This window comes from Notamacropus eugenii, chromosome 2 (genome assembly GCF_028372415.1).
Source record: "Notamacropus eugenii isolate mMacEug1 chromosome 2, mMacEug1.pri_v2, whole genome shotgun sequence".
Lineage (NCBI taxonomy): Eukaryota > Metazoa > Chordata > Mammalia > Diprotodontia > Macropodidae > Notamacropus > Notamacropus eugenii.
The window spans coordinates 42,567,282-42,771,036 of NC_092873.1; the positions used below are offsets into that span (position 1 = coordinate 42,567,282).

Below are 203,755 nucleotides of genomic sequence, written 5' to 3' on the forward strand. Positions count from 1 at the left end.
AATGATATGGGGCATCTTCATCACTTTCTTAGCATAATTCCAAATTTCATTTCAGAATGGTTGGCGTACTTCACAACTCCATTAACAACGCATGGATGCATCCATCTGGCATTTTACCACTCCTCCAGCATTGACTTTTCCCATCGTCTTTCATCTTTGCTGGGTTCACAGTGAAACCTCAGAGTGCCTTTTTTTAATTTGCATTTCTCTTACCATTAGTGATGTAAAGCAATTTTTCAAATAGTTTTTTTTAATAGTTTGTAATTCTTTTGAGAACTATCTGTTCTTATCATTGTAGAATGACTCAGGGTCTTATATATTTTGTTTTAGTCCCATTTAAATCTTCATTAATCAGGTCTTTATTAAAGATATTTGATGCAAATATTTTTCTCAGTAGCATTTCATATTAAGAAAAGATAAATGTAGGTAAAAAATCAATAGAAAGAAAAATATAAGTGATATTGTCATGGTTTGTTGTTGTGGTTCAGTCATTCAGTCATGGCCAACTCTTCATGACCACGGTACATCAGGCCCTCCTATCCTCCACTGTCTTCCAAAGTCTGTCCAAGTTCATGTTCATTGCTTCCATGACGCTATCTGTTCTCATTCTGTGTTGTCACCTTTTCCTTTTCCTTCAGTCTTTCCCAACATTAGGGTCTTTTCCAATGAGTCCTGTCTTCTCATTATGTAGCCAAAGTATTTAAGCTTCAGTTTCAGTATTTGACCTTCCAGTGTATAGCCTGAATGAATTTTCTTAAGTATTAACTGATTTGATCTCCTTGCTGTCCAAGGGTCTCTCAAATGCCTTCTCCAGCACCATAATTTTCAATAACAAAACACCCAGTCAGAAGAAACTCACCAATAAGGAATTTACAAACCCAGTATCTCTAGAGGCAATTTGTAGCAGTAATGGAGGACGTCAGCTTTCTGTCCATCCGCTAGAGTTCAAGAAGAGTTGATAGATTCTTTTATTTTATTTTGGTGCTAATCATGGTTAAGTGACTTGCCCAGGGTCACACAGCTTAGAAGTATCTGAGGCTGGATTGAACCCTTCAGGTCCTCCTGACTTTAGGGCTGGTGCTCTATCCACTGCACCACCCAACCCTTGGCTAGTAGACTCTTGAATTTGCCTTAAAAGCTAATTTCATTCTCCAAAAAGTAGAGGTAAAACCCATAGGAGCTATTCTTCTGGATATGATTCTGACCCATAGACAAGAACTAGTTGAAAAGTAGATGAAAATAGAAATAGAGAAACCAGGTTGTACAGCACTGGTCTTGGAGTCAGGAAAATCTTAGTTCAAATCCTACCTCAGACACTTAATAGCTGTGTGACTTTGGGCAAGTCACTTACCTTCTGTTTGCCTGGTTTTTTTTTCTGTGAAATGGAGGTAATAACAGCATTTACCCCCAAGGGTTGTTGTAAGTATCAAATGAGATAATATTTGTGAAGCATTTGATACATTTTGTAGTTGTTCAGTTGTATCTGACTCTTCGTGACTTGTGAGATTTTCTTGACAGATACTGGAGTGATTTCCTTCTCCAGCACCTCTGACAGATGAGGAAACTGAGGCAAGCAGAGTTAAGTGACTTGTCCAGGGTCATACAACTAGTAAGTGTCTGAGGCCACATTTAAACTCACAAAGATGACTGGCAGGTTAGCCACTGAGCCTCCCAGAGTAAGCACTATATAGAAGTTAGCTATCATTATTATCACCACTAATACTTAGTCTAGGATAGAAAGTGAAAGGAGGGCCAGGACAGGCTGACATCAGATTTGGGGAAAATAAATAAAGGATTCAGAGAAAGGACAGTGTAATGGGAGTTTAAAATCTGCCTCGCCCATTAATAGACCTCAAGTGGCACTATTGAGGGAGGCTTCATTAGGGGAGGATTGTTTTGTATGAAGGCAGATACTGGGGTGGTGCCCTCTGGCTCTGAGAGGTATATATATATACTCTGAGGTGAGGTTTTGTTTTGGGGCTTAGCTTTTGGAAGAAGGTTCATATGCCAGATGAGACTCTGGGTAGCCATTAAGAAGCCCACCACCCCCACTTTGAAAATCCAGATGTTGGTGCTTCTTTCTCTGGTAATGATATATGTATTGTCTGTGGCCAGACAGTTGGAAGCCCTGTCTATTGGTCTCTCTGTTTGTAATTTCTGCTTGTAATTTCTGTTTTATTTTCTCTGAAGTTCAGGGTGCTGACTTTTCCCCCTGAACTAAGTGAATGATATATGTGTTTGATTAAAGAGAGTGCTGACCCCTTAAAAAGTTGCTTTCCTTTTAGAAAAGCAGATTTAAGAACCTTATCAGCAAGTCATCCTGGGTGCCAGGGTGCTTCCTATTACAAACAGATGGCTAGGATCCTCTCTCTTAAAATACTACAAGGTTGTCAGCCCAGGAGGAATGCCTTGAGGGAAACTCTCAAGAATAAAGTTGTTTTGTTTTAAATCTTTATCAATATATTTCATTGTAACATCACTTTCATTTGCAAATATACCCCCCTTCTCCATCTAGAGGGCAACCTTTGCAACATTGACTTTTTTAAAGAGAAAAAAAGCAACAGTTCAGCAAAACTAACCAACATTTTCATTGTTGTAGTCACTCTGTATATTGTTTTTTCCTGGTTCTGCTTGCTTCCCTTTGCATCAGTTCATGTGAGTCTTCTTATGCTTTTCTGAATTCTTCTATCATTCCTTTCTTTTTCTTTGGAACACTTTAAATTCTGAACTTAACAAGCACCAAATAAACATAATAGAATAGAAAAAGAGAATTGTACACAAAACTGCAAATATCTAGAGTGAACAGTTTGCTTTTCTTTTAAATTACGTAATAAAATCAATATATTGAACCTTTTAAAACTGTCCAGCTTGCTTGGGATTCCTTCTGCCTTTCTATCCTCTATTATGACTTTTCTTTTTCTTTGGTAACCTTATTCTCTACTTTTCTGTCTCTCTATCTTGCTCCCTTCATTTGAAAATACAAACACAAAACAAGCCACTAACAACCTTTTAACAAATATTCACAGTCAAGCAAACAAATTCCCATGTTGGCCATATTCAGAAGTGTCTTTCATCATTTTTGTGGTAATATTCCATTACATTAGCATACCATAATTTGCTTGGCCATTCCCTATCTTATTGGTATCAATTTTGTTTCCTTTTTTTTTGTTTGTTTTTTACAATTGCAAAAAATGCTGCTATAAATTTTTTTTTGATTGTATGGGAAGAAAGAATTTCTGAACCCACATAAACTATTTGGGTGAGAAAGGAAAGGGAAACCATTGAAAACGATCAATATGGATGCCCAGGGAACTCACTCACCAGCTAACATTTATTAGAGGTATGTATAGAAGATGAAAATCTGGGCTGGTAATTCAAAAGCGTAAGAAATTACGTACAAGAAAATCTACAACTCAGAATGAACTGAGACTGAGGATGAATGCTAAGGGCAAGAGAAATGGTCATTGTTGGTTTTTTGTTTTGTTTCGTTATTTTATTTTTTTAAACTATATAGCAGATAAGAGGAAGTTCAAAAGCATAGGAATGCTTGGGGTAAATGGATAAATAATAATAAGTGAGTGAATTTTTTCATTCTAATTTTTCTTCTTTTTTCTCTACCAAAAGCTGGAAAAGTTAGAGCCAAAAATGGCTCACAGAAATTTGAAACTGAAGATAAATGAGGGGATGGTAAGAGGGAACTTAAATCTATAATGAGTTTGAACCACCATGCCCCAAAAAACTACAGCCAAAGGTCTGAGAATTGACAAATGAGACTGCTGGCTGTCTTTTTTTTAAATTAAATTTTATTTTTTTCAATTAACCAAAATGTGCCATTTTCTTTCCCCTCCATTGAAAAAAAGAAATAAAAAAAACCAAAGCCTTTTATAACAAATAGGTATAGTAAAGCACAAGAAATTTCCATGTTATGTGTATATGTATATGTGTCCACCTGTACTTTGCGTCTGTCTCTCTTCTGTCAGGTGGTGGGTAGCCTGTCTCATTATGACTCCTCTGGGATCATGACAGTAATTTTGTTGATCAGTTTTTAAGTCTTTCAAAGTCTTTTTTGCAGTGTTGTTGTTATTGTATGTATTGTTCTTCTGGTTCTGCTCACTTCGCTCTGTATCAGTTCATCAAAGTCTAACCAGGTTTTTTTGAAATCATCCCCTTCAGCATTTCTTATTTTTTATTAATTTATTTGTTTTCAGTTTTCTACAATCACTTCCATGTATCTTAGATTCCGCCCCCCATTCCCTCCCCAAGATGGCGTGCAATCTTATATAGGTTCTACACATACATTCTTATTAAATACATTTTCACCTTAGTCATATTGCATAGAAGAGTTAAAATGAATGGGAGAAACCATGAAAACAAAACAGAACAAAACAGAACACAAGAGAAAATGGTCTGCTTCATTCTGTGATCCAATTCCATAGTTCTTTCTCTGAATGAGTGGAAGGCATTTTGCTTCAAAAGTCCACTGGGAATTTTTTAGGTCCTTGCATTGCTGTGAAGGGCTTAGTCTATCAGAAAAATTCCTTACATACTGTGTTGCTGCGTACAAAGTTCTCCTGGTTCTGCTCCTTTCACACAATGTCAGTTCATATATATCCTTCCAGGCCTCTCTGAAGTCTTCCTGTTCATCATTTCTTACAGCACAATAGTATTCCATTGCATTCATATGCCACAATTTGTTCAGCCATTCCCCAATTGATGGGCATCCTCTTGATTTCCAGTTCTTGACTGCCACAAAGACAGCTGCTATAAATATTTTTGTACATGTGGGATCCTTTCCCATTTTTATGATTTCTTTGGGATATAGTCCTAGAAGCAATATTGCTGGATCAAAGGATATGCTCATTTTTGTAGCCCTTTGGGCATAGTTTCAAATTGCTCTCCAGAATGGTTGGATCAGCTCACAGCTCCACCAACAATGAATTAGTGTTCCAACTCTCCTATATCTTCTCCAACATTTATCATTATCCTGTTTTGTCATGTTAGCCTATCTGATAGGTGTGGTGTGGTACCTCAGACTTGTTTTGATTTGCATCTCTCTAATCGGTAGTGATTTAGAGCATTTGTCATATGACTATAGATAGCTTTAATTTCTTCCTCTGAAAGCTCCCTGTTCATATCCTTTGACCATTTATCAATTGGTGAATGACTTGTATTCATTTGCCTGTCATCATTTCTTATAGCACAATATAGCTCTATCGCATTCATACACCATAATTTGTTAATCCATTCCCCAATTTATGGGGATTTCCTCTGTTTCCAGTTTTCTTCCACCAAAAAAAGAACTGTTATAAATGTTATTATATGTGAATCCATTTCTTCCTTCCTTCCTTCCTTCCTCCTTCCTTCCTTCCTTTCCTTCCTTCCTTCCTTCCTTTCCTACTTCCTCCCTTCCTTCCTTCCTTCCTTTCCTACTCCCTTCCTTCCTTCCTTCCTCTCTTCCTCCCTTCCTTCCTCCCTCCCTCCCTCCCTCTCTTCCTTCCTCCCTCCCTCCCTTCCTTCCTTCCTTCCTTCCTTCCTTCCTTCCTTCCTTCCTTCCTTCCTTCCTTCCTTCCTTCCTTCCTTCCTTCTTTCCTTCCTGGCATAGGTCTAATAGTGCTATTTCTGGATTAAAGAGTATGTACAATTTAATAACATTGGAGCCAATTTTCTAAATTGATTTCCAAAATGGCTAGAACAGTTTATGATTATTGAAGTGTCTTCATTGACCTTTGAAAAATCATGGAAAATATGAGAAGTAACCCAGGATGGACATGAAACAAATGTACTATTTTTTAAAAAAGGAAAGAAATTAAACTTTCAAACTATAGTGTGATGACTTGACTTCTCTTCTTGGCAATAGGAAGCGGTAGTCTCTAGCCAAGTAAATGGGTTCAAATCCCATCTCTGACACGTATTGGTTATACGGCCCTGGACAAGTCATTTAAACACTTTAAGGTGCCTAATGGGTTGCCTGAGTGTATGGTAATTTCCTTAGAGAAGTTCCCTTTGGCATTAGATTCACAGGTCTGGACCAAAATAATATTTTAAGGGATGGTTTCTGAGTATTTGGAAAGGGAAGTGGTGACCATGACTTCATCAAGCACAAGTCATGAGAGACCAACTTAATTTCCCTTTTTTGGCAGTGTTAATAGACTGATATTAGTTTGGTTTACTTAGACTTCAGGAAAGCATTTGCCAAAAACTCTTGTTTCCTCTTGGAGAGATGTGGGCTAGGCAATAGTACAATTGTCGAATTCAGAACTGGTACCTATGTTCCTTGGAGAATCAATTAATATTATATAAACTAGCATAGCAATTAACAAACTTTTTTTCTTAATAAGCATTTGGAAATCAATTCATTCCCTTTTCTAGTTTTTGCTTTTAAATTTCACTCATGGTCTAAAGTAGACATGACATTAGTAAGCCTAAAGGAATGTAGAAGATCATCTGACACCTCTCCCCTACTCTGCCTCCCATCTCCCCACCCTTAATTTTTCAAATGTTAAAAGACCTACGAGGTCCCAGAGCCAAGTTAATGGAAGAATCAGAACTCAAACTCAGATCTCTTTCTTCTAAGTCCATTGCAATGTCTACTTCATCCCATCGGGCTCTCAAAACAAAACAAAATGACTTTGCATATTTGAATCTCCAAATTTTGCTTCTGCAGAAAAGTTTATATTAGCTTGCTATTTTTGTTAGTGGGTTTTTTTTTTTAAAGGTGGGGGACACAGAGGGAATGATTGGTTGGGGTCTGGACCTGTGATATCATTGGTGCAGGGTAAGGATATTACACTCACATAAAAAGAGACCCTGACTTAGAAAACTACAAATTAACATTATCTCTGTTGTGTTTTTATTTGTTTTGTTAAACATGTCCATGTTACATTTTAATTTGGTTCAGGTGCATTCAGGTAGGTGGAGAATTTGATGCCTCTACATGTTGGTGAAGAAATTCTCTTTACCAATATAGGTTGATATTGCTTCTATAACTCATGAGATTACTTTCCTCTATTCTGTCCACAATTTCATGTTTGTAAGTTAGAATGTAATCTCTTATTAGAATGTAATTCCCCATTAAGATGTAAAGTCCTTGAAGGCAGGACCATCTTTTTTTGCCCTTTTTTGTACCCCTACTGCTCAGCACAGTACATAGTAGGCACTTAAAAATGCTTGGTGTTAAAAAAAAAAAAAAGGATTGTGAGAAGGCAGCAGAATAAGGCAGGAAATTACCTGGCTTTCTAAGTTCTCCTTCAAATGATTTAAAATCATGCCTCAAATTGAATTTTAGAGTGGCAGAAATAATAAAAAGTCAAGACAAAGCGGTTGTAGAGCCTAAGAGAGGATGTTAGGAAAGATCTGAGCTTTTTGAGTGGTGGACTGGATGAGTCTCTGAGTCATGAACAACAAGCCTTGGAGACAACTTTTGCCCTACATTGAGTAGTGGGGGTTGGGTGGCTGATCAGGGGAAGACTTGGGGAGGGGCATGACTCTGCTGGCAAAGGACTAGGGGCCCTGGCAGTTTGACCTGATGTGGTGCTAGGCTGGGGCTATGAGTGAGGAGGAGTGAGCATATACTGGTGAGGATTGCAGAGGGGTAGGGCCCTGCTTCTGCTTCTGGGATGGAGAAAACTGACTGTGGTCACCTGCAGGAGAGTAGAGTCCTTGGTTTTATTCCGGGGCAGAGGGATGGACTGCCACTTGTTGCTGCTGGGGAATGGAAGTTGGTGGTGTTTTGGGAGTATTTGTGGTGAGAAGCAGGAAACCCTAGTCAAGGTTCAGGGATGCAGAGGTTACTCATAAACCAAGGCATGAGCTGGAAGAACAGTGACTACACCTGACCTTGGATAATGGTACATTGGAAGAACCCAAAAGTTAAAGACTCCCAGACAGAACTCTGAAAACAACAGAAAAACCTGAACCTGAAACATTATTCCCTATACCCTAGAAGCAGAGCCCGACCATAACATAAAGTTAAAAGACAAGAAATTATTAAAATGAGTAAACATGAGTAAAATGAGTATGGTGATAGAGATCATGGTTCAAACTCAGAAGAAGACAATGAAGTCAAAACAGCTACTTGTAAAGCTTCAATGAAAAATGTAAAATGGTCACAAGCTCAAAAAGAGTTCTTGGAAGAACTTATAAAGGATTTTTAAAATTAAATATGAAATGGAGAGGAAAAATTGGGAAAAGAAATAAGAGAAGTGTAAGAAAATTATGAAAAAAGTCAATTAATTGGAAAAAAGAGATCCAAAAACTTAACAAAGAAAATAACTCATTAAAAATTAAAATTAGTTAAAGGGAAGCTAATGACTTCATAATACATCAAGAAATAACAAGACAAAATAAAAAGAATGAAAAAAAAGAAGAGAACGTGAAATATCTCATTGGAAAAACAACTGACTTGGAAAACAGATCGAGAAGAATAGTATAAGAATTGTTTGACTTCCTGAATGTTATAATAAAAATACTACATTGTTATATCTTATATTGTTATTGTACTACATTGTTATATCTGTATATATTGTTATTATATCTGAATAAATTATTATGGAAGATTGCCTTCAAGTTTTAGAACTAGAGGGTAAGATAGAAATTGAAAAAATCCACTGATCACCTTCTAAAAGAGATCCCAAAATAAATACAGGAATATTATAGGTAAATTTTAAAAAACCCAGGTCAAGGAGAAAATATTACAAGTAACTAGAAAGAAACCATTCAAATATTGTGGAGCTACAATCAGGATAACAAAAGACTTAGCAGCTTCTGCATTAGAATACTGAAAGGCTAGGAATATGATATTCTGAAGAGCAAAAGAGCTGGGTTTGCAACCAAGAATAACCTACCCAGAAAAGCTATGTGTAATACTGCAAGGGAAAAATGAATATTTAATGAATTACAAAACTTTCAGATATTCTTTTTAAACATATGTATATGTACATATATATTACTTATTTACTTTTAGTTTTCAACATTCACTTCCACGAGATTTTGAGTTTTAAATTTTCTCCTCCTCCCCAAGATGGTGTGCAGTCTCATATAGGTTCTACTTATATATTCATATTAAACATATTTTCACGTTAGTCATGACTTAAAGAACAATTAGAACTAATGAGAGGAACCATGAAAAAGAAGAAACAAAACAAAACAAAAAGAGAGCAAACAATATGCTTCCATCCACCTTCAGACTCAAAGTTCTTTCTCTGGATGTGGATAGCATTTTCAAGCAAAAATATTAAATGCATCCTTTCAGATCATAATGCAATAAAATAACATTTAATAAAGGACCATAGAAACATAGATTAAAAATTAATTGGAGACTAAATGACCTAATCTGAAAGAATGAGTGGTTCAAAGAACAAATCACAGAAACAATAAATAATTTTATTAAAGAGAATGATAATAATGAGATGAGACAATATACCAAAACTTATGGGATGCAGCAAAAGCAGTAATCAGGGGAAAATTTATTTCTTCAAATGCCTCTTGTTGTTGTTCAGTTGGTTGTAGTTGTGTCTGACTCTTTGTGATCCCATTTGGGGTTTTCTTGGCAAAGGTCCTGGAGTGTTTTGCCATTTCCTTCTCTAGGTCATTGGACCTAGAGGACCTAGAGGAAACTGAGACAAGCAAGGTGAAGTGACTTGTCTAGGGTCACAGAGTTAGTAAAGTAAGCATCTGAGGTCAGATTTGAACTCAGGTCTTCCTGATTCCAAGTCTAGCACTGTATCCACTATACCAACTAGCTTTCTCAAATGCTTCTATCAGTAGAAGAAAGAGCAGATTAAGGAACTGGATGTGCAATTAAAAAAAAAAGAACCAACTCCCAACTAAACACCAAATGGGACATGCTGAAAATTAAAGGCAGGATTAATAAAACTGAATGTAAGAAAACCATCATATTTGTAGATAAAACTAGGAGCTGGTTTTATGAAAAAACCAACAAAACAGATAAACCATTGATTAATATGATTTAAAAAATGAGAAGAAAACCAAATCACTAGTATCAAAAATGAAAAGGGTGGATACAGCACTAACAAACATGAAGTTAAAGCAATTATTAGGAGTTATTTTGCCCAATTATATGCCAGTAAATGTAACAATTTAAGTGAAATGGAAGAATACTTACAAAAATATAAACTTGCCAATTTAACAGAAGAGGAAACAGAATATCTAAATAAATCTATTTTCAAAAAAATTTTGAACTGGCCATAAATGAGCTTCCTAAGAAAAAAGCATCAGTACCAGATGGATTTACAAGAGAATTCTACCAAACATTTAAAGATCATCTAATTCCAATATTAAATAAATTATTTGGAAGAATAGTTACTTATTATTAAGAGTCCTATCAAACTCCTTTTATGAAACAAATATGGTGCCTATATACCTAAGCTAGGAAGAACTAAAACAGAGAAAGAAAATTGTAGACTAATTTCACTAATGAATATTGACACAAAAATCCTAAATAAAATACTAGCTAGGCGACCATAGCAATATTTCATAAAGATTATATTATACTTTGTGACCAAGTGGGATTTGTGCCAGGAATGCAGGGCTGATTCAACATAAGGAAAACCATTAACATAACTGATTATATCAATAATAAAATCAAAAGTTACATGATTATATCAATAGATGCAGAAGTAGCTTTTGACAAAATACATTCCTATTAAAAACATTTAAAAGCATAGCTATAAATGGATTTTTCCTTAAAATGATGAGAGGCATCTACCTAAAACCACCAGCTACCATTGTATGTAATGGAGATAAGCTAGAAGTTTTCCCAGTAAGATCAGGAATGAAATAAGTGTTCTCATTATCACCACTATTATTCAATATTATACTAGAAATGCTAGCAATAGCAATAGGGGAACAAAAAGATATTAAAGGAATCAGAACCAGCAAAGAGGAAATGAAACAGTCTCTTTTTGCAGAAGATATGATGATATACTTGGAAAATCCAAGAGATTCAACTAAAAAAATAGTGGAAACAATTGATAATTTTATCAAAGCAGCAGAATGTCAAATAAGCCCACATAAATCATCAGCATTTCTTTATATCACTGACAAAGCCCTTCAAGAAGAGATTGTTCACTAAAAATAGCCATAGACAATATAAAATACCTAGAAGTATCCTTACTAAGTCAAACCCTGGAACTCTATAAACATAATTATAAAACACTTTTCATACAAATAAAGTCAGATTTGAGCAGTTGGAGAAATATTAATTGTTCAAGGGGGGGCTGAGACAATATAACAAAAATGACAATTCTAACTAAACTAATCTACTTATTCAGTGCCATCCCAATTAAATTACCACAAATTATTTTATTGAGCTAGAAAAAATAATAACAAAATTCATTTGGAAGAACAAAAAGTGAAGAATATAAAATGAATTAAGAAAAAAATGTAAAGGAAGGAGGTCTAGCAGGACCAGATCTTAAACTGTACCATAAGATGGTAATTATCAGAACAATATGGTACTGACTAAGAAATAGAATGGTGGATCAGTAGAACAGAATAGGTTCCACTACATAGTAGTGAATGATTATAGTAACCTTGTGATTGATAAATGTAAAGATTTTAGCTTTGGGGACAAGAATTCACTATTTGGTAAAAATTTCTGGGAAAACTGGAAAGTAGTCTGGCAGAAACCTGGTATACACCAATATCTTACACTCTTTACCAAGATAAGGTAAAAATGAATATATGACCTAGGCATAAAGGGAGGTGTCATAAATAAATTAGAAGAACGTGGAACGTATTACTTATCAGACTTATGGATAGGAGAATATAAAATATAAAGAAATAAATGTAATATAATATAAAATATAAATTAAATCCTATTAGTTTCTGATGTTAAACCACTTGGCACTACCAAGGACTTTGGCATCACAGTGGATGGCAGGAAGGGGCTGGGAGAGAGTGGGGGAAGAGGCTGCCCAATCTCTTTCCTTCATCTTTCCCCTGCTTCTCTCCTTCATTTTCATATCTTATTTCCTGCTCCCAGGCTGGAGAAATGTTGTTTCTGTTCCCCCAGCCCTATCCCTCGCAGAGGAATCTTTCAACCAAAGTTCTCAGGGACCAGCTCTCTCCACGACCTTGGGACCTAATCCTCTGGGTATCCAAGGACACCCTGAGCCCTCCCGCCTCTCTGCCTTTGGAGGCCACTTCCTCCCACCCTGTCCAGTCCCATGACCACCCAGAAATAGATACTTTTTCTCTGAGGGAGGCTCCAATCTTTGCTTCCTTTCATGAGCAGTAGGAGAGGATCTTCAACTCCCCCAGGGACAAGTAGGACTTTCAGGAAGATAGTCTGTTCTCTGGCCTCCAGTGGGGGTAGAGGAAGGGAAGGGAGGAGAGCTAGGGGAGGGGGAACCTTGGTTTTGGTTTTAGAAATTTTTATTTATTTTTCTTCCCATCCCACCCCCACTGGGAAAAACAAAGCAAAACCCTTGGAACAAATATGCATAGTTAAGAAAAGCAAAGTCCCATACTGGTCGTATCTCAAAGTTGCATTGTGCATCTTGAATTGGTCACAGCACATTCTATTACATTCATATACTGTAATTGGTTTGCCGATTCCCCAGTGGATGGTGGGAGGAAGCCAGGGGTGTGCAGGAGTCAGCTTGGACCAACTTGGAGAGCCAGTCCTTAAATTTTTGGTGTGAACATTTACACCTTGGATCTCAGCAAACACTACAAGTTGGGGCTTGGTTTATTGTTTTATTGATTGTCTGGACTTAAAAAAGTGATGGAGAAAATTTTAATAAAACAGATTAAACTTAAAAGTGTTCCATGTACGCATTCCTTCGCCCCCCAGAGAGATGGCTGTTAAACATTTACCTTCACACCAACTGGGGAACCCTGTCAGGATGAGGCCCTGCCCTCCCTCTGTTTGGCAGATCAGCTCATTTCAGGTGCCTGGTGGGGTCTCCAACCTTGCTTGGAGGGTCTGGATTCAGGCATTGATCCACACACCCATTTACACATGCTCATAATATGTGCACACTCATATACATAGACCCATTCACCTCTGTTCCTCCCAGTCTTTAATGTCCCCTCTAAGTACTGTTGTTGATTGACTTAGCTATGTGGTTGATCCACTCCTAAAGGATTGGCGGTTCCTTGAGGGCAGACACCCTTGTCTCTTTATTCCTAGTCTCTATAGGATAAGATCCCTTAGTAGACAGAGAGCTGACCTTTGATCTGGGAAGAACTGGTATCCAGTCATGTCCCTGACACATGCTGGCAGAATGATCCCTAGTAAACCACCTGTCGGTGTCCTAGGTATCTCCAGGACTCCAGCACTCCCAGGGTGTTTCTTTGATGGGCATTGGAATGAGCTACACTAAAGAAACCATAAACCAGTCTGCCCGGTCACATTGTGGCCTCTTAGAGAGCCGGGCCTGTGATTTTCCTTGCTCTTAGCACAGAGCCCAGCCCTCTGCAGAATGGAGAAAACCTTGAAAGTTCATCTTTCAAGTCATCCTGACTCCTCTATCAAGAATTCTTTTCTCCCTCCTGGAGTCCTCACCCTGGAGACCTCTCCTGCCTCCCATGGTCTCATTCCCAGCTAGCTTAAGACTAGGATTCTCAAGTTGTGGTCCTTTTAAAAATATTTCTCTAACTGTAATTTAATATAATTGGTTTCCTTTATAATACCATGCATTTTGTTCATTTAAAAAATACGTCAATTAAAAATCATTTATTAAACTACACCATGTTCTAGGCACCATGCTATCTTCTATAAATTGAAATATCAAAGTGCGAAAGCCTATCTCAAAGAACTTGCATTCTGTTCTACCATTAGGTTTTCCTCCCAGCTCTGTTCAAGACTTCGTGGATAATTTTGTTCTGTTTTATTAATTAATTTATTTTTAGTTTTCAACATTCACTTCCATTTTATTCATTTTAAAACAAAATTCTGAGGTGTCTGTAGGTTCCACCAGACTGCCCAAGGAGTAGAAGATGCAACAAAGATTAGGAACTCCTCTTGTTCTAGAACAATGCAACGCGAAGAAACTTTGTCTTCTTTTAAGGGACAACTTGGGTTACATCACCTCCATTATGTCCTCCCTGATTTTCCCCTCTCCTTCCCCTCAAGAGTTCTCTCCCTCCTCAGCTATCGCCAGAGCATTTTGTCTTGAACGCCATCTTGTATCATCCATTCCAGTTGCCTGAAGGATTTCACACCTCCTTTCTCCCAGGTAGACTGTAAACTCTTGATGGGGTGATCACATCCTTTGGAAAAACTCCAACAAAAACAACAAACTGTGTATATTAGCATAATGTCTTGAACACAGTAGATGCTTAATCAATATCTGTTAAATTTGATTTGATTGCATGGCAATGAGGATGAAGGAGAAGATTCATGGTTGGTATGATTGTCTAATGCCATTTGTTCACTTTTTAGAGGTTGCCCAAATCAAAGTGCCCTCAGGGTTCAGCATAATAATAAAGCCATAATAAGAAGGGAGGCTGCTACTTTTGATCCCTTATCTATGTTCAAGCTGTATCTCCCTATAGGTAGGGACTGGTTTTTGTCCTTGTAGTCTCAGTTCAGATCATAGTATCTGCACTTCTTGGGCACTGAATACATGCCTGTTGGAAAAAATGAAACTGAACATTGTGTAAGTATAATGACCAAGCTTTGCCCTGGAGAACTGAGAAAATATACCTCCTTCTTGTCTTTGCAAAGGTGGGGGACTATGGGTATGGAATATTTTGAAAAACCTGTTATTTCTGCCTTCTGTTTTTATATCACCTTCCTTTCAAAAATATCTCTTGCCTCCCCTGAAAGTCATCTCGGAACAAAGAACAAAAAAATATAAAAGGTGTGTGTGTAGAGGGAAGGGAACGCGAACACAGTTCAGCAAAACTCATTAACAAATCAACAAAGCCCGACAGGGAATACCTGATCCCTCATGGAGAAGTACTGGTGAATTTTGTTGAATTGATTGTTTTCTCTTTCTTTTTAAATCTTTTACATCTACAGCAAAAGATATTAGTCAAAATAAGTTTGAAAAAACAAACAAAAATTTTGGATTGAAATGTCCCTGTCTCTTCTTCATTAAGTTTCTAATTTTTAAAAAATGCCATCATTTTCTTGACTGTGGGACCACTGGGAGACCATCTTATGCTCCAACCAGGCTGCAGATTAGACATACTAGTGACCCATCCTTCCTTGGTCTGCCCAGTCCTTTTCCTCTCCTCATCCTCATATCTGCCCCCTGCCATCTTGGGTGACCTTGCATCCTTGATTAAATGATGGGACTGTTCAAGGTGAAGTAGACTGGAATTTAATTGAACTTAGGAAGATTGGGATTGAGTCTGCAATGATGCCTTTTAGAGGATGCAGCTGGGTTGGGAGGATGTCAGCAGGCTGTAAGAGGGGATCTTCTCCTTCCACTACTCAACAAAACTCCTCAGTTTTAGTCCTGAAGTTTGAATCTCTTCTAGTCTCTATCTCCATTGAAGCCTCTAATCCAATCTCTACCTTAGCTTCTCCATCTTTTTTTTTTCCAGTCTGTGCCTCTGTCTCTCTGTCTGTCTTGCTTCTGTCACTCAGATTCTGTTTCAGCCTATGTTTGTCTCTTCCAATATCTGTCTCTAACTCTACTTCAGCTGGTCTGCATCTCTGTCTCTTCCAGTCTCTGTCCAATCTATGTTTCTCCCTCCTCTCTGACCGTGTCATCTCACACACTCTATAAATTCCAGCATCTTTCTATTGCCTCTAGGATAGGACACAAATTTCTCTGTTCAGCTTTTCCATCCCTTTCTCAACATGACCCCGACCTCCCCTTTCAATCCATCATTTGTCGTCCCATACTTTACAGTCCAGTCAAACTGTCTTTCTCATAGTCCCTCACATATGACACTCCCCCACCCCTTTGTTCTGGCTATCTCCCCTGCCTGGAATGCTCTCCTTCCCCACCTCCATAAATCTTTCTTTTCCTTAAAAACCTCTTCCCAAGTGCCAGCTTCCATATGACACTTTCCTGATTCCCCCTGGCAGCTAGTTCCTTTCCCATCCCTTCCACTGCATCCCCCCAATTATCTTGGATTTATTTTGCAAAGAGGCAGTTTGGCATGGGGAATAGAGAGCTGGTCTTCAAGTCATGAAGAACTGGATTCAGATCCACATATGACCCATTCTGGTGTGGCCCTGGCAAGTCGCTCCACTTCTCAGTACCCTGAGCAAGTCCCTAAACTGCAGAAAAGTTGCCAATCTGTATTGGTAGAAAGAGTTTTCTCACCTGGGTATTCCCTATACCAATTCAATCACAGGTCCTTATTTATGGCATCATAGACTGAAAGTTCCTTGAAGGCAGGAACAGTTTTCATTTCTGTCTTTGTATGCTCATATTCCAGCATTGTTAGTGCCTGACACATAGTAGACACTTCAGAAATGCTTGTGGATTGATTGGCGTCTAAATCGATATCCCAGGAACTGTCTGTCTCTAGTTCAGTCTCAGTCCCAGGGTTGGCACCCATCCCAGGTCATTTTGGCCTCTGCCTCTATCTTTGTTTCCATCTCTGCTTCAGTCTGGGTCTCTGCTTCTGCCTGCCTGGAGAGCCGAGAGTTCACGTCTCCCTCCCTGCCCTTCTTTGATGGCGATGTTGTCATAAGCAGATGCCGGGAGAAGCTCAGGGCTTATGGTCCCATCCTTGTCAAGAAGAGGGTGGAAATGGGAGCCAATCCCAGCCTGAGGCCTGGGAAAATCCTCAAGAGGAAGTAAAGCATGGGGTTTGAGTCTAAAAATTCTACTTTTCCCACCAGACTGCTGTTATTCTGGGGCTGCAGAGGAGAGGAATTGGAGGAGAAAGAGCACATGAGTCATCTTATTAAGCCTTCCAGGTCCCCTCTCTGAGGCCAATGGTCACTTCAGTTGACTCCTTCCTAGAACCAAGCAATGGGCTGAGAGGAGATGGGGCTGGAACTGTTGGGACTCTTTCCCAGGGTAGACATGGATTCTCTCGGATGGTCAGCAATGCCATGACTTTCTGATTGTGCAAGGTCTCCCCAGAACCATCCTAATGACATAGTCATACACCTCTGGGATCCTGAGCTCAAAACTGTCCTCCAGATGGGAGGGGAATGCCAACCTAAGTCCTAGCCATCCTTTAAGGATCATTGAAGCAAGAAGGGACATTAGGGGCCATCAACTCCAAACTCATATTTTACAGAGAAGGAAACTCTTAGTCATGACTTTGAGTTGGGACAGGCTCTCCAACAAGTGTGGGAAGAAGACAATGACCTAATTACAGGGTTAATAAACAAAGAGGGTGTAGGATTTGGTGGCAGGACACTTGGGTTTGAATCTTAGCTTTGCTATCTACCTGGGTGACCTTGGATGTTTCCTTGGAATTATAGATTTTAAGTAGTCATCTAATCCAACACACACACACACACAAAAGGAAAAGGAATAGTCTTTTATAACATGAATGAATGAAAAATCATTTATGAAATACTTATGATGTGCCCAGCCCTGTACCCAGTGCTCAGAGACATAAACAGAAAAACTGACAGTCTCTCATCTCAAGAAACTCCCACTCTGATGGGGAATATGGTACGCAAAAGAAAGAGCAGATGGGGAGACCCAGAGGTCCTGAGGTTCTGTGAGAAGGTTAGATGAGAGTGAGGAGGGACTTCAAGGCATAGAGTTAGGGCAGACTGCAGGACTTTCAGAGACAATGATAGGGCAAACAGTGAGGTTTCTTTTGACTCCCACCTCACCCAAGCTCAATGAGTCATCAGCCAGTGTGAAGGGCGAAGTGTGAGGAGAGGGAGATGACAACGGGAAGGGGTTCCCACTGCTCATGGTTTTTCTTGAACCCCAGCTAACCCAGGCGGAGATGGGGCAAGGTTTGGAAGAAGACAAGAAAAGAGACAGCATGGCACAATGAGGGATTATCCCTGAGGAGGAAGGTAGCCATAAGTACGTATGAAGATACTGTAAGTCTCTGCTTGAGACTCTTGAACCCTGTGACTTAAAGCAGAGAGAGTGTGGTACTATGGAATCTGGAGTCAGAGGATCTGGGTTGGACTAGATGATCTTTAATTTCCCTTCCAGCTTTGATAATATGAACATTGGTAATGGATGGACACTTTCTAGCCCAAGAAGGCAGCAAGCAGATTGCCTTTGGTGGAAGCAGTTTCCACTCTAGCTTATCCCGCTATACTAATCTCTTCCCCCAAATATAATGGAAGGAACAATTTCCTAAGAATTTGAACTGTCTGGTGGAATGGGCTGCCTCAGGGGCAGAGGGAACCTTCGCAGTGGAGAGTTTCATTGAAGTCTCTTTCAACTTTGAGTTTTGATAGCTGTCCTTGATACAGAAACACTCTCAGAGGATCTCCCTTATCTCCCTCTCCCTGGATCAGGTTCTCCCCACCCCCGCAGCCTTATCTCTTGTGAATCTATATTAGTTTGAATTTTATGCTGTTTTCTCTTGAGTAAGTAGAAGAAAGAGGACGAAGAGGAGGAGAAGGATGCTTTTAATGAACTGAAATTCCCATGGTTGCCTCCCCTCCCCTAGAACCCATCCTCCCTCTGACTGAGAGGAAATCCTCAAGCCTGTCCTTATGGTTTGGGCCAACCCAAGATCTATCGCATTCTAGCTGGGGACGAATCAATGAATGAGTAATGAACATTTATCAAGCACTTGCTATGTACAAAATACTGTACCAAGGGATGGATGTACAATTAGAGAAGCAAACAGGCCCTACTCTCAAAAGGTTCATAATCTAATGGGAGAAACCCCATATGGAGGAGGTTTAAGCTGCAACAGATGGAAAGTCCCTGCGGGCCTTGGCATGCAGTGGCAAAGCAGATGGTGGGGGCTGAATCCACAACTCAGAAGCGTCATCTAGGACTGAGGTGGTACTAACCACAGAGCACAAGCAGTGTTGGGAACTTCCAGGCTTATGAGGGGACTCTGCTGTTCCCCTCTCCCTGCCAAGACAGCCCCTCATCTTGTTCTCTGGAGTCCAGCCTCCCTTTGCAGGTCCCCCACCTCCAAGCTGACAATTCTGAGTAGCCTTGCCCACAACCAGAATGTTGGCTCTGATAAGAGGGGAGTGACTAGGCTGGTGGGCGACTGCCTATCGATGTGATTTCAGGAGTGCTGGGGCAACCCCCAGCCACAAAAGAACTCCCACTACCTCTTCCTTCTCAGAGGAATTTGGAATTCTTCTAATAGGGAACTCCTTTCCTGCCCCAATCGGAATGAAACTAGTACCTGATGAAATGTAAAAGGGCAACAGGCTGCTTCCTGGAATGTCTCCTGGCCTCTCTGGCTTAGATCAGGTGCTGTCCCTTCCACCAGGAGGCCTTTCCTGGTGTCTGGTGTCCAGTGTGTGTGTGTGTGTGTGTGTGTGTGTGTGTGTGTGTGTGTGTGTGTGTGTGTGTGTGTGTGTATGTGCCTGCCCTTCTAGAATAGAAACTCCTCAAGGACAGAAATTGTTTTGTTTTTGGTTCTATATCTTCAACACCCAGCACATTGCTTGGTATACAATAGGTGTTTAATAAATGCTTGTTGAAGAAAGGAGGGAAAGAACAACTGAATGAAGTCATAAATGAATAGTTGGACAGGGGGAAGCTAGGTGTCACAGTGGATAGAGTGCCAGGCCTGGAGTCAGGAAGACCTAAGTTCAGATCTGGCCTCAGACACTTCCTAGCTATGTGACCTTGGGTAAGTCATTTTGCCCTGTTTGTCTCAGTTTCCTCATCTGTAAAATGAGCTGGAGAAGGAAATGGCAGACCACTCCAGTATCTTTGCCAAGAAAACCCCAAATGGAGTCAGGAAGAGCCAGACACAACAGAAACAACAAAACAGTATCAGCGGGCGGGAGAAAAGGGGTTCCATGAGAAAGTACAGGAAACCTTCAAGGAGGAAACTCCTTCTAGCGCTAGGATGAATTTTAGACTTAGGGCAGGGTGGCACTAGGACCCCGGCTCCCCTGGCTTAGAGGCCAGCCCCCTGTCCACTGTACCTCACGGTCTCTTCTGGATCTTTTTGGGGGTGGTGGGAATGGAGAAGCTGGACCTGGGATTTCATCGGTCAAGGGGATTCCCAATGAGTCAATTTCACCAGGGCCGAGCCAGGTACGCTCTGCAGTTTGGGGAGTTGTATCACGTCAGGATCAGTTGTCTGGACCACTAAGGAGCGGTCGTCCAGCCCCGGACATGTGCCCAGAGTCATCCAGTCTGTGTGTAACGGAGGCTTTCCTTGTGCGATGGTGCACTATACCTTATCTGACATGAGATAATATAAGACTGTTGGATGGTAGCGCAGGTTTGGTTCTGGGTAAGGAGGAGCAGAAGGGTGATGGGGAGGGTGGTTTGGAGCCTGAAGAAACTCCACTGAAACCTCAAGAGTTTCTTCCTGAGGGATTTTGAGGTTTCTCTTCTCCCTGCTGGCTGCCCAACAGGAAGCACTCCAGCCTCTGAGGCCGATTGTCTCACACATGGGATGAAGAGACAGTCTGTTCCCAGGGCTTCATTTTGAAATTGGTTTTAGAGCTCACCTGGAACATGAGAGGACCACGTGCTTGGGAATGGAAGAAGTAGGAGCATAGAACGTTACAGCGAGAAGGGTGTTGGAAGTCATCTAGTCCCACCACCTCGTTCTACAGAGGAGGAAACTGAGGCACTGATTTGGTCAAGAGCAGACTCATCCATTCACCCATCCATCTGTTGTTCATTTATGTTTGACTCTGGACAGCATTAGGTGCGATATTGGAGTGGTTTGCTTTCCTTCTCTGGCTCATTTTGCAGATGAGGAAACTGAGGCAAACAGGGTAAAGTGATTTGCCTAAGGTCACCCAGCTAGTAAGTATCTGAGGCTGGATATGAATCTTCCTAATTCCAAGGCCAGAGCTCTATGCACTATGGCTCCACCTAGATGTCCCCACCCATCTATCTAACAAGTGTTTATTTATTAAGTCCCACTATTTGCCAGGCATTACTGTGCTAGGGACCAGCTAAAATCCAAGTGTCCCCACTTTCAATAGAGCTTAGCTTTTATTGCGGTGAAACACAGATAAGTAAATGAAATTTAATTACAAAATAATTTGGGGGTCTGAGTAATTCTGAGTCACTAGAAATAGAGAAGATCATGATGGGTCTGACTTAGTATGTAGCACTTGAGGGAAGCTAGAGTTTCCAAGAGACAGAAGTGAGTAGGGAGAACATTACTGGCATGCATAGGGAAAGGCCCGTACAAAGGTGCAGAGGTGGGAGATGGGATGTCATGGACAGGAAGCAATAAGGACAGTCTGGCTAGAACAGAGAGTGAGTAAGAGTCAGCATTCAGAGAGGTCTTCTGTCTCCAAATCCAGCACTGTCCCACTATACCAAGCTGCACTCTTAGACACTTAGAGAGAGTTGTCTTAGAGGGTTCCAAGATCAGACTTCTCACTCTCAGCTGGGAAAAAAAATAAACCCCACCTTCTGGGCTTGAAACCTTGGCCTTCATTTTTCAGGGACTGGAGCGGGTCCTTATTAGAAAGCAACCCTCCAGCACCTCTTGAGTGTGTCCTCAGGGGCTAGGTCAAGGAGGGGCAGTGTAGATGAATGTAGAAGCCAGTGTGGTATCAGCTGCAACAACCAGAGAAAGTCAGGAGGAATAGAGGGAATTAGCCCAAGTGGCACCACCTGGTATCCCTCAGTTCAGTGGGCAGGGATTCATCAGTCTGGAACTGGAAGCTGTCCAGCCTCATTTTACAAATGGGGAAACAGAGGCCCCAAGGAAGTTATTGGATTGCCTACAGTCCCATAAGAAGCACTCATCCGAGAGGGAAATTGCACCCACCGTGTTCTGGTTCCGGGGTCAGGGCTCCATCCCTTGCATTGGGAGGGCTCCCCTCTGACCCACTCATCACCCTATCAGACCAGCATGCAGTACTGGTAGGTGCCACCTTGGTCCCAAGACCCTGTTGGAGGGTGGCTTCTTCCCAGAAGCTCTGGCAGGCTGCCAGTCATCTTTATTTCTTCCCATTGGGCTGGGTCTGAGTCACCTTGACTCTTGGCTTTTGGAGTGCCATCGGTCCATCTGCTGACCAGGCAGGAGAGAGTTAACTCCTTATCACCCAAAGGAGACTTGCCTGAGTAGGACAGTAAGTATGCCTTCAAGTCTATGTGGGGGGAACCAAGATAGGACACACCCCTTAGGGGAGGCTCCTTCCTGTAGCTTCTCCTCCCCGCCCCTCCTCCTTGCTCTGTCTTACTCCCTCTCCAGATGACCCGAGTCTACTGCATCCCAGTCCAGCTTGTGGATCTCCAGCCCTGCCAAGGCTCTTTCTGAGCCTGACCAGGAGACCTGTTCTCAGAACCCAGGAGTGCTCCTTTTCCTTGCCCAGCCCAGGGCAGGCAGCTGTGCAAACTCATTTGGGGTAAGTAACTAAGGCTCTTCTCATTCCTCTGAATGTGTCCCAGCTGAGTCAGAGGACCTTCCAAATGCATGGGTGTCAGGGCAGGGGAGTGGAGGGGAATGGATCAGGAGGAGGGGGGTCTCTCTTTGTATTTCTGGCTGGGGAGGAGGAGCAGGGTGGGGCTGTCCTCCCTAGACCTCAGGACCCTTTGCTCCCATTGAGACTGGCTTGGCATGAGACCTGCTAAAGACAGTTATGAATTCCTTGTAGGGAGTACGGAGATGGAGAAGGGGGAGGCTAGAGCAGATGTCAGAATGGAGAAGGCAGTACAGCGGAGAGACCGGTGGATGCTGATGCCTGAGGGCTCAGCCTGATTCAGGGCGGGGCTCTGGGTCAGGAAAGTGGGGTGCAGGGGGCAAAATGAAGGAAGCAGAGGCTCCCGGGAGCAGGAGATGGAGAGGAGGTTCAGGGGCTAGGCCAGCCTGTCAAAGGAAGCCATCCTTCCGGCAACCAGCCAGAAGACAAGAGCCTATGGTAATAAGGGGCCATGAATCAAGGTTTCATGCTCACCGGCTGCTGCAGCAAGGAAGCCGTTCTAACTGGGTGAGCAAGGCAGCCCCACCCAGGTCTGGGGGAGCCCTGGGGGCTCTGCCTCGCCCACATCCCTCTCCCTGGCTTCTGTCCCTCTTACTGACACCTGTCTCTAGCTCCACCTCAAGTTCTGGGCTGTCCTCCATCCTGTGTCCCCATTCCTGTCCCAAGTCCTTTCCCCATTCGTCTCTCTTTCCTTCCCTTTCTCTACCCCTGCCTCCCTGCCCTGGTCCTGCTGTCTACCCTCTCTTTTCTTCTTTTCCTCCCTGTCTTCATCCTACCCTTCATCCCCTCTCTCCCTACCCTGACTTCTGGTGGACTGAGGCTTCCCACTCCCCCACTTCCCACTTCCCACCCAGAACTGAGTAGGGGTGAGAGACTCTGGGAGCAGGAATCAGAAAAATCTACTTCCCCACCGTCAGAAGGCCTAGCCACCCTGCCCTCGTGACGGTTGTGGTTTCAGTTTGCCCCTGAGGGTGACGTTATACAGTACAGGAAGCTCCCTTATGTGGGACACAGAGCCCTAAGGAGGGCCTTATGGAGGGGCCCAGGCAGGAACGAGGCAGGGCAAGCTGATGGTCAGTGCCCAGTGCTTTGCCGAGTGAAGGCTGGGGACTCTGGGACCTTGGAGCTTGCCTTGGAGACTTGGTTGGGGAGTTTGGGGGGGCTCCAGCTCTCACAATGACCTCTGAAAAGATATACATGTAACATACATGTACATACATATATGTTGATGTGCACACACATTATATGCACATATTTATAAGTATATATAAGCAAGCCTTCCATTTCATCAGCATGTGGGGAGTTCCTGGTGAGGTACACCCTCTTCCTATGCAGAGCTACATGTGCTCTGTCACTTAAGGGAGTTTGAGATATTTTAATATAGTTTAGTAACCAGGGGCACTGAGAGGTGGCATGTCCTGCCCAGGGTCATAAAACCAGTGGTTAAGGTAGGACTCGAACCCAGGTCTGACTGACCCAGAGGCTCTCTTTCCACTCCACCAGTCTACCTCTCTGCTAATGACTTTTCTCTATTTGGTGACATCATCCCACAGGTTTTAGGGCCTGTCCAGGTTTCCACAGAAGGACTCAGTGGTTCCCCAGACTGGTGATGCAGAACAGGTTTTGGAACAGATTCCCAAAAAGTGATCATTTAAAAAAAAAAACTATTTTGTTGTTTCCTTTTATTTTTCCATCACAATCATTTCTAGACGTCCACATCCCAAAATGGAACCTCCCCTTATAAAAAAGAAAAAACAGTTAAAAAAAGTAACAATGCCACAGTCTCCTAACCTGGAGATGGATGCAGCATTCTGCCCCAGGAGCCCCCACCTCTCTGTCAGCAACAAAGCTATGTCTCCTGCTCTGTTCTGATTCTCCAGGGTTGTTTGGGACTTTTCAGTTACACAGAAGCTGGCTTCCTTTTAATGGCATCTTCATTTACATAAGATATTAATAGATAACATTATTAACAATGCATATGTTTATAATATATTATAAACTATATGATAGAAATAATATAGATTATATCATATTACATATAATATAACATTAAAATACTAGCATACTGTGTTGTTATAATTATCATTATTAATACAAAATAATATAATTATTAACGATGTATTACATAATATTAATACTATTTATGATATATACAATATGATATTATGCATTATATGCTGTGAATTAATATTAATAGTGTATAGTTATTATAATAGCTAATGTTCATGTAATATTTACTGTATCCCAGGAACTGTGCTACACACTTTACCAGTATTATCTCATTTGATTCTTACAACAAACCTGGAAGGCAGATACTATTATTATCCCCATTTTACAGACGAGAAAACTGAGGCAGACAGTGGTTAACCGATTTCCCCAGGGTTACACAGCTCATGTGATCCTTATAACGACCTTGGGGAGGTATGTGCTATCATCCTCTTTTTACAGATGAAGACACTGAAACAGACAGATTAAATGACTTGCCCAGAGTTACATGGACAGTAAGTGTTTATGTGGCTGGATTTGAACTGGGATCTTCCTGCCTCCAGGACTGGCACCGTAGCCATTGCATCCCCTAGCTGCCAACTCCTCACTGCAGTCACCACGTATCTTGTTCTGGCTCTATTTGCTTCTCTCTGCATAAATTCTTGAAAATCCTCCCATGTTTCTCTGAATTCCTTATCTCTGTTATTTCCTACTGCATGCTCATCCCAGAATCACAGAAGCCTAGAGTTGGAGAAGGGGGGGCTCCTCAGAAGCTATCTAGTGCAATGGCCCAGAATCCCCTGGTCAACATTCCCACAAATGATCATCGGAGTTTTGCTGAAAATTCCTCACTTCCCAAGGCAGCTCAGTTTATTTCTGAACAGTTTTGATAGTTAGGAAGTATCTTCTTCCATCAAAGGTAATTTCCTTACATCCAACCTATTTGGCAAAGCATGGAGAAATGTTTTTCCACTCCATTCACATGGCACAGCTTGCTCAGCCATGAGAAAGCTAGAAAAGGGAGTTTGTGGGATATAGTGAAAAGAACCCTGGGTCTAGTCCTGACTCTGGCCCCAAGTAGCTCGTCTCAGACAATGTCCCTACTCTTCAGGCCTGAATTCCCCATCTATCTAACAAAGACATTGGTTTGGATCTAGGTAGGATATAGAACTCATTTTGAAAGTATCTTGTCTACACTGTTTCCCCCACTCTCTTGTTGGACTCATGAGGAAACTGAGGTATGAATGGGAGGTGGGGAATGGTTTGCCCAAGGTCAGGCAGCTAGTTCAGGAAGCTGAAAGTAGAATTCAAGATCTCTGATATCAAATTTAAGCATCTTTCCAGCCCAGCATCCTGGCGAGGAGACCTCCAAGTTGGAATGTTCTATGAAATAATAATAAAGCTGATCAGGGTGGTAGACCCAGGTATAGGATTCCCAATCAGCCTTCCCTTCCCTGCCAGCTCCAGGTTTAAGGTATTGTGACCTTCCTCCACATAAACAAGATAAAGTGAATGCTTCCTAGGAGATGAGGGGACAGTCTATACAGTAATCTGCAAACCTCAGAGCATCTCCCTTAATTAACATGCGCCATTTCCCTTATTTTTACTGTCATCGCCTTGATTTTGATTACTAGAAAGTCCTGCCCACAGCTGCAATAGAACCAGAAAGTGGGATCATCCAGGAGTAAACTGTGCCTGTGGTTACAGCCCCCATCGCAGCCTCTGATCCGTTATACTCTGTATTATAGATTCAGAACTGGACCTTATAAGGAGTTGGTATGATGCAATGGAAAGAATGTATGAGCATTCAATCGTTCAGGACATTATTTTTATTCATAAACTAAAAAAAACCTCCTAAACTTATTTTTTAAATTAACAACTAAACTTTTCTTAAAAATAGAAACTTAAAAAATGTGACACAAATACTGGGGGGGTTTTCCTTCCTGTAGTGATGAGCAGAGTCCTACAAGGATACAGTCCATCTTTACAATTTGTCCCTTTAACCAGATGAGGAGCTAACCGAAGCTGGCCAAAAGGAGGGTGGGGAAAGAAGGGAGAGACCAATGGCCAGGCTTCATTTTATTAGTGGGGGCTCATGCTATCAGTGACTTTGGACTTTCTATTCTGTAGGCTTTCTGTTAATTTGTGGATAGAGAGTTGGACTTGAAATCAGATAGACAGACGTGTGTGTGTGTGTGTGTGTGTGTGTGTAAACATACATACATACATATATATATATATATATATATACATATAAAGAGACAGACAGGCATAGACAGAGATAGATAGATGATGAAGGTGCTTAAGCTCTCTCAGCCTATTTCCTCATTTGTAAAATAGGAATAAAAAAATAGTTCTTACCTGGGTCAGGGCTTCTGTGAGGATCCAATGAAGCCACATATGTAAAATGCTTTGAAAGTCTTAAAGAGAGAAGGACTAGACCCAGGGAACTCCCGGGTGAGGAAATTCCCTTCAACAATACTGATCAGCTTGTTGATGTTCAGTTATTTCAGTCATGTCTGACCCTTTGTGACCCCATTTTGGGTTTTCTTGGCAAAGAGTTTGGAGTGGTTTGCCATTTCCTTCTCCAGCACATTTTACAGATGAGGAAACTGAGGCAAACAGGGTGAAAGGACTTGCCCAAGGTCACAGAACTAGTAAGTGTCAGATATGAACCCAGGTCTTCCTGACTTCAGGCCTGGTCAGCAATTTTCTGCAATTTATTGTCTTCAAGAGTTGTCTAGAACAATGAGAGGTTTTGTGACTTGCTCAGGGTCCTGAAGTCAGTTTATGCTGGAAGCAGGACCCAAACTCAGGTCTTCCTGGCTTAAAGGTCAGTTCTCTATCCTCTATAACACACTGCCTTTCAATAATCCATAAAGTACTACCAAGACTTAATCCTGTGTTCTCAATGATGGTGACTTCCCCACACCACCTCCCAAATTCTCCCTTGCAGAAATCTTCCCAAGGCTGTCCCAGAAGTCCCATTTTCCAACAAGTCACTGCCACTGCAGGGTTACATAATGTCTGAGATGATGATGATGGTGATGATGATGTAATTTTGGGCTCAAACTAAAAGAGCTCATCGCGCAATTAAATTAAAATTCAAAGCCCTCTTGTTAGAGATGCTGGGCTGTGTCTTCCTGCCAAAGGAGACAGAGCTCTTCAACAACAGATCAAAGCAGGACATTGAGGTAGAGTCACAGAACCTGGGTTAAAATCCTCGTGGTTTGGGGTTTTTTTGAATTTTTGGAGGCACTTGTGTTGTTCAGTTATTTCAAACTGGAGTGATTTGTCAGTTCATTTGACAGATGAGGAAACTGAGGCAAACGAGGTGAAGTGACTTGTCCAGGGTCACACAGCTAGTAAGTGTCCGAGGTCAGATTGGAACTTGGGTCCTCCTGACTCTATCCTGGATACTCTATCCACCGAACCACCCAGCTGCCCCAGATTTGTTTGTTTTTTTTAATCTCCAAACAAATCCATGGTTTTCTTTCTGCTCCTCCCACAGCAAATCCAAAGCCCTCACCCCCACATCAAGTTATAGCTGGCCTTGGTGCTTTGGGGAAGATCTTGGTTATATTTCTATGCCCTGCCTTTCCTGCCTCCCCTTTGTACCATAGACACTGACTAGTCAGCCTCCTAGACCTCGCCTGTCTTAGTAAAACATTTTGCTATTATTTTACTAGTTACAAATTAGGGGCAGCTAGGTGGCACAGTGGGTAGAGCACTATGCCTGGAGTCAGGAAGACCTGAGTTCAAATCTGGCCTCAGATACTTACTAGCTGTGTGACCCTGGGCAAGTCTCTCCAAATGGGGTCACGAAGAGCCTGAAACAACTGAACTAGAGTTACTAGCTGTTGCCACCCCCCTACATCTAAGAAAGTCCTAAGGTATGGGACTTATTCGTAAGGTTTACATCTTCCACTTACTGCTTTTTGAGAAAGTAATTTCCCCTCCTTGGATGCTGTTTCCTCATCTACAAAATAATAGGCTTGAAACTAAATCTAGGATACCGTGATCCCAATCCAAGTCTTCGGCCTCTTCATTCCAACATCCTATACTCCCTTGGCTCTAAGTCAAGGGATTGTGATTCAGAGTTATTAATCAAAGACCTGTGGGGTCTTCAACTCCACTTTCAGGATCTTCCTCCCCAGAGATAAAGGTAGATGCAACAGGGCCAATCTCAAATCACATGGACCCCAAATTTTTCTCTTCATTAAGGTAGCCCTCTTCTCCTTAGTTCAAGTAAAATTGAGGTCAAAGACCCAAGTAGTATACATGTACACATGTGTGTGCTTGTATGCATATACATATAATATATGTAGACATGGGTATGGACATGGACATGGATATAGACCTAAACAGAAGGGAGGCAGACCTGTGATTTCATTGGTATAGGGAATTCCTGATAAGGAAAATCTACACCAATACCAATGAACCCTGACATTGTAACTTAGGGTCTTTATTTTATTTTTTTTAATTGTCAAACACTTATTTTCCCCTTCCTACTTCTCACTCCACTAGAAAAAAATGAACTAAAACTCTTATAACAAACAAATATAGTCAAATAGAACAAATTCTCATACTGTCCATGTAAAAAACTGTGTGCTTCAGTCTACATGTTAATCCATCCCCCTCAGAGTTAGGTACATGTTTCACCATTGGTCTTCTGGAATGATCAGGGTTCTTAAGTTTTTCTAAATTGTTTTTACCATGTTGGTATTACAGCATAAATTGTAATCTAGGCTTGGTAAATTTTAGATTCAGAGAGGTTCAGGGTCACACATGTGGCAGACTCAGGCCCTGAACCCCCAGGTCTTCCTGACTCCATGGTCACCTCTCTAGTCACTCTACCAAGCTGCCTCTAAGACTCATCTCCCTCCCCCCCTAACCATCACTTCCCAGGCTGGCCTTGGCTGTCCTGCTTCCTCATGGTACCCTTTGGTTTTGCCCACACTCCTGACCTTGTATAACATTTGTTTCTTTCTCTGTTCTTGCCTGGCCTTGCAAAACTTTCCTGTTATCTCTTTCTTTCTGAAGGTGACCTCTTGGGAAGATCCTGAGAACCTCCAAGAAGAGATAAGACAAGGGGATCCTCCTCCGCCCCAAGATGCCTGAACCAGCTACAGGGCCAGCCTTCCGGCTGGAGACCACAGAAGGTGACCAAGAAGGAGGGTCATCAGCTGCTGCTGCCACTACAGGGGAAAGAGGATCTAGAGACCAGCTGCCCCCCATGGAGTCGGCTTTCCAGAAGGAGAGCAAGGACTTTGCTCCTCAGATCAAAGTTAATCTCAACTACCGGAAGGGGTTAGGTCCCAGGTAAGCAGAATGTTCTGTGTGATAACAGCTTGGGCATCAGACTGATCTTAATGGGCATTCCTGGGTTGGATTATATGGCAGCTGAAGTTCTTTCCATGGGCAAATCATTTCTTTGGGTCTTACTTTTCTCCTTTGTAAAATGGAACTAGATTGGAAATTATTAACCTGGACTCTGTGAACTCATTTAAAAATATTTCATTAACTACATTTGGATATGATAATTGATGTTGATAATCCTACACACTTTCTTTTGTGCACTTAAAAAATATTATTTTGAGCACCAATCTCTAGTCTTCACCACTGCCCAATGGGTCCATGATGCGACAGTTCCAACCAGATCTCTAACACCCCTTTTGCTTTAAAATCCCATGGTCCTTATCCCCAGGACCATCCTGGTCAGTCAAGGAGGTGACTGAAGAGGGCACATTAATTGGGAGTTTGGGTGGGGGCAGAGAGCACTAGAAAAAAGGCCTTAAATGTTCTTCTCACATGGGCTCTTGATAGCCCTCCTAGCCCAGATTTTCTCCTTCTTTAGCATGTCCTGGATACTGACTTTCCCTGTGCTTCTCCTGATGTTTCTGGGCCTTGGTTTAATCCAGGGATGGGGAGACTGTGGCCTCGAGGCCATAGACTCCCCACTCCTGGTTTAATCCTATGTAAAATGAAAGGATTGGACCTCTTCCAGCTTTAAATCAACCATATGATTCTGACTCAGTCATCAGTACTACAAAATGCAACATCAGATTTGATACTGGGAAGATCAAATATGTCTAAGGTGTTGGGGCAGAGCAGAAAGGATTGGCATCTAACTAGCTTCATGGAACGTTGAAGCTGGAAGGGACCTTAGAAGTAGTCTAGTCAAGGGTGAGTAGTGGGGCCTCTGAAGCCAAATTCAGAACAGGGGCAGAGTTTGTTCCTGATGGGGACATGGCTCGGTTTAATCACCTCCTCTATCCCCTATTTCCTTTGTTCCTTGGCAGCCCATCGGATCCAAACCGTTTCACCCGTGACCGAATCTTCAATGCAGTTGTGGGGGGAGACCCAGAAAGCCTGAATGGTTTGCTGGAGTACTTAATGCTGACCAGCAAGTATCTCACGGACTCTGAATTCACAGGTATGGACCCCAAGTGCTACTAGCAGTTTTTGCACTCAGGGAGAGCACAGGGGGAAGCTTATAGGGCAGCTCCTGCTTGGGGAGGCTGTGCTGGTGGTTTGGAAGACAGGAAACTAGGGTAGGCCAGGGATGAGCTCACTTGGGTGCTGCCCAGGGATGGCGAGGAGGAAGTATATCACAAGCCAGTTTCCTAGTGTAACTAATTACTTTTGCTGGTCAGACAGTAAACTCTGTTTTAATGTTGCCAAAGGACTCTGAGATGGTCAGCATGGGGCTTTGTCCATCTTCCAGGTTCTAGGTTCTAAATAGGATGGATGAGTATTCACGGAGTTGTAATCAGCAATTTTGGTGTGTGTATATGTGCGAGGGGGACAAATTTCATAAAACCTGCCTGGTGCAAGCTGCAAATATTCTCTCAAATCAACTTTTAAAGACTCATTAAGTTGAAAATAAAGGGAAGCATCCAGGACATGAGGCCCCAATGACAGAGGAGATGGAGATCCAGGAACCCATGATCACTTCCTACTTTATCTAATTATTCTTGCTGACTAGGTGCTAAGCAAAGTTGCTTCTATGCTGTTGAAGAAGGGCTATCCTATCTTAATATGTGTGTGTCCTGAAGTAAAGCCACGATGGCCCAGCCCTAGTTACAGCTCTAACCTTGTCTAACCTTGGTCCTTCTGTGATGACTTGGATGCAGGACTGGTGACAGGCGACCATGTACATTGATATCAATAGTATCTATTTCCCACATCAATGGGAGAAGTGGCAGTATCTGAAAAGTTGAACTCTCCAATGGAATCTAACAGTAGCTCCTTTCTCAGTGCTGAGCCCAGAGCCAACCACCTGTTCTGCCTTATCTTTAAGTCAGTCTCCTGGGGGTCCCAGATTGGATGGGTGAAGAGTACCAGAAGAATTCATAGTAAGGGGTCCTTATAAACACTAAAACATTATAATTTGTGGACGATTGTTCTGTGAACTAGCTGTGTGAGCCTGGGCAAGTAACTTAACTGGTCTGTGCCTCATCTGTAAAATGTGGGGGTTAGACTCAATGACTTTCCAACTTTATATCTATGATCCAGGTGACTAGGAAGTGATGTTAACAGCCTCAACTTTAATCTTTTGAGTCAACCAAGACTCAAGTGTGAATTCAATACCATTTAAGGAAAACAGACACTTGACACTCACTAGCTGTGTGACCTTGGGCAAGTCACTTAACCCCAACTGCCTCATCCTGGGTCATATTCAGTCATCCTGATGAATATCTGGTCACTGGATTCAGATGGCTCTGGAGGATAAGTGAAGCTGGTGACCAGCACAGCCCTCCCTCACTCAAAACAAAGTCAAGTGCAAGTCATGTCATTATTTCTCTGATGGCATGGTCTTCTTCGGCAACGAAGGACGAACAAACAGCATGACTTACCTGGGGGGAAAGATTGGGATAGTGCTACCACACTGGGTTAATGACAAGCTCATTGGTGGTTTTGTACTTTTGCCCACATGTCTAGTGCCCGTCCCTCCCCAGTCTTCCATACCCAGATTAAGTTATGCCTCCTATAGGAAGCCTTCCCTGACTACCCCAGCTTTCTTCAACCTGTCTAAGATTTCCTATTTATACAACATATTCAAAGACTGAATGCCCTATCATCCTATAATGTTTTCAAATTATTTCACATATTAGAGTCATATCTTTCTAACTAGAATATGCTCCTTGAGGGCAGGGACCTGACACAGGCCTAGGTACACCATAGAGCTCAAGAGGGACTTGTTGATTGATTGGTCCTGAGGATGAGTGATCCCACTGGATCCATGGAAAACCACTACAGTATTAGCAAGGGTGAGGCTGAATTGGTTAGAGCATGAAGGTCAGGCATTTGACTCCTTTCTCTTTCTCCCTTCACCTCCCAACCTCCCTGATAGACGCCTCCACTGGGAAAACCTGCCTGATGAAGGCTGTGCTGAATCTCCGGGACGGGATGAATGAGTGCATCTTACCGCTGCTGCAGATCGACCAGGCCACCCGGAACCCCCAGCCACTCATCAAGGCCGTGTGCACTGGGGATTACTACAAAGGTAAGGGTGAAGGCAGGGGAATAACAGACATAACTGGAAGTCAAGTCAGGACCCCTTGGTTTTCAGGACCCCTAGTCCATCACTAACTATTGATCTGGCAGCCTTAAGTAAGCCACAAAACCACTGAATTCTTAAGCCAGAAGGGGCCTTGTCAGGTTGAATCCCTTCATTTTTCAGAAGGTGAAACTGAGGCTCAGAGAGAAGAAATGTCACTTAGGGAGGTTAGTGGCAGAGCTGGGACTAGAATCCAGGTTGCTTGACTTCCAATCCGTTGCTTACTTTTCCAATTTTTGTTTCCTCAACTATAAAATGGGGGAGAAGAAAATCCTATCTATGTTACAGATGTGTCGGGAGATTTAAGTGAGATCAGAGAGGGAATACTTTTGAAAGCAAGAATATAGTAAGCCTAGGTTTTATAATGTTGTTGTACAGTTATTTTCAGTCATGTCTGATTTTCATGATCCCATTTTGAGGTTTTCATGGCAAAGATACAGGAACAGTTTTCTATTTCCTTCTTCAGCTCCTCTTACAGATGAGGAGCCTGAGCCAAACAGGATAAAGTGACTTGCCCAGGGTCACACAGCTAGGAAGTGTCTGAGGCTAGATTTGTGAAGATGAATCTTCTTGACTCTAGACTCGGTGCTCAATGCGCCATGGCACCCTCTAGCTGCCCCTAAATATTATTACCTATTATTACCATTAAGTAGGGTCTCAGACTCTTTGCTGATGGGCAGAGGCCCTGGACCAAGGAATCAGAGGCTGTTTTCCAAACAGCTGGAGCTCAAGGTGTTTCCTGGAGCATGGCATCTGTAGAGCTAGCATGTTGGAGAGTGAGGGGCACCTCTGGGAGGGGGATCTAGGGCTCAGCATCTCTGCTGGACATATTTCTCATGATGTAGAGCTTTAGGGACAGGGTTTCCTAGATTTGGTTGTTATGGGGAAGTAATATTTTATTGATGCGTTGGGAAAGACACAACGAAGCCATTTCCCATCATCTCCCCTGCTTCAGTAGAACCAAAGTATGGGCAAGCAAAACAAACTGACTCATTAACCGTATTTAACAGTGCATGCCCTATTCTGTACCTGCAGGCTACCACTTCTTTGTTCATCAGTCCTCTGGAATAAAGATTGGTTGTTGGATTGATTTGAGATCTGACATTATAGGTTTCCCCTGTCTTCTTTCTGTCATTATGGGCATTATGTATGCTGTTCTCGCTATGTTTCTCAGGCAATCAGGGTTAAGTGACTTGCCCAGGTTCATACAGCTAAGAAGTATCTGAGACTGGATTTGAACCCCAGGTCTGGTTGCTCTATCCACCCCATCATCTAGCGGCCCTTGCAAAATGATAAGATATGGTTATGCTATCATCCCCTTTTCCAATCATAGACTTCCTTGATGATATCTTACAGGCCACTTGTCAAGTCATTGCTCTTCTCATTCATTGCTCATATGTTGTAGCCTCCTACACGTGTGCTAGAAATCATAATAGCCCACATTTATACCAAACTTTTGAGAGTGCGGTATAGTGGATAGAGAGCCAGCCTTGGAATTCGGAAGACTTGGATCCAAGTCCCCTCACTGACGCATAATGGCTGTGTAACCCTGGGCAAATCCCTTAACCTCTGTTTGCCTCAGTTTCCTCAACTGTAAAACGGTCTCTATAATTCCATTCAGCTGTAAATTTATTAGTCTATGTTTTATTTATAGTTTATTTTATTTATTCATAGCTTATATTTGATCTATTTATATTTTTTTTACTTATTTATAGTTTATTTTTATCCATAGTTAATATTTTATTTATTTATGGTTTATAATTCATTTTTATTTATTAATGGTTCATATTTTAACTTGTTTAAATCAGGTACGTAGAGAAATTGTATGAGGAACTTATAATCACCATCTACTGCAATCTCCTGTGACTTTAATGGTTCAGATTTAGACAGGAAAGAAGCTCAAGGTTCGTAATCTGCCCGGAGGCCTCACCCTTGTGACTTCTGCCTTTCAGAACAGAGTTAGAGAGCGTACTGAACACGAAACAACCTCAACAAAGACATAATTGACTCTCTCGGACAGAAAACAACTCTGGACTCACATGCTTGCTTTCTCATCTCTATAAGATCTTTATGAGGGTGGTTGATGTATACGTAGGAAGGTTGGTTTGGAAGCTGAGCATGGGTGTTTTGGATCTATGGGGAGAAACAAATACTCTGGCCCTTCACTTTAAAGAGTAACCAGAGGCTACTGATTGACGAGTCCCTTGGTCTCCTTGAGGGCTAAGGATGGGGTGCTGTGCCAAAGGGGATTGGTGATGGGACTATGGAGAACCAGCCACTCTGTGGGCCAAGAGAAGCCAGGAAAGATAGCTTCCTGGCCTCTTAAGCACTTAATGAATCTGGTCAAGTTTAATTCCTAATGAAGGCAAAGGAAGGGATCACAAAACAGAACACACTTTCAGTCATATAACTGATTAAAAAGCCAAGGGAAGATTATTGAAATCTTGAATGTCTGTTGTTTGTTGACTTACGCAAACCATATTTGATTCTGTGGTGCGTTCAAGGCTTTCCTCAAGCAAATTGCCTCCTTACTTGGGACATATGTTAAAATCTGACAAGGGTCCATGACAGATGCAGCCACAGAGACAACTTTTGGTTTAATGTTCTGCTAAGTGTTCATGCCTCCAATGAGGCATGAAACATGGAGACATATGCTTCCAAAAGGCATTTGTCATCATCTTGGGGCATGATCATTTCAAGCAGGTGGTGTAGTATGGTGGAAAGAGCCCTGGCTTTGGAGTCCAAGAATGTGACTTCAAATTCTGTCCTTGTCAAGAAACAAGGTAGTAAGTGTCACTATTTGAGGGAATATGGGAAGGTTTCAGGGGAGAGGTGGGAAAACATAAGCTGAACCATGATGGAAGATAAAAATCCCCAAACAAAGATGAAAAGAAATAGAAATAGAGAGGGAAAGTCTTCCATCCCCTCTCTGTCAAGAGGTGGGTACCGTTCTTCATCGTCTATCCCCTGGAATCATGGTTGATCACTTCATTGATCAGAGTTCTTAGTTCTTTCAAAACTGTTTGTCCTTTTTTTTTTTTTTACAGTAATACCTAAAAATATACATTTTATTGAATTGATTACATTTTACATCCTTTCTTCTCTCAGGTCAATGGTTACCTTGTCCTGTATTTCATCATAGGACCAATGATTGTCATTTTGAAAACTATATTTTATCCCCCCCCCCAATTACATATGATAACAATTTTTAACATTTGTTTTTGGTTTTTTAGTGTTGTCTTTGTACCACTTGTTCTCTTGGCTCTGCTCACTTCATCTGCATCAGTTCATCCAAGTCTTCCCAGGTTTCTCTGAAACCATTCTCTTCGTCATCTCCTACAACACTGTAGTATTCCATTACATTCATATACCCTAATGTGTTCAGTCATTCCACAATTGATGAGCATCCCTGTAGCTCCCAGTTCCTTGCTATTATAAAGAGAGCTGCTATACATATTTCTGTATATAGGAGTCTTTCCCCTCTTTCCTTGATCTCTTTGGGGGTATAGCTGAAAGGTGGTTATTTGGAAGGTTATTTGGGCAGCTTTGTGGGAGATAGATTGTACAAAGGGGAGACTTGAGGCAGAGAAATCAGGTTTTTGTAATAGTCCAGGCAGGAGGTGATAAGGGTCTGAGCTAGTGTGGTTACAATGAAAGAAGAAAATGGAACTGAGAAAAAAATATTATACGGGCAGAACCAACAGGACTTGGCAGCTATCAAATCAGATATGAAGGAAGGGAATTGTAGTGTATGGAACCAAGCCGACCTGGGTTCAGATTCCTCTCAGACACTTACTAACTATGTGACCTGTGGGCAAGTGACTCCATCTCTCTGGGCCTCAGTTTCCTCATCTGTGTGAGGAATGAGTGGCTTCCAAGGACCTTTTCGGCTCCAGATTTATGGTCTTATCATTTTATTGACTCCTGGAGCACCAGAATAACCTTTCAGTGAAATCTATAGGCATTCGTAAGGGGCTGATCTAACCCTCCATACTGGCAAAAGGAAGTGGGTCAAACATTCCCGCTGCTCAGATGAAAATGTGCATTGTTGTTATTTTTTGTTGAAAGGATCATCTCCCTGGGTGGGTGGAGGAGGGAGCTGTTGGGAAATGAAAGTATGCAAAAATCAACCATATTGGATGGTGCTTGGATGGTCCTGCAATGACCCCCCAGATGTTATAAAAGCTCATCCTTTGGATACCAATATTCTGGTAGCTTTCACTAATCAAGTGCTGTGCTCTCAGGAAAACAAAATCTTAGGTGATCCACAAGGTCATGGAGACATTCTTGGTGGGTATGAACAAGCTTTGACATGTTCCCAATGAACACTGGCAGCTGAGAAATAGTATAAAAGAGATCAAAGATAATGAGTGGGAAAGGAGGTGGGCTGGTTGTGTAGTGAATGAAAGGATGGATGGATGAATAAATGTATGATGAATGAAGGGATGCATGAATAAACAGATTAATAGATGGATGGATAAATAAATGAATGTCTGAATGAAAGCATGAATGGATGAATAAAATTTATTAATTGCTATTAATGTGGTAAACACCAGGGATAATGAGGCATCTAAACAACTGGAAGAAGGCATTCAGAACATTTTGCTATACAGAATTTCTAGAAAAACTTTCTAGATAAGAATGATCCAAAGATAAGATTCATTCACACATTTACTGGCTGAGAATTTATTAAATAGCTACTATGCTCAGACAGAGGCAGCTAACTGGTGCAGTGGATAGAACATTGGGTCTGAAGTCAGGAAGACTCATCTTCCTGAGTTCAAATCCAGCCTCAGGCATTTAGTAGCTGTGTGACCCGGGAAAGTCACTTCATCCTGTTTACCTCAGTTTCCTCATCTGTAAAATGATCTGGAGAAGGAAATGGCAAACCACTCCAGTGCCAAGAAAACCCCAAATGGTGTCATGGAGAGTCGGACACAACTGAAAAATGACTGAACGATAACATATTCAGACCAAAGGGCAGAGAGGATAGAGGGCTAGTCTCAACGTAAGAAGACCTGAGTTCAAGTCCCTCCTTAGATGCATACTGGTTAGGTGGCTCCTGACAAATCTCTTAACCTCCCAGTACCCCCAGGTAACTCTCTTAACATGATTCTTGTAGAATAGTTGCCAGCTATATTGGGTCATTGTTGGAATGAACCTTTGAGGTCATCTAATCGGTCTCATTTTATAATTGAAGAAACAGAGACCCAGGGAGCTAGAATGACATGCCTAAGGTCTCACTGTCGACAAAAGGAGTTTCCTTACCAGGTTCTCCACGCGGTGAAGAAATGAAGTCTGGACCAAAAAAAACCCAAAGGTGCCAATCACAATGTACTGCAAAAATTCAGTTCATTTAAAATGTGTTAAGCATCTGCCATATATGTGCATGGCACTGCATTAATTCTGTGGAGATAAAGATAAATGAGACGCAATGCCTGCTCTTAAGGAACTTCGACAAAATGTCCTCATGTCAATCAATATCTATATAATAAGAGATAATTATAGCTAATGTTTATATCACACTTACTATGTGCCAGGCCCTGTACTAAGCACTTTACAGTTATTATCTCACTGATCCTTACAATGCCCCTGGCAAGTAAGCACTATGATTACCCCCATGTTTTACCTCAGTGGGGAAATTGAGGCAAATAGAGTTTAAGTGACTTGCCCAGGGTCACACAGCTAGTGAATCTGAAGCCAGATTGGAACTCAGATCTTCCTTAATCCAGGACCAGTACCCTATGCACGGTGCTACCTTTCACGCTCCCTGTGAGTTTAGAGAATCGTAACATCATGAAATTAAAGGTAGAAGGGACCTTAATGGCCAAGGGCAAGAACCTTCATTTTATTTTATTTTTTTTAACTTATTTCTTCCATTTCTTTTTTTCTTTTTTTAAAAATTGAATTATTTTATTTGTTTTTAGTGTTCAACAATCACTTCCATATATCTTAGATTTTTTTCCACTCTCTCCCCCTTATTCCCCCCTCACTCCCCACTCCCTTCCTGAAGGAATCCTTATTTTATAGATGAGGAAAACAAAGCACAGAGGGACTTGCCCAGGGTCACATCACTAGGAAGTGTTGGACAGATTTTGAACTCAGATTTTTCACACCCTTCCCTGGTCATCCTTTTCCTATATGTCTTGTCTCTTATTTTAGAGTATAAGCCTCTCAAGGGTAGGGAATACTTACTTTTGCCCTTGTACACCCAGAACTCAGAAAATTACCTGATATACCTTACACCCTTAACAAACGGTTGTGTATTAATTAATCTAATGAGAAGGATAAGATGTATACACCAAACTGTGCTCTTCCCTTTACTTTCAATGCTCTCCCTGTCCCTGCCTTGGGCTAATGCTCTAGTGACCTTCCTCCAGCACTGTCTATGCACTGGTCCTGTCGGCCTCAAGCACTCCCTTGGTGGCTTCTCCTACTCACCCTGTCTTTGTTTCTTCAGGTCATAGTGCTCTACACATTGCCATTGAGAAGAGAAGTCTTCAGTGTGTGAAGGTGCTGGTGGAGAATGGAGCTGATCTCCATGCCAGGGCCAGTGGACGGTTTTTTGGGAAAGCGAGTCAAGGAATTTGCTTCTATTTTGGTGAGTGGGCCGGTCTCTCCTGGACTCTTGCCCTGGCATGTCATTGATATATTTGTCTTGGGCAGATCAGGGGGTCGGGTGGGGCAGCATTCTATGAATAGGAGAGCTCTTCTAGTTGGCACCCAGACACCTTAAATTCATTCACTGGATAAATAGGCACTGAGCATTTAAAGTCTTCACTGTTACTATATACCTGTGGCTCTCTGAGTCTTATCTGATTGTTCAGAATCAAGACTAGCAGAGAAGCAAAAGTGAGGGTCAGGAATAGGACAGAGATAGTTCTTAGAATTTGCTTCCAAGGAGGCCACAGCTCGAACTACACAAGGCAACACATGATCCCAGAGAACTGAACTCAGCAGAGTCCAGTGTAGCTGTCCACCTAGTTATGAAAAATAATTTTATTGATATCTTTGGTTTTTACATACTTTCATTTCCTAATATATCACTCCTCTACCCATTCAGAAAACCATCCCTCATTTAAAAAGAAATAGGAAAGAGAGGAAAAAAGCAACTGAATCTGAGAAACAAATGCAGTCCTCCTCATCTGGAGCCTCCTACCTCTGCATAGAAGGGAAGGAGATGCATTCTCATATTTTTTCCATAGTTATTTTAAAAATAAATTTTATTAATACCTTTTGGTTTTAATTTAATTTGGTTTAAATTTTTTATTTAAATAATTTAACTTTATTTAAAATATATTTTATTTTTATTTATTGATGTCTTTTGTTTTTATATCACCTTTATTTCTAAGTTATCCCAGTCCATTCTCTTCCCTGGAAAGCTGTCTCTTTTAATAAAAAAAAAAAGAGAAGAGAAAAATCAGTTCAACAGCGCTAATCAACACATCAACGGAATCTGAGTCTATGTAGTATTCTACACCCATAGTCCTCCACCTCTGCAAAGGGAGGTACATCATATATGGTTCTATTTTTTCTTCACTCTGCATCAGTTCATATAAGTCTTCTTATGCTTCTCTGAATTCTTTATACTCATCATTTCCATTATCTTCGTGTACCACAGTCTGTTTGACTATTTCCCAACAACATTGGCTTCTGTAGCCTGGTGACTAATAAGCAGAGAGGTTTAGGGGGAAGGGAAGGCTGACAAGGTGAGATTTCCCACATTTGGGTTCCTAAGGGAAACAGGAGCCACTTGCTTAAAAGAAGGGTTCAAGCTGCCCTTCTTGTAACTGCAGGGGAGCTGCCTCTATCATTGGCCGCCTGCACTAGACAATGGGATATTGTGTCGTACCTACTGGAGAATCCTGACCCCGACCGCAGGGCCTGCCTAGAGGCTGTGGACACCTGGGGCAACACAGTCCTACATGCCCTGGTGATGATTGCGGATGACTCAGTGGAGAACAGCACCCAGGTGAACAGCATGTATGACTACATCCTCCAAGTTGGTGCCCGCCTCTGCCCCTCTGTGAATTTGGAGAACATTGCTAATCTTCAGGGGCTAACACCATTCAAGTTGGCAGCAAAGGAGGGGAAGATCGAGGTGAGTGCTGCCTGTCCCATCCCATTGCCTTCAGAATCTCAGAATCAGAAGGGAGCTCATAGGCCATCAGGTTAAAGCTGTACTTGAATATCAGTCCCCTTTGCCAGAGCTATAACTAAGGGGAGACAGTATGAGTGCTGTTCCAGGGTGCTGAAATTTATATGACATTTGAAGTTCATGAGATCATAGGTTAATATAATTTTGGAGCTACAGGTGGGAGGGACTTTAGAAATTCAAGGTTATACCAATTGTAAGTGGCAGAGGCTGGATTTGAACCCAGGCCCTCTGATTCTGGGACTAGTGCTCTTTTTGCTGATTTATATTACCTTTCGCTAATTATATTATATTTATATTACAGAAATAATTGAACTTTGATTCTATTTAAATTCTATTCTATGTTATTACTTATAAATGGTGAAAGTAGGAAGCTAACAGACATCATTCTTCCTTCTTTAGGGACCATACTTTAGGAGAGAGGTGGGAAACCTGTGGTCTTGTGGCCTTCTAGGTCCTCAAGTGCAGGCCAAAGGGTTGCAGGTTCCCCAACCCTGCCAGAGAATCTGCCCCCTCCACCCCTTCTCCAAAAGAGATCTTTTGGTGTCCTAGAGTCCCAACTGACTTTGTCTTACAAAATTAATTTAATTGTATATTTTGTGTGGATTTGCTATAGGCACAAAAATTGCTCATTACAATTTTACTCTCTGTAGCATCCCCACAAAGCATTCTCTGGCCTCTGTCTTTAGTGAGAAGAAATCCATTGACTCCCACGGAGACCCATTCCACTTGGGGACAGCTGGGGTTATTAGAAAGTTTTCCTTAATAGCGAACTGGAATTGGCCTCCCCTCAGCCTCCTTCTGGGGCTCCTCCATGGGAAAGAACATTGGATATGAAGTCAGAGGAACTGAGTTCAAGTACTGACTCTACCACCTACTACCTGTATGACCTGGGCAAATCTCTTAACTTCTTCTGTTCCTCAGTTTCCTCATCTGGAAAATGAGGATCTCTGAGACTCCTGTGATTTCAGGAGCCAAGAAGACCACTTCAAATTCTTCTTCCATGTGATAGTCATGCAGGTATTTGAACATGTCTTCAAGCGCTCATGAACACCTCTCTCTGAGGGAAAGGAATTAGACTTCCTGGGCTTTGTCCCAGCTCTATCCATGTGACCTTGGGGCAGTCACTTCCTCCCTGGAAAATCAGGGAGCTGGAGAAGCAGATCTTGAAGCTCCAAACCTCACATTTTCCAGAGGAAACAGAGACCCAGAGGACAAGTGACTCATCCAAAGCACTTAATAACTAACATTTATATAGTACCTACTATGTGCCGGGCATTGTACTACTAAGTGTTTTATCAATATAATTTCATTTGGTCTTCACAGCATTACCATTTTACAGTTGATGAAGCTGAGGCAGACAGAGGTTAAGTGACTTGTCCAGGGTCTTACAGTTAGTGAGTATCTGAGGCTGGATTTGACAGGCTGGGTCTTCCTATTGTTGGTTGTCCTTCGTTCTCGAAGAAGACCCTGGCATCAGGAGGTGATGTCATGACTTACGTGTGAGTTGGATTTAAGGGAGGGAGGGCTGTGCCTCACTTTCTGTTCCTGACTCCAGGCCTAGCACTCTATCCACTGGGCCACTTTACCCATTTTGTAGCTGTGTGGTGGTGGGCAAATTACACAGCCTGTCTGACTTTCCTCTTCTGTAGAAAGGAATAGGATCAGGTGCCTTTAAACTCCCTTTCAGCTCCGAATCCATGATTGTAGGCTCTTAAGTTCACATAGCAGTGGTCCCTGCCAAGTCCATCCTTTGAAATGCTCTTTGCAGACCAACCTCTGGACAGCCCTGGCTCATGGCCCCAAAGTCTGAGCCCAGTTCTGAAGACTGATTGTTCAGGAAAGAAAAACAGAAAAAGAGAAGAAGCAAAGTCCCAGGACTCACCCAATGTCCTCCCTTCCAGGTTTTCAAGCACATTTTGCAGCGGGAGATCTCTGGGGAGTATCAGCACCTCTCCCGGAAGTTCACTGAGTGGACATACGGGCCCGTCCAGGTGTCACTCTATGACTTGTCCTCTGTGGATAGCTGTGAGGAGAACTCAGTGCTGGAGATCATTGCCTTTGGCTGCAAGGCCCCGGTGAGTGAGAAGACCAGCTATTGCCATAGCTGTGCCAGACACATTCCAGAGATTGCTGCCAGGTACCCAAGGGATGCTAGTGTAGACTAGTCAGCCTCCCAAGGGCCACCCAGGACCAGGCACTGCATTAGACTCATAGATGGAGAGAGAGCCTTAGAGGTCACTCACTGAGTCCAACCCCCTCATTTTACAGATGAGGAAATTGAGGCTAATGGAAGTTAAGTGATCCCACTTCCACCCTTTCTTCCTCTCCCTCCAATACTTCTGCAACCCTGTTCAGTGATATAAGGTGCTAGATCTAGGCTGGAAGGGGCCTCAGAGGCCATGCCAACCAACCCTCTTATGTGTAGATGAGGACATGGAGTGATTTAAAAATCTTGGCTCCTAGATCTAGGATATGAGGGGGTTTTAGAGGTCATCCAGTCCAATATTGTAATTTAACAGATGAAGAAACTGAGGCCTGAGAAGGTACATAGACTTGCCCAAGCACACAGGTAGTCAGTTACAGAGCTGAGATTGAAGACCAAATGCTCTGACTCCCAATCAGCCCTCTTTCTCCCATATTGTTCCCACTCCCCTGTCCTTCAAGGACCCTGCAGACATCACCTTCTCTCTAAGACCCCTATAGGAAGTGATTCTACCATTTACCAGCTTCGTGACTTCAGACTGATCCCTTCCCCCAAAGGCTCAGCTTCCTCATGTGTATGGAGTGACCCAAAAGTCTGAGTGAGGCCTATTCAATCTGAAAGTTACACTTGGACTTTTGGGACACCCTGAAAAATGAGAGTTACTTGCCTTGCAGGGAATGTGAACTTTCACGCATCGGTCAGTCAGTCAGTCAACAAACATTTAAGTGTAAACTCTGTGCCAGGCACTGTGCAAAGCATCATCGTCCCTGTCCTCAAGGAGTCTACATTGTAATGGGAGACACCACAAGCAAAAATACAAGACAGATAATCATGTAATGTATGGGAATCCCAAAGAATTATTTGTAATGGCTGTCATCATTATCTTACCCTGGACACATAATGATCAGATGAGATACTGATTGCAAAGGGGCTTGTAATGGCAAGAAATGGCTGGATACACGAGTTATTGTTTTTTTTAATTACTAATTTATTTATTTTCAGTTTTCCACAATCACTTCCATAAGTCTTAGTTTTTCTCCCCTTCCCTCCCCACTTTCTCCCTGAGATGGTATGCAATCTTATATGGATTCTACATATACATACATGAGTTATTGTTATAGAAAGACCAGTAATGCTGGCATTGGAGGCCCTGGGCTCAAGTCTGGGCTCTGCTTCATATTTACTGCGTGAGCTTGGAGAAGTCTCTTAACTTCTCTGTTCCGCCGTAAAATGAAAGGGTTGGGCTAGATCGGTAGATCTCAAAGGACCCTCCCCTTGGAGTCCCTTAGACCCTTTCAGGAAGTCCTCAAGGTCAAAACTACTTGCATAATGATGCTAAGACATGTTAATTTCTAACATAATAAATATCAATAGATATAATCCATATGTGCAAAAGCTCGTGCTGGGAAGGGTCCTCAATTTTTAGGTGGGTAAAGGGGTTCTGAGACCAAAAATTTTTATGATCCCTGGCCTGGATGATTCCTTCTAGCTCTAAATCCAATTGTCTTCTCCAGCTATTGGTTCAGATGTAATTCTTGCTCTAGCACAAAACATAGAAAGATGTTCCATCTGCCTCAGTGGTTCTCCCCCTAATCCCTAGTTCAGCATTGCAGATGTGAAATCTTCTGTGGTGCAGATTTCCCATGTTTGCATGAATATACAGAGCCCTTGTTCTGAAGACTATCATCAGTCCATAAGCACTTATTAAGCTCTTACTATATGCTTGGTGCTGGGGATACAAGTATAGAGAATGGGACAATCCCAACCTGCAATGAGCTTCCAAGGGCAATTGGGAATGTGTCAGCTTTGGCCACCCTTCCACTGGCTCCCAATGGGGCTGCCCATCCTCTGGGGTGCTCCCAGGGCCAGAAGGCTCAGGGCTGAGTGAACTTTGGGATCTTCCTGGACCTCAGGTTGCTTATCATCCCCTTGCAAATGCCTCACTTTTGTATTTTCCCTTGGGTCCCAGAATCGACACAAGATGGTGACTTTGGAGCCTCTGAACAAGCTACTGCAGGAGAAATGGGAGTCACTGGTCCCCCGATTTCGCTTCAATTTGGTTTCCTACTTTCTGTATATGTTGATATTCACAGCTGTCACCTACCACCAGCCCATCCTCGGGAAGGTGAGGGCATACCCCGAAAAAAGGACCTGAGGAAGGGGAAAGAAGGGAAGACAATTCTAGTAGAAGAGGGAAAGTCTCAGCCTGGAGGAGGGAGAGGTTGGGTGACCTCCTATGAGTATATTACCTGGGCAATATTCCAACCTATTATTTGAGAGATTGGATGACCATTTCTCTATTACATTGTCTTGGCAATATTCCAGTATATTGCACAGGAGGTTGGATGCCTATTTGTGTGGTATATAATTCCAATACACATGAACTAGCCAACTTCTGAGCCCCCTTCCACCTCAGATACAGGGCTGCAGTAGTACATCTACAGGAGAAGGGGGAAGGCTGCTTTTTTTAAAGGGAGGCACAGTACTGAGAGAAAGAAAGAAAGAAAGAAAGAAAGAAAGAAAGAAAGAAAGAAAGAAAGAAAGAAAGGAAGGAAGGAAGGAAGGAAGGAAGGAAGGAAGGAAGGAAGGAAGGAAGGAAGAAAGAAAGAAAGAAAGAAAGAAAGAAAGAAAGAAAGAAAGAAAGAAAGAAAGAAAGAAAGAAAGAAAGAAAGAAAGATGATAGGAAAAGGCTTGGGAAGCTGGAGAGTGGCCTGGGGCAGGGGACAGTTGGTTTATGGTAAGGAAAGGAGAAGGTCATGAGTTCCTCCTCTGGATCAAGATTGGAAATAGGAGGGAGAGGGAGAGAGCCAACCCTGGAGGAAAGGGACCAGAGACCTGAGGAGAGCTCTGGATTTCTCTTCTCTAGAATTTCATTCCTCTGAAACCAACAGTGGGTAACTCAATGCTGCTGATAGGACACATTTTCATTCTCTTTGGGGGAATCTATCTCTTCTTTGGCCAGGTGAGTACCTTTTCCTTCTCCCACATAGCCACTGGTTAGTGGTGGACACGAGCACTTGCCCAGGCTTCAAATTACCTGGCCATGATCGTTAGCATCTGTATCCTAATGGGAAAAATGCTGCTTTCTATAGAAAACCTATTGTGATCACCATCCATCCTCCACCCCCACCTGGTGTCTGCCCCCAGAATTGGTCTATCTTTTATATTGAATTGTCTATGTACATGTTGTTTTCCCTCAATAGAAAGTAAATTAATCAAGCACAGAGTTACTTTCTTTTTTTTCTTGCCTTTATACAGTACCTGGCACATCATAAGATACTTCATAAATGCTTTTAAAATTGAATTTCACACCTTCCACAAATTTACTGAAATATTTGCTCCTGCAACTCTGCTCAATAGTGAGCCAATGTAATCCTAGAATAGATGTGGGGGACACACCAGGGGCTGCACCCCCTCCACACGCACAACCTTCTAGGGGATGTAGTCCACAGAGAATTTCTCCCAAGCCCTCCCAGACAAAAACCATTGTTTAAAAGGTTCCTTACCTGCAGGTGTCAGAACTAGAAGGAAGGTCAGGGTCATCCCGTTCAAGACCTTTATTTTACTGAGAAAGTATCTGAGGCCCAGAAAAATCAAATGTCATGCAACTAGTAGGAGGCAAAGTAAGGACAAGAATCCAGTTCTTTTGACTCTTTGTCCCAATATTCTTTCCATGGGAGCATATATACCTTAAGATATAAATAATAATCCTGCTCTTGGGCAGCTTCCCACGTGAAGAAAGAGGGAGGAGACAAAGCAGAAAGTAGAGAAAGAATGTACATAAGGAAAGGACACATTCACTGGATTGTGGTTGGGGGGTGGGGGGAGGAGAAGGAAGAAGACAGGAAAGACAGCCTGGTCTCAGAGATGAATGATTAGGGTCTGGAAGATCTCTTAGTCCATAGGCTGACCCTGAAACCTTCCCAGAATCTTTGGTCAGTATGTCTGGAACCGAAGGAAGCACAGGCCTGGTTCTCAGTCAATAGACTAGGTTCTAGCTAGAGCTATTCCACTAAGGAACTGTGTGACCTTGTCCAAGCCATTCCTCTTCCTCTGGGCCTTGTTTCCCCTGCTCTATAAAAAGAGGGGATTAGTCTAGATGATCCCTAAATTCTTGATCTCTCATATTCTGTGGTTCTAGGATGCTATATGCTGTCTGATTCTTTGGACCCTGCCCAATTTCTGAACCTGTGCTCAAGGAGGGTGGTTATGGCAGGGATTTCCTTTCCTTGACATTTTCCCTCATCCCCAGTGGAGTGCAGCTACCAACCACTTTTTACTAGGAAGCGTCCGCAGCAGGACAGTGGACAGTCAGAGGCCTCTTTGGTCACAAGGCTGATTGGAGGTCCAGAGGCTTCTCTCAAGTTCTCTTGTTCTTGTGTCTTGGGCAGCTTCAGTACTTCTGGAGGAGACGTCTGTTCATCTGGACCTCGTTTGTCGATAGCTACTTTGAGATCCTCATGTATGTTCCAGGAGGTTTGGGGAAGAGCCACCTGCTTCCCAGTCTCAGGCTCCAGGATCTGTGTGCCACCTCTCTCTTAGGACCCCAGAATGTCAGAAATGGATGGGAGCTTAGTGATCCCATTGTCCAGCTCCTTATTATTATGGGGAGGAGGAAAGGACACACATCACTGCTGTCTCACCATTGATTTTGGTGGCTGTTCCATAGGCCCAGCTGCCACCCTATCTTCTCTCTCTCCCACTGCCCTATCCCCCCCCCACAACTCCTGTTACAAACATGTATAGGTAAGAAAAACAAATTCCCACAGTAGTCATGTCCCCTCATTCCGATGCCTCTCTGTGCAGGCTGACTTCATCCTCTGTATTTATGGTTGGTTATTTCACTGGTCTGAGTCCTTAAGTCTTCCAAAGTTGTTACAATGTTGTTACCATATACATTGTTCTTCTGGTTTTGCTCCTTTCCCTTGGCATCAGTTCATACAAGTCTTCCCAGGTTTCTTGGAAACCACTCCCTCCATTTCTCACAGCACAATAACATTCCATTGCATTCACAGATCACAACTTATAGGTTATTTCCCAACTGACAGGCATTCATTCCTTTTACCCCTTTAAGGCTACAAGTTATAGAACAGGGGTCAACCTGCCCTGGTAGAGAGTTTCCTCATTTGAGAATATTCTACTGATAAACATCACAGGTCTTGTCTAAATAACAGATGCCATTTATACAGTATTTTATGGTTATATAGTATGATGGACTGTAGTGGATTTGGAGATCCTGCCAACCCTCTCTGGGCCTCAGTGCCTTCTTCATTAAAATGAGAGGAGGAGGTGGATTCTAGGACCTCGAAGGCCCCATTCAGCTCCATTCACCTACATAATCTCATTCAATTTTCAGAAAACCATCTGACAAAGGGGTAAACTGAGTCTCAGAGAAATTAAGTGAAATGACTGAAATTTAGGGAAAGAAATTAAGAAAAAAGTCAAAGAAATTGAGTCTCCTAGAACTTAGAAGAATATGGCATTGGAGCCTGTTGGCCTCTGTTTCCAGCTGAAGGGCCAGATGACCAGGCCAACTCTTGGAGAGCTTAGTCCTTGTTTTTGTTTCCACAGAGGGGAATTCTGGGTTAATTCTGAACCTTAGTCTCATTAGCCCCTGGCTTGCCTTCCCTATGCTTATCTATCATCCTCCCTTCTCTGGAATGGAAGAAGGCTTATCTGGGGACTGGGCTTGAATTTATATTAATCAAGGTAGAAAGGAAGCCAGAAATTCTCAAGTAATCCCTTCTTCTTAAACAGCAACATGTCACAGACTTAGAGCGAAAGGGCCCTTAAGAGTCACCCAAGCCCACCTCTTCCTTTTCCAAACAAGGAAACTCAAGGCCAGAGGCACCAAGTGGCAGAGTCAGAACTTGAACCCAGGGCCTGGGACTCCAAAATGAAGACACTTCCCATTACCCTACAGTCTTTCCGTAAGGGACTTTGGGCTGAATCTCTCTGAGTGTGTTTAGGCAGGCCTGAGCATGTATTCCTGGGATGGAGATATGGGGGGGCCTCTGGGGAGTCCCTTGGGCTGTCAGTGGACCTGATGCTGATGTGTCTCCCCTAGCCTAAGCCAGGCCCTCACCTCAGTGGTGGCCCAGGTGCTGTGCTTCCTAGAACTCAGCTGGTACCTGCCCATCCTGGTTTTCTCTTTGGTCCTGGGTTGGATAAATCTTCTCTACTACGCCCGTGGTTTCCAGCAGACAGGTATCTACAGCGTCATGATACAGAAGGTGAGTGAAGCCCTCCTGACTCTCCCTTCCCTCGACTCTAAGGGTTCATCTGAACTGGACAGATGAAAAACTGGAGAAATTCCTGTGTGCTCCCACTCAGGCCAGGTCAAATTGGGTGGCAAGGCCCAATGATACTCCAATATTTTAAGGCTCATATCAGTGGACAGTCAGTCAATCAACAAGCATTTCTTAAGCCACCTACTATCAATTGTTTATAAATAACATACTACATGTGTTAAATACTGCGTTTACAAAGACTGTGAAAGAGTCCCTGTCCTCCTGAGGTTTCCATTCTAGGGGGGAAGACAACATGATAGATGTCTGTTGCAGTGAATCCAATGGAATATTTAGCCTAGATCACTTGAAGAGGTTCATTTCCAGCAGGGTGTTGAATTTTTTTGTCACCACAAGAGAGATAATGCAGTCTAGAGTTTATGTCCCTACACTTAGAGTCAGGAAGAGCTGAGTTCAAATTCTCACACCTTCTAGTTTGGGAACTTGGATTCTCTGACTGCAAGGTTTCCTTCCTTTATGGGGCGGGGGTGTCTGTTCTAGGTCATCCTCCGAGATCTGCTGCGATTCCTCTTGGTCTACTTTGTCTTCCTGTTCGGCTTCGCCATAGGTAAGGGCCCCCCCTCTTCCTAGGCTCTGAGGTTACTCCCCTAATAAGCCCACCCACTGCCTTGCTTGCTGTCTTTCCATAAATCTCTCCCCACTCCAATCCATCTTCCAATCAGCATCCAATGAGCTCCCCAAAGCACAGTTCTGACCCTCCTAATTGATAAACTCTGGGGTCCCTTTCCCTTGAGGATCAAATATCCAGTCCTGTTTGTGTTCAAATCCAGGCATTTCCCCCTCCAGTTCTTTTACATCTTATGCCTTCTCCCATACTCTGCCATCCAGTGAAATTAACTTCCTTGCTCTTCCCCCAGCAATGCACTCCATCCTCTATAGATTCCGCCCCCCCCCCCCGGCTGTCCCCCATCCCTGGAAGGCCCTCTCTCCTCATCTCTGCCTTTAGGCTTCCTGGCTTTCTTTAAGGCCCAACTAAACTCTGATCCTCCAGAAGAAGCCTTTCCCAATTCTCCTTAACCTGAGCATCTTCCCTCTGTTGATTATCTTTTACTGACCTGGCCTGTACCTTGTTTTTACTAATTGTTTACATGCTGTCTCACCCTTAGATTGTAAGCCCTTGAGGGCAGGGACTGTCTTTTGCCTCTTTTTGTATCCCTACTGTGTTCAGCCCAGTGCCTGGTGTATAGTAGGTATCTAACAGAGTTCCTGGACTGCTTGATTTGCAGCACTGGTGAGCCTGAGCAGGGAAGCCCCCCTGCCCACCTTCTCTAACCAGTCCCTGGTGGAGGCTCCCTACGGAGGCTTCGTGGAGGCCTCCCTCGAGCTCTTCAAGTTCACCATCGGCATGGGCGAGCTCGAGTTCCACAAGGAGCTGCAGTTCCAGGGTTTCATCATGTTCCTGCTGCTGGCTTACGTGCTGCTCACCTACATCCTCCTGCTCAACATGCTCATCGCCCTCATGAGCGAGACTGTCAACAGCGTGTCCACAGACAGCTGGAGCATCTGGAAGCTGCAGGTCAGCCGCCATCTGCATCCTGGTCTCTGGCAGAGTCATCCTTCCTTTTACAGGGAGGAGAAACTGAGGCAGAGACAGGCACAGGACCCACACTCCTCAAACCCAGCCTGCTTTCCATGGCAGCCACTTGGAGGAGAGGGATAGGGGAAGGGTTTGACTCTCCTCATTTCCAGAGATCATCAAGGCAGTATGATATAGGAAAAGGAGAGCTGGATTTGGAGACAGAAGGGCTGGGTTTGATTTCTGCTTCTGCCATTAAGTATTTGTGTGACCCTGGGCAAGTCTCCTAACCTCTTCAGTCTCAATTTCCTCCTTTGTAAAATGAGGGTGAGACTGAATGGTCTCTAATTCCAGGGTCCTGTGTCACTTGATAGGGGTACTGGGAGTATAAGGGAATGTGGAAGTAGGGTCAAGTTGCCTTATCTCCCTGTGCCTCAATTTCCTCATCTATAAAATGAGGAGGTTGGACTCAATGACCCCTACGATCCTTTCCAACTCTAAATCTAGGATCCCATGATCTGTCACTGCTCAGAGACTTGAGGGTCCTGGGGGGTCAGTGGATGTGGCAATAGGAGATCAGGTAATCATGGTCCTCTTTTTGGGTTAATTCAACAAATATTTATTAAACACTCACTTTGTGCCAGACACTGGGTTGGGTGTTTGAATTACGAAGACAAAAGAAAGTATTGGCTTTTGCCCTCAAAGATCTGTGGAATAGTAGCATAAGCCTAGGCAGATTGCTTCTCCTCTCTGGTTCTCAGGGCAAAAATGAGGGCATGGGGTAGAGCCCAGGTTTACATGGATCTGGAGAAATTAATAGTGCATAGTTAGCAGAACATGGGGGGAGTGGTTCTCTTCCCTGATCGGAGGAAGGCTGTGTGTAGAAATGGGCATGGAGGCTAGAATTATAACTAGACATAAGACAAAAAGAGCTGAACAGGGTTGGGGTCACAGGCACAGTTGAACCAGGAGAGGAGATGGTCTGGCTCTCTCTACAGATTAGGGAGGAGGGTGATAGCAGGTAAATCTGGGACAAGGGTCCTGTAGGGACAGTGACACACCACTGGCAGCAGTGGGTAGCTCAGGCCAGCAGAAGTCCACAAGACAGGGTGTGAGGAGGATAGCGGTCACCAAATCAAGTAAACCCACACAGAACAAACCCTTCTGATCTCTAAGTAGATGCCCCGAGGCAGAGTCCTGTTTGTCTGAAGACAAGGAGAGCTAGTCCTCTCCTCTCATTTCCAGGTGGGCCTATCTTCCACCCCAAGGTAGGGGAGGGGTCTGTTCATCCCTAATGTTTCTCTTCCCTTCTCAGAGAGCCATCTCAGTCCTAGAGATGGAGAGGGGCTACTGGTGGTGCAAGAAAAAGAAGGAACGGTCAGGCATTCTCCTTACAGTGGGCACCACTCCGGACCAGAAGCCAGATGAGAGATGGTGCTTCAGGTAAGATGGGTTGGGGGTTGTGGAAGTGGAAGAAGGCTTCCAAAACCCTTATAATGCTGGGGAGCAGCCTTCTCTACCTAGGAGTTTAGTGAGCACATTGGACCTGGTGACCTCAGGCAGCCTCCTCTAGGCCAGGGCCCTGCCCTCAGCTGTCCAGTCTCACCCTCCATATTGGGAACTATTTCAGCCTCAGGAAGCTTGATCCTTTTAATCTAGTCTGTAGAGCCCTACAAAGATGCTGATGTTCCAATCCAATGAGCAAGGCCATACTTGGATGATGATGTTGTGCTCTGGATCTATCATTTCAAAGACATGGCAGTCTCAGTGGATTGGAAACCCAAAGTGGATTGACCGTATTACACGGCTGGCTCCCTAACACTCCATGTGAACAGAAGTGTTCAGGGACTTCTGTATGGTTAGCCCCATGGAAGAGCCAGAGGTCAAGGTTCAGTGGGTCTGGATTAGTGTGGCCACATGCCTGGGCCCTCAGGCTGATTCAGGTCTTCTTCTGATTGGAAGCTTGGCAGAAAAGCTGGAAGGAGCATTAGCCTCTGGAGTCAGAGGACCTGACTTCAAAAGGTGCCCCTGGCATGCACTGGCTAGGCCTCAGTTTCCTCATCTTGAAAATGAAGGATTTGGACTAGCTGGCTCTGAGGTTCTGTCCAGTTCTACAATGAGAATTCTGTCTTAAATTGCCTTCATCTGGCAAAGGGAAATGATCCTGAGAGCCCGAAGAGGCCTGGCAGAGTCAGAAACAGAGAAAGGAGGCTCAAGGCTTCCTACGCCTGTCTGCCACAAGAAGGCAGCAAGTCACAGTCCCTTCCCATTTCCACTGTGGTTCCAGATGTGTGGGATTAGGGTGAGGATAATGGGTCTGTAGTTTCTGTCATTCTGGACAATTCTGTTAGTACAGTCCAAGCTCACCTTCGTGTTGCCACGAATCATTGTCGAACCATTCTGGATTCCCAGCCTCCTAAGACTCCTACGCCTTTGAATCGATAGATCCAGGCCTGGAGAGGACCTCAAAAGATCATCATCATCCTGGTGACATCTGGCATTGATTTAGGTTTGCAAAGCACTTTACAAACAGTGTCTCACTTAATCCTCATAACAACCAAGGAGGTGGTACCTCCTTATCAATCATCAATTATCATATTATCAATCACATTATCAAGCCCCATTTTACAGATGAGGAAACTGAGGCAAACAGAGACAAAGTGACTTGCTTAGAGTCACACAGCTAGTAAGTGTCTGAGGACAGATGTGAACTCAGGTCTTCCTGACTCTAAGTCCAGCACTTGATCTTATCTTGAGGCCTCTAAGCCACCTGGAGGTCTTTGAGTCTAACCTCCTCCTTTTATAGATCATGAAACTGAGGCCTGAGAGGCTGTGACTTACCTAAGGTCATAAGGCAGTCTCCACAATGAGTCAATGTATGGCTTACCCAAGCCACCCCTTATTCTGTAGTTGAAAACAATTCTAGAACTTTAGTTGGGTAGGGGAATGGTGTCACCTTGCGTCCTTTGGTTTAGGGCTAGGGGTGGGGAACCTGCTGCCTTCAGGCCACATATGGCCCTCTAGGTCCTCAAGTGCAGCCCTCTGACTGAATCCAAACTTTGCAGAACAAATCCAGCCCTGGAAACTTAAGGCACTCCCTAGGGAAGGATAAGCTGAGAGGTGAGGGAGGGGCTCCCAAAGTGGGGAGGAGGCAGACTAGGGGTCTCAGAAAGGCCGGGGCCACTCCCAGATTTTGTGATTGATCCTTTTGGCCACACATTTTTAAAAATGAGGATATATAAACACAAAATAAGAAACCAAAAAAGGAAGATAAAATTTATATACAAATATAATTATTTAAGAAATTATATTCTAGCCTTTTTCTGTGCAAGTACACTACATAAAGTCAGAGTTTATAGCCTGCAGATATCATCGAAAGGTGACAATTCCTTACCTTGAGAACAGGCCGCTGTTTCTGCGCTTTCTTTACATCCTTGGCATTTTGTATGGTTGGGATCTGGTAAACAGTAGGTACTTAACTAGCACTTGATGACTTAACTTAGGTAGATTTGGGACCCTGTTTGACTTTGAGGTTCAGTGGCCCCCCCTTCAATTCCTCCGCCTATCCCTCAGTCCCCAGTTGGTCCCGGGGCAGCCTCCTTCAACAATGCAGCCAATGTTCCAACAGTGAATCAACCAACAGACACTCATTAAGAGCCTACTATGTGTTGGGGCACAAACCAAGAAGTTAGTAAGTCAATCTACAAGCATTTAGTACATGCTGGTGAAAACCAAAAAAAAAGGCAAAAACTGTTCTTATTGTCAAGGAGTTACGAGGTAAGATTTCTCTGTAGTCCAGGATAGTAGGAGTCATAGCCAATGGTCCCTGCTTATACAGGGCCTCTCACATCCAGTGTTTGGGGGAGGGAAATCAATTCTGTACCCTGATCCAGCAATTCTGCCTGCTTCAGGCTGTGCATGTGACTGGAAATGTTGGCTTTATAGTCCTGTGGGAGCTGGTCTGTCTGGGGGGAATGACTCACTGTAGTATAATGGAAAGATTTAGACTCAGAGGATCTGAGTTCTAATTCTGACTGTAACACCTACTATTTGTGACCTTGTAACCTCCATGGGCCTCAGTTTATCCTTAAAATGAGGGGATGGGATGGACTCAGTGACTTCTGAGGTGACTTTTCAGCTTTAAATATATGATTCTGTGTTAATCTTGGTCTACAGAGTGGAAGAAGTGAACTGGGTCACTTGGGAGAAGGAGCTTCAGACACTGAAGGAAGAGCCAGAGGGGACCTTGCCACTGGAGCAGACACTCCGAGGTGAGTCTGCTCCCCCCTAGGCCCTGGTCACACTCATCTCCAAGACCCAGGAATAGGGTTTCTACAACGACAAGGGTCACTTGCCCAAGGTAGCCAGAGCAGACAATTCAGCTTTCCACACCAGCAGCAGCCAGCGGACAAAGGATGGATCTTCAACCATTTCTTTCCCTTAAGACTTTTTGTATCAAGATGACCATTGCTAAGAGCCAGGAAGAATACTAGGGAGACAACTTTCCATGACTCTCTGCCCCCCAGACCCCAAGCAAGGGCCAGAGTGAAGGGTCACGTTTCAGATGATGGTATAGGTCCCTTGTGTAGAGGTTTGGGGTGCTAGGAACCCCAGTAATGACAGGGTACAAGGTAGAGTTGCCTGTAATGAATTCACACACCCAGGCCTTCTTTCAGTCAAGTGGCAAGGTTTATGTAACACCAGTAGTTTGGGGAACTTGCAACTTAGTGGGGGTGAATCTAAAGCTTATACAGAAAAGGGGCAGGGAAAGGTCCAGGTGTCTTTGGGAGCAGGTATCAGTCTATGGAAGGGAAAATACATGGAGTCTGCAGATATAACTTTGTTGATATCAGATACCAACAAAGATACAACTTTGTTGATACCAGACATTGAGGAAGAAAAGACAGTTTTTGTTTAGCTGCCAGACAAGCACTAGAGAGAAATCCTTGGGCCAGCCAGGGACAAAAAGCCTTGGGCCAGGCACCCCTAAGATAACTTTTATCTGAGGAATTACAGGGTCAGGCTTGCAACAGGGAAGGATTTTCTCACAAGGTAGGGGGTAGTCAGTTGCTTCCAGAGACATGGTCTTAGGGTTTTTTGGGGTCCCATTCCCATCACCCCATCACCTTGTAGACCATATACTTAATAATCCATTCTGTGTGGTCTTTTGTAAGAAATTGCCTACAAAGGTTGATCTGTTCTTACACTTTCAAGGAGGGACACCTTTGATGGGTACATAGATTTTTCTTATATTATCTAGACGTAAGAAATCAGACATGGGGTCAGTAGTTGCTGATGCTTTTCAGTTACTTTTAAAAAGCATGATCCCTGATCTATCACATTCCTGCAGAATCTTTAGTAAAAATAAACTCCTTAATAAACACCCTGTATGGCATTTGTAGCCAAGGATGCTCAAGGCATCACGACAAACTTCTCAGACGTCACAGTCCCAGGAAAGGACTGGAAAGGGAGTAACAACAGCACCCATCCCATCCCATCCTCAGTACCTTGCACACAGTAGGTGCCTAATAAATATCAAATATTCTAGAGAGAATGGTGAACATGAAGGACATGCATACTAGCCCAGATACTTACTAGCTACGTGACCTTAGGCATTCCTATTTCTGGGCCTCAGTTTCCTTATCTGCGAAATGAAGGGGTTTAGACTAAATGATTTCTAAGATCCCTTTCTTTTAGATAAGCCAGCTCACCTCTCCTAAAAGCCTTGGTTTCATCGTACATGTAGCAAGGCGTATACTAGCTACCTCACATAGTGGTCATAAGCAAAGTAGTTTGTATTTAAAAAAAAGGCAGATGAATGGAAATTATAATTAGTTGTATATTCATATAATTTATGTAATATATCATTATTATCAATTGCATATTCATGTAATTTATATAACATATACTTAATAATTATTATTTTCGGAGCACTTCAGAATGAAAAGTTTATGGCTCCCTTAAAATGAACTCCTATGTGGGAGTGAGGGGAGGGTCAGAAGCCCTGGGTCATTACTTCTGGCTCTTACACTAACCATTTTGGTGAACTTGGACCGATAGTTTCATCTTTGGACCCCACTTTTCTTCTGTGTTGAATCGGGGGGAGCTCTGAATGTCGTTCCATTTCCACAGTTTTCTTTATGGCTCTGTCTTGTGCCCCTGTCCCTTTTTGTCCATCTACATACCTGAATCCCTTGTGGTAGCTTCCCTGGCCAATGGGAGGACTGGATGAGAACTCTACTGGGGTGTCCAGCATCCCTGATGACCCAGGAAGCCATGGGGCAGAGTTGAAAGAGAGTTGAACTATTCTTGTCCAGCCTGTGGTGGAGCCTTAGCTCTGATCAGCCACAGTTGGACCCATTGTATCTTGACCCTGACATAATGATGTCATTTTGGTCCTCTGAGCCAAAGGACAATCACCAACCTTATCTGCAGTCAGAGAGCCTGGATTCAAATCTTGGTTTTGCTACTTACCTGTGTGACCTTGGGGGAATCTCTCATCCTCTCTGAGTCTTGGTTTCCTCAGCTGGAAAGTGTGCATGTGTGGTTGGATGAGACAGCCTTAAAGGTCCCTTCTAGCTATAAATCAATTGTCCAACGATCCCCAGAGAGGATCTCAGCCCTCGTTACTGTGGGTAATGCGGGAGCAGCAGTGGGCACTCCCTGGGTATTTGCACACCCCTGACAATTTCCCAAAATGGCACATCATGTCCAGTTGATCCCCCTCCCATCACCAACTCAGGTAAACTGACTTGTTCTCTCAGAATATTCTGTCCTCTGCCAGGGTAGACACCAGCTCTTTATTCTCCATTATAGGCACAACCTGGAGACGACTGCTATCATCCAGGGCCCGGGATGAAACGACCTCAGAGGACCAAGTGCCCCTACGGACTTTCAGCGCCTGAAGATGGGCATGGCCAGTGTGGCAGCATCTGGAATCAAGTGCAGATGCCAAGGAGCCCAGAGCTGGAGCCCAGCGCACTGCTGTACTGACCCACGGAGGGAGGGAAGCCCCTCTCCCCATGTTCCTGGTGCCTGACTCCAGAATGCGCAGGGGCCCCTAGGGGTTTTCATGCTCATTTCTTCTTGTGGGGTTAGAGCACAGCTGCCTTAGATGCTTAGGGTCGGACAGAACCCCACCTCTGCTGGGTAACATGTCAGGGTGACCTTCGACAAGTTACTTCCTTCTCTGTTTCCGCATCTGTAAAAGGTAGATGATCTCCAAGACCTATTCCAGTGTTGAGTCTATGACTTTCAAGGCAGCTAAGTGTTGGCTGGAGCTGGAAAGACCTGAGTTTGAATCCTGAGTTCGCCTCAGGTCCTGGTTAGCTGTGTGACTCTGGGCAAGCCAATCTTTCTGAGCCTGTTTCCTCATCGGTAAAACAGGGCACCTAAAATAGCACCTACCTCACACGGTTGTTGTGAGGGTCAATGAGAAAATATATGTAAGGTGCTTTGCAGACCTCAAAGCCCATAGAAGTGATAGCTTTTATTGGGCTTATTATCAGTGGAAGTATTATTAGTAATGTGGTAGTAGTAGTAGTAGTAGTAGTAGTAGTAGTAGTAGTAGGAGTAAGTAGCAGCAGCAGCAGCAGCAGTACTCTCTGCATGGTACGGTACAAAATCTGCTGGATTTGGAAGAAGAGGCCCTGGGTTCTGCTATTTACTTTCGATGTGCCTGTGGCTAAGTCATTTCCTCTTTCTGTTCCAAAATGAGGGGGTTTGACTCTGATGACCTCAAATTCCCATTCTGTGATCCTGTGGGGGGCTCTCTGAAGCTCCCCCAAGTCAATCTCCACTTGGCCCCAAGTGCCTGAAACTACTAGGAAGGACCTGGGAGACAAGCTGCAGGGATGAGGACTCTCCCCTGTTGTCATTCTCAGGAACTAAGAGACTACAACCCTGCTGGATATGGGGCACTCATGCCAGGACTGGGCAGGTATACAGACCGTGTCTACACATAGAGAGTTGTGAATGCCAGAGAACTCACTTTTCTGAGTGTGTGCAGACATAGTCTTCCCAAACAAAGATGGGCTCCCACTACTAAGAACTGACAACCCAGGAGAGGCAAGATGAGGTATGTGAAGAGACAGGGATAGGGCCTGCAGAAAGCCAGCACCTGGGAGCCAGCATGCTGGTGAGAAGCCCTTTCAATAGAACAAAATTGACTTGTGCTCTTCTGAGCCCTGGTAGGACCTTCCAGAGAGTGACCCTAGAATGTAAGTCCCAGAGAGGTGGGGCTGTTCCTTTCTTTTTTTATTTTATACTCCCAGCCCATAGAATGGTGCCCGGTGCTTCATTGGTGCTTCATAAATGCTGGTCAACTGGCTGCTTGATGTAGCCTTCAAGGTAATGAGGCTTTGTAGAAGGCCCTTGGTGGAAATGGAGCCTGTAAGAGATACCAATGATTTGTCAAGTGAAACTCCTAAGCCTGATTTTCCCAGATTACTCCACAGTACAGTCCCCTGCATTTCCCCCTCTCTATTCCAGCCAAACTGGATTACTAGTTGTCTCTTCCAACTGACATTCTAGCTCTAGCCCCAGCATTCTAAGGGGCCATCAGTATGCCTGCTTGGGGCAGCCTTGATCTCCACCAGTGACAGCCTCTTTCTCCCTTCCAGCCTCAGCTTAGTCACCTCGGCTTCCCAGGTTCTGGGCCCCTCCGCTGGAAGGCGGTACAACCTCCTCCCTCCTCCTGGACTTATCTGGATCTCTTCTTTGCCTCCATCCTCCTGATTTGTATACCTAGTATTTTCCTTCAAACAGACTGTAAAGTCATTGAGGGAAAGATCTTTGTATCTTCAGGGCATCATAGCACAGTGTCTTGTACTTAGTAGACATCGAATAAATTTGTATGGATTTGAATTAATTCATATGTGTAAAACATAGAACATGCAATCAATAATGGAATTAAATTCTAAGCCATCATCATTTCTCTGCAATGACTTTCAGATCTATGTGTGTCCTGAGATCTCTCTCCTCTGCTACAGGCCAGCATCACTCATTTCTGTTGGCTATCTCCCCCTGGATGTCAGCATTTCCAAACCAGAACTCTCTATCCTCCCTAACCCTGTCCCCTCTCCTCCTGATGTCCTTTTTTTTTTTAAAAAAATTGATTAATTTGTTTTAGTTTTCAACATTCACTTCCATAAATTTTAAATTTTCTCTCCCTCCCCAAGATGGTATGCAATCTTATATAGGTTCTACACATACATTCTTATTAAACACATTTTCACTTTAGTCATGTTGCATAGAAGAATTAAAATAAATGAGGGAAACCATGAGAAAAATCAAAACAAAATATAACACAAGAGAAAATAGTCTACTTCATTCTGTGTTCTGATTCCATAGTTCTTTCTCTGGATGTGGATGGCATTTTGCCTCAAGAGTTCTTTGGGAATGTTTTAGGTCCTTGCATTGCTGTGAAGGGCTAAGTCTAACAGAAACAGTCCTTGCACACTGTGGCTGTTACTGTGTATAATATTCTCCTGTTCTGCTCATTTCACTCAGCATCGGTTCATATAAGTCTTTCCAAGTTTTCCTGAAGCGTACCTGCTCATTGTTTCTTATGGCACAATAGTATTCCATTACATTCATATACCACAACTTGTCCAGCTATTCTCTAATGGATAGACATCCCCTCAATTTCCAATTCTTTGCCACCACAAAAAAGAGCTGCTATAAATATTTTTGTACATGTGGGAATGTCTTCTTTCTGTTGAAGCACCAACATCCTTCCAGGTACCCAGGTTTGTAACCTTTGAATCCACGGACCAAGTCTGGTCTGTTCTTGTCCACCCACAATCTATCCTTGCAGAGGTCCCATAGTAGGCACTTAATAAATGCTTCCTGTCTCTTGTTCCCTTCTCTTGCCACACTAGTTCAGTTAGTCATCTGCACTGCTACAACAGCCTACAAATTGGCCCTCCCTAATCAGTTACTCCCACCTCCAATCCATCAGTCCTCCACTCAAGTTGATAAAATAGCACAAATCTGACCAGGTCACTTTTCTGCTCTAAGCTCTTCAGTGACTTTCTTTCTTTGGAGGCAAGTGACTTGCCCAGGGTCACACAGCTAGTGTCTGAGTTCAGATTTGAGTTCAGGTCCTCCTGGCTCCAGACAAAGATTTTGTCTGTATCCTTAGGACCTCTCAAGGTACCTGGCACATAGCAGGTACCTAACAGAGGCTTGTAGAAAGAATGAACAAATGTGATGCCAAATTGACACTCATGGATACCTCAAGACCATCCTTTCCCTCTGTCACAGCAAATATACATCACCACATCAAGGGGAAGGCGGCTCCATTTCACAGAAAGAATCCAGGACAAGGAGTCAGAAAAGCCAGGTTCAGGGGCGTGCTGTTAAATGTTTAACCACTGGCTCTGAGAGGAAAAAAGCACACCTATGTAAGAAATTCACTTTCACGTTTAATCTCCACCACTAGCATTTTCTCCACCACTTTTTGATCAGTGGGATAATAAATCAAACCTCTGTGCAGCTTTGCCACTTTCTGAAGCGTGAAGCACTCACCCTGGGCAGTTTAACAAGAGGTGGTTGGAGCTACCTGGGTTCTCCCTCTAATCCTCTGATGTGTTATTTCCCCTAATAGAATGTGAGCTTCTGTTTTTATTTTTCTATTTTTATCCTTATGCTTAGCACAGCGCTAGGCGCACTGCAGCTCCTTAGTACACGGCTGTGATGCACACAGTAGGCACTTAATAGTCAGACACCCTGAAACTTACTTTCTCATGGTGATGTCATTGCGGTGCTCTGAGAACGGAGGACCACAACCAACCAACTGGCTGTTCTGCACACAGTAAGCGCTTAATAAGTCGTTCCTTCCCTATCTTTCCCAATAAAAAGGAGCTCCGAGTATCTTTGTCCAGTAGGAGAAGAGAACCAGCTCTCCGGCCACGCCCCCTTTCCCCGCCCCACGTGGCTGGGGGAGGGAAGGGCTTTCCGGACGATTCCATTCCAGCGAGCTCCCCTTCCGCCCCCCCCTCCGCCTTCAGGAATGGTATGTCCCAGCACGTTAAGAACGGCGGCCGGGGGGGCGCTCGCTCTTTCTGCCCTTGTTGCCGCCATGGTTCGGCGTTTCCTGTGGGGACCCGCGCTGGCCCGGTGTTGGCTTTCGAGCCGAGGCAGCGAAGGTTGAGACGCCCCTGCAGAAGGTAAGCCTGCCGGTCCGGGTGACGGGCGAAAGCAGGCTGGGAAGGAGGAAGGGAGGGAAGCTAGGAGACCCGGGGCCGCGGCCTGCTGTTCTCTGCGCCTGCGCCGAAGGCATTTCCCCCCCCGTACGTTGGGCACGCTGTGCTTTACTCTGCGCCTGCGCGGGAGCGACGCCTCTTCGGGCCCTTCTGGAGCCACGTGGGGCTGTGCCCGGCGATTCCTCCGATCCATGGGGCTCGGGATGAGTCCTGAGCAAGTCACGGTCACTTACTTTGAAAGTGGGGGGGGGGGGGGCGAGGGGAGGGTCCGGGTGACCCTGGGAATCCGCAGCCCGTCTGGTCCGGGCCTAGTACAGACGACCCCCGAAGACCACCCTGATTCCCCCTCCGGATCTGCTGCGGAGTGATGAGAACCCGGAATAGGAAGTGCCGTCAGACTCGAGAACTGACGATAGCCTTAGCTGGTGCCTGACCCGCAGCCAGGGTGCCCCCCCCAGGGTCCCAGCGCGGCCCTCCCCCAACACCCCCCAGGGTCCCAGCCGGCCCCTCCCCCAACACCCCCTCTGAGGGTCCCAGCCGGCCCCTCCTCCAACACCCCCCAGGGTCCCAGCCGGCCCCTCCCCCAACACCCCCCAGGGTCCCAGCGCGGCCCTCCCCCAACACCCCCCAGGGTCCCAGCCGGCCCCTCCCCCAACACCCCCTCTGAGGGTCCCAGCCGGCCCTCCCCCAACACCCCCCAGGGTCCCAGCCGGCCGCCACACCCAAGTCCTGTGCTTTTTTCCCCAGGTCAGTACCCCAAGTGATGGAAGGTGAGCCCCCGGAGCCGGTGCACATGGAGCGCGGCCCCCCAGGTATGCGTCTGTAACTGTTCTAGCCCTCAGCCCCTCCACCTAAAGCTCGTAGTCCATGGGGAGCCGGTGCCTCTATTTTTGTTGGGATAACTGGACTTTGGTGCTGCGGCCGGAGGGCTGATACAGAATGTTGTGAGGCGCCCCCCAGCAGTTAAACACCCTGTTGGTCAGCAGAGGACTCAGAACTGGTGCCAGGAGCCCCTGGAGGGCGGCCTATGATGAGACGGAACCTGATCAGCTGGAGTTACCGGCAGGTGGTCCGTGGTGACCAGGTGTTGTTCTGATTCAGCTCGGGGTGGAGCTGTCTGTCCTTTGGCACTGGACCGACAAAGTAATGGTTTCTGTTATTTCCTTTTTCAGGAAGGTGCGCTTCTCAGGACAGGTAAGTACTTTTTATCCTGATCTTAACGCAGTCTTGGTTTTTAAATTGGCAAGAATCTCCACCCAGCCTCTTCCTGAGAGCTTTTGAAGATGTTACTTAGGCAGTGAAAAGTAATACTGCTAGGTTTAAGATGGCTTTATCAGTTTCTTTATTAATTTACTATTAGTTAGTTTAGTCTTATACCCCATCCCAGGAGCTGGAATCCCTTTCAGATTGAGTTCCCCTAAATGCCTAGACCAGATGGATCGATTGCAGGGCTCTTGGTGCGAAAGAACAGACCCGGGCAGGGTTGGGGGCTTCTTTGGCTGTTAGTGATGATATCACTCAATAGGAAGTGCCGTCAGATGCGATAACTGACGATGAACTTGATCGATTCTGACAGCAGCCACGTGTCCTAGCTTCTGTAGGCAGCTTGGCTCTTTTTTATCAAGTTTCTTGTTTTCTTCCTTACTGATACTTTTTTTCTTTTCCAACCTCCAATAATGAAGAATCCATGAGATAAAAAATCGATTACAGAGCAGAATGTCATCGTCAGAGCCCACAAGAAGGTAAGACTTAGGATGATAGATGGAAAGTTACTAATTAAAGCTGATAATAGCAAGATAATAAATGATGAAAATCACCCAAAAAGCTGGAATTACCGGCAGATTGTTTGGTGGTGAGCCTAAGGTTTTCTGATTATATTCTTGGTCATAAATGAGAATATTTGGTGTGGTGGGCAATGAAACTAATACTTATTCTTACTTGTAGGCCACTGCTGAAAGATTCGGAGAGAATCCTGCATGTGATGCCCTGTGGATGAGATGCTGAAGACTTGGCTTTGAGTGACGTTGTTTGGATTTCATGAAATTTATTTCCAGTTGCTTAGCAGAAATGTTTTAGGATGGTGTTGTTTGACCATATATTTTTATTTACTGTAAACGTTCTGCAAAAAGGTTAAATTTAGTCAGCCTGTGTTTTAGTGAAAGCTTAAATTAGCATAAAGGCCCTTGTATACTTTGAAAAGGAAACGTTAAAAAAGGGTATTAGTTTGCCCAGTTGTCTAGAATTTACACTAGCATGAGCAGGGGTATGCTTTGTCCCTTTCCTCCCCAGAATTATGACCATTTTACTTTGCCCATCTTGCATTAAACAGTGTCTTGGTAGACCTTATCACTGCAGGAGAAGCCTCAGGGGAGAAGTTGAGGCTGAGTATAACTTAAAGCTGAAAAAGGAAGAATGACCTGTGGCAGTGTTTAATTATAAAGAGCTATAATACAATGGTTGGTTTCTAAGAACATTGCTAAGCTGTTCTGATCAACTAAACCATGTGGAATTCAGTGATCAGTGCTAATTAAATTTCTTATCTGGGTGTGTGGAGGCATTGATTGTATTAAGCTCATTTTAATTAAAATCTCCAGGGAACATCTTGTTCTGTTTGTGTTATATAAAGTAATTATGGGCCCAGCCACAAATAAAATTGTGAACCTTGTTTGCTTTTTTGCAAACTAAAGCAAAGTTGGTTCTTTTAATTGACTTGGGGATAAAAATCAGGTGATGGTAGAACAAAAGCAAGGGTATTTGAGTTCCTTTCTCTGGTGAGACATCCCGATCTTCATTCTGGTTGCTGCTGGCCTTGGAGTTGTGCTTGTAAAGCTTCCCACTTGGTTTCCATTGAAGCATAGGCCTCCTTCCACATGTAGCAGCAGGATGCCAGGTGCTCTTCAGACCGGCACGTCCGGCCCTTCTGGTGAAGGTGGGAAGAGGGAGGGTGTTTATAGGGATCATGTTAGGAAGGGTTTGAGTTCTTGGCAGGTCAGGCTTGGAGACAACACCAGCAGCAGGAAAAGGGGGCTCACTTGAGTAGGCCTTCTGCCACCAGCAGTACACTCATCAGACTTGAGATGGTTCTGGCCTGGGGTTGGAACTGTGATTTCCACAAGGTGGAGCTATGGGTCAATCGTGGAAGATAAGATTTGGGCCTTTTCCCCCCGCACCTCCACAACCTCTAATCTTTACTGGTTATTCCCATGATAATCCTGGCCTTGCCCGCCTTCATTTAGGATGGAGCCCAAGCCACAGATTGAATTAGGCACTGGCCTGTGTAGGGAGCTGGCTGGAGGCAGAAGCTTCCCAAGCCTCTGCTGGGACTACAACCTAGTGTGAACTGAGGCCACAGCCTCATCTCTGGGTGACCATCTGTGGCTTTTATTGGTGCAGTGCCCAAGGACTGCCAGCTTGTCATGAGAGATGTGGCTGAGGAGGGAGCCATAGGACCATGGACAGTCAATCCTCAGAAATGCTAGGGTGGCTTCCTGGTGCCTTCATGGCAAAATAGGTCTAGCACATGAAGGATCCTTTGAAACCATGTCTAATCAAGGAAACTGTGGATGAGGAAATCTCAGTCCAGTGTTCTGCCCAAGGATACTGATAGCCACTGAGACAGGAGGATCTGAGCCCCTGACCTCTGCAACATGTGCTTAGAAAGTCTTTCGTGCTCCGTTTCATCATGTCTAGATTTCATTGTTCAGTCTCCTATTAGAGCCAGCAGCTACTTGAGCCTTCTGTGCTGGCCTTGCATTTTGCCACCTCCACTTTTGACATGTGTTCTGTGGGCTCCTCCATAGGAAGTCACAGTGTGGCAGAATGATACTAATATTTTTCTTTTGACTAATTTTGCATCTCAACTTTTAAATGGATCCTGAGCTACCAGTCTAAGCCCTTTGATTTCTTTTGGTGGCATCAGGGTGTTCCAGGAAATACAGAGCATGTATTTCCTGAAACGTGGAAGATGATCCCTGAGGTGGAGGACCAGAGAGGGTGTCGGGAGAGGGAAGGTAATCTTGGGTACAGGCACAGGTGGGAGAGCATCAGGGTCATGGGTGGTGGGGCATATGAGGATGCTGAGTGCCCAAGAGATTGCCCTGTCCAAGGTCACAGGGTGAAGTGGCAGACTGAAGCCAAGAACAGCCAGTGAAGCTGCCTTGAAATGGGCAAAGAGGCCAGAGTCCAGCGTGGGACCAAAGGAGATTGAATGAAATGAGTGCGCAAAAGATGGTGACCAGGCTAATTTGGATCTCAGCTTACTAGCCGTGTGATCATGGGCAAATTAATTCTATTTGGACCTCAGTTTGGGAGGGATGAGATGGGACCAGGTGGCCTCAGGCATTAGAGCCCTATGATAAGGGGAAAGAAGAGGGTGGAGGAAGGACTTGAACAGAGGCATCTTCCAGGTTCCCTGCTGCTGAGCAGAACAAGGAGCCCAGGTAGGGAAGGAGCAGGGGCAGGGGCATGAAAACTGGCCCTTCCTCTGTGAGGCCGCCTTTAGGGAGATTGTTTCCATCTGTGTGTCCTAGGATGGGTTTGCTGTGGTGCCTCATTCACCATAATCACTGGCAGCCAGTGACTCAAAGTGAAGGGCCAGGTGGAAAGGTGGCTAGGCCTGACCTGAGTTCCTGGCTGTTCTCAGCCTCAGTTTCCTCATCTGAGCACGTACCTCACATGCATGTTATGCTGATCAAATGAGCTAATACATGTAACTATAAATGTTAGCAGCTATTATTAGCTGTCAGAGAAGGACAAGCCTTGTTCTTTGCTCTGGAGGCAGATCTAAGAATACTGGGTACAGGTTGTGGATGCTATGGAAGATGCATTTGTTGGTGGGGGTTGAATTTGGACCCTTCCAAGCTGGTGTAGATGCATGTGTGTGTGTGTGATGTGTATCCTGCTCTTAGACACAATTAGGCTGTGGATGTGTTCCTCTTGATCCATCCACAGTCCTCAGGGATCCAGGACACCAGTTCTCCCAGCACAGGGAGGAGCAAGATGAGACCGCCATTCTCCCCTGTAGGAGGGGTGGAAGCACGCTCTCCCCAAGGGCCCAGGCAACAGCCAGCTCCCCGATGCTCCCTCCTCCACCAGAGCTGGGCACGTCTGCAGAATCAATATGCCAGTGACTGGCAGTGCCAGATTCACTCAGCCTTGTCCATGGCCCAGGCTTCTGGGCAGGGGGAAACCAGAGATGACTGGGGAGGAATCCCTGTCCCCATATGCACCTGCCTGACTTCCCTGCTCTATCCCCCCTGAAGCGTGCTCATCAATCTCAAGGAGGGGAGGAAGCCACCTGCTTAAATTTCCAGTCTGGTTCCCTCCTAGCTTAGGGGTCTCCAGGCTCTATCCACTTCCCTCCTCCCTCCCCAACCCATAATGTGTACCCAAGGCAGTTACATGAAGCAGCTGAGTCCTTTCTATGATGGGGATGGGTTTGAATGGGAAGTAGTGAGGATGTAGATTAGCTATAAGGGACAACCTGCCTGAGGGAGAGCATCTCTTGCCCAGGGCAGTCTTCAGACGAGGGGGACTGCCTGCCCCTGCTTCCATCTTAGTTCTTCAGGTTGGACCCTCCACTTCCTTTGCACAGACTCTCCTCCAACAAGCCTTTCACTGCTGGCTCTTCCCTACCATTCCCTGCCCAAATCGCCTTTATTGGATCAGTATTTAAAATGTGAACTCCTCCAGGATAGAGATTTTCATTTTGTCCTTTTATCCCCAGCACAGACTGCTCAAATCCCACCTTCTGCAGGACTTTTTCAGTGGCCACAGCTGCTGATAATGCCTTTCCTCCTCAGACTATCTTTTATCTACTCTGTCTATATCGTCCTATTTTTTTGTGTTGTGTCCAATTCTGTGACCCCTTTTGGGGTTTTCTTGGCCAAGACACTGGAGTGCTTTGCCACTTCCTTCTCCAGCTCGTTTTATAGATGAGGAAACAGAAGCAAACAGGGTGAAGTGACTGGCCCAGAGTCACACAGCTGGTGTCTGAGGCTGGATATGACTCATAAAGGTGATTCTTTCTAATCCCAAATCCAGTGCTCTATCCACTGCACCACCTAGCTGCATATATGTGTATGTATATATGTATGTATGTGTATATTCACATACACACATATATACATACATGTGTATATTTGTACATGCCCCATTACTTACGTCTCTTTTTGTATCCCTGCTTTGCACAGTGAGCACTTGGTCAGCACTTATTGAAGCAGACAAACTGACTTTAAGGGCTCACCTAAGCCCAGAAACCTGGAATACCCAGGCCAGGCTGATCCACACAAAACCCAGAAGCCTCAGGAGGGCTTTCCATGTGCATGAATCACTGCTTTTCCTGCCCCTATCCCCCTTCCCGCTCAGCTTGCACCTCTCACTTGTCTCCTGTCCACAGCGGACACCATAGAAGGGATGGTCCTTTCCATATGGCCACATCTGAAATCCCAGGAGAGATCCAGGGCCTTCCTCCAGGCTGAGCCTCCCAACTCCTTCCCTGTTCAAGCACCCACAACCCTTCTGCCCTCAGTGTCTGGGACTCCAGTGACAAGCACTTGGCCCAGTGTGAGGAACTCCTAGCCCAAAGCCACCCTCTCTTCTCCTTGGGTCAGCTTTGCCAAAATGTCCCCATGTTGGTGGGCTCCCCAACTTACCAAATCAACATGCCCCTCTCTGGTTCCTTCCTATCAGAACACAACATCCTTGAGCACAGGAATTTAATCTAACTCTTTCATTTTTATTCCCAGTAATTCCTAGTAATCATTTAAAAATGTTTCCTTCTTTTGTTCCCTCTCCCCATCTGGCAGGCCCTTGTCCCTTCCTGCCCTGGGACCTGAAGCACAGGACCCTGAGTGATGAAGGGAGCTGATGAGATGATTTCTGGAGCCCTCCCAGGCTTAAATCTCTGGTCTGGACCTGTAAAAGACCCCAGAGACCATCTCAAGCTCAACCCTCCCGTTTTACCTATGTGAAAACAGACCCAGGGAAGTTACATGACTTGCCCAAGGTCACATGGGTAATAAAAATCAGAGATCAGATTTGAAGCCAGGTCCTCTGATCCTCAAGCCAGGGCTCTTTCCACAGTACCAGGTGCCTAGAGATAAGGGCAGGGTCTGGTGGTAGACTGGACTTCCACTTCAGGGCTAACTTTCTGTTTATTGAGCCCAGGAATTGGTTTTCAGGAACAGCAGCAGCCTCCCCCACTCAGCTGGAACCAGCCCCTCCGTACTTCTGAGATGTGCCTTCCCTTGCCTGGCCCTCCAGTCCACACTGGCAAGCAGGCCCAGCCCAGGCCAGCTAGTCTGCCTGAGGACCAGTGTGGGGGGAGTGAGAAGGCCATACTGCATCTGATGAGGGAGAGAAGAGCAGGGATTGGAGGACTGGGGGAGAGGCAGATGCAAATAAAACTGGGGAAGATACTTGTAATAGTGGCAGATCAGCCTCTTCTGCAGTCCCCTCTGCCCGGGGCATCCCTCATCCAGGCCGTGGGTGGGAAGCCTCTGCTTCGTTCTGGCTCCTGGCTCCCATATTCCCACACAGGGAGATGAGCCAACTTTGGCTGATATTCAGGGATGGAGGGAGGGAGGACAAGTCTCCTAGCGGTTGTTAGCCACTCCAGTCAGCTCCACTTCATTTGCCACTCTGGGTAAGGCAGTGGGGGTGAGGGGGAGGCTCTGTCCTGGAAAGGGGCCCCTGGGAGCTCTTCTCATCATTTCCCATCATGAACCCAGACTACAGTCTCTCTAAGGGTGCAGGTGGGAGGCGGCTGGCAGAGGGAGGCATCCTGGAGCTGCTGGCTGGCGTGGTGATGTGGGCAGCAGAGACAAGCTCTGAGCTGGTCTATGTGCATGGCAGGGGGTGTGATGAAGGACGCTCTGTTCCCCCAATATCATCCCTGCCCCCCCTACCCCAGGAATCACTAGACTCCAGCAGCAGCCCATCCTCCAGCCGACCATTAGCCCATGACAAATGACATTAGCAGCTGACACTCTAGGGAGACGCAAAACGGGGGAAGCAGATGAGGGCTAGACTCTGACTGGCGCCTTTATTTCCAACAAGGAAGAGGGTCACTGCCAGCCTTGGGGGCTGTGAGGTCCAGTCAGGCCTGTTCACACCCAGGGTAGAAGAGAGTGACAGGGACAAGGACAGGCCCCAGACAGACTAGGGCTGGGGAGGAACAGAGGGTAGAGCCACCAACAGGAGCTGCGGCTGATCTTGAGCTCTGTGGATACTGGGAAACTACAAAAGACAATCTTTAAAAAAAGCCCAAGTCAGCAAGTGCCCCGGCCTTGGGCTGAGCCTGTGCTGGGGGTAAAGACACTGAGACGGTAATGAGTGGGGGCTCAGCCCCGGTCAATCAGGTATGGCCTGGGTCCCCTCCTCTGACCACCTGGGTTCTTCAGCAGCGAGGCCACACTGGGTGTGGAGGTGCAGGGGAGTCTAGAGCTGGGGCTCTGGCCTGCTAGGGGTAGTGGTTCTAGAGTGGCCAGGTGAGGTTCCAGAGCAGGGAGGGGCATTCTGAATCAAAGGACTTAGGTGAATTCAGGCCTGGGGTTTGGTCCCTAGGACGAGGGGGAGTGGGTAAACTGGATGAAGGGGAGATCCCTAGCTGGGCCCAGCTTCCCTCCTCAACTGCAGCACCTGAAGGCCATTTGCCAGGGGAGGGATGCCTTTTCTCATCCTTTTTTTGGGTGCTTAACACTCACATCCTTTTCTCTGAAGGGTTAGTCCCCATGGGTTCCCTTCTGCCCCACATTCCAGGGCCTTCACTAGAAAAATGGATTTCTCAAACTTAGGACGCTGGTCTCTTCAGGGTCAATGGGTCCCTCTCTTTATTCCCCTCCTCCTTGGACCTAGGTCCCAGTCCCAGTTTTGTCACTCCTGACGGGATCACAGACCAGTCATTCTTCCACTCTGTGCCTTAGTTTCGTCTGCTATGAAAGAAGGAGGGCAAGCTAGCAGATCTCTGCATGAGCAGAGAGGTGGAGGACAGGGCTGGGGCCCAGGGGAGAGGCTGGGGAAGCATCCAAGAGTCACAGGTGGACAACATCACAGGACAAATAATATGGTAGACAGGGATGGAAAAACGAGACCCCGGGAGGTGGACAGAGGCAGAAACCCAAGGAAAGGGTGATCAGCTAACTCCTCTCTCCCTGTCCACTAGGGATGGGATGCTCTCCACTGACTGGACCCATCCAATCTGGGTGACCTGCCACAGGCACCCCACTCTACCAAGGGGTGAGGCCAGGATGTGTGGAAATAGGATAGGCCCTGAGAGATCACCCCACCAGGGCTTTTTGCCTACCCCCCATCCACCCTCCTAGGTAAGGCTGGTTGCTGCCCAAAGAGGAAGCTTCCTGGTGATGTCATTGGTCAAAAGACATCCAGGCTACATCTCTGTACAGTTTTCCATACAAATAACCCCTACCCTCTCCCTCCACGTCATGTCTGACTGACTATTGGGGTTGCAGACGTCTTCGCTACCAGGGGCTTGCTCTGTGTCTCCGTAGCCAGATGGTCCTCCCCAGAATCCACCTCACCAGGCATACTGTCCTCAGATTCCTCTCCCCCTACAGGCCCCTCACCCAGCTCCAGGATGGTGGGTAGGTGGCCCTGTTTGGGAGAGCGCTTTCGGAGGCTGAGGAGGAAGGGTTGGGGCAGAGAGAAAATGTCCACGTTATTGCCCAAGTCAATCCATGTGATGCATGGGAACTTGCTGAGGTCCTTGAGGGTGTCAGTGAGGTCACGGAGCACGGCCTTTGTCAAGCGGTTGCCATTGAGGGCGAGGGTGGTGAGATGGGGCAGGGAGCTGAGGACCGGCAGCAGCCGGAGGACCATGTCATCGGTGAGGTCGGTGAAACCCAGTTCGAGGATTTCCACCTGGTCCCCGCAGCGCTGCAGATAGGCTACCAGCTTCTCCAGGTCTCGGGAAGACATCGAGATGCCCGACAGGTCCACTGTGTTGTCGGCAGGGGGCCCCAGCAAGGCTGCTTTCAGGCTGTGTGTAGGCAGGGAGAGACAGGAAGGTTAATAAAAAAAATAGGCAGTGTTGTGGATGCTCGCTCTACTCCCACACCCTAGAGGCCGCAGCAGGCACCTGGGAGGTCAGGTGTGCTACCTCTGACTTCTGACTCTTTATCACCTATGAGGTTTCAGATGAGTAGTTAACCTGCATTGATGGAGGGAATTTCTGTACCGGTAGTTCCCAATACCAATGAAATCATAGGTCTGAATTGCACTCCCACTCAAAAAAGTGTTATTTTAATTATTCAATGTATATTACTACTCTCCACAAGTCCTTCTCTGATATCTTAATATAGCATGGAGCTGAGTGGACTCTGACAGGTTTCTGCAGGCAGAAGAGAAACCCTGCTGGATGCTCCCCACACTGGGAAGGCTTCTTGTACGATGATCTTAAGAAAGAATGGATCTGCTCGTGCAGACAAGCCTCTGTTGGGCGGGTATGGAGAGGAAGGGTCATCCCACAGACACTGGCCACTAAGGGATGAATGTGTCCAACACCAGCGTTGTACGTAACCAGGTATGTAACAAGAAAGCTGCTGTTACCTCACGGGCTTTCATCCCCACTCTCCAGGGCCTCCCCATGTTCTAAAGGCTGACATGGTTCTCTGTTTTCCTCCTCAGCTCTCCCATAGCACTATGCTGCTATCTAATGCAATTATTTTTATCTCTTTTTGGGGGTTGTCTTATGTTTTTTACATCACCTTTATTTCTGAATATATCCTTCCCGATTCCCCTCCCAAGCAAGGCATCCCTTGTAAGAAAGATAAAAAAAGAAGGTAGGGGAAAACAAAACCCCACAAAACCAACACAGACACATGGCAAAGGCCTGGCAATGCTCCATATTCCTTGGTCCCCGTCACAGAAGGGAGAGGGTTCACTTTCTCAATTCTTCTCTGGGACCAAGCTTGGTCATCCAGGGCATTTATTTCTCACTTTTTGCCTGTATATTACCTGAGCTTAGGGCCCAGCCCATACTATACTATGAGCTCCATGAGGGCAAGGATCACATTTTATCCTAGGGAGGCTGCTGAGGCCCAGGAAAAATGCTTGGAGATCCAAGCACGAAGCAGCCACTGCAAATACATTGGAGGAGAGAGGAGAGAACTGCACTACCCAGAGCTGGGTCCTCTTGGCTCGAGGTCAGGGCTGACACTGTGAAAGCCTCCCAAGGGCTGGGCAACCCACTGAGAGGCATGGGCTGTTGAAGGATGGGAATGGGCATAGACAGCTTCTCACTCTGGCCTGTTTCTGCTTGCACTGACCTGAGCTGAGGATTCATCTCACCACTCAGTCCTGAGCTGAAGCTTGCGGGGCAGCCAAGGGTTAGTGAGTGCTGTTGCTCTAGCTGATTTCACCACTAGAGGGCATTTCAGCCACATCTTGGTCCATCACCCAGGTTGGGTGGTCCAACTTGGGCAGGCAGACTCCCCCACCCCTAAACCCCTGCCAGGGAAAGCAAGAAGCCCTAGGGAGCCTTCCCTGGACCCTCGCTTCCCCACCCCAAGCCCTCAGCCCTCCTGCCTCTGAACTGCCTAACTTCTACATAATCCACATTATGCCCTTAATTACAACTGGTCTTAGCCAGTTTTCTAACACGTGTGTGTCTGTGTCTCCCCAGCCAGACAGGGAGCTTCTGCACTGAGACTGTGTGGTCTTGGACAAATCAGTCCCCCTCTCGGGGTGTCAGCTGCCTCCTCCACAAAATGAAGACGCTGGATTTTGGGGTCCTTTTTATGGCTCTATGGGAAGCTTTGCTGCTTGAGGCTCAGTTTCCTTGAGATGCAGTTTGGTGTGGTAGATGAGTGCTGGGCATGGAGTCTAGAAGATCCAGGTTAAAATCTCACTTTTGATTAGCTGTGTCAAATCACTTGTCCGCTGCCTGCCTCAGTTTCCTTGTCTGCCCAAACCTGCCTCAGTGGTAGATGGAAAGCTCAATCATATAATCCATACGAGGGGTTTGTGAATTGTAGCGTACTATGACTTTTGTTATCATAACTCTTCACACAAAGTCCTTTCTTGGCCCTTTATGGGATTTCAGTATAAGTGGTTCCCAGGAGAAGTGGCCTAGGAGGATGACCCTTCCTCACAGCCCCCAGGGGTCTAGCTCAGAGCCATCAAGGTCATGGGAAGCCAAGGCTTCAGTGTCCATTTCCTGGCCTTAGGAGAGGAAGGTCCCTCCTTTAGCCCAGACAGGAGGCTTCAGACTCTCTCTGGAAAGTTCTTCAGAAAAACAATCTGCTGTCCATCCCTATCCTCAGCCTTTCTGAGAAGGTCCTGCCCCCTTTAGGCTGCTCCAGTGGAAAGGGCCTTGGATTAGGGCATCATATTCTAACAGTAATAATAACAATGACACCAGCCCTTCCCTCCTTGAAATGACCCTGTGTCCACTTTGTGTAGGCAGGGTGTCCCAAAAGTCTGTGAAGTTTTAACAGCCTAAAGGCACTGCCTGGAATACAGCAGGAGGTTACTAAATGCTTGTTGAATGACATCACTCACACTTGTAAAGCGCTTGATGGTTTATAATAATAACTGACAATTTACAGAGCAAAATACTTTACCAGATACGACCTCATTTGGTCAGCAATCCTTTGAGGTAGGCAACGTCACTATACCTCCAATTTACAGGTGAAGAAACTGTCCAAAGTTGTCCAGCTAAATATGTAAATGTTTGGCATGACCTCCCATGTCTACTTGCTTTTTCAAGGGATGGGGAAGGAAGGGAGAGAATTTGGAACTCAAAATATCAAAAAATTACTGTTAATTTTTTAAAAAATGTGATTGGGAATAGTTAACAAAACAAAACTATATTAAAAAAACACAAAGTTGTACAGCCTGTTAAGCATCAGAAGCTGGGGCTGGACTCCTATCTATGAGACTATGTGCAGGAAAGAAGGGGGGAGGAGACGCCCAAGGCTGTCCACATGAGCCACAATCAGTCTGTCTCTTGTACCTCCACGTCCAAGATGTTCCTGGCACTGAGGACTCCATTCACCAAACATTTATTAAACACCTATTTTTCAGGAAATGGATCAGCAAAGAGACAGATGCCCCTCCCCAGCCCCAGCTTCTTCTCTAGGGATCAGCCAGCACAGAAACGCAATCTGTGCTAAAAAGGGCACAAAGTGCCAAGAGAGCAGAGAAAGCAAAGGTCACTTCCAGCCTTGAAGGCTGGGCAGAACACCAGCAGGTGTGGAGGTGGGGGGAGGGGCATCCCAATTCATCAGCAAAGGTAGGACAGGATAAAGAATTCAGGATGTGTGTTCTGAGGAGAGCAAATAGTCCACTGGATCCTAGCTCCTGGAAAGACTCTCATAGGTCATAGACCAAGCCCCTTGCTTGACAGAAGAGGAAACGGAGGCCCATAGAGCTAAAGGGACTTAGGATTCTAGTTTTAGAGTTGGAAAGGACCTCAAAAGTCATCTAGGCAAACTTCTTTATTTTGTGTAGGGGGAAACTGAGGCCCAGAATGGCCAATAGCAATGACTTGCCCAAGGTTATAAAAGGTAGTAAATAGAAGAGGCAGAATTTGAACTCAGGTCCTCTGATTTCCAGATACAGTTCTGTTTTTCCAGTGTTCCACATCAACTTGGCTAGAGGGTAGAGTGTGTGTGTGTGTGTGTGTGTGTGTGTGTGTGTGTGTGTGTGTGTGTGTGTGTGTGTGTGTGTGTGTGTGTGTGTGTCCCTCTGTTTTTCTCTCAGGGAGATGGGAGCAAGAGGCCATCAGGATTAGAAGTGAGAATGGAAAGGGAGGATAGGGGTCAGATGCTCAATGCCAGGGATCTGAATGTTGCTGAGGAAGGGATGGGAGCCATTGAAAGCTCTTGAGCAGAGGAGAGATGCACGCTGAAGTCTGGCAGTAGAGGTGGAAGGGAGGACACTTGAAAGGAGGGTAGAGATGGGTGAGGGCCCATCAGAATAGGAAATGGCCTCAGGATGTGTTCTGGGGACAGCAAATGCCCCATGATGTTGCAGACTTATAGCTAGAAGACTAGCCTAAGTCACAAATTTACAGATGAAAAGCTCACCTACAAGGTGTCCCAGACTGGGAGCTGGGAGCTTTGGTACCAGCTCCACCACTAACTGGCTGGGTGACTGAGTAAATCACTTCCCAATTCTATAACATGGGAGTGTTGAGTCATGCAATCCCTGAGATTCTCTGGTTCTAGGGCTGATCTTGGAGCTTTGGGTCACCATGAGAGGAATGTCTCCATATCTACGCAGGGGATTGGAGGGTAGAAGGAATGAATTTCTTAGTTCCACATACCCCAAGGGATATAAACCAACATCTGGCCAGGAAGGAGACAGGCCAGTCAAACAGTGACCCCTCTCCTCCCAAACCTCTCAGGATGCCTCCTGACCAGCTCTTCACTCTCTTCTCATCCTTTTTTGTCACCTGGATCCCAAAATAAGTTGTCAGCCCTGCCCCTCCATCACCCAACCACATGTCCCTGCCGCATGAGTCATCAGAAGGAAATGGATGCTAGAAGAAGAAGCAGCTGCTCTTCTTGGTGCTGAGGGGGCTTCCTGAGCTTTGGAAGCCTCTGCCTGCTCTGGGTACAACCCAGGGCAACCTGCCCACCTTTCTTAGGATTGTCCTAGCCCCTTGTACCTGGCTCTGCTGCAGGGAGAAAAGGCTGGCTTCCTGGGCCGCCCAGACATCACCTCTCTTCCCTCTCTCTGTTTTAACTGTCTCCATCTCCTCACTCCATCTCTCCTCACCTCACCATCCATTTCTCGGCTCCTTGTCATCTAGCTCCTGACCCTACTGCTTGGTGAAAATGGCTTTTTTCAAGGTCACTAACCAGGCTCTCTATGGCTAAGTCCAAAGGCTTTTTCTCAGTCTGAATCCTCCTTGACCAAGCTGTGGCTGTTGCCACTATGGACCAAGCTCTCCTGCTCAACAGGATTCTCTGAGGTTCCGTGATCATACTTTCTCCTAGTTTTCCTCCTACTTAACTGACTGTTCTCTCCTGGTCTCTTTTGCCAGACCAGGACAGGCCTCAGGTCAGAGGTGGCATTGGAAGTGAATTTTCAATATACTGTTAGGTGACGCTGTGGACAGAGTGCTGGACCTGGAGTCAGGAGGACCTGAATGCAAATCCTGTCTCTTGCTAGCAGTGTGACCCTGGGCGAGTCACTAAATCCCTCAGCCTCAGTCTCTACATCTGTAAAATGGGGGTTAAAAATAGCATTTATCTCTCAGGGTTGTTGTGAGGATCAAGAGGTAATAATTGTAAAGTGCTATGTAAAATTATTATTATTAGCAGCAGTAGTAGTAGTGGTAGTGTTGGTAGTGGTGGTAGTAGTAGTAGAGGTAAGGCAGGAATGCAGTACCTCATGGAGGGGTACTGCTTATATAAAGGCCTGGAGATGGTAGATGACATGTTAAGTTTGTTGAACAAGAAGGTCAGTTTGGCTAGGCTGAAGCGTAAATAAATGGAAGTAATAGACAATAAGGTTGTAATGGGCAATAAAGGCCTTTAAATGACAGAGGAGTTGGTATTGGATTATTGAGCAGGGTCAGACCTGTGCTTTAGGAAGACTCCATTGACTTCCAGAAAGCACAGGGCTCAGGGCTACTTGGTGAGTGGATCTGAGCCTCCTTTGCCCTTCTCTGATATACTGCAACACCTGGGCCTAGCCCTTGATCAATGGGAGCTGCTCCCCTGAAACAAGAAGGGGGCAGGGCCTGGAGCAGGGGTCCGTTAGCTAAGAGTTAAGAGGCAGAAGGGATGAGGGGGTGCATTTAAGACAGGAGGGACAGCCGTTACAAAAACCTGGAGACTGGAGATGAAACATCCTGTGTATGAGGAACAAGGCTGGCTGGTTTGGAGGGACCATGGATGTATCAAGGGGGACGGTGTGAGGTCAGCCTGGAAAGGCCAGTCTGAGCCAATCTGGGAACTTTGTATTTCATGGCTCCCCTTGCCCAGGCCCAGCCCTGCCCTAAGAACCAGAAGCCTGGTTGGGCTGGGATTTGTGGGTACACGATGGTGCAACTTTAGACATATTCCTTGGGGCAGCTACGTAAGTATCACACAGATGTGGCAGACACACACACACTCACATCCCCACTGGAGGGACTGGTTCTAAATGGGTTCTGTCCTGGACACGCAGACACATAATCCCTGTCTCCTCTCCCCCATGGTTTTCTGTCTCTCACAAATGCATACATGCCCACACACGTGTGCCCTGCTTTAAGAAAATCCAGCTCTATGCATGAAGATCCAGGTTTACACCATAGAAAAATTGGGGAATGATAATTTCACAAAATGATTCCATTGCTTTACAAAAGGTCAGAGCAACTGCATGACCAAATAACACTGTGTGGCAGGGGCCAGGCAGAGGAGAGGTAGCATGGTTAGTAAATGGACACAAGTCAGGGAGACCTGGGTTCAAGTCCTGTGTCTGATACCCATGTGGATGTGTGACCTTGGGCTAGTCACTGCCCCACTCAGAGCACCAGGCTATTTTCTAAAAGATTCTGACTTGTGTCAGAATTTCTTACACCAGTGAAATCCTAGGTCCAGGCTGTATCCCCGGCCCTGAAGGTTTCAACCTTGCATTCCCATCAATGCCCAGCTCTTGTTTTGTATCCCATGGAAGGTTTGATTTACAGATGTGACATATTCATGACTCTGGAGAAATTCCTCCTTCCTTCCCCCCATATGCAAAGCAAGGCCCCTTCCCATACAACTCAAAGCCACACTGGGAAACACAGATCACATACTACTGACACCACCTCTCTGGCCCCCTCCCTTCTTCTGTCCCCCTCCCCTCTTCTGCCCCCCTTCTCCCTCTCCAGCCTTCTAAAATCCAGCCTGTATCTAGGTCTCTGTCTCTCTTTCTCTTTGTCTCTGTCTCTCACTGCCAGCCCAGGGGGCTAACAAAGGTAGCCCTCCCATGGGCCAGGCTCTCTGTCTGGCCAGAGAATCAGAGCCTTCCCCCACCTCCAGCTCCAAAAATAATCCCTTCCACCCCCTCCCCTTCTCTCCCAAGCACAGTCATAGGCTGATCAATAGTAAGGATTTTGAAATAAAAATCTGTCTTCCTGTGGCTCTGACTGGTAAGCAGCTCTCCAAAAGAGGAAAACCAAAGGGGATGGAGGGATGGCCTGGCTTTGGGTGGGGGTGGGGAGCTGAAGCTGCTGGGAGCATGAGAAACAGACAGACGAGGGAAGAATCCTGTGGAGACCACCCTCAGCCCACTCCCATCCCCCTGCAGTGGGAAAGGTATTTCCTCAGGACCCTGAGAAATAAGCTTTGGCTTATCTAGGAATTTAGGGCAGGAGGGTGGGAGATCAGAGGTTCAGGGAGGGCCTGATCCCACCGAGGGAGCTTGGCTATGATTAGAGAGAGGGTGGGAGGGAGGTTGGGGCCCCAGGACTGGATGCACACTGAGAGCAAGGTTCCCAGCCATCCCTCAGCTGAGTTTTCTCCAATTTAAAATGAGAGGAGTGACCCATGCTTCCTGGGGGAGCTGTATACAGAATAAGGAGGTGCTGGACCAAGATGGGTGAGGTAGTCAAGACAGCAAGAATCACAGCCCCTTAGAATATTAGAGTTGGAAAGAACCTTCAAGACTACCTCTTCCAATCCCCTCATTTCACAAAATCTCAGAGACTTTCAAGTTCATGGATCTCCTAGCCCTCCTAGAGACCCATGGATCTCCCTGCTAGAGGCTCATGGATCTCACAGCCCTTCTGGAGGCTCATGGATTTCCTAGACCTTTTAGAGGCCCATAGATCTCCTGGATTTTCTAGAGGCTCATGGATCTCCTAGTCCTCCTAGAGGCCCATGAATCTCACAGCCCTCCTAGAGGCTCATGGATTTCCTAGACCTTCTAGAGGCCCATGGATCTTGAGTTAGAAGGGACCTCAGTGACTGTCATCCAGTTCACAAGGTTCATTTAGGGCTGGATGGGACTTTACTAGACCTATCCCCTTCAACTCACACTCAGGAAAACAGTGGCACAGAGAACTTAACTCCTTTGCCTAAGGTCACATAGCTGGTAAATATCCAGATCTTCCTGATCCCAAGCCCAGTGCCCTATCTTCTATGCTCCAGAATGCCCAGGGTCACAGAGACTATACAGACATAGGCTGGTGCTGCTGGAGACTGCCTTTTCTCCTTTCTGGGGAGGAGGAGGACTTGGGGGGAGGGGCTCTAGATGTCAAACCCTTGCAGGGTTTCTGCTTCCTCCTCTATAAAGTGAAGGGGTACATGACCTTGAAGGTCCCTTCAACTCTGACCTTCTGTGACCAGAACATCCCTTATTCAGTCCCTCCCCTCTCAGCCCCATCAGTAGGAAGCAAAGCTCCCTCTAGCCTACCTGGCCACACCACTCAGCAAACCCAGGCAGAAAGAACCACGTGGCTGCACTGACCAGGGTGGGGTGTGGGGCAGTCTTGGGGCTTGGCTGCCAAGTTGCTGATCTCCCTGGCCAGTAGGCATCCTCAGGGCCTCATCTCTTGCCAGTGGGGCACCTGTGGGCCTACACCACTAGGATATGCTGGTTCCTATCTCCTGAGATGAGGTTTCCCCTGCCCCTACTCCCCTCTGGTTTGACACTTCTGTAAAGTGAGGGGTTTGGATTAGATGACCCAGACCATCCCATGGGAACCAGGGGATAGAAGTCTGGTTGTGGAGTCAGGACTACCTGGGTTCAAATCCTGCCATGGTGACTTTGAAATGGGTTCAAACCCTATCTCTGACAGTTAGTATATGAACCTGGTCATCGCTTCATCTGTCTGACCTCAGTCTCCTCACCTATAAAATGTGGGTGATAGACTAAATAACCTCCAAGGGCCATGCCACTCTAAATCTAGCATACTCTGATTCTTCCCGGCTCTCCCCTCCCCACCCCGCCCCCCACAGCTCCCCAGATCGTTCACCCTCAGAGACCAGGCAGCGAACAGCAGGGAGTCAGTGGCAGGCCAAGGGAAGGTGTGGGCCCGCCCTGCTGGGAATCCAGCCAGCTTCATGGAATCCAAGAAGCAGAGCATTTGAGGGCTAACCCCTCAAGCTGAGGCCCAGAGCCTGGCCTGAGAGTGTACATGGCTAGTAAGTGGCATTGCCTTAGATCTCCCAACGCCCAGCCAAGTGTTCTCCTTACTCCAAGTGGTCCCTCTTACGAAACAAGATGGATGTGCTCCTGGTGGGACTCCTCAGACCCCTCCACAGTATCTCACACCCAGAGACTTGTCAAATTGAACTGAATGAGACTTTTGCCTATGGGATCATAGGTCCTAGGACTGGAAGGTACCTCCAATGCCATCTGGTACAATACTCTCATTTTACAGATGGGGAAACTGAGACTTAGAGCAAGGGACATCACTGTCAGCAATGGAATTTGAACTCAGTTCTCTTTTGATTTCTGGTCCAAAGCTCCTTTACTAGTTTGGGATGAATGAATGAAAGAAAATCTCCTTGTGGTCTCTATGACTCATTACTGGACTTATTTTTGAAAAAAAGAAAAGCAAAAGACTGAAGTCAGCCCTTCCTTTCAGAAGCATTGCCATCCATGTTTTGAATAGCCTTCAGTAAGCAGGAGCAGCTGCCCAGCCCCCCATCCTCTCTCCTCTGACCCCCTTATGACTGAGGGGTACCATTGCTGAGGCAGCTGACCAAGGTCTGGGGTGTAGCTAACCCGCTTGAACCTGATGCCTGGGTTGAGGGCCTCCAAACAGCTGAGCTAAGCAGCCAGCACATAAGGTAGTTATTAGTGCCATGGGGACCCCTCCCCCTTCTCCCTCCCTATTCCTGAGGCCTGGAAGCCTGGTATGGGAGCCACATGTTTTGATGTTGTTGGGTTCAAGTTCCAGGGAAAAAGGTCTGCTTTGAAGTCTGTTTCCCAGAGCCAGCTTGGGCCCCCTTTCCCTCCTCAGCTAGGGGAGCCCCTCCTATGCCTGGTCCCAGGTAGATGGGGCTAAGAGTCTCCTCTAATCAGAGAAGGACTGGATGGAGGTGGGGGATACAATTCACACATGTGGAGGAAAAGGCAGCTAACTGCTTCAGGAGTTGGGATCTCAGCTGGACAAGTGCGTGCTTTCTGGGTCTGGGTGTGTGTATGAGGTGGGGGGGGGGCTCCTTTTGTCCATGGGGCTTGATTTGAGGTAGCCTCCAGAAGAGATGCATAGGTATCAGTTGCCCAGCATGGTCTTATCTTGCTCATTGCCTGTGATTGGTATGGGGTTGGGCTACATCTTCCCCATGAAGAGAAATCCCAGAGGACAGGGGTGGGACCTCCCATCCAGCCAGAAGCTCCCTGGGAACTAGGCTCATACTTTCCCCATCTTCCTGGAAGTTTTCCAGGACAGAAACTCTGTCTCCTCCATCCTCTTTTCCCAATTTCGTCCTGACCTGGAGGATCCTCCCTACACAGTCCTGGGCCCATTAAAGCATGGGCCACAATGGAATTAACAAGAGAGACATGTTTCCAAACTATTTCCCTGAGAAGAAATCCAATGAGTTTTCCAAACTGCATCTAGAGACCTCGAGGAAACCCTGGCCTTGGGCCCCTGAAGTCTCTGAGCCACAGGAGGGGGAAAGGCAGTTCTGCCCTTGAAAGTCCCTGGCTAATCAGGCTGCAGCCCCACCAGCCCTCCCTGCAACCTCCTCTGGATCTGGCCTCATCCATCCACTGTTCCCAGACCCCACCCTTCTTTCTGCCCCAGTTCTTCTCCTTCTCCTTCCCTTCCTTCCAGCCCCAACCCTGCAGACCCAAGAAGGCCATGTGGCAAGTGCAGCAGATTTTCCAAATGTTTCTGCCAAATTAGGGGAAATTGTTTTTAAAGCCATTCAGGGTTTATGGGTCTGGCTGGATCAGCTGCACACTCCAAGAAACTTTAGACCTTCCCTCAGAAAAGTTAGATTTTTGCCAAATATCACACGTCATTCACACATGAACACATGTCCCCGCCCCAACCCACAACAGACCCCCAAAGTGCTGCATCTAACCAGACTGCCTCTGCTGGCAAGCAAACACTGACTGCCCACCCCCTAGCCCCACCTCCCTCTGCTGCCTCATAACCAGAGCCTTAAGCAGGAAAGATCTAGCTCTGATATGAAAGGTAGTGGGCAGAGGGGACAGAAGGCTGCATTTAGAGTCTGGAAGGCCTGCATTCGAATTCCATTTCTGTCATTTATTACTAGTATGACCCTGCTTGAGATACTTAACATCTCTGGGCCTGGACCATTTTGCCTATTTCCCTTGAGCTCAGGCCTTTCAGGCTGGGATGGAGACAAAGCTGAGATCTCACCAAGAGCCATTTACTCCTCCACAGAGAGAGGGAATGATCACTGTCTGGCACCCTAGAGACTAAGGGAGAACCAGTTTCACACTGGAGGGAGTGAACTACTTAGAGCGAGCATCTTGCCACCCAGTATTTCATTAGTGTGGGGAACTCACACTGAGGAAACTCCCTTGACCAATGCTGATCAATAACTGTTCCAGAAATTAGGAGCACAGGATTGTAGACCTTGTGCTAGAGGGTATTTGGCAAGGAATCATATAATATCACCTTCTCATTTTACAGATAAGGAAACTGAAACAGAAGGAGGTTAAATGTTTTTCCCAAGGTCAAACAGGTATGATCAGGGGTGGAAACTGGACTCATGTTGTCTGATCCCAGAAGCAGTCTTCTTTCTTCTAGTCTTAGAAAGCTACCTGAGAAGTTAAGTGGCTTGTCCAGGGTCACACAAGCTAGTATGTATCAGAGTCAGGAAGTGAACCCAGGTCTTTCTGATTGTGAGGATGGTTCTTTACCCACTTGGCCAAGTTGTCTTTGGTCATCCAATAAACTGTGAGAAAGAGCCGACTGGGGCTAGGAGTCAGGGGCCTTGGTTCTAGGAAAGACTCCGCTACTAATTTGTGATGTTATCTTTCCTGATCTATCCCCTCCTGGTTTGTCCCAGCTCCACTAGCTTTTCCCTAGACTCTGAGCAAGAATCATTGTTATCTATACCCCATCCAGCATAGCTGGGGGAGTGAGGAAGGGTGTTTCCAAGAGGCCAGGTGATGACAGTCAGAGACCAGGAAGGTGGAAAATGTAGATTGGGGTTGGGAGGGGGATAGGAGAAGAATCTATTTCTTGCCTAAAGTTTCCCTGTCAATCAATGCAGAATTAATAAACATCAGTTGCATACCTACAATGTGCCAGGTACCATGCTAAGATACAATGACAAATGCAAAAAAGGTCAAGTAACTTCAAGGGTACTTGCAGTTTGAAAAGATAATGATGCCCTCAACAATAACGAGAAGTTCAGAAGTGGGGTGGTTTTAGGGGAAAAGAGAATGAATTCTGCTTTGGACATGTTGAGTTTACAATTCCATGGAACATCCAGTCCTAAGTGTCCTACAGGAAGTTGATTATGTCAAACTGGAACTCAGGAGACACTTGGGCTGGATGTATAGATTCGGGAATTATCTCTATAGAAATGGTGAGAACTCAGTGGGAACTAATGAAGTCCGCTCAAGTATAGAAAGGGAAGATAAGAGGGCCACAGTAGTGGGCATAATGGGGATGAGGAATCATCAAAGGAGGCTGAGAAAGAGAAGGCAGATAAGTGAGAGAAGAACCAAGAGAGAGCAGTGTCAGAAAAACCCAGGAAGTTGTGAATGGATTCTACCATCCTGGAGAGCAATTGGGAATTGTGCCCAGAGGGCTGGAAAATTGTGCGTACCCTTTGATCCATTAATATCACTGCCATGTCTGTATCCCAAAGAGATTAAAAAAAGGAAAAGGTCTTATCTTATGAAAATATTTATAGCAGCTACTTCTGTGGTGGCAAAGAGTTGGAAATTGAGGTGATGCCCATCAACTATGGAATGGCTGAACAAGTTGTGGTATATGATTGTGACAGAATGCTACTGTGCTATAAGACATGATGAGCAGGATGTTCTTAGAAAAAAATCTGGAAAGACGTATATGAACAGATGCAAAGTGAAGTGAGTAGAACCAGGAGAACATTGTACACAGTAACCGCAACACTGTACAAAAATCAACTGTGAACAATTTAGCTAATTTTGATGATCCAAGACAATTCCAAAGGACTTTTGATGAAAGATGCCATTTACCTCCAGAGAAAGAACTGATGGAGTCTCAGTGCAGATCGAAGCTTACTTTAAAATTTTTTCTTTCTTGTTCTTATTTTTTTTGGTCTGCATTTTCTTTTGCAACATGGCTAAAATGGAAATGTTTTGCATGAATGTACATGTCTAACCTATATCAAATTGTTTGCCTTCTCAAGAAGTGGAGAGAGAAAGGAGAGAGAAAATTTGGAACTTGAACTTTTTAAAAACAAATGTTAGAAAATTTGGCTTACATGTACTTGAGAAAAAAATAAAAATTGAATGAAAAAAGAGAAAAACCCAGAAAAAAAGAGTAACTAGGAAGGATGAGGGTGGTCAAGGCAGATGAGGGACCAGTGAGGATGAGAATTGAGAAGAGGCCATTTGCTTTGGCAATTAAAAGGTCACTGGTTTTCATCCATAGTGATACTGGAAAACAGACATGCATGTATGTAGAGCCTGTGTGTCAGGGGTTAAGAAGAGTATGAGAGGAAAGATGATAGTGGCAACTGAGTTTGGTTGAGAAAGGGAGGGTGTCTAGGGAGGGTTTGGGGTTTGTTTGTTAAGGATAAGAAAGATTTGGATATGTTAATAAGCATCGGTGAAAGAAAGAAGCAGGGTGGAAGGAGAGATTAAGGATTATAGAGAAGGCGGATGATAGTTTAGAGAGGGGTGACTCAGAGATTCTAGGGCTCTGTGGCATTCCCTCTCCCTCAGCAGCCCAGCCTGATAACTCCTAGAGCCTGGCCTTATTGGGGAGGCTGCTTCAGCCTGAATGGCAGAACCATACTGGGCTCTGTTTCTTAGGTCCCAGATTCTGGCCCAGGACTAGGAAAGCCATGGTCCTAGGTGCACACCATTCTGTTCCCCACCCCACTCCAACCACCTTCTTCCTCCTTCTCCTTTTCTGTCACAATCTCTTCTCATCTCTCCCTCCCTCCCTTCTATCTTCCACTTCTCTGGCTCCCCCTCCTTTCCCTTCTTCTATCCGGTCTATAGGTCTTATGCCTCAGGGACCCCCACTAGTCATCAGGCAGCCCACAATGCGCCCTTGGAGCTAAAGAATAGCTCAGATACAAGTTTCATAGTTGAACAAATGATCTTCTGGGAAAATGCTAGGTTCCTTAGTTCAATCAACAAGCAGTTATTAAATACCTACTGTTCGCCAGGCATTATGTTAGGCTGTTGCTTGCCCTGCATTTTGAAAAGGATCAGTGACATCACAGGGTGTTTTATGAAAGGTAAGGCAGTAAGGATGGAAGAGGTCTTGGTGGCCTTTATAACACACCTGCTCTGTGGCATCTAACTATGCTAGGTCTTAAAGACAGAGAGACAAAGATAAAATAGTCCTTACTCTCAAAGCTCTTCTACCCCACTGGAGACGACAACATCAAACAGCAAGCATTTATTAAGCAACTGTTGTATGCCAGGTACTATGCTAGATGCAAAGGAACAATCTTGTCTTCCCTTTGAGTCTCTCTCTATCTCTCTGACTTTTTCTGTCTCCTTCTTTCTCTGTTTATTTCACTCTCCTTCCTTCTTTCACTTTCTATATCTCTGTCTCTCTCACTCTTTCTCCTCGCTTCTTTCTCTTTGTCTCTATGTCTCTGTCTCTCTCCTCTCTCTCTCTCTCTCTCTGACTTTCGGTCTCTGTCTCTCACTCTCCTTCCCCTCCTCTCTCTTTCTGTCTCCTTCTCTCTCTGTCTCTCCACCCCACTTCCTTCCTCCTGTTCTCAATCCTTCATTGCAGAGAATGTCTACTGCCTTCTAGCACTGTCTCTCTTGACCTGCTTAATTGGTTTGCTTTTAAGAACACGGGAGATACCAGTTGGAATCCTAAGAAGCCTTCAGATGAAGCTTCCCGTTGGCTGGTTTTAGGACACAGAGAAAGCACAGGATCACATTTTAAGGGGAGAGAAAGTGCATGCAGTCAAAGGAATGAAATTAGCCAGATGAGGGATGGTACCTTTCAGTGAAAAGGGTGAAACCCTGGAAGATGGAGCTTAAAGACAGCCCAAGCCATTTCCTCTAGTATATCCTCCAGTCTTCTCCTTTTCCTCCCCCCTCCCCATCTGTTTCAGTAGAGGGTTGGTTTGCCATGCCTGGAGATAAGGGGATGGACTAGATGACCTCTGAGCTCTCTGCCAGGCCAGAGCATCCATAGTGCCAATTTCTACTTTGCCCTCAGAAAGGAGAAGGAATGTATCCTGGACCAAAATCTATAACGCAGCCAGAAATGGGGAAAACCAGGCAGCAATCCTACTTCCCCACCCCCCCTGCTGGTGTCCTGCCTCTCCTACTCCTGGCCAGGCTGGAAAAGCATTTCCTAACCTAGTCACGGCTGAAAGGAGCTCACTTTGCAGACTCCCAGAGAGGAATGAGTTTTCTAATTAGAAATACAGGGGAGTAGGAGGGACCCGGGGCTTCCAGGGCCTAGGGCCAGCCAAGCAGGCTGTGAAATACCAGCTCTGTAATCACTGCTGTGGGCACTTGGCATGACCTCCCGCTGCTCCTGCAGCCCAAAAGGAGGCAAGAGGGTCTCTGCCACTCCAGGCCCCGTCAGCTCCCCACTGTCCTCCTTCGGGGGCTGCTCAGCTCTCTCTTTCCTCTTCTTCTCTTTCTCCTTTCGTTTCTTTGTCCCATCTGCCCCTCTCTTCTGCCCCCACTCCTTATTCTGGTCCCCTCTCTGCACACCCCACCTCCCTCCTTTCCTCTCCCTTCTCTGTCTCTTTTCTTCTTTCCCCTGCTCTCACCTTAAATCTCTTTTCATCTCTCCTCCTTTTTTCTCTCCCCTCTTAACCTATGGTCTGGGAACTTGTTTTTTTAAAGAAATATTTTGACAAATGTATTGCACTAAAACTGGTTTCCTTTTATTTCCTGCATGTCTTATCTGAGACATTTAAAAACATGGTTCTGAGAAGGGGTCCAGGACACAGAAAAAGACTAGCCCTGCCCTCCGATCTCCTGTTTTTTAAGTCTCTCTTCCTCCTGTCTGCCTTTGAATCTGCCTCCACCCCACCCCACCCACCTTTGCGTGCCTTCCTTGGAGAAGCCTCTGTCTCTTTCCCCCGCTGGCCCATTGCCTTTTAGGATCACAGATGGCAGCTGGCACAGACCTTAGAAGCCACCTAGCCCCACCCCTCCATTCTATTGAGACTCAGGGAGGGAAGTGATTTGTCAAAAGTGGGGGTTGAACCCAGCTCTGCTGCCCTCAGTACCAATGCTGAATGCGGCCTCCATGGTGCTATGCTCATCTTTCTTCTAAATTCTCCTTTTCTCTCCACCTTAGACACCCTACTCACTGGTGTATGAAGGTAGATCACAAGTTTGGGCTGGGAGAGGTCACAGGAACCATCTAGTCCAATCCTTACAGAGAAGGACACTGAGGCACAAGAAGAGAAAGTGACTTGTCTAAGGTCACAGAAGTATTAAATGGAAGAGTCAGGTCTTCTGATTCCAAATCCAACCCTCTTTCCACTATATGTACCACACTGTCTTCCCAAGCTTGACAGTCATCTCCAAGTCTAGGAAGACAGCTCCAAGGAAAGAAGGATCAGCCTTGCTGACGTGTTCTGTTTGGCCCCAGAGAACCAGGAGCAGTAGGTGGTTGCTGAGAGACCAATTTAGGCTGTATGACAGGGAGTTCTTCCTGACAATCAGGGCTGTCCAAAAGGAATACGGCCTTGGAAGATGGCGGGTCTTCAAGCAGAGGCTGCTAAGTCATTATTCCAGGGTGCTGAAGGGGGCATGATGGGGGTGGGGTGGGGCTGACCAGATGGCTGTTCAAGTGCCTTTCAGCTCTAAAAATGCCACAATTCTGTGCCATCTGCAACAGCTGGGAGGCTGGGGACTCACCTTTCCTGGAGATCTCTAAGCATGGCTGGGCCTTCCATTGGCTTCTTCTGCTTTCACTGACCAAGTCTGTGTGACCCCAATCATAAGGATCTCTGTCCTGACCTAGAAGGTCCTCCGCCTGCTCTGCACCTCTACCCAGAATGCCTCAGGTTTGAGCAAACAGCCGGAAACAGGTGAGATAATGAGACAGTCCCTGGCAGGAGCTAATTTACCAGTTCGAGTTAATGTCTGTTCCCCCATGGCCTAAGTGCTCACGTGACATTCCAGCACCATTAAGGTCACTTCCTCCTCTTGGGAAGCAGAAGGAGCCCAACATTCAAGGGGGGAGGGCACACTGGGTCACCTGCTCTAACCCTGACCCTAAGTCTAACAGAAACTTAGGGAACATTTAAATATGAAAAGCCAACGGGGCTGTCAGGGACTGAGGCTAATCTGAAGGTTTAAGAGGACAGACGTGTTCTTGATAGAATTAAAGAATGGCCAGTCATTGAGGATTAGATCCCTGACACAGGGGATTGTTTCACGCTTTGTATGTATAACCTCTGAGCTCAGCACAGTGTCCAGTCCATGGCACTAAATAAATGATTGATTGATTTACTGAGATTGATAGAAAGATACATCAAGCATTTATCAAAGGCTTACTTTGTGCCAGGACCTGTATCAACTACTTGGGATACAAATTAAAAGAAAGGACTGTTACCCTCAAAGATCTTACATTCTGATCAGGAAACATAAGTAAGGCACCCTAGTAGGACAACGTATACAATGAAACATAGCAAATATGGCACCCGAGTAGGGCAACATGTCCAATTCCAGTGAGTCAAGGGCAGGACCTTGATGCCTGTTAACTGTCTCAGGCATTTCTTCCTGTTCTGATCTGGATTGTCCTAGTTGGCCCCTGGGCCTCCTTCCATCACTGAGTTTTCATGATTCTAAGTGGACCTCTGGGGGTGTGGGATCTTTGGAGTATGGAGGCTCTGAGAATATTTTCTAATGTGCATACAAATTTAGAGTGCTTGCCAAATCCTGTCCTGAGGAGTTCTCTAAGGAAGCAAGGGGCACATCCGTATGGAGGAGATCTTCTGGGTGTGAGGGAGAAGATACGAGGTTCTTCCAAGGTTACATGGGTAGAGGCAAAGGCAAGATTCGAACCCAGTTTTCTGACTTCAAAGCCTCTTTCCATGTTGTCTTTCCAGTCTAGGCAACATAAGTGTAGGCTAAAGCAGACTACAGCAGGCACAAATGAGAAATCCAGACCAGGAGAAGGGAGATCATTTGAGGGAGAAGAGAATACTTTCAGCTGAGGAGGAATGAATGGAAGGAGGGGGCACCTGAGTTTGGTGGCCCTTAAAGAGAAGAGTTTTTATTGGTGGGGTATCTCAGGCATCTAAATGCACATGAGCCAGAATGTCAAGTTCAGAGGACAGTTAGAAGTCCAGTCTGGCTGGAATGGAGAGAGAAGAAAGGTGGGGGGATGGTGAGAAGTAACTGGGAACACTCCTCAAGAGTTAGATTGGAAAAGAGAAGTATGTCCCAGGCACTGGAGAAGACCAGGCAAATCCCCAGGGGCAGGCCAGGCCAGGAGGAGATCAGGTAACAGGCAATCGGCCAATTTGGCTGGAATGTAGAGTGTGGGAAGGGGAGTGATGGGAAAATTAGTCTGGAAAGTTAGGTTGGAGCCAGATTGAGGAGAGAATGAATCACAGCAAAGATGACTCTGGCAGCTGTGTGAAGGCCACACCGGAGACGGAAGAGAAGGGAGTCAGGGAGATCAGTTGGGTGGTTGTTTAATTGTTTTTCAGTCATGTCCAACTCTCCATGACCCCATTTGGGGTTTTTCTTGGCAGAGATCATGGAGTGGTTTGCCATTTCCTTCTCCAGCTCATTTGACAGATGATGAAACTGAGGCAAGCAGGGTAAAGTGATTTGCCCAGGGTCATACAGCTAGGAAGGGTCTGAGGCCAGATTTGAACTGAGGAAGATGAGTTTTGCTGACTCCAAGTCAGGCACTCTACCCACTGTGCCACCTAGCTGCTAGTTGTTTGACTAATGTAAAAATCTAGGAGAGAGGTTGTAAGGGTTTCAATGAACCCTTGGCGGTTGGTGGTTGTGTGGACAGAGAGGTAGGAACAGAGGCCATGGAGGCAGGACCTGGTATGGTGGGTAAGGGGAGGTAAGAGAAGAACTGGGGAAGGACTTAGAGGTCATTGAGTCCAACCCCTTCATATTACAGATAAAGAAAGTGAGGCTGAGGGAGGAAACCTCCTTGAGTCCATAGTCAGTAAATGTCTAAGGCTGAATTTGAACCCAGGTCTGACATCCTATCTGTCTCAGGATGACTCTGAAATGATGAGCCTCAGGGCCTGGGAGGATGAGGCCCTCAAGAAGACATGTCTTCCGGGGGCCATGGAACGAACTTTGCAGAGATGGGATTGGGGGGAGATTGCAGGAGCATGTCTGGTTCCCATTCTCACTGAAAAGACAGCAGAGCCACAAGGTGGCCAGACCATTGAGGAGACTGATCTAGGAGGCAGGTGGTACTTCAGGCCAAAAGACTAGATTAGGGGGAGGGTCCCAGCTCTGCCACAAATGTACTGGGTAACCTTGGGCAATTTATTTCCTCTCTCGGGTCTCAGTTTCCTCCCCCATAAAATGAGGACGTTGGACTCCCGTGATGTCCTGGCCCCTTCTATCCCTAACATTATTCACTACTGTGACTCATAGGAGTCAGGCAATCGCTTTTCCATCTCCCTCCTTGTTCTCACCAGGCTGCTCCCTGGATGTTGTCTTGGCTGATTCCCTCCTCTCTCCCCATGACCCATGCCCCTGCTTTGTACAGAGTAGACCCCATGCCTTATGCCGGGGGCCTTCCACATATATGCCCATCAAGGTTGGATTACACTCTGAGCTCCATCCTGGGGGTACTGAACCTGTACCTTGCCCAGCCCAGAGGAGTCAGATGGGCAGCCCTGGGCTAAAGGCAATGGGGAGAGGATGAAGGACATGGAAAAAGCAATAGCAGTGTGTGCGTGTGTGCGTGTGTGCGTGTGTGTGTGTGTGCGTGTGTGTGTGTGTGTGTGTGTGTGTCCTCTGTGCTGCTTCCCCCTTGCTCACCTGACCTGGCTCTGGGGGAGGGACTAGAAGGGAGAATCCTAGCCTCCTCCCCAAGGGCTGTTCCTTCCAGGGACCTCTTTGTGGCACTTGTGCCCAGTAGACTGTAAGTTCAAGGACAAGGGGCTTTCATTTTTTCTTTTTATCTCCTGCACTTAGCACAGGGCTACACACATAATACATGTTTAACCAAGGTTGGTGGAAACAATCAAAAATGAATATTGTAAAATTACAAAGAATAAATGTGATCCCAAAGAAGAGATAAGATACCTCTCCCAATGCCTTTCGCATGGGGTGTCCATGGGTGTGGGACACTGCATATAATGTCAGATTGTTTGAAACATACTAATGAGTTTTGCTGAATTTTTGTCTTCCTTTTTCTCTTTAAAAAAAATTCTTTGTTACATGGGAAGGCTCTCTGGTAGGAGGGAGGAGGAAATCTATGTAAATGTAAAAAAAAATCTATACAATGTAAAAGCAAACCATATCAATTAAGTCTATTTAAAAATAAATTCTTATTGATGCTGAAACTGATCAAATGCAGTGCCCCCTCCATGTGCTCTAGCCTGGGGCTAACTAGGGGCAGCACAGAAGAGGCAAAGGAAGATGGCGCGTGGTCCAATGCTTGCTTAGAGGGTACTTCACCCTACCTTTGACCTTTAGTCTGATGTCTGTGCCTCATTTTCTCAAATGGCATATTAATTTTCCTGCTTCCTAAGATAGCAGGGGGTGACCAGGCAAATCACTGAGGTGGTGGACCGTGGTCCTTCGGCAAGGAACTAGAGAGCATGTCCAGCTTTGTGGGAGATACTTAGCACTGTTTTTCTAAAATGAACTGTCATTCACATTTTGGGGTGACCCTAAATGTGAGCCACCCCAACCTTCATTTTAGGGATTTCTCCAGAGTAGGGACAGAGTTAGAGAAAGACTGACCCTTTTTGAGGTCAAGATCCTCCCCCCTTCCCCTATTCACCATGAACTTGGGTCCTCTTGATGGGGACCCCCCCCCAGGTTTCTGGGTAAACAAATATTCTGAGAGCTGACTCACTTTGCTATCCCAATGAAAGCAACATAGCATTTGTATGAGATTCATGGAGGAGAGGCAAAGAGAGGGAGACCCTCTATTTTCCTTCTCTGGATATGAGTCACTTCATTTTGGAATCAGCCTCCACATCAGTGTAAATTGAGTGAGTCATGTCTACCCCCCTCTCTTGGTGTCCCCTCCCAGTCTCTCTCACCGGACCTTCAGATAGCAGCTCTGTTCTTCCCCAGGGTCTGGGCACATCTCTGGGAGGAGCAAATTCCAGAACAAAGCTTTGGTGTAAGATGTTTCTAACTCTCTTACAGGACCAAACACACTGTAGGGAATGCTATTACCTATACTGAGTCACAAGCTGGGGTCCAGCAGGGCTGGGCTCTCTTCATTTTATGATATATATAAGTGGAAAGTGGCTTGCAAGAGAAAGCTTTATAGAGCCATCTCTGATCTCCCCCTGCCTTGGCTTATCATCATACTAATACAAATACTAATAAAGGCTTACAAACTGATTTTCAAACATTCTCTTATTTGATCCTCACAATCCCTGGAGGCAGGGATGACTACGTCCATTTTATGGATAATGAAACAGAGGTTCAGTAATTTGTCCTGGGTCATGCCATTTCTGAGGCTGGATTTGAACTTTACTCAGATCCAGCACTCTATCCACCGAATCATCTAGCTGCCTTCAAGCATTTCCTATCTCATGGTTTTTTATTACCTTCATGATGAACCTTTTTCTACCTAGACTTCAAACCAGATTTATATATTGGGGATTTTTTACATGCAATAATGGTTTTCAAAGTATTTCATGTACATTAAATCCTTCCATCCTCACAACTCCCCAACCCAAGGAATGACTAACTGTATCATCCTTTTCTGATATACAAAGGGTAGAAACTCATCCTTGATTTCCTGACTGGTCCCTTCAGAGGGCTTCCCCTAAGAGGCCAGAAGTAAAGGACCGATCTTTAGAGAGAGGTCAGTCATGGTGGTGGTGGTGGTTGGTGTCTCCCCACCCTCCTAGAGAAGTGAGGGAAGCAGGCTCCCTGCCTTCCCCTGGTTCAGTAACTTTCTCCTAATAAAGCCATCTGGAACAAAATCCACCTGGGCCTTAGAGCTCCTTCTCCCCTGGGCTTCTCTAAATTTCCAGGCTCATCATCAGAAGCTGGGCTCTGGTTGGGGTTTCCTGGGGTAGAAGAGATTCAGCAAAATGTACTGAGCCTGGGGCTGAGGAGGGATCAATGCCAGGCTGGGCTGCCACTCGGAGATCTCCTGCTTCATCCTCTCATGGGAGATGGAAAGTGGGGGCAGTTTGGGGGCAAGGTTCCCTATCACCCCTGGACCTGACCTCATGTGGGGGATCCAGAGCCCTACCTTCCAGCTACCAATTAGCCAGCGACCTTTCCCACTCTGGCAATTCGGATCCAGCCAGATGCAGCTGCTTCTTGGAGCTGACAGCTAATTAATTGTTACTCTGGGGAATATCTCCTTCTCCCTCCTTCCTTCCCTCCCTCTCTCTATCTCTCTGGCTCATTCTCACTTCTGGTTCTTTTCATGCCTATGATTTTCCCTGCCCTCTCAAGGGCTAATCAGTTTCTGAGGTGGGGGAGACAGGGAAACAATATGTACAGATTTGGGTGTTCCCTGGAGGGTGAATTTGGGGAGGGGAGGGCATGGAGCAGGAAAGTGGAGCTTTATCTGGCCAAACTGGCCCCCTGAGGCTCTCCTGTTCACACGACTTCCTTCTCTCTTAAGTGCCTACCATCTGGTTGGGCAGGAGTTTGGTGGGCCCAAAAATCAGGAAAATGGATCAATCAATTTGCATTTATGGAACACCTTGGGTCGATCCTCTGGGGCATAATTATGGGAGGACACGGACACGAGTCCTACAGGATGGGTGGGCACAGTACCTCAGACTTTACAAGATCACAAAACCACTGGAGTGCTGGCAAATATACCAGGTCCAGGGCTCACAGGCACTGTAGTTATCCAAAAGACCATGAAAGAGGTCCTGCCCTCAATGGGTCTACATTCTCTAAGGAGAGGCAAACATGAATGCATAGAGTTATATACAAAATAGACCCAAGGTAATCATGGGATGTGGGGAGGTGAAGCAGCTGTGGGCACCAAGCAAGGAAGGTTTCAGGGGCAGAGTCTTGAAAAAGATTAGAAATTCAAAGAGGCCAAAAGGTAAGAAGAGAGGGAATTCCATGCATGGGGGGCAACTATGTCCAGAAAGACACAGAGACAGGAGATGAGGTTTGTGTGCCAATAACACTATGAAGGATAGATTGGCTGTCCTTGGAATGTAGTGTGCATGACATGGAATGGTCTGGAATCAGCCTGGAAAGGCATTTAAGTGACAAACAGGAGTTGTCCTTTATCTTAAAGGGAATGAGGACTCACTGGAGTTTACTGAAAGAAGGAGGGGGATGGATGACCCTGTCACATCTGCACTTTGGAAGCTGTGCTGAGGATGTCTGGAGCAGGAGGCAAGGAGGCCGATTAGGGGGCCAATTAATGCGGAGGAAGAAGACCAGGAACTCTGGGCCCTGGAGCACAGACACAGTGAAGGGGGAAGCAGGAGAGAGAGGATGAACCTGCAAAGGAGACTGAGGAGTAGCCAGGTAGGGAGGAGGAGAACCCCACAGATCAACATTACAACATCCCAACAGGGAAGAGGGCATCTCAAAGGAGGGGTGGCGAGTACCTGTTTCTGGCCCCATCCGGCTCCATCTATAGCCAGGATAAACAGCACCTACCCTCTTGGTTGTGTTTTCCACCACTTTTCTATCTTCTAGCAGACTCATAGCTCGCCCCCTACCCCACCCCTGCCTGAGAGCAGGCACTGGGGCTCTTTCCATAAGCCCTGGCAGGAATCAGGTTTTCCCCATCAGACTCAAAATTCTCTGGGGGTTAGGATGGCATCTCTCTGTCAGAAAGGAGAACCTCATCTATTTGGGGAAACACAGTTCCTGGTACAACTCTGATGAGGGAGACATGCTCCTGCCCACTCCCCTTCCCCCACATTCCCCCTATCAAGTTCAGGGCTCTTTGAAGACAGAGACTGGAAACTATTTGAGGATAGCACTTGGGCCTCCCCTCCTCAGACTGGGATGCTCACAATGGCAGGGATCTCTCTAGGACAGGGGGATAGGCATCCCCCATATCAGACAAGGTGCTAAGGATGAAGACTCTGTCTCTTCCTTCCTACAGGTCATTCCTATTACATGGGATGATAAGATCATAGTGCTAGAGTTGAAAGGGACCTCAGAGATGATCTAACCCAACCTCTTCATTTTACAGATGAGGAAACTGAGGCCCAGGAAAATAGGTACTTTGTCATGTAGGTGTTAAATCAGGGAGGAGATACCCAGCTCCAATACTTGAGCCACCCTCAGGGGGGAGGGTAGGCCTCCTCACTGATCAAGCTGAAATGGGTCTCCCAGGAAGTAATAGGTTCCCCCTGGCCCCACTAGTAAAGACTGAATGATCATTTGTTGGTTTTGCCATAGCCGAGATTAACTGAGAATCAGCTGGGCTCCTTCCCAGCTCTGTGATTCTCCAGCTCAATGGCAGCCCCTTTTCCACAGGATCCCAAGGGGGACTTACCAGGCCTGGGATTTCCTCTTCACAAAGCTCTGGCGTTTCCACTGGGAGTGAGGGCTGAGATGGTACATCAGCTGCCTACAGAGCTTCTCCATGGTGCCCTGGGCATCACCCTCCTGCAACGTCAACAACAGAGGATGATTAGCGAGGGGACCGCTGGGATCCCTGCCCCAGATAAGAGTATCACCCACCAACCCCAGCCTGGAAGAGAAGGCTGCTGGGTGTACCCCAAGTCAAAGTCTTTCTCAGTTTTCCCAACTCATCTGTGAAAATACATGGCATGACAATGAGGCAATGAAACCAATTATTTAACAGACCTTATCTGGCTCACAGCATTATACATTTAGAGCTGGGAGAGGCCTGAAAAGTTATCTGGTCCAGTTGTGTCAAACTTAGACAGAAATGGGGGCCATTAAATCATAATAAGGATCCCTGTGGATCATCTATTGACTTAGGAAACCACATATTAACATTATCTGTGTTTCACTGTATTTTTATTTATTTTAAAAATGATTTCCCAATCACATATTTATCTGATTCTGGATGCACTTGCGAGGGGATGATAGATGGACAGTCAGAGAGTTGGACTGGTGCCACATGGGAGGTTACAAAAGCTATACGAAGATCCCCCTCCCCTGATCACAGGGGACTGCTCCTCTGTGAAAAGGTTGGAGGAAGATATGGACAACAGTTCCCCAGGATGAGAAAGTATGGGTGGGATTGATCTATATAGTAGAGGGAGTATGAACAAGGGTCACCGGTATGACAAAGCACTGAAGTCACCTACTTCACATACCCTTCCTCTCTCTTCCCCCTGCAAGCCTGTCTCTTTTGATTCCATCCAGGCTATCTCCTCTGAGTACAAAGGCGGGGTGGAGCAGTTGATAGAGGGCTGGATTTGATTCAGAAAAAGTTAGATTCAGTTTCTAGCTCAGACACTATTAGCAGTGTGACCTTGGGCTAGTCACTTAACTGCTATGTGCCTCAATTTCCTCCTCTGTAAAAAACTGAGGCAGTTGGATTACATTGAGCACAGTTGGATAATGCGATTGGCTAATGCCAACAGTTATTTGATTTCTTTAATTTAAAAAAAATTTATTTTAAACTTAACATCAGCAAAAACATTCAGAAAAGGGAACAAATTGTAAATAGCCATAATCTCCAAATTAGTTTGTTAAGCAAAGGCTATGTTAACTTTAGAGAATGAGTGTGGCATCGTGGATGCAGTGCTGAATTTAGGAGTCCAAAAGACCTTGACTTGAGGTAGCCACCACCTCTCAGACCTCAAGCAACTCCCAAAGACTAGATATGATGGAATGCTCTGCAAGAGGAGGCAAGAATTCCCACACAAACAAAACCACTGGTCGTTGACATAAATTAACTTGAATTGCCTGCATCTTTTTATTATCCATTTTCCTCTGGAGATGCTTTATGTCTGTGAGTCATGCCATATCCTAGTTTCTGGAAGGACCAGGTTTCAGGTCACCCAAAGGGCAATCAAGAGATGAATGGCAGGCAGGAGTAAGCAGTGCTACATTATCAGTGATGAACTATGTGGGAACCTCAGGTATCTCATTAGAGATGAAAAAGAAGTGGGCCAGGCCAGAGTGGGACAGCTAGGTGGTGCAGTGGATAGGAGGAACTGAATTCAAATCCAGCTTCAAATACTTACTAGCTGTGTGACCCTGGGTAAATCACTTAACCCCAACTGCCTCAAAAAAAATAAGTCATGGCCAATGGAGAACCCAAATATCCCACTGGTAAGCAATCACAAGCGGTCTGGAAGAAAGCCCTTATCATGTGGGATGAACTCTTGGTGACCAGTTCATAGCACATGGACAAGAGTGCCATGGAATGGTGGCGGCTAAGTCATGATTACCCCTCAACCAGACCACAGAGTGAATAACATAACTGAGCACAGTGCCCAATACATAGCAGCTTCTTAATTAATGCTTGCTGACATCATCATTATTCATATAGTGCCTACTATGCGCTAGGTACAGTGCCAAGTGCTTTACAAATGGTATCTCATTTGAGCCTCATAACAACCCTAAGAGGCAGGTGCTATTATGTTCTCCCTTTTAACAACGCTGTCTTGACTTGACCAGAATGAAATATAGGAGCCCGTTCACTTGGGCAGCCAGCTGGACCAAGAGTCGGGAAGAAATGAATACAACTCCAGCCTCAGACACTTTATAGCTGCATGACCCTGGGCAAGTCACTTAACCTCTGCCTCAATTTCCTCATCTGTAAAATGGGGATAATAACAGCCTATCCCCCAAGGTTGCTGTGAAGATCAAATGAGATAATGTTTATTACGTGTTTAGCATAAATGCCTGGCACATAGTAGGCACTTAAATGTTCCCTCTTAAGTAATAACAAGAAGCAGTATTTTTTTAAATTTCTGTGCCCCTTTCCTATCTCTTGAGTCTGTGAATTTTCTTTGGAGTTCTTTATTATGATTATTTAACATGATTATAGTCAGTGGGTGTGTTCTGATTTTTCTTCCTTCACTTGCCTCTCCCTACGTCTTTGTATTTTTCATATCTGTCATTTCTTATGGCACAAGGATATTTCATTTAAATTTGTCTGACACACATGGTTCAACCATTCTCCGTCTGTTGGACTTACAACTCGTTTCTAGGCTTTTGCTGTCACAAATAACGTTGCTAGGCATATTTTGGTACAGTTCGGTCTTTTTTCCCCTGCCAATAATATCCTTAGGGTATAATCGTATTAGTGGGATAAGTGGGTCAAAGGGTATGAACAGTTCTGTGGCTATTATATAAGACCATATCACTTTCCAGAAAGACTGTACCAAATCACAGCCCCATTGGTAGGATACAAGGGGCCTGTTTCTCCACAGGCCCACCAGCATTCCAGCTAGAGATTCGTCTTTGCATTTCCTTCTGGAACAGATCAGAATTCTTAAGAAAAGAATCCTGGCCTTGACAATCAAGAAGAAAGAAGAGAGGAAAACATACAAATCAAACAACCAACAGATGATTTTTCTCTCCAAATTTTCTCAGCTGACCTGATTTCAATCTCAGCTGCTCCAGAGCCAACCCTGCCATACATGTCCTCAGCGTGTGTCAGACAAAGGCTAGCCTGAAACTGGGTTACAGGTCACTGGGATGCTTGTCCATAGCAAGCAGGAGAGGGGACCGGATTGTGAGCAACACAGTTTCATTTCGTCCACAGGCACGGTCTTCCATATGTTTGTTAATAATGGATGCCAATTTGAACAGGAAGATAGGCAGGGATCAGGGAGGGTCATCAAAGGCTAAGGACAGTAGAGATAGCTAGTGTATTTGTGTAATAGAAAAAGAAAGAAAGAAAGCATCTCCTGGTTCCAGACAAAGTCAGAAGGAACAAAAAACAATAGATTCACTAGATGCCTAAGGAGATCAGAAGAACTGGAGGAAGGGGGAACAGGAGAATAGTGGTCATCCCCTTGAAAACAGCTTAGAGAATAGCAGTTCTGACTGTAATTGTGGGTCCACTGGCCAGACCCAAAGTGTTTATTATTTATTAGTGAACGGCTCTATGTCAACCTGGAGGGAGGGTGCTGCTGGTCTCTGGCCGTAGTCCTTTTCTGTGTGACATTTTATCTTTGGTAGAAAGTTTGCTAAAGGCCCAGATGGCATGTGGATCAGATCTGTTGGCAAGGGTGACACTGGATAACAGAATACGGATCCAAAGAGATCGATGTGGGCTAGAATGACGGACCAAATCCAAGAAGATGACATTTGATAACGGCAAATGTGAAGACCTTCTCTTGGGCTCAAGAAATCAATGTACAAAGACAGGATGGGGGAGTCAGGGATAATAAAAAGAGCTTGCATTGGTATGATGTTTTAAGGTTTACTAAGCAATCTGTATACATTATCTCTGGGTAGAAGTTCACAAAAGACCTGAGGGTTCAATATGGGTCAGTAGTAACCTTTCCCCTCTTATACGTCTCAAAAAGTGAACTTAGTCTTTTTTCCTCAGCCTATAATTCTATTGGTGTAAGGGATTCCCTAATGCAGATCAGCACCTTTTCTGAAATTTGTCATCTTGGGCAGTTGCCTGGGGGGCACTGAGAGGTTCAGAGATCTACCCGTAGTCACACTGGCTTGGACCAGTCAGAGTCATTTCCAAGGCCCCTGTAGGAAAGTCTCCTCCCTTCTCTGAGTCTCAATTTCCTTAACTATAAAATTAGTTTGGACTAGATGACCTCTCAGATCCCTTTCTGCACCAGAACTAGACTCCTATAATGAGGAAATATATTTACTACTTCTTGTTAAAAGGGTGGAGGACTGTGGACATGGTAGAATATACACACGGTTTCTTAGTAGCCAGGAAAGGAGGCATTTTTTCAATACAGCAATGTTTCCCATAGTACTCCCCAAAGGGCGGGGACCCTCCGTGTAAGACCCTTACTAGAAAATAGTAGGAGAATGGGAGAGGCAGATGGTCAATCTGCCAATTTATTTTGCTCAACTGTTTCTCTTTGTTATAAGGGTATTTCTATTGGAGGGGGGAGGTATTGATGGAAAATGGTTAACATGAAAATAAAAACAAAAACATTCCAAAGCATTTCAAAACATTTAAAACCCAAACTGAATGCCATGTAACTATAATGATCAAGCGTTTCCCTAAAGAAAAGATGAGCCAATGCATCTCCCTCTCTTCTTTGCAGGGATGGGGGGCTAGGGATATGGAACACTGAATACACTGTTAGATGTGACATTGGCTAGCTTTGCTGAACTGTGTTTTCCCCCTATTTCTTTTTTACTCTTTGTTACGTGGGATGACTCACTGGGTGGGGGAAAGGAGAAAGATATATTTGGAAAATAAAAAACAAAAACATTTTCAAACCATTTTTAAAAGGGTCGTGAGAACCTTAAAGCACGAACTTTGGGGGGTTCTGCCTCTCTGTATCCCCCACAGGCCCCAGCGTAGGGCTGGGCACACTATAAAAAGCCCGATGCTCGGAGCAGCTGCCAGCCCAGGCAGGCCCTTGCCAGCATGGCACTGCCAACCACTTTGTCACCAAGGACCCAGGAGACCTGAACAGAGAAAGAGAGTGGGTGCTGCCTGGGTCTGGGACCAGGTACCTTGCTGCTGCTGTTCCTGCCCCTCCACCCCACCTCCCCTTATGGAATCCCCCATTCAACTCAGACAGACTGGCATCTGGGCCTCGAAGGCCTGTTAAGCTTCTTCAGTATGACTAGTCAGGAGGAAATGAAAAGGTCGAACTGTGGAGCTGCCAGCAGTGGTAGTGGAGGCAGCAGCGGCTCCCTCTCATTGCCAAGGACGATTTCCTGATCTCTCTCGAGCATCACTACTCAGCAATTAGAGACTGGAAAAGCAGGGGAGTGGTTGAGGGTGGGTGGGAGGAGAGAGGCAGCCACACAGAGGAAGGAGGGAGGGCATATTGGGAATCAGTCCCACCCTTAGCACACATCAAGCCACATTAGACCAACCTTCTACAACCTTCCTCCCCCTCAATTTAGTCTTGTAAGAAGCCCCCGATCCTGGCTTGGAGATTGGGGCCAATGGGGGAAGGAAAACCCCATAAATCTCTACCTCTTCCCCTGGGATGGCCCCCCCCCCCCCCAGAAGACAATCATCCTCACTCCCTACTTGACCTGGGGGGCTGGAAATATCTGCAGAAGAGTTGAGAGAGCAAAAACAGAGAGACAGAGAAAAGAGTGGGCAGGGGGAGAAAGGAGGAAGGAAGGGGAAGAGAAGGTGGGATGGAGGAGACAGTTTGATATCTATCATGCTGGAAATAAATCTGGAGGTGATGCCCTCCCACTACTTTATCCCAAGCAAACAACAAAATAAAGAATTCTATGGGTCAGTGTTTTCAGAGACAACCTAACCCATCATGGCCTGGCATGGAGTGCGGGGAGACCTAGGAGAAGCGGAGCAGGGAGAGCAGGCTCCAGGGCAGGCAGGGGACAGTGTCTCCAGAGGGCTCCTTTCAGTGCTGGAGGCTGGTAGAAAAACATAAGGGAGATGGTGTGAGAGAGTCAAGTAACATGGGAGGTTTAGGGAGCGCTCTCTGGAGCCTTCCTGGCCACTCTCCTCCATGCTCAGCTTCAGTGGGGGGTTGGGGTGGGGGAAGGGCGACAGCTGGGTTTGGAGTTGGGGGGCCAGGGTTCAAATCCAAGTCATTTATGGAGTAGAGAGTAAAGCTGATGACTTTGCACAGCACTGCCTCACTAACAGCCAATTCACGTGCAAGTCAAGAATGAAGGTTGAACAACATTTGTGTGACCTACAGCTAATCATTTTAACTACTGTGGACCTCAGTTTCCTCATCTGCAAAATGAGGAGGAAGGGACAAGATGATCCCCAAGGTCTCTTTTAGGTGGAGGTCCTACAGAAGCAACCAACCATGGAGACAAATTCAGGGAGCTTAGATGGTCTGTGGTAGCCCTGAGTGACCTCATTTTCCCTTCCTTGCCTTGTCTCCCCCGACACAGACACAGACACACACCCCAATCCAGGGCTGTCCCGAGTGCCTGACATCCTTTCCCTACCACTAACTAGTAAGTGTTTTGGACACAGATTTCCCCTAGCCTTTTAGGGGGCATTCATCACAGTACCTTAGATAGAACCCTGGCTCTGGAGTCAGAGGATCTGGGTTCTAATGCTGTCTTGTTACCTTGACTGAGTCACTTGAATTCCTTGGGCCTGAGTTTCCTTCTCTGAAAAATGAGGGTATTGGACAAGCTGGCCCCTCAGGTCCCTTCCAGCTCTGAATCTGCAATCTGGCAACCTCCAAGCTACTCTAGAAACGGCTGCTCCGTCTGTTAGGGTGTTGGGGAGGCCTTCCCTTTCTCCTCCCTAAGGGGCAGACCTTGAATTTCCCCTGACAGGGACAGTACTGTATGGCCAGAACTGGAATCTGGGCAGGGGGATGTGGGCTTCTCCCCGAGGGGGGGACATGTAGAGGGTACCCAGCCATAGCACCTGCGCCTCCTCAGCAGGTAGAAATAACTGAGCTTAGCACCTAATGAGCAAGGGTGATTCGTTAAACCAGGAAGCTGCCAGATGACCAGAGCTTTCTCCCAGCATGCTCCCTCCTGCTTTGCTTGGCCTCCCCCTGCTTGCGCAGGAGCAGCCTGGTGGTCAAAGGACCAGCGGTCATCTAGTCCAATTCCTCCACTGTCAGGAAACTGGTCAATCTAAAATGGGATGAGACCTCAGAGGTCATGTAATCCAGTACCTTCATTTTACAGATGAGGAAACCGAGACCTGGAGATGTTTAGTGACTTGCCAGAGGTCCTACATGTTGCAAGAATCAGAAATGGGATTTGAACCCACTCTCTCTCTCCAGAAGGAGAGCTCTTCCTACTACATCATTCTACCTCCAGAGTAGAACACTCTGGGAAATGCCAACACTTTCCATTTTCCTGGGTACTTATGAAGGGAGACACTAATAATAAGCCCTTTGTCTCTGGTGCTTCATAAATGTTTATAGATTGGAATCCTGGGGGTCCTTCCTGCCTTGTATCAGAGGGAAAGACTATGCATTTATTAATCACCTACTAGGTACCAGGCATTATGTTTTACAAACATTATCTCATTTGATCCCCTGTGAGGTGCTATTATTATAGCTGAGGAAACTGAGGCAAGGAAGGTAAAGTGACTTGCTTAGGGTGGCACAGCTAGGAAGTATCTGAGGTTGGATTTGAGACTCATCTTCCTAAGCTGTGTGACCCTGGGCAAGTCACCTAACCCTATTTGCTTCAGTTTCCTCATCTGTAAAATAAGCTGCAGAAGGAAATGGCAAAACACTCCAGTAGCTTTGCCAAGAAAACCCCAAATGGGGTCACAAAGAACTGGACACAATTGAAATGACAATGCCCTGACCCAGTCAATGCTCTAGGAAGCTTGAGGTCTGAAGTATCTCCCCAAGGTCTCTCCCTGCCCCCACACCTGTGGTTCTCATCCTGGGCATCAGAATTGCTAGTTCTCTCTCTGGTGGCACGGGTGGAGTGGGGGATGGGGGAGGGTTTGAACAGAACTCGCCTCCGCTCAGAGGAGCCTAGAGTGCACAGAATCAGCCTAGGCTGCCTCTGGAGGAGACCAGGAGCCCAGGGGTCGGGCAGGAGCAGTCAAACGGTCTGGGCACAGGGTGGCTGGGCACTGGCCAAGGCCCTTATTGGGCACACACACGACAGCCCAGATCCCAGGCTTGGCAGTGCAGGCAGTGAGGGGAAGACTGATGCTCATGGATGATGCCTCACCCACAGATGCGCGGGCATCCAGCCCAGGGCGCTCCCTTTGTCTCAGAACAACAAAAACCCAACTTCTGTGGCTACAAACTGCCTCCTTTGAATCTGGCGCCTGAGAGAAGGCCATGGACCAGCAATGAGGATCAAAAAACATTCAGATCCAGAGCCTGGAGGGATCCCAGAGGCAGAGCTTCTAACCTGATTATTTCACTGATGACTTTGGTCCAAGGTTGAACACGTGCTAAGTGGCTGAGCCTGGATTTGAACCCACGGCCCCTGAGGGCCAATCCAGCCGTCTGCCCAAGGTATCTTATAGCAGAGGCAGGGTTTAATGCCAACACTGTCCTTCCATTTAATTTTGTGTAAGCACCAGATCTGAAGCCTCCATGCTGGGTGACTCTACCTTTCTCAAACTCAGTCTCTACATTCTCAAAATAGGTATAATAAAACCTCACAGGTGGTTGTAAGGATCAACTAAGATAAAATAAAATGTTTTAGAAGCATCGGCTGTCATTGTTACAAGAAGCAGCCGGTTGTGGGGCCTGGGAGGAGTGGGTAAGGCCTGACTTCAAGCTCAGCCTTGGCCCTATACTGACGATGTGACCCTGAGCAAGTACCTTAACCTCTCTGTGCCACAGGCAACCCTGGGGGTGGGGGGGGGGGGGTGTTGTTCAGTTGCTTCGGTAGTGTCTGACTCTCCAGGACCCCACTGGGGGTTTTCTCAGAAAAGATACTGGAGCAGTTTGTCATTTCCTTCTCTCTTTACAGGTAAGGAAACTGAGTCAAAAAGGGGGAAGTGACTTACCCAGGGTCACACAACTAGTAAGTGTATAAGGCTGGATTTGAATTCAGGTCATCCTGACTCCAGCCCCAGCATTCTAGGCACTCTGCCAGTTGACTCTGGAGTGTTTGCTTCTTCATCTGACAGTCTCTGATGCCAATAATATCATAGGTTTGGTCTCTGTATATTCCAGTAATAATAACAGCTGGCACATACGTGTATAAACAGAGAGACACAATATATGCATATATGTGTACATATATACAGACATGCATACCTATATAACCTAAGGTTTGGAAAGCACTTTTCCTATGTTATCTCATTTGATCCTGGGAGGCAGGTTTTATTGTCTTCCCCATTTTACAGGTGAGGAAACTGAGGCAGACAGATGATAAGGAATTTGTACAGGGTCACACAGCTAGTTTGTGACTGAGGCAGGATCTGAACTCAAGGCTTCCTGTTTCTAATCTCCCACTCCATTCACTGTGCCATCTGGCTACCTCCCTATCGAGTTACTGCTCATCTCTGGACATCATCTTCTTCCTCTGTAAAATATGGGCCCTGAGAGCGACAGTCTTCCTCTGCTCTAACATTCTACAGTTTCATGATAAGCTGAGAGTGGTTTGCCTCCAGTGGCCGCCAGCACTATCAGCCCTAAGGTAGCCACTCCCCCCAATCTGTTCTTGGAGGCAGGGGATGAGGTTTCTGCCCGATTGCCAGATGGAGACAAGAAGGTGGAGGGATTTCCTGTAAACCTTTTGCCCTATCCTTGCCTTCTTTCTACTTAATATTATCAAGCAACTGACCACTCTGACCCCAGATTTGAGAGACAGGCTCTGAGATCTCTGCCTGAATAAATGAATAATTCCCCCACACCTTGTTTGGATTGGCCCGTTATCTTGTCAAAGAGTTCTGAACATACTTCAGATGCCTCACAGAGCAGGCAGGGAGGGTGTTATTATCCCTGTTTTATGAGTCCAAGAAATTAGATTCATGAAACAGCTAGACTGCAGGGGTGGCCTCGAGGCCACATGTGGAACTCTAGGTTCTCAAGTGCAGCCTTTTGACTGAATCATATGTGGCCTTGAGGCCACAGGTTCCCCATCCCTGAGCTAGAGCACAGTTCCTCTGAAAAAGATCTGGGGGTCCTGGTGACTTGCAGGTTCAGCAAGAGTCAAGAGTGCGCTTTCTATAAGAGCCAGACCAGTAGATGTGATGGCAGGTTCTTTTAAGCAGCAAAGTGTCTGAGAGAATGGTGGTGGCAATGCCACTGTGCTCTGTTCTCAGAGGGCTCCATTTAGGAAAGACATTTATCTGCTGGAGAATGCCCTCCCAGAGGAGGGGACCATGATAAGTTGAAGGAACTGGTGATGTTTAGCTTGGAGAGAAGGCTGGGGGGTTTGGGGGACCGGATGACAGTTGCCTTCAAGACCTGTGGCAGACCCAGAGGACAGACCCAGGTACAATAGGTAAAGCTTCAGAGAGGCATCTTGAAGTCTGATATTGACAAGGCCTCCCCCCAAGTGAAGTGGGCTTCCTGGAGAAGCCACGAAGTGGGGACCCCTCCTACTCAAGATACTCAAGAGAAGACCATGTGAACACTTGGCAGAGATGCTCCAGAAGATCCTCCTACCCTGGGTTGGATTAGGAGTCTCCTCTAACTGTGAATGGGAGAGACACCCATCATGGAGAAGGCGGACAAACACAGAGAGGCTAAAGCAGAGCAGTAGACCAAAGTGGGCAGGGAGAAAGGCAGAGACGCAGGGAGAGACAGACGGAGGGGCTGATCTTGTTAAAATCCCACAGCTCTCCAAAGTCACATGTTTGGAAATAATTCAGAGGAAGGGCGTGATGCTGCTCAGATAAGGGGGGTGGGGATTTCCTAAATTGCAGAAGGGTAAAAATCCCCCATAAAACCTTTTTGACATTCATACCATTCCTGCACAGCATTCCCTAGAGACACAGTCCACCTCCCCTCCTTTCCAGAGAGTGGGAGACTATATGAGCCAAGGAAAGAGTCACCTCTCAGTCCTGGATTGCACAGTGGCAAGAGGGGCTGGGTTTGCATTCTGAGGATCTGGCTTAGAATCCTCACTTGGGAATGACCCATGTGACTGATGCTTCTCTTTCCTTATCTCTAAAATAGGGGTTGGATGGGAGGACTTCTTGGGTCCTGTCCAACTCTAGGTGTATGAGTCTATGACCTATGTCCTAGGGAAAATCTCCTGGCATCTTCATGCCTGTTTCCTCCTGTGTAAAATAAGGGGGTTGGATTAGATGGCCCCTGGGGTCCCTCCCCAAATCTAAAGCTACGCTCCTATAACCTCTCCCAGACTCAGTTTCCTTGTTTGTAAAATGAGGTATTTAGTTTACAGGGTTTTCTGGATTTCCCTCCAGCTTTCCCTCTAAGAGTGCAATATAAAGAGAGGGAAAAGGCAGATTAAGTGGGGAAACAATCATAAGAAATGGAGCTTCGGGATGGGGTGGAGGGAGAGGGGAGGAGAGGAGAGGAGGAACACCCTGGAGCTAGAGGGGCTGAGCCCCTCTTTCCCCCCAAGGCTGGGCCAGAAACAAAGAAGGCAGTACATAATTTATGTCTGTAACTTATTCCTAGGGCTCAATTATTCAGCAGTGTTGACTATAAAAATGCACAGGGAGAAGGGGGAAGGGGTGGCTGAGCCGTGTGGGAGGGAAGGAGGCAGGTTGCTTCCAAATCCCAGCCATGAGACCAACTCAACCAGGCACCGGCTGGGCTGAGGTTTCCACTTCCCCAAAGGAAACTGGAACCTGGCCACGCTCAGGCTGTTAGGAGCTCTAGAGACTTCTGCCCCAGGAGAAGGGACCAGGGAGGGGATGCAAGAGGATGGACTGGGCACTCATTCAACAATGCATCTTTGGGGAAGGAGGATGGTGTTCTGGAGAGAGAGAGCTGGCCTCCAGTCAGAAAGACCTCTGGGATCCTGGGACAGCCATTTAACTTTTTGGTGTCCCAGATAATTGTCAAAAATCCTTAAATTGCATCCTCATATTGCTCACCAAGAATTTCCTTACAGAGAAAAACTTGTGTGCTCTAAAACAAACAAACAAATGAGGACTCTTTCTTTTCTTTGTATCCCCGGGGCTAAGCACAGTGCCTGGCAAATGATAGATACTTTTGTCCAGTCGTTTTTTTGAGAGATATCCAATTCTCCGTGACCCCATTTGGGGTTTTCTTGGCAAAGATACTGGAGTGGTTTGCCATTTCTTTCTCCAGCTCATTTGACAGATGAGGATACTGAGGCAAAAAGGGTGAGGTGACTTACCCAGGATCACACAGCCTGGCACTCTGTACACCATGGCGCCACCTACCCACCCCCTTCAGAAACTTACTGAAAGAGTAACTGGAGTAGATGAACTCTTATTTCCCTTCCAGCTCTAAAATTAGGATTTTGTTTTTACATCACCTTCATTTTCCAATATACATCCTCCTAGGTAGTACAATGGACAGCGCACTGGACCTGGAGTTTAAATTTGACCTCAGACACTTACTGGTTATGTGAGCCTGGCCAAGTTTGACTCAGTTTCCTCCTTTGTAAAATACGGATCACAGCCCCTCTCTTAGGGTTGTTGTGAGGATCAGAGGAGACAATATTTGTAAAGCGCCTAGTGCACAGTAGGCACTTAATGAATTCTTGGTCCCTTTCCTCTTCCTCTCTCTCCCTACCTAGTAAGTCATTCCTTTTAACAAAAAAAAGAAGAAAGAAGGAAAAAAAGGAAGAAATAAGTTCAGCAGAAACTCAGCTAGTTTCAAATGGAAAAAGGGAGGACAAAAAGTCAGCAATTTATTTAGGCAGCATTCTACACCGAGTCCCTCATCTCTCCAATGAAGGAAAAGAAGGGCATTTCTCATCTGTTCTTCTGGGACAAGCCTGGGGAAATGCTTCTCATGTGTCTTCCTCAGTGCTAGGCACGGGACTGGGCAGGGATCGACCGACCCATCCATTCACTGACTGCCTGACTCAACCGAGATAGTGACTTCCCTTTTCTTTACACAGAGCCTCAAAGCTGACCGAGAGCTTCCCCCACATCATCCCATGTGTACGTGTACCCCCAGAAAAGATTTCCATGAACTGATGCAAAGTGACAGAAACAGAACCGGGAAAACATCGTCCACAGGAACAGCAATATTGTTCCACAAAAAATTGTGAATGACTTAGCTCTTCTCAGTAATACAAAGATCCAAGACAATCCCAAAGGATTAATGATGAAGCATACTTTCCGCCTCCAGAGAAAGAACTGATATTGTTTGAATACAGGCTGCAGCATGCTATTTTCCACTTTCTTTTTTTCCTTTTATTTAAGTCTTGTACAAAATGACTAACATGGAAATGTTTTACATGATTGCGCATGTATAACTTACATCTCATCGCTTGCCGTCTCAGGGATGGGGTGGGGAGGGGGGAGAAGGGAGGGAAAGAATCTGGAACTCAACACTTCAAATAAATATGTAAAAAAAAGCCCACCCCGTACAGCAGTCACCGTAGTTATCATCCCTATTTTACAGATGAGGAAACTGAGGCTTAAAAAAGAGATTTGCACCCGGTATCATAGCTCATAGGTATCAGAGGCAAAATCGAAACTGGAGCCTTCCTGACTTCAAGTTTAAGACTCCATCCATTAAGCCCTGTAGCTTCTCTCTCAAGTATTTACTGAGCATCTACTGTGTGCACCATCCCCAGTGGCCTTCTCCTACCCCAATCATCCTATACCCCCCCCCCCCCCCACCTTGGGTCTGTCTATACTTCCAATTTCCTATTGCTGTGGAGGGAGGGAGATTAACAGAATGATGGAGGGCCCAGATCCTCATCCCTATCCCTGGGAAAATCATTTTCCCTTAGCCCATCAGCAGGAAGCTTTCTGGCAACCACCCCTTCAGCAGGACTTGGCAGCCCTAGTCAGCGCCCTGCCTCCCTTTCCTAGTTCCCTCACAGTCACTGTGTTCAGTCTGTCTCCCTCCCTGCCCTGCATCTCCCTGTCCTCAGCTCGCATCTCCTTCGATGGGGAAAGATGCTGGTTAAACCAGATCTTCTCTAAGATCAATTACTCAGCAAGCATCCCCTGAGCATTTGCCTCATTCACCACTGTGCTCAGGGTACAGAAGGTGGGGTGAGTAGAGAGATGCCAATATCTTAAGACAGGGTCTCTGCCTTCCAAGAACTTACAGTCTGGGTGGGGAGGCTCCCCAGATCACAGATCATCTGAGGTGGAAAGGATGCTAGATGTCTTCTATGGTACAGTGAGAGGCAAGAACACAGGATCTATAATCATCTGAGGACCTGGGTTTAAATACTCCCTTGGTGACTTTAGGCAAGTGCTGTCCCTCTCTGGGTTTCAGTTTCCTTGTTTGTACAATGAGGGAGCTAAGCTAGGTTCCCTTCTAGCTCTCAATTTAAGATCCAATGGTCTTTTTACAGCAAGGGAAACCAAGAACCACACAAGACAGATGTTGGAAACAGTTGTAGAATCATAATAATGATAATATGGCTAGGTCCTGATTAGTGGGAACATGGAACCCCTGAAGGGGTTGAATCATTTGGACCCACACCACATAGTTCTGCTGCACTGGAATCAGTCACCCCATTTTACAAAATTATGACTTGGAACAGGACCCACTGTTTACACTAGTCAGGACCTGTCCCTAATGATGCCCACTTCTCTACCCGTTTGAGGTTGATCAAGCTCTTTCCTCTGAATGACCCTGGGAATCAGGCAAAGAGCACAGGACCATTCCCATTTGCTGATGAGAATACTGAGGCTCCGAGGGAGCTCAGCCACTTGTCTGGGGTTGCATGGCTAGGAAGTGTCCGAGGTGACTAGAAACCAAGTCTTTTTGTTGATAGACTGGTGCTTTCCCCCTTACTTTATGGTTCACGGTGGGGCAGCTAGGTGGTACAGTGGATAGAGCACCAGTGCAGGAGTCAGGAGGACCTGAGTTCAAATCTCACCTCAGACACTTGACACTCACTAGCTGCGTGATCTTGGGCAAGTCACTTAACCCCAATTGCCTCATCCTGGGTCATCTCCAGTCATCCTGATGAATATTGGGTCACTGGATTCAGATAGCTCTGGAGGAGAAATGAGGCTGCTGACCAGACAGCCCTCCCTCACTCCAAAGTCAAGTGCAAGTCATGTCATTATTTCTCTGATGGCATGGTCTTCTTTGGCAACAAAGGACGAACACATACATGGTTCAGGGAGAGGGCATTACATAAACTGGGTGCAAAGCTTAAGTACTGGGAAATCTCAGAGAAGGGGGAGATCAGCCTGGTCTAGCCTGGTTAGAAAAGACTCTAGGGAGCCCTCTGGCTAAGCCTTGAAGGATGAGGAGAAGGTGGCTAAGCAGCTTGGACTGGAAGAGGAAAGGCAGCATCTCTTCAAAGATTGTTTCTCCATCTCCCAATGCCCCACAGGGGAGAAGGGGTGGAGAGAATGAAAGAAGATAAGGGAGGAGGAACCAACCAAACCAGAGCATGACTCAACCATGGAACCAGCTCAGTGCATTTCTGGGAAGGAGAAGGCAGGGCTTTGGGCCCTTGCTCCATAACACAGCAGCCCATCTGGAGCTCCTACTCCAGATGGAGAATTCCACTGAGAAATGGAGGAAGGAGAGGGGGAAGAATGGGTTGCAGCCAGAGGGCAAGAATTCTAAGGCTTTTCCCAGGGATGCCTCGGAAGGAAGGCCATTGGCCCCTGCTCTCTCCTCCCTCTGTATCAACACTCCCATAGAGCTGCATCAGCCAGGAATCTGTCTCTTCCTACTTTTAGACAAAATTGTTTAGGCTGCACTAAAGCTCTGTGCCTCAGTTTATCCATCTGTATAATGAGGGTGTTAGATTAGATCAGGGGTACTCAACCCCTCAAGGGTCTGTGGACAGACTCCAGGCGACCCTGAACTTGGATGGGAAGAAATTTATATCTTTATTTTCATTAACCTCTAACTGAACATAAGCATTCCCTTCAATCATGTAAGAAGAATATTCTGAGAAGGGATCCAGAGGCTCTCCAAGGGATACAAAAGTAGCCCTGAACCAACTGGCTGATCGCTAGCATCTTTCCTAGCTCTAAATTCTAGGAGTCCATAGTTCTTGGTTTGGCTTTTCCTTGCTATACTCCTGACCCAGGACCCCCATCGAATCCTAAGTCAATCTGCTCCTTCTCCTCCCCCGTCTTGGCACTTGACTCTCTGCTCTCCATCTGTCTTTGTTGTTGACATGGCCAGTCTCAGGAAGATGATGTTGGTAGCCTGGTAGAGGCTGGATTGGGGAAGGGAGAGACTTGAGGCAAGGGGACCAGTGATAAGGGCTTGGTCTAGGTCTGTGGTCTTTAGGACAAAGTAAGCAGAATAGACGGATGGATGAATGGATGGATGGATGGATGGATGGATGGACAGAAGGACAGATGGATGGATGGATGGATAGACAGATGGAGAGATGGAGAGTTGGATGAGTATCTAGAGGGATGGATGGATGGAAGAACATTTATTAAACTTACTATGTGCCAAATACTACATTTAGGAGAAGACAGCTTTGCTCTGGGGAAGCTCACAGTCTAACTGGGGAAACAAGATACATAAGAGGGTTCAGATGCAGAGTGACTGACAAAGCCCAGGCATCCTCAGGGTGCATCAGGGTGGCAGAACCTGAAAAATAATAAGCACCACAATATGGAGGAAAGAAAATGACAACAAAACTGAATGTTGTGAAGTTACAGTGACCAAGCTTGGTCCCAAAGGAGAGCAATGGAAGTGCCCCTCCCCCTTCTCCCTTCCCCCACTAGTGGGGCAGTAGGGAACACTGCAGAAAATGTCTGTTAACTTTGCAGAGCTGGGTTTTTTCTCCTGTTTTTAAAAATTATTATAAGGGATGGCTCTCTGGGAGGGAAAGTGGGATGGGATACACAGGGAAATGTGACATAAAAACAAAAAAATCAATAATTTTTAAAACATTACAACCCAATAGCAGACTGCTGCAGCAGATGGGATGGGACAGGAAGAAAGCGAAACTGGAAAGTGGCTTCGGTACTTAGCACCTGCCTGGCACATTGTTGCTTAGTTGTTTTCACTTGTGTTATACTCTCTGTGACCCCATTTGGGGTTTTCTTGGCAGAGATACCATTTTCTTCTCCAACTCATTTTATAGATGAGGAAACTGAGGTAGACAGGGTGAAGTGACTTGCCCAGAGTCACACAGCAAGTAAATGTTTGAGGCTGGATTTGAACTCAGGTCTTCCTGACTCCAGACCTGGTGCCATGTGACACATAATAGGCCCTTAGTAGGTGCTTTTTATTAATGATGATGATGTTTTGGTTTCCGGTGCCCCTTCCCTTCTCTCTAGTAAATCAATCAGTAAACGCTCATTAAGTGATCACTCTGTGTCAGCCCTGGGAGGATGGAGAGATGACAAATAGCACGAGGGGAGGGAGGAGGCCTGACTCAGGGCCATTACTGAAAGTCAGAAAACAGCCACCAGAGAAAGCAATAAGCATTTACCTCCCAGAAGGACATTGGAACCTGGTCACCCTCAGGCTGTTGGGAGCTCTGGAGATTTTTGCTCCAGGGGAAGGGACCAGGGAGGGTGGATGGGATGGGATGGAGGAGGATGGGCTGAGCACTGATTCAACAAAGCATCTTTGGGGAAGGAGGATGATGTTCTGGAGAGAGAGAGAGCTGGCCTCCAGTCAGAAAGACCTGAGTTCAAGCCCTGACTTAGACACATAGCGACGCTGGGACCCTGGGACAGTCATTTAACTTTTTGGTGCCCCAGATAATTGTCAAAAATCCTTAAATTGCATCCTCGTATTGTTCACCAAGAATTTCCCTACAAAGAAAAAGTCATAGGCTCTAAAACAAACAAACAAACAAACAAACGAGGACTGTCTTTTTCCTTTCTTTGTATCCCCAGGGCTAAGCACAGTGCCTGGCAAATGATGGATGCTTTTTGTCCGGTAGAGAAAAGGAGGTTAGAGTCCCTAAGTGGAGAGAAGGCAGGAGCACCTTGGAAAGCATCCCTTGTCCTCCAGCCCTTTAAATCAGCGAGGCCCACGGGGGAGTCATCTTTCTTCAGGAAACTTTGTGAGGGCAGAGCAAGGCCCAGTCTCCCTGGCTCCTTCCCCTGCACTCTGCCTAGTCTCTGAAGGGCTCAGGGCAAGTTGCTTCCAAGGGCAGTCAACAGAGTGGAAGGAGAAGAGCTGTGGGAAGTTCCCCTGAGCGCAGAAGAGAACATGAGCTCAGATCTCATTAGCAGTCACACAGAAAAGGGACCCTGGGGGAGCTTGTTGGCCTCCTGGGATGCCCCATTTAATTTGGGGGTCCTGGTGGGTTTATGGATGGCCAGAGCTGGTAATCAGCTATGAGTCAGGACTTAAAGAGGGAAGGCAAGCCCCCACCCCGACCCTGTCCCACCTCCCCCTGCTGGAGCCCAGCGTTAGCTGTTCATTCTCTTCAGTCTAAAACACCCTCTCCTTATGGTCCTCTGAAACTGAAAAGCTCCTGGGGAGGGGGCCATGTCACATCCTCTACTGACTCTGGGAGTATGGAGGCATGGAAAAAGTGCTGGACTGGGGGCACAGAGAACTAAGGTTCAAAGCCCACTTATAACATTTACTAGCTATGTAAACCCTGGGCAGATTACTTAACATCTCTGTGCCTCAGTTTCCCCCTTCTATTAAATAAGAGAGTTAGAGCAGATGGCCTCAGAGGCCCCTTCCAGGCCCACAACTCTGATCCTAGGTCACTGACCCTCTCTAGGCTTCAGTTTCCTCCTCTGTAAAACGAGAAGGTTGGAGTAGAACTGGCTCAAAAGCTCTGATTCCATGCATGAATTCTTCAGAAACTTTGCTTTTCCTAGACAGGAAGGACAAAGCCAGAGAAGAGATTAAGACATCAGGAACTAACCAGACCTTACTCATCAGGAAAGAAGGAAGCCAGTGTCGGAACAAAGTCAAAGGGCGCTGGAGAACAGGGCAGAGAAGTGAGCAAGACCAGCAGCTGTATGGAGGCCTCGGTGCCCTCTAGCAGCAAATGAACCTTGGACAGAGACAAGTCAACACCACTTGAGTCCATGTTGGGTGTGCGCAGCCCTGGGGAAACCACCACAGATGCTACCAAGTGACAACCCAGGAGGCTGATGCTCGGGAGTGGGCAATGTGGGATACAAAGAGAGGACAAAATATGAGTCCTGCCCTTGAGGAATTTCCATTGCAGTGGAGGAGATGTAAATAATTGTCTATGTAAATTAGGATGTAAATGGAAAGCAATCTCTGAGACAGCTGGGCCACCTCCCTAAGAGTGTTCTAGCTGCTGCAGAAGTCTGTCACTCTTGGAAGAGCCCTTTAACCTTCAGAACCCCCAGAGGCAATGGACCTTCCCCTTCATCAAATCCTCAGTCTGGCCAATTCTCATCAAGCATGAGATGGATAGAACCAGCAGGAGGGAAGGTTGGGACTGTGCTCTCCTTAGCAGCTCCCTAGAGAAAAGAGCTTTAGAAATCAGGAAACCTCCTGGTTCTGCCTTGAATCCACCACTTCCCTCCTGGGCCTCAGTTTCCCCACTCCATAAAAAGACAGGACTGGACAAGACTTGCTGCCCTAAGAATCTATGACATCTCTACGTTTATCCTTGACTGCACATATTTGCTTGTCTTCTCTTCTGGCAGATGAGGAACTCCTTGAGGGCAGGGACTATTTTTTGACTCTTTTTGTATCCCCAGTTCTAAGTACGGTGTCTGGCACATAATAGGTACTTGATGAATATTTATGAACTGACTGGCATTACAAGGTGAATGAAGATGCAGAGCCCAGGACTAGAAACTAGACTGGGAGGAGACAAATAGCACCCTTCCGTCGGCTCCCCAAGAAACCACAATTTCACTACAAGCAGAGGTTCTTTTTCATCCACCCCATGGACCCAGACACCCTTCTTATACTCCTAGGCTTCTCCCTCATGCCCCTATAAACCCTTCCCTAAGCCTCTAGACTACTTTCTACCTTCTAATCCTTCTTTATCCTCCTAGACCACTCCAGACTGCCCATATGACCAAACAACTTCCCAGGCCCTCTCTATGTCACACCTATGTCATTTTCATGTCTCACCCAAATTCCATACACCATCATGTCCTCAGAACATTCAGGGTCTTCCTAAGGTCATCCATGTAATAACAGGATAATATAGGGCCATGTAGTATAGATCCCCAGAATCTTCCACACACCCCAGATGCCCCACTATAACACAGGATTCATCCATATTCCCTCAGACTACCTTTCCATGTCGTTCTCAACCTCATACCCTTTACACCCACCAACTCCCTTTCCTGATGACTCTACCATCCCCTCAGACTACCTTTCCATGTCCTTCTCAACCTCATACCCTTTACACCCACCAACCCCCTTTCCTGATGACTCTACCATCCCTAGACTACCTTTCCATGTCCTTCTCAACCTCATACCCTTTACACCCACCAACCCCCTTTCCTGATGATTCTACCATCCCTAGACTACCTTTCCATGTTCTTCTCAACCTCATACCCTTTACACCCACCAACCCCCTTTCCTGATGACTCTACCATCCCTAGACTACCTTTCCATGTCCTTCTCAACCTCATACCCTTTACACCCACCAACCCCCTTTCCTGATGACTCTACCATCCCTTCTGACTACCTTCCTTTTTTCTTCTCCCCTTCATAGACAAACTCCCAGAAAAAGCTGTTTATATACCCCTTGCCTTCATTCACTTCTCACTTCTTTATAATCTGGCTTCTGATCTCATCATTCAATTGAAACTGCCCTTCTCCAAAGTGACCAGAGATCTCTTAATTGTCCAGTCTGATGTCCTCCTCTTCTTCCTTGACCTCTCAGTTACATTTGACATTCCTGACCTTCCTCTTCTCCTGACATTCTTTCCTCTTGGATGAATCCCCTTGGTCCTTCTCCTATTGTCTGGCAGCTCTGTCAGTCCCCTTTGCTGGATCATTAATATCACACCCCCTGTTGGTGTTCGCTGAGGCTCTATCCAGGGTCCCCTTTTCTTCCCTCTCTACACTCTCTCTTGGTGATCTCATTAGCTTTCATTGGTTCAACTATCATCTCTATGTTGGACTATATTTGTTGTTCAGTTATTTTTCAGTCACATCCAACTTTTTGCAACCCCATTTAGTTTTTTGGGTTTTCTTGGCAGAGATACTGGAGTGATTTGCCATTTCTTTCTTTGGGTCATTTGACAGATGAGGAAACTGAGGCAAACAGGATGAAGTGACTTACCTAGGATTGCACATCTTCCCCTTTCTTCTCCACTTCCCAACATCTCTGTTTTCATCATTCTTCCAGTAAGCAGGTTTAGTAACCTCTAAGTCATCCTCAGCTGTTCCCTCTTCCTCCCAGCCACCATTCTGAATCAGTCGACAAACCCTCTTGGTTCTACTTTTCCAACAGCTCTCACATCCATCCCTTTGTCCCCACTCCCACGTCACCACTGCAGTGGTTCTGCCCCTTTTCACTTCTCTCCTGGACTATCAAAATAACCTAATTAGCCTCTTTGCCTCAACTTTCTCTCTTCTCCATTTCCTCTTCCATATAGACGCCAAAGTGATATTTCCAAAGCACAGGAGCGACCCTGTTGCTTCTAATCTCAGAAAACTCTGGGGATCCCCATCTGGCCTTTTTAGGACTTTCACAAGATGCTCCAGCCTGTCCTCCTGGGCTTATTGCACATTCTAGCCAGACCAATCTGTGGTCACATCCCATTTCCTGTTCCCATGCCTTTGAACAGGCTCTCTCCCATCCCACTTCTACCTCAAAGGATCCCTAGTTTCCTTCAAGGATCAGATGAAGCACCACCTACTACAGGAAGGCTTTCCTGATCCCCCTAACTACCAGGGCCCTATCCTTTAGGAAATGTTGAGAGTCTGGGGCACCGAGTATGAATTGATTGTGTGTCCAGATCCATAGGCCCCAATGGTTAAGGAGGCAAAAGCTGCTAGTATGTTGGGGGTGGGGGTGGGGGTAGTAGGGAATGGGAGAAAGAAGGATGGGAGGGAAGGAGTGAAAAGAGGCCAAAAGAAAAGGGTAGGTTTTAGGGTAAGTTTTAAGACTGACATGTGTGTTGGATTAAATTATTTTGATACTTTTTGTGTGTGGTGATAGGAGCTCTGTACCATTTACTTGTTGTATTTCCTTCCTTGACCCTCCCTGAAGGTGAGATCCAAAAAGGTTAAGTGACTCCCCCAGGGACACACAGAATTTGAACCCCAAACCTTTGATTTTATATTCGTTTTTCTTTCCACATTGTATCTTGCCCCTGAACAGAGGAGTAGCTAATTAGAAATTAAATGACATTCGATCTGGGAAGGGATAGATTTCTTCCATTTGAACTTCCAATGACCTCCCTTACTGTGGTGTCTTATTTGTATACTCTCTTTTTCTTTTGTAAATTGTTGGGAGGTAGAGAGGAGCCTCTGGCTCTTTGATCCTCCCTGCTCACAGCTCCCTCAAGATGGAGACTGGCAAGTTGTCTGCAATTTACAGGAAAATAAGGTCATGGATTTAGAGCTGCAAGGAAGCGAAGAGGCCACTGGGTCCAACTGAGTCACTTTAAAAAAGAAGGAACAGGCCCACAGAAACTTAGTCATTTATCCAGGGTCACAGAACTAGGAAGTGTCTAGTGTAGAATTTGAACATGAGACTTGCTGACTCTAAGTCCAGCGCTCCATCCACCATCCCATGCCACCTCTATATATCGCTAATAGTTTTCATGTTAAGTGAGTTGCCCAGAACCTAGAGGTGGCAAGTGACTCACTAGTATGTGACAGATGGAACACCAAGGCTGACCTTCTACCCATTACTCCCACCTGCTTCTTAAAAATTAATCCTAGAGAACTGGAATGAAGGATGTGAATAAGCGGTTGTAAATGACTGTGACAGAATACTACTGTGCTATAAGAAATGACAAGCAGGATGCTCTCAGAAAAACCTGCAAAGACTTATACAAACAGAGGCAAAGTGAAATGAGCGGAACCAGGAGGACATTGTAAGGAAGACCAACTGTGATTGACTTAGCTATTCTCAGTCATACAATGATCCAAGACAATTCTGAAGGACTCATGATTAAAAATGGTATCTATCTCCAAAGAAAGAACTAACTGGTGGAGTCTGAATGCAGATGGAAACATACTTTTCTTTATTTTTCTTGTTGGATTTTTTTGTCTATGTTCTCTTTTACAACATGACTAACATGGAAATATGTTTTTCATGACTGTACATGTATAACCTATACCAAATTGCTTGCCCTCTCAATTTGCGGGGGGGAGGGAAGGAGAAAATTTGGATCTCAAAAAAAATTTTTTTAATAACATTAAAATTGTTTTTACATATAATTGTGGGAAAATAAATATTAAATACAAAATTACCCTACAAAATGTACTTTTATAATCCAGAATGTAAGGAGAGAAGGGAGGGGATGGAAAGGAAAGAAAACTTGAGTGTAAATCCTGTCTCAGATACTTAACTGAAGTGGGATCCTGGCAAATTACTAACCTCTTTGGGCCTGTTTTACACATCTGTATCATAAAAGGGTGAACTCAATGGTCTCTTGGGTTTCTTCTAGATCTAAGTCTACGATTCTATGAAGTAGGTACTAAAACAAAACACCAAGATATTTGACGAACAGGAGGAGGTTAGTGGATACAATTAGGGATGGAGGGCTCTAGAACTCTGACCCCAAGGAGCCAAGGAAAGTCAAGTAGCTTGGAGCCTCCAACTGGGGACAGGGTAGGTAGGGATCAAGGACGTGCAGAAGCAATGAAAGATGAAAGCCTTGAGACTCAAGGCAAAGGTCCCAGGGACTAGTTCCAAGATGGCACCAGTATGCCAGGAAACTGACGAATCTTGGATCTTTCACAAGGTGTCTCTAAACGCCTCAGCAAAACGAAGAATATTTAATTCCTTGAAGTCTCCCCGTCCCCCCCTCCCCACTTGCTCTGTGAACTTCCTGCTACAGTCATGCTGGTTTCCTCCCTGCAGCTCAAATGCCATCCTCCTCCCTCCTCTGGGAAGCCCCTTTAACCATCCCATCCCCTGCCCTCATCTCCTGACTGTGGCACTTAGCTTATACCACAAATATGGCACTTGGCACTCAGTTTCTATCTCAAGTAAAAGGTACCTGGGTCCACAGATTATCTCCGTGTTCCCTGACCCCATCCCCTCACAGACTCTAAGTTCCTGGGGACAGAAACTGTCAGAGTCACTGTTGTATTTGGCTGTCTCACAGCTGTGTGTACAGTGTGCATGGCACTGCCCTCCTCATATAGTATGTCTCATATCGTATACATCAGTTTTTAAAAGTATTTTATTGATATTTTATTTTTTAAACCACCTTAAGAATACAACATCAAAAATAAGACTAAATTACCAAGAAGAAAAAAAGATCAGCTCAACAAAACCAACCACCACACCACCCATGTCTGACAGCAAACACCCACAGCTCCCTATTCCCTTTGACCCAAATCTCTGCCAAGAAAGAAAGAAGGTATCCCAGCTTACGTCTGTTTAGTGAATAGATGGGCAGTCTTCCAGTTTAATTCCCATGGCCCTGTGTCCTCTCCCTGGCCCACTCCCTCTACCCTCATCTTTCTTTTTCCTTGGCTCCTTCAGAGAAAAGACAGAAAGAATCCATCCATCTAATTCAGACAAAGCTGTCCAGAGCATTCTTTTGGTCCCTTCCAACCCATGAATAGGACTCTTCCCTTTTTTCTCATTTTCAGACAAAGATACCTAGCCCCAGATGCTGGTCAACTAGCCCTTGGCCCTATGCCCCCAGGCAGCAACTGTGGGGTACAAGAAATGGGCAGGGCAGAAAGGAAAGACTGGAAAGGGGAAAGAGGATGGGGGGAGAAGAAAAGTGTTTGGAAGCATATTTAAAAGCCTTTCTAGGTCAGGAGAAAAATACTAAGAAATAAATATTTCCCCAGTTTAAAGTCCTTTCCAGACTTCTCCCCCCATTTCTTAGGCCTAATCCCACCTTTTTTGGAAAACATTTAAAAGGGCAAGTATTGAAACCAAGGCCTTAGAAAATAGATGAAGAACCTTAAGAGCGTTTCCTTCCCTCATCCCCTGATGAGATTCCAGTTATGACCCATCTAGGGACAGGCAGTACTTTCTCTCTCTGTTCTCTCAAGGGATCAGGATATTGACCAGAGAGGTACAGGTCCCTTGGATTCCTTTAGGTCACCTGTGCCCAGATTAGGGAGAATCATTGAAGGAAGTGACCAAAGAGAGACTGAGGGGTCAGTTGGCCCCCCCAGGCAATCAATCTGGTGGTCCTCCACTCAGAGGTACTCACCCTATTAGCGTTGGGCTCCGTGTGGAACCTGATCTGATCAGCTTTATCCTGAGCTCAGCTCAGAACCCCTAGACTCAGGCAGCCTGCCAGTCTCAGCTTCCCCAGCTGTGCAGCCTACAGGTGAACCATCACACGCAGCAAGGCATGCATCTTTGAACATAATCAGTACATGTATTTCTTGTCCTTGAATGTGGTTGTTACAAAGGAAGGTATTTTCTAATGGAGGGGGGGCCCTTAGTAGGGGGGAAGCTAATAACAGTGATGGCAAAAAAAAAAAGAAGAAAGAAAAGAGGTTCATTGAACCATTTTTTAGATGCATAGAAAAGAACAAAAGGAAGTTCTGAGGGAGACAGAGATGAACAGCCCAGCTTGGGAACTAGCTCTTGAACTTCTTATAGGCATAAAAACAAGCTGTTAAGTAAGAGACAGTGGTGGATTCACCCACTGAATAAATAAATAAAGTAGGGTTGGACTGGATGGTCAGCGAGGCCCTTTCAGCTCTAGACCTACAATCCAGCGGCATACAGGAGTCTGTTCGACCATCCCAGAATAGGAGGGGGAGTAAGACCCGGGCAGGAACCTTTGAACTGATGGAGGATGAGAGTTCTGAAGAGGAGCAGGAGACGGGGAGGGGGAGGAGATGAGAGGGAGAATAAGGAGAAAGATAGAGAAGGAAGGGAGGGAGGGAGGGAGGGAGGGAGGGAGGGAGGGAGGAAGGGAGGGAGGGAGGAAGGGAGGAAGGAAGGAAGGAAGTGAAGAAGGGAGGAAGAAAAGAAAGAAATGGGAAAAGAGGAAAGAAAGAGAGTGAGGAAGGAAGGCAGGAAAGAAAGAGAGAAAGAAAGGAGGGAGGGAGAGAGGGAAGAGGAAAAAGGAGGAAAAGGAAGTGGAGTGGAGGTTTTTTTGGTTTGAGTATCAAATACAAAGGAAACCACAGGCAGCAGCTGACCATGCCTTCCAGTAACAGAGGGGACACATGCCAATCCAAACTGGCAAGGGGAGTCATATTGGCAAAGGGAGACTAGTCAAGCTGCCAAGGCTCAGGGAAGGGCCAACCCAGATCTGGGTCAAGAGCAAACTAGCTGGGGGACATCCTGGCCTTCATTCAGGGAGAGCCCAGTGTCTGGCTGCTGAGCTCTCTGCCCTCAGACGACTTCAGCCTCCCTCTAGGAGTCCTGCAACTCTCCCAAGGACTAGTTTGGGGCCTGAGACAACCCAAGTTTCCCATTTTGGGGTGGGAGGGCAGGCCACATTCCTGCTTCACCAACAGTACCTGTGGGATACAGATCATTAGTAGGGCTTGGATTCATTGAAACATCCAGGGGACTTGATGAATTTCTCTATGTTGTACAAGCACAGATACACACACTCTCTCTCACACACACACACACACAGGAGTGGCCCAAGGGGGCTTTGAGCTCAGGCTCAGTGACTTGCCTGAGGTCACACAGGTAGTAAGTACGGTCACAGGTTCAGAGCTAGAAGGGACCTTAGAGACCCCCTTATTTTACAGGTAAAGAAACTGAGTCCCAGAGGAGGAAAGGGCAGATAATGGGAGAGCCAAGACCAGAACTGAGCTCCTCTGGCTCCAAAGCCATCATATTCAGCCTGCCATCAACCCCTCTTTTCTCACTAGGGCCACCTTACGGTGGAGAAAACAAGGGAGAAAACAAAGTCATCTGCTCCCTTCCCCATCAAAAACACATGAACACATAGAATATGAACAGCCCAGTCCAGGGGAGCCCAACTTGCCAAGAGTGAGGGGCCCAAAGAATGCTCTAGAAGGATTTCCCCTCCTCCAGGGTCCAGCCCTCAGGAGGCTAGAGACATTGCTGGTCCACCCAAGGCTGCTGCCCAAGTCAGCAGCTCCAGCCCTGACCTCTCTCCTCTGCTAAGCTGCCCTGCCTTCCTCCGCACCCTGACGTGTCCCCAGATGAACTCATCAAACCACCGCCTCCCTTGTGGCATTCCTGTGCCTCCCAACCCTGCCGCCAAGGAAGTACCTCCGGAACTCTGAGGATAATGTAGTTAATTTTAGCTCCCACTTCGAGAGCACTCCAAGGTTCGAAAACCCCTTTCCTCATGTCAACCCTGTGGGCGAGGAAGTGTGAGCATTCTCTTTCGGCTCCATTTTGCAGATGGGGAAACTTGAGTCGCAGGGAGTGACTCAATGTTCCCAAGGTCACATAATTCCTAAGTGTCAGAGATGATCTCTGAACCTTGGGCCTCTGGGCTCAGGCACAATGCCCCCAACTAAGGGACCTCCATTTGGAGTTGGAACCCAACTCCTCTTATCCTTCTGCTTAAGGGACAGTCTGACCCCACCTCTGACGTTTAGAGTCTGTGTCTTTGGGCCAGTCCCTTCACCTTCCTTAGTCACTATTTCCTCATTTGTAAGATCCAGGATCCTCTCTAGTTCTAGATCTCTGGGTCAAACCTACCCAACTATGTCAAGGGCTCTTAGGAAGCAGGGGTGCCTGTGTCAATCAATTAACCAACAAGCCCTTATTAATCACCTTCTGTGTGCCAGGGCCTGTGCTAGGCACTGAGGAAACAAGGACAAAGAAAAAAACAATCCCTACCCAGAATGAACTTAGGGTCTAGGGGGAGATGAGAACATACATGCAAATGCCTTGTATTTAACTTCTTGGTGTACATATGCATTTATTCACTATCTATTTATTCAATATACAGGATATTGTAAAAGTATCATTTCAATCTGATAAAAGTTTAAAATGACCCCAAAATTGGGAGACCCAAAATAGGGTGGATTAATACAAGTATATATACATGACAGTTTGGGAAAGAGGGAGGGCAGAAGCGGCTGGGGAGATGGTGGTTTTCCTCAGAAGAGCCCAGCACGGACCTGATAATTTAATTCATGGATCTGGCTGCGGAGTCAGAAGCCTGGCTCCCTTCTCCAGGGTCTGGGTGTAGGAAGGCCTGCCTGGGCTACTTGTTCACCTCAGCAGTCCCACATTCAATATACAAAATCCAGGGCATGGTTTGGCACCTGGCATTAAGTAGACAGGCCTTTCATAAAGGCTCATGCAACTGGAATCATGGGATTTGGAATTGCAAAGAACTCTTAGAGACCATCAGGCCACAAGGTCATTGGATTAGAACTGGAGAGGATTTTAGAGGTCATGGTCTCTTTCATTTTTACAGACAGGGAATCTGAGGTAAAGTCACACAGGAAATAATTGATAGAACGAAGATTCAAACTCAGGCCCTAATCCAGGGCTCTTTCCATTGCCTCCAGTTGCCTTCTGAGCCTAACCCTGGTCATTTTACAAAGCAGGGTGACCAAGGCTCAGAGAGGCTCCCTCAAGTCCATATCGGCTGGCAGGAAGCAAAGCCAGGATATAAATAAATACTCATTGAGGTGAAGCCAAGGTGGCACTTCTAGAGCGGGCAAGGCCCTCAGAAGTCATCCAGGGCAATCCCTTTATTTGACAGAAGGAAACCAAGCCTGAGCAGAGGTAATGATTTGGTAGCAACCATTAGATCCAGGATGATAGACCAGGCCCTCTGACTCCAGAGACAGCTCTTTCCACTGGACTGTTACAACCTCAGAGCCCAAGCCAAAGGCCCCTGGTTCCCTTCCTGCTTGGAAACTGCATACCCGGCTTCTGAGGGAGCCTGAGAAGGGAAAGCAGAGGTATCATCCTACACATGTTCCTGGCGTTGAGCGTGACAAGGAAAACAAGTCGGGGAGAGAGAAGAGATTCAATCTGCTCCCTTTCCAGGCAGTAAATTTGCTCTGATTAAAAGCGGCAAGCACTCCAGTCAACTACTCTGGAGAAAACACATCCTGTGGGGTGATTCCCCACCTGCTCCCCGAGGATGCTGGTTTGCCTCAGGTATCCCTGGTTGGGGGGAGCTCTCCAAAGTCTCCCACTCTCACCCATCTACGTGTGTAAACACACACACACACACCCTATATACAACCAAAAGCTTGAGCTGTCATCTACCAGTGTGTGACCTTGTATAAGTCATTTGTCTGGCCTCAGCTTCCTTACCTATAAAATGACGGGCTTGGAGTTCTGAGGTTCCTTCTAGTTCTATGCCCCAAAAGCCCTCAGACCTATATCCTCTATCCTGGACCTCTGGGAAACCACACTAGACTGTGAGGTTCTTATTGTTTCCTTCAAACATTTCCTGAGCAGGAGACTCATCCACCTGCCTCCTTTGGTGATTGATCCCGGTGTCTCACAGGCCTGAGGGCCATAGAGGCTTTTCCTGAAGCATGCTGGGTCGGATTGATCCCTCTTACCAAATCTACTGGTCCATCAATCCACCAGCCCTGAGCCAGTGACACTGGCCCCCCTTCTGGGTCTCCCCTCTGGCTGTCCTCTGACGTTGGAATGCCCTCTCTCCTCTGCTCTGACTGCTGACCAACCTGGCTTCCTTTAAGACTCAACTAAAATTCCATATTCTACAGGAAGCCTCTTCCCCCTCCCCCACCATTTCAGTGCTTTCTCTCTCTTATTTCCCATTGATTCTTTGCATATATCCGTTTGGACATTGTCTTCCCTATTGGATTGTAAGCTCCTTGAGGACAGGGACTGTCTTTTACCACTGTTTTGTGCCCCCAGAGCTCAGCATAGTGCTTGGCACATAGTAGGTCCTTAATGAGGGCCTGCTCCATGCCAGGCACTGCAATACAAAGACAAAAATGAAACAGTGCCTGCTCTCCAGGAGCTTATGTTCTGTCTTCTCTTCTTGGTGGGCATGGACAGTGACCTTGAGGGTCCCTTCCTAGGATCACAGGCTCAATAGGAATAAGCTGGAAAGGATCTTAGAGTGATTCTAGTTCAACTTTCCTCATTTTACAGACGAGGAAACTGAGGTTTATGGAGCTACAATGACTTGTCCAGGGTCATATATGCAAGGAAGCTTCAAGGGCAGGATTGAGCCCAGATGTCAGCCACCAGAGCAAGTGCCCTTTCCATGGTTCCATGGTGCCTCTCCGTTCCCCTCTCTGCTCAGTCTCTTGTGTCTCCCACTGTCTCTTCCCCCACCTCTTGATGGAAGGCGCATCCCTCTGGGCAGGAGGAGCCCAGCCCTCCTTCTGACTCCTTTCCTAGGAGCAGACTAGCTAGTCATGGCCTAAAGTCTGGTCAGTGAAGATTGAGGAGCTCAGCCTTTTCCTCCACTCTTACCCAATTCACCTGCTTAATCCTCATGAGATCAATTAGGCCCTACTTCCCAGCAAATCACTGGACTCAGGGATGCAGCCAGGGAAGGGAATGAGCTAATGAAAGGAAGAAAAGTCCTGTGTTCTCCACCTCTGGTCTTCTCATCTCTCCCACTGGATCAGAGACCTAGAGCTGTGAAGAACCTTAGAAGCCCCTTAGTCCAACCCTTGCCCTTTACAGGGTTGGATCCCTGCCCTGCTGCTTATTAAGTGCTTGGCTTTCAGCCAGACACTTCAACTCTCTGAGGACATTTGTCTAGGCCAGTGGTTCTCAGACTTTTTGGTTTCAGGACCACCTTCCTCTCTTAAAAATGACTGAGGACCCCTCTGCCCAAAACAACTTTTGTTTAAGTGGGTTATATCTATTTATAGTTATCATATTAGAAATCAAAGTGTCTGAACGTTATTTATGAAACAGTTTTGAGCTCATGGCCCCCCTGCAAGGACATCCTTTGAGCACCTCTGGTCTAAATGACAGCTGAAGTCCCTTCCATTTTCTTTTTCTTTCGGCGGGGGTGGGAGGGGAGGAGCGGCGGGAAAGACACTCAAGGTCACTGTGTCTGGGGCCAGATTTGAACTCTGCTCCTCCTGACGCCAGTGCTCTATCCCCTGTGCCTCCTAGTTGGCTCAGCCCTTACAATTTCTAAATCAGAGATCCCTTTGAGGGGATGCAGGATGGAGAAGGAAGAGAATGCTGAGCCGGAAGTCTGAGGGCCTGGGTTCAGATCTCACTTGGCCACCTACTACTTGTCAGTCAGTCCCTTCACTCCTCTGTCTCCTTGTCTGTGATATAAGCCACTTGGAGTCCATGGCCTCTGAGGCCACTTTCACCTCTACATTTACAATCCCATCATCTGATCTCTCTGATCTCCTTCGGTGTGAAGAAGAGAAATAAACTCTAGGATCAATTATATCAAATCTTCCCTGCGGGGCTGGAAGCTCCATCAGCTTGTCTTACCCATCTTCCTATCTCCTCCCTGCACTGACCTCAGTAATCTGGATGGAGCAGGTGCTCATCCCTATCACCCCCACTTCTCTCCCTGGTGGGGAGGGAGAGAAGAGGAGAGATGGTGGGTGCAAGGTGGTTTCTCCTTCATCCAACCCCAAGGCTCCTAACCTCACTCTCTTCCACTAACCCACCTGAACAACACAATTCTCAGGTTGACCATCCCATATCTGATCTCAGGGACCAAGCTGTTCCCAACTTAGAATGTTCCCTCTTACCCCATCTCACCCTTCTCCCCCCCAAAAAAACTGATTCCTACATCTCAAATTATATTGCAAAGCATCAAAACTATTTGGGACTGGTTTAAAAAAAAGGGAAAAGCAGCTAGATGATGCAGTGGATAAAGCATAGGGCTTGGTATCAGGAAGTCTCATCTTCCTGAGTTTAAATCTGGCCTCAGACACTCCCTTGCTGTGTGACCCTGGGCAAGTCACTTCACCTGTTTGTCTCAGTTTCCTCATCCATCAAATGAGCTGGAGAAGGAAATGGCAAACGACTCCAGTATCTGCTAAAATAAAAACCTCCAAATGGGGTCACAGAAAGTCAGACATAACTGAAAAAATGGCTGAATAACAATTATTCAGTGGAAAAGACTAGACAAGAAAGAATCAAACCATTGAAAATAATCCAGTGTGTGACAATATGTGAAAATAAATTACTTGGGGGAAAGGACTATCTATTCGATAAGAACTGCCTGGAAAAGTGGAAATCTGTTTAGGAGAAATCAGGGTAAGGTCAGCATCCTACACAATTTATTACAATAAGCTCAAAATGTATCTGATTTGAATATTAAAGATGACAGCATTAAAAAATTAGAAGAGAATTGGATCCAATGCCTTTCACAAGTATGACTGAATCCCTAACCAAACAAGGGACAGAGGTGATCCCAAGGATAAAACAGGTCATTTTGATTATATGAAGTTCAAGAGTTTTTTGCATGAACAAAATTAATGCAAATAGAATAAGATATGAAGGAGCTGATGGGGGAAAAATTGTAACAAACTCTTTCTTATAAGGATTTGATGCTATATATATGTATAGATGCATATACGTGGAACTGACACAACTGTATAAATGATGAAAGGCCAAGAACAAGCAGTTTTGAAAAAACTATTACCTATGTAAAAGATTTACATAAGAAATGTAAATGAAAAGATCTCTGAGGTTTCAATCTCACACAAAGAAAATTATCCATGATAAAATGGAGGACTAGTCAGTATTGGAAGGCTGAGGAAAAAGGGGCTCATTAAGCCAAGTCAAGAGCATTTGTGAAGCTCCTCATGTGTTCGAGGTTGTGAACTGGTCCAAACATTAGCAATTTGGAATGATCTAAGAAGAGTTATCCATACCATCTGGTCTAGAGATCCTATTGTTAGGCATTTACACTGAGGAGGTCAATGAAAAAAAGACCCATATATGCTGAAATAACTAAAACAGGACATTTTGTAGTACAAAGAAGAGGGCACAGAGTAGGTACCCATTAATTACATAGGGCATGGCTAAACAAACTGTGGCACAGGAAGGTAATGGTTATTACAGAAATAATGTACATGAGGAATTCAGAGAAGCATGGGAAAATTTATATGAACTGATGCAAAGTAAAAGTCTGCAGAACAGGAAAACTAATATATGAATTGACCACAACAATGCAGATAGGATAACAACAAAATAAGCCGAACTGAAGGCTGTGAAATTATAATGCTTCATTTGACCCCAAAGAAGAGTTTTTGTAGAAGAATGGGCCTCTGGGTATAGAAATCTGCATATAATGTTGGACTTATTTCATGCCTAGGTTAGTTTACTGATTTTTTTCCCCCTTTTTAAGGGATGGCTCTGGAGGGGAAGAAAAGAGAGATTTATTGGGAAATACAGGCGATATAAAATCAGTATCAATAACAGTATTTTAAAACTCACTTTCTACATTTCACCACCCCACCACATACACCCAAAGAAGTGCTTATCCAGTCTTTGCCTGAAGATTTACAGTAGAGGCAAGTTCACTACCTTCCAAAGCAGCCCAGCCCACGTTAGGACTGAATACATTGTTAGGAAGCCTCAACCTGCCTCTGGCCACTTCACCCATCTGAGTTCTGCCCTCTGGGGCCGAGAAGAACAAGGTGAAGCTCTGTCTGGAAAGACAATCCTTCCAATACCTGCTGGCAGCTGGAACGTCCTCCTTAGGTCTTCCTTCTCCAAGCTAGACACCTTTCAGAAGAAATTGGAGCTAGAAGGGACCTAGAGGCCAGTTCAACCCCTTCCCTTCTCAGCCCTGTCACTAGAAGCCAGCCATTACTGTTGGATCACCTCCTAGCCACTTTCCACTGTTGGATTCCCAGCTCTCCCTCCTACAGTTAATTAAAAACAAACCCTGAAGACAGAAGAATGTTTCTTATATGGGCCAGGAGTCCTTGCTCACCACCTGCCAAACCTCTCCTGTCTCTGTCTCTATCTGTTTCTCTGTCTGTCTGTCTCTCTCTCTCTCCAAAGCTGGTACTTTGAATTATGTGGCTGGGAATCACTGGTGTCAGGGAACCCCTGCCTTAAGCCCCAGGACTCAGAGCCTAGACAATCTGTCCCCTGGCACAGAGAACAGGAGATCTCTGAGAAGACTGTTGTTCAGCTCTTGGTCTCCAGTGTCCTTTGGGGTGGGGGTGGGGGCACATTTCCTGCCTTCAAGGGAAAGGAAAAAACCTTGCCTTCTTGAGACATCCCAGAGGGGCAGGTAGAGAACTTGTAGGTGGTTTGTGGGGTTGCCCTCTTCCTGAGGCCTGGGCATCTTGGGTACAAGTGCCCAGGGTGGAAGCAAGCCATATACCCATTTACATACACATCTGCCATGAGGAATGTGAGTTCCTTGAGGGTGAGGACAGTGTTATGTCTATCCCCAGCAGTAGCTGAGTGCCTCTAGTCTGGTAGGGCCTTCATCAGTCCTTGCTGACTGACTAGTTAACTGGCTGATAAATGTTCTCCTTATATTGTATGTTCAGTAGGATATGTATATATGTGTGTATATATATATATATATATATACACATATGTATGTATGTATATATGTGTGTGTGTGTGTGTGTGTGTGTGTGTGTGTGTATATGAGATAGGGCATCAGAATCCCAGATAAAAGCTGGTAGAGACCTTAGAGGTCCTCTCTGCCAGCTTCTTTGTATCTTCCGTCCTTCTTTTTATCTATTTATCTATACATTCATTTATTTACATTCATTTATTTTCAAGCCCTTCGCTTACAAAAGGAGGACACGGGTTCAGAGAAAGGATGTCATTTCCAAATTTATAGGACCAAAGACTTAGAGCTGGAAAAGGCCCCAGAAGCCATCTGGTTCAGCCCCCTCATTTTACCAAGGAGGAAACTGAGACCTAAAGAGGTTAAGTAACACTCAAGGTCAAAGCAGCTTCTTTCTGAGGCTGTGGGCAATTTCCATCTAGAAGGGAAGGGGAGAGCAGAGAGGGGACCGGGAAGACCTAAGAAGTGAGATCCCAAGGCCTGGCGGGGAGAGGGGGGACATCCCCACCCCCTCCCCACTGAGGCAGCTCCTCCCCAGAGCTGGGGGAACAAAGCCCACTTTATCAGGGCAGCCCCAGTTCCCACCGCTCCCTCCATCCTCCCCAGTAGCTGGCATGCTGGGAGGACTCCCTGCTGGTGACAGAGTGATTGCCATGGCTCCAGAGCTGGAAGGGAAAAGGGTAGATGTTTGTCTGGCTTTTTCTTTCACTCCCTCCAACCTTCAGAACCTCACAGGGGTCCGAGGCTGTTTCCAGAAGCTGGTAAATGCTTTGGGATTTAACTTCCAACCCAAGCCATACCAACCCCCATCCATGTCGACATACCCACAGCTCATCATAGACCTGGTCTGCTCTATTCCCTGAGCGCTAAGGCTTAGGACATCTGGAATGGGCTGTATTTCCTTGCTTGGCCTCTCTGGGTCAATGTACCCCACTTTCCTGACTCTCAGGGTAAGGAGGGAGAAGAAAAGTTGGCTTAGACCTAGAGGAGCTGAGTTCAAATTCAACTTCTGATGCCTGAACCTTGGGCAAGACACTTACTGCTCAGGGCCTCAGTTTTCTCATCTGTAAAATTAAAGGGTCGGATTAGGTGGCATATAAGGTCCCTTTCAGCTCTGGAGCTCTTTCTTATTGTTTTTCTTGGATGCACTGGATGGGTTCCATCCTCCGTCCATGAACACTTCAATGAAAAAAAAAAGCCCAGCCTACCCCAATCCCCCCAGCAATTTAGCCACTGTAAGAGGCAATGCAACCTACTGGCTTGGGGCAATGCACATAGCGGGCCAGGCTGATGATGAGGTCGTGCGAGATGGGGTCCACCAGGTTCCGAAAGCTGGCATAGCGGTAGAGGACATCATCCAGTGATGTTGACTCCATACCCAAGTCCTGTGGGAGCAAAGGGATGAACCAAGGTGAGGGGCAGAAGCCTGGACATGGGGCCCCTTCTGAACTGGCTGATGCCTGCTTCATTCAGCCAGAGAGAAATGAAATGCTGCATTCTCCCGGTACATCCCCAGCCTGGACTACAGTAGGGCTTCAGCAGGCAGTCCAGGACTGGGAGACAGGGTACGGGGGGCTCCCTCTAGGATGGCTCCTTTGGAGCCACTGGGTGAGAGGAAAAGTACCTGCCACAACTTAGGGATGGCTTGGGTTTCCTTACCTACAGCATCCTCTAACCAGCTCTGTCTGAAGCAAGAGAAAGATGTGGTTAAGCAGAATAAGTAATGAATTTGGAGTCAGAGGACCTGGGTTTAATCCTAGCTCTGCCAGATACAACATGTGTGACCTTGGGCAAGTCATTTTCCTGAGCCTCAACTTTCTCCTCTGTGAAATGGGAGGGTAAACTTGATGCCCTCTCTGGTCCCCTCCAGCCCTGTGATGAGAACAAGCCCACCTTTGATACTGGAGACTGGACAATCATGTCTCTTTTCTCAGATCTCCCCTGTTTTAAGAAACTGGATGAGTAACTGTCTCAAAGTTTGCATTCCTGGCCCCCGGGGAGAGGTCACTGGCAGACTTGCACTGACACTTAGCCCCCTCATTTCGCCACCACTGCCTCGGAGAAGCCTGGCTGCAGGTTTGCCCGGAATACACAAGGGTTAGTGGGTTTGTGGCAGGCGTGAGGTCTCTGATGCCCAAGCCTGTTGCTGGTGTCAACACTGGTTACCACACTCAGGGGAGGGACAGGATGTTTGCTAAGATCCCTTTCCCCTGAAACAAGGGAACCTTTTGGGGCAGTCCAGCCAAACCTCAGGACCTCTTCTCACAACAATGCTTTTAAATAATTGAAAGAAATGCTAAATTTCAGTGAGACTTAGTAAAAACAAAGATGTCATTTCCCCCCCGTCCAAGTTTCTCGATCCCTTGAAATCTATATGTGACCCTGGGGGTCATCAGACCTCTAGTTAAGAATCTCTGCTTTAAAACAAAGATGAGGAGGGGGCAAGTGCTGTCTCTCCTCTCTACCCCCACCCCCTTCACTGCCTATCTGCTCCCTCCCTACCCCATCCCACCAGGGCTGTAAGCCATGGGTCCCTGTGCCCAGGAGAGATCTCCAATTCCCATCCACTCCACCCCCCTAGGCAGCCTCTCCTCTGAGCCCTTGTCCCAAGATGATAAATCTGCTGCTTGGATTTATAGCAACCAAAGGAACAAGTGGAGAAAATTTCAGCAGCTGGTCTCGCCCTGGAGGGGAAAGAGAAGAAGAGGGAGGGAGGGAGGAGAAGAGAGCAAACCCACCCACACACCTTCTCCCAAGGATGCTCAGAGAATGAACAAGTAGGGGAGCAGGGAGAGATCAGAGCTTGCTGCGGCAGGCTCCCCCTATCTCCCTGCCAACACCAGCTGAAGCCCTGGAGAGGGCGGGCAGGAAGCAGGGAAGTGTGAACTGGCAGTGTGCCCAAGATGCCCACTCCATGCCTGGACATCAGAATGACAGCCCCACCTCCCTCCCACTGCCCTGGGGAAGGGGCCTGGGAAGAAGCAAAGCCCAGTGAGAGAAACTGTTCATTCTGACACGAGCTCATTCTCTTGGACTCTAACTATCTAGCTAGGTTACAGGAACCTCAGTGTCCTCATCTGTAAAATGGGGATGATAACATCTACCCTACCATGTTCATAGGATCATTAGATCTCCAGATCAAAAGGGCTTCAGAATTGAATCAAATCCCTCCATTATAGTTACCAATGAGAAAACCGAAACCTAGGTTGCTAAGTGATTTACCCAAGGTCTCACAGGCATGAAGTGGCAGAGGAAAGATTTGACTCCACCACCTCTCACTCTAGACCCAACGATCTTTCCACTTTGAGCGTCAAGCAGAAGGAGTCACCTGACTTTGGCTCTCAACAGTCAAATCACATGGGGCGGACCAAACCTGCCCCTTGGAGGACTGGAATAATAGAAGGATGTGGGGTACTCTCCCAGCATGACTCTAACTCCTCCAGCCTGGGCTGGAGGCTCCCAGTGGACGCGGCCAGAAGTTAAGCATGTTTCCAAGTTTCTTTGACCTTTAGGTTTTTTGTTAGCAAAGTCCTTTCTAAGGACAATAATTTCTATTTTTATAGTTATCTCAGGCTTCTATTTTCTTCCTTTTTTTAGTCAATCAGGGTTAAGTGACTTGCCCAGGGTCACACAGGTAATAAGTGTCTGAGGCTGGATTTAAACTCAGGTCCCCCTGACTTCAGGGTCAGTGTTCTAACCCCTGCACCAACTAGCTGGGTCCATCTTGCGATTTTCAATACGACCCCTCCCAAGGCTTCAGTTAAGCCTTCTAATGCTCATTTGCACTTTACAGATAAAGAAACTGAGGCCTGGAGGAAAAAGCAAGTTTGAGGGAGGGAGGGGGCAGAGCCCTGGTTTCTCTCCCCTTCCTTCCTCCCTGGGCTCTATCTGCTAGAGCACCCAGTCTCTTACACAACCTTGTATGATGGCAAGTTGGCAGAGGTGGTAGAATGAGGGGACCTCATCCCAGAGACAAACCAGTGATTTTGTAAGCTGCTTTTCCGGTGTCTCTGAAATCAAGAAGCAGAGAAACTGCCCCAGGAGAAGAGCCCATGTTCCATACTAGGCCTGAGCACAGCCAAAAAGGAGACCAAGATGCCTGGCAGGGCCTCTCTCACCCCTGTGCCCAGGGGTGACCCTGGGGCTCTTCCAGCCTCTAGCTCTTTCCCAAGCAGGGGTTCTCCCCTAAAACAGAAGAGCTGTGAAATGTTGTATGGTGTGTGAGGGATTATTAAGCACCTACTGCATGCCAGACTCTCTGCTTGACAGTTTCCTCAACATGAGGGGCCTGAACTAGATAACCTCAAAGGTCCTATTTGTGTCTAAATTTATGATTCTGTGGGTTTATGGAAAAAAGTGGCTGTGCTCCCACCTTGTCCACGGGCCAAGGAGCCTCGTTTCCAGCCTGGTTCCTTCCCCCATCACTCTCCTTGCAATATTCTCTGCCAGCTCTGGTTCAATCTAAAAGCTGTTCGGATTAATTCATACGTAAGTCGGTAACTTCCATCCTCAGCCCCCTTCCTCCACCAACCTACTGGGGCACAGTGCCCACCTCAGGCCAACCAGGCCTCCCCCAGGGCCCACCTTCTCACTTCCCCAATGCCCCCAGGGCAGCAGACAACCGACCTCTTTGGGATCTTGAAGCAGAGATAATTCATACTGGTGCTTTGCCCTGAGCTGGGCCCACATTTCGGAAGAAAGAATCATGGATTTGGTTTTTTCGGTTGTCCAGATTATTTATTTCCAGGCTATCCAATTTCCATTAAAACTATCAGCCTTCTCCTGCCCCTTCTCCCACTCTGCACAATGTTCCTGGCCTCAGGTACTTATTAGCCTGTATGGCCCTGAACAAACCACTCAGCCTCAGTCTGTCTGAGTCTCCTCATCTGTAAAATGGGGATAACAGCATCTCCTACCTCCTAGGGTTGTCATTAGGTTAAATGAAATATCTGTAAAGTGATTTGTAAACCTCAGAGAATGATATAAATGTGAACTATTATCATTCATTCAATCAGCAATCATTCTTAGGAAGCAGATGCTCTGTCCAAAATCATTTTTCCTTGGCTACACCCAACCTTTGTCCCTGTCCCCCCCAATCCCTGCTCCATGCTTTTTTTCAGAAGTGTTTGAGGACGAATAAAGAAGCACATCTTTAGAGTGTCAAAGGGGAGACCACAGCGGTGCTGGTCATTTTGGGAATGTGGGAAAGGAATGGGATGCTACTGGGCCTTAGGGAAAGTTGCAGGGAAACCTGGGGAGACTTGGAGGGGATGATGCCAAGTGATGTGAGAAGAGCCAAGAGAACAATTTATCCAATAATGACCCATGCAACAGCTCTGCTCGGTGAAATAAATGCCCAGGCATGATTTCAGAAAATCCTGTTTCTGACCATGGAGGTCAATGTGGAGGTTTGTTTCATTTATCTGTGCATATCTGTCACATGGGCTTTGTTTTTCTTTATTTTTTCAGCGAGAGGAGGAGAAGACAGGAAGGAGAGAAAATAAATACTTATGAATTTTTAAAAATTAAAAAAATTTAAATTAAAAGAAAAGATTAGCGGAGTAAGAGGGTTGGAATCCAGGAAAGCTGAGTTCAAATCCTGCCTCAGATGCTTACTGTGTGAGCTTGTATTAGACCTGGAATCAGGAAGACCTGAATTTAAATCCTGACTCGGTGGCTTACTAGCTGTGTGAGCCTAGACAAGTTACTTAACCTCTGTTTGTTTCAGGTGTCTCATCCGCAAAATTATAATATTTAATAATAATCTCTACCTCCCAGGGTTGTTGTGGGAATCGCTGGAGTGGGCAAATGTAAATGTATAAATACTGGCCATTACCTGATGTTTGCGGTTAGGGGCCTTCTTCTTCATCTCTAAAGTTAGGGGGTAAGACTAAATAATCTTTCAGGTCCCTTTCAGCTCCAGGCTCCTTGGTGACTTCACCAATCCTATCTCCCTAGCCCCAGAGGACTCAGTAAACCAGAAGGGTGGGGAGCTGACCCTGGAAATGTGGAAGAGACTTAGGGGGCAAGGCAGAAAGTGGCCTGAGCTAGAGGGGAGGCCCCAGGAGGCTTCCCTGAGATCTCTCATTTAGGATCCTCTGCTATGCCTAGACTGGTTTCCATCCACTCCTGCAGGCAGGGGAATGGACAAGATGACCTCGGGAAGGGGGCTCCAGGAGCCCCAGGGGAGCCGATACAAGGCTGCTGCTTGTTGGCATGGCCTGCCAACCTGACTGGCAGCCAGTCCTTGCTTTGCTCGGCTCAGGCAGATGGCACCCTCCCCAACACGTATCTCTGTGTTTGTTTGTTTTTTTAATTTATTTTTCTCCAATGGATTCCTGACTTGAAGAAGGGAGGGGGAGAGAGAAAAAGGGAGAGGAAGAAGGAGAGTGGGAAGGAAAGGGAGGCAGGAGTCAGGAGGGAGAGGAAGAATGAAGGGACAGAGAAGCAAGGGAGGGGGAAAGGAGGGACAGGAAGTGATAAAAAGGGGGAGGCAGTTCTCCTGGACCAGATTTATGGCCAAGTTAGCTAATGGCTCCTGGGGCCTGTGACTCACAATCCTCCAGGTTTCACTTGGGGTGTGGGGAACCAAAGGTCTCAGCCATAGCAGTTGGGGGTGTGAGAGAGATGATGGGAGGGGCCTGTTCTCATCTCACAAGGACTTCAAGCCACTCCCACTCTCCAAGGAAAGGAAAGGAGGGAGAAAGGAAGGTAGGGAGAAAGAAAAGGGGGAAAGGAGGGAGAAAAGATGAGAATACATGAAAAAAGGGATATGAAATCAGATCTTGGTTCTTATCTGCATGACTTGGCAAGTCATTTTCCTTTTTGGTGACTCAGTTTCCCCGTCTGTAAAAGGCACTAGTTTGTTGGACTAGATAAACTCTCAAGCTCCCACCCAACCCTAGATCGATGATCCTATGAATGAAGGAAGGAGAAAGTGAAGTCTCAGCTGGAAGGGTTGAAAATTCACACCTCCTGAATTCTGAGTCAGTAGCTTCCAGCACATTCCCTGTGGTGGCCAAACCACCAAAAGCCTTCCTGCTTTAAGGGTGGGATCCAGGGGACCCAGAGAGGCTAAGGAACTCTTCTCAGGGTCACACAGCTAGCTAGTTCCCCAACAAAGCCAAACTAAATACCAGGTTTCCCAATTTCTGGGACCCTGGACCGTGTGATACTAAGGATTTGAATCTGTTCCTCTATGACATATTATCATCCCCTTCTCCCTGTACCCCAATAGAACATGTGTGTGTGTGTGTGCACAGACATAAATACATGCTTAGGGCATCCAAAAGTCTTAGTGCACTATAGCTTTAAACTGCACTGGACACGCTGTGCTTGTGTCAGATGTCTTCCCCGACAGACTGACTATAAGCTACTTGAAGGCAGGCATTATTTCAAGCTTTGTCTTGGTATCCCCTATACCTGGCACATGGGATGGGGCTTGATAACTGACATGTTAATTGACATGAACCTCCTTGCCTTTTTTCCAGTATGTCATTCATCTGCATTGCACAGTGGGCCCCCGAGGGTGGTCTTGGCAAATCTGACCTCCCTCTCCAACTTCCAGGAAGAGGAGAGAAGGTGGTCCCAGGCCTGGGAAAATGGCAAGCAGATAAACTCGAGAAGACATCTCCCCTCCCCTACTCTGTCACCCCCTAAGCAACACACTGCCATGAAAGGGGGAGGGGGACAGAGGAACCCCATCAGGAGATCCAAGTAGAGTTCTTCACGCCAGGATGTGTCCACTGGGTGACTGGAGCTCCCCCCACACCAAGGATGCCTAGGGTACGGAGTCCACAGGACAGCTGGCTTGGTGGGAACTGTCCAGATGTTGGACCAGGCAGTGGAGGCAGCCCTGGGAGCCTTGACACCCCCTAACTCCCCACGCCCACCTCAGCATGCTTGGGTGGGCCCCTTGCCTGAGTCAGCTGGGCTGACATCCTCTTTGGGGAGGGTTCCCTGTCTCTCACACAGCCATGCAGTGGGAACAGAACAGGCAACTGCTAATAGATGAGATAAACAGGGGACCTCCATTCTCGGGGACTGATCAGGGTAGTAACTGCGTGGGATTTCTCTACTGTGTGCTGGAGGCCAAGGAGCCTGGGGTGGGGGATGGGGAAGGGTGGGAGGAGAGGGAAAAGAAAAGAACCTGGGGCGGAGGAGAGGTGGAAGCCTCAGTGGGGGTGGGGGAGATGTTTGGAGGTTTGGGATAAAATGATCTTGTGAGCAGAATATTTTTGGGACTGCTCACACAATGAGTACCCTGCATACTAAAAAGGAAAGGAGGAAAGGAAGAGGATTCTCTTCTCCCCCTCCCTCTTCTTCCTCCTCCTCTTCTTCTACTCTCTTTCTCTTTCCCTCTTTCTCTCCTTCCCCTTCTCCCTTTCCCCTTTTCTTTCTTTCTTTCCTTCTCCCCCTTTCCTTTTCTCTTTCTTCCCTTCTCTCTCTGTCTCTCTTCTTTGTCTCTGTCTTCCCATCTCTCCCTCTCTCTCCCTCTCCCTCCCTCCTCTCTCCTTCCCAGTCTTTCTCTCTCTTTCTCCCTCTCCCTCCTTCCTTCCCTCCTCTCCTTCCATTCTCTCTGTCTGCCTCTCTCCCCCTCCATCCCTCTTTCCCCTCTTTCTCCCATTTTCTGCCTCTCTCCTTCCCTCCCCCCTCCTCTCTTCTTCCTCCTCTCCCTCTCTCATTCTCTCTCTCTCTCTCTTTCTCTCTCTCTCTTTTTCTCCTTTCTTCCCTCCTTCCCTCCTCCTCTCCCTCTCCTTCTCTGCCAACACTCTAAATAGTTTTTCAATTTGGCTGCAACAAGTCAACTTGGCTACAGGATTCCCACTGGCTCTGCCTGCATTTCCTCATATACCCTGGAGCCTTCCCCACCAGCCACAGCTTGAGGGTGGGGTAGAGGAATGGGGAAGGGGGAAGCTTGCCCCCCCATCTCATGAGCACAGACATTGGTCTTTGCCTCTAGACATAATGCCTGTCCTCCACCAAGGCCAGGGAAAGAAAAAGAGGAGTGGAGTGGAAGGACATCCTGCACTTTTCCTTGGCTCTCTGCCCAAGGTCCCTGGTGCCTGCCCCTTGATTTCCCTCCAGCCTCGAACCACCCAGAGATGGTGTGTGCCTTAGAACGATGAGCTAGCAGTTCCACTGTGGCTCTGTGACCCCAGGGAATCATTTTCTCCTTCTGGGACTCAGTTTCTTTCTCTGTAACAATCTCCAGTAGTCCCTCCCAATGCTAACAGTCTCTAATACCAAGATGCTACGCAGGCTGCTGTCACTTCTCATTGCTCTCCCATGACATATTTGCTTTTTTTCTCTCCTTTCCCTCTGTCCCTTCCCAGACAGCCTGCTGACTGCTTCTCCATAATCGAATCTCCCAAAGCCTTGATTTCTAGCTGCTCCTTGGCAAATAATAGGTTTTTCTTCCCATCCTCACTTTAATCTTTACCCTGAAGAGATTTAAACTACCTTCTCCCTGCGTAGCTCCAAGTGAGAGATGGGAAATTAGCTTGCGGGCTTGTCTCTCTCATCTCCCTTCCAGACACGACTTGCCTGCTTTCACACAGACAGCTGGGACAAGAGGGAGGAAACATGGCATGAATATTTACCAGCAAAGATGGCCAGTCAATACTGAAGCCACCACACAGCCTGGATGGGCACCAAGGAGCCCTGACCAAGGCTGGCATCCAGCCAAAATGAAGTGAACCAGAGACCTCGGGAGGATGAGCAGGAGGGGGTGGGGAGGACCCCTGCCCCCTGCTGAAGTCAAGGAAGGTGTCAGAGAACAGTCCCCAGGGCCATGTCAAAGCCTGAAGAAAGGGTGGGATCACGTCCTGCCTTTGTCACTGTGTAACTACAGAGCCAGCCAATAAACATTTATTAAGCCCTTAATGTATGCCAGGCACCATAAGCAAGCCCTGCCCTCAAGGCTGGGGACAGGAAACACAAACCTTCACCAATATGGCAGGCAATATACAATTTTCAATCATAAAAGGAACTAGGTAGGGAGAAGATATCTACAGAGAGAAAAGCTCATCTCAGAGGGGAAGGCTCTTCCCTAGGGCTCAGTTTACTCATCTATAAAATGGGCCAGATAGCCTCCCAAGTCCCTTCTAGCCCTGCCTTAAAACTAGGATCCTAGAAATACTATTAGCCCCACTTTATACATGAGGAAAACGAGGCCAAAGGAAGTTAAGTGACTTGCCCAAGTCACATAGCCTGTAGTGTCTTGCATTAACAGAGCTAAGCCTAGTAGCATTCAAGATGGGATCAAAAGACACATTTTGAAATAAATCTATTTGCATACCATGGAAAGAAATTGAAGTCCCAGGAGTTGGAGCACAGCAGAATGATAGCCCCAGTCGACTATCCAGAGGTTGGCCAGAGGTTGGCCAGAGGTGAGCATTTCCCAAGCCCCAAGAGGAAGGCAGCAGAGACAAAAAGGTGATATTTTCTCCAGAGACACACTGAGCCAGGGAGAGCTCAGGACTCAGAGACAGCAGCCAAGGACACAGCTGGGCATGTGGCACTGCCAACAGTCAGGATAACAACTGTCTGCAACCCAGGAACACTGTGCCAGGAGTTGATTTGTCATGTTCCTCCCCTGGCTGGGTCTTCAGGGAGGGAGTGGGTATGTGGGGGTGTGTTTGTGTTCATCCAAAGTCATTTTCCTTGGCAATTTGCTTTCTGAAAGGTCATTCTAGAGGGCAAGGGCTGGGCTGGGCTACCTACCTCAATGGAGGGCCAAATGGCACAAGAACATGAAGGGCAGATTAGAACTGAGGTTGAGGGATGACAAGCCTGGGTAGCAAAGCTTCAAAGGACTGTGGATTTTGAGCTGGAAGAGGCACACCTGCTCAGTTCTATAGAGGAGGAAACTGAGACCCAGAGAAGCAAAGGGACTCATTGTCCCCCTCCCCCTCCGGAATTCTCTTCCTTCTCATTCTCACCTCTTAGAATCCTCTGCCCTTCAAAGCTTAGCTCTAATGCCTTCTCCAGCAGGAAACCTTCCCTGATGCCCCCATCTGTTTGTGCCTTCAGAGACGGAACATTGTAAAGACTGCCATACTGGTGAATGTCTGTGTTACCACCACACTGGAGAAGGTCTGTGTCACTGTCATACTGGTGAGGGTCTGTGTTACTGCCATGCTGAAGAGAGTTTGTGTTACCGCCATATTAGTGAAGGTTCATGTTTCCTGCCTGCAAACTTGAGGGCTGGAGTTGTTTTTGCCTTTTTTTGTGTCCCCAACACTATCCCTGACACTTAGCACAGTGACTCACACACAATGAGCACTTAATGCTTGCTGACTGAATCTAAGGTTACCCTGCTTCGACAATGTGTGCAATACGGACATTATTCCCTCCCATTGCCTGCCTCTTGAGGGCTGGGACTATATTTCCCTTTTCTTTGATTTCTCCACACCTAGGACAGATTAAATACTTAATAATTTAATTAATTAATAATTCAGCACTTAATAAATAAGTGCTTAATAATTTCTGTAGATTGATTGTCAGTCTGGGTTCACACAGGAAGCTAGTAGCAAATCTGGGTATCACATCCAGGTCCTTAGGTTCTACACCCAAAGCACTTCTCTCTCTCTGTGTCCATCTCTCTCTCTCTCTCTCTCTCTCTCTCTCTCTCTCTCTCTCTCTCTCCTCCTTCCCTCCCTCCCTCCGTCCCTCTCTCTCTCCCTCCCTCTCTCTCTGTCTCTCGACATGCTGCTAGGTGGTCCCTAGTGACAATGACAGAGGTCTTGGTACATTGCGGGTGCTCAGAAGACAGCAACCAAGTCATTCCAACAGCATTTGTCACAAAAGTTACGTGCAGGTAAGACTCATGTGTGGCTTGGCATACAGCAGTAGCTTTAAAAGTACATATTGTACTCTGTAAGTTCTTGATAAGTATTTGTTACATAGATGAACCCATGTCTACTCTAACAATATTTGAGCTCATCCTTCAAAGCCCAGAAAGTCTTCACTTCCTCATGACAGCCTCATAGTAAGCTATGAGACTATGAGACTCTTAGGGCACTTGGTGTCTATTTTCCATTTCAAGCATTACTTGTCCAATATTCCCTTGTATTACTTGCTATTTTTCTATTGGAATGGAACAGACTGGGCCTTTGTATCTCCTCTTTGTTGGTTGATGGATTAGTGTGAGGAGAGAGAAGAGAAGGCCTCACGCTCAGTGCTGGAAGGAACATGGTCCCTGAGATCTACTAGCCCAACTAAAACTCAACACAAATCAATAAGCATCTAATACCTACCACACACCAGGCATTATGGATATGTAAACAAAACTGAAAATCAGCCCTAGTTCCAAGGCACAGTTAGGGGGGAATAACATGTCTGCAAATCGGTAATTTATTTAAGGAGAAAGTACTAACAACTTGGAACAAGAAAGAAAGCTTCCAGTAGAAAGCAGGACCTGAGTTAGGCTTTGAAGGAAGCCAAGGATTCTAAGAGGGATGGTGAGAGGGAAGGCATACCAGGCATGAGGCATAGCTTGTACAAAGGCATGGAAAATGATCAGGGAAAAGCCAGCTAGCATGGGAAATATAAGGGCAGTCCAGACTGGCAGTACAAAGAAATGTTTATTCTAGAGGCAAAGGGAGCCAGTGAAGATTTTTGAGCAGAGCAGCAACATGGCCAGACCTACTCGATGCAGTAAGCCCCATGGCAGTATTTTTGACAGGTGGTTGGAGGCCTCTGCTTGAATCCTCCCTGGCAGTCACAAAGAATTTATTGCTTCACATGGCGGCCAGTTTTGCTGTTGGGCAGCTCTACTTGTTCAAAAATTCTTGGCCATTGGAACCATATTGTCTTTTATGGGGAGAGGGATGAGGGAAAAGCAAGGAATAGGTCCTGGATCACATTACCCAGAGATACAATGTCTAGAGACACATCACCCAGAAACACAATTTCCAGAGACATATCACCCAGAGACACAATATTTAGAGATACATTACTCAGAGACACACACAGAGGGATACTACATGAAAGTAGGACTCTCCATTTAAAGCTGCTGCTTAAAAAAAAAAAATCTACATGTAACTTTCAAAACTGTACTGTTGACCTGTGTCTGTTTCCTCTTGTGCATTTCTAGAAATGTTACAATGTTGCTGGTTTTTTGGCATCACTACCACAACCCCCCCATAAGGACAAAATAAAAAACCAAAACCCCTTATAATAAATAACCCTGATTAAGTATAATCAAGCAGAACCAAGTCTACACAGCGCTCATGTCCCAAAAGCATGTATCTCTGGGCTCTGTATCTATTTTTTCTGTCAGGCAAGAAGCAGGATTAGGATTCTTTGAGAGAAATTTTTTTGATAATAGGGCACTGGATGGGAGAAAAGCTATAAGAAATGAAGACAAATAAGATACTATTTGTAAATCATTTAGTCCAGGACCTGGCACATAGGAGGCACTGCATAAACACTTATTCTTTTCCCCTTCCCCTTGCTTTGGGTGGTCCCTGGCCTATTCTCTGTCGTCCCATCATCCCCCATGGAGTGATCTGATTTCCCTAGAGTAGCCACCATCCCTAACTCAGGGCTTTGTCAGTGCAATGCTCAGGGGCCTCTGACAATCACGGATGACAGACACATCCTACCCTGCCCCCTGACCTTGTTTGGGGCTAATGAGCAGGCAAACATCTCCTAATGCCCGCAGGCTCGCCTTTTACCAGCAGCCCCAGCTGTCTCCTTTCAAGGGTCTCAATAAGTGGGCTGCTGGGCTGGGGTTTTTTCCTTAACTTGGTTTAAAAGCGTTCAAAGAAACTGAACCCTTTGTGTGAAATGGGCCTCTAAACCCACCCCAGAAAGTAATTTAATTAAAATCCATGAAACAGAAACAGCAGTTGCAGTAAATAAACACCAACTCAGAAAGATTGGCCTGGGGAAAGGAACACAGTGACCACAGCTTGACTGGTTCAGCCTGGAGTCAGTTTAGAAAGAGAGTAGAGCAGAAGGCTTCCTGAGCTACACAGTAGGCAGCCCGGTCTAGAGGGGACAGGCCTCCCCACCTGCCATTGGTTCCAAGCAAGGAGGGCCCTTCTCAGGATCAAAGGCTGTCGTTCTGAGGTTATAGAGGGCAAGAAGGCATGGTCCTCCATCATTGGTTTGATGGCTAACTAACTGGTTGTACCCTTCTGGTAAATCCCTTTCCTTTTCTGCCTTTAAAAAGAAAGTAGTAATAGTCCTAAAGATAACCAGGAGAAGGCCAGAAGAGATCTCAGAAGCCATCCAGTCTAACCCCCTCATTTTAGAGATGAGGAAGTAAGGCCTAGAGATGAGAAGAGATTCAGCCAAGGTTGCACAGGAAGTAAGAAGCAACCAAGGTCTTCTCACTCCAATCCAGCATGTAATCCAATTCTTCCAAGACCAAAGTCTTTCTACTGAAGGAGCTAGGAACTGGACTCATCCTGTGTATTCCCTCTTTCCCTATACCCTACAAGCCCCAAAGCTAGAGACAGGGCCCCCACTGGGCAGAAGTGAGAAGTAGACCAATGTTGTAGGCTGCCATATTAGTAAAGGTAAAGGAAAGTTTTCAGCCTCCCTTTTTTTGTGACTTTTCTCCCATCCTTGGCATCCTATGTCCTTTTCAGTCGTTCACTGCCCTACTATCAAAACATGTCCCCAAGAAAGAAACTGATAGTCAATGGTAACTAGGTGGGGAATGGATGAGTTTAAATCAAAGTGTTAATTATTCAAGAAAGAATGTGTTAACTCAACAAGGCAAATGGGAACACAGAAGCAACCCAGAACTTAGCAGTGGGTAAGCTGAAAAACCCTGAGGAAGGGATGGGAAAGTATGCCTTTCTCCTTTAGGTGGGGACCTATGGGTGAGAAACACTGCATCCACTATTGGAATTGGTTTATGGTTTGTTTTGCTGACCTTTTTTTTCTTTGCTATAAGAGCTAACTCTCTGGACATGGAAAGGAAAATGACATGAAATCAAAGCCAGTCAGTGGTAATTGTATTTTAAATCTGAGTTTTTATTGGAGAATGAAAGACACTGCTAATGGCAGTTTAGGCGATGAGGGATGAGTAGGGAGTATTTCAGAAGAACAGGAAAAAACTGGCTGGCTTCTATGAAATCCTAGCCCATACCCTGCAGGGTGGACCTGAGTTCAAATCCTATGATATTTAATATCTGTGTGACCTTAGACAAGTTGTTTCCATCTCCCTGGGCCTCAGTTTCCTCCCCTGTAAAATAAGGAGGTTGGATGAGGTAATAATAACAGCTAACATTTATATAGGGCCTACTATGTGCCGGGCACTGTGCTGAGCACCAGACAATTATTATCTCATTTGATTCGGTGTCCAGCTAACTCTAGGTTAATGATCACTAAAGCCACTAACCTTCCATGGGCCTCAGTTTCCCCATCAGTAAAATAAGGTCGACTTAGATGGCCTTTGAGGACCCTTAGCTCCTAGATGAGAAAGACTGGTCCCATGTCCTAGAGGGAAAGGGTAGGGCAGATGGTGAGATAGAGTGAGCGCTACATTTGGAGACTAGAAACTGGTGTGATTTTACTTCTCTAGATGTCAGTTTATACATATCTAAGAAGGGAGAGTTGGGTTGATGACCTTGGTCCCTTTCAGCCTCAGGACCCTACTTTTTCACCTTCCTTCCTCCCCCCAGCCTAGAATGTTCATGGAGAAAGCTTCATATTCCTACCCATTTCCCCTACTTCAAGCCTTCAGGCCAGTGGCTGGCTGCACAGCTGGCTTAAATCTATAGGAATCTGGGCCCAGTCTTCTGGCTCTCACTTCTGAAAAGCCAGGATGAGTCATGCTGGATAAGGAAGCTAAGGGCGCTCCCCATCCTGACAGGGAGGTGGTGAGGAGAGAAATGAACATCAGAGCTAGCCAGCATCCCCCACCTCCCAGTCCTCTGAATTCCTGCCTGGAATTCCCCTCAATCCATTCCCCTCCCCCCTAAACTTTTATATAATTAAATTATTGGGCTTAGCCATGGCATTGGGCCAATAAACTCTGCCATTCAAGGCCACCGGGAGTGTTTGAATGGCCCTGGTGGGGAAGACCCCAGGGGCTGGGCCAGGAAGTCAGATATAAGCACCCCTTCTTTGGAGCCCCTAGCATGGGGGAGGGGACCGAGGTAAAGGAGAGAGGATATTGGCAGAAGTGTGAAGGCCTCGGTCATCCAGGACTGAATCTCCCCTTTCTCTATGCAGCCCCCACATCTGAGCACTAAAACGGAACATGATAGGATCGGCTCTAATTATGGGGGGGGGGCGCGGTGTCTACCTCTTAGCCTTGCCCTCTAGGGCAGGTAGAATGGACTAATGCATCTCCTAAATTACTCCTGAGATATAGACAGCTTGAATTTCATTTCAAATCAACAAAAATGGATTACGTTCATGTTGAGCATAAAATACTACGTCTGCTAACATTACAGAGACACAGACTAACCCAAGCCTTCAAAGAGCTCATACTCTACGGGGATGGGGGTACAGCATGTCCACAGAAGGCAACTGGGGGAGGGAGAGAACGTTAAAAGGCAGGAAGAATGCTTTATTACATTCACAAGCTTCATAGAATCCTGGATATAGTGCCAGAAGGGTCTTTAGAGACCACTAAGTCCAAACCTCTCATTTTATGGAGGGCCAGGAAGATTAAGGGAGACATAACCCACGTCTTTGTGACTCCAAGACCAGTGCCCACCTAAGAGGCCATGTTTTAGTGAGAAAAGATTCTTGAGAGTACAGGAAGACAAGATCGGGAATTTTCACACTGAGGGAACAATTAGCAGTACAGATTAAATAGAACATGCAGGTGTGTGAAGAGAGGGGATGGGAGACAAATATGGAAAACTGAATCCAGACTGTGGACAACCTCCCAGGGAATAGGGAGCTATTGAAAAGTCTTGAGCAGGAGAGTGGCAGGCGCAGACGTGTGCCTTGGGGAAATAATTTTGGCAGCTGCATAGTGGATGGATTGGAGAAGGGAGGAAGGAGAGGCAGGGAAACAGAGGAGGAACTCTTAGGGATGAGAGATGTTGGAGGCCCTAGATAGAGTGAAGAGGCTACCTAAAAAGGGGACCCCTGGGGTGAATGTGAGACATTGAGAAGGTCCCCAAATCTGGATTTGGCAAGTGTGATGGGGAGGCAAGAGAGCTGGCCTCAGAGCACTGAAGGTCTGAGTTCCAGTTCTACCTTTGGGCAAGTCACTGAACTTTTTCAGTAAGTAGAAGAAAGGATGACCTGCTAAGAAATGGAGAGGGGGAAGTCAATGTGGTATGTAGTAGTCTGCTCTGGGCTCAGCAGGACCTGCCAAATGAGCGCACAGCTCAAGCCCCCTCCTTATCCTTAGATCCTGTCCAAGAGGGGAACATCCAGAGGCATCACTACTAGGACATGAAACCAGGTGACTGGGTTATGGGCCAGTGGAATGAAAAGCTGGGTTTAGATTCAGAGGACCTGGGTTCATATCCCAACTCTGTCCCTGTGTAATGTTGGGCCACTGAACCTCTGTGGGCCTCAGTTTCCTCTTCTATAAAATATCGTTAGACTAGATGGTTTTGGAGGTTCTGTCCATAAGCTCTAGGATCCAATGATCAATCACCTCAAGGCCTCAAGAGCATCCATTCCCTGTCATTTTCATCTGCAGATTCCATCCCTTCATTCCAATTCTACTTCTGCTACTTCAATTAACAAACTCACAGGCATCCACCTAGATGGTGCACCCTTAAAGGTCTCTTCTCACTTCCATTTTCTCCCCTACTCCAGTCGTTCCTTCATCCTGTTGCTGGAATTCCCTTTCTTACACAAGGATCTGGTCACCAGTCACTCCTCTGCTTAAAAGTCTTCAGGGACTCCCTACTGTCTACTGAGTAACATTCACATTCCTGTGACTGCCATTTGAGGCATTCTACAACATGGTACTGCAAGTGGATAGAGTGTGGGCCTGGAGTCAGGAAGACCCAAGTTCAAATGTGGTCTCAGACTACTAGCCATGTGACCCTGGGCAAGTCCCTTAACCCTTTTTACCTCAGTTTCCTCATCTGTAAAATGAGCTAGAGAAGAAAATAGCAAAATCACTCCAATATGTTTGCCAAGAAAAACCCAAATGGAGTCGCAAATAGTTGGACACCCCTGAAACAACGCAACAATAATATACAATCATATCATACATAATTACATGTATCATAATCACTATATGATTATCATTATGTGCCTGGAACACTCTCCTTCCTCCTCCTCTTTGCTTGCCAAATTCCTCTTGATCCTTTAAAGTTCTGAGAATCATAGTCTAGGAGTCTAGGGTGCTCACAGGCCATTCAGTGCAACCCACACTCAAAAGCCAAGTCCCCCAAACCTCCTGCCCAGTCACCCCACTGTTAATGATGCCCCCACCCAAGCCCCATCTCTCCCACACACAGTCCTTTGTGACTCCCTAAATGTACTGATCCAAGAACGTTGCACGTGTCTTGTAGTTATCTGTGTAGGTGTTTATGCCCCCTGGTAAAGCATGAGCCTCTTCTGGGCAGGGACCATCTTATCTAACCTTCGTACAGTCTCCAGTGCCTGGCAGAATGGATGTGCTGCACACAGCAGGCTAGGGATGGTGCCACAATGGTGATTTCATTTGAGAGATGAGAAAATTATCTCCCAGTGCAGGTTAGTACCTTTACTTTAAGAGAAATGCCAGGGGAAGTCAGAAGATAAATGACTTACCCAGAATCCCATGGCTAGTGTGCACATATGTGTGTATGGGTGTGGGCAGGTAGAACTGGAACCCAGGTCTTCGGAGCTCCAGGGTCAGTTCTCTCTCTCTCTCTCTCTCTCTCTCTCTCTCTCTCTCTCTCTCTCTCTCTCTCTCTCTCTCTCTCTCTCTCCCTCTCCCTCTCCCTCTCCCTCTCCCTCTCCCTCTTCTCTCTCCTCTTTTTTCTCCCTCTCCCTCTTCTCTCTTTCTTCTCTTTTCTCTCCCTCCTCTCTTTTCTCTCTCTTCTCTCTCTCCCTCTTCCCTCTCCTTCTCTTTTCTCTCTCTCCCTTTTCTTCTCTTTTCTCTCTCTTCTTCTCTCCTCTTTTTTCTCCCCCTCTCTCTCCCTTTTCTCTTTCTCTCCCTCTTTTCTTCTCTTTTCTCCCCCCCTTTCTCTCGCACACACACACAGCGTGCCCTTAAAAACTGTTGTCTAAAGGGAGGAAGCCTGGTACTAGAGAGACCCACCTTCAAATTCAGAACAACTCTGGTTTATGCTGCCTGTGTGACCCTGGGGAAGTCACTGAGCCTCTCAACTCCCCAGGCATCTCTCTAATGCTGTAAACTGCGGAAGACTTCCTAATGTGCATTAGTGTTGGACAGTTTCTTACAGGGAGTTTCCCAGACTTCCCAGAAGTCACAGATCTAGGTTCCCCTCCCCATTCCACCCCTCAAATTGATTAAAGCTGGAGTAAGCTTTAAAAATTGCCGAGCCTAACTCATTTTACAAGAGGGAAAAATCCAATGCAGTGACTAGCCCAAGGTCACATGGTTCATATACAGCCAGACGGTGATGATGCCAGGGTAACCCTGACTTCTTTCCAGGGTGCCAAAACTGAAAAGGGCACTCATGGCCCCGGTACTTCCTTCAGCAGGAAGAAACAAATGTGCTTAGCACCTAGCTAGCAAGATTAATTAGTTAAAATAGGAAGCCACCAGATGGCCAGGCTTCCTTGGCATCCCTGGGTGAGCTGCTCCCCAGCCCACCCTGCCCTGCTCCTTCCCTCTGCAGCCTCCCCAGCTTGTGTCCTGAGATCTCTCCCTCCCCCAGAGCTCCTCCAACAAGAGATTTTGTCCTTATCTGAGGCAGGCTTTCAGGATGGCCCAGGCTTATTTTGCAGTGTTGTTCCCAGGTAAATTTCAAGGAAGCTGGGACTCAAACCCAGATCTCAAACCTACAATCCAGTGTTTGGTCCGTTGTCCCTGTAACATGCTTCATCTATATTCTAGGTTTGGGGGAGGGTTCAAGAGGTGAGGGTGGGAAGAAGCAGGAGGAACATGGGCTCCTTGGCCTGGAATTCCCTCGCCAAGGACTCCTGTGAGTCTCAACATCTCCGATGACCTAGGATTCCCCAGGGGAGGAGAGAGAGGAATGGGGGCAAAGGTCACAGCCTTTCTCTTCTGGAGAAGACCTCAGTGGAGCCCCAAAACAAGGAGAGTCTCAACCCAATACTTCCCAACCATTGGAGGAAGTTTAGGAAGCAGACCTGCCCAACAGAGTTCCCTCCAAGATTCCTGTTGGAAGAAACCAGAGGCTCAGAGGTATTGAGGCCAAATCCCTCATTTTACAGAAAAGGAAGCTGAGGCCCAGAGAACGGAAATAGGTGACTGGGCTAAGGCCACATGGAGAGTAAACGATAGAATCAGGACTTGAACCCAGTCCTCTGACTCCAAGTCCAGTGTCCTTTGGCGGAGTGATGACTCCTTTGGAAGCCCCTTCTCAACCTGAGACCTGTAGCGCCTGGTCCTTTGTCTCTCCAGGCTCCCTGAGACTGCCCATGGGAAGGGAGGCTACAACTGGAACATCTGGAAGCCATTAAACCACCCTGCCTGCCCCTCCTCACAGCCTCTCCTGGGGCTTGGACCTCGAGTCTCTGGCTCCTCCCGTTTCCTTTAACCCCTGCTACACCGGTGACAATGCTTGTCCCCTGCCCAGCTTTAGAATCAGGGCAGACTTATTTTTTCCCTTTTCCTCCTTAAGATGGAAGTTAAGATTGTGAGAGGCCCGAATAGACTGGGCGGGCAGAGTGGCAGAATGCTGAGCTGAGCTGGCCAAACCGTCCAGAGCTGAGCTAGAGAGAACTCCGCAGAGGAGGTCCAGAGACCCTGAGCTGGACCAAGAGGAAGAAGAGGCAGGATGGGCAGCATCTGAGGGGGAGGCCAGTGATAGGACTCCCAGGGCTGTTGATGCTGGGAGAGGAGAATCTCGAGAAGTAACTGGGGATGTTTAGCGCAGAGGCCGCTGATCCCTGAAGGCTCTGGGACCATGGGAGAGAGCTGTGTTTGAGTATTTGCTGCCACACAGAAGACAAGGCATTTGTTCCTCCTGGTCCCAGATGCTTAGAAGAAGGGGAAGCTGCAGAGAGGCAGATCTTGGTGTGCAATGCCCCTAAGTGGGGAGAGTGGGCAAGCTGGAGAGCTAGGTAACACAGTGTCTAGAACACTGAATTGGAGTCAGGAAGACCTGAGTTCAAATCCTGCCTCAGATACTTGCTAGCACTGTGACCCTGGGCAAGCCATTTTAATCTCTTAGCCTCAGTTTTTTTTTCTATCTATAACATGGTGGTAATAATAGTACCCACTTCCCAGATACTAAAGATCAAATGAAATAATAATGGAAAAGTACTCAGCGAACTGTTGTAATGAGTAGGTTTCCCCTCCCTGCAAGCCTTCATGCAAAGGCCAGTATCTAGCCACACAGTAGGGATCAGAGGACCACAGCTTTAGATCTGGGAAGGACCTTAGAGTGCATCTAGCCTGTCCTCCCTCATGTTACAGTTTTTTCTTTTTAAAATGAATTGGCCCAGGTCATCTGGTAGGAAGGATCAGAGGTGGAATTCGCATTCAGTGCCAGTTCTTTCCACTTCACCACACTTGCTCCTTATTGCAGAAGGAATTCTTGTCCAAAACAGATGGGCTCAGAGGTCTCTACCAACTCTGAGAGTCTGTGGCTCTAGGACCTTACCTGAGTCACTTTCCTACTCTGGGCCTCAGTTACTCCTTCTGTGAAGTAAAGGGGTTGGACCTAGATAGACCCTTCCAGCCATGACATTCCATGATCTGTGATCAGGTGGATGGTTTTCTCTCGATTTTCTCATCTGTGACACTCTCCTGAGTACAGAAATCCTCTCTCCCCACTGCCCCCAGAGTGAGAAGTCTACCGACCAACCTCTATCTATCTATCTATCAGGTTCTCTCTACCCGTCTTGCTTCTCATTTTTTTTTTTGCAAACCTCAGGGGAGGCAGTTGGGACCTGTGAGTAGAGAGAGGGCTGGATTTGGAGTCAAGGACCTAGTTCCTCTGCTGCTATTGGCTAGCTGGATGACCTTGGCCAAGTGGTCAAGTGACTCCCCCTCTCTGTGTCTGTTTCCTCAATTAGTCAGTCAACAAGCATCTATTTATAGCCCCTCCTCGAAAAGATAAAAGGGCTGGCCTCCAAGGTCTCTTCCAGCTGGAGATCTCCCTGGCACATAATTCAGGCAGCAATAACACCATGTCCCTGCCAAAAGGGAGACAAATAGGAATCTAGTGGGTGCTCCCTTCTAGCCACCTCATCATAATTCACAAGGGCCTCAGAGACAGCTACTTAATTCACAGTATAATAGGAAAGAGAAGTATGAATTTAGGGAAGGTAACTCAAGCCTGAATCATCTCCTGGCTTCTCAAACCTATTCTATCTTCCCAGTGTCTATTCCTGAATGCTTTCTTTCTTTCCCTCCCTTCCTTCCTTCCTTTTTTTCTTTATTTGATTTTTATTCATGTAAGCATTCAGAGATATAAAATTTCCCCATAGAACTGCTCTGGCTGCATCCTATAAGTTTTGGTATTTTATCTCACTGTTGTCATTCTCTTTGATGAAATTATTCTTTGTTTCTATGATTTGTTGTTTGACTCACTTATCCTTTGGTGTTAGATTATTTAGTTTCCAATTAATTTTTAATCTATCTTTCCATGGCCCTTTATTAATATAATTTTTATTGTATCACCATTTGAAAAGGATGCATTTAATATTTCTGCCTTTCTGCATTTGATTGTGAGGTTTTTATGCTCTAGTACATGGTCAATTTTTATGTAGGTGCCATGTACTACTAAGAAAAAGGTATATTCCTTTCTATCCCCAATTTTCTCTAAAATTCCATCATATCAAACTTTTATAAAATTCTATTAATCTCCTTAATTTCTTTCTTGTTTATTTTGTGGTTAGATTTATCTAGTTCTGGAAGGGGGAGATTGAGGTCCCGCATGAGAATAGTTCTACTATTTTTTACTGTAACTCACTTAACTTCTCCTCTAAGAATTTGGATGCTATACCAGTTGGTGCAAGTATGTTTAGTATTGATGTTACTTCATTGTGTATGGTACCCTTTAGCAAGATGTAGTCTCCTTCCTTATCTCTTTTAATTAGATCTATTTTTATTTTTGCTCTGTCTGAAATCAGGAGTGCTACCCCTGTGCTTTTTTTTTTTTTTTACTTCAGCTGAAGCAAAATATATTCTGCTCCAGCCTTTTACCTTTACTCTATGTCTGTCTACTTCAAATATGTTTCTTATAAACAACATAGTTTGGGATTCTGGTTTTTAATCCACTCTGCTATCTGCTTCCATTTTATGGGAGAATTCATTCCATTCACATTCACAGAAAACGGTTATGATTTCTAACTGTGTATTTCCCTCCATCTTATTTTTTCCCCTGTTTATCCTTTTCTCCCTCATTTTACCCTGTCCTTCCTCACCAGTGTTTTGCTTCTGATCATCATTTCCCTCAATCTGCCTTCCCTTTTATCAGCCCCCCTTCCTTTTCTTTCCTCTTTCCCCTCCTACTTCCCTATATGGTAAGATAAATTTCTATACTCAACTGAGTATATGTGTTATTCCTTCTTTGAACCAAATCCAGTGAGAGTAAGGTTCAAATAATGCTCACTCCCTTTTTTCTCTCTACTATAATAGGTCTTTTGCAACCTCTTTGTGTGATGTAATTTATCTTATTCTACCTCCCCCTTTTCTGTTCTCCCATTAAAATCCTCTTTTTCCACCCCTTATTTTTTTCTAAATATCACATCAAAGTTAACTATATACCCACACCCTCTATCTATGTATACTCCTTCTAATTGCCCTACTAAAGATACAGTTCTCAAGAGTTACATGTATCTCTTCCCCTGAAAAGATGTAAAGATGTAAACAGTTTAATCTTACTGAATAATAGATTTTTTTTCTTTCCTGTTTACCTTTTTTTTTCTTCTTTTAAGTCTTGTATTAGAGGATCGAATTTTCTGTTCGGCTCTGTTCTTTTCATCACAAAAGTTTGAAAGTTCCCTATTTCATTAAATGTCCATCTTTTCCCCTGAAAGATTATGCTCAATTTGCTGGGTAGTTGATTCTTGGTTGTAATCCAAACTTGCCTTCCAGAATATCATCTTCCAAGTCCTCTGATCCTTTAATGTAGAAGTTATTAAATCATGCGCAATTCTGACTGCGGCTCCTTGATATCTGAATTGTTTCTTTCTGTCTGCTTGCAGTATTTTCTCCTTGACCTGATGATTCTTGAATTTGACTCCAGTATTCCTTGGAGTTTTCCTTTTGGTATCTCTTTTAGGAGGTGATTGGTGGATTTTTTTCAAGTACTATTGGTTCTAGGATATCAGAGCAGTTTTCCTTGATAATTTCTTGAAGGATATTGTCCAGGCTTTTTTTATGATCATGGCTTTCAGGTAGTCCCATAATTCTTAAATTATCTCTCCTGGATCTATTTTCCAGGTTCAGTTGTTCTTCCAACAAGGTATTTTACATTTTCTTCTATTTTTTTCATTCTTTTGATTTTGACTGACTAATTCTTGATGTCTCATAGAGTCATTAGCTTCCACTTGCTCAATTTAATTTTTTAAGTAATTATTTTCTTCAGGTACCTTTTGTGCCTCCTTTTCCATTTGGCCAGTTCTACTTTTTAAGGAGTTGTTTTCTTCAGTCAATTTTTGTTTTTCTTTTTACAAGCTGCTGCCTCTCTCTTGCATAACTCTCATTTCTCTTCCCAATTTTCCTTCTATCTCTCTTATCTGCTTTTTAAAAATCCTTTTTGAGCTCTTTCAAGAGGACTTTTTGAGCTTGAAACTAATTCATACTCCCCTTTGAAGCTTTGCATGTAGGCATTTTGACATTGTCTCTTCTTCTAAATTTGTGTTTTGGTCTTCCTTGTTGCCACAGTAGTTTTCTATGATCAGGGCTCTTCTGTTTTTTGCTAACTTTTTAGCCTGTTTTGTGACCTTTAAAATTGAGCATTGCTCCTAAGGCACAGGGGGTACTGTCTCAAGCTTCTTGTACTGGGGGCCAGGGGCCTGGTCACTGGCTTTCTGTGCTGGGGCTTACGGCTTGCCCTTTCCTGAGGTGGCCCCACTCAGTTGCACCTGTTGTGCTGAGATTCTGGGGCTAGTAGTTTGTCTTCTGTGCTGGAGTTGGAAACCTCACAGCTGGCCTGCTTTGCCACCCACTTGCTGAACCAGGACCAAGGGGTGTCTGTCGCTGATCTGTGTGGCAGCTAAGAGCCTCCTGCTGGCTTGCTCGGACACCACCTACATGAAGCTATGCTCCCCTTCTACCCAAGTGAAACAGACCTTTCCTGAAGTCCAAGTTCTTTTAAGCTGAAAAACTGTTTCACTCCATCTTTTCTGTGGGTTCTGTCACTCTAGACTGTTCAGAGGCTTGATTTAATATTGTTTCTGAGGGAAACTGGGGAGAACTCAGGTAACTCCCTGGCTTCTCTCTGCCACCTACAGGCTTTTAAAGCTGAGAGGCAGCACAGAAGAACTTGAACTCAGACAGCCCAGGGTTCAAATCTGCCTCAGCCCCCACCCCCTGGGCAAGTCCCCTAACCTCTCAGAGTCTCAATTTCCTCACCTGTAAAATGGGGATAATAGTAGCCTTTCAAGAGACAATACACACAAGGTAATACACTGTAAACTTAAAAGTACCACAGAAGCATGAGCTCCCACTGTTGCTCCACAATCTGCCATCAGCCCTGGTTTCCAGATGCCCACTCTTTCCAGTTAAGGACTCTACACCAGACACAGAGAACTGGGTCTGGAAATCTGCAACTTGTGATTATAAATCCTTCTTCAGACACCTACTAGTTATGTGATCTTGGACAAATCACCTCTCTTCTCCTCTCAGTAAAATGACAGGCTAGACTGGGTGACTTCTACTCTTCCTTTCAGCCTGGGTATTCTCTAGTTCAATGAGGATTTAGAATCCTGCCCATCCCTCAGCCACCAGACAAACCAAACTTCTTTCCTTCTTTTCTACCCTCCCCCTTTTTTAGTCTCTGGTAATCTGAAGCAGGAACTAGTGCCTAAGGAACAGAGGGACCCTATGGCAGATATTCCACCCCAGCAACCTTGGTAATGAGGACCAAACCCAGGCTATTGCCCAACTATCCATTTCTCCCTGTACAATGTTGGCAGAACCATGAAAGGTTAAGGTTCACATTTTATTTCATCCCTATTAAAATCTTTGGGCAGCAAGGTGAAGCAACGGATAGAGTGCTGGGTCTGGAGTCAGAAATATTCATTTTCTTGAGTTCAAATCCAACCTCAGATACTTCCTAGCTGTGTGACCCTGGGCAAGTCACTTCACCTTGTTTGCCTCCATTTCCTCATCTGTAAAATAAGCTGGAAAAGGAAATGGCAAACCATTCCAGTATCTTTACCAAGAAAACCCCAAATGGGGTCACAAAGAGTCACCCATGACTGAATAACAACAATAAATTAAGTCTCTAGCTATGTGTCCTTGGACAAGATGATCTCAAAGGTAACCTCCAGCTCCAACATTCCATAAACCCATAACCCTGACCCTTGTGCTCTGTTCAGCTGACAATTCTCTATACTGATAAAACCTTTTCCTGACTGGAGGAACACAGGTCCATGAATGTTGATGGAGCCAATCATCTGGAGAGTAATTTGAAATTATGCTGAGAAAGTAACTAAAGAGTCCATACCCTTTGGTTCAGCAATCCCACAGCTGGCTACATACACACCAAAATATCCCCAGTGGCACATTTTGTGGTAGCAAAACAATAGCGAAGGGGTGAGGATGGATTGAACAAGCATGAACAGAATAGAATATGTAATTAAAAACAAGGAATGTGCAGAATTCAGAGAAGCATGGGAAGGGTTACATCAACTGATGCAGTGAAGCAAACAGAAGCAGGCAGATAATATATGCCATGTCTGTAACAATGTTGTTGGGTATGACATGGATGAAAATCTAGAAAAGGCAGCTTTTCTAGGAGAACCAAGAGAGAATAGTATTCACAAAAACTCAGAGAGGAAAGCTAGTTGAGGAAGAGGAGGTGGCCAATATTTTCAAAGCTGTAGAGAGGCAAAGAATGAGGACTGAGAAAAGACTGCTGTATTCATTCTGGCAACCAAGAGATCCTTGACAACCTCGAAGAGAGTGATTTCAGCTGAATGATGATTACAAGGTTGAGAAGGAAGTGGAGACACTTCATGTAGATGCTTTTTTCAAGGTGTTTAGTTGGGAAGAGGAGGAGAGATATAGGGATGATAGCTAGCAAAAGATGGCAGGATCCAGCAAGAGACTTTTAAGGATGAGGGAGAGCTAAGTGTGTCTGTAGGAAAAGATCACTGAAGAAGACTAGAGGGAGGAGATAGGAAAGAAGAGAAGGCTTAGGAGAAGGGACAGCTCTTTATCCTAGACCACAGTGAAGGAGACAATGGAGGACAATATTGGAGAGATGTGAGATGAGGAGAAGGAGAGAAGGGGGAGCTCTCAGCAAATGGCTTCAACTTTTTGGAGGTAAAGACTGCAAGATCCTCAGAGGAAAGGGTGTGTACATTCATATACCACCCTATACAGTGGAGAAAGAACCTGAGTCCAAATGGCTAATCATATAACATCTCAGAGCCTCAGTTTCCTTTTCAGTAATACGAACCGGTCGGACTCTTGTGATCCCTAATGTCTCCTCTCTAGTTCCAGGCCTCTGTCACTCTGACTTTGAGTGTATTTCCCTCCAAACAGTACCATCTGTTCACAAGGTTTGCCCAGCCCACCTGGGCATCTGCCAGCCTTGCCTGGGCTCAAATGCCCTCTCAGACTGCAGAGAAGCCCCTCCCCCAACCCTTTAGGCTGTTTTTTGCTTTGTTCTAGCCTTGATTGTATATGGGAATGACAGGGGCCAGCCTTGGTACCCTGTGCCAGCAGGAATACTTCTGTTTTCTCTAGGAGTCAGAACCACCAACTGACTGGAAGTCTCTGGAAATCATGCGGGTCTGGAGCTCTCTCAATCGGGAGTTATGTGAGCTGGCCACAGGCCACAGCCAAAGAGAAAAGAGCTGGGCAGGGCAGAGGCCAACACAGCCAGACAAAACTGGCATCTGCGGGTGCCATCGGGAGTTTCTTGCTGGTTCCCCGAGCTCTGCAGCCCAGGGACAGAGGAGCAGCTGTCCTGGATTGGCCCCACAAGCTGCCGAGCTTATGTCCCATCTCTAAGGGCATGTGGGCTGCCCTTCAGGATGCTGCCCACCCACTTGGTTGAATGTGGAACATGTTGGACCTTCTGGAGCTCTATCATGGTGGATTTCTCACTAGATAGGTGTGGTCTCAATTATTTGTTCTATTTTACAGATGAGGAAACTGAGGCAGACAGCAGTAGAATGACTTTCCCAAGGTCACTCAGCTAGTGTCTGAGGCAGAATTTGAATTCATAGATAGAATTGAAAGGGACTTTACAGACCACATCGGGGTTTTTCCCCCTAAAGTTTTGCTCCTACCCATTACATTGGTTCTGGACTCAAAAGCCTCATGGCACTGAGAGTTTAATGACTTGCCCAGGGCCACAAGGATAATATGAGTCAGAGCTAAAACTCCAAGGCCAGTTCTATGCACTATGTTCCCCCCTCCCTATCCCCAGAGTCGCAGAACCTGAGATTTTGAGTTGAAGGATCTCAGATGTCATCAGACCCAGGACTAGGCTGCTTCAGGAGAGCTGGTCTGAACCCCTCTACTTTATGGAGAGGGTAAATGAAGCCCCCAGAGTTCAGCTTACTACCTTTGTGATTAACTTGGTCATCTCTTGGACCTCAGTTTCTTCGTTTCTTCATCTGTAAAATGAGGGGCCTATGCCCCATAACCTCTAAGACTCCTTTCAGCTCTTAAGTGTATGATCCTTTGGGCCCAGGGGACTTGCCTGAGACATCACTCAAGGTGGCAAGTGGCAGAACCTCGGACAGATTTAAATCTCAGCCCCATGACTTTGAATCTCATGTTCTATCTACTGTCCCACACTGCTTCAGATAAACTAGAAAAGAACTAGATATGGATGACTGAAGATTATGCAGCAGGGATTCTTATTCTTTTCTGAATCATGGTCCCCTTTGGCAGCCCATGAGAGCTGATGGACCCCTGTGGCAGTCCAGGGGGTACCGATGATCTTCCTTTGGTGGGGAGCCTTATGGTCCCCCCTTTGGTGGCCTAGGGAGCCAATGGACCCCTTTGATAGTCTGGGGATGCCTATGGTCCTCTTCTCAGAATAATTTTCTTGAATGTATAGGATTACAAAGGAACCCAATCATGCTGAAATACAATTATCAAAATAAACATATTTTTGAAATTCATAGATTCAGATTCAGATCCCCTGGCACTTTCGACAACCCAGGTGACTCGTACTTTATTAAAGATATCTATAAGGAAATTTCTATATATTGAATCCTGTTTTCCCTTTAATTTCAGTATAAAATTGGAGATATGTTCACTTGAGGCAAATTAACTGGCCCAATTGTGCTGCTTGGGAATGAAAAAAGATACGTTTGAAATGATATATTTAAAGGAGAGACGTGAATTCTCCAGTTAAATAGCAATACCCAAAATTTGTCTCCAAATATCAATGCAAATGATTAATTATGTGTATGGTTGGACCACTGACTAGAATGAAAAATACAAAGGAAAGCAAGGTAATGGGGCCAGAGGACACGGAGTTGAGAATGCCCCTCCCAGCCCCTCCTCCCCTACCTTCCCCTTCAGCTCCCTTCAGACCCCACAATTCCAGTTTTTCTCAGTTCCCATCCCCAATATCCTTTGGCAGGAGGCCAGGCAGGCTAGCTATCTTTGGGTGTTCCGACACTGTTTCCTAGCACCCTGGTGGAAGTTGCTGGCTTTTTAGAAATGAACAGGTTGCTCTGGGCTGGAGTGGGTAGAAGAGGCAGAACTGTGGCAGAGAGAAAAATTCAGAATTCAGCAAGAAACCAGCCTAGAGGCCAGGGAGGGGAACTCCGGGGTCTGGGGTAGAGGGAAAATTGGGGGAAGACATCAAAAAGAGAAAGGAAGGGGACATGTCAGAGAAGAGGTCAGCAGTCCCTGGCAAAGTTTTAGCACATTTTATTAAACAGATAACTTAGGAGCATTCCAGAGAAAGAGGGATTGCCCAGAACCAGCACAGGTTCACTAGGAACAAGTTATACCAGACTGGCCTCCTTTTTTGACAGGGTTATTAGACAGTGGATCAGGGGAATGTTTAATGTCCAGATATCAGCAAGGCAACTAACAAAAGATCTCATAATATTCTTGGGGAAAAAGTAATGCATTGGAGTCATAAGGCCTGGGTTCAAATCTCAACTCTATGGCTTACTTACTAGCTATATGAGATTGAGCATCTCACTTTCCTTGGATCTTCGTTTCCTCAGCTATAAAATGAGAGATTTGGATTAGGTGGCTTTTGAGGGGCTTTCTAGCTCCAAATTGATGGTGCTATGTTCACTGTGGACAGGATAGAGGCATGGGAGCAAGATGATGGTACAGTTAGCTGGATCAGAGAGAGCCCTGGACTCTTAAAGACAACATAAGTAACTTCCCCAAGCTCTGAGAGTTCCTAGGAAGGTGGGACGAGGAGTGTGTGTGTGTGTGTGTGTGTGTGTGTGTGTGTGTGTACTCTTGCTCATAGTCTCAGAGTTGGTCACCAGAAACTGTCTTTTCTCAAACGCAGCAAGAAAAGGTTGTCCATTAGGACCTAGAGGAATGACTATCTGTATCTGTGAAAATCACAAATTCTTGAAGTATTAAAGACTAGGAAAGGAAACTGAGACCCAGAGAGATGAAATTACTATCTTTTAATGGCATCCCTCTTTCCATCTATATTCTTCCTGCGAAAAAGTCATTCTTTTCAATAAAAATAATAGGTTGAGGGCCACCTCTCCATGAGACCCTTCTTGATTCCCACAGTTTATTCATCCCTCATTTTCCTGTCAAGGAAACCAAGGCCCCAAGAGTTGTTCCCAAAGTCACACAAGCAATGTGGAGGTGGGATTTGTACCTTGGTCCCCCTGGCACCAAACCCACGGCTCTTACCACTTCATGGCACCAGCTAAAGGCCCACCTTCTACAGGAAGCCTTCCCCAAATCCTCTAAATTCCAGGGTCTTCTCTCTGCTGTTATTTTCTGTTTATCCTGTACACAACCTATCTTCTTGTCTCCTCCATTAGATTGTAAGATCCTGGAGGCAGGCACTGTCACTACCCTTTCTTTGCTTGCCTAGCATAGTAGGTGCTTAATAAGTGTTTATTGATATTAACTAACCATCTAGTTGAATGACTGAACTTGAGAGAAGAAACTGATTCCTGATTAGGGTGAAGAAAACATTGCAGGTTAATCCTGATGCCTGGGTAGAAGGCAAAGATGAAGAGGATCTGAATTTGGTCTAGCAAGACCAACTTGCTCTCCCTCACACATGGCCTTTGCATTGGCTGTGTTCCATGCCTGGAAGGCACTCCCTCCCCATTCTCTTAGAAGCAAAGCTTGGCTCAGCTGTCCTCTACAATAAGCTTTATCAAATCTCTCCAGCTGCTAGGGTCTGAAAACAAAAATCGCTTTGTTCTAATTTGTTTGCAAACAAGTTGTCTCTTCTGATCAAGTATAAGCTTCTCAGAGCAGGGACTGCTTCATTTCTGGCTTTGTAGCCCTGAGACCTAACATAGCTCCTGACCCTATAACAGGTACCTAATGAATGGTTGATTAAAACTAGGGAGTTTCAGCATTCTATTCTGATGTGCTAACATTCTATCATTAAATGCTAACATTTTATCCTGATGTGCTAACATTCTATCCTGATGTGCTAACATTCTATGTTATGTGGAATGGGCTGCTTCTGGGGATGATAGGCTTCTCCCACTGAGGTCCCTTTCAATTCTACAGCTATAATGCTGTGATCCTACATACCTTGGACAGTTGTTGTGGTTATGTTGTGGTTGTTTTTCAGTCATGTTTGACCCTTTGTGACCCTATTTGGGATTTTCTTAGCAGAGATACTGGAGTGTTTTGCCATTTCATTCTCCAGTTCATTTTACAGATGAGGAAACTGAGGCAAAGAGGGTGAAGAGACCTGCCCAAGATCACACAGCTAGTAAGAATCTGAGGCTGGACTTAAACTCAGGTTTTCCTCACTCTAAGCACCCTCTATCTACTGTGCCACCTAGCTGCACTAACCTTAGATAGTGCTGGCCCTAACTGATATTCAGCAGCTCCCTATGTGATGACTGTTTGACAAGAATGTAAGCAACTCCAACACACTTGACTTGCTTGGCCAGTACTAGATGTTCTGAGTCAACCACCAATGTCACAAAGAGGGCACCTAAGTTCTAATAATAACAGAGAACAGAGAAGACCCTGGCAGCCTCTTCTTCCCTCCTGCAGAACAAAGACATGGGCGCCTCCTAGATCCCATCTCAGACAATAATCCACTCCTATGGTGACAGTCCTCCCCATGGCTGCCAGCACCCAATCTGACCAATTCTGTCTTCTGCCCTGAAAGCTCCCTCGGCTTCCTGGCATGCTCAGGACCAAACGCAAAGGGACAGTCGGAGGATAATTTACAAATTCATGTAACAGGATGGTAGAAGCAAGGTCATCCCCTGGTGGGGAGGGGCAGGGAGAAGAGGGGGGGTATTTCCTCCTTTATGATCCTGAAACCATCACGAGTGTGAAACTGCAAAGGTTCTCTAGGTAGGCAAGATGCTGGACTCAGATGCCCAGTGACAGGGGCACACCCTCTGGGACTTCTTGTACTCTTACTGATTGCCTTCAGCAGGGCTGACAGCTGATGGAGGAGGGTGTTCCCTAGCTCCTGCAGCCAGCCAGCCCTCGGGATGTTTAGTTTTGTACTAGTGGGTGTGGCTTTAGCCCAATGTAGATGGCTCAGGGGACTCTCACTCAAAAGGTGGTGTAATGAGTGGGGGTGGGCAGCTAGATGATGAAGTAGATGAGCCTCTAAATTCAAGTGGAGTCATGTCAGGAGCTCTTCCTGATGCTGCGACAAGGAATAGTGACACGCTGGAGGGGCTAGGAATTGGGGGGGGGGGGGACGGGACTGGGGAGATATGCCTGAGATAGTACCAGGTTTCTAGGCTGCCACATGACATCATTAATTCCTACTGATCTTGCAGGGCAGCTAAGCCCCCACTGGCCCTATACCTGGTCTGCACAGTGCCCCGATGCTGGAGCATTTCCATGAGAACAGGCCAGGCGGGAGGAGACACTGAGGCACAGAGGGGTTAAAAGGCCTTGCGTTTGGTCATACACTCAAGCGGAGGTCCCACAAGGAATGGCATTAAGGGGGCATGGAAGTGGGCTGGGACAATTCCCCCTCAGTTACTTTTTCCTCCAGTCCCCTCCAGGTGGGAAGGAGTAGCCTGAGGGGGTAAGTGAGTGGGCAGGTAGGATGGGAGGGAGCAGGGACAAGTTTAGAGACTTCCAAAGGAGAGAGGGAAAGAGCCTCGGCAAAGGAGCGAGAGGAGGGCAGCCTCTGAAATTCAGTGAGGGCCAGAGATGGACAGAAAAATGTGCAGAGAGCATATATGAGGGAGAGGCCTCCTCCACTCCCAGGGTAGGGGAGAAGGAAAAAAGTGGAGACTCTCCAGAAACTCCTTTGAGCCTCCAGAAGCTCATGTTTTCAGAGCTAACTGGAGCCGGGAAGCAGGGAGCTAGTTTCCCATTCTTCTCTGCTTGTGCTCCTCCCCCAAAATCTGGGTATATGCCCCTCTCTCCCAAGGGTCCTGTGGCCCTAGGGCCCTCAGCAGTGGCAGCCATCAGGAAACTGAAATGAGCCCTTGCTTGGGAGTCAGGAGACTTGGATTCTGATCCTGCCACATGTGACCCTAGGTAAATGTCTTCCCATCACTTTTCTGACAAATAATAGGATTGAACTCTAAGATCCAGACTGGGGCTCAGTTTTATGATTCTCTTAAAAGCCAGGATCCCCAGGTCTGGAGAGAGGGCAGAGATAAAGGCTGGACACCTGGGTTCTTCTCCTGGCCCCATAGCTAACTATGCTACAGTTCAGAGGTCGGAGCTTTTTCTCCCTTCTCATAGGCTCATAGCTTTATGTCTGGAAGGTACGCTAGAGGTCATGTGGTCCAAACCACCCACTCCCCAAAGGACGGAATGAAAAAGTTGTGGTACATGATGGTGATGGAATGCTACCGTGCTGTAAGAAGTGAGGAGCTGGGCAGTGGAAAGATGCATGAAATGATGAGAAGGGCAGAGCCAAGAAAGCGTTGTACGCAGTAACAGCAATGCTGTTCTAAGAACAACTTGGAGTGACCAAGTCCTTGTAATTATTATAAACACTCAAATCAACCCTAAAGGACCCAGAGAAAGAACTGATAAAAAGAAGTGTGTATAGAATAGTTTTACATATACATTGTGTGTGTGTGTGTGTGTGTGTGTGTGTGTGTGTGTGTAATCTAGCCTCAGACACTAGCTACGTGACCTTGGGCAAGTCACTTCCCTCTCTTTGTCTCAGTTTCCCCATCTGTCAAATGAGCTCGAGAAGGAAATGGCAAACCACTCCGGCATCTTTGCCAAGAAAACCCCAAATGGGGTCACAGAGAGTCAGACACAACTTAAGTCAATAACAACCACCTCTTTCCCCTATACCATCTGTTGCCTTGTATCTCTCTCACCCCACCCCTCCCCACACTCATATACATGGGCACTAGATGACTATAAAGACAGCTGTGAAAATCTGCATAGGATGGCCCTAGGGAAAAGATGAAATGAACCTCCTTTAATTGAAAAGGTGGGGGACTGCAGGTGTAGAGAACAACACATACCACCAGATGACCAGATCAGGTCAGTAGTTTCTGTCACAAAGTCAGGGTGTGTGTGGGAGGAAAGGCTGGTAATTTGGAAATGACTTCAGTGTATTATTAATGTACTATAATGAATTACAAGGCATTATGCTACATTAATTTGAATGTAAGTTAGGGGGATCAGGAGCTCCCTGATTATGGTAAGAACAGGAAAGAGAACAGAGATGGTTTCAGTGGTATGGCCCTCCCAGGTAAGGAAACTCTCTCTGTTAGTGCAGGTTGGCACTTTCTCTGTCTTGAACAGGGAAAGGTGAAATGACTTCCTGGGGTCACATAGCCCATATGTGCAGGGGCAGGATTTTAACCCAGGCTTTTGTCAGTTCTAGATCCATTACACCATGCTGCTTTTCCATCCAATTGAGAGCTCTTCTGAGGCTTCTTTATCCCCTTTCCCAGCTTCCTTAGGAGCTGGTGCTGAGCAGCTGACTTAAACCATGCTTAGAGTAGGAGAAGCTGATTGTTTAAATAAAGCACCTGATGTGTATCTAACACTTTTAGATTTGTAAAACACTTTCTATTTTATCTCATTTGGTCCTCACAACACTTCTGTGAGGTGGGAGCTATTATTACCAGATGAGGAAACTGAGGCTGAGCAGTTTAGTGACTTGCCTAGGCTCACACAGCTTAGAAGTACCCGAGGCAGGATTCAAACTCAGTTCTGCCCCCTTCCATGTCCAGAGCTCTATCAGCCAGACCCTCTAGGCCAAACCTTGACGTAAAAAAGGAAAAAGAAATCCATAGTCTCACTGCCTTAGATTCTGGAAGCATCACATTGTGTCTGTGTAGGTGTGTGTGTGGGTGAATCAGAGGAGAGGGATCACAAAGACATTGGAGTGTGGCAGTCCCCTGAGGTCAGGATGCTAATTCAGACAGAAAAGCCCCAGGCTCCATTCAGAGGCCACCAAATGGAATCTGTCCCACCGGATTAGAGCCAGAGGCATCATCAGTGGAACCCAGGAGTACGGGCTGCTTGGCCAGTGGTCCTGCTCCTTGGCCTCCTCCAGGGAATCCTATCACTCTGATAACCATGAGGGGCAGAGGACTAGACAGTCAGCTAGGAAGCCATTTCTGAGCCTTTCTATGGCAGCTGAGGAGGAGAGGAGGGACACAGAAGCAGTAGTAAGATAGTGAAGGTGTGGGAGGGAGGGAGGGAAGGAGGGAGAGGAGAGAGAGAGGGAGAGGAGAGGAGAAAGAGAGAGAAGCCAGTTTTCTTCTCTCCTTGGGGGAACAGCTGAGGGAGCATAGGTAGAGTAGGACAAAGCATCATGGGCTCAGGCACTCCATCAGGGAAGCTGCAGGTTCCAAGGAGATGTTGTTGGGCACACAGAGCCTTGGGGTCTTCAGGAACAGGAGGAGAGAAGGAGGAAGAGGAGGAGGAGGAGGGGGACAAGGGAAGGAAGTAGAAGAGGGAGAGGGAGAGGAAGGGGGGCAGGTGTGTGGGAGGAGAAGAACACAAAACTTTCCCCCCATTTTTCCTACTCCTATTTAAGGGCCTGTTCACCAAAGGGAGAAAAAGACACAAAGGAAATTCTTTTTTAAAAGAAAATTTAAAAGGAAAGCCTCTTAATTGGTCTCCACTCACTCCAGTCCATCTTCCACATGCCAAAGGGATTTTCCCGAAGGGCCAGTCTGACCAGGCCACTCTCCTACTCAACAAGCTCCTATGGCTCCCTATTACCTCAAGGACCAGATACAAATTCCTCCATTTGCTATTTAAAGATGTTCCCACCCTGACCGCAGCCCTCGTAGACTTTGTATATGTTATTCCTCTTCATTTAGTCTATGGTCCAATCCCAGTGGCCTTTTTTCGCTTCTCACACATGACATTCAATCTCCACTGACACTGCCTTTGCCCAAGCTGTGCTCTTTGCCTAGAATGCCCTCCCCATCCACCTCTTAGAAACCCCAGTTTCTTTCAAAGCTCAGCTCAAGTACTCCCTTCTCATAAAGCCTTTCTTGATTCCCTGAGATGCCAGGGCCTTCTCTCAAAATTACCTTTTATTTATTCTGCAATGAGCATGCCCTAGGAGTCTTCACACAGCTTCAAGCCCTGTGTAAGTTTGAATAGCTGTAGACTACACTAAGATTTCTGGGACAACCTGTATGCATAAGTTGTCTCTCCTGATAGAATCTAAGCTCCTTGAAGGTGGGATGTTGTTTTATCTTCGACCCCCAGTGACGGGCATTGCATGGTGCTGGGCACCTAGTGGGTGCTTAATAATTGCTTTGTTGGAATGGAGATACACATGGCCCCTAAAGACAGGATCTTGTGGGTCCCAGAGGGCAGTAGCTCCAGATGGTCAGTGAGGTCCCCCCGGGAAGGGCAGGGATTGTGTCATTTGTGACTTTGTATCCTCAGTGCCCAGGATGCAAGCAGACACACACATATACCCGGAGTTAATGAATCTGTAAGAATCCAGATTCCCTCATAGGATCCCACATGAAGCCACAAAGAAGAGGAAGAGCCTTCAGAGGCTGGATCAGAGGGAGCCCCCAGAGGTCATGCAGCTCACCTACTTTATTTTTTTTTTTTTGGAGGGAGAGTTAAATGACTTGCCCAGGGTCACGTAGCTAATATCTAAAGCTGGATTTGAACTCAGGTCCTTCTGACTCCAGGGTCAGTGCTCTACACCTGTCTCATTTTGACAGATGGGAGTTGACATGATTTGCCCAAAGTTACATAAGAAGTGAGCATCCGATGTTGGACTTGAACCCAGGAACTCTGACTGCAGAGCCAGGGAAGATGGAGAATGAGGGCACTCTCAGAAACAAATAAGCTTTGATCTTTCTTCACTCATATGATCATGGGATGACTAATTTAGAGCAAGGGCTCTTACCCTGGAGTCCAGGAACGTATTTTTTGGAGAAAAAAAGTTAATAACTATTTCAATTAATTGGTTTCCTTTGTAATTCTATCTCTTTTATGCATTTAAAAATATGATTCTGAGAAGGGGTCCCCAGCTGCCAGAGAGGACTAGGACACAGAAAAGGCTAAGGCTCCTGAATTAGGGCTAAAGAGTGGGGACCTTAGAGGCAGCTAATCCACCCCTTTCACAGATGAGGAACTGAGGCCCAGGAAAGCCACAGTGACCCCCGTGGTCAGCACAGAACAAGATGAAAGGGGGTACATCTGGCGCCCTGGAAGCAGCTGGGGCTCTGCCTCTGGCTCTGGCAGTCCCAGATTGAGGTCATAAAAGCCAGGGGCCAGATAGATTCCTGTAAATTCCTCTTCAAAAGCCAGGCAACACTGCTGAGTCCAGGCCAGGGTGGGGCAGGAGAGGGCAGGCCATAAATGAGAGGGCCTGCTGCTGTGGCCAGGGCCACACTGTTGCTGCCAATCTGGCCATCCCACCCCACCCCAAGGCAAGTCGGGCATGGACTGTTTTCTCCATCTCTGTCTGTCCTGAGAAGATGGGGACATCCCAGCAACTGGGTGGCTAGAACATGGAAATGTAATCTGGACATGAAAGAAGACAGGTATGGGAGAGTGCACTGGGCCCAGAGTCACAGCTCCAAGTTCAAATCTCAGTTCTGCTCCACAGTACCTGGGCAATTCTTTTAACTTCCCTGGGCCTCACTTTCCACATCTGTAAAATAAAGGGGTTGGACAAACAGGAATTTCCAGGTCTCTAAGGCACTCGTGCTCTTGACCCCTCAGTTTCCTCATTTGTAAAATGTAAGTCTATGGACCTTCTGAGGTCCCTCCCAACTCTGCATCTGAAACCTGGACCTTTAGTGATTTGTTAGGCCCATCCTGTTCTCAAAGGGAAAAGCCTAGCAGGCCCAGGGCTCCACTGGTTTCCTAAAGTGACTCCCAAATGTGCCAAGGAGACCTGTCTTAACAAAGAGCCCCAAGGGAAACAGGCCTGGAGTGCAAAGCAGAAAATTAAATTCTATCCAAGAAATATCTGGAGAGAGGGGAGGGCGCTGACCATAAAGGCAACATGTTAGAGAGTACAGAACAGCAAATATGGGGTCATAGGACCTGGGTTCGAATTCCTGCTCTGCCATTTACTAAGCATGTGACCTTGAGTGAAAGCCCTCTCCCCTCTGGACTCATTTTCTTCCTCTAAGGCTTATGTTCTTGACCCTGAAAGACAGGACCTTCAAAGGACACCAAAAAGGAGAAAGACAACTTCAGAACCTGCCTCTGGGGTGGGTGAAATAATGAGAAAGCAATGCAAGCCAGGAAACAGTCAGTCAGGTGCCCAAAGGAGAAAGTGCTGAGAATGCTGGGAGGAAGGAGAGCAAGGGCCTGAACCTTCAATGGGAGACCACAGAAGGCTGCCTGTGTGGACCTGGGGCAGGTCACACTCCAGCCTCAGCTTCCTTATCTGGAAAATGAGGGGGCTGGGCTACACGATCCCTTTTGGCCCTGAAGGTTTCATGGAGGAAAGGAGTTATTCTCCCCAGGGAAATACATGTGGGACCCTGAAATCAGAAGCATTTGGAGCAGTCACCCCTGAGGCTTCTGGGGAGGCTCTCCCATTGCCCTGCTGGGCACCATGGCAGCCTGGGGGCATAAGCAACACACTGCTCCTTAATCCCTTTCCTAGAAAAATGCTTGGACCCAGACCTGGCCAAAGAGCAAGGGGGTGGGGAGGGTAGAAGGAAGAAGAACTTGAAAAGGAGGGAAGGAGATAGGGGAGGGACAAAGGGAAGAAGGAAGGAAGGAAAGGAAGGCCACTAGGAAGGATATCATTGATTTGGTCATTTTTGTATGAGTTTAGGCAGTAAGATGAGTTTGCATTAGAACAGCCTGCAAACATGCTGAGGCTCAGGATCTGACCAAGGCTTTCCTTGTTGGCTCCCCCTTTCTTCCCACTAACTCAATGGAGACAATTCATTCTTCTCCCTTTCAAGGACCTGTCTGGACTCTTTTCTGTCTCTGTCCCTGCTTCTCTGTCTCTGTCTCTTTTCTCCCTTCCTTCTCTCCCTCCCTACTTTTCTCCCTCCCTCTCTCTCTCTCTCAGCAGCAAACACAGCCAGCAACCAGCCAGACGGGGCTCTCCCAGAAATCCAACCACAACCAGGAAAAAGAGAATCAGAGAAAAAACAAACAAACAGATGCAAACAAACAGTCCAGATGCTGCACCATCTAACACGCATAGGGTATAGCCGCTTTGGGATCAGCAGCCACAGAACAGAAGGTAGTTGCTCTGGGGCAGACCGTGCAGACAAGCACAGGCTCCCATGCACCTAGAACAGGGGAATGAGGATGGACAGAAATGCTACTGCACTGAGCTGCTGCCTTGTCCCTGGCTCTGATGCCTGCCCCTTCTGCAAGGACGGAGAGCATGTAAGTAGAAGGAGGCAGGGCAGGGAAGAGAGTGACCCCTCTAAAGAGTCCAGTCACAGTACCTAAAAGAATTAATGGGGGTTACATGGAGGCAGCCTTGAAGGGCTGCTATAATGGGACCCTGACGAAGGTGGGAGCACCTGAGAGTTCACAGTGGGCATGGGATCACAGGGAGCCTGGCACCTTGGAGGCACTCTAATTCATTTTAATAGTTAAAGAAATTGAAGTAGATAGAGGTTCAGTGATTTACCCAAGGTCAAGTGTCTGGGACTGGATTTGAACTCAGGGCTTCCTAACTCTTGACCTAGTACCCTATCCCTACATTACTAGCTGCCTGCATACCACTAGTTATTAAGTGGCAGATTCAGGCTTGGAAGCTTGGCACCTTTTCCATGGCATTACCCAACTTCCATGGGCCCCAATCTGACCATTTCCTCTCTGGATGACCTTCTGCAAAGTCACAAGGTCATTTCACATCTCTAGAGGAAAGGACTGGGCCAATGGCTCCTAAGGTCTCTCCCAGTCCTAAATCAATGATCTCATATTCTCCCAATGCTTTCAGGCAGGTTGTTCCCTGGGCTCTGAACACCACCCTCCCCCTCTGTTTCATTCCTACCCATCCAAGCCATTCAAGTGTCACCTCCTCCAGGAAGCCTTCCTTGATCCCCATTCTCCCTCTTCTTATAAGTTCTCCTCAAGCATCCATTGACCCCAGAAGGCAGGCACTGCCTGGTGTAACCTTTGTGACTGCCCAGGGGTCCACAGTGGGGGTGTAGAGAGGGAACCACAGAATCTCGGAGCTGGGAGGGACCTCAGTGGTCAGACCTGGATCACCCCACTCCCTGTGACAGCCCAAACATCAAGTGTCAGTTTCTCTTTGCCACCCCAAGCTCCTAGTTTTCGTCTCTGGAGCCCAGCAGAAGACCAGCTGCTCCCCAACAGGGCAGCCCTCCAAAAGGAAGCAAGCTCTCCCCAAGCTTCCTCTTCCCAGACCAAACATTCCCAGCTTGGTCCTTCCACCAATCACATGGCTCACAGGCACAGACTCTGGAGCATCCTGGTCATCCTTCTGCAGATCCTCTCCAGCTGATGTAATGCATTTCCTCAAACATGGAGCCCAAAACAGAACCACCAGCTCCAGGTGGAGTCTGTCCCTGGTATCACCTCCCCAGTCCCTGGCTCTGAGCCCATCAGGGTCACCTAAGCCTTCACATCTAAGCCAATAGAGTGGAACGTCCATGACGGCAGGGGCTGTTTCATTTTTGTCTCTGTAGCCCCACCCTAGCAGAGTGACTGGCACATAGTAGGCACTTAAAAGATGCTGGCTGATTGGCTGACGTATCACACTTCTAGTCCCCTCCTTGGGGTACAAATCTCCACTCTTCTATCGGGACCTTGTCCAAGTCTCTTCCCTTCTCAGGGTCTTAGCGTCCTCCTCAGCAACAGCGGGATTGGATCTGATCCCTAAGGGTTAGGGTCACAGAACCCTCAGAGGCCAAGGCCACATCAGAAGTAAGGGCAGAGAGAGGGCTGGAACTCAGGTCCTATGGTCCCAAAGCCAGGCTTCTCTCCCTTGTCCATGCTGCTCCGCTCTCAGAGTCGCTGCGAGGCCAAGATCCTGGAACAGCTGCTCAATTTAACCAGTATTTACTTCATTGACTCACATAGGTTCTGGAGCATGTGACATACACACACACACACACACACACACACACACACACACACACACACACACACTCCTGTACAAACACAGAGTCCCACAAAGAGAAAAAAAACAGATCAGCCTAACCGCCCATGGAGGGAGGGGATCCCTGTGTCCCCCAAGCCAGACATTAATAGTGTCTGCGTGTCCTCCCTCAGGGGAGTAGCCCACGGGGTGCGTTCTGTCATAGGGTCAGGCGGGTTTCTGGCTCTCCCACCCAGCCGTGGGGCCCCATTCTTCTTTGCTTTCTCCACTGCCTCCCAACTCCACCTCAGAGCCCCTGCTAGTTATGCCAAGGGCTTGTCCTGGCCAAACGGCTGACTCTGTCTGCCCAAGCCAACAGAGTTTCAGAGAAAGAGATGGTCTACCTGGCTGTGTCAGGCCATTTTCTACCATGGGGACCCTCTGTCCTGTTCGGTGGGACCATTCCTGAACTCAGACTCGAGGGGAAGGGTTGACACAGATGGGAGTGGCCAGCCTTTCCCCCAGTGCAGATAGGGCTCCTCCTGTTCTTGAAAGGTCTTCAGTAAAAGAAATTCAGTCAGTCAACCTGCATTCATCGAGAAGTTACTAAGAGTCAGGTATTATTGTAAGGAGAGGTATTGTAAGGTAAAATGCAGAATCTGCCCTAAGGAGCCCTCAGTCTAATAGAGGGGACAGCATGTAGCTCCCTACATCTACACAGCATATATAAAGGGGAGGTAGTCACCGAGGGAAGGGACTTGGGCTGATGCTTGCAGAAGCCAGGGAAGCCAGAAGGCAGAGAAAAGGTCACAGCCTCTGAGGGGGGAGGGGTTCAGGAGCCGTGGAGTGCAGGTCTCTCATTTGACAAATGAGGAAACTCAGTCACAGAGAGGTTCAATGCCTTGCCCAGGGAGATGAGCTAGCAAGTGTCTGTGGATACAAATGCAGGAGATTCTCATAACTGCTGCATTATTGTTATTGGCCATAAAGTTACTGATTTCCCATGACAGCAGACATGACCCTAAGAAAGTAGAATCCAAGAGGACATGAGAAAGCAGGAATAGAGCCTCAGAATGCAAAGTCATCAGACTGAAACACTCTAAATGTCAGGATTGGGGTCAACCAGGTGACCTCAAGCCCCGTCAGCCACAGGTCTGGCTGTTTGACCTTGTATCAGTCACTTAACACCTTCCCCAAGGGCGAAGGGTCATCTGCTGTAGGAGAGCTTTCACAATGACCCATGAATGACTGAAACCAACTCTTGCCTTTCCTTTCTGGAGCCAGGGAGAGGCTGGAAGAGGCTCCAGAGGCGCAGAGAATACACCTGTCATCGGGTACCAAGGCTAGCAGCCAGATCCCTCCCCCCAAGGCCAAAGCCTGCCAGCTCACAATGGGTGGGAAGGAATCTCCTCCCCTCAGTACCCCCCTCCTCCAGGCTGCCGTGACAGTCCCCTCCGGTGCGGAAGTAGACAAAAGGGATTTCCTCCTCAGCACCACAAGGAAAAATGCAAATTTTTGTACCTTTTTTTCCACCCGGCCAACTCCCTCCCTTTCCTCCTCCTCTCAAACACCAGCCAGACCCAGACCCCTCCCTGCTGGTTCCTGAAGCACCTGGGCCAGCCCCCCTCCCCAGGAGGAAGGGAAGCAGAACTAGGCAAGCAGCCGAAGCAGCTGCCGCCATCGCCTCCCTCCAGCACTTTCACTGACTCTGGCTCTCCACCCCCGCAGCAGCCATAGGCTCGCTCCCCAGGCATGAGAATGAACCTGACCTTGCAGATGGAACTGAGCAGAGCTGGGGAGGCCACGGCGGGGAGGGGGGGGGGAGAGAAGGGAGGGCTAGGCTCAGCCTCTGGTGCACCAGGTCCAACAAAGCCACTACATTGGGGAGGGGGCACCAAGGATTGCTGCAGGGCTCACTTAGTGCGAAGCACTGACTGAGGGATTCAGGGGCTGCTCCTCCCTGTTCTCTGCTGATCAAAGAAAGCCCGAACTTTCACACCTCGGGGGATGGGGAGCCTCTTCCTCATCACTCACATATTTGACTCTCCACCACCCTTCGAGGTGGGTGCTATCCCCATTTTACAGATGAGGCAGAAAGAGGTCAAGTGACTCGCCCAGGTCACAGGTGTCTGAGATGGGGTTTGAACTTGAGACTTCCTGCCTCTTAATCAGTGCTCTATCCATTGGGCCTCCGGGAGGAGGGACTCAAGAGCATATAGCCAGGGGGACTGAGGGGAGGTTGGTGGAGGGTGGTACAGAGGAAGGTCTCCGGAGCCCCCAGCCTTTCCACTGAACAGTTCCTAAAGGGGAGTGAATGGCATGTCCCTCCTTCTCCAGGGAACTCCTGGTAGTATCTGATATGGCTGTAAGTTGCCTGACCTGCATCCCTCGTGCTGCAGTTTAGGGTTCCCACCAGGAGACTCAGACTTGAATCCAGCCTCAGATATCAGCTAGCTTTGTGTCACTCCCCTCTCAGAGTTTGTTTCTTCATCTATAAAATGGAAGCAAATAAAACATCCTACAACCTCCACAAAGTAGGTTCCTTGCTTTAAAACTCTAAGGAAATAAGTTATTATTAACAGCTTAATCTCTCTAAGCCCTCAGTTCCCTCATCAGCAAAACGGGAGAAATAACATTTATCACTGACAATTTCTCATGTTTTTTTTGTCCTGCAAGGATTAAAATGCTAAGGAAACCAATCTTTCCACATGGATTTATTAAGTGCCTACTATGTACCAGGCACAATGGTAAGCCCTGGGAATGCTGTCGGCATCCAAGAGTATGTGAGGGAATGTCATGTATATTAATAAACCTAGGAAGGTGAGATGAGGCCAAGTTGTAAAGAGTTTCAAATTCTAACCAGCAGAATGAGAACCTGGTCCCGGAGGAAGCAGGAGCTTATTGACCAGGGGAAGACACAGTCAGGCCCCCTCCTTTAGGAAGAGCATTTTGATAGCTGTTTGCAAGATGGACTGGAGATAGGAGGCGGCGATGAGGGTTGGCTTAGGCTGGTGGCCTTGACTCCAGTGGAGAGAAAGGGACAGTTTGCAAAGACTGATTAGATATGGAAGGTGAGGGAGAGTGAAGGGGAGAACTCCCTGGGGATTCATGCCCCAGTGATCCTGGGGAAGTCCACGTGCTCGCACAATGCAAAGCCACACCCTGCCTCTGGAATTCACATGTGTCTAAAGTCCAAGAGACAAAGATCTGGAGCTGGGGAGGGTTGGTTTGGACTGACCTGAGTCGCCCCAAATGACTCCATCTAGCCCTGCCCTACCCAATTCAACCCTAGGCGGAGGTCCTGACCTTCAAAGTCAATCTAGACTTCTCTCTTCATGCGCTTCTGATAGGGTTCCCCAAAGCCAGGCAGTTTCTGGAAACTAATTATTATATTTTGAGCTGGAAGAGACCTCTAAGGCTCTCTAATTCAGCCCTCTCATTTTATAGAACTGGAGCCCAGAGCGGCTACGATTTACTTAAGGTCAAACAAGTAGCAAGAGGCAGCCCTGGGATTTGAATCCAGGCCTTGATTCCAAACTCAGTGTTCTTCCCACTGTACTATGTGTGTGTGGGGGGAGAGGGGGGTTAGACACAAGTAGCAAGCATCTTAGAATGATACTTTATCATGATCGTAGATGTAGAGCTGGGAGGGGCCTCAGATGCTATCAAGTATAATCCCCTCATTTTACCAAGGAGTTGCCTAGGATCACACAACTGGCAAGTGTCTGGGGGAGAATTTGAACCCAGTCTTCTTGACTGTGAGTCCAAAGCTCTATGGGTCACGTATGGGGATCCCTCCCTCCCCTTAAAAGAGTATCTTTCTTTGAAGCCGACTGATATCTACCGTCACCAAGCCTGCTCTAAGGCGCCGGCCTCCCCTGGGAGGAAGAGGGGGTTTAGTAGCCTGTGGGCTCTCAAACACTCATGACTCTCCACAGAAGCCATGGACACCCACCCAGCTCACAACCCCTCTAAAGCTTCTTCATTGTCCAGAGCCATGTCCTTCTACCACCTTCATGCTCCACCATGCTCCCAAGTTCCCCAACCCAACTCACTCACACTCCCAAGATCCCTTTGGCCAAGAGGCCTTGGGGGCTAGGAGGAAATGCTCAAGTCAAAGGATCTGGTTTCAAGTTCAGTTTCTTCCACTCTGTGCTAATGACCGTGGGCAAACCCTTACCCTCAATAAGTCTCAGTTATGTTCTCCGTAAGATGGAGGCTTTTGTGAGGGGAGTGACTTAGTAGGTATCAGTAGACATGGGAACAAAAGATCATCAATAAAATAAAATAAAAAAATACACATAAAAGGAAAAAAGTTCAGAGGGGAACAGAGTAGTTTTATTCCTATTTAATATACACTTTTTACAAACAAGCTGCACATCACAGAAGTTCCTGGTTTCACATAGAACCTTCTTTTGTTCTTTGAATATGGAAGTATTTGTATTTGTTAACGATTAATTCATAGTAAAGATAAAATCCAAAGGACCAAACTAATAAATAAAATAGAAGGGGGTGGAGCAGGGATAAGACTGGATGATCATCGACGTCCCTTCCAATTCTAAGCATTCTGTGATGCCAAAGTTCTGACAATGACATGACAAAGACGGACAGGGGATGGGAGTCTGTCAGTCACCGTCTTCCCCACCCTTGCCCAGGGAGGCCGCTGGTGGACAAGGGTCTCATCTGAAGAGTTAAAGCCATAGTGGAACAGGAGGCTTGGGTTTTCCTCCTGGTTCTTTTACAACCTTGGGCATAGTCACTGGGCCTCAGTTTACTCATGTGTAAAATGATGGTGTTAGACTACATGGCCTCTGAGATCCTCTCCAGCTTGAGATCATGAATATCTAGAATGGGGGTTCTTGATCTTGTTTTGTGCCAGGGACCTCTTTGGTCATGGGGATGTCTATGGACCCCTTCTCAAAACAATGTTGTTAAATGCTTAAAATAAAATACAAAGGATTGCAAAGGAAGCAATTATATTGAAATAAAGATGTCATTTCCTCCTCTCCTCATCCAAGTTCACAGATACCCCCCCTTGAAATCTATCAACCAGCATACCCTTAGTCTCTTCCTCTCTCTCACCTCAGTTGTCCTCCTCTGTAAAGATGAAGGACTTAACTGAGTCTGCTTCTGGGACTGCCCCAGTGAAGGGAAAGCCCCACCTTCACCCCCTGTAACCCAAGTCCTTTCAAAAAAGGAACCTGCTTACCAGCAATGATTCTGGCTTCCCTGCACTGGGAACCTCTCTGAAGACTGCTTTACTCTCACCTGAGGGAATTCTGGGGGTCATTCAAGATAAGGGAAATGCCCCCTCTCTGCTAATCACAACATCTACCAGCCTCTTCTGGGAGCACAGTGGCCTGGTGTAGTGAACAGAGTGCTGGGCTTGTTCTGGGTTCAAATGTGACCTCTGACACATTCTAGCCCTGGCACTTAACCTACCTGGGCATCATTTGTAAAACAGGAATAACGCCAGACCACAAGCTCTTAACCTTTTTGAGGTCCATTGGATGAAGCACATGAAACCACTTCTCAGAACAGTATTGGTAAATGCACAAAATAAAATGCATAGAATTCCAAAGGAAACCCAATTGGATTGAAATAATCTAAATATTTTTTGAAACCAATTCAGCTCCGTTCCTCCTGAGTCCTTGGATGCTGCCCACCCCCTCACTAGCCCTCCGTGGCCCCAGGCTTCCATTCGCTAGGCAGTCCTTCGGGTCTCCAGGAAACGCTAGGAAATCCTCATGTTTATATTTCAACACAGAAAGCTTCTCTTCCTCCATCCATCACTCTCAGCTACTTCAGCCCAGCATCCAATTCATTCACTCACCAAATACTTACACCTGCCTTATACCCCCTGGTGGGAGATTACAGCCCCTTCATGGTCAGTCAGTCAACAAGCATTTATTAAGCACCTACTATGTGAAAGCTACCACACTCACTAAGTGTTGGGGATACAAAAAAAGGCAAAAACATGGTTCAAGTCCTCACCATGCTTGACATACTGAAAAGGGAGACAGCATGCACAAAAGTGTCCATATATAAGATAGGTAGCCTGCTGTGAGACCCTGGGCTCTGGAATCTTGGGCTTACAGATTTCAATCTGGAAAGGACCTTCAAGGCCATCGAATCCAACTTTAACTGATAAGGAAATTGAAGTGACTTGCCCAAGGTCACACAGCTGGACAGTGTCTGAGGTGAGACTTGAACCCATTTCTTAGCCTGACTCCAAGGTCAGGTTCTAACCACTTGACCATTCTGCCTGGGTCTGAACCTTAGCTCCAATGCTTGAGAAATTGTATGAGCCTGGGAAAGTTGCTTTTCCTTCTCATCCGTAAAATGGGGATAAGCATCCTTGCAGGCCTTGCTTCCCCGAGTTTTAAGGAAAGCCTTTGAAGACCTTAGATTGCTACAGAACATGAGCTGGTGTTGTTGTCATTAGTACCAAAATGTGATTAGTTCTAAGTACAAGTCAAGTGTTCAGAACAGGGAGTCCAGAGGAAGGAGAAATGCCTGCCTGCAGGGAGAATCAGGGAGACTGTAGGGGAAACGTGGCTCTGAGCAGGGCTTTGCAGGAAGAATAGGTTTAATAAGTGGAGACAGGAAGAGAAGGTGTTTCAGGTGGCAGAAACTCCCCTCCCTCTTGAGACCTGTCAAGTTACCTTTGGGGTGAGAGTAGGGCACTGTCATTACACCTAGGGTTGATAAGAACTTCTTTCATCATGTCACTTTCTTGCTCCAAGGTCCATCATGGCTCCCTACTGATTACTGCACTGGACAAGATTTCCTCTTCCTGGCTTAAAAGGCCCTTGGTGATCAGGACCTTCCTTCCCTATTCAGTCTTGGGTTCCTCTACACCCAACCCAAAATATAATCACTAAAATTTGGCTGGGGAAGAGGCTTCAGCCACCACCTAGTCCAACTGTACCTGTCATAATACCCTCCAAAGGAAGTGATTATCCAGCTTTTGCTTGGAGCCCTCCAAGGAGGGGAAGCTCACCACTTGTCCAAGGAAGCTCCTTTTCACTTTGGGATAGCTGTCAGATGATGAGCAGAAATCAGCCCATCTGTTGCCTCCCCCTATTGCTCCTGGCTTTTCCTTTTAGGGTCAAACAGAAGAAATCCAGTCCCTTTCCCCCATGACAGATCTTCTCCCCTAAGTCCTATTCTCCAGGCTAAATGTCCCCAGTTCCTCCAACCCATTTTCACATGGTCCCATCTCACAGTCCTTCATTGTCCTGGACACCTTGCAGTTCACGACTGTCTTTGCTAAAATGTGGTGTCCAGAACCAAGCATTCCAATGCAGCCCTGCCCCCTTGGCTCCTCACTCTCCCTCAGATACATGTTTCTCCCTCCGATCAGCCCTCCTCCTCTTCACACCACTCCCTCCTCTCCATTCTTCAAACATTACACATCTCCCTAACCTCCCCTCCTCCAGAAGGCCTTCCAGGGACTAGCCCATCTCTCTTCCTCTTCACTTTCTGAAGTCCTCCAAACACTCCCCTCATAGGCCTGCTGACACCATTTACAGGCTCTAGAGGATTTGGAGGTAGACAGGACCTTCAAGATGACCCAGACCTCTCTGACCCAGAGGAGGAAATTGAGGCACAGAGAAGGGAGATCACATACACAGTAAGTAACAACCATGTCCTCTGATTCCAAATCAACAGTCTTGGCCCCTACTGCATTTGACTGAATCAGAGCTGTGCCTGCTGTTCTAAGAGACCTCTGTCCTTGAGGTCAGGTCAAGAGGTTGAAAGGAGCCAGGGACTCCATTATCCTGGCCTCCGTGATAACACATGAAGCATCCAGCCTTTTGGTCACTCCCTCCCCCTGTGCACACAAGGAATTGATGATCTTCTTTTAGGACACAGCCTCCTGCCAAGGAACTGTCCAGCTTGTGACTACTGGTTTAAGGGCAACCCAGATTATGGGACAGGGGGTAGGCAAGGTGGGCAGGTGCCTAGGGTAAGAATACATGGAGGGGGTATTCAATGAGCTACAGTTTTTAATGTTATTCAAGAGTAATATTAAATACACACATTCTTTAAAGCTAGGAAAGTCCATTTGTAATGTCAGGGGGAGAGTTAGTATCATTATAAATGGCTCCTGCCACTCCTTAGTGGACAATAACACATAAGTGCCCTGATTTCCCTAGGGCATGGATATGTCTTATTTCAGCTCTGGCATGTGGCTCCTGCTGAGTAGAATGCCCTCTGTGGTCCCCACCCCCACCTGCTGCCTCTGAAGTTGGTCTGGGGGCCTTGGGAGTTCCCCAGGCCTTCCAACGTTCTGATATCACCTTTATTTCCCAAACACATCCTTGCTCCTGGCCAGTTAGGGCACTGTAGGGCACAGGGAGGGAGCAGAGCAAACCAGGAGTGGTGACTTTCAGCATCCGGATGCTGAATTATCTTTCTGAACAGCAGTAACTTCCAGATGTGTCCAAGCACCAGTTGGTTGGAAACACTTAGAACCAGAGTTTCAGAGCTGGAAGGCACCTTAACCTCATCTAGTCCTGTCCATCTATTTTACAGCTGAGGCCAGGGAGGCCGTGACTTCTCTAAAGTTCTACACCTAGTAACATTAGAGGAGATTTGAACCCAGATAAGTCCAGAGCCAGGGCACTTAGAACTGCCCTGTGCTATGTAACCTTCACTCTATGTAGGTCAGCCATCTAATTTCAGACTTCTCTCATCCTCTTCTATGTGCCATCCAAGCTGGACTCCTCTCATCTAGGGTCTTTGCTCACCCTGGCCTACCATCACTGCTCAAAGTCCTAGATTGGAATTCTAGCTCTTCTAAGGCAACTGGTGGCCAGTGGATGCAGTGCTGGGCCTGCAATCAGGAAGACCTGATTCCTGAGTTCAAATCCAGCCTCAGAAACTTACTGGCTTTATGACCCCAAGCAAGTCACTTAGGTGTTGTCCACCTCAGTTTCCCCAACTGTAAAATGAGGAATGTAGGAGCATCTACCTCACAGGGTTGTTGTGAGGATCCAATGAGATAATACTTGTAAAAAGCACTTAGCCCACATAGTAGGCATTCTATAAATAATTCTTTCCTTCCCTCCCCCTGCCTGTTGCCCAGGTAACCTTTGGCAATTCACTTAGCTTTCCTGGGTCTCAGTTTCCTCATCTGTAAAAAGAAGGGGTTGGATTAGATACCCTCTAAGATCCCTTCCAACTCAACCACTATAATCCTAAAGGACATTTTAAAAAAACCTGCCTCTAGTTCATTCTCCTTATTTTATACATGAGTCAACCTAGAGCCAAAGGAAGAAAATGACTTTCCCAAGGTCAAACAGACAATGGCAATCCTTGGATTTGAACCCAGGTCTCCTGATTCCAAATCCAGAGCCCTTTCCACTCTAACTAGTGGTCTCTTTCTGTTTTTACTGTTAACATTCACAAGTGATTTCTTGCTCCTTGGGGCCCAGGGCAACAGGAACAACACTGAGCCGGAGTGAAGTGGGAGGAAAACCAGGCCCAGAGATGTCCCGATGACTTCACTGCAGGGTCCCACAGGGAGTGAAGGGTCAAGGCTAAGAGCAGAATCCAGGACTCCTGGCTCCCAGCCTCTGTCTCCCTGCATTCCTGCCTCCCTCCAACCATTGCAGCTCAGAGCTTAGCAAGACACACCCGCCTGGCCAACCCAGCTGAGCTCCACAGAAACCCGAGCTGAGGAATGCCAGCCAGCTCAGCAGCACCAGATCCCTGGCCATTCAGGCCCTTCCTCTGCCTTGGACAAGAGCTCTCCCTAGCAGAATTGTGATGGCTCTCCAAGGAGGACAGCCATAAACACGTACTGTTTGCTCTCATTGGCGGACAGACCCTTGAAATACTACCCTGGATATTGTATCATTATAGTAACTAGGATATGCTTGGAAGCAAAGCTGAAGAAATAGACTTCCTGCCTTTCTTTGCAGAGGTGGTGGTCTTTCGGTGTGGAATGTTACATATAGTGTCTTGGTGTATTGGTTAGTTTTACCAAAGTGTTTTTTTAATCTTTTTTTTCTTTTTCTTTCTTTTTCCTTTCTTTCTTCCTTTCTTTCCTTCTTCCTTCCTTCCTTCCTTCCCTCCTTTCCTTCCTTTTTAAAAGGCGGGAATAGGTCCAGGAGCAGCAATACATTTGGGAAATAAAAGTGATGTAAAAACAAAAAAGTATTTTTTTTTTCAAAGAAAGAAATGTTATCCTGGGCTAGGGAACCTTGGTCTATGCAGCCCAGACTTCTCAGACCAGGACTACCTGGTGAAGGGCTACTGATTCCTGGTTCCTAGGAGTCATCTTTAAAAGGTTAGATGGATTCAGAAAGATTCAGGACTGTGAGAGATCACAGAGATCCTCTAGCATCTGGGGATCCACAATGGGGAGGGGAGCTGTGGATAACAGACTTTAGGGGGTCTATGAATTTGGATGGAAAAAGAGTTAGATCTTTATTTTTACTCATCTCTAGCTGAAATTAAGTATTTCCTTCACTTATTTAAACAATGATTCTGATGAAGGGTCCATAGGCTTTCCCAGCCCTCTGGCCAAGGAGTCTATGGCCCCTATACACAAGGAGAGAACCGCAGCTCTGGTGCTACCCCCTTCATTGCACAAAAGTCCAGAGAGGGGAAACTATTTGCCCAACATCACACAGCAAGCTCATGGCACACACAGGATTCAAACCCAGACCCCCGAAATTTGCCACTCCTTCCGTTCAAAGGTGCCAATGGTGGTGGATTTCAATGGATCGGCAGAAAACATCTATGTATCCTCACATAGGAAGCAACTGTTAGAAAACTGGGATCAGGGGGCATCTGAGACGAGGAGATTGTAGAGGGCACCTTCATCTGATTTTCTGTCCCCATTTGATACAGCAGGAAACTGAGGCCTAGATGAGTAAAGGGACTTGCCCAAGGTCACTCAGCTAATGAGTACTCGAGCCAGGACTTGACCCTACATCTCCTGACTCCTGGCCATGGGATCCTCTATACATAGAGATGTTAGGAAAGCAGGAACTTCTCAAGGGATAATGAACACAATGGGTAGCACCTTCACAACATCACACAACTATAAAAAGTCAGGGCTGGAAAGAACTGGAGTCCTTCACCTCTTTTATGTCATGGACCTCCCCCTCTTTGACAGCTGATGAAGCCTGTGGATTCCCCAGGCATTCTGACAAAGTTCATGGACGCCTTGGCGCACCTCAGGCAGTTTGACAAAACCTGTGAACAAAGCCCATGGACCCCATGGGCAGACTGAGGAAGCTCATGGACCCCCAGGGACCCCTCAGGTAGCCTGACTAAGCCCAGGGACCCCCAGGGACCCCTTGGGCAATCTGGTGAAACCTATGGACCCTTTCTTAGAATGATGGTTTTAAATAATTGAAGAAAATGCTAAATTTCTGTAAAGGCTGCTGAAAATAAAGAGGCCATTTTTTTCCCATTCAAATTCACAGATTCCCTGAAATCTACACGGACCCCAAGGTGTAAACCCCTGATTTAGTCCAATCCCTCATTTTACAGAAGAAGGAGCAAGTCTCAGAAAGGGGGAGGGATCTATTCCCTTAAGAATTGGGATTATTCATGGAGCCAGGACAGTACGATTAGGGGAAGGTGGTGGGGTGGGGTTTGCCTGTCATTGTTGGGCCAGGAAGACCTGTCTGCTACCTATTGGCATAGAACGATAACCCTGTTAGCACCTCCACCTCCCGCAGGCAGCAGAGGGAGAAGCAGACAAATCACATCAGTATGGACTAGACAGCGCATCATCAGAAGCAGCAGCCTGATTTCTCCCCAAGGCTTTGGTTGGGGCTTTAAGACCAAAAGGCATCCAGTGAGCTCAGAGGACAGCCGGGCGCCTCCTCACCATAAAAAGCAGCTTTGGGCAGAAAAGTCCAGACAGAGATCTTGTTCCTAAAAACCACCCGGAGCTGAGCCCATCTCCAGTGCTTTTCTCTTTCAGGAAACCTGCCTCTGAACAGAACTCACTGTTCTCCCTACCTTTTGGGATTCTCCCTTTGCTGGCTGGAGCCACAGAATGTTAGAATTGGGAGGGAACTTGGATCACCTAGTCCAAAGTCTCCTTCTTATAGATGTGGAAACAAACAAGCCCAGAGCGGGGAAGGGATTTGACTGAGGTCACCCAGCTGAGCCAGACTCCAGACCTCCTGACTCCAAGGAGGGGGTTCTTTCCACTGTGCCACATGCTCTGGGTGAATGAAGATCATACTTTTTGAGGGCTACAAGGTAGCTTGGAGCCAGTAGGAGAGAAGGTGCTTTTGTGTAGATCTTGTCCTTTAAAGTAGGACTATGAGTGTGAGTGTGTGTGTATGTGTGTGTATGTGTATGTGTATGTGTGTGTGTGTGTGTGTGTGTGTGTGTGAAAATGTTCAAAGAGCAGGCTCAGAGCCTCACACAGTTGGAGGGAGACTATGTGGCTGCTCACAGTCCCATCTATACCATTTTTTTCTCAGCAGCATCCTGTCTTTCACTATTTCTCTAGCATAGCCTAGGGGGCAGTGAAGTCCAGTTCTCTCTCCCCAGCTTCCAGCCTCCAATGCTGGCTGCTTCCAACATGTGTATAAGTGGGTACAGGTGTGCAGGCGGGAGAACTGATCTGTGATCCCCTCAGGCGCAGGAGCCCCCCTCCCCAAAATGCTTTGTGCTGGCTATGCTGAAACTAGGGGAGAAGCAAAGAGAGAAAATGGAGCCCAGAGGCCGGCAGGGTCCAGAACTGCACCAAGTGATGAGGACTCCCCGGTCTGTCCGGTTCCTTGGTCTCCAACCCCTAAGCCCAGGCTCCCTTACCTGAGCCCAGGAGAACCGTAGGGATCAATGTGGACAAATACCCGGCTCTGCCCCATCCAAATCCTCCCCCGTCCCTGCCTACCCTAGCTTCACGTTCCTTCTCTAAGTCGCACTCGCTCCTTAACACATCCAGCCCTCTGATACAGGAGAGAACATAGATCCCCGACTGAGCCATCTGGGATCCCCAATCCCCCCACACACACACACACGTCCTGCGCCCCTCTGTGAGAGGCGCCAAAAACGACAGCAGCAAGCCTGGGCATCCCCCTGGAGAGGGCGCAGCCCAGTCTCCGCGCCTGCCTCGGAGGGCAGCCAGACCAGCCGGAAAGGGTGAAAGCAATCTGCGGGGATCCCGCCCCTCCTTTTAGGCTGCTCAGCAGGGGACCACAGGAACATCACCAGCATCATCTCTGCTCGGTGACCCGCATACCTGTGATCCTGCCCGGCCCCCGGCGACATCCTTAGGTGCCCCCCGCCGGCCCCCTCCTCGGGGCTCCCCCACATCCCTCCGGCCCCCCTCGGGGTCGCTCCCCGGGGTCCCCCGGCCCCCCGCGGCTCTCACCTGGCGCAGGTGGCGGAGCAGCTCGCCGGCCTCTTCCTGGCGGCCCTGGCGCACCAGCGACAGCAGCTCCTGGATCATGCCCACCCGCCGGTGGTAGGGGGGCAGGCCGGCCCCGGGCCCGGACGCGGAGCCGGCGCGGGCCGCCTTGTCCCCGGAGCGCAGCAGCAGCGCCGCCCACAACTCGCCTCGCTCGCGGGCCGAGCTCCGGCGGCGGGGGGCGGCCGGGGCCGGGGCCGGGGCCGGGGCTGGGGCCGGGGCCGGATCGGCGGCGGGGGGCGCGCCGGGGCTCTCGGCCAGGCTGCCCTTGGTCTGCCGGGTGCCCATGCCTCTGCCGCGCCTCAGCGCCGGGCCGCCGCCGGCTGCTCCATCCTCAGGCTGGGCTCCGCGCCGCTGCTGCTGCCGCCGCTGCTCCTCGGCCCCTCGGCCCCGCTCCTCCCGGACTCTCCCCAACGACTCGGGGCCACGAGCCGGGCCGCGGGTCCCGCCCTCCCCCGCGCCCGGCCGCGCGCCGCCCGCTTCCCACGAGCCCAGCCCAGCCCCGGCTGCCGCCGCCGCCGCCGGGGCCGCAACTTTGGGGAAACTGTTGCACGCGGGCGGGGCCGCGGAGGGAGAGGAGGAGAGGGCCGGGGAGGGGAGGGGGCGGGCGGGGTTCGAGCTGCCCGAGGCCCCGCCCCTGTGCGACCACGCCCCCTCGCCCCGCCCCTCCCGGGCTGGGGGCCCCACGCGTGAGCGAGCTCTCGGGACCCACGCCGCCTTGGGCGCCACGGCGGCTGGCGGTGGCACCTCGCGGTCCCCTCCCCCGGCGCAGAGGAGGCGTGGCGTCGGGGCCCCCCAGGGCTCCCCGGAGGCCCTGTGCCCGGGGGCTGCCCAGGGCGGGTGGCAGATGCCTGCGCTGCTACGGGCCGGGCTGGGCTGGGAGCCACCCCCGGTCCACCTAGCTCCCCGCTCCTCCTCGGCCAGCCCAGCGTCGCCGCTCCCTCTGCTGGCGGCCGAGCTGCCAGAGCGAGGGGCGGGGTCTGGGGGGGGCTCCCCTGCTCGGAGGGGGCTGGCTCAGACCCGAGTGGGGACAGCAGGCCCCGCCCCAGATGAGCGCCTTTCGCTCTCCTCCCCTCGGCTGTGGCGGCGCCAGGCGCCCGGTTCTTAGCTGGGGGCGGCGGGCAGCGGTAGGGTGGCGGGGCGCCGGGCGCGTCCAGTTGTTTCTTCAAGAGCCTGGTCTCCCTAGACCCTCGGTGTTCTCTTCCTTGCGGCCCACTGCGGAGGTTATTCTCGCGGGTGCAGGAGCGGGGGATGGCGGGGAGAAAGAGAAGGATGAATCCTTCACTGGCAAAGGCCTCCCTCGGCTATATGACAGAGGGTATCAGCTGTCAATCCTCTCCTCCGCTGACCACTGACCTTTCTCTTAACCACATCGACCCCAACCGCTAGCCAAACCCTCAGTCAGATTCAGGCCGTTGGGCTGACCCCTCGCGTCCGCCCCAGCTCTGAGATCTCCGTTCAGGTGGAAACAAGGAAGCGCCTCGGGGAGACGCCAAAGGCACATTTTGTGGAGTACCCGGTTTTCTAGCCTTGGTCACCGCTCATTTCCTCCAGAAAAGTCTTCTCTGCTTCTAACCCCTGCCCAGCATTACTCACCCATTCCATTATCCGCACAACCTGCTTAACTAGGTTGGTGAGAAGGGGGTTCTGAAGGTGGCCTCCGGCTTTTTTCCATACCTCCCCTGTTCCATCCCACTAACTCCTTCCCTGGGATGGGGACAATGTCTCCTCAGTTAGACTGTGAGCCAGATACCTCCTGACTCCATTTATTCCCGACACTCTCACACACACTCACTCACTCACACACACATACACACTCACAAACACAAGTTGCTGACAGTATTCTCTTGTGACCTTGGGAGGATCACTTCCTCTGTAGGCTTTAAGCCTCAGTTTCTTCTCTTGTAAAATGAAAGGATGACCTTCAAGTTCCCTTCCTACTTTAAAACTAAATTTGCGCTGGTACCCCACGGCATGGGGGAAAGTGCAGGGTTTAGCTAATGCTGATGGATTCACCACCTTCTGTACTGGTCCCATACCTCCTCAGGCAAATGACAGAAATACCCCTTAGTGGAAGATATAAAGAAGCCTGGGGAGGTAGCCCCCTCAGGGAAGAGACTGCTCAGTGGGGTAGGTTTCCTGGGGAAAGTTTCTATTTCAGTAAGAGGCGTTTTTTGTGTGTAGAAATATATCAGAACCATAAACCCTCAGAAGTCAGAAAGCATCCAGTGCCAGACCCTCTTTTTTGACGGAATGGGAAACTGAGGTCGAAAAAAGGTGAAGGGACTTCGTTTCCCAAGGTCACACATAGTTTTAGATCAGGGACTCCTCTTTTCTAAGAAGCATTATCTGATTCCGCAGCCTTGGCTAGCGGCTTCCCCTAAAATCACTTTGTATCTAGATATCCACATGTATCTCTCCTTGTTAAAAAGTAATTTCTTTAAGGTCAGGAATTACTCTACTGCCTGTGTGAGCCCATTGTCTGATAGAGTGCCTTGCAAACCCTAGGTGCTTAATAAATGATTGGGTTCATAGGAATTCAAAGTCAGGTTCTCTGGCTCTCAATCAGTGCTCTATGTATCATCTCAACCTTCTGGGCCTCAGTTTTACCATCTGTAAAATGAAGGCATTGGATGAGACAGCTGCTAAATTTCATTCTAGTTCTAAAACTGTGTCCTCCTCTGCCTCCCTGCCTGGAGTAAGAGCCCATAGCTAATGATAAATCCCCCATAACATCCATCCATCCATCCTACACAAGTCCAAGAGGCCAAAAAAATTAAAAAGACTTGAGATCTCCCTTCCCTGGCATCTTTCCCATAGTCTTTCCCTTCTATCACTAATGAGCCAGCAAACATTTACTAAGAGCCTATTGTGTCAGGTACTGCGTTAAGCACTGAGAATACAAGGGGGGAAATAGTGCCTATCCTCAAGAAACTGACACTCTAATGGAGAATTTTTTAAAAGGGGGAAAAGGGTGACCTTAGATAACACATATAGGGTGGGGAAAGACCAAGTCTGAGGTCCTCATACAGGGGCTCTTCCCTGTTTGGTGCGTCCTGGACCCTTTCAAGGGCAGTCTGGGGAAGTCAATAGACCCTTTCTCAGAAGCATATTTTTAAATGCATGAAGACATGGAATCGCAAAGGAAAGCAATTATATCGAAATAGTTATAAAAATGTTTTAGACCAAAACCAAGTTCACAGATACCAGGTTGAGATCTTTGAGTTTGGGCCAGGAAATGGATGTGAGAGATCTCTTGATGGGAGAGATTCTCTCTCTCCCTCCCTCTCATTCTCTTCGTCCCTCCCAAACCCTCTAGAAGCTGCTTCCTCCTGATGGCTCATTAAGGTTGAGGGAGAGGACAGAAACATTCCTAGGCTCCAGGGAGGGCTGAGTGCACAGCTGCTGCCTGCATTGCTGAGGAAACCATCCCCAAGGGGAAGGAGGGATGTCAGGAAAGGGAAAAACAACTCAAGGACCCTTGTCCTTTGGCCCATTTCCCATCTAGGAAGGAGGAGTTCCTGTTCATTAGAAGACTCACCTCCCTGGAAAAGACATCAGGGGAGACCTGGGACCCTTCTCATGTTGGGCAAAAGAAGGCTGATCTAAGCTCATTTGGGTTCTTCCTCCCTGGCCTCTTGTGACAATTCTGAGCTAATCATCAAGTTAAGGGACTTGACCAAGGTCACACATATCTAGTGAGCTACTTAATTAACCCTGTGACCTTGATCTTGTCTGTCACCTGACCCCAGTCACCCTCCCCTGTCAAATGACAGTTGGACTAGACAATGCCTACTAACCCTTCTTGCTATAAAGCAAATACCTATTGTCTCCAAACAAAGAAGAACTTTCTTGTTAAGGGAAAGGGAAATACAGTTTAGAAAGTCAGAAAAGAAAAAGGCTGCCACCCCACTCTGACACTAGCTACTTACCAGGTTGAGAGGTGGGGATAGAGACAGACAGAGAAGAGGGAGACAGACAGAGACAGAGAAACAGAGACAGAGGGAGAGGAGAGAGGGAGGGAGAGAGAAACAGATATAGAGAAAGACAGAAAGGTCTATTCATGAGTAGGCATGAACTACATACATACTACTACCAGATATACAATAATTTTATAAGCCATAGGATCCAGAGCAAGAAGGGACCTCAGAGGCCATCTAATGCGATCCCTCATTTTACAAATGAGGAAACTGAGGCCCAGAGAGTGAAGTGATTTGCCTAAAGTTACACAGGTAGTAAGTAGCATAAGCAGGATTTGAACTCAGGTCCTCTGATTTTCCAGTCAACGTGGCTCCATGTTGTTGACACATCTCTATTAGAATATAAGTTCCCTGAGGGCAGAGACCATTTCATTTTATCCCCAGTGGAGAATCACTGCACATCATGGGCGTTGTTGATTGATGAATTACTTATTGGTGCCACTGACATTCTCTTTCTTCAGTCCTCCTGGAAGGACCCTCAGAGGTCAGGTGGTCCCTCCTTTCCATCTGACAAAAGAGGAAATCATTGAGGCCCGCAGAGAGAAAGTGACCCATTTGAGTTTGAAGGGCTAGTGAGTACCAGAAACAGAATCTTAAACCAGGGGTGGGTGAGAACCAGCTCCATCCAGGTTCATGAGAGCTGAGTGTCAAATTTTTAGTGTGAGCATTTACACCTTAGAAATTGACAAAGACTATGAATTACTGCTTTTTAAAATTTTAAAATTATTTTGACTTAAGAAATCAATGGAGAAAATGTTGGTGGCTTAGATTAAACTTAACAGTGTTTCTGTACATTTCCCCCCAGAAATCTGATTGTTAAACAGCACACTGCTGATGGGAATCCAGGTTTTCCTGAGTTCAGTTCTAGAACATCTACTGAAGCTTTTTTGTAGATACTGACAGGGGCAGGATTTCAAATCCAGTGTCCTTAGATTCAACACAAAGTTGTTTAGTTTAAGTACCTTTTCTAGTATCATGATCTAGAAGGGGGGGGGGGTGAGAGAAGACATACCTATGCTTGCTTTATTTGTAGTTTAATTGTAGCCCACCAAGCCAAGGTCCTTACCCTCCACCCACCCACTCCAGGCTGCAAATGAGGTGTCTCCATAAGGACAGACATTGCTCATGGCTCCTTTCCTGGCTACTGAGTTTCTTACACCCTAGCCTGTCCACTCTCCAGCTCACCCCTCTGATGAGGGTATCTCCAGTTATCTCTGATTAGGAAGGTCCCTGGCAAGGAGAATGCTTTCTCATGGGAGCTCTTCTCTTCCTCCTCTTTTTCTCCTTTTCCTTCTTCTCTCTCCTCTTTCTTTCCCTCCTTTCCTTCTCTCTCTCTCTCCTCCCCTTCTTTTCCCTCTCTCTTTCTCCTTCCTCTCTCTCCCTCCCTCTTCCTTTCCCTGCCTCATTCTCTCCTCCCTCCTTCCCCCTCTCTCTTTTCCCCATCACTATCTCTCCACCCCCATCTTTCTCTGTGTCCCTTTCTCTTCTCTCCCTCTCCCCTGCTTTTTCCTTCCTTTCTTTCCTACTTTTTCCTTCTCTCCTCTCCTTCCTTCCCCCTCCTTTCTCTCCCTCTTTTTTATTTCCTCTCCCTTCCCTTCTCTTTCCCTTTCTTTTCTCTCTTCCTTCCTCCCCTCCTCCATCTCCCTTTCTCCTTTCTTCTCCGACGCTCACTGCCAATCTCTTCCAGCCACTTTTGAAAGGGGAAAAGTAGAAGTCCAATCCTAAGGAAGAGCTGGCCTCCTGCCAGGATGGTCCTCCTCCCCCCACTACCTCCTACCATCTGTCAGGGGCCTGAATTCCCTCCCTTATGTGTTCCTTTCTTGGGACCTTAGAGGCTCTTTGGTCTTCAGGAACCTTTAATTAAAATGCAGAAGCCTCCAGCTAAGCCTTAATTCTTGATTAGCCAGACCTGGGGTGAGATGATTCATAGACAGTTTAGTGCAAGGCTCTCCTGAATGGGGGCATGAGCCAGGCTTTGGAGGAAGCGGAGTGGGGGGTGGGGAAGGCTTCCTGAAGGCCTCTGAATGGGAGCTGGCAGGGTCCCAAAGCTGATTCTACTCTGAGCATTCCCACCGGGAGTTCGGATGGAAGGGGGAGATCGCTGATGAGAGAAGGAACAAAAAGGAGAAACATAGAGAAATCCAAACCTTGGAGAGGGAATGAGTCAATTTTAACCCCGGCAGGAACCTGGAGAAGGTCATCTTGCCCATCCCCCTACCTCCAGGCCAAATCAGGCCTCACCCAGAGGAAATTCTGCAGGTAGAGTTTTCCATTTTGAAGAAGACAATCCTTGTTGATTCTTATTTTAAAAAATTACAAAAGATTGTTGAGTTACGTTATGCTAAATATATATAGAAAACACACATATACATATGTACATGCACATATGCACACATAACACATGTGCACACACGTACACATCTATATGAACAACATACATATGTACATAGACACACATGCATACACATCCGTATACAGCCATGTGTACATGCAATTGCAAGCATACACACATGCAATTCACACATGCACATATACATGTACATGCACACAAACATACATACATGCACAACACATGCATCCATAATGCATACACATGGTGTCCCAAAAGTATTTGTGCGATTGTAAGCTTTAATAGCTTAAAATTCTTATGACTGACACCAAAACATTTCTGGCATGTCCCTGAAAATCCATTCAGCACCTACAAAATTCCATCACAAACACCACTTTCTTTGCAAGTTCTGTCTCGAGAACAGGTTTTCTTCTTTCTGGGTTCCTCTTCCACATCACCCTCCTAACCACATTCTCACTTGTCGCTGACGTCTCCAAAGTCCCTTTCCATAGTCAATATGCTCATTTACTCTTAGTGACCTGTACTAGGTGCATCCTCTTCTTCCTCTTTTTACAGTTGCACATTCTGATGCCCCAAAAAAGCCAGTGAGTTGCCCAAGGTCACACGGCTAGAAGCAGAATGGGAACCCAGGTCTTCCTGAGTTCAATCCTGTGATCTCCATGAGCTTTCCACATGTCTATCACTTCCAGTGTCTAATGAGACACTTTGGTGTCTTAAGAAGAACTAAGACTGAGAGTCATTTTACAGATGCAGAGAACTGAATTTAGAGGTCACAGGCTCAAATCCCACCTGTTATTTATGATCAGTTTCGTCATCTGTAAAATAATGGCGTTGGACTGAATGGCTTCAATCACTTCAATCAAACACGTCTATCATTCGCTTAGTTCAGGGGGAAAGTCAGAACCATGAACTTCAGAGAAGATACAGAGAAATCAAAAATCAACAGACATGTTTCCAACTGTCTGACATAAGCAATACATACATCATAGATCAACAGACAGATCCAACTGTCCGACCATTACATGCATGGGCAGCTAGGTGGTGCAATGGATAGAGCAACAGTGCAGGAGTCAGGAGGACCTGAGTTCAAATCTCACCTCAGACACTTGACACTCACCAGCTGTGTGACCTTGGGCAAGTCACTTAACCCCAATTGCCTCATCCTGGGTCACCTCCAGTCATCCTGATGAATATCTGGTCACTGGATTCAGATGGCTGGTGGAGGAGAAGTGAGGCTGGTGACCTACACAGCCCTCCCTCACTCAAAACAAAGTCAAGTGCAAGTCATGTCATCATTTCTCTGATGGCACGGTCTTCTTTGGTCATGAAGGACAAACACACACACACACACACAGAGTTACTAGAGAAAAAAGCACCAGCATGTGGGTTTTCAAAACTGGGGTCACGGGGCTCCTTAGCAGCTGCCCAGAGTCTCATCTGTCCAAACAAACACTTCCAAAGAGTAAGCTCCCTGAATGACTTCTAAGGAGCCTCCAAATTCCAGATCTATGATCCATGCTTAGAATTTAAAAGCTATTTTTTCACCTTTTTTGAAAATCAACACATTTGCCTTTTTCCAGTCAAAGTGTTACAGTTCTGTGGTCCCTGTCTTGTGCTCCGTGATCTTTTGGTTATCACTGACAGTGGCTCAACAATCACATCTGTCAGATTTGAAGAATATAGCTCATTTGAACCAGATGACTTGGATTCATCCAGGGCATCTTCTTCTCTCATGATCTTCTTGTCTTGGGTACCAATTCTGTGTCAGCCATTTTTGTGGTATTACAGTGGTCATTCCTCAACAATCAAGTAACTACCTCCCTTCTGTTGTCACTTATCATCTCATCCTCCCTCAGCAGCCAATCCTCTCCCTTTTTTGATCCTTCTCTTTTCTCTGATGTAGGTCACATTTTGCTGTAGTGAGTTTTCTTCGGAAACATCAGCTCATTCTGAGCCTTAGCCCTCCTGATACTATCTTCCAAGTACCATCCCATGCTCTCATGTTCACTCTGTTACCTGCCTTTGCTTCCAACTTTAGCCTACATATGTACATATTTAAATTTTAATTTGAAAAATAGTGTTCAACAAAATAAAATCTAAATTGGTTAGTGAGTTCCCTGTGCATCCATATCTGGCTTTTTAGACAATTACTATTTTCTTCCTTGTTGCAATTGCTTCCCTTAGTTTCTTCAGAATTTCATTCTTAAGAGATTCCCATCCCTCCCAGATTGACTTTCTGAGTAGAATTTTAATCTGTTGGCTTCTCCCTAGCCTTCTTGTGAATCTTTTGAAAACTGCCCTTTCAAAATCCAAGGTTCATGTCAGACTATGTCCAATTATTCTCCACTCTCTCATAAACTCTAAGACAGAGTAGTTTTTTCCCTCCCAAGTTCTCATCATTTCCATTTCAATAACCAGTTCTTCCCTGGGAGTAAAAACCAGAGCCAGAATAAAATTTTCCCTTGTTAGTTTTTTTTTTTAACTTTTTAAAGGATGTAATCGTAACAGAGAGAAGTGAAGAAGTTATTAGCTGTTCTACTCTGGCAGAAAGACAGAGAGAGACAGAGAGAGAGAGAGAGAGAGAGAGAGAGACAGAGAGACAGAGAGACAGAGAGACAGAGAGACAGAGACAGAGAGACAGAGAGACAGAGACAGAGACAGAGGCAGAGACAAAGAGAGAGAAATTCTAGCATTTGTTTGAATAATATAAATTTTCTGATATTACTATATCATGTCTCTGTGTTGTATTTGTGAGCTGTTTCCCAAACTCTTCATCTATAGCCTCTTTCTATCCAGGTGGTCTGTAATATATACCAATGACAAAATCAATTTCTCCATGAATTTCCACCAAAATGCTTTCCACCATGCTTCCCCTTTCTGGTTCCTGGTTTTTCTCCCACAGATAGACCTTTTAATATATAATGCCACCTCCTGCTTCCCCTTTTAACTATTTTTGAATAAGGTCTATCTAGAGTCTTATTCCAAAACATAGATACCAAGTCTCATGAGGTTTATGAGATCAAACTGACTTCCTTGTAATAAGACATGCAGTTCATCTCACTTGTTGCCTAAACTTTTGTGCATAGACATTTGATGTGATGGATCTTATTACTGGTTTGGTTCTTTCTTGGACTTCGTCTCCAATTTCTGGGTATGTCAACTGTTGTCTTTGTTCCTTTGTTGAAATAATTGTTTGTGGTATCCAGCTTGATAAATATTTCGAGACTGTTTTTCCCTCTCTGCCATCCTTTTCATTTTAAAGCCATTTTGATTAAATTTACAAATCACCCAGCCAAATAAATACATTCTTATCAGTTTTGTTAAATTTACCCCATCCCTGGCCAGGAGCCTGTTGTTCCTATATTTTAAGTCTAGAAATTAGGACACCTAGACACCATCTTCTTAGGCAGCTGTTCACTTTCCAATTGAATTGTTTTCATCTACAACCTTTGCTTCCAATGGGCAACTTCAAGCAAAAAACAACCCGTGGTCCTTTGGTCTATGGTAGTAGTTGTCTTTGTGGTAGTGGTCTTTGGCAATCCTTTCTAGACAGCTGCTAGTAATGTTGTTTATGTCCATATGAATCACCAGAAGTGAGTAGGAGTCAGCCTCTTGGACAAGTCTGGAGAGGTTCTCAGTTCTGGGTTGGAAACATGCCTGGGGAAGACAAGAGCTCCATTGTTGTCTGGTCAGCCTCGGTACCCTGAGCAGCGCCATCTCACTTTTCTTTTTCCTTTGACTCTTGCAAGATCACCTGTCAGCTGACAGCTTCTGTAACTGTTATTACCTGGGAGACAAGTGGATTGCTTCCTTTTCACTATACATTTGCCTTCTCTTCATGAACAGCCTCAGATTTGCCTCTTAGATTCAGGGAGTGTCTGCACTAAGTCCCTTCCCTCCCCTTCCCCTCCCTTCCCCTTCCCCTCTTCTCCCCTCCCCTTCCCTTTTTCTCCTCCCCAGCCTCCTGATCTCAGGCACTTCACATCCTTGTTTGATCTAACTTCTGTCTGTCCATTTCCATGCCCCAGCCCTGGATTATTTGCCTATATGTTGTCATAAGCTGCTGAAGGGAGTCACTTGGCCACGATGAGCAGGGCCAGTACAGATGGATGTTATACAGTTTTACCTGGGCCCTTGTCTCAGCAGGACGTAGTTTCACTCTGCCTGGATGGGCTCTCTCTCACACTTCCTTCACTGGCTGTTCCAAAGCTTTTTCCACACCACCACCTGAGAGCCTCTTATTCCACACTAAAAAAATTGAGCTCATCTAGTTTAAGTTCCCTCTCCTCCCCTAGTTCGTGCCTGACATCACGTAAGCTTTCTCTCTCCTTCCCTTACCTTTTGTTCCAGTCTTGGAAGATCAAACAGACCTCCTTGTTGCCAAGATCAGTTAATTTGTTGTTGTTTAGTCTTTTTCCAATTATGTCTGACTCTTCATGACCCCATTTGGGGTTTTCCTGGCAAAGATACTGGAATGGTTTTCTATTTCCTTCTCAGCTCATTTAACTGATGAGGAAATTGAGGCAAACAGGGTTAAGTGACTTGCCCAGAGTAACATAGCTATTAAGAGTCTGAGGCCAGATTTGAATTCAGGAAGATGAGTCAGGCTCAGTGCTCTATCCATTGTGCCACCCAGCTGTCTCAACTCCTTTACTGCTGCCTTTGAGTTTGTCACTTGTACTCAATTGTCCTTTTCAATCATCTCCTTTCTCTCTAATTTTCTTTTCTTTCTTCCTTTTTTAATATTGGTCTCCCTTTCTTACTCAAGGAATTTCTCACATATGTGCCTGATTCTCACTTGTGTGTCTGGTTCTCACAAGTCAGATTCCTCCCTGATCATCATGGGAGCTTTAACATGTTCCTCTTTTTCCAACCTGGGCCAGCTGACTTCTTCTTAGGAAACCTGGTGGCTCCCTGTTCCCAGGGGGCTCACCACAGTAATTCAGAACTTAGTGCAGACAGCAAATTGGCATATCCCACAGCAGCTTAGAACTCCCAAGCTCAAGAGGTCCAGCAGACCCATCCTCCCTGGTAGCAAAGATTCTAGGCATTCACCACTACACCCTGGTGCTCTCTAATTTTCAATCTTTCCTTATCTACTGACTTCTTCCCTCCAACTCAGGTCTCTCCTCTTCTAAAAACAAAGGAACAAACGAAAAACCTTTCCTCTTGACCCTACTCTCCCTTTAAACTATCTTCCTATCTCTTTCACAGGCAAACTCCTTGGGAAAAAAATCTGTCTTCCTCATGATGGAAAAATCTGTCTACATCCCGAGAAAGAACTATGGAGACTGAATGAAGATCGGAGCATACTATTTTCACTTTTTTGTGTGTAACTTTCCCCTTTTGTTCTGTTTCTTCTTTCACAACATGACTAACGTGGAAATATATCAGGTTACTTGACTTTTTGGGGAGGGGAGAAAATTTAGAATTCAAAATCTTATAAAGAAATGAATGTTGAAAACTATCTTTACATGTAATTGGAAAAAATAAAATACTATTTACAAAAAAAAAATCTATCTATACTCATTGACTCCACTTGCTCAAAATGTGAATTTTTTTTTTCAAATTGAACTCCTATTTTTTTTTTTTAAGGAAAGCTTCTCATCCTCTTTGCATTCTGGTTTCTGTCCCCATCACTTGAATGGAGATACTCTCTCCAGTGTCACTGATGATCTGTTTAATTGCTAAATCCAATACCATTTTCAGGCCCCATTCTTCTTGATCTCTCAACAGTAACTGTTGGGAAAGAATTCTTGGTCTGTGATTTGAAGGAAGGCTCCCAGAAATGATGAGCGGAGTCATTGGCATTAAGAGAAAGGGAACAAACATTTATTTAATTTATTTAGTTAATTTTCAACACTCACTTTTATAAGATTTTGAGTTCCAAACTTTACCGCCCTCCCCAAAGAGGGCATGCAATCTGATATAGGCTCTACATGTACAATCATATTAAACATTTCCACATTAGTCACGCTGTGATAGAAGAATCGGAACAAAAGGGAAAGGGGGAAACAAGCACTTATTAAGAGCATATTATATGACAGGCACTTTGCTAAGTGCTTTATAGATATCTCTCATTTGATCCTTGAAACAACCCTAGGTTGTTCAGTTATTTTCAATCACGTATGACTCTTTGTGACCCCTTCTGGGATTTTCTTGGTAAAGATATTGAATGGTTTGCCATTTCAGTCTCCAGGTCATTTCACAGAGGAGGAAAATGAGGCAGAGTGAAGTGATTTGCCCAAGGTCAGCTAAGTAAAAGACAGCTAGTAAAGTGTCTGAGGCCAGATTTGTACTTGCATCTTCTTAACTCCAGGCCCAGTGCTCTATCCACAATTCCCCTTAGCTACTACTATTATCATTCTCATTTTACAGTTGAGGAAAGGTTCAGTGGCTTGGAAGAAATTCAGTGACTTGTCCAAGGTCACACAGCTAGTTAGGGAACTCTAAGTGACTACAGGTCCAGACTGTTAGCTGTCTTATTGACCATGGCCTGTCCCACCCTACCCAGGAACAATGATAGGAATGGTTTTTTTTAACCATTCCCAAAGCAAGAAGTAGAAATGAGGGCTACATATAGAGTGTTGGCAAGGCCAGCAGTGAGATGTGTAGGCTGAGGACAGGTGAAGCATGACCTCAATGCAGAGGCCATCTTCCTCCTCTCAGAACCTCTCTCCTCCTTGCTGTCACTGTCTTCATCCTTCATGCTCTTTCTCTTTCACAGGCTCATCACCATCATTCAAAGAGAGGTCCTTCCTTCTCCTCTCTCTCCTCTTCCTCGGTCCTCTCATCAGCTTCCATGGGTTCAGCAATCTTCTCTGTGGGAAAGGCTTCATCTCTTGCCTGAACTCCAGTCCCCTTTCTATAAATGCCTATTGGGCATCTTCTTATGAAAAGAAACTCAATGTGTCCAAAATGGAACCCGTCCTCTTCCTACCCATTTCCCCTCCAAACCTTCCCCTGTTTCTATTGTCCCTATTTCCATCAAAGGAATTGTCATGCTTCCAGCCAGTCAGCTTTGAGTCCTCTGTGGCCAAACAGGTCTACTTCTTTCTGGCAGATGACATTACATTTCTTGTCTCTGTTTTGTTTCATCTTCTGTCCCCTCCACCTGTAGCACACTCCCTTCTAATTTCCTAATGTCTAACTCCCTTCAAGGGTCCACTCACATACCTCCTCTTCCAAGAAGACTTCCCTGATTTCTCCAGTTAACGGAGTCTTCCTTTATCCAAATCACTATGGAGTGATTTTTTATTTAGTTTTTATCCTTCTATATGTAACTTTACTTTACCTTCTCAATGTTTTTCTGATGCTTTAAAAAAATCACCATCATTTCTCACTAACATCCTTCCCTCTCCCCTTCCCAGGAGTATCTTCTACATAACCAAGAGAAACAAATCACATATTGATCATATCTGAACATGTACCCTTTATTCTGCACTTCTGGATATGGCATCAGAAAATCATAGATTTAGAGCTGAGAGGAGCCTTGACATTCTCCTAGTCAGTCTCCCGATCTGTGAACTCTTTGCTGAGAGATGCTTCACCATCAGTCCCTTGAAGTCAGGGCTGGACATTGCATTGATCTGGACACTACACCCTGTTTCCTTGACCAATCTCCCTTCCCCTATCAGAATGCTGAAGTCATTCCTTGTTGTTTTCCTTGACATTGACAAGTTGCTCTGGTTCTTCCTAATTCACTCTGCATCAGTTCATACATGTGTTCCCAAGTTTTTCTAATTTCTTTTCATATCCAGCATTTCTTACGGTATGACATCATTCCATTACGCTCACAGGCCCCAATTCGTTCACTCATTCCCCAAATGATGAGCACCTACTTCTTGCTCTTTGCTGCTACAAAAAAGTTCTGCTATCAATATTTATTGGAGCCTTTCCCTCTGTCTTTGACCTTCTCAGAGAACATTCCTTTCAGTGGGTTAAATGGTATGGAGAGTTTAATGACTTTGGGGTATATAATTCCAGTTTTACAGTTTGCATCTCTACCAGTCATCTGGTCTTCCTGTAGCACCTGAGTTCAAATCTCACCTCAGACACTTGACACTCACCAGCTGTGTGACCTTGGGCAAGTCACTTAACCCCAACTGCCTCATCCTGGGTCATCTCCAGTCATCCTGATGAATATCTGGTCACTGGATTCAGATGACTCTGGAGGAGAAGTGAGACTGGTGACCTGCACAGCCCTCCCTCACTCAAAACAAAGTCAACCGCAAGTCATGTCTTCCTGTAACCCCTCTGACCTTTTGTCTTCTTGCCCAATCTGATGCGAAACCTCAAAGTTGCTTTAATTTACATTTCTTTTATTATTAGTGATTTTGAGCATCTTTCATATGGTTGTTGACAGCTTTGTTTTGAAACCCACCTATGTGAACACATTGATTGGGAAATGACTCTTATTGTTACCTATTGGTATCATTTTCTTATATACCTTTGATATCAGACTTTTATAAGGGATTTTTGAACAAAGATTTTTTTTTTCCCAATTGAATGCCTCTTTTCTAATTCTCTCAAAACTGATTATTCATGTAAAAGGCTCTGATATGACCCTTTTAAAATCTCACACAATTGTTTTTACATTTATAATTTGTATTCTATCTATCCCTTTCTTGGATTGGAAACTCCTTGAGGGTAAGGACTATGCCTCATTCCATCTTTGTGTATCCCCCAGAGTCTAGCTCGGTTGAAATGATTTGTTCTATCCTAACACCTGCTGCCATCCCAGGGGAGTCCCACACTGCCCTCTACTCCCCCCAGACTGAGAAGCATCAGGTACCCTTTCAGGGCATTTCTTCCATCCCTCATAATTGACCATTGGCAGGACAGGGAAGGAGTTATCATTATCTCCATGTGACTGATGAGAAAACTGAAGTTGAGTATGGGGAAGTGACTTAACCAAGATCATTTAGGGAGTTAGTTGGCAGAGATAGGACCTGCCCCCAGGTGTCCAGATGGCTAATCCTTCCTCCTTTCCCTACCTCAGCTGCTTCTAAAATGTCTGTGTCTCCATTGTCTCTCACTCCTCTCAGAATCCACTCATGTCTCTGGTATATTGGGCAAGGGTTCCTAACCTCTGCCTCAGTTTCTTTGTATGTGAAATGGGCACCATCTATCTAACCCTATCTCACAGGATTGTCAAGTGAGATGGTGAGGTCAAGGTTTTGGCAAACCCTAAAGCACCAGATACTAGCAATGATTATTGTTACTGCCATCGAGAAGCCTACCAGGAAGGCATGAAGACCATTCAGTAAATAATATTTTCCTATTGAAATGAATTCATCACCTGACCTTGAAGTAAGGAAGCTCTGAGTTCAAATTCAGGCTCTGATACCAACTAGCTTTGTGACACTGAGTAAGTCATTTAACCTCTACCTCAGTTTCCTCATCTGTACACATGACATAATCATGATAATAGCAACAACTTCTACCTCCCAGGATATTTGTAAAGTGTTTTATAAACCTTAAAAAGCTATTTAACTGCCAGTTATTATTAACTTCTTAGATGCATAAGTAGATAAATCATAGAACATATTTCCTTTCACAATGAGTTAGGGGATAGAGTTTACTGAAAGCCAAGGGGGGTAGGGACCAAAAGTGAGTAGGAACCCCCAGCTTAGGGGGACAAATTTGGCTGTGGGGGGGGAGGAGCCAAGATGGAGGAGTAGAAAGACACACATACGCTAGCTCCAAACCCACAGCCCATAATATATCTGTAAAGAAGAACTCCCAACAAATTCTGGAGCAGCAAAAGCCACAGAACAACAGAGTAGACGAGATTTCTGTTCCATAGAGCCCTGAAAACCTGACATGAAAGGTCCGTCGTGCACCGGACCGGAGCGGAGCCCAGCCCTGCCTTGGCTGCGCAGCACCAAGAGGAGCAGATCCAAGCAGGCTTCAGGGATGGAATCTCCAGCAGCCACGCAGTTCCCTCCACCCACAGGTGACAAGGGGTGGTGAGAGGGTCTCTTTGGCTGGTCGAGAGGGGAGTGGGATATCCCCATAACTCAGGCCCCCTCGGGAGGCAGCAGTGGGGGTGGCGGTGGACAGGGGCTCCCCGAGCCTGCAGGAGTCCGGATCCATTGTTGAAGGTCTCCACATAAACCCCCTGAGGGAATTGAGCTCCCTGAGGGAATTGAGCCCCCTGAGGTGGCCCTGCCTCCACCTGAGCACCTGAACTTAATCTCACACTGAATAGCAGCCCCACCCCCACCAAAAGCCCTGAGGCTGGGAAGCAGCATTTGAATCTCAGACCCCAAGAGCTGGCTGGGCAGATCTGGAGGTGTGGTGGGGGTGCAAAGAAAACTCAGAAGGCAAGTCACTGGCTGGGAAAATGCCTAGAAAAGGGAAAAAAAATAAGACTATAGAAGGTTACTTTCTTGGTGAACAGATAATTCCTCCCTTCCTTTCTGATGAGGAAGAACAATGCTTACCATCAGGAAAAGACACAGAAGTCAA

At 46.4% G+C, this 203,755-nt stretch overlaps 2 protein-coding genes, 2 long non-coding RNA genes and 4 other non-coding genes across 8 annotated transcripts in view; 7 read left to right on the forward strand and 1 right to left on the reverse strand.

Moving 5' to 3' along the window:
- The window catches only part of LOC140525051 (uncharacterized), a 3,110-nt gene extending 2,728 nt beyond the window's left edge, over positions 1–382 (forward strand). Inside the window, exon 2 of the long non-coding RNA XR_011973913.1 lies at positions 56–382. This is a non-coding gene — a long non-coding RNA (uncharacterized lncRNA). The remainder of the gene's footprint in view (positions 1–55) is intronic.
- A 21,834-nt stretch (positions 383–22,216) lies between these two features.
- Positions 22,217–65,100, forward strand: TRPV2 (transient receptor potential cation channel subfamily V member 2). The gene is made up of 20 exons (XM_072640060.1): positions 22,217–22,393; positions 29,498–29,776; positions 30,757–30,890; positions 32,811–32,963; positions 39,478–39,618; positions 40,814–41,118; positions 43,077–43,250; positions 45,348–45,503; positions 46,245–46,340; positions 47,770–47,840; positions 49,446–49,611; positions 50,167–50,233; positions 50,913–51,202; positions 52,518–52,645; positions 55,379–55,473; positions 58,019–62,373; positions 63,157–63,221; positions 63,582–63,603; positions 64,092–64,151; positions 64,354–65,100. Exons 2-16 carry the CDS (start codon positions 29,568–29,570, stop codon positions 58,105–58,107), a joined length of 2,274 nt encoding a protein of 757 aa, XP_072496161.1. The 5' UTR covers positions 22,217–22,393; positions 29,498–29,567; the 3' UTR covers positions 58,108–62,373; positions 63,157–63,221; positions 63,582–63,603; positions 64,092–64,151; positions 64,354–65,100.
- On the forward strand, positions 62,770–62,844 carry LOC140530620 (small nucleolar RNA SNORD49). The gene has a single exon (XR_011976048.1). It is a non-coding gene; the product is annotated as a small nucleolar RNA SNORD49 (small nucleolar RNA).
- LOC140530661 (small nucleolar RNA SNORD65) lies at positions 63,435–63,507 on the forward strand. The gene has a single exon (XR_011976089.1). It is a non-coding gene; the product is annotated as a small nucleolar RNA SNORD65 (small nucleolar RNA).
- Positions 63,911–63,984, forward strand: LOC140530619 (small nucleolar RNA SNORD49). Its single transcript, XR_011976047.1, has one exon. It is a non-coding gene; the product is annotated as a small nucleolar RNA SNORD49 (small nucleolar RNA).
- Positions 64,211–64,283, forward strand: LOC140530660 (small nucleolar RNA SNORD65). The gene has a single exon (XR_011976088.1). It is a non-coding gene; the product is annotated as a small nucleolar RNA SNORD65 (small nucleolar RNA).
- Positions 65,101–70,434: 5,334 nt separating the features above from the next.
- Positions 70,435–187,492, reverse strand: LRRC75A (leucine rich repeat containing 75A). Its single transcript, XM_072640061.1, has 4 exons — positions 186,917–187,492; positions 132,979–133,107; positions 97,121–97,233; positions 70,435–72,406 (listed from the first exon to the last, which is right to left on the reverse strand). The coding sequence occupies exons 1-4, from the start codon at positions 187,238–187,240 to the stop codon at positions 71,851–71,853; spliced, it is 1,122 nt and encodes a 373-aa protein (XP_072496162.1). The 5' UTR covers positions 187,241–187,492; the 3' UTR covers positions 70,435–71,850.
- On the forward strand, positions 142,686–160,025 carry LOC140525054 (uncharacterized). Its single transcript, XR_011973914.1, has 3 exons — positions 142,686–142,819; positions 143,442–143,543; positions 159,678–160,025. It is a non-coding gene; the product is annotated as an uncharacterized lncRNA (long non-coding RNA).
- Positions 187,493–203,755: the final 16,263 nt, after the last annotated feature.

Excerpts from the sequence above, each read along its gene's own strand:
- TRPV2 (XM_072640060.1), top strand. The coding sequence starts at position 29,568 with ATGCCTGAACCAGCTACAGGGCCAGCCTTCCGGCTGGAGACCACAGAA. Across the intron at positions 30,891-32,810 it reads CACGGACTCTGAATTCACAG|ACGCCTCCACTGGGAAAACC; the intron begins GTATGGACCCCA and ends CCTCCCTGATAG. Across the intron at positions 55,474-58,018 it reads ACTGGAGCAGACACTCCGAG|GCACAACCTGGAGACGACTG; the intron begins GTGAGTCTGCTC and ends TCTCCATTATAG.
- LRRC75A (XM_072640061.1), bottom strand. The coding sequence starts at position 187,240 with ATGGGCACCCGGCAGACCAAGGGCAGCCTGGCCGAGAGCCCCGGCGCG. Across the intron at positions 133,108-186,916 it reads TGCTCCGCCACCTGCGCCAG|GACTTGGGTATGGAGTCAAC; the intron begins GTGAGAGCCGCG and ends TTGCTCCCACAG. Across the intron at positions 72,407-97,120 it reads AAGAGGAAATCCCAGGCCTG|CCTGAAAGCAGCCTTGCTGG; the intron begins GTAAGTCCCCCT and ends GCCTACACACAG.